The sequence below is a fragment of the Carcharodon carcharias genome, chromosome 22 (assembly GCF_017639515.1).
Source record: "Carcharodon carcharias isolate sCarCar2 chromosome 22, sCarCar2.pri, whole genome shotgun sequence".
NCBI classification, from domain to species: Eukaryota; Metazoa; Chordata; class Chondrichthyes; order Lamniformes; family Lamnidae; genus Carcharodon; species Carcharodon carcharias.
The window spans coordinates 16491350-16779707 of record NC_054488.1 but is presented as its reverse complement, the minus strand read 5'-3'; the positions used below and the strand labels follow the sequence as shown (position 1 = coordinate 16779707).

Below are 288358 nucleotides of genomic sequence, written 5' to 3'. Positions count from 1 at the left end.
TTGTGACTGACCAAAATGGAGAAGGTTTATTCGGAATTGCACCAAACATGTCCAGGGACTTCATTGGGTGCACACAGAGGCAAAGTTGAGGCCTTGGAGAGGGAACACAAGCCTCCAAACATCTCACCTGCCCAACTCTTCAAGCACCATCTCCCCATATGTGGCAGAGTCTGCAGACTCTGTCACATATCAGCCATCTCAGCCATGGACTTATCAGCCCTCTCAGAACCCATTGAACTGGAGTAGAAACAAATTACCCTCGATCCCTACGGACTGCCTAAGAAGAGATACTTCCTTCAAGTGTTAGAGATTCAGCACTGGAGATCAAAGCACCAGCACATTAACAAACTTGTAGAATGATTATGTAAAAGGCAAATTAATTTCAATATAAGTAAGTGTGCCGTGCTGCATTTTGTACGAGCAATACTTCTTGGAAAATGTCTAAATGGGTATAGGGTCAGAGGGACCTGTGGTTGCAGAAACCCAGGTTAATAAGGCCTTAAGAAAATGTAACCATGGGACTTGGGTTCATTCCTAGATGAATATAATTCAAAAGTAGGGAAGCTATGTTAAACTTCAAATGATCACACCAAACAGCACTGTGAACAGTTCTGGTCTCCATATCATAAAAACAGGATATAGAAGCACAGAAGAAAGTAGAAAAACAAATTACAAGGGAAATACTAGAACTGAGAGTCAGGAAAAACTGAATGTGCTAGGGCAGTTATCTCAAGTAAACGGAAAACTGAGAGGTGACCTGACAGAAGTCTTTAAAACTAAGAAGAGGTTCGATAAGATAGACATCAAGAAGATGTTTTCACTTATGGAGTTGTCCAAAATGCAGGATAATAAATACAAGATGGGCACTAATTAATTCAATTAGGAATTCAGGAGAAATTCCTTTACTTAAGATTGTTAGAATGTAGATCAAGGAATAGTTGAGTTGGTACATCTGAGGGGAAGCACAATCAATACATGAGGAAGAAAGGAATAGAAGGATACGCTGATAGGGTTAGATAGGGAAGGTGGGAGGAGGCACATGTGTATCAGAAAATGCGAGCATAGACCTATTGGGCTGGATAGCAGGTTCTGTGCTATAAAATCCAATGAAATTCTCTGAACTACAGTCCAAGTGAGCTGTCCCATATGATGGTGCGAGGTGTGATCAGTGAAATATTCCTGTGATACTTCCCATATGTAACATATGATGCTCTGGGGTGCAGGCGAAGGGGTAGTGGGGTGCAGAGAAGGGCGAGGAAGTGGTGGGGTCTGAGGGAAAATGCTGGCACCAGAAGCCAGTGAAGTGATGCTGGCTGCCCTTATGGTGCCACCATTAGTATTTTTGGATAAAAGTGGTGAGCATCTAAGTCTCCGTTTAGTGTTTGACCATTGTAGGCCCCAAAAGAGCAGGGGCCATGATATGAACAAATGAACATAGAATCAGGAATTCAACTCCCTAAACCAGTTTTGCCAATCAGTGGAATCCCAGTTGATCTACACTTTAACTCCATCCATCTGCCTTGACTCCATATCCTTTTATACCCTGCCCAAGGAAAAGCTATCAATCCCAGGTTTACGATTATTCATCTACTGCTTTTTGAGGCACAGAGTTCCAAACCTCTACCACTCTTTGCATGAAAAAATGTTTCATAATTCCTCTCCTAGAATGGCCTGGCTCTGATTTTGAGATTATGTCCCCTTGTCCTACACTCCTTAAACATATCAGTGGAAGAGGGTTCCCTTTATCTACTCAATCCTTTTAAAATAATGGAAACCTCAATCAAATTGCCCCTTTTTATATTCTGAGGAATACAAACCTACTTTATGTAATCTTTCCTCATAACCTAACCTCAGAGCCCTGAAAACAGTCTGGTGGATCTGTGCTGTACTCCTTCCAAGACCAGTATATATATTTTTTAACTTGTGGGGCTCAGGTCTGTAGACAGTATTCCAGGTCTGATCTAACCAGGGTTTTTCATAGCTCCAGCCAAACGCCTTCCCTTTTATAATCTGGGCCTTGTTTATAAAGGCTAACACTCCATTAGCCTCTTTGATTATGTTTTGTACCTGCATAAGAAGGAGGGACGAGGCGGGGCGGGGTGCAACCAGGGGACATTTATAGCACCGTCAACGGTTTCACGGAGAAAGCGCACTCGGAGGGCAAGGTTACGGCTAGGAAGAACGGCTTCATGAAGCCAGCATTCGTCGAGAACAGGAAGATTCGTCACATTGCCCAGAATGGCGGACTATACAAAAAGCCATTTAATCAATCCTTTGAGGAAACTCCTATGCTCGTTGCTGTGTTGACATATATGGGTTGTGGAATTCTTACACTGTTTGGCTACCTCAGGGATTTTCTTCGGGGGTGGAAGATTGAAAAGTGTCATCATGCTACTGAGCGCGAAGAGCAAAAGGATTTTGTGCCATTGTACCAAGACTTGGAAAATTTCTATACCAGAAACCTGAACATGAGAATTCAAAAATTGAATGTTGTGGATAAGCCTCCCTGAAGCCTCGCTATTGTTTGGAGCAGCCCTCAGGCACATATTATGTAGATTGTTGCGAGCTGGATGGGCGTCGGGTTTCCCAACCTGATAAATGGGGCCCTGGTGCCTAAAGCAGTGCAGGTGTTCCATCTTGTCAGCCCTGTGAGTCCACGTCAAACAAAATTTCCTTCCCAGGATTAGTTCTGACTATTTTACCTAAGTTAATGGGTTGAGGGAACAGTCAATACAATGGAGTTTTTTTTTCTCACAGAAAATATTGCACCAACATAACCATTGGTTTAATTCTTAAATGTCAACTGGCAGGACCAAATCAGAAACAATGACTGAACAATAAGACTGGTGTGAGGCCAAAACGCTTAGTGGTTAAAGTTGGGTTGACCGCTCTGAGGGCACAATGTTGTATTGCCAGTCTGTAGGAGGTGGTGGTGTGTGTCAGCTTCACCTCTGACTTCTGAGCGGTCCGAATCGCTCCCACTCCCTGGGTTCTAGACCATGGACTTATTTGGGGGTTGTGACAAAGTGCAGCAGACAACTGGTTTTGGTGCAAGAAAAAAAAATGGGTTTATTGAAGTCACAAATTAATTTATAAAGTTAGGATAACACTGAGATTATACAGACCTACACTTAGTTAAGAATGGGGGACACACGGCATAACGAGGGAAAATCACGCTACTAATCCCCTTAACCTTGTCCCACTCCCAAAACCTAACTAAACTGAACTAGGAGAGGTCAGGGATCATGCTCACCAACCAGGGTTCCTTGACAGTTTGAAATCCAGCCAGGTAAAATGGTTGCAGTTTTGGGGTACGCTCTTTGTGTCCTCTGGAGCCTGCTGTCCCCACGTGGTCCTGGTCTGTGGAATCTGCAAAGATTCTTCAGTTGGGTGGAGGGTGCGGTTGTGGGTGGTCGAGCTTTTGGAGGGCTGCAGTTGTGGCCTTGTTGTCTTCGGTTGAGCCTGCCACCCCGTGCCCCTTGCTGTTATGTTGCCTGCAGGCCTACAAACCTCCAGATCTCCTCCCTTCACTTGGTTCAGCTACCTCTCCCTCCTTAAACTCGACTTCAACCACTCCAGAACTGCTCACCCTCTAAAACTGCTCACCCTTCATAACTGGTGACCCAGTTATGCTGTTTTTCAAATTTCTTATCTCAATCCAAATCAAGGTCAGTTCTTTGTCTGATTTTGGTGGGCTTCTTCATGTGATTGTTGTCTCATTGTTTTTAATGGGTTCGCATGATGTTTATCGTTGTCTTCCTGTCCCCGTAACTAGTCTTGAACTGAAAGCTATTGTATATGTGGAGTATTGATAGGTTTGCATAATTGCATTTATTGCTGCCTTCCTGCCTTAGTAGTTAGTAGCAATTATTTATGCAAGATTTTGATGGGCTTTAGTTTTGTGTAAGATGAAGTCTTTCTCTGGGTTGATTGTTTTAAAGGGAAGAATGCATATTCTGTCTCCTCTCATTGTCTGGTATCATGCAACGATCCACACTGTACTCAACAAGCCTGGGCATGTTCAGTCCCAGGTCTTCATGGGCCTAGCCTCCTGTCTGCAGGGTTCCACACTTAACTCCACAGTTGGGTCCTCTGCCATAAAAGTCCAAAAGTCATATCCTTGCTGATGATGTGAAAAATGTGGGAATTTTGAGAACCCTTCAAGTCAGAGGGACGGAGTTCGAATCATAGAAATAACTAAAGCCTATGGCCATGTAGTGTCAATGGTGGGTTAGTTTTGGATCTAGCTTGTGGTGGCTGAGTGCTCCCTCTCAAAGGGATGAATGCCATCAGAGAGACCTGCTCTGACCTCATCTGCTGCTATAGAATAGTGCTGATAGCAGCTGTGAAACACTTGACAGGCAAAACTGCTCCATCATTGCTGTGGATAGTTGTGAAGTTATAAAAGAGTACAAATGGAACACATTAAATTAATATTAAATGAATGTTTCACTCCACCCCTTCTCGTTACAATTAATGAAACTTCCATTCAATGTCACAGAATTTCAATGCTGTACTATCAAAAATGGGATAAAGCATCTTCCTGGCTGTGGTAAAATTGAAATGTAAAACGCTGCTGTTTACGAAGGCATTTACATAGGTCAAGGGTTAAACCTGGGACTGTCCTGCTCAACATGGCTCACAATTTTTAAAACTCATTCTTGGGCTGTGAGCATTGCTGGCAAGGCCATCCGTAACTGCCTGGACTGAGAAGGTGGGGCTGCTCTGCCATCTTCTTGATCCGGCGATGCTGAATGAAAGGGCCTTGATGATCATTGTCATTAATACCTTTTAATTCTTTTTATTCACGGATATTGTGTAATTTGAGCAGTGTGTTAATGGTGTAACAATAATTCATGGAGTTACTGAGGCACACAGAATGAAGGAACTAAATTAACATTGACATAGGTACAGCTGTCAACACAAGGGTGCACAGCATCCATTGCATTGTAAATTCAGCTCCTTCATGTGGTCAGGCTAAGTAACTCTTCCAAACTGCTACCTTGGGAATAACATGAGTCAATAAAGCAAAATGGGCAGTTTAAAATGGAACAGTGTTAATATTAAATACACTATTTTTTATTACTTGTTAAAGAGTTTTGGCAGCCAAATATGCCCTTTAACCTTGAATTGACATTATTGATGAGGCCACCACACCAACAGGGTTTATTACCCAATAATCACACTGTTTGAAAAAGACAGACCTCTCAGCAACATCTCAAAGCATTTTGCATTCAGAAAATGACTTTAAAGGGCACGAGCATGTCAGTAAACACAGCAGCCATTTTGTACACAGCAAATGAAATACTGCCTCCAACGCACAAAGTGGGTAATTCAAGCTAAAGGGAATTGCCTGCTGCACATGGTCAAAGGTTGTAACGAGGAATTTGCTCTCACTTTCCTCCTATCAAGCACACTGAATGAAGCTGCTTGAAAGCCTGTACTCGCTCAAAATTAACAAAGCTTTAAAATTGTGATCTGACAGAATAACCGGTGCACTTATCAGACTGGATTTAATGCCAGAGATGGAGGCTGGAAAGCCAGTGGCAACCCTGCCTCTGTGGTTTCCAGGAGCCATGACCCAATTAACTGCCGGGCATCCCATCCCTTTAAGGTCAGAGACCCCGCCTGCAAGAGCTGTCCTCCAATAAGGCCCTTGTGTGGCCTTTAACTGGCCACTTAAGGGTCTCATTTGCCCTCTGTGCTAGTGGGCCATCCTTGATCTTCGCTGCCAAGGAGGCAGGAAGGCATTGGCACACTGCCTTCTCTCCCGATTCTAAAGTCTTCCTGACCCGGAACTCACTCCCGTGTCCATGTCACCAGACTAAACAGCATTTTTCCAAGTGGCACCTGTGGTGATGACAAATGGTTAGTGCCATTTTCTCAGTATAGTTAGCTGCTCAGGAGGAAATTAGTGGTGGGGACTGTACCAATGCTTGTTTGTGTGGTTATGTAGATTGTGGGAGGAGTGTTGGTTGATGGCAAAGTATCTTTAGCCGCCACTGAACCAGACTTTGATCTGCAAAAGGAGGCACCTCTGGCAGTGTAGCATTCCCTACTTGTCAGAATCACAGAATTGGTATGGTGTAGAAGGAGGCCATTTGGCCCATTGTGTCTGCACTGGCTCTCCGAGCATTTTAACTTAGTGCCAACCTCCTGCCTTTTCCCCATGACCCTGCACATTGTTTCAATTTAAATAATCATCCAATGCCCTCTTGAATGCCTCAATTGAATCTGTCTCCACCACACTTCCAGACAGTGCATTCCAGACCCGAACCACTCGCTGTGTTTAAAAGCTTTTTCTCACCTCGCATTTGCTTCTTATGCCAAACAATTTCAAACTGCGCCCTCTGGTTCTCGATCCGTTTACGAGCGGGAACAGTTTCTCCCTATCTACTCTTTCCAGATCCCTCATGATTTTGAAAACTTCTATCAATTCTCCTCTTGGCCTTCTCCTCTCCAAGGAAAACAGTCCCGACGTCTCCAATCTTCCCTCATAACTGAAGTCTCTCATCCCTGGAACTATTCTCGTAATCCTCTTAGGTCAGTTTAAGCAATTAGTTCAAGCATCCTTCGCTTTGAAGGTGTGAGTACTGACTCCAGCCAAGCCGACACCTCTGATGCCAGCTGTACTGAAGACAGAACAAAACAGTGCAGAACTTGAGATACAACTTCAATAGTTTCAATTCGCATTTCATTTAGCAAGTGAGGTGAACGATCCCATTCATAGCTGATCTTACAGTGTTTCAGCTTTTCAGCAGGTTGTAACTAACGTAACACTGCATGTAAAGCATTTACCAGACACTTCAACCTTTTAAACTTCAACTTTTAAAAAATGTTTTAACTTTGGTAATGAGCATTCCACTAAAACTAAAACCTCAACCTTCCTTAACAGAACATGAAATCTACCAGGTAACGATGAAACCTTAATGAGCCCACAGTTAGAGTTTGTACACAGAATTGGGATCCACATTATAGGGCAGATACTGAGGCTTTTAGGGAGGACACAACCCAGATTCACTAAGATGCTATCTGGACTGAGGGAATCCGAGTACTAAGAAAGAGTTGAAAAATTGGGAATTTTTTTTCCTCCAGAAAAGGCAGGTTACGAGTAATTGTGATGGGCGTGTTTAAAGTTATGGAAAAAATGGGACAGGGTTGATAAAAGCAGTTTCCAGTAGTTTAGGGGGTCTAGAATTTTTTTTTATTGATTTACGAGGTGTGGGCATTGCTGGCTAGGCCAGCATTTATTGTCCACCCCTAGTTGCCCTTGAGAAGGTGGTGGTAAGTGGCCTTCTTGAATCACTGCAGTCCCTGTGGTGTAGGTACACCCACAGAGCTGTTGGGGAGAGATTTTCAGCATTTTGACCCAGCGACAGTGAAGGAACAGCGATATATTTCCAAGTCAGGATGGTGAGTGGCTTGGAGGGGAACTTGCAGGTGGTAGTCTTTCCATCTATCTGCTGCCCTTGTCTTTCTAGATGGTAGTGGTTGTGGGTTTGGAAGGTGCTGCCTAAGGAGCCTTGGTGAGTTTCTGCAGTGCATCTTGTGCATACACATATGCAAGGTTAATTTTATGAGGTATAGCATAGAGAATAGGCAGAACCTCTTTTCACAAGAGCTTGTGAGGAAGTGAAATTCACTTCCAGGTTAAGGTTTATCAGAAACTATGTCAGCATTGAGGATTAGATTAGATGGATGAAGGAGAAGGGGATAAAGAGATATGGGTGCAGGGGGACTAAAGGTGATCAGAGCTATTTGTTTGTATGGAGTGCAAATGCTGACATTGACTGATGGGTTGAATGGTCTATTTCTGCAACTTCTACGTACTTGAAACCTTCTTGGTTGACTAGGGAAAGATGCGCAGTCAGCAGTATAACCCAGTATTTCTGGCTCCATATCAATTTATAGGTTCTAGAGTAGGTGGCATAACGTTGTGCAAAGCATTTATCGTATCTGTGGGGGGTGGAAGTGTGGGTAAAAAATGGTAGGAAGTGGAAGAGAGAGATCCAATTTTCACATCTCCTACCCCCACCCCCATGCACTCCCTGTGAATAAGAGCCTCCTTCTATTCTGCACCACCTGCTGTAAACACAATAGGGATTGGCCACTCTCGAGCATGACCCTGCAGTGTCTCTGCTGCATGGTATACATAGGCACGTTTGTTCCGTCAAACCATTGCACTGACCTGACCTTTATGTCTGAGTGAACAAGGGTGTGAATCAGCCCAAAGAGGTTGCAGTCCTGTTACTGAGCCCTCTCTCTCTCTGTCTCTGTCTCTCTCTGTCTCTCTTTTAGGGTTGGCCAGTGCCTGCCACTGACAGATGGCAGAAGAAGCAGCTATACTGATAACTCAACAAAAAAAAAGTTTAATTTACAGTTAAAATGATAAAACAGCTGCATGCCCTTCACACCACACCACCCCCCTCCCCCCCACCCCCACCCCCGCCTCTCACACGCTTTTGGGCCAAGCTAAAGCTAATATATCACAAACTGACGTCTTTATTCTGCTGAATTTTAATCTTGAGCTTCAGATGGTGGCTTCTTCACGCATGTTACCAGAAGCACTGGAGTCCCAACAATGCTTGATACAGGACAGTACTGCAGTACTAGATGAAATTAATGGTAAGCTCCTTTAACATACACACACACACACTCACACGTACACTCTCTCTCTCTCACACACACACAAACATACACTCTCAAACACACACACATTCTTTCTCTCTCTCTCACACACACACCCACTCACACCCACAAACATACACTCACACACACACACACACACACACACACACACACAAACATACACACACACACACATTCTTTCTCTCTCTCTCACACACACACTCACACACACTCTCACACGCACAAACACACACACTCACTCTCACGCACACACAAACTCTCTCTCTCACACACGCACACACACACTCTCTCTTATACATACACACACACATACACACACACTATCTCTCTCTCACATACACACATGCTCTCTTTCACATATACACACACACGCTCGCTCCTTCTCTCTCACACACACAAACACACACACACTTTCTCTCCCTCACACATACAAACACACTCTCACACACATTCACACACACACAATCTCTCACACACATAAACATACACATACACACACATTCTCTCTCTCTCTCTCTCTTTCACACACACACAGACGCGTTCTCTCTCTCACTCACACACACACAAACACACACACATATACACTCTCTCTCACACACAAACACACACACACAGACGTTCTCTCTCACACACACACACAAACACACACACACACACACACACACACACACCCTGATCCGCAGGCAAAATGGTGAATCTAATTCAAATTAAGTCGGAGCAGGGTGGATGAACCAATCTGCACACTTGCATCAGTTTGACAGAACTCCATTTACATGAGGTTTTGGCTACTGCCTTACTGGGATAAACCTATTACTGAGCCTGAGAAAAATGTGCCAAAGTGCCCGCTTTAAAATGACAGCAAAGAACTCAGCGCTAAAGATGACAAAAGCAAAATAAATGCAGCATGGTTAAATTCAGCAGACTACGCACAAACAAAGTCAGGTTCATTCAGTTTGCTGCACAGTGGAGGCACTTCTGACATTTCAGCTCCAATAAACAGTCAGGATGTGCTGGCATGAATCCTGTGATTTCACTTAATCCATTTACTATCATCAGTCTCCACGGTGACATAAATGATGATCTGTGAATGGAGTTTTGCAATGCAAATAACTTCTTTGCTATAATCTTCCATACCTGCCGTGTAACTCTGTGTGTAATGAGACAAAATTATGTGAAGACCCTTCGATTGGAACGGCCTTGGGGATAATAACCATGGTGAAGCGTGTTATTGGGGAACTCACATGATTTTATCAATTAAACAGTTTTCCAGAAAAGAATAAAACGGCAACACTAAAAAATCTCTGGAATTCATTTTAATGTTTTAAGCAGGAGTTGGTAAAGTATTCTTTGGTTCAACTTTCAAAAATAACATTTTGATAACAAATCCATTCTGACCTACCCTATAGACCTTTCTCAAGCTCAAGTTAACTCAGTTTTCAAAAAAATAGTCAGTTCATTGACTTTTCCTTTTAAGCTTCATCAAAGTTTTTCATAAAGTTGTGTTCATAAAAGCAAATGACTTCAACGCTTCTCACATTTCCCAATAGGGAGCACTCGCAGTGCTGGCACTGGGATTGGCTACACTCTGGCTTAGATAACTCTTGGGCCTTTGGACCTCTATAACTGCTGGGATGAGATTCTCCTCACTGAACAGGTTTTAATGAGAAAGACTGGCTTTTATATAGAGCCCTGCATGACCCCAGGCTGTCTCAATGTGCTTTACAGCCAAGGAAGCACTTTTGCAGCCCTGTCACTGTTGTAATGTAGGTAAAGCATTAGCCTAATTTGTTCACAACAAACTCCCACAAGCAACAATGAAATAAATCACCAGATAATCTGATAAATGTGCCAGCATGAACTGCAGGAACAAGTACAGCCTCTGGGAAAAAAGGGGGAGAAAGTGCCTCTATGAAGAAGGAAGAATGGCTGTCAAGGCAGCCTTTTTGGAAATTGGTCTGCTTGCTCTGCTATATTTCAATATACCTGAACCTATTTATTGTGAAATAAAAGAAAAGTGTGCTGAGCCTGAGTGCATCATCCCTAATGTAAAAAAATCAATGGTCAGAATCTTCGGGTCGGCGTGTGGGGGTGGGACCCACTTGCCGACGTGTGAAATGACATGGGGCAACATCAGGCGTGTGTCCCAACATCACCACGCGTCATTCTGATCCTCAGTGTGACGGGCGTACAGCGGAGTTGGCTGCGCACCCACCGAACTGTCAAAGGCCTATTAAGGCCATTTAAAAACTAATTAAAGCGATTAACTGAGCTGCCCGTCCAACCTTAAGGTTGGTGGGGGGCAGGCGGCCCTCGCATTTATCATGAAACCTCATCCACGGGCTGCATGAGGTTTCATGAAGTGTTTATAAATTGAATGAAAATTTTTATTAAAGTTCATTGACATGTCCCAGCTCATGTGACACTGTCACCTGAGGCGATATGTCTTAAAATATTTTTTTTCTCTTTATTAAAATTTTTAAAAATCAAACTAATCTCCCTGAGGCAGCTCCGTGCACGCACGAAAGAGGCCCCGACTCAGCCTCCTCCCCCTCGCCCGCACAGGGAGCGCTCACCGCTTCCAAGTGGCCTCACTCTGGGCGGGCCCTAATTGGTCCACCCACCTAAAATGGCGGCACACAGCCGATCGTGGGTAGCGATTGGCTGCACGCCCGCCTGTGCCCACTCCCGGCCAAACTCCCCCCCCAAAACAGGGAGAAAATTCTCCCCAAGTTGAACCAGGGAGAGTGCCCGAGCCCCCTAAAAGTGATGGTTTTGAAAAGGATGGGATTAGCATTTGAAGGCAGTGTGTACAATTTTAAATGTGCTGTCTCTACTTCTGGTAATGGTGCTATTGCTGACCTGAAAGAATTTAACCCTATCATTGAATTATGAAATATTGGAATGTTCCATTTGCCAGTTTAAATATCCCTCAGCTTGAAGGCCATGCAAAACCAATATGGTTGACAGTTCTCAACACAATGGTAATGCAGAGGATAACTTGATTTTGAACTTGGTGTAATAATGATAAATACTCTGACCCTCTCTTCAAAATCAGCAAACTATTGAGTTTGCAGAAGAGGTGGGGAACGGACAAAGATGTGGGGTGTTGGCATTTGATTATTAATTCTATTAACAATGTGACCACTAGCAGGCATGGAACTAGGTGGAAGTTATTGCTTTCACATGGTACCACTGAACCCAATTCTACCTACAGCAATGAGCCCCAGTATCACAACGATACATTTTATGAAGTTTTCTTATAATTAATTGGAAAACTATCCTGGAAGGCCATAGCCCCAATCCTGTGGACAACAACTCTTGCTGTCACCTGGCAAAATTTGCTGGGGAGGAACTAATTGTTTGGATATAGAGGGATGTGCTAGCAATACATCCTTACTGTGAGGAATATCGAACCTCATTTCAATGTACTGTCAGTTTTTTTTTGTCTGAAAAACATCCATGCTGTAGCAGCATGAGATGAAAGGATACATTTTTTGAGACTGTACCCCAGCCAAGGAGGCTTGCTTGACAGGATACCAGATCAGAGAATTGGACACAGAGATTAGCGCCTAATTCTCGGATGCTTTTGGAGTGCAAGCTTTGAAAAATGTACACTGTATTTCTTACCTCAGGCTCTGATTATGGATTGACATTTCCTGATTAATGTCATGTTTCATTTCCTGTCAGTTGTTTACCATCATCAGAGAGTGTTCTACCGCCTTGCAGCCCATCTTCTGCCTTCCATCCACTTAGGTACACCCAGGACTATGTTGCTTGTATCCTAACCCAAACAAAATCCCATTTATTCATCCACTCCTCTGCTGATCTCTGACCTGCATTGGCTCCCAATTCACTAGTGTGCTGATTTTAAAATTCTCATCTGTTTGTTCAAGTTCCTCCATGACCTTGCCCTTCCACATCCCCGTAACCTCCTCCAGCCCTACAATCTTCCAAGATCTCTTTGCTCCTCCAACTCTGCATTATCTGCTTCTTTGACTTTTTTCACCCCAAGTTCGGCCTTCAGTAATGAGCTCTGAGCTCTGGAATTCCCTTCCTAAACCTCTCTCTTTCTTCCTTTAAGTCACTCCTTCAAACCTACCTCTTTGACAAAATTCATGTCCAGCTGTCCTGCTGTTTCCTTCTTTGGCTCATTGGAAACTTATGTCTGATTATGCTCTGGTAAAACAACTTTCCTACGTTAATGATGCCATATAAATGTAAATATCGTTTTGAAGTAAGCTATTCCATCAGTTTGGGCTGATTTGGAGCTTAAGCCCCAAATAAAACTTAAGGCCAGGATTTTACGGGGACTGTGATATCCTGCCGGGCGGGAGGGGCCATGAAATCCTGGCCTGACTGAATTAAATGAAGATTGAACATTTATTTGGGTTGATTTTAAGAAATGAACAGTTAAATATTGTTCATGTTGGAGGGGGAACAGGAGCTTAAAGTGCAGTATGAAAATGTTCAGTGGGCTTTCAGCTGCCGTGAATATAAATATTTATAAATAGGTCTGAGTTATGGATTTTGATAAGGATAAGTAGATAGACAAATGTAGAGTCTGAGGAACATATTCACACACCTTATCTGATGGATTACACTGTATATAAATCATTTGTTCTCCATTGTGGATCTTCTACTTCACCATACAACCAGTCACAATCCACCAAGATAACGACATCTGGGCAATTACAGTATGAGCTAAGAGCACAGTTAACTACTTAATTCTACGTTGATAATAAGGAAGAATTTGCATTGATGGAGTGTCAGAGCATCAGCTCTGGATATCCAAAATTGCTTCCAGCCAATGTTTTTCCAAGCGTAGTCGCTGCTGTAAGGTAGGAGAGAGTCTCAGTGTGGTGAAAATATGCTGAAATGTGTCAGCCCTAGTGAGGATGGTTGCTGGCTTTGGAAGCCGAGTGAAGGAGAGCAGAATATTAAGCTTTCCCCCTGCCACCCTTTAACTCACGCTACGGACCCTTTTGGCAAGTGACCGAATTTTATGATTGAGCTGCTCAACTGGTCACCAGTGCAAAATGCAATTTGTAGCCTGTTATAAAGACGACACAGCAATTCAATCAAAGTATTAATTAAAAAGGTGTCCAATAGACCATTTAAAGCTGTCATCTCAATCTAATGTTGGATTGAAGTCAAAACACATAAAATCAGTTCATAATGAGCGATGTAGTAGAACCGATTGGGAGCAGTGATGACTGTGTGGAAAATCACAGGCAGAATCTATGTGAGGTGTACATTACTCATTCCAAGGTGTACCAGCAATTCAGCCTGGGGTGAATTCAGTGGAACTAAGTGGAAGCAGGTTCAATAGTAATTTTCAAAAAGGAATTGGATATATACTAGGTCAGAGGCTAGGAATCCTGCAGCGAGTAACTCACCTCCTGACTCCCCAAAGCCTGACCACCATCTACAAGGCACAAGTCAGGAGCGTGAGGGAATACTCCCCACTTGCCTGGATGAGTGCAGCTCCTACAACACAAGAAGTTTGACACCATCCAGGACAAAGCAGTCTGCTTGATTGGCACCACATCCACAAAAATTCACTCCCTTCACCACCGACACAGAGTGGCAGCAGTGTGTACCACCTACAAGATGCACTGCAGGAATTCACCAAGGCTCCTTAGACAGCACCTTCCAAACCCATGACCACTACCATCTAGAAGGACAAGGGCAACAAATTCATGGGAACACCATGACCTGGAAGTTCCCCTCCAAGCCACTCACCATCCTGACTTGGAAAAATATTGACATTCCTTCACTGTCGCTGGGTCAAAATCCTGGAATCCCTCCCTAACAGCACTGTGGGTGTACCTACACCACGTGGACTGCAGTGGTTTAAGAAGACAGCTCACCACCACCTTCTCAAGGGAAATTAGTGATGGGCAATAAATGTTGGCCTAGCCAACGATGTCCACATCCCAAGAATCAATAAAAAATTAACTTGAAAAGGACATATTTGCAGGACTTCGGGGAAAGACCAGGTGAGTAGGACTATTTGGATAGCTCTTTCAAAGAGCTGGCACAGGCACATTGGGCTGAATGACCTCCTTGTGAGCTGTAAGATTCTATGATTCTACGATAATTAGAAAATATTTTCGATGTTTCAGTGTCTGCTGAAATATGATGGAAATGGTCAGTTGATTTCCATTTCAAAAAGTGGTCTAGGTGTTGTATGAACCTGTTTCCTGTTGGTAAGAGCAAATTGGAGAAGTACTTTACATTCAGAAAGCCTACACCCGTGGATGTAATAGTTAACATTCATAAAATGAATCCTAGTTATTGTTAGCACTAGCTGCATATAATATGTGCTTGGACAATTCCAGATGGATGTCTGTAAAATAGTGTATGAGGGAAAGATGGAACAGAAATATTCCACAGGAACAGTACCCATCCAACAGTCATATCCACTACTGAGGCAGATAGCTCGAGTCGGGAAATTAGCCGACTCAGCAGGCCCGCCTTGGTTTATAAGGCCCTATTGTCAACCAATTTTCACTCCAAGGAGGTTTGGGGGGTGGGGGGAGGGAGGAGGGGGCAAGAGGGGGGAGAGAGTGGGGGCTGGGGTGGGGATGGGGTGGGGGAGGGGGAGTGAGGGGAGGGAGGGTGGGGTGGGGGTGGGGGAGGGGGGTGGGGTGGAGGAGGGGGAGTGGGGCTTGGGAGGGGAGGTGTGGGGGGGTTGGGATGGAATTGGGCCCGCTAGCCCGGGAAACAGATAATAAGCAGCCAAGAGGGCGAGCGAGTGCCTATAAGTGGGCTGACTAAAAGGCCCACCTTGGATCTCTGGGGCTTCTTCTCATTTGTATTAAAAACAGGTCCAGAAGCTCTCACCCCCCACACCCACTCACTCCCCACCCACTCTCCATGCCCCCTCCATTCTCTCCCATGCCCAATCCATGACATCCATGTCCCTTCCATGCCCACTTACCCAGTATGCATGATGTATGGAACTAATAAACCACATCATAACAGTAGCGAGTGTTGAACTCCTGAGCAAAAAAAAATTCAGGAATCTGCTGTGAAAAACTTCTGTTCTCCCTATAGAAGTGTGAATCAGACACCATTATAACATCAATAACAGAAGCTTCACCTCACTCCACCTTTTTTAATCTTGTTCATATAAATACACAAACCTTGACGAAAGAGGCAAAAGAAAGAATAACTTATCATAACTTCATAAAGGTGCCAAACAATCAAAGAAAGCATCCCTCTTCAGATTGCCAAAACTATTTTACATCCTGCTGAGCTAATGCATTTGAGTCTTGGAGCTCAGTCAAGCATTCATAGCAAGTCCATCTGGGAGTTGTATCAGCAGAAACAGTGGCCACTTATCTGTTTTTCCACCTGAGCTTATTATGATTGGAGGCCATGGAAAAGATATGAAGGGCATGGGGCAGATGTTTTAAACTAACCTTTCAAAAGGTTCCCACATCCAGACTATGTTTCACGATTCCCCTGAGAGGCTGTCAATTGCGAGTCATGGAGAAGCTGGCCTGACTCCATGAACGTTACACGGGGCTAGGCGAACTCAGCCCCACAGTGGAGTGCTGGGTTCTGGCTCACTACCCACACTCTTATCCCATGCCTGGCAAAAATGGCTGGCACTGAGAATGGGGATGGGAATTGGGTTTCACCCGACATTTTTAAATAGCTCTGGGGTCTGCCTGCCTCCATGGAAATCTGGGTCTTAGTATTAGATTATGTCAAGTCTAAAATAAAACAAGAGGTGGGTCTGAAATAAAAAAAACTGGAAATGCTGGAAACACTTAACAAATCAGGCAGCACCTGCGGAGCAAGAAACCAAGTTGGTGCTTCAGCTAGCTGACCTTTCATCAGAACGACAATGAAGATGGCAGGACTGTCCCACAACACTGGTGAGTGAAGCCTGAGATTTGGGGCTTCCTTCCCTAATGCTGAAAACTCATTTGAAGCTTTGAAGATGTAAGTAATTAATGCCTCTACCCTTTCAAAGTACCAACTGGGGAAAGGACAGTCTTTCATTTTGAAAAATGTCTGAGTAGCATTTTGGAAGATTTCTGATTCAGGCTGTTCAGGACTTCTCCGGCATCTGGTTCAAAAGCGGCTTATGGGGGAATCCTAATCAGCCTGAACATTCTGGTGAAACTAAAAGTGCTCCCACTTCCCATGTGCCCAGATGAATGGACAATAGTGTACCTGATAGTCACTTCATAGCTGATCAGGAAGCTACACTGAGTAGAGGGAGCAGTTAGGCATATGGAAGAAATCAGCAGGAATTCTACACACTCCCAGATGGTAAAACACTACCAGGTTGTTGAAACAAGCTTTACTGTAAAATGAATGCAATGGGACACTTGCCAGTGTAAAGAGAGAGAGCCTGATGACATGTGAATTTTATATGTGCATGATAAAAAGTAAATAGGATCAGCACCCTTAGTGCAGTGTGATTAAACACAGTGGAGAAACATGAGAGGGAAAGTAACCCAGACTAGGACATATTGGGCAGGAGCCAGAGGAGGCCTGATCTGAATCTGAAGCCCGATTTCTATTGCAGACTACCCTCCCTTTCTTCAAACAGATTTTGAGGCCCCAAAGCCTTCTCCTGTTTAAACCAGATTTTCCATGCTTCTCTACCCCTCTGCTATTCTGCTGCAGCCGCTTACACCTCCTCTGGACCCATCTTTTGTTTCTATACCCCTTCTCTTTGCCTTGCACTAATCAGTGCTAAAAATCACTCCTGCTCTGCATGCTAACCCTTCCATTATTTCCTGCCCCTTTTTTACTCTGCCTGCATGTGCATTTGCTTAGAAGCTGTTAGTCTCTAAAAATTTCCCAGTCCTGACAAAAGACCATCAACCTGAAACGTTAACTCAGTTTCTCCCTCCGCAGACGCTACCTGGACCTGTTGAGTATTTCCAGCATTTCCTGCTTTTATATTTCAGTTCCAGCGCCCACAGTATTTGGCTTTTGGTTTTCATTTCTGTCTGAGATGGTTCTGCAATGTATTGAGGCTTCTGGTGCTCTGTAATCCAAATCAAATGGGCCAAATTTACAAGGATCAGCAGCGACAGGAATGCAGTTGCTTAGGGCGTGTATGTCTATTTAATATTCTGGCCTCAGATCAGTGCATTTCTTCCTTAGGCACATAGGTACCAGTATGTACACTTCAAAACTTAAAAAAATTAGTTAATTTACTACGAATCTGACTAGTGTGCACCAATGAAACAATTAAATGGTTCAGTGTAGCTTAGCAAAATTAGTTTCAGTGATGTTTGATCAGGTTACTCACAGGTGGAAGACGACATAGATGCTTATCTTTTATGATAAACCCATTTCAGCTGCCTTAATAAAACTGCCCGAGGTTTTTACTCTTCATTACTTCCAGGATTTTTTAAATGGAAAAGGATAAAAAGAAACAATTGTTTTTATTATACTGCCTATATGTCCCAGTTCACATTGTGATTATATAATTATTTTTAGTGGGATCTGGAACTGTAACCTAATCAATGCAATCTCAATTTCTGTATTTCCAGAGGACGAGGAGGAGAGTGGACCTGAGAGAGAAGGGCAGCGGCAGCAGAAGATAAAAATCAGTGGCAAAGAAGGAGGCCCAGCACACAGAGAGTGGACCTGCATGAGAAGGTCAAAGGCAGCAGGAGATAAAAACTGGCAGTACAGAGAGCCCCTTTAACCTGTTTCTACCTGTCAGAGCTGAAGTGTAAAACAAGTAGGTGATTGGTGGGTATCGCTTCTGTGTCTCTTTTGATTGGCCAAGTGGTATAACACAGGAGACGTTATTACAGCTGAAGAGTGCAGTTAAGAAATTCACTTTTAAAATATTTAACATCCAAATTAATTAATGAAAAAACATAGAGATGCCTGGGCAGGCAATGTGTTGCAGCTGTAGTATGTGCGAGCTGGTGGACACCAGTGTGATCCACGGTGACCACATCTGCAGCACGTGTTGGCTGCTCGAGGAACTTCAGCTCAGAGCTGATGAGCTGGAGTCTGAGTTGCAGACATTGTGACACATCAGGTGGGGGAAGAGTTACCTGGACATGTTTCAGGAGGCAGTCACAATCCTTAGATTAACTACATCAAATTTGGACTATAGTCAGGGAGAGGCAGGAATGGGGACGCAGAATTTAGCTTTGGAGGAGCCTCAGCCATTGCCCTTGTCCAATAGGTATGAGGTTCTTGCTCCCAGTGTGAGTGAGGGCATAGGCTGCAGGGAAGATAAGCAAAGTGACCCCAGCACCATGGTACAGAGCACCATTCAAGCGAGGGGAGAAAAGAGAAATGTAGTAGTAATAAGGGATACCGTAGTTAGGGGAATAGATATTGTTCTCTGCAGCAAAGACAGAGAGTCCTGGTGGCTGTGTTGCCTACCTGGTGCCAAGGTTAAGGACATCTCTTCTGGGTTGGAGAGGAACTTGGACCGGGAGGGGAAGGATCCAGTTGTCATGGTCCATGTAGGTACCAACGACATAGGCAGGACTTGGAAAGAGGTCTTCTTGAGGGACTACGAACCGTTCAGATAAATTAAAAAGCAGAACCACAAAGGTAATAGTCTCTGGATTACTACCTAAACCACGTGCAAATTGCCATAGGATAAATAATATTAGAGAGGTAAGTGTGTGTCTCAAAGATTGGTGTGGGAGAAAGGGGTTCCAATTCATGGGGAATTGGCACCAGTACTGGGGAAGGAAGGAGCTGTTCCATTGGGACGGGCTTCATTTGAACCATGCTGGCACCAGTGTCCTGGCGAATCATATAACTAGGGTTGTAGATAGTGCTTTAAACTAAGTAATGGGGTGGGAGGGGGGGGTTCAATTGAAGGGGAGTTCAAAAAATCAAAAATAAACAAGAGAGCAGGGTAGTGAAGAGGCAAATAATAATCAAAGTGTGACAGGAAGGGGCAGAAAATATAAGCAGAAGAGTGCAGCAGAAATTAGAACCAGAATGAGTAATAATGATAAAAAGTCAAGGCTTAAGGCTCTTTATCAGAATGCACACAGCATTTGTAACAAAATAGATGAGTTGATGGCACAAATAGAAATAAATGAATATGACTTGATAGCTATTACAGAGACATGGTTACAGGGTGACCAGAACTGGGAACTCAATATTCAAGGACGTTCTGGAAAAAAAGGCAAAAAGAAAAAGGAGGTGAAGTAGCTTTATTAATAAAAGAAGGTATCGCTGCTGTGGTGAGCAGAGATATAGGTGCAATAGGTCATGACATGGAATCAGTTTGGGTGGGAATAAGGAATAGCAAGGGAAAGAAGTCACAGGTAGGAGTCATCTATAGGCCCCTGAAGATTTGCCTCACTGTAGGACAAAATATAAATCAGGAAATAATGCAGGTGTGCAAGAAGGGTGTTACAATTGTTGTGGGTGATTTTAATTTGCATAATGACTGGACAAATCAGATTGGCAGGGGTAACATGGAGACGAATTTGTACAGTGTATCAGAACCTACCAGGAACCAGGTTATTTTAGATCTAGTAATGTGTAACGAGGTGGGATTAATAAGAGGTATCATAGTTTCGGATCCTCTAGTGGGTAGCGATCACAACATGGTAGAATTTCAAATTCAGTTTGAGGGCGAGCAACTCGGGTCTCAAACCAGTGTCCTCAACTTAAATAGGGCAGTTACAGAGGTATGAAGAAAGAATTGTCTAAAGTGGGCTGGGAAAATAGACTAAGGGGAATGTCAGTGGATGAACAGTGGCAGACATTTAAGCAGATATCTCATAGCCCTCAGCAAAAATTTATCCCAGTCAAAAAGAAGGACTCCACGAGAAGGATAAACCACCCATGGTTAACAAAGGTGGTCAGGGAGAGTATTCAATCAGAAACTAAGGCATACAAAATGGTGAAAACTAGTGGTAGGCCAGAAGATTGGGAATTTTTAAGGAACCAGCAGCAGATGACTAAAAAGCTAATAAAGAGGGAGAAAATTGATTATGAAAGTAAATTGGCAAGAAATATAAAAACAAACAGCAAGGGCTCCTATGGATTTTTAAAAAGAAAGAAAGTGTGTAAAGTGAGCTTGGGACCATTGGAGGATGTGACTGGAGAATTGATAAAAGGGAACAGGAAAATGGCAGATAACTTAAGCCAATATTTTACATCGGTCTTCACGGTAGAGGATACTATAAACACCACAAAGATATCAGATAAGCAAGGAGCTAATGGGAGGAAAGATCTTGTAACAGTGTCTGTCATGTGAGACAATGTATTTGACAAGCTAATGGGACTAAAGGCAGACAAGTCGCCAGGACCTGATGGCCTGCATCCCATGGTTTGAAAGGAAGCTGCTGCAGAGATAGTGGAGGCATTGGTCAAAATATTCCAGAACTCACTGGATTCCGGGAGGGTCCCAGTGGATTGGAAAACCCCTAATGTGATGCCCCTGTTCAAGAAGGGAGGGAGACAAAAAGCAGGAAACTATAGACCAATCAACCTAACATCTGTTGTTGGGAAATATGTCCATTATTAAGGCAGAAATAGCAAGACATTTAGAAAAGCTTAATGTAATCAAACAGAGTCAGCATGGTTTTGTGAAAGGCATATCATGTTTGACAAATTCAATGGAGTTCTTTGAGGATATAACAAGCAGAGTTGATAAAGGGGAACCAGTATATTTGGATTTATAGATGGCATTCAATACACATAAAAGGTTATTGCACAAGATAAGAGCTCCCAGTATTGGGGGTAATGTAGTAGCATGGATTGAGAATTGGTTAACACACAGTCAAGATTAATGGGTCTTTTTCAGATTGGAAAGATGTAACTAGTGGAGTGCCACTAGGATCAGTCCTAGGGCCTCAATTATTTACTATCTATATTAATGATTTGGAGGAAGGGGCAGAGCGTAATGATTCCAGATTTGCTGGTGATACAAAAAATAGGTGGGAGGGTGTGTTGTGATGAGAACATAAGGAATCTGCAAGGGGATATAGATCGGTTGAGTGGGTGGGCAAAAACTTGACAGATGGAGTTTACTGTAGGAAAATGTGAAGTCATGCACTTTGGTAGGAAGAATCAAAGGGTAGACTATTATTTAAATGGAGAGAGACTCCAAAAAAGTGCAGCACAGAGGGATTTGGGTGTTTTTGTGCATGAAACACAGAAGGTTAGCATGCAGGTGGAGCAAGTAATTAAGGAGGCAAATGGAATTTTGTCCTGTATTGCTAGAGGGTTGGAGTTTAAAAATAGGGAAGTCTTGGTACAACTGTATAGGGCGTTGGTGAGGCTGCACCTGGAGTATTGTGTACAGTTTTGGTCCCCGTATTTAAGAAAGGATACATTGGCAGTGGAGGCAGTTCAGAGGAGATTCACTAGGCTGATTCCTGGGATGAAGGGGGGTTGACTTATCAAGAACAGCTAAACAGGTTAATGAAGTTTAGAAGAATGAGGGGTGATCTTATTGAAATGTAAGAGATTCTGAGGGGGCTTGACAGGGTAGATGTTGAGAAGGTGTTTCCACTAGTGGGGGAATCTCGAATGAGGGGACATAATTACAGGATAAGGGGACACTCATTTAAAACTGAAGGAATTTCTTCTCTCAGAAAGTAGTGAATATCTGGATTTCCCAACTCCAGAGAATTATGGAGGATGGATTACTGAAAGTATTTAAAGAGGAGGTAGATAGATTTTTGAAACATCGTGGAGTTGAGGGCTATGAGGAGCTGGCACGAAAGAGGAGTTGAGGCCTGGGGCAGATCAGCCATGATCTTATTGAATGGCGGGGCAGGCTTGAGGGGCCGAATGGCCTACTCCTGCTCCTATTTCTCATGTTCTTATGTCCTTACGATGTTGCGGTAACATTGGTGGGAAAGTACTCCAGAAGCTCAAGCTAGTGTTCCGGGGACATGGGCCAGAATTCTCTCTGGTTGTCGGGTGGGCTCAGCAGGACCACGCGGGAAGGGCCGCGAATCAGACTGCCACCCGCGATTGGGCCACGGCCGCCATTTCACGTTGCCTGGCCAATTAATGTCCAGCCAGCGTAAATCACACACTGCAGCGCTGCCTGTGTGTGGGGAGGGGGAGGAGGAGGGCGAGCGCGGAAGTTCGCACATGTGCGTGGGGGTACAGACAGTAAAAACTCCCTGAGGCACAGAATGGTGCTTTTGAACGAACAAAAAGTAAAGAGTTAAAAATGTTAACAACGAGCCCCCTCTTGCGACTCTGTCATGTTACAAATTAGTTGAAATTTTTAATTTTTAAAAAATCACTGATTGAAACCTCATACTGCCCGTGGACGAGGTTTCACAAAAAAATCCAACCCTGCTTCCCCGCCAACCCTAAGGTAAGACGGGCAGCGAAAACTTTCACTTGATTAATACTTGGATGGCCTTAATAGGCCTGTTAATTGTCGGTGGGCGAGTTCAAATCCCACACCGGCTGCTGGTGGAATTTAAATTCAATTGATCAATAAATCTGACATTAAAAGCTAATTTCACTAATGTTGACCATGAAACCTTGAGATTGTCACAAAAACCTAACAGAGTCACCAATGCCCATTAGGGAAGGAAATCTGCTATCGTTACCAGGTCTGGCCTACATATGACTCCAAACCCACAGCAGTGCAATTGGCTCTTTAACTGCCTTCTGAAATGGCTTAACAAACAGCTCCAGAAAAGTTGCACAAAAATAAAAAATGGACCGCCTGGCATTGACAATTAGGCACTAGAGACAACAACAGCACATCCAGGCCAATTGACCCTGCAAAGTGGTCCTTAATAACAGCTGGGGTTTGTGTCAAAACTCACTAACAACCTACTTAACCCCCTAAAAATACAATATATGAAACAATTATCTTCTGACGTACTTTACAAAAAGCAAAGGTTACATTTGACCAATATTGTGCATGATTGAGGCAATGTGACTTTAATGTTGTTGAACATGTGAAATGGGAAATCAAAACACAAATAACTGATGAAAGCAAAATACTGTGGATGCTGGAAATCTGCAATAAAAAGAGGAAATGCTGGAAAAGCTCTGTAGATCTGGCAGCATCTGTGGAGAGAGAAACAGAGTTAAGATTTCATGCACAAGTAATTGATGGTTGACTCTCTAGTCAACCACACCAAGAAGCACTTCAGAAAGACAGAAATCTGTCAGAGCTGTTGGAGTTACACTTTCAGAGCACAAACGACTGAAGTTGAGACTGTGAACAGTAACTACCACACTCTAAGTTCAACTCCTGTGAACACTGTTCATCACTCATGTGCCAGGAAACCACCTGCAAAGCAACAACAATGGTCCCACAAACAGAGCTGCAACGTGTCCAAAGAATGTTTTCACTATGGCAGTGCTCACCTTCAGATTGTCCTGCTACTGCTAAACAGTGTAAAGCCTGTGGAAAACTCAATCATATTGCTTGTGTTTGTTGCTCATCAGCAAAAGCAACTACCAGGACCAATACAAACACAAGGGTGCCACTTGTATGTACCACAGCAAAAGATCAAGAGAATGTAGCCAAAGTAGATGTGGATGACCCTGAATATACTTTTGTGCTCTCTTTTGGACACAGCAACCAGCCACATGTGACAGGGCCATTGCCTGCTTGGATGTTGGTGCTCTCATAGACACAGGAACAAAGGTTCTTGGTACTTTTGAAACACCAGTTTCCTTCAAAGACATTAGGATGAATGCCGTAGTCTATGTCATATCTGGAGAATGTGGCATGCTTATCAGTTTCCACGCAGCAACAGATCTGCTCATGATTGCAGTCACATATGCAGTTCCTATGCTTATCAACAATATTCACAAATTGCGTGCTGACCACCATACTGGTATCGGCAAACTGAAAGATTTTGCATGCAAGCTGCATGTAGATCCTAATGTGCCATTGTCAGGCATCAATGGCGGCAAATGCCATTTCATGTCAGAAAGCAGACAGGTTCTTCAATGACTACTTGATTTTGACATTATTGAGAAAGTTGGGGACGAAGCTGCCTCCTTGGGTCTCATCCATACAAGTCATCAAGAAACCTAAGAGCAAGAACCAGATTAGAATCTGTGATAATATTGATCACCAAACCAAGCCATACAATGAGAAAAATACTTGACACCGACAATCAATGATATCATAGAAAAAGTGAAAGGTGCTAAACACTTTGCTAAACTTGACCTCGATGCAAGCAACCATCAAGTTGAACTTGCAGAAGAATCGAGGTATCTTACAACAGTCTCCACGCAAATTGGACTTTCTTGATTAAGAGGCTCAAATTTGGAGTCAACTTAGCAGCTGAGGTATTTCAGCACATGATTCAGTCTGCACTTCAAGGGCTTGAAGGCACGCTGAGCTTCAGTGATGACATTCTCATCTACAGTTGCACTGAAAGTGCATTTGAGACATGCCTACATGCATGCCCACAACGTCTCAGAGAATAACTTCACCTGGAACAAAGACAATTGCTTCTTCAATGAAAGCATAATCAAGTTCCTTGGTGAAGGAGAATTGCCTGATCAATGGAAAGTTGAAGCTATTGCAAACAATACGGATCCTACAAAGGCACAGGAAGTCTGGAGTCTGCTAGGACTCATCACATATATGATTATAACTCTGATCTCGCTATGCTTTCTCCCCCGCTATGAGATTTGATAAAAGTCTTGATTCTAAATGCTTCTTACTGAATCTCATTATTTCTTCAGAAGAACTTCACATCTATCACTATTCACAGACTGGTTCGAAATCCTGCAATTACCTTCCTCTATCTGTGCTTTGGGTATACCAGCACCAGATGGACTGTGGTCGTTCAAAAAGTCATTTCACCATCACTGTCTCAAGGGCAATTAGAGATGGGCAGCGATGCTGGCCTTGTCAGTGATTCTCACGTCCCATGAAATAATTTTAAAAAAACACAATTTGAGCTCAGTTTCACCAAAGTGGAAACATTATCGATATTTTTAACCTGAGCCAAAAGGAAATGGGTGGGAATGAAGTTTAATGCAGCTTTTATGTACTATGGAAATTCTTGCCTTGGGCATGTATTTCCTTTCCATAAACTTTACTTTCTGTTGCTATGATTTTTGGCCACGCTTTTGAGTCAACATTTAATTTTGTAAATTGCTAAGCCAACATTTCACATTCAATTTGGCTATGCTAAATGTCCTGATATAGATACAAGCTCTGGTTAACTCGTGTGGAGCAAGTTTCTGAATTGCTTTTTACTTCTTTGAAACCTGGTGTTTAATTAAGGCTTCATTTCATCAATGAACTCTACACACCATAGACAATTTGATGGTCTCATATTAAAAACCTCATATTCCCTGATAATTAACTCATTTCTTTCTGTCATGCTTTCCTGTCAACCTTGGTTCATCCGCAATATACTTACCTCTTATCGACTCTTACCAGTTATCCTAGATCCTCATATTCTCCCTATCCTCCCTCATCCCATTCCCACCAGTACTGTCGCGGCCACTCAAATAAGTACATACAGTACATATGGAGTTTTACCTGAAAGTTCACCACACTGCCATACTAAAGGACAATTTGGTTCTTCCCATCACCATAAGTGAGTAGCCCTGATTAAATAGTGCTACACAGGATAGAACACAATGTCTTCTGACTCCCGAGGAACAATGCAACAGGAGGTCTGCTGGGAATGTACTGCAAACAATTGATCTGCCGGCGAAGACATGGCTTCGAGGCAACACAATCTGAAAAATTACCGGGTGCTTCTGGGATTCCATCTTGAAATTGACAAGGATATTGCATATGCCAAGTTGAGCTCAGGCTTTGATTAACTGGGACTGCAATGGAAAACAGAGCCTCACTTGAGAAGTGAAATAACACATTGTCCTTTTTAAAAAAAATGCAATTTCAGGATTTATTGGTTTAGGGGAGTTAGGTGGGGCAACTTCTTGAATCGCCAAATTCCACAATACTGTTTGGTGGCTAATTTCCAGATTTTGACCCAGTATCTGGAGTGCTTGGGTGGATTTTCTCATTTTTTCCAAACACCACTGTAGCTGATAGCCAGACCTTGCAGGGTAACTTGTGTTCTGAATTTGCAGACAGTCAGAGATGTAAAACACAAATGCAAATGCATGTCTCTTTCTACCAATGGTGAAGGATGACAATGTCGGGAATGGGTGATTTTCAGTTTATCTATTGTTTAGGCCCTGGAGGATTGGGATACTTTGATTTTTACATAAAATTTTGCTAATACAGTCCCTAACATTGTCACAGGACTGCCAATGGTCAGTGCTCATCTGTTGTTGTTTGTAGTGAAGAAATGAAGCACAGCAATTCCTTTCTGCACTGACATTCAGTGGGGAGAATTGTTCCAGATTTGCACTAAGTGAGGTAGTGGGCATGAAAAAAGATGTTTTACCCGCTGGCCGCAAAGGCGGGTTTTCACACTGTATCATGCCCTTCCCAGCTCATAAATTATGCAGTCATGAGAACCAAGCCAGAGCATTGGTGGGTGGCCCACCGTGCTGTTACCTCACCACTTCCTCAGGACAGGTGCCATATTTAAAATGCGACCATGCATACACTTCTCAATGCTTGCAGCCCAGGACTGCTCCGGTGAAGACATGGCCCCAAAACTCAGGAAGATTGCAGCCCCCAATTCAATGACGCATCCCTGGGATGCCTTCTGGATGCCGTGGAGGCCCATTGCGATGTCCACTACCCCCACACTGGCCACAGGAGGCCCATCGGCCTCACAATCTGTCTTAGGAGGCAGTGGCAGAGGTGGTCTGTGCCAACGCTGCACACAGGTCAGCCATGCAGTTCAGGAAACAGATGAATGGTCTCATCCTTTCCACCAAGATAAGTCAACCTCAATACCAACTCACCTGCTCACAAGCGCATCACCCATTCACAGGCACCTTACTCACTACCAGCTCAAGGGACATCACTACTCAGTCTCTCACACACACACCATTACACCCCCATTTGCCCTCATCTGCTCTGGAGATTACCACCTCATTCCGTCCATGACTCCACTCAGCACACATGCACAGCTGGCATCCTTCTCATTTAGCCTGGCATGCGCCTTGCTCATAATCGCTCCATCTGTCTTTATACAGGACAAGATCGCGCACAATCACAGTAGAGGTCCCAGACCGAGGGTGGAGTGCCGAACATCAAGGTCTTCACTCTGTTTGAGAGTCACGCTTTGGACCTAGCCAGAGAGGATGGTGAGGTCGGCAGCGAACAACCACCTGAGGATCCAGCGCCACATCACCCCTCTCTCAACACTACTCTGAGTCCACCATTCTGTGTTCAATGTGGCTGCTAAGCACTAATAATCTCCACTTTCTCTCCTAGGCACGTTTGACACGTTTCCCTCAGGCAACCTTGAGGTCAACCCCAGCGCCGAGAGCACCTTGGATGAGGACCCCGAGGGCAGCACCAATGAAGACCTGCCATGCTGCTCACTCGCACCCTCCACCAGCGCAGCGGCACACGCACCTCAGTGGGACCTAGATATAGAGCAGCCTCGGGATCACAATCTGATGAGCACAGCACACAATCTGTTCCACAGCAGGCAGAGGCAGGGACATCCTTGGTCACCGGCATTCAGAAGACTGATGGAGGCAAGGAATCTGCTGGGTCCGAATCAGATGATGAGCCTCTGGACTCGGTCATACCTCAGTTGCTGGAGCTGTAAAGACAAACATAGGAACATCAGGAAGAGGTGTCTGGTGCTCTCCTCAGATTGCAAGGCACATTGGAGGAGTCTGCCGACCTTCAGGCCGAGGTGTCAGCGCCAGCATGCCAATGCATCGAGGTCAACACTGGCACAATGGAGCCATCATGGAGACCTTGGTCCAGGACATTGGCATTCTCTGCTGCACGGGCTGAACTCCATTGCTGACACCATAGTTGGCTTCCAAAAGTGTTAACATGAGAGGGGTGTGGGGCAGCTCGATCTCACGCCATCTACCCCTTCTCCTCAAGGGGTCAGCCAGGAGCCGTTGAGCACCCATAGGGAGGAGGAGCAGCACTCGACACGCCGGGGCCATCCATCCAGGTGCCTCCGGGAATGTCAGGCCGATCCAAGTCCCCTCTTCCTGTGACCCGCACAGCTCCATCTCCACAGGCCGAGGAGGAAGCAGCTGGCCTGCAGCAGGACACCCAAAGCAGGCTGGGACCCTCCAGGTCTCAGATCTCCAGAGAATTCCTGCCAAGGTCACCCCAGAAAGGGCATCGCAGTCAGCAGGCTGCCTCTACCTCCACTGTGGATGCTGGGGTACATCAAGACATAGAAGCAGGGTTAGGAGGGTTAAGAAGATGTAACTCTTTTTGTTACAAAGCAAATATACCAAATTAACAAATTAAAAGGCAGTCCCTTAAAGGGAAACTGCAAAAACAAAAGACAAAATTTAAAGGAAACTTACAAACATTAAATCAAAGTAAGAAGAATTAACTCTTTCTGAGACAAACAATTAAACTAAATCAAACAAAACAAGGGATAAAATAAACACAGTCCTTAAGTCAGGTCAGCTGTAAAACCAAGGACAAAGTTTAAAGGAAACTTACAAACAACAAATCAAAATGTGATTAAGGGGGTCGATAAAGCACCCCAGCCCCACCCCGCCCCTCGGTGCCCACCGGGCATGGAAGGCCTTGACAATGCCAGCAGACACCGCATGCTCCCTCTTCAGTGACACCTGGCCGTCAACGTAGCTGCAGAAGAGGGCCTAACAGTCGGGTGAGACAATCCCCTCGATCGCCCGCTGCCTGGACCTGTTAATGGCCAACTTGGCCAGGCCCAGGAGCAGGTTCACGAGGAGGTCCTCCTCCCTCCTGGCATCCTTCTGCACTAGGTGTCCATAGGTCAGGAGTGTGGGACTGAAGTGCAAACAAAACAGTAATAAAAGGTTTTTTAGATAACTAAAAAAGGAGTGCAGCCTACCATACCCTATATAAACGTGGTCCATGGACTCCACAAGACCACAAAAAGGGCAGGTATCCTGGGAGTCCGTGAACCGACACATTCTACGATTATAGGGGACTGCTGCATTCAACACCCTCCACCCGAGGTCCATGATGGAAGGCAGGAGGACACCTCTGTAGAGGACCTCCCAACAGGACCTCCACCGCCGGATAGCAACAAGGCATGCCAGGGCATGTCCAGGCGGTGGGCGAGGGCAAGGAAGTGAAAGTGTGCAGCAACCCATACAGGAAACCGCTCCACTCCGTGCCAAAGGACATGGAGGGAATTTCCGCGAGGTGGCTCATTTTGCAAGGCACCAGCTCCTGAGGGTGGGGTTCGAGGCTTGGTGCCAATGTGGAATTCTGTCTGAACAGGGGAACGCTCAGAGGAAAGACCACCACGCACCTGGGCCACCTCAGGACCCAATATTACGTCAGGGCCGAGCACGACCATCCTTAGGTCCTGAATGGCATCGGCCGTGAGCCAGATGCCCACAGACACGCCAACTCTTGTGGGAGCATCCAGCCCACTCCTCTGCCACCCAACATGTCCCCAATCCTGGTCACCCTGGCAGCCACATCCCTCCTCTCTGCCAGCCACTGAAAAGGATGGAGGGGCGGATTCCTGAGCAGCGGCTCTCTGACGATAGCTGCTACTCCTGACGGGGGAGAGCTGCATCGCGAGGCCAGATAGGAGTCAGACATTCACAGAGGCTGTGTGAAGATCTATGGAGTGTCCTTGCCGCATGCCGTCATCATCCTCCTGGAATATGGTGATATTAGGGCCTTCGCTGCATCTCCCTGACATGAGCCTGAGCACTGAGGGTATGTGTGCTGCCATCAGTCACACAGGGGTCAAACATTCACTCCAGGACAGTCCTTTCTGTATCTCGTCATCATCCTCCATGAATCTTGGGGTGATGAGGACCTCCCGAGTGCTCCTGCCTCGTCTGGCCAGTATGATGGCCTCATTGCTGGCATCCTCGTCTTCGGGGACTTCAACACCATCGTCCCCTTTGACATCCTCCTCATCAGAGAAGATGTACAGCTTTTCCATCTCCTCCTCAGCCAGATCCTCTCTCCTTTGCAGTGCCAGGTTGCATAGTACTCAACAAAGAACGATGATGCGTGACATCCTCGGTGGACTGTATTGCAGTGCTCCTTTGGACTGTTGAGGCACTGGAACCTCATTTTCAAGATGCCTATTGTTTGTTCCACCAAAGTCCAGGTTGCAGCATGAGCCTCATTATATCGTTGCTCTGCTGCAGTCTGAGGTCACTGCATGGGGTCATCAGCCACGTCCTCTATGGGTAGCCCTTGTCCCCGAGGAACCAACTCTTCAGCTTCTGTGGACCCTGGAAGATATCAGGGATTGGAGACCTGCGAAGGATGTCAGATCCTCCCTGGAAATCGTGCACAGACAAGCAGGATATATTTGTGGTGGTTGCAGACCAACTGAACATTCAGCAGGTAGAAGTCCTTGTGGTTGACATAGTTGACTGTTTGTGGCCACAGAGATCTAAGCGCCACGTGAGTGCAGTCAATGACACCCTCCACCTGTGGGAAACCTGAGATCTGCACAAATCACAGTGCTCTTGCTTCCCTGGCTCTCCTGATCCCGGGCGAAATGCACAAAGTTCTGTGCCTTGCGAAAATAGCATCTGTGACCTCCTGGATACATTTGCGGGCAGAGGCTTGCAAGATCCACCACAGGTCACCTGTGGAGCCCTGGAAGACACCACTAGCATAAAAATTGAGCCCTGTGGTCACTTTCGCGGCCACTGGCAGTGGATGCCCTCCATTTCCTCATGGCATCAAATCCTGCAGGAGGCGCCATATGTGACCAACCAGTTCCCTAGACATGTGTAACCTTCAGCGACACTAGTTCTCAGTCATCTGCAGGAATGACAGGCACTGTCTATAGGCCCTGGGTCTAATGAAGTACCTCCGATCGACGCCTCTCTGTGGATCTTCAACTGTATTATTACTGATGGCTTTGGCTGAAAATGCATCTTCACCAGGTGCACCAGTTCGTTAAAAGATTTAAAATTGGGCACATTCGGGGCGATCAGACTATGGATGAGATTATATGTCTTGCTATCCACAGACACTTAGAAGAATTGCTTTCTGCTTCTGCTCCGCTGTTACGTCATTCGCCGTGAAATAAAAACCTAGGTGCTCTACGTACTGTCTCCAATCTTCCATGGACGAGTCATAAGGGTTGATTCAGCTGAAGAGTGGCATGACTGGTATACTTTTCTTTTTTTCTTAATGTCTGATGTACTGACAAGTCGAGGTGCAGCATCGGAGCTATTTTACTCTCGTCGCCAAATGTAATGACTACGTAACCGGACAGTTTTTACTTGAAACAGATAACTTTATTACAGAGAGCTTTTAGAAGCTACATGCTTGAACTAGATCCACGACTAGAAAGCTTCGCTCCTGGATTACCTGCGCTTAGGGATCATTTGTCAAAAACAATCATTTGACCCCTAATAGGCTGTAGGAAAGATTATATCTTCAATCACTACACCCTTGATTTGAGCATGATATCTTCTTGGGCTTTTGAGTTTCTTCCATGGGTCTTTATGTGACTGAACAGGCTAATTTTTGACCTGGGCATTGGGCAAGATGTCCCACAAGATAGTGGAATCCGGATTGCAGGATTTCCTTCTCTGCCGCCACTCTACCTCATCATTAAGATGTTGGGATTCAAACCATGATGCAGCTTGATAGATAAGTTGTCATCACTTTGAATGATTGGTAGCAAGCTCCTCCCTGCAGTCATTAAGGTGAATGTCATTGTGCTCCAAGGAGAGCTTTAGAGTGTCTTTGCAGCATTTCCTTTGCCCTCCCTCAGAACGTTGGCCAATTGAGAATTGAGAGACCAGGACCTGGTGGGAGAGATGCTTTACAGCCATTTGGACACAGTGTCCAGTTCATTGATATTGATTTTGTAGGAGTTTTGACAGAATGCTTGTGGAGCTGGCTTCAAGAACAACACCAATGTTTGTTCGACAGTCCTTCCATTGAACCTGGAGCATGCAGCAGAGGTATTGTTGGTGGAATTTCTCTCATGTGTTTATGTGTCGCTGACACACAGTCAAGGTCTCACTGCAGTACAGGAGTGTGGTGACAACAACTGCTCTTTACACCAGGATTTTGTTGACTTGTGGAGGTTTTTGTTGTCAAACACTAGCTGCCGCAGTTTGAAGCAGGCTGAGCTGGCGCAGCTGATCCAGTGTAGGACCTCCTTGTCAATGGTGGCCTTTTGAGAGAGATGGCTGCCAAGGTACTGGAAGTGGTCACATATTCCAGCATCTCTCCTTCAACAATAATGGTAGGTAGAACATCTGGCTGACTAGGTGTGGGCTGAGGCTTGGGCTTTGTTTTGGCAACATTCAAAGTCAGGCCAAGTTTCTTCATTGCATAATTGAAGATTTCAGGAGTGACTTGCAAGTCTGGTGCAGAGTGGGCAATAACACTGCAGCCATCTACAAACTGTATATCGTGTATGGTGGTCAGTTTAGTCAGAGATGACTGAGGTTGAAGAGCTTTCCATTTAGATGTTATTTAGTACGGATACAAAAGGACAGTTGATCCTTGCTGGGGTGACCAGGTAGATTGTAAATAGCATGAGGCCTAACACGACTGGGTCTTGACCCCAGTCCAGATTTTGCAGGGATATGTAGCTATGTAGCTCTAATCTTCCACAGTCTGACCTAAATAGATAGTGAGGAACACGATAGGTTGAATCTTAGGTCTGTCACTCAACCCAACCCAGAGACTGTTAGTGGAAGAATGAATTCCAAAATTGAGGAATTAATTACTTTTTATACAGAATCTTACAAAATCATCAGGATGTCTCAAAGTGCTTTACATCCAGTGAATTACTTTTGAAGTGCAGTCACTGCTGTAATGTAGAAAATGTAACAGCCAACTTACACAAATTAAAGTTCCACAAACGGCAGTGCGATACATGATCAGATCATCTATTTCAGTGCTGTTGATTGAGGAGTAAGTATTGGCCAGGGCACTGGGGAGAAATTCTCTGGTATTTTTCAAAATAGTGCAGTGGGATATTTTAGGTCCACCTGAAAGTGCAGTCGGGGCCTCGGTTTAACGTCTTATCCAAAAGATGACTAGAGGATTATTTTAAAATTAAACCTTCGAGGTAGATCTCCTCAACAATCTAAGAAGTCAAGTCTAAGCTGTGCTACTGAGCTACAAAGGCCAAGAAAGACTGTATCCCTGGCAATGCTGTGCTGATGGTGAGGAATGTGACAATTGATCTTTGTATTCCAAGACTGGAGAAAGGAACTTCATTAAGACATTGGGACTCAAACCATGATGCAGCTTGATGGACAAGTTGTCATCATTGTCATCATTTTGAACGATTGATAGCAAGCTCCTCTCTGCAGTCATTAAGGTGAATGCCACTGTACTTAAAGGAGAGCACTGTGACCCTGGCTGGAAATGAGCATGTGCAGCCATTGGGTGAAATTGGGATTAGTCTGGCCTCTGATGGCCCCAACCCACCATCCTGTAAAATCCCATCGCTTAGCTATGGGCTCGGGACTGGAAACCTACCGTTGGTCATGCAACTGAAATCTCGTGCGACTTGTGGCCTTCAGGAGAGGGGAGGTGACTGGAGAAAATTGGAATGAGAATACCTTCATTGTATATTCAATGAAAGAGATGACACATGGTGATGACCCCTTTAAGAATCAATGTGAAAATATCACATCCTTTCCTGATTTCTGTTTGGCTGGTCTCATCGCTCTACTCCATAAAAGGTCAACCTAGATTGGGAAGTAAGGTGGAGATCTGTCAGTGATCAAGTTTTCTCACGTTTTCAGCACAAGGTGAGGGTTATACTTTGATGGGATTCTTCTGTGCTCAGCAAACCTAAGAACGAGAGTCCTCGAGAATGGAGCTGCTTTTCTCTTTCGCATTAAGTGGCAATAGCAAGTATTCCTCAGCCATTATGGGCTGATTGCCATTTGTGGCTGTTAAAAGCTGGAGTTGCCACAAATTATGCAGAGGACTGTATGTAGAATTGTTGAGATTGTTATTCTCCCGTCTCCTGAGGCTAAGTTCTAAGGAGGCAATGCAATATTACTGATTTCCAAAAATGATACATTTCAAATAGGAACACAGACACATCATCCTGCCAAGTACCTTAAACCATAACTCACTGTCCTTTGTTAAACTAATTCCATTTGAGACGTGGCACAGTGCTCTTAATCTATGGAGGCATTTTTCCTTCTTCCTGTTTTCCCAATTGCTATATAACCCAGTAAAAATAATCCCAGGTGGAGTATATATTTCAGAGAAATGTGCTGCAATATTTGAGATTTCAAATGAGACTAATTTAAATCTCTTTTTACGAGAAGATATCCCAGGTTAAAGTCTTAGCTCTAAAATGGTTGATTGAAGATGTTTTATTCAGGAACTTGCCTATAATAACCTGTTAAAGTTACTGGAATGTTCCATATCTGCTGTAGCTCTGGTTACATTGCCAGAGTCCTCACCACTGAGCTTTGACTCAGTTGGTAGTATTTCCTTGCTTCTGAGTCAGGGGCTGATGGCTTCATGCCCCACTCCAGAGCTAGGGTCTTTGTGTTTGTGTCACTGAACTCACAATCCAGGACCTTGAGCAATAATTCAGCAATGCTCACCATGGCAGTTTGAGAGTTTGAATTTCATTTTTAAAGATTTGGAAATAAAAAACTGGTATCAATGAAAGTGATCATGTCAAATAGTCATGAAACCCCTTAATAAGCCTTCACCAACCTCGCCTTCGCTAAGCTCACTTGGTGGAGAAGGGAAGCTACAATCCTTACTCAGTTTGTCCTGTATATGATTCTTAGCTTTCCCCTTCAGTTGTATCACCAACTTCTCAGGGGAACAATGAACGGACAATGAATTTCCTCTTGGCTGACAAAGCCCACACACCAAGAATGAGTTTCAAAGAAACTTACTGAAGTAACACAATGATAAAAGCAAAATACTGCGGATGCTGGAAATCTGAAACAAAAACAAAAATACCTGGAAAAACTCAGCAGGTCTGACAGCATCTGCGGAGAGGAATACAGTTAACATTTCAAGTCCGTATGACTCTTCAACAGAACTAAGAAATATAGAAATGAGGTGGAATATAAGATGGTTGAAGAAAGGGTGGGACAGGTAGAGCTGGATGGAGGACCAGTGATAGGTGGAGGCATAGAAAAGATTGCCAAAGATGTCACAGACAAAAGGACAAAGGGGTGTTGACCATTTTTCCCGCTTTCTACCCTTAATGTCATCATTAGCACATTCCTCAGCTAATATCACAACCGTCAACACCCCTTTGTCCTTTTGTCTATGACATCTTTGGCAATCTCTTCTTTGCCTCCACCTATCACTGGCCCTCTATCCAGCTCTACCTGTCCCACCCCCTCTTCAACCAGCTTATATTCCACCTCATTTCTATATTTCTTAGTTCTGATGAAGAGTCATACGGACTCGAAACATTAGCTCTATTCCTCTCCGCAGATGCTGTCAGACATGCTGAGTTTTTCCAGGTATTTTTGTTGTTGTTGTTGTCATTGTTGTTGTTGTTGAAGTAACACAATGATGCCTATAGTTACAGTTGAAGTCTTTGCTACCCTTCTATTGGAAGGAGCTTGCTACCAATTGTTCGGAATGACAACAACCTATCCATCAAGCTGCATCATGCATTAAGTCCCAACATCTTTATAATGAAACAGAAAAGCTAAAGATAAAGGAAGCGAGTCCTGCACCCCTGATCCCAGTGCCTCGTGGGACATCCTGCCCCATCTGCTCAAAGATATGCAGCCCTTGACTTGGTCTGTACAGTCACGTGAAGGCCCATGAAGGAACCCGTGACCCTTCCTTGAATCGAGGGACAGGTGCCACTGCCGACAATTACATTTTTCATAAACTATTAATGAAAAGTAATCTTTCAGCCTAAATATATACTTGCAATGCTAATGTGCTCAGGCTGTTGAAAGGCAGTGCAATCTCCAGGTTGTCCACAGCAACAGGTTGATGTATTTGAAGCATGAAAATTAAAGAATGTTTGCTGTTTGAAGGATGATTTATTTTTATTTGTTCCACTTGAATAAGAATGAGTACTAGGTGGGTTTGCATATGGGAATCATCTACTCACGTCACACATGTGTATATTTGGAGCTGTCTGTTCCACACCAGTTAACGCTGAAGGTGTTTAAAGTTCATTATATTCATTCTTTGCAAGTCGCCGTTAATAGTACATAGTTTAAATACCATTACATCTGCTCCAAATCAGCAAGATCTCAAATGTAAAGGAAGTGCTGATAGGAAGTAACGAAAGGCAGCAAAACATTTTTATTGCAGAATTTGGGAATGAGTGACTGATCCATGGACAGCAAACAAATTGATGTCTCAATAATGTCGACTTGCTTGATCTGTTCACAGCTGCTGACTGACCTGCTAACTGTTCCTATTATTCTCTGTTCTTGTTTCAGATTTCCAGCATGTACAATTATTTCTGTTTTTTTCATTTGATTTCAGCCAACTGCTGATGTCTGTCACACTTTCCCAATCCAGACCCCTGGTTCTACTCCTGATAATTATTGTGGAGTTACAACATCCAGCCAATCATTGTTCGGTGGTCTGATGGAGAACTAACAACAAGCAGCACTTTGATCATTTTACTCCAACAAAATACAAGCTCTTTGGTTTTCGTTTTCCTATCTCATCTTTCTTCTTTACTTAATTTATGTACTTTCTTGTCATCTTGCTCTTTACTGTTACGCTCATGGTGTTTTTTTCTTCAAACCTTTGTTGTTACGGTTTTTTTTTTACCCAAGATGACGTTATTAAAAAAAGTCCTGGGGATCTATAAATACATGGTTTTACCCGGCGCTACTGCACTTAGTGCAAATCTGGAACGATTCCGTCCTGGGTGACAATCAGTGGCTGAGAGTCTATCAGTGACTGGGTGTCTGTCAGTGACTGGGTGTCTATCAGTGACTGAGTGTCTATCAGCGACTGGGTGTCTATCAGTGACTGGGTGTCTATCAGTGACTGAGTGTCCATCAGTGCCTGAGTGTCTATCAGTGACTGACTACCTATCAGTGACTGGGTGTCCATCAGTGACTGACTACCTATCAGTGACTGGGTGTCTATCAGCGACTGAGTGTCTATCAGTGACTGGGTGTCTATCAGTGACTGAGTGTCTATCAGTGACTGGGTGTCTATCAGTGACTGGGTGTCTATCAGTGACTGAGTGTCCATCAGTGCCTGAGTGTCTATCAGTGACTGACTACCTATCAGTGACTGGGTGTCCATCAGTGCCTGAGTGTCCATCAGTGACTGACTACCTATCAATGACTGGGTGTCCATCAGTGACTGACTACCTATCAGTGACTGGGTGTCTAGCAATGACTGGGTGTCTATCAGTAACAGGGTGTCTATCAGTGACTGAGTGTCTATCAGTAACTGGGTGTCTATCAGTGACTGAGTGTCTATCAGTAACTGGGTGTCTATCAACGACTGGGTGTCTATCAGTGACTGGGTATCTATGTGTGACTGGGTATCTATCGATGACTGGGTGTCCATCAGTGACTGACTACCTATCAGTGACTGGGTGTCTATCAATGACTGGGTGTCTATCAATGACTGGGTGTCTATCAGTGATTGGTTGTCTATCAGTGACTGGGTGTCCATGTGTGACTGGGTGTCTATCAGTGACTGAGTATCTATGTGTGACTGGATATCTATTAATGACTGGGTGTCTATCAGTGATTGGTTGTCTATCAGTGACTGGGTATCTATGTGTGACTGGGTATCTATGTGTGACTGAGAGTCTATCAGTGACTGGGTATCTATGTGTGACTGGGTATCTATGTGTGACTGAGAGTCTATCAGTGACTGGGTATCTATGTGTGCTGAGAGTCTATCAGTGACTGATTAACAGCCAGCACGAAATGTGTGCTGAGAACCTCAGCACTGCCAGGGTGGGGGCGGGAGAAGCGCCAGCGCTAAAGTCTGCTCTGCGCAGGGGAGCGCGCACTAGAAACTGCCTGAAGGCACAGACCTGCTTCAGGGAACTGACGTATTTTACAATGAAAAATAAAGATTTTAAAAGGGAAACATGTTCCCACATGTCGCTCAGTCACATGAACAGGGACGTGTTTAAAATTTGTTATTTTTAAAATTATTTTTGGAAACCTCACCCCGTCCTAAAAGATGTAAAGGCCGTCTGGTCTATTCGCTCTCCCCCCACCCCCCCTGCCAACCGTAAGGTTAGACTGGCAGCGAAAATACAAGTTAATTGCTAGTTTAATGGCCCTAATGGGCCTCTTAGTTGTTGGTGGGCTCTTACGTGCACCCACTGACCAAAATATCATAGAATTGCCCCATGACGTTAGCATGCTTGTCCGACGCCATTGCGCAATATTTTACACCCGATCAAGTCAGGCACGTGCCCGCCCGCGCTAAGTTAAATTCTCCCCTTTGTGTCTACCAGTGACTGTGTGTCTACCAGTGACTGGGAGCAGCATTTTGAGGTCTTCAGGTGGGTGCGGTGGGTGGGCTTGGGAGTGGCTGAGAAATGGTTCACTGCCTGTGATCGGGCCCCTACCCTTATTTCACACTGGGCGGGCCAATAAAAGCCCACCCAGCGTGAAACTCGGCTCTGCACTGGAGAGCTGGCGGCTGGTTTTAAAACGGTCCAGGCAGCCCCTGGAAGGCTGCTATGGAAGGACGTGTGTTCAGCATTCGCAATGGAGTCGAGTGCGGCTGGACACGGCTGGCAGGAGGGCAGGTCGGGTGGGCATTCGGTCCCCTGCTTTTCCGACCAGTGCCTCGCCGTCCTCCTGGAGGAGGTGGCTGCCAGGAGGGACACCCTTGTCCCCATGAGGAGCAGGCCTCCACACCTCACCAAAAGGGTATGGGAGGAGGTGACAGCAATGGTGAGCAGCCATGTTGTGGTGTGGTGCACATGGCAGCTGTGCCGGAAGCGCTTCAATGACCTGCTGCACTCAGGAAGGGTGAGTACTATGCTGGCATGGATCAATGTGCTGAAATATTAAGGCCTGGCTGCCCCCCCTGTGGACTTCAGGGTGTTAAAGTCTGAGTGCCAACTGTAAGTGATGCCGGAGCTGGCCAAGGGGGTGAACCCCTGGCTGATTGGACTGATTGGACTGGGAGCCTTGTGGATCAAGGCCCATGACTCGGATGTACCCTGCAAGGTGTTCTTCAGCTGGGGTTGGCCAGGCCACAATGGCACTGCTGGTACAGTGTGAACTAATCAATGCTCCTCCGTTGTTTAAGGAGAAGACAGGCCATAACCAGGCAGAGAGGGCATGTACAGACGGAGGGCAGCCCAACTCCTGCTGCTCAGGAGGTTCACGTAAGATGTTCTGGAGCTTGAGAGCCGGCACACTCCACGTGCAACTGGGTGTGGAGAGGCAAGGGTGCCAGACGAAGGTAAGTGGTGAGAGTTTCGGATTGTGCAATATTTTAGTGTAGCCTTTTCATTGATGGGAGCCTCCAACCTGGAGTCCCCATTGATCATTGAAAGACGATGGCACCAGGATGCAGATCTCCATTGTCTCACCAGGGTACCTGGCATGCCCAGTGACAGTGTGATAATTTTAACTAATGACATGTCCTTGTTCTCCCTTTTAGGTTCACCAGCAGGCACTCGTTCTGCAGACCCTGAAAGGCCACCCCTGATGCCGGAGGACCACTGAGCTTCTGTTGCACCTGCATCACACCCATTCTCTGAAGCAGGAACCAACGCAGATACCGGCACTTCGGTGGGCATTAGATCAGCGGCTGGTATCTTGATGCACATTGGTGAGGGCACTTCACAGTGGCTTGAAGTGCAGGCGGAGTTAGAGTGCCCAGGGTGCCAGCAGTCAGAGGACTGCTGGGGACCAGGACGATGCTCAGACGATGGCTGATGATGAGCCTTTGGAGTCATTCATTAGCCGGCAGATGCTGGATGTCCAGCAGGATGTGTGGGAGGATCTGGCTGAGATCCATGAGGGTACATGTACCATGGTCTCCGTTATGGAGGAGTCCATGCGGAGCATCAGCACTGTGTTGACCGTCATGGCCGGGTGCACTGATTCCTCCATTGAGAGAGTGGTGACTCTCATGGAGAGGCAACTCCAGGAACACAACCCAGGTGATCAGTGCCAGTGTGGGAGATGGATTGAGCACCCAGTATCCCAGCTAGGTGCCCGTCCATCAATGGTGAGCAGGGAGGTCCAGAGCGACCTCATGTTGATGCACGAGCTGCTTGTTGTCTCTGCTGGCTCCTCTGAGGCAGCAGCTCCTCCCCGCCTCTGCCAGTGACCGTGGCATCTGATGAGGCTGCGATAACTTGCGTGATGCCAGCTGTGGGACTGGCTGCTCTCTCCCAGGCAGGGCCAGCACAACCTCCACTCACCAGAGGACAGCCACCATGGTCATCAAGGCCAATAAAACAGTAGAGTCAGTGGGCTGTCTCCAATGCCAGTGCCAACAGAGGGGGTGGGGCATGTGGCGGGGACAATAAGATATGGCACTCGCAAACATAATTTAAAGAAACCATGAGCACAAGAGGGGCAGGTCATAGGTGATTTTATGTTCATTTATGTTTACTTTATCTATGCTGGTCTGGCTTTGAAGACCAGAGAAGTTTATTTAAATAGTTTGGAATTGTCAAAATGAGATAAATTTTATTTTTGTCATCATGGCTTGAGTGTGCTTTACTTATTTATTTTATTGGTGCAGGGTATGCCAGTATGTAATGCTTGACATCAGTGGCTCTAAACTTTATTGCACAGGTACTGAGTCTCTTTATGTTCAAACGAAAGGGTCCTCTGAGACATCCGGGATGGAGGCAGCAGCCCTGGCATGTAGTTGAAGCTGATCTTTGATAATCTAGCTGAAGGAGCGTTGGATCAAGGCGTCCCTGGTGTCCCTGTTTCCCTGGAGGTTATCAAGGTTTGCGTCCACACCCTCAACATTCTCCTCACTGTGCTTCTCTTCAGACTCACAACTGGATTAATCCTCTGTGGCCTGTGCAACAGCATCAAGATCCTCTTCCTCCAGTGGGTACCCCCTTGCCAGTGCCAGATTGTGGAGAGCGCAGCTCTTGTCAGTGACATCGCTCTGGGGGAGTATTGTAGTGCTCCTCCTGAACGGTCCAGGCATCAAAAGCGCATCTTCAGAAGACCTATGGTCCTCTCTACCACCACCCTTGTGGAGGCATGATTCGTATTGTAACACTTCTCTGCCTCTGTTCTTGGGTGGTGGAGAGGTGTCAAGAGCCACCTCTTCAACATTGTCACCCAGCAGCCATTCATCCAGTTGGACTGGAGCACTCAAGAGTTTCGACACCTGGGAGTATCTGAGGATTCAGGTATCATGGGAGCTGCCTGGGTGCCTTGCACAGACTTGCAGAATCTGCATCCTGTGGTCACACACTATCTGCTTGTTCATGGAATGGAATCCCTTCCTTTTGACGAAGGCACTGGGCTCACCCACTGGTGCCTTGATGGCCACTTGTGTGCAGTCAAAGGCACATTGGACGCAGGAGAACTCAGCAATCACGGCAAAGTCTCTGGCTCGCTGAGTCTGGTTGGCCTCGTCCACATGGTAAAGAATAAAGGTCAGTACCCGCTTGAACAGACCTTCTGTCCCAACTTGATGCAACTGTGGACAGCTGATTGGGAGACTCCACACAGATCCTCCTCTCACCCCTGGAAAGAGCTGGAGACATAGAGGTTGAGGGCCACCATGACCTTCAGAGCCACTGGCATGGGGTACCCACTCACACAGTTAGAGCTGATCTCAGGCCCAATCATCTGGCAAATGGAGGTCACAGTCTCTCTTGAGAAGAGGAGCCTCCTGCGACATTGTACCTCAGACATATTAAGGTAGCTGCATCTCCACCTGTAAACCCTGGCAGCAGATAGAGGTGTCTTCTGCAACTCCTTACACCTTGGACTTCCTGTTGGCCCTGTGCCTCTTGTGCCTGCGCCTCTCCTCCCATAGATCCCTCCCTTGGAAGCTGCATTGCCACACTAAGCCTCCTCTCCTTTCTGCCCCTCGATTCCTCAGAGGAGGAGGTGTCACCAGTAGAGACCACTATCCCCATTACCATGGTAACGGAAGGCTGTCTGACACCTGGGCGGGTCCACATGTTCAGAATCCACCAGGGTCCTTGGAGACACCAATGAGTCTTGAAATGAAGCCTGGAAATGCCTGAATGCCTATCAGTGCCTGACTGTTTATCAGTGCCTGAGTGTCTATCAGTGACTGGGTGTCTATCAGTGACTGAGTGTCTATCAGTGACTGAGTGTCTATCAGTGACTGGGTGTCTATCAGTGACTGAGTGTCTATCAGTGACTGGGTGTCTATCAGTGACTGAGTGTCTATCAGTGACTGGGTGTCTATCAGTGACCGAGTGTCTATCAGTGACTGGGTGTCTATCAGTGACTGAGTGTCTATCAGTGACTGGGTGTCTATCAGTGACCGAGTGTCTATCAGTGACTGGGTGTCTATCAGTGACTGAGTGTCTATCAGTGACTGGGTGTCTATCAGTGACCGAGTGTCTATCAGTGACCGAGTGTCTATCAGTGACTGGGTGTCTATCAGTAACTGAGTGTCTATTAGTGACTGGGTGTTTATCAGTGACTGAGTGTCTATCAGTGACTGAGTGTCTATCAGTGACTGGGTGTTTATCAGTGACCGAGTGTCTATCAGTGACAGGATCTATCAGGCACCGATTGCCTATCAGCAACTATGTGTCTATCAGTGGCTGAGTGTCTATCAGTGACTGAGTATCTATCAGTGACCGAGTGTCTATCAGTGACTGAGTGTCTATCAGTGACTGAGTGTCTATCAGTGACTGGGTGTTTATCAGTGCCTGAGTGTCTATCAGTGACTGGGTGTTTATCAGTGACCGAGTGTCTATCAGTGGCAGGATCTATCAGGCACCGATTGCCTATCAGCAACTATGTGTCTATCAGTGACTGGGTGTTTATCAGTAACCGAGTGTCTATTAGTGACAGGATCTATCAGTGATTGAGTTTCTATCGGTGACCAAGTGCCTATCAGCGACTGAGTGCCTATCAGTGCCTGAGTGTCTATCAGCGACTGAGTGTCTATCAGCGACTGAGTGTCTATCAGCGACTGTGTGTCTATCAGCGACTGAGTGTCTATCAGCGACTGAGTATCTATCAGTGACTGAGTGTCTATCAGTGACTGAGTGTCTATCAGCGACTGAGTGTCTATCAGTGACTGAGTGTCTATCAGTACCTGAGTGTCTATCAGCGACTGAGTGTCTATCAGTACCTGAGTGTCTATCAGTGACTGAGTGTCTATCAGTGACTGAGTGTCTATCAGCGACTGGGTGTCTATCAATGACTGTGTGTCTATCAGTGCCTGAGTGTCTGTCAGTGACTGAGTGTCTATCAGTGACTGAGTGTCTATCAGTGACCGAGTGCCTATCAGTGCCTGAGTGTCTATCAGCGACTGAGTGTCTATCAGTGCCTGAGTGTCTATCAGCGACTGAGTGTCTATCAGTGACTGAGTGTCTATCAGTGCCTGAGTGTCTATCAGTGCCTGAGTGTCTATCAGTGACTGTGTGTCTATCAGCGACTGAGTGTCTATCAGCGACTGGGTGTCTATCAATGACTGTGGGTCTATCAGTGACTGAGTGTCTATCAGTGACTGGGTGTCTATCAGTACCTGAGTGCCTATCAGTGACTGAGTGTCTATCAGTGACTGCGTGTCTATCAGTGCCTGAGTGTCTATCAGTGCCTGAGTGTCCATCAGTACCTGAGTGCCTATCAGTGACTGGGTGTCTATCAGTGACTGAGTGTCTATCAGTGACTGTGTGTCTATCAGTGCCTGAGTGTCTATCAGTGCCTGAGTGTCTATCAGTGACTGGGTGTCTATCAGCGACTGAGTGTCTATCAGTGACTGGGTGTCTATCAGTGACTGTGTGTCTATCAGTGCCTGAGTGTCTATCAGTGCCTGAGTGTCTATCAGTGACTGTGTGTCTATCAGTGACTGTGTGTCTATCAGTGCCTGAGTGTCTATCAGTGACTGGGTGTCTATCAGCGACTGAATGTCTATCAGTGACTGGGTGTCTATCAGTGACTGTGTGTCTATCAGCGACTGAGTGTCTATCAGTGCCTGAGTGTCTATCAGTGACTGAGTGTCTATCAGCGACTGAGTGTCTATCAGTGCCTGAGTGTCTATCAGTGACCGAGTGTCTATCAGTGACTGAGTGTCTATCAGTGACCGAGTGCCTATCAGTGCCTGAGTGTCTATCAGCGACTGAGTGTCTATCAGTACCTGAGTGTCTATCAGCGACTGAGTGTCTATCAGTGACCGAGTGCCTATCAGTGACTGAGTGTCTATCAGCGACTGAGTGTCTATCAGTACCTGAGTGTCTATCAGCGACTGAGTGTCTATCAGTGACCGAGTGCCTATCAGTGACTGAGTGTCTATCAGTGACTGAGTGCCTATCAGTGACTGTCTATCAGCGACTGAGTGTCTATCAGTACCTGAGTGTCTATCAGTGACTGAGTGTCTATCAGCGACTGAGTGCTTATCAGTGACTGAGTGTCTATCAGTACCTGAGTGTCTATCAGCGACTGAGTGTCTATCAGCGACTGTGTGTCTATCAGCGGCCGAGTGTCTATCAGTGACTGAGTGTCTATCGGTGGAGGGATCTATCAGTGACTGGGCTTCTGTCAGTGACTGGGCGTCTGTCAGTGACTGGGTGTCTATCAGTGAACGGGTGTCTATCAGTGGCCGAGCGTCTGTCGGTGACAGGATCTATCAGTGACTGAGCGTCTATTGGTGACTGAGTGTCTATTAGTGATTGGACGTCTATCAGTGACTGGCGGGGTATAGTCTATAAATACCAAGGCATCCCTTACACTCTTGCAGATTGGTTATGGCAACGTTAATTGACAGTAACTGAGTATATGTTGCAGACTTGCTTGCTGTCAAATTCATGCCGTACTATGTAATTTCATGTCTCCTCGATATAAATGTGAGACAACTGCACATTAGGCATCAGAACTAATAGCAAAGCAAATGTACCAAACCTGTGATGACATTGGTGGCAAGTGATTAATGGGATGACAGATCAGAGGAGGTGACTCAATAGTTGTATTTAAATTCCAATTCACTGGAAGTTACAAACAATATTCATATAAACCAAATACGCTTTGTTATGCCCAGTAAAGGCATGGCAAATTCATAACCTGAAATATGGGCTCTTTCTTTGTACAGACATTTCTGGAATTGTCTTTTATTTAAAATGGGCACTGCTGAACTGCTAAGATGGCTGCCCAAGGTCAGGCGAACTTTGCAGCTTCAACACAGGCTATCTGAAGTTTCTGGAAAGTTCTTAATTGCATTACCCTGGGTTGGGGCCTCCCCCTGGAATGGACATATCAAGATGAATACTATATGTGGAATTCACACTTGCTATTGTTTGGGGATTTACCCAAAACCCAAGTTCAGACTCCATGTCTTCAAGTTGGAACCTCCAATGAGACCTGGGCAGGAAATAATTCAGTCTAAGTATGAAGAACTCATCCATTGTCTCTATTGTTTCGCAATGGCAAAGCATTTCTGGGTTGACAATCTCAGTATTGGTCATGTGACTGAAACCGGCTGGAGATAATCAGTTTATCTGAGGACCCAGAAAGACCATGGTCAGTCTGCAGGAAATGCTGTAGCAAAAGGCTGTGTCATCTTTGCATTTAAGGATCTGGGGGCTGTACATCTTCAAAGAGTCTCCCAGCCTGATTCCAAAGCTCCAAGTTCATCTGTAAAGAAATTTGACCTCCTGATACAACAACCACAAGTGCCTAGCATCGTGACCAGCTGAACATTCATCTTTTTGAAGAGATCTGCAACATCCAGATATCTGACTTCAGCTATTTAAACCCATCTGAATTACAATTTAAGGGTGGAAAAAGACCCCCTTCTTTATTGGGGCTGCAGTGATGAAATTAACACGTGAAATACGAGCTTTTGGCTTACAACTTGTAAAAGTAGGCTATTTTCTTTAACTGTATCTTTCTTGCATGTGTGTGAGTACTGAGTGATTGAAGTTGTGCTTAGACTTTCAAGGTGAATGCGTGAATAAATAATTTTCTTTATTTAAACCCACAGTAGCTCACTGCTGATTTTCAAATGGATTACAAACTCAAGAGGGCTGGGAGATGAACACACACGCACCTCCCTTTCTAAAACTATACTGATTATGGATAGGAAGGGAAGGGAACTCAAGGTTTCAGTTTATCTCTCCTCCACTATCGGTAACACATCCCAAATGGGGTGGTGAACTGTTGGCTTGATGGATCACTGACTGGAACCAGTCAAAGCTCCCAAGTTTCCGTGTGGCTTAGAAAATCTGGTAGTTTGGGGATTAAAAACTTCTACAACAGTAGGGTCAAGTAACAACCTGAAAGGGCGACAGAGCAATCCATAATATTACAGTCATTGCCCAAAGTGCTCTGTGATAGGATTGTTAGAAGAGCTCATTATTTTGATAAGTTAGGTTCACAAATCATGGCTAAGTCTACATTAAGAACCAGAGTCATGAAGGCACTTCTGAATAGTGTGATATGGTGAAATGAGAATACAATATCTGTCTGCATCATTTTCCCTCATTCATCTTCTTTCTGCTCGTAGAGGATAATAATTGATAGCTATGCTGAAATTCAGATTGATAAGTTCAATCAATATTCAAAGAAGATGCATGTGGATAATGAGGATGAATAGTCCAGCAAATTTTTATAGCTGCCTGAGAGTGATGGGGCAATTTGCTGAGGATACAATTCATCCTGAACCCTAAGATGATTCATTTGGCTGCTGTTTGAAAAGTAAAGGAGCAAAACCATCTTGTTTATTTAATAACCTACCTTTGAGCAGAGGACTAAAACATTTCATACACCAGTCAAGTGCAGTGGGAGAGAAGTACTTGCATTTTTCTGGCGTCTTTCATGCTCTTAAGACATTGCAAAGCCCTTTACAAAGAAGGAAGTATTTTTGAAGTTTAGTCACTGTTGTAACATAGGAAACTGGATAGCCAAGTTGCGCACAGAAAGATCTCACAAACAGCAATTTGATAAGGTTCAGATAATCTTATCTTAGTGACATGTACTGGTGGATAAATAGTGGCCAGGGCACTGGAGAGAACTAACCTGCCCTTCTTCAAATAGTGCCATGGGATCTTTTATATCCACCTGTAAGGAGTTTAGGTTTAATACATTATATAAAGAAATAGTAAAATCACTATTGTAACAACTGTCTTATATATTGGATGGGTTCAACTCTAGGATCAATGAATTGCCAAAGCTCTCAATGTAGGACACCACTAAAGCTAAGAAGACTAGGAGAGAAGCAGGGATGAGGTGATACAAAGCTAAGGTTTGAAAAACTGCAGATTTTTGGATGAAGAGAAGGGGAGTCCCATAATTTGAGACCCTGGAAATAGATTTGCCTACTGTAGTTAGATCGTATTCCAGGATATTTTGTCACCCGAGACCCACCTACCTCCAACCGCCCCATTCCAATGCTTCTGCCATGCATGGTCGAACCTGGAAATCCTCACAGTATGATCAATAATGATGGTCACAATACCCACAATCCCCTGCACTCCAGAAACAACTCTATTTATCACATGCTTTTAGCAAAGCACGTCAGGGCTATATTGCATCTTGTTGGGGTTGGTGGGGGGTGGGGGAGAGACTGCTATCACTATATTGCTTGTTGTGAGTCTCACACGGTGAAACAGCAGATAACACATGTCTATGCTTTTTCTCCTGGTCTCTTTAACATCCTGGAGATGAATCTGTAATTCCAGGAGAGTCCAGGTCATTCTCGGAGGTTTGGCAATCCTACATGGGAAAGAATGAGTTAGAGTGCAGCACAACACAATGAGCCTTGATTTAAGCTTAATGAGTGTATTGGCAGTGCCCAGTTGGCTCCATTGGAACAGATAATTGATCAGAGTGTAATTCTGATCCAAAAAAAGGACTCCAGTTTTCTTAATTCTTTTTTCCAATTGTATAACATTCTGGATCCAAGCGTAACACTCAATAAACCCAACCCAAGCTTAAAGCAATCTCCAAATGTTTTGGTTTTATAACTCAAAAAGCTAAAGATAAGTGAGCCTGTTGCCAGTGAAGGAGCCACAAGGTAGAAATCAAGTTACTTTTGTACAAAACGCAGTCCTGTTTCGATTGTGTTGGGAGTGGGTGATTGATGGGTCACGGTACAAAGATTTACAGATTGACTATTTTTATCTTTGGCTAGTGCAGTTCCTGATCTAAGCTTACTGCTGTTCCAATTGAAACATACATTTGGCAAATTAGGTATGTATTTTTGTAGGATTTGGTTCTACTAAATTTATAACATCTGCAGCCGCAGCAGCTCCGAGGACATTTCGCTGGCTTGTAACCCTGCCACTTCTTGTGTTTACAGCTTTCATCTCATTTTAAAAAAAATGTTTATTTATTCATGGGATGTGGGCTTCGCTGGCTGGGCCAGCATTTATTGCCCATCCCTAGTTGCCCCTTGAGAAGGTGGTGGTGAGCCGCCTTCTTGAACCGCTGCAGTCCATGTGGTGCGGGTACACCCACAGTGCTGTTAGGGAGGGAGTTCCAGGATTTTGACCCAGAGACAGTGAAGGGACGGCGATATCTTTCCAAGTGAGGATGGTGAGTGGCTTGGAGGGGAACTTCCAGGTGGTGGTCTGTAGGTGTTGTGGGGTGGTCAAGTTGTGTCGTTAGTGATAGAGTTGATCTGCAGACACTTCCTGGATGGAAACTTTAAGTTTATATACAATATAATCAGCAGCTACTACACATGTGCTTTCAACTCCAACTCTATCTCTACACTGACTGCTGAGGTAGCCTGTGCTATCTCCTATTGGTTACTACAGATCATGTGATCTCTCCTAACAAGTATTATTCTTAAAGGTACATTATACTAAAATAAAACCACAATTACTACACAAGGTGAAATGCCAAGGTCTGTAATGCAGAATGAGATAATCTCTGCGTCCTGCTCCTAACCCCACCCGCCCCGTCCCCCACCAACCGCAGTGCCATACCCAATGTCGGCATCAAGTTACAAATGGTTTCATATGATTTGGGGCTTTGGCTCATAGCATTTTGGTTGCTAAATTTTGGATGTGAGTGCCTGTATTTTCAACACTAGTGTCAAGCTCAAAACAGTGTTCGTGCCGCCTGTGCACACTTCTGGTGTGGGTCGTGCCAGACGCCATTTTGGTGAGGTCATTAGTGCGGGCACTGGGAGCTTTCGCCGGGGGTTATGCAGAGTGGACAGATTGTGATGTCAGCATGTAATACTGATTTGACTCGAGTGGTGCCATTTCCAGCCTCAAACTTTAGTCAATGCTCCCTCTCAATCTTACACATCTGGACAGGTATTCAGCAACAGGGGGCACCCCTAATCTGCACAATTTAAAGGGATCATCAGTTACTTTCAAGTTAGTTGCTGATTGATTTCTACTGGCTGTTGCTGAGTTAGTTGAAGTATTTGGTGGATTGTGCTGCTATTTAGAAGGAGGCCTTATGGAGTGTGACCTTACCCAGTTCATCATGCAGGTCAATGCCCATTATCCTGGCAGCTGTCAGGGTGCCTTTATTCAGTGCCAGTCCACTGTACCATCAGCATTTTAGCCAATACGAGAAACCAGAGGGTGGCTACTGATTAGTCATTGACTGCCTGGCTTATGACTCCTGTGTACATGTAATGAGAGCCATGTTGCCACACAGTATGCCAAGAGGCTGACTACTGGGATGTTTAAGCAATGCGTCCACTCCCTGCACTGCTCTGGAAGAGTCCTGGAGTTCCCTCCAGAGGCCTTGTCTCAAATTGTCACGGTCTGCTGCAAACTGCACAGCCTGAACATCATGAGGTACCAGGTACACAGTGAGCAGCTGAGGAGGTGGAGGAAGGATGAGACAGCTAATGTACTCTCTTTCTAGCTGGGTTACCCATTATTGGCTCATCCACTGTGCTGTAAGTGAACCCTACCCCAATCTCCGGTACAACAAGAGTCCCACACCTCATCATCCCTCTGTTATGGAGCATCGTAGCATCCTGGTGGCCACAATGCTGAAATACAAACCATGATAAACAAACACTCCAAATGAACTTTATCAAACAAATCATCCAATATTCTTTGGAAAAATTAATAACAAGGTTTGTGCATTCCCTTAGCGCCTGCCTTCCATTTGCTTTTGCCTGTCTTACTGCATCCAAGCAGCACCACTCCAGTGGCTGCAGCATCGCTGGTCGAAGGCTACTAACTTCCAATGGGGGAGACAAGGGTGGTCTTGCAGGATGACCGTGGGCAGGTCTAGGCCCAGAAGACCTAGATTCAGGCTGTACCACCTCAGCATGGGCAGTAATAGTGTAGGCTGGCTGACAGGTAATGGGAATGGGCGCTATTGGAGTAGCTGCAGTGAGGGGACACATTCTGTCATCCTGAGAGGAGACAGCATGTTCATGCTCCATGAAGCCACTTCCGCCCCTCTGTGGCAGTGCCCCCGTAACCATCTGGAAGACAGGAAGCCTGCAAGCCCATTTGGTAGCCACAGCTGAGCTGTGGTGGCAACAGTCTGACTTGTGCGGCAGCAACTCGGGCTTGAGTTTCCACTGCAGCTGTTCAGCCTGTGCTGTAATGGAATCTGAGACATCGACCATCAGGTGCTGCCTCATGTAAGATAAATGCAAATAACTGCAGATGCAGGAAATCCGAAACAAAAACAAAAGTGCCTGGAAAAACTCAGCAGGTCTGACAGCATCTGCGGAGAGGAATAATGTTTCGAGTCCGTAGTTCTGATGAAGAGTCATAGGGACTCGAAACGTTAACTGTGTTCCTCTCCGCAGATGCTGTCAGACCTGCTGAGATTTTCCAGGTGCTGCCTCATGACTGGGTCCGCAAGTATCCTCATGAAGCTGCCCACCACTTCCACGCCAGAATGGACGATCTCCAAAACCTGTGCAAAAGCCCATGTGAGGTTAGTGCTGGGTTTCTCCATTCTCCTTGACAGTGACCACAGTGTTTCTGGCCCTCTGTCAAAGCACCAATGATTTCTATGTGCGTACACATCAGCACTGCTCTGGCCATAGCCTCTTCAAAGTCAATCATCTGAGTCCTCTGGAGCAGAACACGTGTGCCTTCACCCCCTGGCAAGCTGGCACCAATGCAACCCTTTCTTACAGCTCTGGTTGTAGGCCCCTCGTGCCCAGTGTCTCAGCAAGTGCAGATCCTGCCTCTAAGTTTCCCTCTGAATTCCAGTAAGTCCTCGCTTTAAGTCACCCTGCTTTAAGTTGTTTTGGTCTAACATTGGCCGGCTAATGGAGCAGGTATTTGTGCTTAGCTTCGGGAGTTTCATTTTAATGTCGTTTCATCCCGGGTATGGTGTAGGGTCACGTGACCCGATCAGTGCCGTTTTGGAGTGGCTGACTCCCGGCCCCCCCCCCACCCCAAGGTTTGTGAGTGAACTCCGCGACTCTGTAACTCGATGCTCCCTTGCTGTGTAGGCCGCTTTCTGCCTCTCGCTGCTCATCCCCCCGAGCCCTTGCTCACAGCAAGGTTTCAGGAGAGGGGAGCGGTGAGCAGGAGAGTTGGCAGCAACTCAGAGGGTTGGGCCAGCAGGAGGCTCGGGAAGCGGGAGAGGCGGTGAACCGGAGGGTCAGGGAGCACGATTGATGGTGAGTTGGAGTTAAGTAGAAAAAGTTAATGCATTTCTTTTGTCATTTCAAATTTATTTTATTTGAAAAATCGCTCAGTTGATGAAATGCTTTAATGGCCTTTAACTTCTGTTTCCCGAGGTGTCATATTCAGAGGGTACCCCAAAGTTGTCCCCCTACCCCCAAACCCCCCCCAAACCCCCAGAAGGATTGTAAACCAATTACCCTGAAGTTCAAACTTCTGTTGAGCAATTACCCTGACCTGGAAACCATCCGATACTTAAATCACAGTCTTTGGTCGGGGGGGGAGGGGGTCGTGTGATGAGTGGGAGGTTATCAGTTGGCGGGGTCGTTACTGAGGGTATTTTAGGGTGGGGATGTGGTCAGGGGGATTGGGGGTAGTCGGAGGGCAGTGGGTTAGTCGGGAGTCGGGCGGGTTGAGGGTAGATGGTTCCAAATCTCTTACAATTTTGTCCTACAGAATAAAAAACACTTCAAACTCCAGAGTAACTATATTACTGACACCCCCAACCCTTCTTGGGACGTCTCGACCACCCCCCAATCCCCTGACTACCCTCCAGACCACCCACGGGACCCACCAACTACATCCCCAACCCCCCATGTCCCCTCCTGACCCTCCTGAAAACCCCCATCCGCCGACCACCCTCCCAACCCCCGACTAACACCCGACCTCTGCCTACCCTCCCGACTACCACCCAATCCCCCTGACCACATGCCCACCCCTAACTACTCTCGCTAACCTGCCACCCCACTGATAACCTCCCACTGACAACACAGCCCCACCTCCCACCAACTGGTCCCACCACACTGATCCCTCTTGACCACCTGATGCCCCCCCCCCACACCCCCCACCTACCCCTACCACCGACCACCCATCACCTTCCCAACCACATGACCCACCCACTGACCTCCTGACACCACCCCCCCCTCAACCACCACACACTCCCCACACCAAACACCCCTGACCTCTGACCCCATTGATCCTCCCCACTTACCTTCTACCTGGCTTCTCAAAGTGGTTAAGTGGATCTTTAAACCTACCCGGTTTACATCTTCCTTTCCCCGACACAGGGCCTCAGGAATGCCCTGCATTGGCTATTCTCAGCTGGCCCGATTCGGAAGGTCAGGGGCAAGAAAGGTGGGGCTGCATTTTAGTGCACGTAAGTAGGAGCAGAGTGAGAATCCAAGCTGTGATTGCCGCTTCACAGAAGTTATGGTCCAAAACCTGACTAAAGTTTTTACATAGGTTTTAATGGGAAAATCTTGTTTGTTTAAAGTTGCACTCTTCAGGAATGTAACTATAACATTAAGCAGGGACTTACTGAATGCACAGCATCAATATCTGAATTGGTGGCTGTGAGCGTCCGAATGAGTAATGGTGCTTATTCTTCATCAATATTTTCTTCATCTACCATTTCTTCCCCTATGCACCACTCTCCGGCCAGTTTGCATTTCTTGGGTGCCTGAAAGGAGAAAGCCACAAAGGTTGGTTTGTTGGGGGGTGATGGAGGGGAAAGCAAAAGATTACACCACCTGCAGCTTATCAATCAGGACAGAGTGTGCGAGGACGGGGAGATGGAATATGAGGAGGAGGATATATGAGGATCTTTGGTTGCCACAGTCCTGCCACTGACCACAGCCTCAGTTGTGGCTGCTCCAATGCTAATGAGCAGTGTCTCCCCCTCGGGAGTTAGGACGGGCCTGTGTCCCGCCCGGTCGGTGTTGCTGACTTCGATTCAGCACCACCTCGCCCTGCAAGAGAGAGGAAGTGTGTCAGATTGGTGCTGTGTGTTTGAGTGATGTGGCTGCCATGGTTCAGTAGCTGGCAGTGTGTGCAGGCTGTGAGGTGTGGCTGTGAGGCTTGCACCAGTGTGAAGGGTGTGAGGCTGAGGTGAAGCTATGAGTTTGAAATATGAGCTGAGTAAAGGGATTGGTGGGGGGGGGGGGGGTTGCGCGGTGGGGTGCCTACTGAGAATTTTTCTGAAGGACACCTGACCCCCAGTGGATTGGTAACGTCTCTCCACGCTTGTATCAAGTCTCCCAGTGGTGTGTCTGCAAAGCTTGGAGCCTGCTCTCTGCTTTGTTGTGCTATTAATCTGTGTTCTTCCTGCACAGAATGTCTTCTGCAGCCACTTCCAACACCTGCTACAGCCAGAATGCACCTTCCCTTTCATTCGTGCACATTAGCTGTGAGTGGAGCTAGCATCAGACATACTGGACACATATTCCAACACTCAAAAAACACATATTCTAACACAGCATAGCTAATATAGTTTAAGTGGCAAAATAATACTTTGAAATACATATGAGTGATTTGAGAGATAACATGTGGTGAGTGCAGTGTTTTTGAGAGGAAGAGGTGACTTTGGGTCTATGGTTCCCAAAACTCTTCATTGGGATTTTCCTCATGTCATTTTAAGGGCTGGTGAAGATGAATTAATAGAGATTGATTGCCACGATTAGTCAATGATTCCATCGCTCCATCATGTGACTATCAGGATGTACAAACTAGATGGATCTTGATCTTTTCTCATCTAGTAATTCCTTTGTTCCTATGCTAATACTCTAGAACATATGTGCTGGCCTTTAACAGAACACATTTCAGCACTTCATGCTGGAGCACTAACACACTGCACTGTGCCTGCCATGCTGGAGGACTTCCATTTGGTAGCAATTCTTCCTGTGTGTGATGCTGATTTGTATAATTATTCTGAATTCACAATTAGCTTCATTCTTAATGATTCACTGACTCCCATAGCTGTAATACAAAGACTGAATCAACCACATTGAATATGAGAGTGATCAATATTCTGCGCCTGATTTCATATTTTCCTTCTTTTAATGTAACTGAATTACCTGCACAACAGCAAAGACATTCCTGAAACTGTCGAATATAATGGTGAGTGTAATCTGAAAACAAACTCCTCTCGATGTGCAATGTTGAAGCCACTCTCTTGAATTTGTTGCATAATCAGTCATGTGACTTTGGAACAAAATCATGACTGTAGTGATAATTAACCCATGTCGGTTGCTCCAAGTTACTAGCTCAGTTGGCTAGAGTGTAGTTCAGACTAACACTGGTAGTGCAGGTTCAATCTCTGTACCAGTTATGGTAGTTCATGGGGATCTGCCTTCTTGCCTTGCCCCATGCTTGAAGTGGAGTGGCGCCCCTCAAACTGTATAACAATCGTCTATCTTTATGGAGAGAGATGCCTATGGTCCTTTGTGGACTATGGCTAATTACATTACCTATGGCTCATTACCGTGTGCAGAGAACTTGAATTACTTATTAGCTAATGTTAGAACAGCCATGTAGAACGTCTAATGATACCTTGAGGGTGATATTGTCTTGCCAGCAAATAACACAACTACAAGGAGTGGCCAAGCCAATGTGCTCCTCTGCCTTGACATCCAACAACTTGGGCTCATAGGCCTGAAGCAATTCCCAGCCTGGTGCTATGAATCTAATTGCCATAGTAACTAATTGCTATGATTAGTAATGTGCACGTTCTGGAAGCTAAACTGGAGAGCTGTATTTTCCCAAACTAATTAGCATTTGGTAAGAACTATGTTGCAAGTGTGGCTTTGCAGCCTATGAGTCAGATTTTTTTGTTTGGAAATTCAGCCATTGGGCTTGTACTCTCACTGAGTGTAGACCAAAGCCAAGACAATTGGCATTTTCCAGGCTGGAAGTTTGTAATCAATGGATTCTAAAGGCTGCCTGTTTTTTTTTCCGACCAGATGAATGTCTGTTGTTTAATGCTTATCATGGATGACCAGGTGCTCCCTTCACTCCTCTGGAGATGTTCCCCCTACAGATATGGAATATAGAGAACACCCATACTTTCTGAACTTAAACTCTTGACTGAGCAGCTCAGTTTACTGTAATTAGAATGCTGTATGTAAGAACATCGGAACATGATCAGACCATTTAACCCCTCAAGCAGTTTGTCATTCAAAGAGATCATGTATTACCCAGTTGACTCAATTTCATTATCTCGACATCAGAGTGCACACTTTAATTTCTAGTTGTTGAATTTCTGAATGAAAGGCTTGGAAACAAGTGTGAGTATTCAGACTAGCCTGGGTGACGATGCTTGTGAAATCAGTTTGGCCTTTTCAATAACTAAAACTGTAACCTACAGACTAACAAGCTGTGTGTCAACATTCCCTTTGTTTTGGAGCAACTAGAGACAGATTGACCCTACAGGAGGACTAGTTGATCTCAAAATATAATTTTTTTATTGGCCAGCAAGAGAATATGAAAAACACCCTGTTGGTTTTTATTAAGAGTTTTGAAATCAGTGGGAAAACTGGGGAGTTTTTGTGGAAAATCTCATGCTGAGCAGCAGACAGATAATTAAGCAACTGGATCCAATTGAATAGCAAGTGTGGTCAGTGTGTTAACACACGGGAATATCAATCAGCAATTCATAGCTGGTGGCTACCATTTCTGCAGTGGCTCAATTGGTAGCGCTCTTACTCTCTCAGTCAGAGGATTGTTGGTTCAAGTCCCACTCCAGACATATAAGCAAAAAGTGTGGGCTCCTACTGGTCAGGGGGAGTACAGTACTGTTGGTTATGCTCCCTTTCAGATAAGGTGTTAAATCAAGACCTTCTTGGGTGGAAGTCAACAATCCTATCAGTATTCCCTTGAAGAAGGGAATGAATTCTCTGTAATCCCTTGGCCAACCCCTCACTGATCATCACTAGAAGCAGATTATCTGGCCATCCTCTCATGCCTGCTTGTGGGATCTTGCTGTGCTTATCTTGACTGCTGCCACTATGTTAAAATAGTGGCTACACTATTTCAAAAAATACTTCATTGGCTGTCAAGCCATTTGGGAGCTCATAAAAGTTTCTACATAAATGTAAGCATTTTTCCTCTTTTACCACAGGCTAAATGTGATAAAAACAAATTTTGCTCCTCAGGGAAAAAAAATAATTTTGCTAGTTTCATTATAAAATATTTCAACTGGAAAAATTGCTTCTCTGCCTCTTCCCCATGGCTGTTTGATAATTATATAAGGCAAGCCTTGGAAGCAGTTTGTGTCTCCAGTGTTCGCAACTAGTGTCCCACTTCTTTTATTTTGCTGTAAAATCTGAAATAAAACAAATTTTGATGAAATCTTTTTTTTAAAAGCTCTATTAAGGAAGATATTTTTTAATCCAAGCTTCACATTATTAACCTGTTTTGCTGACGGGAAGTCAGATCTGAGCTATAGGTGTCTCCATAGTGCCACCTGCTGGAAACTCTTAGCATTACAAGCATTCCCCATTATATTGCATTTTAAGCCGCATCCCTGTGAGGCATGTTGGTGTTGATTAGATCAGCCAGTTATATGGCTAGCATATAATGCAGAATGACAGCAGAAGTGTAGGTTCACTCCCTGTACTGGCTGTGCTAGTTCATGGAGCCCTAAGCTTATGGAGTGAAGCCCCTTAAGTTATATATAACCAGAGAGAGAGAGAGAGCTGCCTATTGTCCTTTGTGGGCTATAGCTGATTGCTCCCAATTAGGTAAAGAATGTTCAGTGATGGTTAAAAAAGAAGCAGATGCTTAAGGGTATAGAAACTCACCTCAAGGTGAGACAGAAATATCAAGAGGAAAAGAAAGATTGCTGTATTGATGGTTTCAGCAGAGGGAAGTGTGGAATATGACACCTGGTGTAGGGCTCCTTAAAGGAGCAGTAAACATGTGGTGAAAATTATATTCAGAATGGCTCATTGTGAAGAGAAATACTAACCCTAGTCTAGGTGAGCTGAATGACCCCTTTCTATTTAGTAACTTCTTGATTCAGGGTAAAACTTTGGAAAGGGCAAGTTGGCTAAAGAGTCAAAGTGTCAAAGGCAACTGGTATTGGTCAGGGAGGTGGGACAAGGACTGAGTGGCCCCAAGTCTCAGTGCTGGAAACAGTATGGTCGGTGATTCTGGAGCTCAATACAGAGTGGTTACATTTGCAGAGGATTTCCAGTGGAATGGAAAGAGGCAGCCCAGAAATTATAGAACGAAATAAAACAAAATACATCTATTGATGCTAATCGGGAGTACAGAAACAGGAGTAGGCCATTCAGCCCCTCAAGTCTGTTCCACCATTCAATAAAATCTATGGTTGATCTATATCCTAACTCCAGCTACCCACCTTGGCCCTGTACCCTTAACATATTTCTCAACAAAAATCCACTGACCTCATTTTTGAAATTTCACGTTGATTCCCAGACTCATTAGCTTTTTGGGGGGAGAGAGTTCCAGATTTCCACTACCCTACGTGTGACCATGGTTTAGCTATAATTCTAAGGCCATGCAATCCCTTCTTCTGGACTCCGCCCCCCCTCCCACCCCACCCACAACCCACGACCCTTCCCTGTCTGAAGAAATAATTTCTCTCTATCCACAGATAGAGTGTCAGTGCAGACTCGATGGGCCGAAGGGCCTCTTCTGCACTGTGTGATTCTGTGAACACCTTTCATCATTTTAAACAGCGCAGTTAGGTCACCCCTTAATTTTTTATACTCAAGGGGATCCATGGAAACCTGCAGAATTTAAATGGAATCTATCTAGAACTTTATTTAATTGTAATATAACTTCCATCCCTTTGTATTGCAGCTCTCTTGGAATAAAAGCCAACATTTCATTTACCCTTTAAATTATTTTTGCACCTGCTCACCTGCTCTCAGCAATTTTCATTCTTGGACTCCTAAATCTCCATTCTTCTATAATTCCTAGTCTTTCATCATTGAGGAAACATTGGTCTGTCATTGGTCCAAACAGGATAATTTCATATTTCCCATGTGGAACTCCATCTGGCACAGTTTTCCCTGGACCAACAGTAGATGAATTATATTGCAAGCCTTGCGCAGAGAATGGAAAAATGGGTGGCAGCCAGATAGTGCTAAAATATCAGATGATGTGGTTGAAAAAGACCAATGAGACTTAGTAGATTCAAAGCTTCATGTATACAGCCAAACGAGAGAACCGAGTTAACATTGAATTTTATAGTCAAGACAGTGGAGCACAAATAGGGAGATGGCTTGATCAAACTGTACAGTGCTCTGGTCAGATTGCATCTTGAGTACTGAGTGTAGTTCTGGTAGTCAAGAAACAAGGGAGAAATTTAACTACTGAAGGCAGTGCAGAGTTCAGCCATGACACTGATTCTGAGTTCAAAGGTTTAAGTCACGAGCAAAGACATTAAAGAATTGGGCTTTTCACTGGAAAGAAGATGCTGATAGAACTTAAGGAGGTGTATAAGTTCTTGTACGTATGTGAGATAGGTAAAGAAATGGTAAAGATAAACCCAGAATATTACTTCAAGTCAAATTGTGACCAGAACAAAGAATTATTGGTTCCAATTTGGAAAACATATATTTAGCAATGATTTGAGGATCTTTTTCTTAACGCAAAGAGTGATCAACAGATCGAATGCACCGTCAGATAGAATCGTGGAGAGGATGATAATCCTGGGATAATTGAAGAAACAATAAGGCATTTCCTGCATTGTCGAATTAAGATGGGCCAAATAGTCTTTAACACCCATCAAGATATTGTGATCTCACTTGCTTGAGATGGACTCTGAAGACCCAGATAAAACAGCAGGTTGGGAAACCTCATATCTGGAGCAGGGCCTCAACTCCAGTTCACAGCAATGAGATGAAAGTTGTGATTCTGCCAGTTGGAACGATTCCCATGTGCAATGAGGTCGGTCAGGCTCCATCCTGCTTCCAGTACCTGAGGATTCACAGAACAGAACTTACTCATGATTTGATTTAAATGGATAGTAAATCATTGGTTTCACTGAGAGAAGGGACAAGCTTCTGTATGGTTTGGTATAAGGAGCAGGATCAGCATGCTTAAACACGTCTCTTAGGCACAGTTTGCAATTAATGCCCCACTGCAGAGGTAAACCAAACAGATAGGAGGTATTGAAGGTTAATCCCTGTGCTACAAGTGATCTCATGTTTCTGAGATAGAGAGATGTAAAAGAATGGAGATTCCAACTCCTACTTGCTAACCAGTGGCCATATATATGTGTGACTGTTGGGCAGAAGTTGGATTAGGCTGTCCTCATTCAACCTAGGCCCACAGATGATGAATGGCTGCATTGACAAGGTGCTGGTGAGCAATTTGCCCCTGTGAAATCTTAGCCCAAGATTTCAGCATCTTTAAGCAACATGGAGACCAAACCAGAGGCAAATAGTGACACGCTGATGAAATGTGGAGTGTTGGCCATCATTTTGCCAGGGCTGTGCAAAGTCATCAACACTGTCACTGCCCCATATCAGCCCTGTAAATTCTACATGGCAGATGGAAATTGGGAAATAGTCACAGATCCAGGCCACCCATTCTTTATCCTAATGAGCACCAAATGAGTCTTCAGGAATGATGTCTTCTCTGGAGGGGTTTGAACAAAGAGCTAATGGATCACTAATTGAGAAATCAATACCCATTACACTGCTGTCACTCTTGTACTTTATTGATTGTTAAAGCTAATTCATCAAACACTTGGTATTTATACATATATCACCACACACATATAAATATAATATATATAAATCCCCAAATGAAATTGTAATGGCTCCCTGCTATTACACATTCATTTCTAGCTGACAATGAAGACAATTCCTGTGCAGGGACAGTTGATGGAGTGATAATAACAGAACATTGCTTCACTGGGCTGCTGCTTTCCTCACACAGGATGCACTGTGTTGAAATACAACATTTGGCAGTGATTTTTGTTCACACTTTGATAAGATTTTGTAGACAGACGACTGCTCTCTTCTTTGGATTAAGCTGATGATGTATAAAGAAGCAGAGAGGATTGATTAGCGATTTGAGACTTGAAAACACCTTTGTGCACCAATTTGAAGCTCGGAATCCTGGATTTACTTTATGCTAAGGCAGGAGATCTAGATCAAGCCAAGCTTCACTGGTATAAAATGATAGTAGGTCCTAGAAAGCAGTGGGAGGAGGGCATATGCTTTTATGATAGGTAATATGGACAATGAAAACGTAATAATGGCCGGAATCTTCTGGTCGGTGAGCCGAGGGTTGGGTTCTGCTTGCGGATGAGTAAGATGACGCGCGGTGATGTCGGGCGTGCGTCCCGATGTCACCGCGCTTCATTCCGATCTTCAGTCCGGCAGGCACGCATGGGAGTCGGCTGTGTGGCTGCCAAACTGTCAGAGGCCTGTTAAGGCCATTTAAATTCCAATTAAAATAATTAACAGAGCTGCCCATCCAATCTTAAGGTTGGCGGGGGAGGGGGGCAGGCGAAGAGCCCAGGCGGCCTTCGCATTTTTCATGGGATCTCATCCACGGGCGGGATGAAGTTTCATGAAGGGTTTATAAAAAATTTTCGGTAAAATTCATTGACATGTCCCAGCTCATGTGACACGGCCACACGAGGGGACACGTCTGAATAATTTTTAAAATTCTTATTTGCAAATTTTCCAAATCAAAGTAAGTCTCCCTGATGCAGCTCCATGCGGTGCCTCAGATAGGTTCCTGCGCTCTCTCGCGCGTATGGACAAAAGAGCGCAGGCCCCAACTCTCCCTCATAAGCCCTTCCAGGTGGGCATCGCGCTGGGCAGGCCTTAATTGGCCCACCTGTGCCCACTCCCATTCCACCCACCCGATGGGGAGAAAATTCTCTCCAATGTTGCACCAAACCAATTCATCCTAACACTAGTGATTGATTCTGGGTAACATGCATCGGCACTATTTGATGTTTTTTTAATTCACTCAAGCGACGTTGGCATCACTGGCTAGGCCAGCATTTATTGCCCATTCCAATTGCCCTTGTTCAGAAGACATTTAAGAATCAGCCACAATACTGTTGGTGTGGGGCCATATGTAGGCCAGGCCAGGTAAGAACAGCAGATTTCCTTCCCTAAAGGGCATTAGTGAACTAGATGGGTTTTTCCAACACAAAACCAAAAATAGCTGGAAAAACTCAGCAGGTCTGGCAGCATCTGCGGAGAGGAACACAGTTAACGTTTCGAGTCAGAATGACTCTTCAACAGAACTAAGGAAAAATAGAAGAGAGGTGAAATATAAGCTGGTTTAAGGGGGGTGGGACAAGTAGAGCTGGATAGAGGGCCAGTGATAGGTGGAGATAACCAAAAGATGTCACAGACAAAAGGACATTGTTGTTTTTACAACAATGGTTTCTTAGTGATCACCAGGCTTTTAATTAATTCAAATTTCACTATTGGTAGGATTTGAACCTGGGTCCCTAGAGCATTATACTGGGCCTCTGGAATACTAGTTCAGAGACAATGCCACTATGCTGCCACCACCTCCCCACAGATGTTAAGTGTACTCATTCCTAATATACCCGTCTCTTCACAGTTCTTGTAGATTGAATAGTCTGCCATGCAAATTGAGAATTTGGTTATCCAATTGAGTAGAACTTCTTCTACAGTAGCTTTTAGGTGGACTCATTTTGGATTAAACTCCTGACCCTGAAAATCAGGAAAGGATAACCCCTTTTTATTATATGTCAATCAATTGAATCTTTAGCCCAATACATTATCAATTGATGGGAGTGGGTGGGTGGGGAGAAGTGGCCTAGGTATTGCATAACTTCTCACAGCAGTAACGGGGTTAATTCTACAACAATAGATGGCTGTCTCTATCTCACTCTGGGCAACCGGATCTGTTAAAGTAAAGGATCAGTGAAAGATCCCTTCAATAGTCTTGTAAGATTCCATTCCTCAGTGCGGGAGAGATCGAGTCCACAATTGCTATGCAGCCAACCTTTGTGCTAAATGATTGAGTCTGAGAGAGATAGAATTGTAAGTGTCAATTTCCAACCCAGAGCATTGATTGCCCTTGCTGGCTGCGCTAATAGCTCTTCCTGTGAGCTAACTGGAAACATGATGGTTTCTATTGTAGGTTTTGAGTTCTTCAGTGCTTTATTAGAGGTTATGATGCACTTGCGGTAGTGGGCAAGTAGGGGAGGATAAAAGTTGTGAAATCATCAAACCTTGTGTGAGAGATCATGCTTGGAGTTATTGAGTTCAGAGGGGAACAGTAGGTTGTATGATAAATACCCAAGCTGTTCTGGAAAACCTCAAAAGAGTACGACTGTACTGTCAGGACTGCTCGAACATTGGATTGCCATGGAGGTCTGTCACAGTATGTGACAACACCTGCCCCTTCACCTCCTCCCTCTACACCGTCCAAGGCTCTAAACTCCTTTCAGGTGAAGCAGAGCTTCGCTTGCACATCTTTCAATGTGGCCTATTGTATTCGGTGCTCCCAGTGCGGACTCCTCTACATTGGGGAGACTAAACGCAGACTGGGTGACCGCTTTGCAGAACACCTTCGCTCAGTCTGCAGGCATGACCCAGACCTTCCTTTCGCTTGCCTTTTCAACACACCACCCTGCTCTCATGCCCACATGTCCATCTTTGACCTGCTGCAATGTTCCAGCGAAGCCCAACACAAACTGGAGGAACAGCACCCCAATCTTCCGACTAGGCACTTTACAGCCTTCCGGACTTAACATCGAGTTTAACAACTTCAGACCATGAACTCTCTCCCCTATCTTCACCCTCTTTATAAAATTCAACTTTTTAAAAAATTTACTTTATATTTTCATTTTTTAATTAATTCATATTTATTTATTTAATACCTTTTCCCCAAATCCCACCTCCCCCACCTCCACAGAACCATCTGTCACTTGTTTCTATGTTGTACCCTTCACAGAGCACTGACCCTTTTTCTGCTATTAACGCATTCTGCTCTTACCTTTATGCCACTATCAGCACCTTCTTTAGTCTTTACCACTACTATTAACATTCCCTTTGTCATGTGTCCATGACACCATTGTCAATTTCTCCATAGCTCCCACCTATCCTGACCTTCTATCTTGCTCCACCTGTTCCATCCCCTCTTAAACAGGATAAAATCCCTCACATTTCTACTTCTCTTTAGCTCTGAAGAGTCAGACTTCCAGCATCCTCAGTATTTTCCTTTTATTGTATATTTTGAGAGTTCTTCTGTCAGAATCTCTTGCAAGGTGGGAGTTTGAACATGAAGCCATGTCTCCTCATGGATAAAATCACTCTTTTCAGTTGAAAAAGCCCTAATTTCAAACATCTTATGAAGGGTGAAATAGGTCAGGTGTGAAAACTTAGAAAACGGTGAGTGCCTCAACAACATGTCATACGTGCACCTACTGTCATCATTACCGTGGTAGATATCCAACTGTGCAGATGCCCTGACTCAAAGGGACAGGACGCTTCATTATCATTTTTAATCAGGCTCCCACAGTTCAACGAGGAATGTGAATTAATTTCAATAGCCGCTGACTAGAAGGACAAGACTCTTGTAGCAAAATGGAGGCTGGGGATGCCAGCTCCCGAAGGCAAGTGGCTTTAAGGCTTATGGGCCCAAAGAGCAGGAGTGTCTCTCCCCAGAACAACAAGAAGGCCTTCAGTCACCCTTCTGCAGGTTGCAGCCCCTCTATTGCTCCTCCTGCGATTGGTGCCCTCCAGCTAATCTACTCCCACCCTCCTGCCTCCCCCCACCCCCACCAAACCCTGATCTGTAACGTACCCCTTGATTGAATTTCTAACACCAATTGTTAACCTCTGGCCGGTTTTACAATTACAACCCCTGACTGTGGTCTCCAGGACATGGATTTCCTGCCAGGCTGTCAATTTGGCTAGCTACTGGGTGGGAAGCTGAAGAGAAAGATTATAGTGAGGTCCAGATTTTAAATTCGACAGGACCTCCATACACCACTCACCCACCCCTCCCTGACCCCGCCCTGCTGCATTTTCACCACAGTTCCAGGCCCCCATGCACCTTCTCTGCTTCCATCTTAATATCAGGGCCAAAGAGACTTAATTCCAGCACTGACTAATTAAATACAGAGCCATCACGGTACCGAGTGAGATCAGTTGGCACATTGAGTCCATGCTGGACTCTCCTGGGATTATACTGCTACTCAAGCAAGTGGAGCAATACTATGGAGGAAAATTTCATTGGTTGCAAACAGAAAGGTTAAGTTTGAAATCAGGTGGCATTTTTGAATCAAGAAAGTATGCTGTTATAGTAGCTGATCTGGCTTCCCAGAAATGTCACAACTTCATAAAGAATGCAGTGCAGTAATTGTTATATAAGCAAACACAGCCACCAACTCGTATCAAGATTCCATCTGTAGCATTGAAATGAAGGACCAGATAAACAAAGTGTTTGATAGGATTGATTAGTTGAGGGAGAAACGTTGGCCAGGGCACCAGGCAAGACACCCTGGTCTTCTCTGAATAATGTTATGGGATCTGAAGCATCCATTCAAATGGCCAGGACAGACTCAGTCTTGGTTTACTCTCTTGGTTACTGTATCACAGCACCAGTCTAGATTGTGTATTCAAGTTCTGGTTTGAGGAATCAAAGCACAACGTCTGGAGCCAGGGGAGAATGTGCTACCATTGAATTCAACAGGCACTTTGTTCATTTCTGCAGTTTATATAATGCAATGCTGCAGATTTTAATGAAGGATATGTTGATTGGGTAAACTAGCTCATAAAAAAGAAGGCTATTCAGCACTGACATCTAGAAGCACTTCTTTAATTAGTTCTGGGGCCAAGGTTCAAATGATTGACTTGAGAATGTAATTCATTAAAATATACCATCAGATACTGGTCCTCTTAAATCTGCAAATTAAAGATGTCAACCTTACATTCTGATTGCCTGTTCTCAGGTTGCCATCCTCACTTGCTTTCTCACAGACACCATGAAGCTGAGGGGATTAGTCCATTCCAAATTGTTTTTTTTTACAGATGTTGCTGAGGCCAATCCAGAGCAAGCACAAATGATTATCACACGGTGAGCCTCTCAATTGAATTTTGACTCCAGAACCAATAGTCAGTAGGTTACTCAACATGAACAGATAATGTGTAAAATGTGAAGTTTCGATTAAAATGCACTGGGGATTAATTCTGCCTCTCGTATGAAGAACACATCTCAATTTCTTAACTCAGTGAAATTAAAGAGCAGAATTAAAAAAAAACATTTGAAGCCCTTCAAAATTTGTAAGCAACAGAATAAAACAGAGCAAAACCAATGTTGGAATGCCAAGTCCTAAGTTATTATTAATGCTTAAATGAAAACAAGTCTTACAGTAGGCAAGCAGAAGTTAATCTACTTAAAATACTCAGCTGTCATTTTCCACTTTAATTAGTTCGATGTCCCCATGTTCCAGGCAAAATCCTGCCAGGTGACTCACTGATTGACTTGAGTATATAATTGAAAAAAACATATCTTCAGATACATATTCCCTTAAATCCCAGGATAGAAGATGTTGCACTCCTTTCCAGCACGTGGATCTTCTGTGTTTGTTATCCTGCCCATAAAACTATTGTGGGAAGAGATATTATATAGGGAGGCATAGGCCTTGAAAAATGTGTGTATGAGAGGGATAAATAAAGCAATCACCATTGATTTGCACTAGGCTCATTACAAACATTTAAATAAAATTAAAGCCATAATCTTCTTTGAATAATCCTGTGCTAAATGAAATAGAGAACCCAGAATTCTCACAAGCTACATCTGCTTTTTAAGATTGAAGGCTGAAAATTGCTAGAAGGCAATATGAGTAAAGGTTCAGTGAGTGGTTAAGATCTGGAATGCGCTGCCTGAGAGAGTGGTGCACACGGTGGGCTGAAGGGCCTCCTTCTATGCTCTAACCATTCTATGATTTTAAGTACTGGAGCAGCTATTTTCTGGGTGGTTCAAGCCAGATCTGACCATTGACATAACAGAAGCTTAAACTTATGCTGTAGGGAGAACATGGTGGAACAAAACTTAAATTAATTTGAAGAAAAATACTTATGAGGATGACCTAACAGCCATACGAAGGAACATGGAATCTTAAGAATAGACTATTTAGTCCCTCAAGCCTGTTCAACCAATCAATCAGAAAATGGCTGATCTGCTTCTTAAATCCTCAACCTACCTTGGCTCCACAACTGCTAATAATAAAAGTTCCTCAATTTAAGTTTGAAATTTTCAATTGATCTAGCATAAATATCAATTTGAGACATGAGACCGAGATTTTCACTGCCCATTGTGTGAAGAAGTGCTTTCTGACATCACCTCTGAATGGCTCAGTTCTAATTTTAAAGTTATGTCTCCTTGTTCTGGACTCTCCCACCAGAGGAAATAATTCCTCTGTAACAGCCTATAAGCTCCTTTGATCATCTTAGCCATCTCAATTAGATCATTCCTTAATCATCTATATTCGAGGGAATATGTGTTGTGATGTGATGTGTTGGGTACTGCAAAAACGTCATTGTAGTAATTATGGTTTTGTTAAATGTTGGTCTGTACCTTTAAGAATAGTCCTGTGATGTAAGATCACATGATCTGTGTAAAGCAATGAGTTAGCAGTGTGGGCTACCTCCGCAGTCAGTATAGAGATAGAGATGAAGTTGAAAGCACACGTGTAGTTGATGCTGGCTGTATTGTAAATAAACCTAATGTTTCCTCTTAGAAAGTTCTCGGCAGATCAACTCTATTATAAATAGATGTCAAGGCTATACTACAGCAGTCATACTATATCACTCTTACAAATTATACGAGGTATGTACCTTAACTATAATTGAGTAACAGGTAGCTCTGGCAAATTTGCAGGAGAGGTTGCTGACTGAGGAGACCCATTACAGGTCTACAGGATGTCCAGAAGGAAAAAAACAGTTTGGACAGTTTTAACTGGTGTTCCATTATAAGGTGTACAGGACCAATTTGGACCAGCATTTTTATTTCCCAGTTTTTATTGTTTTTTACCTTCTGGGTAATGAATGGTATGGATGCAAACAACCTATTTTTAAGTTGAACTGTTGTATATTGTTGTATTGTCTGTAAATAGTTAGGAACTAATGTGTTATGTGTAAGTGTTCCAGGGGCCACATCTCACAGCTGCACTAGAGACTCATGTTCTCATGTTAAGTATAGCAGAACCAGTTCACTCGGGTCCTCCTTTGTACCAGACAGTGTAGTAAAATTAAACAGAGTGTCTGATCTTTCCAAGCTTGAAGTGTGATTATTAACAACACCTGGGAACCAAAAGGTAACGAGAACACACAGCATTAATCATCTGCACAGAACTACAGGATGCAAGGAATAAATTCAGATTCCACATGAGTATAGAAAGAACATTTCGTTTTCCACAAGATAGTGAGAAAATCCCAAGAAGGGCCATTTTCTGGATCATTTGGCACATTTTAAAAAGGAAATTGATTAATTCCTGTAGAAAGTGGGGTTAAGGGTTATCTTTTGGTATTTTTTTAGGTCAGATTGGATGGGCTTGATGGGCTGAATGACCTTTTCTCATTAGATGATAAGAAATAGAAGCAGTAGGCCATTCAGCCCACCAAACCTGCTCCGCCTATCAATAAGATCATGGCTGATCTGATTATGGCCTCAACTCTACTTTCCCTGCCTGCCCCCTATAACCCTTGATTTCTTTGTTGATCAAAAATCTGTCTCACACAGCCTTGAATAGATTCAATGACCCAGCCTCAACTGCTCGCTGGGGAAGAGAATTCCAAAGATTGTCAACCCTCTGAGAGGAGAAATTCCTCCTCATCTTCGTCTTAAATGGGACACCCCTTATTTTTAAATTGTGCCCCCTAGTTCTAGATTCCCACACTAAGGAAAACATCCTTTCAGCATCTTCCCTGTCAAGCCCCCACAGAATCTTACCTGTTTCACAAGGAGCAACTCTCATTCTTCTAAACTCCAGTGAGTATAGGCCCAATCTGTTCAATCTTTCCTCATAAGGAAATCCCTTCATTCTCACTCTGGATCTTGATAGATTTCTTATTGTGTACTCCTTACTACACATTAGTATGTTTGGTTTGAAATAGTGTGCCATTCCTTCTGTGCTGTAATCAGAATTTCTTTATTTTGTTTGCTCACTGTGCTTCTACTTTATCACATGAACTCCTGTGGTTCTTTCTGGCTTTGGTTTTGCAACAAAAGGGAGTAGGGACTTTGCTGATGTTGGTATTTACAGTCTGCACAAAGACCAGGAATTGAGACTAGACCAGACCATTCATTAACCTTCAGAGTTCTCCATGTAGTAATGTGAGTGTAGAGTGAGAAATGGCCTCATACATCCATCGAGCCCACTAAGCCTAACCCAGACTGGGGAGGGGATATCCCACTAGAAATATATATAATTTGCAGATTTGTTAAATTGTTTCGGGACTTTTGAGGGACGCGGACATAGTGTTTTGTTTTAAAAGGCAATAACACTGCTGTTGTGATCTCCCTAGTTCTTTAGTTGCCAATTCAATAAATTCTTCAATGTGGGACAGTTTCTATTCCTAGGTGTCCTGGCCAATAGATATCCCTGAATTAATACCATTAAAACACATCATCTGGCCATTATTACATTGCTGTCTGTGCAAACTTGTTGTCTTTCCTACATTACAACAACAGTAACTATACGTCAGAAGTATTTCATTGGCTGTAAAATCATTTTAGGACGTTCTGAGGTCATGAAAGGCACTGCATAAATGCAAAACTTTTACTTTTTGATGACAGTGACTGAAACGGTGACATTATTACCTCATAGGTTCTTGTTTTACTTCTGTCTTTATTTTTAAAAAAAATTAGATTTCTGTCTTGCACTTTCTGTGACACACATCTTCCACAAATGTGACAGCAAGTGACCTGCTCTTGGGAAAAGTACAACCTATCTCGCTGACCCTTCCCCATGTCTTTGGGGAAAAGGGGCCTAGTCCACGCTGCTGCCTATTTGAGAAGCATGTTTTGGTAACCTTGTAACATATCATGTAGCTGACCACAGTGACTCCTAACTCTTATCACTCCATGACTGACAGTATTTGTGCAACTGTCTTATTTGCCAACAGTTTTAATTTTAAGAAGGAATTTCCTTGCATATTGTGCCACTTAAAGAGTGGTTTAAGGCAAATAAGGGGAAAAAAATTGGCCCATATTATACCCATGAAATAAAATTGAAAAAAAAGGATCAGCGATTTGATAATTTACCTCAAGACCCAACGCTTGGGGGAGAATTTTCTACCTGGCGGGCGGGCTGGTCGGGAGCGGGCGTGGTGCTGACTGCCGCTGGCGATCGGCTACGCGCTGCCATCTTACGTGGGTGGACCAATTAAGGTCCAGCGTGACGCACACCCGGAAGCACTCAGCACCGTGCGGGCGGAGAGGTTCCCTGAGTTGGGGCCTGTGCTCTTTCGCGTATGGGCGCAAAAAAAAGCGCAGAAATCTCCCTGAAGCTCCTGGAGCTGCCTCAGGGAGATTAATTTAATAATAAAACATTGGAATAAAGAAAATTACTCAGACATGTCCCCTCATGTGACATTGTCACATGAGCTGGGACATGTTTATGAATTTTCATAAGACGTTTTATATAATTAATAAGCACTTCATGAAACCTCATCCCGCCGGTGAATGAGGTTTCATGAAAAATGCAAAGGCCGCCTGGGCTTTTCGCCTGCCTGCTGACACTCAGGTTGGACGGGGCGGCCCTGACAATCACTTAGTTAATTAATGGCTGTAACAGGCCTTTGACAGTTCGGCAGGTGGGCAGCCGACTCCGGTGTGCGTCCGCCGAACTGAAGGTCGGAATGAGCCGCGGTGATGTCTGGACACACGCCTGATGTCACCACACATCGTTTTACACACTGGTATTCAGGACCCACGTCCCACAGGCTGAACAGAAGATTCTGGCCTTGGTTAATTAACTAAAGTTGGAAATTCTTCTCCATGAAGCAATTCCACCTTATTCCACTAGGTGTAGGTAAAGGCTTTTGGATGAAAGATAACCTCATAAAGCACAAATCATTGAATTATTATTCAAATCTTACTACTCTCAGGCTGGTTGAGATATACAACTTCAGCTCAATCAAACTGTGTTCAGACTTAACCTTGGCAATAAACTATTGTCCATTATTACACTTTATATTTTGTTTTCCATCAAAATGGTTGTCCAAGTAAAGAAATATTGCCTTCTTCAAATAGTCAGTTTTAACTCCCAAGTACTGGCTGTTATTTAAAAGGGGAAGTATCTCTCTCTTTTTCTTCTTTCACAGAGCGAGAGCATCATTTGCCCCTAATACCCATAAACTGAGCAGCTTGCTCAGCCACTTCAGAGGACAGTTAAGAGTCAATTGCTGTTGGGGGGGTGGTGGAGGTCCAGAGTCAGGTAAGGATGGCAGATTTCCTTCCCTAAAGGAGATGGGTTTTTACAACAATTGTTGATAGTTGTCATGGTCACCATTACTGAGATTAGCTTCATATGCCAGATTTTATTAACTGAATTTAAGTTTCACCAGCTGCTGTGGTGGGATTTGAACCCATGTCCTGAGAGCATTGACCTGGGCCTTTTGGATTGGTAGTCCAGTGATATTGCCACCATGCCACCAACTCCTGGTCTACCCTCTGGGCTCTTACTCTCTAAATAATAGAAGTTAAAATGCGATTACAACTGTGGAGAATCACATCTGCTTCCCAACCAATCCTTCAGGTTATATTGAGGGTTCCATGACAGACCAAGGTTGAACTGGGCCCAGTGCTCTACTAAAACTTAGCATTCTTATTTCTCATTCTGGCACAATTCCTACTGACACACTCTTGACCTTGCAGGGGGTTTTGCCAAATGGGGAATTGGATAATGTTACCGTTGTCACCAATGTACAATAAGGACTGCCAAGTCTGTCAAAAAACATTCATTGTTGCTTCACTCCATCTATATCAGTTTCAGAAAGCATTTCACAAAAATAGTTTCAAAGGTGCAGAGGGGTAAACAGGTAGTAAAGAACGTGTAAAAATTGAATGACAAAAAGAGGTCATCCTGGAATATCCAACATTTTCTGTTGCTTTACATTTTCAGCAATTTTTTGTTTCTTATTTGTAGCCAGTTTACTGAACCATTCAGCTTCTGCCTTAACCCTTAGTCAGCAAGTACATTCTCACTTTCCTGATATTGTATCAATTAGCATTGTCAATTATTGGAAAGCAGGGTTACTCCACATAGAAGGTCATCATTATACATAGTATTTTGTGAACTGAACATGACTTTTTGAATTGTCTAGCCATGTTACTGTATAAGGTGATCTTGCGTTTGTGGTCATTTTCAGGCCATATCTGTCAGGGAAGGTCATTGAGCCCAGATGACTGTGTTTATTTAAGAATCAGTCAGATGCTACAAGTTTGACAAAGATTGGCAAAAAGGCTTTTTTCTTCATCTTGTGATCGAATTAATTTTGACCACTTTTGCTATAGGAATTTGGCTCTGCAAATTAGCAACAGATTATATATGGGAGCAACTGTAACAAGAATAGCACTTAATAACTTTTTTTTCTCTTTCATGGGGTGTGGATGTTGCTGACAAGGCCAGCATTTGTTGCCCATCCCTAATTGCCCTTGAGAAAGCAAAACTTCAACAATCTTATTTATTAAATGACGTTTAGCAATGTATTTAGTTTTCTGTACACAAAGGACAGAGTTCTAGGCAGTGATGCCATCAGCTAGGAAGCTCCAGGGCAGTTCTGGTCCTTCGTGACTGATATAACTCTGTGGTAGAATACAAAGGTTTATCTTCAGTATTGACTTTTGTGATATGGTTTAAGGGTTTAGCAGCATGCCATCACTAGAGGGGAAGTGTGTCATGTGATCCAGTTTCAGCTTCAATTTGGCCTGTGAATATAACACAGCACACACAGACCTGCTGATGTCTTCAAACTTTCTATCCAAGTATATATGTTCCTCTGTGCCTAGTTTAAATAAATAAACTCACGATGTGTTTACCCAATCCCTTATGAGTGATTGGCACATTTATATCATTGTAAAAAGATAAAATGGTGTGCAGCAGTGATCAAACAGCATGGCAGCAAGATTAAGTCCAGATACAACCTGGTCAACATCCTTAAATTGTTCTACATGGCATGAGATGACTGTCAATGTTTTGGTCTGACCACAACAAAATCAGAGGGTCGGCAAATGTTGAAACTGCAGAATGATGACTGCACAAAAAAGCTTGGAAGCCACAGTGAGCTAGTGCTCAAGAAAAGAGCTGGTAAGTGGATAGATTCCTTGTGGTGAGATTGCAGTGCATGGCCTGTCAGTTCCGGAGCGGAACAGTGCAAGGAGAGGACAGCAGTGGGTTAGCTCAGTCGGGAAAGGTGAGTGACCAGGATATGGGCAGGATAGCGAGCGAGGGAGAATCAAACAAAAAAAATGTTTTCATAAAATCGGGCCAGAGAAGGTTGTGATTATAACGGGTAGCTTTGGCAGTTGCTGAACAATAAATGGAATAAAACAAGGAGGAAGATCAAAGGGATATTTTCAAAATGCCCACAAAATTTCCCAGTTTAAATTGGGATGCAGCTGACCTACTATCCGAATTCATAATGTTTAAACCATGTACAGAGCTGTTTATTCAGGTGTGTCTGAACCAGACAAGCAAGCCATAAAACTTCACCTGGCAATTGGGAATGGAGGTCTATACAGGCTGAACCTTTCAGGATTAATAGAAGAAGAGCAAAAGGATCACCAAAAGATATGGACTACATTGGAAAACCCAATTCAGTATCAGGAAGCATTCCAGAAAGACCTGCTGGACAAGCCCAAAATGTATAGCATTGAAGAGCTACTGAAGGATGGACATAAATATGAAGCGAACCTCGCAGGTCAACAATGCTTACAGATCCAAAGAACAATCTCAATTGTTGACGTGCTCACTAGAACACCCAAACCTAACAAGACATGTAGAAGGTGTGGCCTTCTGCTCACACCAAGGAAATGCCCAGCATTTCATCAATTCTGCAAGGCGTGTGGCAGAAGGGGCCATTGGCAGCAGCAATGCACTAGAGCAAAGGTTGATTCAGCTACAAAGAACCATGGAGTGATCCAAACAGACCATACACAATGGGTACCTTCAAGCAATAAGAATGAGCACCCTGTATCCTGTCAGAAACATATACATGAGGTGAATGACAAACCAGAAAATTATGACAATGTGCACAGTGAGACAAAGAGCAGTGAATACAATTCACACTGTCAATCTCGTGGAAAACCTAAATGCCATCACACCATCCTAAGTGTTTGCCAAGATTAAAATGATCTGCTCTAAGAAAGTTGGTAACTATTTGTTATTGGCCAAGATTGACAAAGAGACAAATGCCAATATCCTACCTCGCAGGGAGTCATTTTTAAAGGCAGGCAGTTCATCATACTGGAATCATTGTAACCTAATATTCCGCAAAAACTTCATCCCTCACATATGGGCGCAGATTGAATGCGAAGGCTCACAAGAGAGAGAGCCTGTTGGCAGGGTATGAACAATAACATTGAAGTCGTTGTCAAGAAGTGTGAGACATGTCAAGAGTAAATGCCAAGACAAAGGACCACTGATGCCACATAAAGATCTTACCCATCTTTGTCCAAAATTGCACCTGACCTCCTTCATGTCCATGGCAATAACTTCATCATCATCATCGACTACTTCACCAAGTACCCCATTATTCAATAATTTCACAATGCATCAAGTGTAACAGTCGTGCACATTCTTAAGTGCTATTTTAGGTTTATTTGTTGTGCCTAGAGCGATTGTTATGGATAACTGTCCACCATTTATTGGTAAACCATTTCAGGATGTGTGAAAAGTGGAATATTGATCACACTACTTCTTCTTCTCATTAGTCTAGTTCAAACAGCCTAGTTGAATGAATGATTTGCAGGGTGAAATCCCTAATTCTTGTATGTAGACAAACCAAACAAAACCTAGATATTGCAATGCTACATCTGAAAGCGACACTTTTTAACTGCAACTATTCCATCACGGCTCTTGTATGAGGGATCAAAGAGTGCTCAGACCTTATGTTTGGCAGAACAGCGCAAACCAATTTATGCACTCTTACCCATTCTACTCTCTCAGAAACTAGAGAGCAACTTTTAAAATTGCAAATCCAGTGACCAATGTGCACATTAAAAATGCAGGTGGAGAATTGCCAAGTTTACAGTTGAGACAATAAGTTCGTATCCAGGCATGTAGCAACCAGCTGAGGTGACAAAGATTTGCTTGGCACCAAGGTCCTATGTAGTCATTATACACAAAGGTGCAACAGTGAGTGGAAGCAAGGACAAATCCGACCCATTCTAGTGCCTCAACCACCGTACAGTCACATTGCATCTAAAATAAGATCCCAAATGCAACCAGGAACAACATCCAAGAATGAGAAGCCTACAGATCACTGTAAGCAATTAAAGAAACCCCCAGACAAGGTTACCATTGGAAGATCTGGGCGTATCAACAGATTATCGCTATGCTTTAGAGACTCATAGATTGGTCAGGCCTATACACTCATAGTGGTAACTAAACATGAACATGTATTATAAATAGTTATATTTCTTTGGAAGGGGGGAAAGCATCTTTTTAAAAAAAGGTTAATATGCCTTTAAGGGATTGCAGCATGCTATCACTAGAGGGGAAAGTGTGTCATGTGATCCAGTCTCAGTTTCACTTTGGCCTGTGAGTAGAACACAGCACACACAGCTTTCCTGCTGATGTCTTCAAGCTTTCTATCCGTGTATATATATTTTCATGTGTCTGGTTTAAGTAAATGAACCCACAATGTGTTTACACAATCCCTTAGAGTGATTCCTGTTTTTTATCATTATAAAAACATGACACTAACAACACTGTTGATTTGTTCCACGGAAAACCTCTGAGAGAAGCTGCCAACACTCTCAGATCTATCCAGCGCTGTACAGTAAGCAGGTCCAAATTTCTTGTCATTGTGAGATTGGAGGCTTTAAATAAAATATAAATCCTTGCTGCTGTTCATTTCCACACCCCGAACATTACTGATGCTAAAAAATCAGAACATAACAAGGGGCAGAATTTTAAGCCTCTTGGGCAGGTGCGGGTGTAAAATCACATGAGATGGCTTCGGGCGACTGTCCCGATGTCATCCCGCACGTGAGCAATCTTCAGGTTGGCGGGCATGTGCGGCTATCAGAGCTGTGCCCGCCATCAATCAACAGGCATCTTAGGGCCGATAAAAGGGCAATTGTTCATGATTTCACATTGCCCGTGCAATTTCGCACCCGTCACATGGGCAAAATGGGCAGGCGGGCAGCCCACTTTTTGCAAAACCTCATCCAAGGGCGGGATACAAAGGGTCAGCAGCATTGCCATTGTGAGTAGTGAGGAGTTTAGGAGGTAGTTTGCTGCTGGTTGCTTATTTGAACTTGACAGTTTCATCTCAGTTCTCAGCTTCAGCCTTAAGATCGCCAGGCTTCATTTCAGGACTCATCGGTGTCTCCAAGGCCCCTGGAGAATTTTGCCCATGTGGACCCTTCCAGGTATCAGACAGCCTTCTGTTACCCTGGTAATGGGGATTGCGGTCTCTGCTGGAGGCACCTCCTCTGAGGAGGAAGAGAGGGGCAGAACGGAAATGAGGCCAGGTGTCCCAATACAGCTTCCAGGGGAGCGACCTGTGGGAGGAGAGGCTCAGGCACAAGGGGCGCAGGACCAGCAGGTAGACTAAGCTGGAAGGGGCTGCAGAAGACGCCACTATCCTACTGCCAGGGTTTACAGGTGGCGATGCAGCTTCCTCAATATATCTTAGGTGCAATCCTGAAGGAGGCGCCGCCTCTCCAGGCAGTCACCTCCACTTGTCATATGATTGGACCTGAGATCAGCTCCAACTGTGTGAGTAGACACCCCATGCTAGTTGTGTCAAGCTGGTGACTGATGCTCTGTTCAGGTGGGTAATGACATTTATTCATTTCTATATAGGTGAGATCAGCCATAGTGAGCCAGAAGCTTCGCAGCCATTGCTGGGTTCCCCTGTGTCCACGGTGCCATAGGCTGTACACATGTGGCCATCAAGGCGCCAGCAGGTGAGCCCGGTGCCTTCGTCAACAGGAAGGGCTTCCACTCCATGAACGTGCAGATAGTGTGTGATCACAGGATGCTGATTCTACAAGTCTGTGCAAGGTACCCAGGCAGCTCCGACAATGCCTACATCCTCAGACACTCGCAGGTGCCAAAGCTATTCAGTGATGCAGCCCAACTGGATGGATGGCTGCTGGGAGACAAGGACTATCTGTTGAAAAGGTGGCTTCTCCACCACCCAAGAGCAGAGGTAGAGCAGTGTTATAATAGGAGTCATTCCTCCACAAGGGCAGTGATCAAGTGGACCGTAGGATGACTGGACCATTCAGTGGGAGCACTACAATACCCCCCAGAGCGGGTGTCCCTGATAGTGGTTCTATGCTGCACTCTCCACAATCTGTCACTGACAAAGGGGGATCGACTGGATGAAGAGGATCTGGCCACAGGCCGTAGAGGATGAATCGAGTAGTGAGTCAGAAGAGGAGCACGGTGAGGAGATTGCTGAGGGCATGGAGGCAGACCTCAGTGACCTCCAAGAAGACAGGGACGCCTTGATCCAACGCTCCTTCAGTTAGGCTACCAAAGATCAGCTTCAACCTCATGCCAGGGCTGCTGCCTCCATCCTGCATGTCTGAAATGACCCTTTCATTTGAACCCAAAGTCCACTAAGTGCCTGTGCAATAAAGTTTAGAGCCACTCATGTCCACCACTACATAATGGCGCACCTTGCATCAAAAAAAAAGGTGAAGCATACTCAGGCCATTCAGACAAAAGCAAAATTTATATAATTTTGACACTCAAAACAAATGAACATGACCATATCTGGCGTCAATGTCCACACCAGTAAACATATAAGCAAAACATGGCAGAACAGAAGATCATCCGTGACCAGTCCCTCTTATGCCCATGGTGCCTTAAAATTTACATTTGCGAGAGCTGCATCATAGTGCCCGCCCCTCACTGGCCCCGGCATTGGAGACAGCCCGTTCACCCTGCTGTCTTTTGGTCTTGATGACCTTGGCGGTCGTCCTCTGGCCAGTGGAGCCAGTGCTGGCCCCACCTCAGAGGGGGCAGCCAGTACCACAGCTGGCATCTCCCCAGTCACCGCACCATCATCAGATGCCACGGTCACTGGCAGAGGGGCGGAGGAGCTGCTGCTGCCATCCAGAGCGCCCTGAGAGGAGCCCACAGAGATGACAGGCAGCTCATGCACCAACATGACGTTGCTTTGGATCTCCCTGCTCACCATTGATGGACGGGCACCAAGGCACCTAGCTGGGATACTGGGTGCCTCATCCATCTCTGGCACTGACTATCTGAGCTCATTGCTGAGGGCTTACAGGTCTGAGTGCAAACCCAGGAACCCCTGATTCTGTCCATGGAGCTGCCTCTCCATAAGAGTCACCACTCTTTCAATGGAGGAGGCAGTGCGGTCGGTGATGAGGATCAACACAGTGCTCATGCTCCACATGGACTCCTCCACAATAGAGACCATGGCACGCAGACCCTCATGGATCTCCGCCAGATCCTCCTGCACATCCCACTAGACATCCAGAATCTGCTGCCTAATGGACGACTCCAGAGGTTCATCATCTGCCTACGACTCAGCATCATTCTGACCCCCAGCAGTCCTTAGACTGCTAGCACCCTGGGCACTCTCTGCCTCCGCCTGCTCCTCAAGCGAGTGTGAAGTGCCCTCACCACTGAGCATCGATATTCCAGACGAACATTTAACGCCCACTGAGGTGCTGATATCCATGTGGGTGCTTGGTTCAGAGAGCAGGTGTGACACAGGTGCATGTGAAGCTTGGCAGTTCCCGGTGTCAGGGGTGGCTTTTCAGGGTCCTGCAAGCGAGTGCATGCTGGCAAATCTAAGAGAGAACAACGATATTCATCAGTTTAAGTCATCACACTGTCACTGTGCATGTCAGGCACCCTGGTGAGACAATGGAGATCTGCATCATGGTGCCATTGTCTTCCAATGATCAATGGGGACTCTAGGTTTGAGGGTCCCATCAATAATGAGACTGCACAAGAATGTTTGTACAATCCGACACTCTGACCTCTGTGCACTGCACTCTTACCTTCATAAGAAACCCCTGCATCTCCACGGCCAGCTGACTGAGGTGGCTGGCGGCTCTCCAGTTCAAACCTCGTCATGATTAGGTGGTCTGGGGGGTCTCTGCCTGTCCATGACATCTCAATGTTGTTATGGCTCCTCTTCTCCTGAAAGGACAGAGGAGCATTGATTAGTCCAATCTCTACCTACAGCACCATTGCAGCCTAGCCAACCCCAGCTGAGGAACACCTTACAGGACACACCGAGTCATGGCCCTCGAGCCGCAAGGCACACAATCCAAGCAGCCAAGGCCCCCTTGACCAGCTCCGTCATCATTGACAGTTGACACTCAGACTCTAGCACCCCTGAGCTCTATGGGGGGAAGGCCAGACCTTAACACTTCTCCATGCTGACCCATGCCAACTCGGTACTCACCCTTGCTGAGCGCAGCAGGTCGTTGAACCTTTTGCGACGCTGCACCCATGTGCGCCTCACGATGTCATGGCTGCTGACCTTGGCTACCACCTCATCCCAAGCTTTTTTAGTCTGATGTGATGGCCTCCTTCTGCCATCCCTGGGAAAGAGGGTGAGCCGCCTGACACCCATCTCCTCCATGAGGACTGCGAGAGACTCATCCGAGAAACGGGGGCTGAGCGCCCACACGTACTGCCCTCCCTCCTGATGTCACCAGTTGCTGTTGAGGCCATTGCTCCAGTCTCTAGACCACAGAAAGGCTCTCCCCTGGCAGCCTTCAGGGAGCTGCCTCTGGTGATTTTAAACTACCCACCAGGTTGCCACTGGGCCTGGCGCCCGACAGGCACTGCCTTTGCTTCACCAATGCTAATGAGAAAATAGCCTGGATGTAAACCATGTGACCAGCAGACATTGCTCAGAGGAGCTTTCAGTTTAGCTAGCAGCATGTGGTGTGAAGGAATTGCAGCCGCACTTTCCTGTTAACAATGGTTGTTGAATCTTTATCGTAAATCTGTCTGCTCAGCAATCCTGCATTACATCTTCAAATAAACCAAACCTACAGTTAGTTTACCAGTACTGTGTGAGATGGGTAAGTTTGTTTTTGCAAGTCATGTCACTGTCAATCTTACTACCAGGGATATTGATTTGGTGTTCTCAGTAGTGAAAATAATCAGGTATTTTTCCACTGTCTGCCCAATTCTGCCTGCAGTGATTCCACTTGGAATGTATGCTTCTTCATGTTGTATGTTGGATCATTACTTTCACTGAAATTCTAGTCCGATTCCAGGAAGAATACAATTGACTTTTGTATCCTTATTTTCTCATTCTCATTAATTAAATTATTTCAATGTGAGCACAGACACCATCACTGTGGAATAATTTGGATTGCTAATAATAGAGCTGATCAAACAAAAGCCGATTGTATTCTTCCTTTGAAGTGGGTTAGAAGTTCAGTGAAAGTACATTCAACATGAACAAGCATACATTTCGAACAAACCCAAGCAAAACGACTGAGGAGAGTTTCTGACAATTCAACGGAAAATTACTGGATTACTTACATTACTAAGAACACCAAATTAATGTTGCTGTGACTAGGACTGACCATGATATGAACCACCCAGGCTATGAACGGGGACAGCTACAGTTCCATCAACACTAGTTGCCAGTCTTTCCACCTCGGCTATTGTGAACGACACAATCATGTAATGAGAGGCTGTTTTCCCAGGCCGAAGAGTGTAGAATTCTCAGGATAAGGGACTGACCATTTCAGGCTGAGGGAAGAGAGGAGATGTTCTTTCACTCAGAAGGTCTGAATCTTTGGAATTCTCTACTCCAGAGGAGCATTAATATATTCAGGACTGAGATTGATAGATTTTTGAAAAAACTGGACGCCAAGGGAATTAAGGGACAGGAAAAGCAGACAAGGAAGTGAATATGAGGTCAGGGATCAGCCACGGTTGTATTGAATGGTGGAGCAGGCTCAAGGGGCCATACGGCCTACTCCATAGAACCTAGAAAGGTTTCACTGCAGAAAGAGGCCATTCAGCCCATTGTGACTGCGAGGCCATTATAAAAAAGGAAGCTAGCCACTCATTTTAAAATCCCACTTTCCAGTACCTGGTCCATAACCTTGCAGGTTCCAGCACTTCAGGTGCAGATCCAGCTACCTTTTAAATGAGTTGAGCATTTCAGCCTCAACCACCAACTTAGTGGAGACAGGAAAGACCTGTTGCCTATCTAGGCTCCTCATAATTTTGTACACCTCCATTAGGTCACCCCACAGCCTCCTTTGTTCTAAGGAAAACAACCCTAGCCTATCCAAAACATAAATAAAAATACCTGGAAAAACTCAGCAGGTTTGACAGCATCCGCGGAGAGGAATACAGTTAATGTTTCAAGTCCGTATGACTCTTCAACAGAACATCTTTCTTCACAGTTGCAATTTTCAAGCCCTGGCAACAATCTTGTAAATCTCCCCTTTACTTTCTACAAAGCAATTATGTCCTTCTTGTAATGTGGTGACCAGAACTGTACACAAAATTCCAGCTGTGGCCTAACCAGTGTTTATACAGTTCCAGCATTACATCAGCATTCTATACCTCACACAGTAAAGGAAAGCATTCTATATGGTTATGATGCCAGCTGATGTTACCACTGGACAAGTCAGATCCCAGGATGGAACCTGGCTTGATAGATCCTAACTTTTATTTTTTGTATGTGGAGAATGGCTACTGAACAGTCACAGGAGTCAGCTGATGAACTTTTAACAAAAAAATAAAACATTTATTAAACAAGAAAAGATGAAGTATATTGCAATACTCCTTCGCCCACAACTATACATTTACAGATGTATACAGATTTGTAATGATAACATAAATTACAAAAGCTATTTCTATTTTATACTCTACTGTTCATAGTCCATGTAAACCAATAGGTGACCTGTGGTCAGGCACACCACACTCAGAAACCAAACGGCAGATGCCACCTCAATCAGATGCTATGGATCTCTTATCAACTTCCCCCAGACACTTGTCACACCACGAACCAACTGGTCTCCATGAACTCTGTCTTTCACACAAGGGTTTCCAATCTCCTCTCTCAAAGAACCCACTTTGGAATCTTTTCCCAAATGATGCCTTCTTTAAAACGTTTTCCACAAGGGTCCACCTTGAGGGTTTCAAAATCTCCTTCTGATGTTCGACACCACTGGATAACCATGTTCATTCAAGCTTCCTTCCATCCACTCTCTCTCAAGTTCTCAGCCGTGCCAACTGAACACAACTGCTTCATATGCCCATAGTAAAGAGTTACAGACCTTTGGCTGTCTCCTTGGATTCTCTGGCTTCTCGCATGCCTATTTTGCTTTAAGTCTGCGTCCTGCAGCTTTCTTCCTTTAAGCTTGGAGTCTTTCTGTGCTCCTCACTCTTAATTTCACTTAACAGGACCTTTTCCAGATTCCTGTTCTCCCACTTTGACTAGAAGGTCGTCTTGGGGACTGCTTCCCGTTCCACTCCCTGATGTTGGGGACTTCTTTAGTTTTTGGAATCTGCTTCTTGTAGTTTCCTCTCCTGTCAAGCTTTTCCTGGCTGCTGGCTTCCAACTTTAGTTTGGGACTTACTATCTGTCCCTCTCCTTGGATGCTTCTGCTGACAGCTGCTTTCAACATTAAAGCATAATCACCAACTGAACTCAAAATGCTTTTGGTCGCTGGCTGGAATTTTCCAGCCTCTCTCACCATTGGGATCTTTCGATCAGTATTGGGGGGTGGGGGGGGGTGGGGGTGCGGGGGTGCTGGAAAATTCCAGCCTCTGTGACTTTTTAGGGCCTCTCTTTCTGGACCCCTGTTGCTAGGCAACAAGCACAGTTCATTTCCATCTGTGTTTGTTTTAACTCCCCTTCAAGAATCGTAAACCTCATTAAAATGCAGGCATCTTTTAAAGTGAAACTAAACTCATGTTTACCCTCTCTTAACACAAAAACAGAAATACAAATTAAACTTAAACTTAAAACTAAAACTTATTCATAGCACCCACAAATACAAATATAACTTCCTTTATACTATCCCTTGTTCCTAACAATATGCTTTTTTAAAACCACCTTATCCACCTGTCCTACCAAGTCCAAGGACCTGTAGGCATGCACTCTAAGGTTTCTCACCACTTCCTCAAACCCTGTCAATATCCTCCCATTTATGTGTATTCTCTAGCTTTGTTTGCCCTCCCAAAATGCGTTACCTTACACTCCTCTGAATTGAATTCCATCTGCCACTTTTCTGCCCACTCAACCAAACCATTGATATCATCCTGGAGACAACAGCTATCCTCTTCACTATCAATTACACAGCCAATTTTTTTATCATCCGCAAATTTCCCAATCATGCCTCCCACATTTAAGTCCAAGTCATTAATATGTAAAACAAACAGCAAGGGACCCAATACTGAGCCCTGTGGAACACCATTGGAAACCACTTTCCACTGGAAAAACATCCATCAACCATTACCCTTTGTTTCCTGTCACTGAGCCAATTTTGGATCCAACTCGCCACATTTCCCCATACCCAATGGGATCTCACTTTTCTGACCAGTCTGCCATGTGGGACCTTGACAAATGCCTTACTCCTACTCCTTCCCCTATTTGTTATGCTCTCATGTTCTTACCTGACAATATTCAATAAAACTTTGCTGGGATGGAAAAACTGAACAAAAAAGTTGCCCAGATACCTGAGAGTAGTTATAAAGCAAGCAGTTCCAAAAAACTTTGATTAGATGATTATCTCTTAACTCACATGTAATTTATGTTCTCCACTGATAATGATATTCACACGGAAGGATTAAATTTAGTGGCAGCATTCCTGCAAATTTATCAAGAGTTCACTTGCTGTTGAATGGTAGGAAGATCTATGACCAACACATTATTAAATTGATAAAAGGCAGGATAGATATTTTTTAGAATACCCCTCCCGGTTTGCTGGTAAGTAATGGGCCCTTCTGATGGAGGCCCTTAGACATTTCTTTGTATGGCCCATTGCCAGCTGTATCCATCCATCCAAGAAAGCAGCTACCTTGTAGAGTTGAAAGCCAATTAACTGCATGACTAAATAGCTGGAATTCCACCAACCCCCGGACCACCCCCCACCCCCCACCCCGCACCCCCCACCCCACCCACCAACCACCGCCCCCCCCACCCCCCCCCCCCCCCCCCCCCAAATCCCCACCACCACCCTGCCGTGGGCTCCCACATAGCAGCGCCAGTGAGCTATTGAAATTGCCATTCATGTCGGCGGGATCGGAAGGTCCCACTGGCATGAGGGGCTGGAAAATTCCGGCCAATGTCTTCATTTTCTCTCTGTTTACCTTTCAGCTTTTTGCTAGGAGGGAAGGGAAAACATGCTTGTCCAGCACCTCATCACATTTCAGCCAACTTGCACGTGTTTCACATTAGGTGAATTACTTTGAAGTGGATGATTATGCTGATGATTGCAGTAGCCATTTTCCACACAGTAAGGTCCCACAAATCGCAAGCACATAAATGTTTTTTGTATTGACGATTTTAATTGAGGGAGAAATGTTAGCCAGGACACGGACAGAACTCGTCGCTCTAATTCAAATAGGAACATAGGAAGAGGAGTAGGCCATTTACTCCCTCGGGTCTGCTGCACTCTCGTTCAGAGATCATGGCTGATCTGTGACCAAGCTCCACATACCCACGTTTGTCCCATATTCCTTAATCCCTTTGGCTAACAAAAATCTATTAATCTTAGATTTAAACTGAACAATTGATCTAACATCATAGATTGGAGAAGTTAGGACTGTTTACCTTGAAGAAAAGAAGGCTAAGAGGAGATTTGATAGAGGTATTGAAAATCATGGGGGATCTGGACAGAGTAGATAGGGAGAAGTTGTTCCCATCGTGAAAGGATTGAGAATGAGAGGGTTGAGATTTAAGGTAATTAGTAAACTAAGCAGAAGTGGCAAGAGGAAAAACTTTTTCTCACAGTGAGTGGTTAAGGTCTGGAACGCATCGCCAGAGAGTGAAGTGGAGGCAGGTTTAATTGGAGCATTCAAAAGGGAATTAGACTGTTTTCTGAAGAGGAAGAATATGCAGGGTTACAGGGAGAAGGTGGAGAATGGCACCAAGGGAATTGTTCATTGGGAGGGCTGGTGCAAACACGATGGGCTGAATGGCGTCGTCCTGCGCTGTAACAATTCTGTGATTTGCAAAAGAGAGTTCCAAATTTAAATACTCCCTTCCCTAACTCCAGTCTTGAAATGTCTCACTCAAATTTTTGGATTATCTTCCCTAGTTCCAGACTCCCAAATTAGCAGAAATAGTTTCTCTCCAGCTAGCCTTACTGTTCCCCTTAATATTTTGAAAACTTCAATCAAATCATCCTTCAACCTTCTAACTTCCAGGGAATACAATCCTAGTTTGTGTAATCTCTGCTTTTAATTAAAATGATGAAGTCCAGGTATCATTCTGGTAAATCTAGACTGCATTCCTTCTAAGGCCAATACACCCTTCCTAATGTGTGGTGTCCAGAAGAAATCACAGTACTGAAATCGACTTAGCTGCCATCACCATTGATTCCAATGCCATTCAATTGCTTGACATCAAGCCCTGGACTTGTTCTTCAGGCCGACACTGACACTACACTGGCCAGTCCAGGATGGGGGGAGGGGGTGAAGATGCTGATGATGCAAACCCCAACACTTGAAATGTTCATTTTTCTTTATTTTGCTTCACATATTTTGGAGCCGTCACTTTGGAGTGTCAGGCAGTTACATTTTCTCACTAGGCGTTCTCAACAGCACCCTTCCAAATCCACAGCAGCCTGACTGCACTCCGTATTAAAATTCAAACCCTTCCCCGCTATGTAAATCAACATAGTTTTTAAAATGTTTCTGTGCAAATCTTCCTCGCAGCAAAACACACTATTTTCCTACATTACAATAGTGACTGAACTTCAAAAGTACTTCATTGTCTGTAAGGTACTTTGGGATATCCTGAGGCTGTGAAAGGTGCTATGTAAATGCCAGTCTTTCTTTCTAATTGTCCGCTGGCTTGTGCGGGGTGATCTTCTATGGGGATGCACCTGTTTGTTTACCATGGATTCACCAACAGAGGTGTAGAAATTGTGGAGAAGGGGAATAAATGGTGTTATAAAAATGTTTTAAGTGTTTATTTTAATTCATGGGATGTGGGCATCACTGGCTGGGTCAGCATTTATTGTCCATCTCTAGTTGCCCTTGAAAAGGTAGTGGTGAGCTGCCTTCTTGAACCGCTGCAGTCCATGTGGTGTAGGAACACCCACAGTGCTGTTAGGGAGGGGATTCCAGGATTTTGACCCAGGGATAGTTAAGGAACGGTGATATATTTCCAAGTCAGGATGGTGAGTGTCTTGGAAGGGAACTTCCAGGTGGTGGTGTTCCTATGTGTCTTCTGCCCTTGTCCTTCTGGATGGTAGTGGTCATGGGTTTGGAACGTGCTGTCTAAGGAGACTTGGTGAGCTCCTGCATTGCATCTTGGAGATGGTACACACTGCTGTCACTGTGCGTCAGTGGTGGAAGGAGTGGATGTTTGTGGATGGGGTGTCAATCAAGCAGGCTGCATTGTCCTGGATTGTGTGAAGCTTCTTTAGTGTTGTTGGAGCTGCACTCATCCAGGTAAGTGGAGAGTATTCCATCACACTCCTGACTTGTGCCTTGTAGATGTTGGCAGGCTTTCGGGAATCAGGAGGTGAATTACTAAGCCACAGGATTCATAGCCTCTGACCTGCTCTTGTAGTCACAATATTTATATGGCTAGCCCAGTTCAGTTTCTGGTCAATGGTAACCCCCATGGTGTTGATAGTGGGGGATTCAGTGAAGGTAATACTATTGACTGTCAAGGTTAGATTCTCTCTTGTTGGAGATGGTCATTGCCTGGCACTTGTGTGGCGCGAATATTACTTGCCACTTGTCAGCCCAAGCCTGGATATTGTCCAGGTCTTGCTGCATTTGGACACAGACTGCTTCAGTATCTGCTGCTTTACGCTGCTTTTCCGAGATTCATGGCGGGACCTGTGTGGGAGATTCGGCGGCCCAGCCAACAGTCCACTGACTTTCAGCAGGATCAGATGATCCCAGCAGTAGGCAGGGTCAGAAAATCCCAACCAATGTGTTTTCCAAATATACAGTGGTTGGAGAGCACCTACAGACAGTCAGCTTTTCAGTTCCGTTAGTCAGCCTCTGAACTTCTCTAATGGCCGTTCTATTCATTTTGACGGCTGCTGACTTTCAAAGCTGCAGCTTAAATCTTTGAACTCGGATTTCAGATGTTATAATCCACCATCTTATATTTAACTCAAAATTAGACATCTGTGGATATATATTCAGTGAATGGAAAAGCCTTTATTGCATGGCAGTTGGTTTAGATGACTCTACATGGGTATACGTCAATTCAAATTTCTCCTGTCTTTTATTATGGCAAGTTGTATAAAGATTCCTCGGAATCTGTTAGAAAGTATCCTGCTTCACAGCACTTAGCTACAGCCCTGGGGAGATGCAAGGCCTTAGTTTCAGAGTCTGATTTATAGTCTGTACACATCAGTCACGGGATTGCATAGAGGCTGTGCTCACACAGCCGTGCTAGACATCCTTTTACTCTCTAGAAGGCAAGCCTGTACTGACATACATTTCCTAAATCCATCCCTGACAAGTGTACTGCTGTGTGCTTGGCCGATGTTGGATTACAGAGTGATTGTCAGCTCCAACCTGACAAAGGGAGATGAAAAGGATATTGATCTGCAATGTACAAGTACAGCTGCTTAAGAGCTGAGCCAGTTGCTAGCATTTACTGAACATGAACTCAGAGTAGCTTAAAATATCTTGTCTCCTACAGTACACTATTGTAAATCACAAATTCACGCAGTGGTCATCAGTATTTTTAATACAATATCATTATATAATGCTAATTTACAATTGGTCTTATCTTACTAGAGTGTTCATCAGTCCAAAGCCCATATAACATATGCAAGATTACAGCATCTAGTTCACACAGTTAGGATCTTCATTGCTCTACTCCATAGCTAGGTAATGGTATTGAATAACTAGATGTTGGGTAATAAATTCCTGATTAAACATTGGAAAGGCTATTGACTTCACAAACTTCATTCCCTCACCTTCAATTCCAACCCCGTTCCAGGCCACTGCCTGAGGTTGAAACAGACTATTCACAACCATAGGACCCTGAGCTGACATTCCAATGCCATATTCTCTGCATCAGAAAGACCACCTGGTTCCACCTCTGTAGCATTGCCCATCTCTGCCCCTTCCCTCAGTACATCTGCTGAAACCCTGCTTTTGTTAGTCCCAGACTCCATAATTCCTCTCATGACCAGCCTACCATCTTTTATCTTCCATAACTTGATCTCATCCAGAGCTCTGCCACTCAGTGCTTGGATTGAAATGCAATAATGTACTAAAGGTCCTACCTGGCTTGCCATAGTCATGTGACCTCTGCCATGGGGCACCGACTAGGAGCAGCCATGTTAATTTCAGTTCTAATAAAGACAGGGTAGAAGAAGCATTGCACTCTTTGAGCTTGTCACACTAATATCCTAGCGTAACCATACCACATTCACCCCTGTGTTTGCTGACCTACGTTGGTTCCCAGCTTTGTTTTTAAAGTTCAACAGCTATCCTATTATTTCTTCCTTGGCTTGGTGTCAACTTTTGTCTGATTTCACCCCCACCCCTCCAACGAATTGCCTTGGGATGTTTCACTACATTGAAGGCAATGCATAAAAGCAAGCTGTTGTTGCAGGGGTCTATGGTTCAGTAATGGCAGAGATCTGTGACACTAAACCCAAGAAAATATCTAGTGCAGTTAGCAGTTTATTGTAAATGCAAATATATGTACATACATTTGTGTGTATGTACATATATCTCATCTCCATGGTAGCTTAGTGGTTATGTTAGTGGATCAAGAATCCAGAGATATGACTAAGTGGCCTGGGCATGAGTTCATGTCTCACCACAGCAGCTGGGTAATTTTAATTCAGTTGTCTAAATAAATCTGGAATAAAAAATGCATATCAGTAACGATGATTGTGAAATTACTACATTGTTGTAAAGACCCAGCTGGTTCACTAATGTGATTTAAGGAAGGAAATTTGCCATCCCCAACCAGTCTGGTCTGTATGTGACTCCAGATCCATAGCAACATGGTTGACTTTTACCTGCTCTGTCAAATGGCCAGGGATTACTAATCAGCAGTTCAAGAAGGCAGCTCACCACCATTTTCTCAAGGGCAATTAGAGATGGGCAATAAATGCAGGCCTTACCAGTGACACCAACATTCCATGAGCTAATAAAAGATATATATGCGTGTTTGTGTATGTATAACCTGGCAGGGAGAAATATTTGCTTTATAAACTGAATAAATTATCTTTTTATCGGAAAAACAAGGAATACTTTTCAATAGTTGTAGCAAAGCACAAGGCATAAAACACAATTTGCTACAGTAAAATGATTTGCACTCATACTGTTTTTGATACACTTATATGCACATGATAAGAAATATAGCTGGAATCACTGAAGTACAGTTCATGTTTCAGATGGTTTGCTTTTATCTCTGTAGCTTAGTCCTAACGAATTAATTTTAAACCAAGAAAATGGTCTCATACTGCTCTGATGTTGTTGATCCAGTCAAGATATAATATTGAAAAATATAAATGATGAGCTGCCTGAGGATTCATCGTGCGGATTATTCCAGGAACATCCATTCAGGTTTTTTAAGAAGACCTACAAAAGATTGCTTTGATGGTTACATGTAGTATAATGTGGGAAAATGTGGACTTGTCCACTTTGGCAGGAAGAATAGGAAAACAGTATATTGTTTAAATGGAGAGAGATTGCAGAACTCAGAGTTACAGGGTGACCTGGGTATCCTGGTACATGAATCGTAAAAAATGAGTATGCAGGTACAGTAAGTGATTAGGAAGGCAAATAGAATGTTGGTGTTTATTGTAAGGGGAATGGAATATAAAAGTAGGGAAGCTTTACTGTAGCTGTACAGGATGATTGGTGAGACCACCTCTGGAGTACTGTGTATAGTTTTGGTTTCCTTATTTGAAAAAAGATATAATTGCATTAGAAACAGTTCAGAGAAGGCTCACTTGACTCATTCCTAGGGTGAGGGTTTTATCTTATGAAGAAAGGTGGAACAAGTTGAGCTGAAACCCATTGGAGTTTAGAAGAATGAGAAGTGACCTTAATGAAACATATAAGGTCCTGAGGGAATTTGATATGGTAGATACTGGGAGGATGTTTCTGCTTGTGGGAGAGGCTAGAACCAGGGGATACCGTTTAAGAATAGGAGGTCTCCCATTTAAGGCAGAGATGAGGAGAATTTTTTTCTCTCAGAGTATCATTAGTACGTGAAATTCCCTTCCCTAGAAAGCAGTGGAGGCTGTGTCATTGAATTTATTCAAGGTTGAATTAGACTTTTGATAGACAAGGGAGCCACAGATTATGGGGATGCAGACAGCAAAGTGGAGTTGAGATCATAACCAGATGAGCCACGATCTTATTGAAAGACGGAGCATGTTCAAAGGGCTGAATGGCCTATTCCTGCTCCTAAGTTCCTATATGATGTTGCCCTATTACTCACCTAACGCTGTCTTTTAGAATCCTGTGCAGCTAAATTTGATAACGCCTGAAAATGACAGCAGGTTCATAATTAGCCCATGCCTGTTGACTGAAATGCGGGCACAGCAGGCTAACTTTGTGCAACATGATCATTAGGATGATTTCTGCATGCAGCCAGGGATAACTGAGCTGCTCATTGGCTGCATGCATTTTTTTTTTATTCGTCATTGATATCTGAGCTGACTTCTTGAACTGCTGCAGTTCAAGTGGTGTGGGCGCACCCAAGAGCTTTTGGGAAGGGGGCTCCAGGAATTTGACCTGTTCTTTGAAGGAATGACGATATGGTTTCAAGTCAGGATGTTGTGTGACTTGGAGGGAAATTTGCAGGTGGCGGCAGTGTTCCCATGTATCAGCTGGGCTTGTCCTTCTAGGCGGGTTTGGAAGCTGCTGTCAAACAAGGCCTGGCAAGCTGCTGCAATGCATCTTGTTGATGGCACCCACTGCTGCCCCTGTGTGCCAGTTTGGAGGGAGTGACTATTTAAAGTAGTAGATGAGGTGCCGATTAAGTGGGCAGCTTTGCCCTGTTTTGAGTGCTGTAGACTCTGCACCCATCCAGGCAAGTGAAGAATATTCCATTACATTCCTGACATCAGTAGGGGACCTAAAATTGTAACTGCTTCACACAAGTTCAAGCCCGCCTGCATCACTGAAAGGGGAGGGTGATTGTGACTGCAGCAGGCGCTGGGAGATGTGTAGGGTGTAAAGAGTGGTCTCCAAAGTTTTCAGATGCTGCATGGGAGGTTTTGGTGGAGGAGGTGGAAAGTAGGAGAGATGCCCTGTACATGCAGGGAGCTAGGAGGAACTCCAAAGACACAATCAATGGTAGCTGATAGCTGTGGAGGTTATTGTCAAGACTTAAGCCTAAGGACCTGGATGTAGAGCCTTAAGCAGTTAAATGACCTCACACATGAGTGATCAAGTCAGTAATGCATCTTCAAATGCCATATCCTGTCAACTGCTTCATCAGCCTCAATTAACACTCAAGTCAGTACACCCCCTTCACTCACCTACCAAAAATCCCTATCAATCAGCACTCCTTTCTGATGTTCATATGCTTCACCTCACCCTTCACACACAGTGCTGGTGCAATCCTCACACCCACATCTCACAATTCGCACACTGCCAGCTATTCAACCATAACAGTTACATTACCCAAATGGATTGCACAACACTCACTTCCCTCCCTCTTGCAGAAAAAGATGGAGCACAACCAGAGGTAACTGGAGCTAACTAGAAAGGATCACACACAGATGCATGCCCTGATCCCAGCGGAGGAGTCAGCTTTCACTATTACAGGGACAGCCATTGCTGAGGCTGTGGCCAGCGGTGGGGCCAAAGCCATTGAAGGTGACAGAGTCCTCATGCCCAATCCTCTTTCTCACATCCTTATCCCACAATCACTTCTGACTTACAAGCCGCAGATGATATAATCATGCACTTGTTACTTCCTCCCACATCCACCACCCCCGCCCTGAACCACAACTTACCCTACGGCCTTTATCCTTTCAGATGTCCAAGAGGTGAGGCACAGCATGGAGAGTGTTGATAAGGCACAGTAATGTCACTTGATTTCACACTCTCAGCCACCAACTCAGGTACCGACATTGCGCAGCTTAGAGCATGGATTAGAGGTGGGATCAGCAAGTGCTGAGATACCAAGCGTGAATGTGCTGCAGCTAGGGCAGGGGGCAAGGATAATGCAGGTGCAAATTTATCGGGGATGAGGTCGCATACGGGTATTACCGCAGAGAAATCAGAGATGGGCTTTGATGGGGGTAAGAGCAGGAGAATGCTGATGGGTATCTAGAGTGAAATGCTTGGGTTTTTTTTTAAGTGCAGGCTTTCTACTAGGTTTCCCAATGTCAAGGGGCATGGAAATGTCCAGCACCAACATAATATAGGGCTTTCCCCAGAGTTTGGAGCCCAATCTTACCAGCAAGGAAATGCTGGACAAATCCGTTTGCACACTTGTGGACCCAACTATGATACAGCTTCTGATGGCTGATATCTCAGTCACTATAGCAGCAGCCACCCAATGACATGGTGCTGCCTTGAAAGCTCAGACTGCTGCCATCGTGGCTGTGGGTGTTCGAAGGGGCTTGCAGGCTTTACAGCAATCCTACAATCTGTCTTCCAACAGATAACTAGGATTGCTGAGGCAACTGCGCTAGGGAGTGGCAATAGTTTTGTGGAGCACAAACATGCTCTCCTCTCTCAGGGTGACAATACTGAAAGCCCCACCAGTGCCTTTGCTGAATAGGTTTGGTACAGGTCAGGGCCAACCTCCACCACTGGGCCTCACTCCAAACCCCTTATGCACTTGTGGAAAGACACGAGCAATGCTGCACATTGCCGAGGAGTGTCCCCCAACAGGTTAAGTGATGGACTAATCACCTTAAACTCAGCATTTGAGGAGGCTGCAACTTGACTTTGTGGATTTGCATTTGCTAAATAAATTAAGTGTCCTTGCTGTTGCTTATCAGTCAGTCCAGACTGCTTCTTCTCAATTGAGACAGTGTAATCCACAGCCAAGCCTTACGGCCTAGAGCTGCTTGATATCATCCTCCCAGGACCATTAGCACTCTCCCCTAGCAAATGTCAGCTCCCTCCATTATCCATGCTGTAGCTACTGGGGTCGCACTGTGAATGGCAAAGGCAAGTTGAAAGCAGGCACTAAGGGAATATGCAGTGTAATTAGGTTAGTTTATATGCAATATATGGCATCACATTATTTAGAAGTTTGGTTTGGAATCTTTATTTTGTGTTGGGTTTTAATTTTGCATTGCACACTAGCTGGAAATTATGGGCATGGAATTCATTTTGTTTCTGGTATAGGTCAGAGTGGGAATGCAGTACCTGTAAAGTGTTGTGTGTATGCTCAATGGCACCGTGGAGAAGTCTGCAATCTAAGTAAAGACCACAATAATGTTGGTAAAATAGAAGTTAAATATTGGTCTATTAACAGACCAGAATGGGAGAGACAGTGGCAGAATGGTAATACCACTGGACTAGTAATCTAGAGGCCCATGCGGACAATGGTTCAAATCCCACTACAGCAGTTGGAGGAATTTGAATTCAGTTAATAAATCTGGATTTGAAAGCTAGTCTCATTAATGGTACCATGAAACAATCATTGATTGTTGTAAAAACCCATCTGGTTCACCAAAGCCCTTTAGGGAAGGAAATCAGCCATCCTTACCTGGTCTGGCCTACATGGACTCCAGACCCACAGCAATGTGATTGACTATTAGCTGTCCTCTGAAATGGCCAAGCAAGCTGCTCAGTTGTACCACATTACTACAGATACCAAATGGACTGCAGCAGTCCAAGAAAGTGACTCAACACCTTCTCAAGGGCAATCAGGGATCAACAACAAATGCTGGCCTTGTCAACAATGCACATCCCATGAGAGAGTTAAAAACAATTATTTATCCATTACAAAATGGAGCAAATGCTTATGCAAAAGCTCGCAGGTTAATTATGCTATCTGGCTTGTTATTGAGCTATTCATGATGGGGAAATTCCAGAATTGCTTCCTGGTCCATACTTGGAATATGAGAAGTTGGGAAAGGTGATTTGAACGGATATTTTCATCCCTTTTTGCGTTGATCAGCCCCAACCTACCTGAAGTCTCACCATATCTCTTCTGACTCTGCAATTAATCAATTGTGTCCCGGAATCCATTTGTATTCTCGGTCTCAGCAGTCCCTTTCAATGCAGTGAAACTTTCTGCCCGACTTCGCCTTTTACTCCCCAATTGTTAATTTCAACCTGTATCCCTTGTTTATTTGAACACTTTAATGGAACAAACTTTTGCCTGGATCAACTTTTTCCAAATCTCTTCATAATTTTCAAGTTGATTTGTCTCAGCTGGAATGTGTGGGATGTAGACAATTGGCCGCAGTCTCTTCAAAACAAGGAGGGTGATTAGATATTGGGCAGGATTTCTGGTGTCTTTCAGCCACCCGTGAAGATTGGATTAGCTTCAGTCATGATGCCTTAAATGATCACAGTGCATGTATGTGAATATTGACCAAATGGTTTTGTGTGACAATTGTGAGTGTTATCTAGGCCAGTGTGTGTATCCAAGCATGAGTCAGCACCCTCAGGGGATCAGATTCTTAAAGAAAGGCAAGAAAAATGCAAATTCGACCAACAAATTACTTTAGAAAAATGATTTATTAACCTCACGGATCATTGCTCAAAAATATACAGTTGTACATAAAAACATTGAAACTTTTCCACATGAATGTTTGATCAATATGCAGCACAGTGATCTGTATTACTGAAAAGTAATCATTTACAATAATATAAACCATATTTAATATTTAGAAAGTACATACAATAATTTATGCCCATAAATATCTGCGATGCTATTCAAATTCCCCAAAAATGTGGCGCTGCAGTTTTTGTATTGATTCAAATAATTGTCCTGTTTCAAAATAGAGGGTGGAATTTTATCACAAGACCATAGTTCATAACATTTCTATGATGCACTTGTCTGGGCCACAACTCCTGTATGGGACAGGGAACGGGCAAACTCGCCCAGTTCCAGTGACTAGGGTGAGACTTATCAAACCTGATCTGAGCAAGGAGTTGTTCTGTTCTGTATGAGGGGACATTTACTCTGCTCATTATGTGTTAGCAACATTGTAAAATGAGCTGCTGAATTCCACCAGACTGCTGCTTCTTGCTAAACCCTAAATCCATTTAACACATTGACAATTTTTCTGGAAGTGGCAAACGCAGAAAAAAAGAGCTGCCTGCACCTTTCGTGACCTCACTGTCGCTGGGTCAAAATCCTGGAACTCCCTCCCTAACAGCACTGTGGGTGTACCTACACCACAGGGACTGCTGGGGTTCAAGAAGGCAGCTCACCACCACCTTCTCAAGGGCAATCAGGGATGGGCAATAAATGCTGGCCTAGCCAGCGATGCCTACATCCTGTGAAAGAATGAAAAAAGAGCAGTATATAAAAAGCTTTACAGCCAAAGTACTTTTGAAATGTAGTCGCTGTTGTAATGTAGGAAATGGTAACCAATTTGAACGTAGCAAGCTCCCACAAACAGCAATGTGGAGCTAGATTGTACACTCCCCCACTGGTGAGTTTGAAGGCTGGGGGCAAATAAAATCCAGCAGGCACCACGCCTGCCAACTACCCACTTGCTCCTGCCACCACCACAATTAAACTTGGAACAGGGAGCCCTTAGGTGGCCTACACACTCTTAGGCCTATTAAGACCCTTAAGTGGCCAATTAATGGCCAATTAAGAGCCTCATTCTGCCACCTTGAGTGTTTTACCTGAGGCGGGGAAAGGCTCACAACAGTCGGGAAGTTCGACTGGTGTCAGGCAAGGCGGGGGGGAACCTCCTTTTTGGATCCCCTGGGCCCATCAGAGATACCTCCCACTGACCAAAGACGCCACCCTTTAATCCTCCCACACTCCTCCGCCCCATCTTCAGCCCGCTCCCTAGTCTGCTAGCCTGGCTCCTGTGACACTTGACCCCAGACTTACCTGGGCTTCTCAACGTGGTGGGATTGCCTGTAGTCCCAGCCGTGGCCACTGCTTCCGGTGGCGCTGCTGGGACTACAGAGCTGCCATTCATCTGATTGGCTGGTAGCTCTCAGGTGAGACTTACCCCTGAGAGAGGGATGGGAATCCTGCCTCCAACCAATTAATGCTGCTCCCAGTGTTAAGTGACTGTGGGGCAGCCATTGGGATTGTGAACAGGCCCCTGTTTCCGCCCCCCCATGCCTGCATTTTGAGTCTGGAAGGGTGGGGGGGGTGGTGGTGGGGTGGGGGAACGGGGACTACATTGTCCTTTAAATCCAGTCCATGATCAAGACTGGGTAACCTGTTTTAGTGACAAAGGTTGAGATATAAAAGCTGACCAGGATGTAGAAAACTCCTCTGCTCTGCTTCGAAAAATGCCATCGGATCTTTCAGTCCACTTGAGAGGTGCCTCAATTTATTGTCTCAGCTGAAAGATGACGCCTCTCACAGTGCAGCACTCCCTCAGGCATTGGGGTGCCAGTCCAGATTATGGGCTCAAGTCTCTGGGGTGGGGCTTGAACCTGTAATCACTTGACTCAGAGGTGAGTGAGCTATTACTGAACTATGTTTAACAAAAAAACTCTGTCCATTCAATCTCACTAACACTCAATGACCAGAGGAACTCTGTCCACCCCTACCATGGGGATATCATTTCAATTCAATATTTAGCAAGCATGTAGTTAGATACAAACACACACTTTCTGCTCAGGAGCTTGTGTAATAAGAAAAATATCTTCTCCACTTCACACTCATGACTGAAATTTTGAATTCCTGCATTAGCCAACTTTGGAACTGTCCAAAAATGGAGCAATGCAAGTTGAAAGAGGGTTGAACAATCACATTCTAATATAATGGGAACAGCCTAACGCATGAGGTCTTCACAAAGCAACAGCATCTTAACAGCTGTTATGCATTTAAGAGTAAACACCATTACTGCTACTGAGATCATTTTGGACTACTGATCTATATTTTGGGTATATAACTATAAAGAACTAGTATTGAATAGCAATTTGTTTCAAGACTATAACACAACTGAAGGGTTCCACACAAATCAGAAATTTTCTTGACTTCTAACATTAGAAACCACATGTCAACTTCCATATAGTAAGTTATGATATAGGTCTGATGTAGCAGTATAACTCAAGTGGGTACAGCAGCATTACTAATTGTATACACCTCTCTTTCAAAGACACCTAGTGAAAACCATATATTGTACACCTGTCAGCTCATATGCAAAGTGTGCTGTCCTGGATTGCAAGAAGCCAATCTTAATCAGTCAACTGCAAAATCTCGGTCACACATAAACTTTCTGAGTCAGGGAGCCCTTCAATTACAATTAGGTGATATTGTGAACTTCAGCAACAGGGCTGATCTAAATTCAAAAGGGAAAGCTGTGTATAGACTAGAACAAAAACTAATAATGTTTTATTTTGCTGGATTGGAACATAAAAATTCCCAGGTAAGGCATGAGTATCCCACTACCCTCCAATGGTTCAGGTAGTCGCAGCAATGGATGTGTAGTAACCAAAGCAGGGACTCCTCATCAGTGATGTCCTGCACCAAAGAGAAGGAACAAGTAGGACCTGTTTGTGCAAGAAAAATGGTTGAATCCAACAGAGAGCTCTTCCATTCAAATCCCAATTAAATTTCAACCAAAGTGTGTCAATGACTTCACATTATAATGGGACTTGGGGAAGAACGAACAAGGGTAAGTTTTGGTTTAGAATAGACCTGTTTCGACAAAGGCTAACATAGGCTTAACTGGTTGGCTTTAGAAACAAACAGTTGAGAAACACTACAATCAGCAGCAGAGGGTTGAATTACACTGTCCAGTACTTAATACTGATCACATATAGTTCTTCACGGATTATAACAAGTTATCACTAAAAAATATCGTTTGCTCCATTCTTCCTCAGAAAGGTTCAAGCTGTCAAAGATACAAAACTATCTACAATAGCGTAAGACAGAAAGTCTGAACAAGTAGTCTTATGGAACTGATGTTTTGCATATGTACAATATGTCACACTGCCTCAGAGTGATGAGGTCCAAGAATAAATGTTATTTTGTCCAACGTATTTCCAATTTCCATTGGCGTTGTGTTAGGAGACATCTCCCTCGAGGGGTGGATGGAAAATGGTCAAGTTGCGTGGCTTACATGCCCACCCTTGGCATATTGACTACTCAGCACCATTGATGGGACATTGGGGCCCAATTCTGTGTCTCTAAAAATAAGGGGAGAGAATGCAAGGCCCTGCTAGTTATCCAAACAGGACATGTTCTGATAGTCAGGTCCATAAGCACTGGGCTATAAACAGATTTTTCATGTACAGCCATTGTCCAGTAATTCTGTTCAGTGTTTTGAATGTGAGAGTAAAATTGCTTAAGGGGCTGAAGCTGTGTGAGCTGCCCTACACCACTTATCAGCACAATCGCGAGGTTAGGATTGGCTGATGCTGTTGCTTCTGTCAACATATTTTCATTAAACCTCCAAAATTTGATTTGCAAATATAGAACAGGCACAGTTAGGTGGAAGTTTCCTTTTTGACTAATGGTTGTTGAGGATCTCAAGTCAAATAAGACTGGACCACCCAATCCAGTTTGAAGTTGCCACAATTCCACAACATTTGGCATGATTTGTACTAATTCGGTCTCACTCAGAAAGGCCACGAGTACAGGCAGCTTGGCAAGTGGAAAAGTCATGCTGGTGCAGTATACTCTGTTCTGTGGAGGTTAAAGGTTAGACACTGTCAAAATAACATGACAGCCTATGCTACATTGCATCTAATTTGTGCTACAAGTGGTCTGAGAGTGCAGCTTCTTGCTTTTGGATGTAATGATCCCCAAGCTCCAGTGTTACCATCCCATTCTTTATTGGCATACAGAATAAACTAGTAAACAGAACAGATATTTTGATAACTAATTGCATCCTGGGGAAGGTGAAGTGTTGTAAAATATTTGCATTATTGTTGCACCGTTTTCCATCAGCTATTTCTGGATGTATTTGGTACTGTAGAAACAAAAGTTCCTAGCTAGGCCGGAGGAAGATGGAGCCTCATCCTCATACAATAAGACGTGATGTTGGGGAGAAAGAAACAGGAATATTGGGCTAGAGCTTGCAACAATGTGAAGTGACGCTGACATCAAATAAGCTGCCTACAAAGATCTAGCGATCTCTGCGATGTGGATTTTCCTTTTCCTGACATTGGTTTTTATGCCCAGTATATTATGAACTTTCAGTCAAGTACTTTAAAAAACTGAACACAAACATATTAAAATGGCTGCTACAAATCATGTGACCTTTGGCATTTGAGCTACAGAGAGTATCAAGTTACAGTTGAAAACTAAGTAAATATGGACATTCATAGCCATCTGAGGAATTCATACATCTCTTTATTTAAGGGTAACAAACACAAGAGATTATGGAGTTACCAGGCTGCCTTTCTACATGTCTCATACTGGACAGAAGGAAAGATTGAAACTCAGCTAAATGAGCTCTATCACCATCCTAGTGTATTATGATGATTGTTTCAAATCCTCAGAGGTGGTAACCCTCAGCCAAGGTTGTGAAATCAACATAAACATCACTCCTTATTTAGAAAATGACTTGAACTTGTGAAAAGCCATATGGGGCAGTCATGTTTTGTTTGCAATTAAAAATCAGCTAAGAGCTGTTTTCAGTTAGTCAACAGTCAATAGTTGGTCAGAAAAGCAGACCATGAACTAGCTACAAGTCCTCAAGCAACCAAGGCAATTAACAGCAATACCTTGACTGTGGGAAAACCACAACAGAGATAATGACTCCACCCAGCTTGTTTCAGTTTAAAGTTCGCCTGAGAACCTACCTTCCAGCTATTCAACTACAAGAAACATCACTACCTTCTGTGAACCCTGTGTTTTACAAGGTCTTCCCTTCAACTTCAAAGGATTGAAATTATCCAAGAAACTCCAGGCCTACCACACAGGAGACCAGAGATTGTAATCCCGAGACTGTGATACATGTAATCTGTAAAAGTACATTACTTTCATTATATCAAATCTTTGTGTGTGTGTATGTGCATGTAAATCTGAGAGACTGAGTGGGTAATGTTGTGTTAATTCGGGTTGGAATAAGTGCGTGAGAATAAATAACTTTCTTTTTTTTAACTCACAAAAGCTTGCTGCTGAAATTATTTAGTTGGAACACACACTCAAAGGGGTAAGAAAACATGCCCCTTTCCATAAAAAACATACTGAATACTGGCAATAAGAAAACGTACACATTCTGTCCAAAACAGTAATCTAAAACTCTTGCTGCATTTTTAGATGAAAATAAGTGTCTCTCTGATAAGATACCACATAATAGACTAATGAATAATGTCAAAGAATGTGGAGTCATGGGACAAGTCACAATGGCTAGTTGGCTGGCTATAAGGCAGGGAGCCAAGAGTAAGTGTGATCAGTATTCAGAGTGGCAGAAGGTGGGAAGTGGTGCTTCACAAGGATCAGTACTGGGACCACAGTTGTTCACAATTTATATCAATTATTAGAAATTGGAATCCATAGGCCGGGATTTCCTGTCGTGGGTGGGACCGGTACCAGGCAAGGCAGTACTCAAGTCAGAAGTCCGTTGACTTGTGGTGGGACCGGAAGATCCCGACAATGGGCAGGTGCGGAAACCAATAATTTCTAAATTTTCCGATGAGTGAACTGTTGAACTCCCCCTGCCACCCACACTGCCCCCCACCCCCAACACTTAATCAATGAGAAATCACTGAACTGAAGAGAGCTCGTATTTTTACACTATTGCTCTCACTGTAAAGCCCTTGAAAAAGTTATGTTTTGTTGACTGAGATGTAACTGAGTTTTCAACAGTGTACTAACTTCATAATTGCTGCTGAAGCGGAAAATCTAATTTGATATTTGTAGAATGTCAAATTTCTCCATTATGATTTTTAAAAAATGACATTTTTAAAATACTTTTAAAAACCTGTTTATGATATATCTGTTTCTACCTTAATCCCATATGCATGTCCCAACTATTCATTTTGTTCTCTGCAAAATTGGCAGGGATAGTCAGTACTGAGGAGCCCTGCAACAAATTACATGATACTAATAAACTTAGGGAATGGGTTTATAACTGGCAAATGAATTTCAACATAAATAAACGTGAGGTATTAAATTTTGGCAAGAAAAATAGAGGTTGCATATTTCTTAGAAAAAATGAACTTAAGTGGTTCAGAGGAATGAAGGGATCTGGAAGCACAAATACATAAATCATTAAAGGACACAGGTTAACAAAGCCATAAAAAACCAAACCAAGCACCAGGATTTAATTCTAGAGGGATAGAATTGAAAAGTAAAGCAGTTATTCTAAATTTGTATTGAACCTTGGTTAGAACTTTGGAGTATTACATGTAAGTCAGAGAGATGTCTCAACCAGACAACGTTTGGTCCTGTGGCTTAGCAATTTTCTCCCTGCAGGTTCTGTTCCAGGCCATGAGGTGACAGTGCCTTGACCCCAGTGACCACACCAGGAGACCCTTCTGTCTGACCAAATGAGGCCTGGACAGAAATCGCAGTGGAGGCTAACAGCCATGGGGTCCATAAGTGAGCCAGCGTCCAGTGCAGGAAAAAGGCCAACGACCTTTTCCACTCTGCCAAGCTAATTTGCATGGTGTTACAGGATGTTACAGCAAAGTGGTTCTCATGAGGCCATCAAGCAATGTATCCGTGTGAGTGGAGAGGTAGGCTAAACGGGAGATAGTGTTCTTCGCCTCAGCATCAGGTGTTACTTGTGGCCTGAATAAGTGTGAGTCAGATCACATAGATAAAGTTGTGCCAGTTGCAGGAGTGTGTGTGTGTGTGGACCATTTACTAGGGAGGGGCCTTTATCTGTCATAGGACTGCATGCACATAATGGGTTATAGCCAGTGAGATTACACTAAATGTACCTGTCTGCCTGCAGGAGAAACTTATGCATAACACAGAGGAATGGGGGAGGACAGGTGAAGGAGTCCGCGACATGGGGATACTGATCACTTCAAGGTCCAATACCCTTGACTGTCCATCCATCACCCTTGACCTGCCTTTAGTAATGCTCGACCCTCCCACCATCACCCTTGAACAATTATCAGCCACCCACATGCTGTCATCTTCGAGCCTCCACCCATCATCCTTGAGCTGCCTTCAGTAACCTGGGACTCTCCCCTGGTCACCCTTGAATTCCTCTCCCCGAACTCCAATTATTCAACCTTGACCTTACCTCTGTTGTCCTGATCCCTTCCCCTGCCTGCCATGAACCTCTTTAGGCTGACCATGGATCTCCCTGGACAACTGACATGCATAGGCATGGACAGCCACCAGCTGCCCCAAACAAAGCTACTCAGCGTCCCTTGTTCCAACAACCCTTCCCCAAACAAGGAAAGCAGCTCCTACTCACTCCAAACCCAGCTCAAAAACCACTTCACTTGCTCCATGCCAGCTTTGGCAGTCGTGAAAGTGAGGCTTGTTCACCGTCGACTTAATGGCAAGTTAATCTGATCAACTTGCTTTTTAATGAGTTTTCATGATATTCTAATGCATTACAAATAGGTTCCTGCAGCTTGCCATTGGGAACCCTGATCCGCCAGATTAATTCAGCAACTTCATCCCGATGTCAGGAAGCTGAAAATTTGCCTCCCGCCCAATTAAGTTCCTCACCCGCCTTTTTTTCCCACTCTCGGGCCATCATTAAATTCCACTCTATCCTCTTCATTTAAACTTCAACCAATCTGCTTTGATCAATTTTCTCAATTATCTTCACAACCTTGTCAACTTGAAAATTCCTCTCATCCCTGGAAACAAGCCCAGATATATTCTGTTTCGTGGGAGACGCAAAGTTGGACTTCAGAAGGCTGATGGGTCTTCACTATCTAAATCTAATATTTAAAGCAAGGGAGGGGAAACTGTTTCTTATTTCGGGCCATTCAAGCATAGACAAAATCAGTCATGGGCCATACATATGTAAAAATCAGCTTAGTTTTGCTTTTTTAGAGAGAATACAGAAACGTTCAACTCACCCACTGTTTTAATGAGATGGCTGAATTTGAAATTTATATTGTTAAATATTATTATAGTAATTTAGCTGACGCTTTTATCCATGATGATGATGTAACAATGATGTTAAATGTTATTTTGAAGGTGCTATTGCCTTAGGTCTATATTTTTAGAAATCTGGCTGCGGGCCGAATGAAATTGAGCAACAGGCTGGATCCGGCCCACAGTTTGTAGGTTCCCCACCCCCTGACCTAATGAATAACCTTAACCCCTCCTTTCTTATCCTTAACATAATAGATATCAGCAAACAGTTGAAATGTCCCAAGTGTGCCTTGTCCTTTTCTCACCATCCCATTATCTTTTATAATATACATCAAATATGTTAAAAGAAACTATGTAAAGCACACTTGAAAATAAAAACACATGCAGATTGCAGCCAGTTTATGAATGAAGTGTTGATGGTAATCTGCTTTGTCAGCATCATAAAGCTGATTTGCTGATGCAATACTTCCAGTGAAGAGTGGAGTTCACAGGCAGCCCCTCTAACTGGAATATAAGCTTGGTGCATATTACATGAAATACAGAGCATGAATTCTTAATAATACTTGAATTGATCTATACAAAAGCTTTGGTTCTCATTTGAGTATGCACTCTTAGTTTCTGAAATCACTGGTTGTCTCTCATTGCAACTGTTTTTACCTAACTTGAGTTTGTCTTGTGCAACAGTACTATATTAATGAACCTCATCATCCCATCCCCTTCACTATCTACAGCTTTACAAGTCCTTCAAAAAGAGATGGTGGTGTGATAATAATACTGAGCTAGTAATCCAGTGGTCCAAGCTAATGCTCTGGGGACATGGGTTCAAATCCCACCAAGGCAGCTGGTGGAATTTAAACTCAATCAATAAATTTGGAACTTAGAGTCTCTGTAATCATAACCATGAAACCATTGTTGATTGTTGTTAGAGAAAGAAACCTGCCATCCTTACCTGGGATGACCCCACAGCAATGTGGCTGACTCTTAACCATCCTCTGCAGGCCTAGCAAGCCACTCAGTTGAACGGCAATTAGGGTTGGGCAACAAATGCTGGCCTTGCCAGTGACACCAACATCCCATGAAAGAATAAAGGAAAAACGAAACTTGTAAATAAGTCCTACCAGCTGCATAGAATTCAGTGCTTTATTATTAACCTTGCTGGAATGTCATTCTGTCTAATTTACATCACCTCCCAAACAGGCTCAATGGAACAAAAATAACACTGCCATAAAGAAATTGGGGCTCTATTTCCCATTTTGCGAATGTATGCGCTACTTTGGAGAACAAAAGAGGGGGTCACAAAATAAAAGAATGGGATTTTGACTTGCTGAATGGTGTGACTGGTGTTCTGTTTCATTTTCAGAATTGGACAGACTTTGGCACAATGAGACTTAATAGCAGGTATATTAAAAGAAACTTTGCAAAAGCACATTTCCCATTTCCAGAATTAAAGGGAAACATTACACATGATGGAAATGTGGAATAAAATCAGAAATTGTTACAAATGCACAACAGGTCAGTCAGCTTCGGTGAAGAAGAAAAGCGGTTTCTGACTTTTGAGCGGTGTGGATTAAAGGAATAAATTTATCATTTTGTAGACCTGAAGATTCAGATTCTGGATCTATACTTGCAACGTGACCCCTCCTTTACCCTTTCCGTATGCTGGTGGACTTGTGTATTTCAGCATTTTCTGTTTGAATCTACTATTTTAGGAAAAAGCTGCAAAATTCCTGTTGGGAGGCAATGCAAAATAATGTCTAGCAGAAAGAGAAAGTAAAGTTCCATCAGGAATCGGCCACACTTGAGACTTTTGATCACTAACTGGAATTTTGATCAAGTTTATTATGAGTAGTTTGTCCATTTGTGGCTACAGCACAGTCTCCAGCACAATCCTTATATATCATTGGCTTCTTTACGCTTCCTAATGAATTGAAATCATTTGAGATCAACTATTGGTATTTCAGAGTATAACAGACTATGTTTTCAAAGATCCTACACACTGAGATTTATTAATGCTGTTGCTGGGGAGAACACTTCAATGTATTTACAGAAAAAAACTCACCCCATTTAATTTACCGTAAATCTTCAAATTGTTGGAAAATTATTTCTCCATCCATAAGGTGATTTCTAAAATGCTGCTAAAGTTGTTGCCACAGTCCTCTGGCTATGTTCAACTTTTCCATAATGTTTGCTTCAGAGAAGGACCTTCCCTTCCAGTAAATGTAACCGATGGTGTACTGCCATTAGGGGACTGGAGTGGCTCAGTGGGTAGCTTTCCCAGTCTCTGAAGGGCTGGAGTTCAAGCCCCACTCTAGGACTGACTTGCCATGGAAGAACCCAAGCCAGTGTTTATTGATGCTGGTCCTCAGTCTGTATAAATGGGAAGAGTCTGTGGCTGAAAAGGCATTTGACAGTAAAACCACCTGCCAAACTTAAGACAAAATGATGGCTGATATGAAGAGTGATCAGCCAGCAATGTGACAACCCCATCTATCAGGAAAGAAGTGATAGTATTGATTATAACTGATCCTTTCCATTTTAACTTCATGACATCCTGCATTCTCTTCTATTGCCCATTGACTAAGCAGGGATCTCGAGCAGATAGCACTCTGAGCAAACGAAGAAAGAGGGCAGACTGTGAAATATGCAGCATAGAATGTGAAATAAAGAATTATGTGTGTGTGTAACAGTTTTGATCTTATGAATATATTTTGTTACTTGTTTATATTTTTGGAACAAGCATTTTACTGAAGTTCCATATTGTTTTTGGAGATCTTTCAACCTTTACTTTTTGGTTCTCGTGAAGGGGAACGATGTTGAGGAATGGAACACAATTTCCATTTCAGATAGCCAACCATGCTCAGGTTGTGTGTGGTAGAGTAAAGCTCTCTGCTCTGCTTCAGAAAAAAGGTTCAATCGCAACCTCAGAAAAACTGAATCTTCAGCACCGGGTCCCATTCTGTGGCCCCTCTGAGTTAGATTGAAATCTACGGCTAAATTTTCCAAGCATTGACTATGGATGGTTAGGAGATCCAGTTCCTAATGCCAGATCAGCCCTATTTTGTGCTTTAGAAATGACCAAACTCATTTTACATATGACCTTTACAGAAAGCAAACGAAGGAGATATTGATCGCACAGCCTCAACTGGATTCTATTCCAGCTTCCAGTGATGGAAGACCAGTGATAAACACTCTGTCACCCCGTGTGTGTGTGTGTGTGTGTGTGTCTATTTAATCTATTCACTTTCCATAAGAAATTTGTTAGCACAGCCTCTATAGGTGAATGCATACAGTAGTGATTCCCCCAAGTACAATCCAGTGATCAGGACCAATTGGGCACCACTGGTTAATGTTTTCAGTGGTTTGTGAAATACAGTATTGAAACAGAAAACATAGGGATCAGTAATCTTATTTCCCAGTTTTTACTGGTGTTCCATTTTAAGGTATACAAGACCAGTTCAAACCAGTAATCTTATTTCCCAGTTTTTTCATTCTGGGACACCACACACAAACAAAGTTAGTAAGATCTGTAAACCAGCGATTAGCTGTGGCTATTTCCCTCCATTGCCAGGGATCTTTGCCAATCGAAGTGCAACAGTACAGTTGGTCAGAGAGGCAGAGTGTAACAGATATGCTTATTGCATTCTGTCATGATAATGCCTGATGTGTGACATTATAAACTTGAGGAGAAAAGGAAATAGTAAGAGAGAACCTTCCAGAACATATAGATGATATCTAGAACCTATCTGGCACAATGTCCCAGAAATCTCAGCAGTATTCTTCACCCTGTGCATCCAGAATGTCATTGAGATCGGCGAAGACGGAACCACTGGACATCTTGCGGCCATTACTGGAGAGGTCGAGGAACTCCTCTGTGGAGCTGGGCACTGAGCTAATGTACCTGTCCCAGACTCGCTCCGCTGGTACCTCATGCTCAATCAGTTTGGGTTTTGTTTTTAAACTTCTTTCCAAATTCTTCCTTTTGTGCTTGAACTCGAGGATGGTCTTTGTGTATGTGTTTATTGTGGTCACTGATGCAGCCATACAGCAGGTAAATGATCCCCAAGCGAGACTGAGGGAAAATATATATCTTAAAAGTTAATGAATAAAAATAGCAGTTTAATGTGCAGGTTAAAATTTTTTAAAAATAGTGCAAGAATGTACAAATTTTTTAGAAGCAGAAGACAGTCAGATTCAACTCTCTTAATTCTTTCACTATCCAGAAACAGCGGTGAGTTTAGTATCCACTGAACAACATGATGCACTCATTACTTTATCTGTACCACTTGCTCTGTATACAGGATTAAGCACTGATTTTGAAAATAAAAAATGACTGTGTTGGATTTCCAGCTTGCTATCCATTATGTATGTGTTAAATGATGCCTCAAAAATGGAGAACAAAATGAATTAAGTCAATGTACACTGCCTGATTCAATTGCCTTTCCATGGGAATGAGAAGCTACCTCTGCAATCTTCTCACCTTATCCCAGTGACTGCTTTCCTCCATGCATGGTATTGCCAGTACGATACCGACATGGCCCCAGATTTGCAAGGTTGCTTCATTTCAATGATTGGAATATGCCCTTTGAGGCATTGGCATTAGTTAAGGCTCACTGAGGGACACACATATTGTTTGTAAATGCTTGTTGCACTTTGCAATGGGTGGTGTTAGCAAGGCAAGGTATGGAACGGAGCTGGTGAGTAAGTAGTGGGGAAATGCATCATCTGACCACTTGACTATTGGTAAAGGACGTATGCTGAATGAGTGAGTTTGTTCTGATTGACGTTTCAAAAATATTCTATCTGCAATGTGCCAGTGCACCATGTGGCGACCAGGCCTAATGCTATGCACAGCAGTCGGGCATTTCATAGTGGGGCATATCAGGTGCGGCGCATAACTGGCAGTGAGCATAATGGGTGAGGCTATAACAGGTGGAACATACAACAGGCAAGAGAGTCAAAGGTCATGGGGTGCACGCAAGAAAGTGGAGTTAAAGCCACAATTAGATCAGCCATGACCTTTTGAATGGTAAAGTAGGCTTGATAGGCTTAATGGCCTACTCCTGCTCCTATTTCTAATGATCTTCCTGTCTAATAGGCAGCTATTCATTTACCGAATCAGGCAGCAGAAGACATTCTGTGAATCACAACTATTTTATTGTTAAACTATAGTTCAGTACAAATACCTCTTCCCTTCTGGATCCTTGCCCTGTCCAAAAGCAAAACCCCCTTACTAGGGGGAAAAAAACCTAGCTCTGAAGTACTGGCTTCAATGAGCATTACTTGCTCTCAATTCACGTAGAAACTTGTCCTGGTTTCCTCTTAAAGGGACCTGCATTTCTAACATTGTCACTTATAACAGATGAGGCGATAACTGGTGTGGGTGTATAACAGGTGGAGTGTATATTGGGATGGGCATAGGACAGACAGGGTACATACAAGTGGGGCATATATGGGATGGGCAAATAAAGGGTGGGTTATAAAGGGCAGGATGTATATTGGGAGGGGCATATAACAGGTATGGTGTATAAACGGCAGCGGGTATAACAGTTTGCTGATCTGATCCGATGTTACTTATTTTATACCCCTGCTGAAGTTTAAAGTTCCACTGAATCTACCTGGAAGAGGAAAGGTGCCATGGTGTTCTGAACCCGGATCACTTGCATGGACTGGGTTCATTTTCACCAACAACACACATGCAGGAAGGGTTGTTGGACGCGCGGTATGGTTGGGAGTTCATGGAAATGGGAGTCTTGTTGCCGGTCTGAGAAATTAGCAGTGACCCTCTTGGCTCCTGATAATGGAACCTGTTGGCTGTTGCTGGAGACTGATGACCAAAAAGGTTTCATGTCCTAAATCTTCTGGGGATTGAGGATTGTGGCGGGGGGGGGGGGGGGGGGGGGGGGGGCGGGGGGTGCTGGTGTTGGTGGGGTGTGGTGATGGAGGTGGTGGTTGGGGGGTGTTGGGGGTGGCTGGTTGGTGAAGTCTTTCTTCTTTAGACTGCTCCTGAGACCACCCCAACCCCCCACCACCCATTTTCTACTGGAGACTGGAGAATACTCCCTTCTCCCATCATTTCCTCCCCTACTCCCTGTAGCTGAGAGAGGAATTCACTGTGTGCATCACCACTATGAGAACAGCCATGACTTCAACACAATGTAGCATTTAATTCTTCCCTTTTTTAGGGCAATGTTCAACCTTTATCTATTGATATGTGCTCTGTAGACTCCAAGCACTGTTATAATCGAGAAAGTGAGAATAGTTTAAATATCGATAAGCTCCTTAAATCAGATAGTGTAAAATAGTTCAAAGCTAAATCCTAGCTCCGTTAATTGTCATTTGATCATGGCTGAGGCCAAGGTAGAGAAATGAAGGTTTTAGGCCAGTTTCTACCAAGGGAAAGGGTTAAAGAAATCCTTTGTGCTAGGATATCAGTTAAAGAAGCTACAACCTTTAAGCCATAGTTTTGATTCTAATGTGGTTCTGCTGACTCCACCATGTAACAATGTTTGGAATTCCCTATCACGTCCCAGAGACTAACTAGGCTGTTGATTTTAAAAATATGCCTTTGAGAGCAGTTTTCCACATTAAAATGTGACTGCTGGTCCTGTTGCCATGATTCTGTAATGTCATCCTGTCTGTTCACATTCAAGGTTCAATGTTCCAAGCATAATGTTAATGTTGTCAGTAGCTGCGTTACTAGATTCTCACTGGACACCAAACACAATCTGATTCCATAACATTTACTAGAAACTACCTTTCTCCCTCGCTCTTTGAGCTGTCATTTCCCAGAGCTGTCGAAACGTCTCATATCTATAGAGTTGGCATGAGTTAAATCTTGTTCAGGGATCTCTGAAAGTTCACTGTCCATTTCAAAGGAAACAGCTGTTTCAAAAGAGAAACTCTCGCAAAGATTACTGATACAAGTTTCAAGAAATATAGCTGTAGCAATGTCAATCATTAGGGAGAAATATTTAGTCCTAGCTAAAGTATTGGCTCTGAGTACACAGCCAGCTTGCCATTTTGAGCACAGCTGAATATATGTGTTAACACCAGCTCACTGTGGGAATTGGGCACTATGGGAGTGAGGTAGATGTGAATAAAGCTGTCTGCAATGTCTCTACTGTCTTCTGCTCATGAGTCACTGAACCAATAACTCTTGAACATTCTTGCAGCCCTCTTTGAAATATTGGAACAACATCATAATTTTCTGATGTCTGCTCATCAAAACACGCATGGACCCTGAGAAAAACAGAGAAGCTTTCTAATAAGTTTTCCACATGTGAAAGAAAAAATACAGTATTAAATGGGATAATGTTGGAATTTAAATGCATAATATATGGTGTGCAAGCGCTTGCACATAGCCCAGAGAGTGGTTAGAATGTGAAACTCACTACCACAAAAAATTGTTGAAGTTAAATAGTGTAGATGCATTTAAAGGAAAGCTGGATAAACATGACCAAGAATGAAAGGTTGATAAGTTGGGTGAAAAAGGATGGGAGGAAAATTGTGTGGAGTATAAAAACACCAATATGGACTATTTGGACCAAATGACTTGTTTTTGTATTGTACTTTTTACATAATACAACAGCAGACATTCAGCCATCCCCTAATTGCACAGAGGATGGATGTGAGTTGTTACCTCTCACACAGTTTGGACAATGTCACTTACCAGTATGACCACCCATAATCCCAGGTCTGTGGCCGCCAATCTTCAGGACCAAGGTTGACGGTCATTTGAAACACAGTTGTGTACATCATATGGGCCACCATGCCCAGGAGACCTGAAAAGTCAAGTCATAAGAACATTGGATAGTAAGCAAAGCTTAAAACCAATAAGTAGCAATTTACTTTTTTATTTATTCCAGAGTTAATATTTTGATACAGCATTTTCTGTTTTATTGCAGGTGCATCGATCCAATTCTTAGCAGAATCAAGTGTCTCACAGTCAGGACTGAATAGGTTTGGATCATCTATAGCCTCACAGTGTTAGATAGCAGTGTGAAAGCATTCTGTGCATGTGTTCTCCCACCATTAACAATGACAGATGCCTGGATTCAGTCCATCTGCAATCTTGCTAAATTAACTACCCCAATCCAATTCAGGTGTGATATCCCATTGTTAATACTGTCAGGTGCCAGGATTCAATTCATTATGGTGTCCCTGAGCTAGTACTGGAGCTGCTTGGATTGAGCTATATGTAACTGACCAGTATTAATGCTGGCAGATGGCTGGATTCAGTCCACTGGCAATCATGCTCAGTTAATATTGAGATCTACCTGAATCCCATTCATGTCTGAACTTCCAGTGTTAGCACTGACTACTGCTAGGATTCAATTCATTTGTGGTGTCCATGAGTTAGTACTGGAGCTGCCTAGATTGGGCTATGTGTATTTGACCTATTTATGCTGGCAGATGACTGGATTAAGTTTCCTGCAGCTTCCTTGGGTTACTATGGAGAGGTGCCCGGATCCATGTGATTGCCCAGTGTTAATCCGGACAGATGCTATGAATCAATTCATGCATAAACTTCAGAGGAGCAGTAAGGCTGCCTGAATTCAGTTCCAATGCAGTCTCCCAGGGCTAATACTGAGAGCTGCCTCTAGGGATAGAAAGCAAGAGGCAGTCAACAGGTTGTGAAGCAATAAAGAATATTATAGAAAAGAGAGGCAAAAATAAAAGATGGGGAAAGAGGATACGTGACAAGATAGAAAAATATATTCAGGCTACTAGTCTGTACCCTATGAACAGTATGATCTGCTGCTGTGAATTAGATTAAATTGCAATATCTTTCACATAGTCGTTTGGTAGTACAGAACTTGAGTATTGCTGAAAGAAGACATTTTGTCGAAGCTTTTCATCTTGCACTCATCAGGACAATTGTGATTAGTAATGAGACTGCCTGAGTTTCATCCATGCGTCACCTGGTGCTAAATTACCAGCCCCATTAATGCACCAAATTGTCTTTTTCCAAATAAATCAGCCAATGATTTGCATCAAGTGTTTGATACCAGGCTGGCCGACAGCCCAGATGGTCAGGGGGTCAGGCCTCATCACTTTGAAAGATGTTTAGAATAAGTATCCCTGTACTTGTTAATGGTGCAGCAAAAATTGATAGCAAATAACTCAAGTGTAGCTGGACCTTTGAACAGACGCTTCTTGGTGGCACAATAATGCATTTGAATCACACAGTTGGCAAACTCAACAGGCACTCGCTGTACTTTCTATGTGAAAATGCCAATGGAGCAGCTGAATATATGTGAAACTTTATTGTCCCAGTCTAAATATGAAGCGAATTCTCTGTATTTAGCATTAAAAGCCCTGCAGCTAATAAGGGCTTCTTCCGACATTCAGTTCATGCATTGGGGTAAGATTACATCAAAGCCCCGAATGTTTCAGTGATAGGAATCAGCAGAAAACCACTTTTGCTTGTTTGTGTCAAGGCTGATGCCAATCTCCGGCGCTGTGAGTTGTGCTTTTAATGGAAATTAGCTGGGGTTTTCTTCCAGCTATAGTTAACTCCACCCATGGGGAAATCTTACTTCAGTGAACCAGTTAACAGCGGCAGCAAGTCCGAGGACACTGTCTCTAACTTATTCCAGCTTTGATGAAAGGTCATTGACCTGAAACATTAGGGGGGAATTTTAACATGGGTGAGTGAGTTGGATTGGGTGCAGGTTGGGGTCTTAAATGGGCTGGCTTTAATTTCTGGGTTTTACTGAGGTGGAATTTGGCGGGGTTGGGGGGGGAGCCAACCCACTCCCAGGAGGCAAATTGGCCTGGGTTTTCTGGGACTCAGGAAATCTGGAAGCTGCAGTAAGGCAAATAGGGCCTCAGGGAGAAGGATGTCTTTGCCGATGTGCTTCCTCTTGCCCGGCCTCCAGCAACACCCCCTACCCTCATCCGAGCCCCCACCTATATTTAAGCCAGCCTTCAGGATCAGGCCCCACTCTGGAGTTGGGAATCGGAGATGCCTCTCCACCTTTCCCACCCAACCCCTGCACCAAGGTCCTGCAGCTTCCTCTGGACTATATCCCACCCAATTGAAGACTGACTTCCAGACAGGGACCCTCTCGGGGCCAAAGGTTGTACCTACCTAAAGCCACAGCATGAGTGGAGGCACAGGCTTTGCCACGTGCCATCAGGCCCCTTATTGCAGGCTTCCGGCTTATCGCAAGTAAAATCTCCCCTTGTTCATGATTTCTCTCTCCACAGAAGCTGCCTGACCTTGTGAGTATTTCCAGTATTTTCTGTTTTTGTTGCTGTATAAATGCAAGTCCTTTTTTCTGAACAGTGAACCCTCAGGTTGTAAGCACCCCAATGGAACTAGTAATCTCCTTGGGCTGAATGGTTTCACGAGATTTCAACTCACTCACTGTGGCATTGAAATCCCTATCGATAAATAAATACTTCAGTGAAGTTACTTTTTACTGGTTTGATATTGAGCAGTTTCATTGCAGGGATGCTAACCCTATAGTACTAAAATAAGCGTTGTTTTAAATGAAAAGAGGCAGCGTTTTATGTGATAATAAATTTTTGACAGTCTTCCCTCTCTTTCATCCCTATTTTCCCTTTATTCTCTGGGATTTTCTCATTCCCATTTCTTTGTATTTTATTTCAATGCAAATAGAACTCACCTTCTGAGCTTTTTGATCACTTTGTTTCTTCTTTCTAGCTCCAAATACCCATTTTCTAGCTTCTGAAAGTCAGCTTTCAAGTCTGTGCTGCCAACTAATTGGGAGCCTGAAGATTTTGGCCAACCTGGGTCAGTCTTTGATGCGTTTTAAGCCCTAGGCATGCAAGGGGGTTGCCAAACGCATCACTTCAGCAGCATCCAGTGATGGCTTGGCTGGGCAAGTAAATTCATCCTTGGGCTGCATATATTATAATCACCATTTCAGAAAATGAGGCTGGAATGGGCGATTAACTGTGTGCGCAGACTGTAAAGCTGTACACTTAGCTGAAAATCACCCATATTATTAAGCACTTAGCAGAATGGTTTCCATGGAAATGAATCCAAGTTACTGTTTTGATGCAGTACACGTAGGGGTAACCTTTTATACAGGTGAAGGCTCTGACTGTAAAGTGCTTAGTCCTGATGGCTTCAATCTTATTATCTAATGTAGTTTCTTGGGAATCATTGTCTGAGAAATGTCAGTTTTGTTCACGAGAAAGAGAAATAGTCACTGTCAGACATCAGTGAATTGGATAGTGCTGTAAGTGCTTCCATTAAATATGTATATTTGTTTGTTACAATATGTGTGAATGTGTCTCTGTGTGTGTGTACACATGTACATATCTGAGTGCACGTGTGTATGTACCTACGTGTACACATATACCAGGTATGGATTTGTATATCTGCGCATGTGTAACACTGAATTTGTATCAGTATACACAACACTTAATATACATAATTACTGTAGACTGTTGCATTATTGATCAAAAACTCATTCATTTTGATGAACTTTTCCCCTCTTCCTGTCTTAAAGGTGGCGACGCTGGCTGGGCTCCATATCCTGTCACAATGGCCGGAGTTTTCCAGCCGCTCACGTAGATGGGATCTTCCGGTCCCGACGATGTGAATGGAGATTTCAATGGCTCACTGGCCCTGCCGTGGGTTCACCCGCAGTGGGGGGTGGGGTGGGGGGGGGGGGGGTTTGGGTGGGTGGGGCAGGTGAACGTGCAGTGGTGGGGCGGGGGGACGGCTTGAAAATTTCAGCCAATGTATCCAGGTAACCATTCTTGACATGTTGGGCTTGACTTTCAATTGCCCATGGGGGCGAGCTGGGTGCAGGCACACTTTGAAAGTCACGCTCTGGTATGTCGTATCAGTGTTCCAATATTTCTGAGGCGTTCTGCTGCTGTCAAAGGGATGGAAGGGTGAGGTGAGCCAGCAACCTTCTCGTCTTCAATTAAATGCCCATTAAACTCCTTGAGGACCTTGTAAACAGGCTGCAGAAGGCTGCAAGGCGATTTTCAAATCACAGATCAGCAAAACTGAACAGTCTGGTCCAACGTAGTGCACAGTTGTTGGGTGCAATGTGGGGAGCCATTAAGTAAGTTTCCTGCTTAACCAAAATTTTTGGAAAGAAAGATTTATCATCTGCTACCTTTCCGCTGACTGTGTGGCCACTTGTCTGTATTGTGAGATGTCGGCCATCTGATTTCCAGCCTCTTCTATTCTGTAAGGCAGTGGCAAGTCCATTCATAGCTGCCATCAGCCTTCCAGGAATATACTCCAGAGTCAATTCATTTCCCACCTCCTGGCAGCCAAGCTCGCCTCCAGCACAATTAGGGGATCTACATTTAAAGATAGTGTCACTTTAGCAACCCTGACATAGCATGAGGTCGGGACCCAGTAAAGGTCTGGGCACTGGGTTCCTAATTCCAGGTTGAAAATCCATCCCATTGACTCAGGAACAGTGATTTGCAGCAAACTATATCAGCACACTGTGGCAGAGACAATGTCTCCCGGACTTCACAACCACATTTACACATATTCACCCCAAGAATGTCACTAAATAACCATCAGGAACGACGAATCCTGACTGGCTATTTCCTCATTCCCTGGCTTATAGCAACCAAGGCCAACACTAGTCCTCCTACTGCAGCCCATAAGAGTTCAGTTAACAAAGCATTGACCAATTTGTGGCTTAGTGGTTTCTGATACAGTGGCAGACCCAGGTAATACTGCTCACTGTGCCTCACAGTGTGTTCAGTTGCATCAAAACTCTTTGGACAGGTGCAGAATGTTGGTCTTTGGATGGCAAATGTTTAATTCTGTTAGTGTGCATGGGAACAGCAATATCCAACTAACGTTTTGACAAATAAGATTGATATTAGAAATAGTGAACAGAGTTGATATTAGTTCCCCAAAGGACCTGCAGTCTGCCAAGGCATTTTGAAAAGGGCATGTTTATTTGTGTCAGGAATTTTCACTAAATGGGATTCCTAACTTCCAATGAACTCAGACTGTGGAGAATTGATTGTATTTTTTTTGTAAAAATCAGTAAAAAAGTATTTTGAATAAAACACTTAAGGTAAAATTCATTACCTCATGTAGGATTTAAAACAACGTGATTAAGAGTCCCATTGTCTATCAACTGAGCTATGTAGGAACTCCCTGTACAAAGTCTTTTAACATGTAGGGGTAAAAATAGCATTCAAAATATATAAATAAACCCATTTATTTTGTTTATTTTCATGGGCTGATTTATAATAGATTGTGGCAAGTTAGTTGGTGTACTCTGTGGAGGGTTTAACCCCTCTGTAGATCCAACTGTTTCTCTTTCAAAGTCCCTGGTGCCTTTTTAGACCCAGAGAGGAACGGCTGTAAGGCACAAAGTAAGTGTCAGTTCAATTCCAGTTCCTGATTAAACTGTCTCAAAATCAAGGTAATTGCCCAGGATTTAGGCAAAAATTCCGTCCTGCTGCCAACCGGAAAGGTGCCAGGAACACTTGTGCATTCGCTGGTGGTCATCGTGTGGGCTGAGTGTGCAACTGTAGCTGATGCTTTTCCAGTCAGCAGCAGGAGCTGCAGTGTGTTGAAAATGGCAGCTTCATATTGGACTTGAGTTGGAAAGAAAGAAAAATGTGTATTTGTGCAGCACCATTCACTACTTCCAGGACTTTACAGATTATGAAGTACTTATGAAGTGTAGTCTCAGTTGCAATGTTCGACATGCAACTGACAATTTGTGCACAACAAGCTCACACTAAAGCAACATGACACTGACCAGATAACCTGCATTTTGGTGACGTTGACTGAGGGATAAATATCAAATACCAAAACAGTATTTGGTGTGAGACTACTTGAGTCACATTGAGTCACAATGAGTCACACTGGGACCTAACTCCTGAGTGATACTGACATTTGCATTGATGTGCATTTGACTCTGCTTTGCAGTGATGGGAACCTGTCATACGGCTTGTGGTTTTCATGTCCTGTAACTGTCCCTGTGATTTGCCTTTTGTTTTAAATTGACTCTGTAGTGTGTTTATTTATTTTATGGCTCCCCCATAACTTTTCAATGTGGGGAGATCAACGCACAGGTCTTGTAGTTGACGAATATTTTGGATGAGTCATGTTTTGCTTTTGGTTTTGGATCATTCAAACATTAGTCTCAAGTGGATTTGCTACTGATGTGAAGAAATCAATCAAGAAAAGCATGGGTCTGAAACAGGCTGCACAAGCTATCTTGTAGATAAGAACATAAACAATCTTTAGCAGCAAGAAAAAGGCATTGGGTACAACAAGTTTTTCTGATAAATCATAAGCCCATTTGCCTGCCTCTTCAGTTATCCCTCAATCCCTTCTCCCTCCAGAAACATTGTTCTATTGACATCAGTTACCTTCCCTTCCCGTTCCCTGTTATTTATTCCTCAAGTCTATTACCCCTCGTGCAATGAAAGTTCAACTCGGGATGGAATTTTCCATGCCCGCTAGCAGCAGGCGTGGTAAGTGATGGGCGCGGACAATATGGCGCCATCTGGTTCACAACAGTGGGAAGGCAGGTCGCGATCGTCCGCTCAGCCCACTGACTGCGGGCCGTGTTTCCCGCCAACTGTTGGCGGGGAGCTCATTGTAATACATCAGCATGTCGTTAACAGGCCACCCTGCCAGGCTCTGGAACCCCCCCCCACCTCCCCGCTGGATCGTCTGTCCACGTCGGCGAGAAAAGCACATCGACATGCTTCACAGCGGCACACAGCCGACATGCACTTGGCAGCCTTCACTTTGGGGGAAGTGAGGTGAGTGAACAGCATCATTTTCCACAGATCCCCAGGTTCGCCTGTTGCTTTGCAGGTTTCAGGGACACCGGGGGGGGGGGGGGGGGGGGGGGTGCTGGGTGAAGGGCCATCCTGCCACAGAGGCGACTGTTTTCGGGGGGGGCGGGATTGGTGTCCCGAGGCAACTGCTGCCCTGGAGGTGAGTCCCGTGCATAAGCACTCGAGGTGGGGAGCAGGGTGGGCGAGGGAAGTGGCCACGCAGTAGGGACACCTGTATAAACTGACCATCCTCTGCAACTGAGACAGTTCAGGCGCAGACACAGTGATATGACTGGAGTCGGGGCCTGCCTGCCCGCGCAAGCAAAGCAGAGGCACCAATGTGCCACCAAGCTCTCCAGACCTTATCGTCAACTACCCTGGCACAGGCTGCGACCACTTTACTAGACTGCTCAGCAGTTGGACTGCACACGTTGTACAATCTCCTCGCCAACGCTGGCCACGGAACAGTCACTGCTGGAGGCGCTCACAGCTCCTTACAATCTCAGCATCCCGGTTTGGACCAGTGACCCCCATGTCACAGGTTCACAGGGCAGCCATGCAGCTCACTCATATGTGGCATTCCGAGGGATGGCCAGCACTTCCTGGGAAGCGTTAAGGGGTGGTCACACAGGGCCAGGAAAGGATGCTAAGTACACCCGTGCTAACCACGTCTCTGTCCCTCTTTCATGTTGAAGGAGGACCACGTCTGGGTCATGGATGCTGGTGCCCTAGCTGTGTGCCTGATGGCCCACAGGGAGCAGAGAAGATGGAGGAGAGAGCGACTGAGGGTCCTGGCCGTGCAAAGGCAGGATCAGCAACCTCAGGAAGGCTGCTGGGGCTGTTGCACACACTGCCCAGGAGTGACAGTGAGCCGTGGCTGGTTGGTGCCTAGCGACACCCAGGGTCTATCAATTTTGCCAGTCATTCCTGCAGATGACTGGGAACCTGTGATGCCAATGACTGTGCATGTCTGGGGATCTGGTCGCTCATATCTGCCACTTACTGCAGGACTTGGTGCCAAGGGGACTTGGAAGGCATCCACTGCCAGTGGCTGTGAAAGTGACCCCATCTCACAATCTCTATGCCAGCGGCTCCTTTCAGGGCTCCAAGGTGACCTCTGTGGGATCTCACAAGCCACCACGCACAAATGCATCCATGAAGTCACGGGTGCCATCTTCGCCATGGCACACAACTTGGTGCATTTTGCCCGGGACCGGGCCAGTCAGGATGTAAGGGCCCTTGGATTCGCCCTGATCTCAGGATTCCCACAGGTGCAGGGTGCGATTGACTGCACCCATGTGGCACTCAGGTCTCTGTTGCTGCACACGGTGGACTACATCAACCACAAGGGCTTCCACTCACTGATCATGCAGCTAGTCTGCGACTACCAGAAACGCAACCTGCAGGTGTGTGCACGGTTTCCGGGGAGTGTGCACGGCTCCTACATCCTCAGTTGCTCGCAGGTCCCTGCAGTCTTCCAGGGTCCACAGAGGCTGCAGGGATGGCTCCTGGGGGACAAGGGCTACCCACAGAGGCCTTGGCTGATGACACCCGCGTGGCAGCCTCAGACTGCAGCTGAGCGACGCTATAATGAGGCTGTTGCTGCAGCTCGTAACTTGGTGGAGGAGACCATCGGCATGTTGAAAATGAGGTTCCGGGGCTTGGACCGTTCTGGCAGTGCCCTGCCATACAGTCCACAGAGGGTGTCACGCATTAATGTCATCTGCTGCACCCTTGGTCTGAAGGCTGCACAGACAGAGAAGAGGCCCTGGGCTGAGACAACTGCCTTTATCTTGTGCAGAAAGGTTTCACATCCGAGTGATAAGAACACTGCTCATCAGAACAAGAGCCATAGGCAGGGAGGCATTCTTAGGAGTTTATTGACAATAGTGAATAGCATGTACAAGTGACCAACACCCATGCCCAGGCTGTGCAACTACTTTTCCTCAACTGCGCTAACCCTGCTGCTATGTCTTGGTGCTCCCCGAACATCCACAGTGGAGGTGGAAGCAGCCTGCTGACTGCTACGCCCTGTCTGTGATGACTTTGGCGGGCGTCCTCTGGAGGGCCGAGACTTGGAGAGCCCCGGACTGCTCTCAGGGTCCTGCTGTGTGGCAGCGGCACCCTTCTCAGCCTGTGAAGCTGGAGCTGCAGAGGTCAAACGGAAGGGGGTGATTCAGATGGGCCGGTCGCTCCTGGATGACCCTGGGGTGTGCATGTGCTGATCCTCCTCCGTAAGGTTGGCATGCCGGCGCTATCACCTCAGCCTGAAGACGAATGGACGGACTCCATCGTGTCTTGCAATCTGAGGAGTGCAGTGGACATTCCTTCCTGGTGTTCCCGAGCTTGCCTTTGCAGCTCCAGCAACTGTGACATGACCAAGCCCAGAGGCTCGTCATCTGACTCGGACGCAACAAGTTCCTGGCCTCCAGCAGCCCTCCAAATTCCGGGGACCTGGGAAGTCTGCCTGCTGTGGATCAGACTGTGCACTGTGCTCACCAGTATGTAATCCCGTGCTTATTCTAGAGCTAGCTCCCACCAAGGTGCGTGTCTCTGCGCTGGTGGGGGGTGTGGGTGAGCGCTGCGATGGAACTTGCAGGGGTGGGGGGGGTGCATTCTGGTTCCCCTTCGGATGTCCCATCTGAACTGGCTTGGAGGCCCTGAGTCAAGGGGTTCATCGGCTATTTGGCAGATGTGCCTGCAGAAGCAAAGAGAGATAATTAGTGCAAGGCAGTGGCCTGTGAAGCAGGACACATCACTCACAGCATGGTTGTCTGATGGATGTTGCACTGCTGAATCCTCACTCGGTAGAGCAGCGTCGACCTCACTGTCAGCACAGGGACAGTCCTGATCATCACTGGCCAGTTGGATGGCTCTATTCTCAAATTCCGTAAGGACCTTGAACTCTGGCATTCCTCAATCGGTCTATGACCTTTCCCTGTTGTTGTGTGCCAATTTGTCCTGCATGGATAGAGATGGGGAGAGTATATCAGGACACCTGCTGGGCCAGATGATACATGTGCCTGGCCTGTGTGGGTGGTGAGTGGTCCCATGGACAGGCTGAGGACAATGCAGGTATGTGTGAGAGAGTGAATGGTGATGTCCCTTGAACTGGCGGTGAGTGAGGGCCTTGTGGATGTGTGCTGGGTTTGTGAGTGTGTGAGTTGAGAGCGATGAAAGAGTGACTTAACCTGGCGGAACGGAGATCATTCATCCTCTTGCGACACTGGGTGGCTGTCCTCTTCTGAAGGATGTTTGCGCTGACCACCGCCTCCCAAGCTGGATTGGTGACATTGTTGCCCGTCCTGTGGCCAGAGCAGGGGTACAGGAACATCCCGGCGGGCATCCAGCAGTCGCTCGAGGGACCCGTCGTTGAAGCGGGGGGTTGCAGTCTTTTTTCCCCTACTGGCCATGTCTCTTGGGCTGCGGTGGTGAGCTGGTGGCTGACTTTTGAACATGGCGGCTGGCATGATGCTACGGTGAAATGATGCCGGGAGTGCGAGTGAGAGCCTGCCCGCCATGGAAACGGCGTGTTTCACGGGAATGCATAAATATTGAGGTGGGTTTGGGACAATATGGCTCAAACTCGCCATCGCCGTTGATGGGTGGGACGCCATTTTGCCCGTCCACTACTGCACTTAGTGCAAATCTGGGAAAGTTCTGCCCATGGTTTCCCTTACTCCTGGTTCCTATTTAAATTTATTGCGGTGGCGAACGATTTACTTGCATTAACTTTGCCAATTCACTTTACAATCATGAATACAGCAATTAGATGAAGTATCATTCCAAAGGAGCTATTGACAAGCTTAAGTCTACTAGAACAGCACCATCTGTTGTACAGGATACTTGTACTTGTAGCTTAGAAGTCACTGTGGACCTAGAACCAGTGAGGTACCAAGTGTTGATGTTGTAGACAGTTCTTGTTTGGAACTAAAATCTCATAAAAAGAACCAGGAAAGAGAAGTTGCAGTGAGTCTCTAAGTCATTGTTGCGATTCCCAAAGGAACCCAGACTGACTGCAGTGTCCAAATACATGATCAACCACATCGATCCTGAACTTGTAGTCTCCTCGTGTCCTGAATTTGAGAGGCCTGCTCAGAAGCAAGTCCAAGTCTAGAGTCTGATTAATTTACAGTTCTGAAGTGTATCACTATGAGTTCAAGCAAGCACCGAGGGAACCTGATTCTCTATTGTGGATCCTGTTTCATTAATTTGTCTATCAGTTTAATATGCAGCTCCTGCTATTTTCTGTCACAGCTGGTGTCACTGAATATTGAAGCAGGTAGAAGTAGATTCCAGAAATAACAGTGAAGTCAAATTGGAAGAAATTAAAATGTCTGAATTTATTAAAGCAAGTTTCCTTTCATTCCTTCTTACTACCCCTCTCTGTCTGTCTCTCTCTTCCTTCCCCTTTTCTCTCTCTCTTCTCTCCTTTCTTCCTCTCGCTACTTTGCTCTTGCTATCTCTATCTCCCCCTCTTTCCTCTTCATCCCTCTTTCCTCTCCCTCCCTCCCATTTTATGTCCCCATCTTTCCTGTTCAGTTTTTCCTCTTCACCAGTTTTGTTTCTCTATATTGTGGTGGAAGGGATGAGACGAAGGCCATTACAGTAGGAATGGGAGGGATTAGCTGGGGACCATTGCTGTAGAAATAATTGGGATGAGAGAGGGGCCATTACAGCTACTGTAGGCATGGGAGGGATCAGGCAGGCACAAGTGTGTCAGCAATGAGAGTGGGAAGTAATGCAGCAGTGACTGGGGGAGGGAGGCTATTCGCTTCAGTTTTCTTAATTTTAAAGAACCCTCGCTCTATCACAAACTTGCAATTCAAGTGGCAGCTTCACAAAATCATGGATATTTTTCCATAAAAAAACTACCAATTATTTTTATATTTCATCCCTTTGTGGTTATGTCTGTCTATTTTTGCATGCAGCTTTCTTTCCATCGCCATCCTTCCTTGAGGACTTTACTGTTTATTCCTTCTCCAGTTTTTATCTGTTACCTCCAGCAGGCAGTGGCCTAAGCTGGAATACTGCCTGTGGATAGTTGCACCGTCCAATAATTTGCCCAGGGCCAGGATTTTACAGCCCCGCCGCAGCTTGTCTACCATCAGTGGATGCGGCGACCCATTTAATTCTCTATTCAGTTTGGCGGGACCGTAATACCCACTGGGTGGGAGGGAATGTAAAATCCTGACCCAGATGACCATTCAACATGGTGTGCACCTGAACAGCAACGTACTTGACCACAGGGGAATCACAGTGAGCCTGATCCTGTCCTTATTGAACTGTAAGTATATTCTCTTTCATTATGGTCCATTAGCTGCTGATGAGTAATGGAAATCCCAACCCAGGGGCACTACGCTCAGTAGTAATCAATCTTTCTGCTTAAATGATGACACATCATGTGGCCATTCCAATTTCAATTAAAATGCTTCAATGGGAAATTTCCTGACTGTTTCCTCCTATGTATGTGCTGTCACAATAACAAGAAACTGACTGAGTGGGAGCTACCTACAACTTCAGCAGCTAACCGCCAACATATTGAAATATTTAAAGAAGACCTGTTTCTTCTAAAAAAAAGCAAGAAAATACACTGATTTAAAAATGGCTGCCATGAGTCAGCTGATGGCTTATACTGTAAAGTTAACCACTTCTCTGGAAAGTCTATACGCTGTACTGCAGACCTGTTACATGGCATTTCACACTTGGGGTTTGGGGGGGCAGTCTCAAGGTCCACTTCAAACAGAGACTCTTGAAAGGAAGGCATTAAAATGCAAAGTGCTAGGTTTTTAATCCACTGTACTTCTATAAAGACAATGGAAACTGCTATCCAGCCAATTACATCCTACCAGACACTCAAAACCCCTTGTGGAGGATGAAACAATCCCATCTCTTGTTGATTTATATCTCAGAATGTGTCAAAAAGTTTCTGAGATGAAAACAAAACTGGGATTACTACAACAATGGATGTAAGGCCTGTTTAATTAAATTCCCTTCGGTGAATATACAGAAATGAGTTTAAACACTGGCTCGGCCAAGAAGAGAGAGGGACAAGCAGGAAGAAATGAAACATGACAGTCATCTAAGAACTCTGCTGGAAAAGAGCAGGAATGATCTCTCTCTCTCTCTCTGTCTCTGAAGCCAGAGTATCTTCAACAGAGTACCGGAAACCACCTAACTTCAAACAGCTGCAATTCCACAATCTATGCCTCATGGACAAGGAAGGGACTTACTCGTATATTATTTTAAATTTTATCTTTTGGACTCTAACTTTCTTACTTCTGATATCTGTGTGTGTTGTTGCATCTTCGATTTTTTGGGGGGGTTTTTAATAACTAATACATTACTCTTTCTTTGACTCAAGAAAACCTGGTTTGATTGGCTCCTTAGTAAGGAGTAAATACATTTGGATCAAAAATGCACCTACGGGGGAAAGAAATTTTTAAAAACCTTTGTTGTGACCAGCCAAGGAGGCTGAGTAAAATGGGAGCCAGCCCACTCCTCCTCACCCAGTTGAAACAATGGTGAAATGGAATAATAAGGAAATCTAGAGTGGGGAAAGGCCGCTTGGCCAATCAGTTCACTTTGGCTGCTGTCCCTCTCTGATCTGCCCTGGCCATCATTCATCCCTCAGTAAATGCCGGCAAGAAACTGGCTATTTATCTGATAAAGCTAAGTGGGATCTTCAGTGTGAATACGGCTGCTTCAAGGTGGGGCTGATTAGGGGCCAAGAAGGGGATTGACACATGGAGACAGAAAGCATGGCTGAAGTATTAAATGAATGCTTTACATCTGTATTTATCAAGAAAGGAAATGCTGCCCCAGTCATGGTGAAAGAGGAGGTGGTTGAGATGCTGGTTGAACTAAAAATTGATGAAGAGTAGGTATTAGAAAGGTTGGCTGTACTTAAAGTTGATCAGTCACCAGGGCCAGATGGGATGCAGCCAAGTATATTTAGTGAAGCAAGGGAGGAAGGTCTGAAGGTACTGGCAATAATTTTCCAATGCCCCCTTGATACGGGGTGGGGGGCCACTAGAGGACTGGACAATAGTGAATGTTACACCCTTGCTCAAAACGAGTATCAGGATAACCCACCAACTACAGCCAGTCAATTTAACCCCGGCAGTGGGAGAAATGTTAGAAATGATAACCCGGGTCAAAATTAACTTATTATGGGCAACTCTAGTCTAATTAAGGAAAGCCAGCACATTTCTTAAAGGACAATCATATTTAATTAACCTTATTGGAGGTTTTTTGATGAGGTAACAGAGAAGCTTGCTGAAATTAATGTGGCTGGTATGGTACACATGGATTTACTAAAGGCATTAGATAAAGTTCCACCCAATAGACTTGTCAGCTATGTTGAAGCTCATGGAACAAAAAGATCATTGGCATCATGGAAACAAAGTGTGTCTGAGTAACAGGAAGCTGAGAGCAGAGGCAAATTGTCATTTTTCGGACTGAAGGAAGAAATAAAGTGGAACTGTGAGGATTTTAGTGATGGATTTCAAGAGGACATAGATTGGTGGAATGGACAGACATGTGACGGATGAAACTTAATGAAAAGAAGCGTGAAGTGATCAAGTTTGGTAGGAAGGATGAAGGGAGGCAACATAAACTAAAGGATGAAATTCTAAAGGGGGTTCAGGAGCAGAGCGACTTAGAGCGTGTGGGCAAATCATTGAAGGTGGCAGGTTGAGTATGTGGTTAATAATGCATACAGGATTTTGGGTTTTGTAAGTAGAGGCATAGGGCCTCTCCTGATGTTGAGTGAACACATGTAAGGGAGGCTCAAACTGGAGGCATACTGATCCACAATTTGAAACTTACCAGCTGATTTCCAATGGATCCCATTTTCCCTGGAGCGGGAAGCGTGATGCATTGTGACCCGATGCTCACATAAAATGATGTTGTGGTCATCATGTAAATGTTTGCAGTGAATCCAATTTTCTTTGACATTGTTTTTTTTTGAGAGGAGTGTGGATTTCTGATGGCTGTCGGAACCATGCCAAATAAGTTAATTCATGAACCTTGGGTAAAGTTGGCTATGGAATGGGGAACCTTGTAACAGGTGAGTTTCAAAAGTCTTGTCAATTTCAAATGTCATAATCTAATGATGCATGATGATTTAAGTATGTTTACAATGCAGTGATTTATCATAGGGCTTTGTCCTTAAAAGATAAGTGATTATTAAATTGGCTGGCATTGTGAAAGTGTTCCATGCATTATAGCACTTTAGCCAGTGGATAAAGTTCTCTTCTGCGTTCAGCAGTATTGAGAATCTAGCACAAATGACTCATCTGGATGCCATAGTTTGAGTTTTGCAGTGATTTAAATCCAGGGATCTTGTCAGACTTAAAAAAACTGAACAGTTGCCAGACTTCTTTGATTGAAACTCTATTAAACCTTTGCAAAAATGGAACAGATGGCTGGAGATCTGGTCAGACTACTGCAAAGAATCAATTGTATTGAGCTTTGTAGGTTCTGTTGATTCAGCTGTGTAATAAAATCCCATTGTGAATGCTTGGCTGAGCTCTAAGCTCCACCAATGGATTTAGCTCAGCAGAAGTTGTTTACGCAGCTGTGTGCTACATTTGATTGACAGTTTTTTGAGAAGCTAATAGAATTAAATGTTTTGAAGTGGTTTTGAATGGTTGTTTATTTATTTTGACAGGTTAATGAGTGTTTGTGATGAGAGAGGGTTTTTTTCAAGGGCAGTCTCAATGACTTTATATTTGATTGACAGCGTTATTAGCTTTATAAGAAGGGCAATTGTTTTCAACTGGAGTTTGACTGGTTGAATTTTCCTGTACATTTAAAAGACTTCCCAATGTTATTATATGGCTCACGAGTTCTGTTTATAGTGGATACTGGGTAAGTTGGTTCTGAGGGGGTATGAGGGCATGGAGAATGCATGTGTGGAACATAGGATACATGGGGGTATGGAGTTGGCATGGAAGATGCATGTGAGCATGGAGGGGGTATAAAGGCTATATGAGGTGTGGGCAGTGAAGGCCAGAGGGCCTACCAACCATGTAGACCACTGGGCCAATATCCCAGTAATTGGAGGTGGACCTTCTAACCTGCCAGACTCGACATCCACCTGCCTCTATTCCTGCCTCGGGCCTGCATTGGGAGGTGGCGGCTGCAACTCAAACCAACCCCCAACTCTGGAAGATGAAAATTCCAGGTGAATAAGCTGACTTTCAGAAATCTGGAACTCAATGTTGGGAATTGGCTCAATTCGCGCTTTCTGACTCGAAAGAGAAAATACAGCCCGTAGAACATAAAAGCAGTGAAGATTGGTGAACCTTTATAAAACACAGATTCAACTTCGATTGGAGTATTATGTCCAATTCTGGGTACTACACTTTAGGAAGGATGTGAAGGCATCAGAGAGGATTCAGAAAAGATGTGCAAGAATGGTTCCAGGGATGGGGGATTTCACTTACATGGATGATTAGAGATGCTGGGCTGTTCTCCTTAGAGAAGCAAAGGTTAAGAGAAAGCGTTATAGAGGTGTTCAAAATCATGAGGGGTCTAGACAGACTAGATAGAGAGAAACTATTCTATTGGTAGATGGGTTGAAAACTAAAGGACGCTGATATGAGGTGAATATCAAAAGTACCAAAAGCAACATGAGGAAATACTTTTTTAGGCAGCGAGTCATTGGGATCTGGAATGCACTGCTCAACAGTATGGTGGAGGCAGAAGCAACCATGGCTTTTGAAAGAGAATTAGGTAAGCCACTGAGGAGAAAAAAATACAGGGTCATGGGGAAAGAGCTGGAACTTGGGACTAGCTGATTTGCCCTTGCAGTGAACACAATGGGTGAATGGCCTCCTTATGCACTGTAATCACTCCATGATTCAGTGATACACTGGCCTGCATTTAATCACTGTCACCACACTTCAAAAGCAACTTCTCGTATATGAAGCATTTTGCAGTGTGAAGGATGTGACTACGTAAATGGAAACTTGTCTTAACTTTTAGCAGTTTATGTTTATTTCTAACAGGATGTACCTTGTTTGGTAAAATAGTGTTATGATGGGGAGGGGTGCGCGCAGGGGAATTACAGGAGGAAGCAAGATGTTGGGGGTGAGCGGTAGCACACAGGTAGCAGGTGCTTACGATTTATCTCTCCTTTATATTGCTGGCTGTGCTCCAAGCAGGCACTGTGTGGTTGGAGTGCTGCTTAAGGATTCCAGCCCATTAAAGGTGGCAGTCTAATTTAAAATAAATTGCAGGCATAATGAGGCTAGTGCACAGCAGCAGGGGTCTAAGCTAGGATTAATACTTGCCTGGTTTTCAGTCATTCCAAGGATGTAGATTGAACAGCCACAGTCTGGTTAAGTTATAAATTAAAACCATGTTTTTCCACTTTGCTTCTGCCTGTGGTTTATAATGTGGGAGCACAAGTTATTATATTTGCAAGGAATTTTTACCAACAGAAAATCAAGCAGAGAATTGGCAATATTTTCAACAGATACTTGTCCCCCCAACCCTCGCCCCCCCCCCCCCCCCCCCCCCCCCCCCCCCCACAACCTTGACCAGCCTTGTTGTTGGTAACTGGAAATACACTGACCACAGGTGCAAGGCTGTACACCACCCAACTTTAATCGGGATTCTCCTCTGCTTAACACCACAGGTCACACTCACGCACACTAGATGGGGCTGTTGAGGTACAGGAAACAACAGATCCCAGAATCTGTGACTACCATGGACCATTGATCCTTACTGCAAAGAGTGTGCGTGGCTCAATAAGTGACAGTTGTGTAAGACATCAATCACCACCATTGCATAGCTTAGCATAAAGTGAAAGCTATCAACAGGATAGGATATAGAAGAAAATGAAATCAAGTTTAAAATCACAAGCATTACACTGCAAAACAAGAAAGGCGTAAAATAATCTTCAACTCAGAGCAATAAATCTTCAAATCTATTTATGTTTATTTATATTTACAAACAAGCGTATTTATCTATGGAATTATTTGGTGTATACGATATGTACATTATATATACATATATGTAGTATATATGTGGAATTACTTTGATATACAAATACATAAATGTATATTATACATTCTACATGCATATACACACAGAAATATATAGATTTACTTTGACATAAAGATATTTTCAGGTCATCTACAGAGAGTGCCTACTTACATACAAGAGCTGACAGGAAGCTGTTCAGCCTTGCTCATCTGAGATCCAAGATAAAGTTCTGCCAAGTCCTTATCACAGAGTGCTCCACACTTACGATGCCACACTAACATTCATACTGAGGAATCGCTGCAGCAGCAAATGGACAAACTCCCTCAAGTCTGTAAAGAGTTTGGTTTGAACACCAGCTTCAGTCATGGTCTAAGATACTGCCATTTCGCCTCCTAACAGCATTGACAATGTGACGCTAAATGTTGTTGACAGCTTCACATATCTAGGCTCCACAATCACCAGCAATCTGTCACTTGATGCTGAAATAACACACTCATTGCAAAAGCTGCACTGTTATGTCCAAGCTGAGTAAGAAAGTGTGGAACAATGGCAACCTGACTGAGAACATCAAACTGTGAGGTCTAACAAGCCTACATCCTCAGTGCACCCAGTGAACCGGGACCACATATTCTAGGCAGGAGAAAAGGCTGAACAGTTTCCACTTTCGCTGTCTCAGACGTATCCTCAGCATCTCTTGGCAGGACAAGGTTACCAACTCAGAAGTCCTGAAGCATGCTAAATCCACCAGCATACTATCACAAATATGTAAATACAAAATTACAGATCTTAAAGACAACCGTTTTAAAGGTACATTTCAGCCTTCAAATTTTTATATTGAGTTTAAATTTTTTTTTCAGAATGGAAGTATGGACAGACAACATGTCCCCTACCTGTGCTAATTCAAACCCCGTCAGAGTCATATCTCTAGAACTGGCTACAAAGAGTCATTAAAATGCAAAAGACTTCTTTAGGGATGTCCATGGTATCCTCCAAAAAGGCATGAAAATCCCTTTGGCTTTTGAGAGAACAAGAGACAGGAAAGGACTTCAGAAGACTACAACGTAATTAGCTTCTTGGCTTGGTAAAACAATGACTGTGAAAATTAACATAGTGGCCATTTTAGTGTTTTTTGAACTGTATAAAGGAGGCTGTAAGAAGACATCTTATGTGGCAGTGTGAGAGACAATAGCAGCAGAACACAGCTCTCAGCTGAAGCCCCTAGAAGAACTCTGAGGGGCATTAGCGGGGTTTTCTCTCTGCCATTGGGAGTCAAAGGGGAAGGTATGAAGAAACCAACTGCTGGTCTGCTGAAAGAGTCCTGGCAATCTTCAAGTATTATAACTGCAGAAATAATGAGGAACAAGAAGCCTTCTCTCTCTCCCAGAGCCTGCTTGACCTGCTGAGTCTACCTGAAAAATGCAAATACTGACCAGTCGACTGCAGAAGTCATCGCAGCTGCTAAACCAAACCTCAAGCTTCAAGCTCTTCACATCAGAAAGAAGGATTTCGAGCAATGGTCCCCCAATGATACATCACAAATTCTGATTTTAAATCTCATTTTTAAGTACCTTTTTATCTTTAAATACATTTTAATCTTCGTATCTGTATTCTAGTTAATAATGTTATCATTTTTACCTAAATAACTTTCAGTAGCCTTTATCATGTTTAAGACTAAATTTAAGACTAAAGCTTGTCGGCTGGGTTATTTTTAAATTGAACCATTCAGAAATGAGGATACACCTGTAACATGGTTGTGACAATACACTCATTGCTAAACCAACAATGTTTGCAATGGCTCATGACGATGTTCATTGGATGGTTGAAGGTTGTATACCCAAAGACCATCTATGCCTCCGGCTCTTTTCAGGGGTCAGTGGGGGACCTTTGTGGAGTGACCCAATCAGCTGTCCATAGTTGGGTCAAGTTGGTGACTGATGCTCTGTTCAGGTGGGTAATCACATTTATTCATTTTCGAATGGATGAGGTCAGCCAGGCTGAGAGAGCCAGAGGGTTTTCAGCGATTGCTGGGTTCCCCCACATCCAGGGTGCAATAGACTGCACACATATGGCCATCAAGGCGCTAGCGGGTCAGCCGAATGCCTTCATCAACAGGAAAGGATTCCACTCGATGAACATCCAGATAGTGTGTGACCACAGGATGCAGATTCTGCAAGTCTGTGCAAGGTACCTGGCAGCTCCCACGACACTTATATCCTGAGACACTCCCAGGTGCCGAGGCTATTCAGTGTTCCAGCCCGAATGGATGGATGGCTGCTGGGTGACAAGGTCTACCCTTTGAAAAGGTGGCTCATGACGCTTTTCCACCACCCAAGAACAGAGGCAGAGCAGCGTTATAATAGGAGTCATGCTTCCACATGGACAGTGATTGAGAGCACCATAGGCCTTCTGAAGATGCACTTCTGATGCCTGGACCATTCAGGGGGAGCACTACAATACTCCCCAGAGCGAATGTCACTTATAGTGGTTGCATGCTGCGCTCTCCACAATCTGGCACTTGCAAGGGGGGACCCACTGGAGCAAGAGGATCTTGATGCAACTCCACAGGTTACAGAGTATGAATCTGGTAGAAGAGGAGTCAGAAGAGGAGCATGGTGAGGAGAACACTGAGGGCGTGGAGACTGACCTCTGTATCCTCCATGGAGGCAGGGACACCAGGGACGCCTTGATCCAATGCTCCTTCAGTTAGGCTGCCAAAAATCCACTCCCACCTCATGCCAGGGCTGCCGTCTCCATCCAGAATGTCTGAAATGACCCTTTCATTTGAATCCAAAGTCCTCTGAGGACCTGTTCAATAAAGTTTAGAGCCACTCATGTCCAGCATTACAAACTGGCGTACCCTGCACCAAAAGAAAAGGTGAAGCATACTCAGGCCATTATGATAAAAGCACGATTTATGTCATTTTCACAATCAAAACAAATTAACATAACCGTCTCTGGTGATCATTTCCACACTAGTAAACAGAACAGAAGATCACCCATGACCAGTCCCTCTTGTGCTTATGGTGCCTTAAATCTACGTTTACAAGTGCCGCGTCTTGGTGCCTGCCCTTCACTGGCAGCGGCATTGGAGACAGCCCGCTGACTCTGCTGTCCTGTTGGCCTTGGTGACCTTGGCAGTCGTACTCTGGCCAGTGGAGCCTGTGCTGGCCCTGCCTGGGAGGGAGTGGCCAGTGCCACGGCTGGCATCTCCCCAGTCATCGCAGCCTTATCAGATGCAACGGTCACTGGCGCAGAGGGGTGGAGGAGCTGCTGCCATCACCCAGAGCACCCTGAGAGGAGCCCCCAGAGATGACAAGCAGCTCATGCGCCAACATGAGGTCGCTCTGGATCTCCCCGCTCACATTGATGGACGGGCACCTAGCTAGGATACTGGGTGCCTCATCCATCTCCCACACTGGCACTGACCACTTGAGGTCAGTGTCTGTGTGAGGTCTTGCAGGTCCGAGCACAACCCCAGGAACCCCTTATTCTGTCCCTGGAGCTGCCTCTCCATGAGAGTCATCACTCCCTCAATGGAGGAGGCAGTGTGCTTGGTGATGAGGGTCAATGCAGCGCTCATACTCCACATGGACACAACAGAGACCATGGTACGCAGACCCTCATGGATCTCCGCCAGATCCTCCTGCACATCCCACTGGAAATCCATCATCGGCTGCCTAATGGACAATTCCAGAGGCTCTTCATCTGCCTTCGACTCAGCATCATCCTGGTCCCCAGCAGTCCTCTGACTGCTGGCACCCTGGACACCTTGTGCCTCTGCCTGCTCCTCAAGTGAATGTGAAGTGCCCTTACCGCTGTGCTCTGACATTTTAGCTGAAGCTCTAACTCTCACCAAGATGCAGGTATCTGCGCTGGTGCCTGGTTCAGAGAGCGGGTGTGACGCAGGTACATGTGAAGCTTGGCGGTCCTCCTGCATCAGGGGTGGCTCTTCCGGGTCCTACGATTGAGTGTTTGCTGGTGAATCTAAGGGAGAACAACGACGTCATTAGTTTGAGTGATCACACTGTCACTGTGCATGCCAGGCACCCTGGTGAGACAATGGAGATCTGCATCATGGTGCCACTGTCTTTCAATGATCAATGGGGAATCCAGTTTTGAGGCTCCCATTAATGTTGAGACTGCACAAGAATGTTTGCACAATCCGAAACTCTCATCTCTGTGCACAGCACTCTTACCTTCATCAGAGACCCCAGCTTCTCCATGACCGGTTGACTGAGGTGCGTGGCGCCTCTCTGGCTCCAAGGCATCCTGCTCAAATCTGATCAGGTTTAGGAGGTTTGGGAGGGCCTCCACATCCTCTCAATGTTGTTATGGCTCCTCTTCTCCTGAAAGGACCGAGGAGCATTGATTAGTCCACTCTCTACCTGCAGTGTCATTGCAGCCTGGCCAACCCCAGCTGAGGAGCACCTTGCAGGTCACGTCTGAGTCGTGGCCCTCGAGCGCAAGGCACTCAGTCCAAGCAGCCAGGGCTCACCCCCTTGGCCAGCTCCGGCATCATTGACAGTTGGCACTCAGACTCTAACAACCCTGAGCTCCACAGGGGGGTGTGGGTGGGGGTGTGGGTGGGGGGGGGGGGTGGAATGGCCAGTCCTTAACACTTCACCACACTGATCCATACTGACATTGTACTCACCCTTCCTGTGCGCAGCAGTTCGTTGAACCTTTAGTGACTCTGCACCCACGTGCACCAGAAAACGTGGTGGCTGCTGACCTCGGCTGCCACCTCCTCCCAAGCTTTTTTTGTCAGGTGGGGTGGCCGCCTCCTTCCCTCTCTGGGGAAGAGGGTGTCCCTCCTGGCAGCCACCTCCTCCAGTAGCACGGCGAGGCACTCATCCACAAACTGGGGGAGGTGGTGTTGGTGAGCGTCCACCTGACCTGCCCTCCTGCCTGGCGTCTCCAGCCACAGTTGAGGCCATAGCTTTGGTCTCGCAGAAGATATGTTCCTCCCTGGCAGCCTTCAAGGGAGCTGCCAGTGCCCTTTATAAACTGCCCGCTGGGTCACCATTGGACACTGCGCCCGATGGACTCCCGCCCCTGCCCGGCCCTTCCCGACCACTGGGCAGACTCGTTTCATGCTGGGCAGGACTTAATTGGCCCTCCAGTGTGAAATCGTGGTCGTGGGCTGATCGCGGGTGGGGGCATGTTTCCCAACCAGTCCTGTGCCTGTCGATGGCATACGCCTGTCAAGGGTAAAATTCAGGCCTATGTGTGCGTGTTAAATATATATCTGTTTTAACTCGACTCAGTTGATAGCATTTTAGTCAGAAAGTAATGGATATATACCCCGTATCAGGATTATGACTCCGTATCCAGGTGGTCAGTCCTGTGCAGTACTAAGGGAACACTGCATTAACCATATGTTATCCTGCAGTATGGGCATTAAAGATGCTCTCGCATGACCTGAAGAAGGGTAGGGGACCTATCCTAGCCCCCTGACCAACATTCATCCCTCGACCAACACCCACCTGGGAACTGGCCACGAATATGTATGGGATCTTGCTGTGCAAAATGGTTGCCGAATTCACTTACACAACAGCTCCTTGCATTGCAGAAGGAGCTTGTTGTATATGAGGTGCAAGAGGTGTGGTAAGGAGTTATATAAATGCGAGTCTTCCTCTTCTGTAACAATTTAACTTTCTGATTGGAATGCATGTACTTCAGTCAAACAGCAGTCCGCATTCTGCCTATGCGAGCATGAAACTTCATTCCTACGTATTCTCATCTTGATGATGAACAGTTATTATCTGCACTAAAATGTCAAGGACACAACAGAGAATCTCCTGCTTTTAGACTTCATTTTTTCTCCTTTCTCAGCTGGAATGGAAGCTGGAATGCGTGTGACAGTCGAGAGCAGTTGTCCTTTTGATTGATTCATTTAAATGATTCCAACACAAGTACAATGCACCACTGTGTGACCGGAGTCACCTGAAATATTGCAGAAAAGTATCTGTCCTACTTACTATGTAACTTTTGAGCATTACACAAGGCCATGAATCATAAGATTGAGATTTTACCACTCAGTAGGAACTCCAGTACGCTCTAGGCAAGGTTCAGCCTATAGCAGCTGATGTAATGGCACAGGCACTGAGCTAGTGATGTAGATTGGTTCATGTACATATCACTTCATATGGTCATAATCCTATACTTAACCCAGTGCTAAATAAAAGATGCAAAGTATTTAAGTACTATACATGTTATATACATGAACTATGCCACATTAAACCAGCCCAAGTCCAATGTCTGATTTGTACAGTGATCATTCTGAATTAAGTGTCCAATCTACCATGATGACCTGTGCTTGGGGTTAAGTCATTGTAGATTTTATTTCTGAAATCTATCCAAAGAATACATAGTATATACAGTACAGAAACAGGCCAGATAGCCTAACCGGTCCATTATGGTGTTTATGCTCAACTTGAGCCTCCTCCCACCTTCCCTCATTTAAATGGATCACACAACACCGTTTTCCCTTCGCCCTTACGTGCTTGTCAAATTTCCCCTTAAATATATCTATACCATTCACTTCAACCACTCCCTGTGGTTGTAAGTCCCACATTCTCACCGCTCCTTGGGTGAAGAAGTTTCTCCTGATTTACCTATTGGATTCCTTGGCGACAATCTTATATTGATGGCCTCTAGTTAGGCTTATCCCCACAAGAAGGAACATGGTCTCCATACCCACTCTATCAAAAGTTTTCATCATTTTAAAGACCTCTATTAGGTCACACTCAGCCTTCTTTTATCAAGAAGAAAGAGACGCAGCCCTTAATGCTTTCCTGAAATGTATACCCCCGTGTTTCTCATATCTTTGTAAACCTTCTCTGCTCCCTCTCCAGTGCCTCTATGTCCTCTTTACAATAAAGCAACCAAACTGCACACAGTACTCTAAGTGTGCTCTAGTCAAGGTTCTTTGCAGGTTTAGCATAACTTCCCGACTTTTCAATTCTATCATTCTAGAAATAAAGCCTAGTGCATGTTTTGTTTTGTTTATGGCCTTGCTAACCTGTGGCATAGTTTTTAGTGATTGGCGTATTTTACACTCTCAGACCACTTTATTCCCCTATCCCAACTAAACTCACACCTTCTAAGTAATAAGTTGCTTCCCTATTCTTCTCACCAAAATGTACTATCTCCCATTTATCTGAATTGTTTATCTGTGTTACCTATGTGTATATATATATATATTTTTTAAAAAGCCAGTGTATTCCAACATCTGTCCTGTTGCTGAAATGTATCCTGATGAAAACACAGCTGGAAATATGGGGTGGAATCGTCCGGGATTTGCACTAAGTGAGGTAGCGGGCAGGGAAAGACTATATGCAGTCCACGTCATTACTTGTCAAACATATTAGTTTTGTGTCATTAGCTAATCTTGAAAGTGTGCTCCTTATACCCAAATAAAAATCTTCTGTCAACTTCAAACCCAAAGCCTCTGCTGTACACCATAGGCGAAATTTTCTGTGCCCGCTGGCATCAGGCATTCTTGGCGACATGAGCGGACAATATGGCGAGGAGGCCAGAAATTGGTTTCACAACATTGGGAAACCAGTTTGCGGTTGTCTGCTCAGCCCCTCGATGGCAGGTCGCATTTCCCGCCATTGGAAATTGTAGTGGCAGTGCGCTGCCTTCTTGAATGTGGTGTAGATACACCCACAATGCTGTTAGGAAGGGAGTTCCAATATTTTATCCAGCGACAGTGATGGAACGGCGTTACAAGCCAGGATGATATTATGACACGGTCGATGGTAAAGGCTGAGTTGTTCAAATCCCAGTGGGAAACTTGAAATAGCTGTCATAACCAATTTTTGCAATTTGTATGTCTTGAAATGCAGGCTTTGAATTCAGTAGTAATAAGACCACCGGGTCTCAAGAGGTTTTTTATAAAACTAAATTAAACATTTATTAATACAAAAAACATTGTAAGCACATTCATATGTCTACAAAATTACTACTCTAATAACTACAAAAAAACTCTAATTAATCTGACTCTCAGTTACACCCCCATTAAGGCAACAGTAAAATACATAGATTTAACAGACCTCTGACAAAGCACATCCTGGACAGTCACATTCAAAATGAGTTTCTTTCCACTCTGGGTCTTTGCAGACAGAATTGGAGTTTACAGGCTGGAGGCTTCTCACACTTGTTGGATCTTAAAATGCCTCTCCCTTACACACAATTTCTTTTCTCCTTTATATATATCTTTCACTTTGAAGGTAAATTTTCCATTGTATCACTGGGCTTTTAACTTTACCTCTTCCAACAATAATATCCTTTCATCCCACCAAATTTATTAGTAAGATGAAAAAATAAGCACATAGCTTGGCATCTTCTAGCTAGGTATAAGATTTCACCCGCAGCCTTGAATGCTTTCTTTTAACAAATGCAAATTTACACTTTACCTTCTACCCTCCTTACATATATCTAATTACCATTTCAAAACTACTGTACATCAAAGCATCCAGACTAGCTTGCTTTAATCCAATTAAGACACACACACTCACACTCAGACCTCATTAGAACCCCATTTTAAAAAATAATTTCCAATAACATAATAGACATTAATATCTCTTCATGACACTGGTGAGTGGCTTGGATGGGAATTTCCAGGTGGTGGATTTCCCATGTATCTGATGCCCTTGTTCTTCTAGATGGTGGTGGTCATAGGTTTGCTGTCTAAGGAGCCTTGGTGAGTTTCTGCTGTGCATCCTGTAGATGGTACACACTGCTGCCACTGTGCATCAGTGGTGGAGAGAGTGAATGTTTGTGGATGGGGTGCTAATCAAGTGGACTGCTTTGTCCTGGATGATGTCAAGCTTCTTGAGTGTTGTCGGAGCTGCACTCGTCCAGGCAAGTGGAGAATATTCCATCACACTCTGGACTTGTGCCATGTAGATGGTGGACAGGCTTGTAGATGGTGGAGTGCCACCTTTGATTTTTGTGCTTGAGCCCTGCTGTTTTTCTCATGGAAGGTCTCGGATTGGCTTTCCAGCTTTGAAAGCCCACCCGCCATCCTTGATTGGATATGAATCCTATCTCTGTGCTAACTAGGAGGGTGACTCCATGAAAATCCTAGAATATTATGATTCAGAGGTAAGAAGTCTAGCAACTGAGCCACAGCTGACAGTACTGGTATTGAAGCAGAGATAGTATTAGGGAGAGGATGCAGCACAGTGGGTTAGTTTTGGCCGGCTCTGATAAACAGCCAGCAGAGGCCCAAAGAACTGGATGATCAACATCTGTGATGGAAACTTCAATGATGCTATTCCTAGGAAGGTGAGACAAATTTGGCTTGGAGAAATTGGTACAGATGGGATGAACTTCACTGATCCTGAAGTCAAGAGAGAGAGGATTGCTAAGTCTGTGAGAGAGGGGCCTAGAAGAATGAAGAAGAAAAATCATGATTCAGGTAGAAAAGAATATTATGAAACAAAGCAGGGGTGATAGAAGTCGGTTCAAATGGAGACACTAGTACAACTGGTAAGTGTGTAGAGTTTATGGATATGGCCACTGGACAGATAAGCACAGTGGGCTGGATTTTCGCATTGGGAGTGGAAAATAGGAGTCAGGTCCTTTACCGGGTCCTGAAGCCATCTCTGGGGGGAAATAGTCACTCTTTTGGATTTTCATGGAGTCACCCTCCTAGTTAGCACAGAGATAGGATTCATATCCAATCAAGGATGGCGGGTGGGCTTTCAAAGCTGGAAAGCCAATCCGAGACCTTCCATGAGAAAAACAGCAGCTGGCATTGGATGGTAAGTGTAGTAATTATGGTTTTGTTTAATGTGTAGTGTACCTTTAAGAATAATACTTATTAAGGAAGATCACATGATCTGTCGGAACAAGTAGGAGAGTTAGAGTTTGAGCTGAAAGCACGTGTAGTAGCTGCTGAGTGTGTTGTAAATAAACTTAATGTTTCCACCAAAGAAGTGTCTGCAGAAAAACTCTATCAACTTGGCCGCCCTTACAGCAGTAAGTAACTGAGAGGGCTCTTCAACATAGAGGTGCCCTCCCACCAACTTTTTAAAAAGTTTAATTAGAAACAGATACAGCAGCAGCCCACCACTGTGGGCAGAGGGAGTTCCTTTACAGGGCGGCCTTTGGCTGCACCCCCACCCAGGCATGCAGGGAGGGCCTCCAGTCAGTTAAACTGTCGCCATTGGAGCAGGAAACTGAAGGTTGATGGAAAAAACCCAAGAGAGCCTCCTTTTATGGTGCTCAACAAGGCTTTTGATGAGCTTAATTGGCTATACACACCTCGAGGGGGCAGGTAGCCCCAGCGGTCCTGCACTTGCAGCTGTACCCACCTCGTGGGGGCAGGTAGCTCCACTGGCCCTGCACTTGCAGCTATACCCACCTCATGGGGCCAGGTAGCTCCACCGGTGCTGCACTTGCAGCTATACCCACATCATGGGGGCAGGTAGCTCCAGCGGCCCTGCACTTGTAGCTATACCCACCTCGTGGGGGCAGGTAGCTCCACCAGTCCTGCACCTGCAGCTATACCCACATCATGGGGGCAGGTAGCTCCAGCGGCCCTGCACTTGCAGCTATACCCACCTCGTGGGGGCAGGTAGCTCCAGCGGCCCTGCATTTGTGGCCATACCCACCTCACGGCCTGACCCTGCCTCGGCAAAAATAGTTGGCACCCCGAGCAAGGTCGGGAAACTGGCATGTTAGTTGGCAGTGATATTTGTAGGCCCCATCCACCTCAGCAGAGCCCACAAATTCAGCCCAGAATTCCTTCCGGATCTTTAATGTCCAATGTTTGCACTGCATTTTCTGCCAAAATTTGTTTTCTGTTTTTTACTTTATTTGCATGCGCAAATGGTACCCAGGCAATGGCTAAAGTAAAGAAAGTAAAAGCAGTTAAGGGTGAAGGATCATGGAAAATATGTGTTTACCCAGCATGGCTCCAGCTCATGAAACCACTCCAGCAGCAAAATGTATGACAAACGAACAGGTGAAATTTGTTGCATCCAGCATTCATGTGAGAAAATTCCCTCTTAGTAAATGCTTTATCACAAACGAGTTAATGCAATTAATTACCATTTGTGCTGTAGCAGTCCCTCTGCTCATGGTAGATTTTGCTGTGCTATCACATTTACTGGTGCAAATTAATTGCGTTTAATGAATTGGAAATTAGACTGTCAAGGAAGTGAGAAGGGCATTTGGTTCATTAAATTCATTTGTCTACTATTCTCATTTTCCCAGTTTGAGGGGGCAAAACTTCTTTTTGGGCCTTTGAGGTGAGAATGATGATGTATCCATGTGAAAGTAGGCCCTCGCCAGCAATTTGAACTGGGCTCCGACTGAATCCGTAGCCGATTTTTCACTGTGTCTGATTTTCATCCCACTGAAGTTCACAGAGCAATCTTCGACTCTTTTTGGAGACCCGTTTCCTTGTCTCACTGTCACTTTTACTTGGTTTGAAATGCTTTCCAAATTAGTGGAAAATAACTGGCACAGTAAACAAATCGGCCTATGATTTGCGACAGGCCTGCTTGGGGCAGTTGGCATATACCAATTTCACACCCCTTAAAGTTTCTATCTGTGTTGAACCACTTGGAGTCTATTCCAGACATTTTTATCTTTCCATTAAAATTATACTTATTATTTGATCTAAACTGAGTTTATGACCTTTGTTTTGCCTTACTTTCAAGTAACAGTTGGGACTTGCCTTATCTAAGCCATTGGAGATATTCCACAAAGTTGCCTCTCCTCTCCTTTCTAAATTATACAGAATGAGTTTCCTATGTTGTCCCCATTACACTTAGATTCACGTTTCTTGCTCCCTGCACCTTCTCTAATGCTTTCAGGTCACCCTGGCAATGTGGGCAATAGTTGTTATAATCGTAAAATGCAACATTAGAGTTGGGAGAGGGGAAGAGGTACGGAAACTAAAATTTCCTCAGAGCTTGGCAGAGGATATTCTCAACTGGTATATGACCACATTTACTTCTTGAGCATGCAGCTAAATGCTTCATTGTATGTTGACTGGGAAGAAATACATTGTTACGTGAAATGATCCATCACATCACTGAGTTACTTTGCATTGTACTGACTAGTGATAATTCTGAAATTGTGCAAATTGTCAACAAAGTGAATTCTTGCAAACAACCAGCAATAAACACAGGGCTGAAGTCCCAGAACCCACAGTTTTTTTTGGAGAAATGACAGATTTCTATTATCTTGTGTGTGGAAAAGGCACATGTGGAATACTGTGTGCAGTTTTGGTCTCCACATTTAAGAAACGATATACTTGCATTGGAGGCAGTACAGCGAAGGTTGGTCCCTGGGATGAGGAGGTTTTCCTGTGATAAAAGGCTAAGTAAATTGGGCCAATATTCTCTGGAGTTAGAGGAATGAGAGGCGATCTGACAGGGCTTGATAAGGTAGATGATGAGAGATTGTTTCTATTGGTCGGGGAATCTAAAACACAGCGGTGCAGTCTCAGGATGAGGGACTGATCATCTAGGACTGAAATGAGGAGAAATTACTTCACTCAAAGGGTTGGGAATCATTGGGATCCTTTACTGTTGTGAAACTCAAATACTTACCTTGGAGTTTGAGAACTCCAGTTCCCAGTGGGCCTCAGGATATCTGTACACGCGCTGGCCGGGAAATGAGCTGCACGTGCACAGTTCGAGTCCTTTTCCATCTCCGTGTCTCCTGCACATGCACCAGCCGGGAGATGTCCACACATGCGCAGTTCGTTGTTTTCAAGCATGCACCAGCCAGCAAAGGGGCTGCACGGGCGCAGTCAGCAGATTTTATGTCCTTCAGGCTGGCAACGTGCATGCACAGAAGAAAAAGGAGAAAAGTGAAACAGCGTGAAACAGCAGGTGAGGTGACCTGAAAAGGAGTGTCATTGCAGAGAAGGTGTCCCAGGTGGCAGCACCAGGGGACTGAGATAGGGAGAAGGTCCCAAACAAAGGAGCAGATCACAAACCAGGGAGTGGGGTAGAAACAGGTCCCAGAAGAAGGTCCCAGGTAAAGCACATGGACAGAGATCAGAAACAGATCCTGATAAGTAAAGCTGAGACAAAAAAGCAGAGCTCAGAATTAAAGAGAGAGAGAGAGAGCTGAGGGGAGCAGAGTTAGAGCAAAATGGGCTCGAGAAGAGCCCTGAAGATCTGAGGAGGCAGCTGACGGTTGTTTACTCCTTACTGTGGGCCTTTAGAGCAGTAGTGTCCTGCTAGAGACGGCCGAAGATCTGAAATTGCGCTTGGAAGGTGAAGCTTGAGTGTACACAGAGATCCAGAGGAAAGGAATCTCAGCAGGTGAGATTGAAACTCTGGAGTTGAATCCTGGTTGAATCTGTCCAACTGGGGCCGATGTGTGTGAGAAAATTCCCATGCAAGTTTCAAATGTGGAGATTGGAAACCCTCAAGAGAAAGACAGAAAGAGGAATTGTACCAGATTTGCACTAAAAGCTGTAGTGGGCATGAAGGAAGTTGGTTTACTGCCGGCTACAATGGCGAGTTTTCCTGCTGTATCGTCCCCTTCTTGCTTAATAAATTATGCAGTCACGGGAAACACGCTGGGTCACTGGAGGCCAGCCTCCGATAGCCCCACCATGCCGTTACCTTGCCGCTTTCTCACACCGGGCACCATATTTAAAATTCAGCCTCTTCCCTGTGCAGTGGGTAACCTTCAAACCAAAGTGATGGTCCAGCTTCACACTCACTGGACACATTAGTGATGCCTGCATTTCGATGGTGTTTGTCATTGCTGCCAGAATGGCGTGGGCAAGCGTCACAGAGTTCCATCATTCCCTGTGTGTGCTCTCAGCACCTTTGAGGTGGGGCTGCCCCCACCTCCCCACCTCTTCAGCATCTGTGTCTGCTGTCAGTGTACTCCATGAAGGGCTCAGGTGCTGAAGGCTGACAAAGGATCAGGTGCATTTAAAGTTTAATGGCTACGTCTCCATGATATGACACTGATCACAGAGCGCTATCAAACTGCCCTTGGCCAGACAGGAGTCAGACATTTACAGAGATAATGTGAAGATCTATGGACTGTCCTAACTGCATGTCATCATCATTCTCCTGGAATCTTGTGGCAATTAGGCTCCCTGCTGCATTTTCATGTCAGGAGCCAGAGCACTGAGGTTATGTGCGCTACCATCAGCCACACTGGAGTCAAATATTCACAGATGCAAAATGTCGATGTCAGGACTGCCCTTGCTGAATCTCGTCGTCATCCTCCACAACTCTTGCGTCCATGAGGTCCTTCCGACCCCTCTGGCCTTGTCTGGCCAGTGTGATGACCTCATCGCCATCATCGTCGCCTTTGAGGACCTCATCACCGACATCCCCTTTGACATCCTCCTCATTGGAGGAGGTGTGCAGCCCTTCAATCTCCTCCTCAGTCAGATTATCCCACCACTGTTGCAGCCCCAGGTTGTGTAGCATGCAGCAAGCTACGGTGATACACAATACTCCCAGTGGACTGTATTGCAGTGCTCTACTGGCCCAGTCAAGGCACCGGAACCTCATTTTCAAAATGCCTATAGTTTGCTGTGCCGAAGTCCGGGTCGTGGCATGAGCCTCGTTATACCGGCATTCTGCTGCAGTCTGAGGCCGCTGCACAGGCATCATCAGCCATGCCCTCTGTGACTCTTGTCCCCGAGGAGCCAACCCTGCAACCTCTTTGGACCCTGGAAGATGTCAGGGATCTGAGACCTGCTAAGGATGTAGGAGTCATGGACGCTCCCTGGGAATCGTGCACGGACCTTTAGCATATACTTTTGGTGGTTGCAGACGAGCTGAACATTCAGTGAGTGAAAACCCTTGCAGTTGACATAGTTGCTTGTTGCCATGGTGATCTAAGTGCCACGAGAGTGCAGTCGATGACACCCTGCACCTGTGGAAAACCTGAGATCTGCGCAAATCCCAGCGCTCTTGCTTCCTGGCTTTCCTGATCCCGGTCAAAATGCATAAGCTTCTGTGTCTTTGATAAAACAGCATCCATGATCTCCTGGATACACTTGTGCCTGGAGGCTTGCAAGAACCCACACAGGTCACCTGTGGAGCCCTGGAAGGAGCCACTGGTGTAAAAATTGAGCACAGTGGTCACTTTCATGGCTGCTGGCAGTGGATGCCCTCCATGTCCTCATGGTGTCAAATTCTCAAGCAGGTGGCATATGTGACCGCCCTGTTTCCTAGACATATGCAGCCTTTGGTGACACTGGTTCTTAGTCATCTGCAGGAATGACAAGAGCCATCTATCAACCCGGGTCTAGCGACGTACCTACGAGTGATGGCTCGCTGTCGATCTTCAGATGCATGCACAGCAGGCCCTGCCACCCCTTCATCTTGAGGGAGGTGCTCCTCCCTTTGCCAAGCCAGGCACCTCCGCTGCACTACTCTTGTTCTCTGCTCCCTGTAAGCCATGAGGCTTCCTACTAAATCATCAGGCTCCATAATCCTGATAAAAACAAAAAAACTGCGGATGCTGGAAATCCAAAACAAAAACAAAAACAGAATTACCTGGAAAAACTCAGCAGGTCTGGCAGCATCGGCGGAGAAGAAAAGAGTTGACGTTTCGAGTCCTCATGACCCTTCGACAGAACTAGGACTCGAAACGTCAACTCTTTTCTTCTCTGCCGATGCTGCCAGACCTGCTGAGTTTTTCCAGGTAATTCTGTTTTTGTTTTTGTCCATAATCCTGATGTTCTCCTCCTGCAGTGTCAAAGTGGGAGAAGCATGGGTTAGCATTGGTGTCCTAAGAATCTCTCTTGGCTAAGTCTGAAGGCCCCTTCAGCATGCTGGAGAGTGCTGGCCACCACTCGGATGGGTGTAGAGCAGCTTATTGGCTGCCTGAAACCCCACCCACCTTGGCCCCATTCCACTTGACCAATTGATGGCAGCTTCGGTCTCTGGACTGCATGCTGTGCTCTCAGCTCAGCCACAGGCGTTCTCCTAAACCGGATCGCAAGTCTGTGCTGTTTGCATGAACCATGAGGGATACTGGTCCAAACATAAAAAAAAACATTGCAAGGGTGTGTGGGTGCCTCCACCAGTGCCTGCACCATGTCCACCTCTCACAAGGGAATTGTACAACTTCTCCAGTCGGCCAATTGTTCTTCTGCCCCGTAAAACACAAATTAATTTGCAGTCTGTGCCTGAGGGTTGAAAAGTTATGGAGTATTTGGTGGCACTTTCATGCTTTTTACATTGCTTGAGTGGGCAGAAAAGCTTCAGAGGCCTGACTCCAAAACATGTCAGTTGAGCTGCTGCTGTTCATTTTTTTGACAAGCCTTTGCAAGTATGTGGCCACTTCCCTCACACCACCTCCCCCACCCCAGCATATGCTTGTGTACTTCCTTCAGTCTGTGCTGCTGTGCCCCCTGCAACCCCCCCTAACCCTGCCCCTCTCTCCCCACACCCACCACTTCACCTGCACTACAGCCCTTGGCCTGGCACTGCACTGAAATCCAGCTGGGCAAAAGCGACCTGCCTGTGCCCTCCCGAATGCGCAGCACCTCTTCCTTGATGTCGTACGGGTGACGCTCCTGAGTGCTGCACAAGGTTGTGTGCACTCACCTCTGAGTTCCCCTCAAAGTTCATGTCACCAAAGGCAGTCGTGAAGCAGGCCGTTCTGAAGTCATGCCAAGGTGGGTGGTAAATTTGACATGGGGGGGTGGGGGGGGGGGGGGTGATTCCTCCCGCCGGCCGCAATGGCGGCTTTTCACACTCTATTGCCCCAAACCCGCTGCATTAGTTATGCATTCCTGGGAAACACGCCGTTTCGATGGTGGGCGGGCTCTCGTTCTAAAAGCGATGTGGTGCTGCCTGTGAAGCCTGGCGCTGATGACTGCGAGTGCTGACTGAAGCAAGGTAGGCAAACAAACCTCGAAGTCCCAAGTGAAGTGCAGCCCGCCACATGCACGCCTTATGTATGCTGCTGTGAAACATGCCAGTGTGTTTTTCCGCCGGCGTGGGTGGACGATCCAGTGGGAGGGTGCTGAGCGGACAATCACTAACTGGTTTCCCGATGTCGTAATACCGATTTTTGGCCTTCTCGCCATATTGTCTGCTCATGTCACCGAACACACCCAATGCCAGTGAGCATGGAAAATCTCGGCCTTGTGTGTTAAAAGTTCAGACTTCTGTGAATTTGTTCAGTAAATTTGCTCCACGGTTTCTAAAAGAAGATAAAATTTAGGATCTATCAAGCCAGGTTTCACTTTGGGATCTGGTTTGTCCAGTATTAACATCAACTGGGAATGTAACATCTATTCCAGATGGTTATGGATGCTCCACTGTTAAATGCATTTAAGGCTGGGATAGACAGATTTTTGGTCTCTCAGGGAATTACGGGATATGGGGAGTTGGCAGGAAAATGAGTTGAAGCCCAAGATCAGCCATGATCACAGTGAATGGTGCAGCAGGATCGATGAGCTATACGGTCTACTCCTGTTCCTATTTCTTGTGTGTTCCTGATTTCACTCTTAAATGGCCTAGCTGTAACTTTAAGATTGTGCTCTTTGATCTGGGTAACCCCACCGGATGAAATAATTTCTTTGCGTCTATCCTATTGTCTTCTTCAGTTCTCTGAACAGAGGCAGGTCCATCCCAAAGTGTTGTGATCCCCACTGTAAGTAGAGTAAAGAGGCAGGTCCCAAATCCATTGCAGCAGGAACAGTTTCCAAACTCAAGCTGTTGGCAACAATCTGGTCCACACCATCCAACCAGACCCCACAGAGGTCCGGGTTGCTGTAGCAATATGAATTTTTACATGTATGTTGTAGTCCAGAGTTAGGGATGGTGATGGTCGAGGCTCCAATCTTCTTTCCATCGCATGACTGAGCAGGAATCTCTCCAGCTCTTACTGCTTGTCAGTGGTGGATGTTGGAAGAGCTTGCAGGTAGATACCCAAACCGTTCTGTCACATTATGGATGTACCTTCCTTGCCACCAAGTCTTGGAATGGGTCTTGAACCTGGAGCTTCTGACTGAGAGGTGGGGATGCAACCCACTGCACCAAAAGACCTATCCTATAGTATCCGTTTATTTAAATACCTACATCAGATCAACCTTCGACTCCCTAACCCAGGCTTGTCCAACCCGTGGTCCATGGGCCACAAGCCCTCCATGTGGTTGAACATGCAGGTAAGACAGCTCAGTGAGTTTGAAGGTTACTTCAGGGGCTTGCTTCCCCAATCACAGCCTGTTTTGTTTCCAGCGTTTGCTGCTGATAGCCTCAAATTTGGGAGAGAAACAGGCTGTGATTGAAGGAGCAGCGAACACCGGCAACTGCAAATATTTGAAGATAGAGACAGAGAGAGACTCTGAAGCGCACGTTCACCATGCTTTCCCATGGCTTCCGGTGTTCTGGGCCGGCTGCAGCCACTTTTCCCTGGCTGCCAGTGCTCTGGCCTGGCTGCTTTCCCTCGGCTTTCACCCGGTTCCCTCCATGTTCATCCAGCTCTTGACCCTCCCCTTGGCGGGTGCTGCTAGGCCTCGGTCTCACTCCAGCTCTCATTGCACCCCCAGCACTCCCCCAAGCTGATTTAGTGAGTAATGGTGAGTGAGTGAGGGTGAGTGAATGAGTGTGAGGGTGGGTGAGTGAGTGAGGGTGGGTGAGTGAGCGTGAGGGTGGGTGGGTGAGTGAGGGTGAGTGAATGAGTGTGTGAGTGAGTGTGAGGGTGGGCGAGTGAGTGAGCGTGAGGGTGGGCGAGGGAGTGAGGGTGGGTGGGTGAGTGAGAGTGAGTGAATGAGTGTGAGGGTGGGCGAGTAAGTGAGCGTGAGGTTGGGCGGGTGAGTGAGCGTGAAGGTGGGTGAGCGAGTGAGTGTGAGGGTGAGTGAGTGAGCGTGAGTGTGGTTGAGTGAACGAACGTGAGGTTGGGTGGGTGAGTGAGCGTGAGGGTGGTTGAGTGAATGAGCGTGAGGGTGGGTGGGTGAGTGAGCGTGAGGGTGGGTGAGCGAGTGAGTGTGAGGGTGGATGAGTGAGTGTGAGGGTGGGTGAGTGAATGAGCGTGAGGGTGGGTGAGCGAGTGAGCGTGAGGGTGGGTGGGTGAGTGAGTGAGTGTGAGGGTGGGTGGGTGAGTGAATGAGCGTGAGGGTGGGTGAGTGAGCATGAGGGTGGGTGGGTGAGTGAGTGAGCGTGAGGGTGGGTGAGTGAGCATGAGGTTGGGTGGGTGAGTGAGCATGAGGGTAGGTGAGTGAGCGTGAGGGTGGGTGAGTGAATGAGCGTGAGGGTGGGTGAGCGAGTGAGTATGAGGGTGGGTGGGTGAGTGTGAGGGTGGGTGGGTGAGTGAGTGTGAGGGTGGGTGGGTGAGTGAGTGAGCGTGAGGGTGAGTGAGTGAGCGTGAGGGTGGGTGGGTGAGTGAGTGAGCGTGAGGGTGAGTGAGTGAGCGTGAGGGTGGGTGAGTGAGCGTGAGGGTGGGTGAGTGAATGATTGTGAGGTTGGGTGGGTGAGTGAGTGAGCGTGAGGGTGGGTGAGCAAGTGAGCGTGAGGTTGGGTGGGTGAGTGAGCGTGAGGGTGGGTGAGTGAGCGTGAGGGTGGGTGAGTGAGCGTGAGGGTGGGTGAGCGAGTGAGCGTGAGTGTGGGTGAGCGAGTGAGCGTGAGGGTGGGTGAGTGAGCGTGAGGGTGGGTGGGCGAGTGAGTGTGAGGGTGGGTGAGTGAGTGAGAGGGTGGGTGAGTGAGTGAGTGTGAGGGTGGGTGAGTGAGTGAGTGTGAGGTTGCGTGGGTGAGTGAGCGTGAGAGTGGGTGGGTGGGTGAGTGAGCGTGAGGGTGGGTGAGTGAGCGTGAGGGTGGGTGAGCGAGTGAGTGTGAGGGTGGGTGAGTGAGCGTAAGGGTGGGTGAGTGAGTGAGTGTGAGGTTGGGTGGGTGAGTGAGCGTGAGGGTGGGTGAGCGAGTGAGCGTGAGGGTGGGTGAGTGAGCGTAAGGGTGGGTGAGTGAGTGAGTGTGAGGTTGGGTGGGTGAGTGAGCATGAGGGTGGGTGAGTGAGTGTGAGGGTGGGTGGGTGAGTGAGCATGAGGGTGGGTGAGTGAGTGTGAGGGTGGGTGGGTGAGTGAGCGTGAGGTTGGGTGGGTGAGTGAGCGTGAGGGTGGGCGAGTGAGCGTGAGGGTGGGTGGGTGAGAGAGTGTGAGGGTGGGTAAGTGAGTGAGCGTGAGGGTGGGTGGGTGGGTGAGTGAGCGTGAGGGTGGGTGGGTGGGTGAGTGAGTGTAAGGGTGGGTGGGTGAGTGAGTGAGCGTGAGGTTGGGTGGGTGAGTGAGCGTGAGGGTGGGCGAGTGAGCGTGAGGGTGGGCGAGTGAGCGTGAGGGTGGGTGGGTGAGAGAGTGTGAGGGTGGGTAAGTGAGTGAGCGTGAGGGTGGGTGGGTGAGAGAGTGTGAGGGTGGGTAAGTGAGTGAGCGTGAGGGTGGGTGGGTGAGTGAGTGTGAGAGTGGGTGGGTGGGTGAGTGAGTGTAAGGGTGGGTGGGTGAGTGAGTGAGCGTGAGGTTGGGTGGGTGAGTGAGCGTGAGGGTGGGTGAGTGAGCATGAGGGTGGGTGGGTGAGAGAGTGTGAGGGTGGGTAAGTGAGTGAGCGTGAGGGTGGGTGGGTGAGTGAGTGAGCATGTGGGTGGGTGAGTGAGTGAGCGTGAGGGTTGGTGGGTGAGTAAGCGTGAGGGTGGGTGGGTGGGTGAGTGAGCATGCGGGTGGGTGAGTGAGTGAGCGTGAGGGTGGGTGGGTGAGTGAGTGAGCGTGAGGGTTGGTGGGTGAGTAAGCGTGAGGGTGGGTGGGTGGGTGAGTGAGCGTGAGGGTGGGTGGGCGAGTGAGCGTGAGGGTGGGTGGGTGAGTGAGCGTGAGGGTGGGTGAGTGAGCGTGAGGGTGGGTGGGTGGGTGAGCGTGAGGGTGGGTGGGCGAGTGAGCGTGAGGGTGGGTGAGTGAGCGTGAGGGTGGGTGGGTGGGTGAGTGAGCGTGAGGGTGGGTGGGTGAGTGAGCGTGAGGGTGGGTGAGTGAGCGTGAGGGTGGGTGATTAAGCATGCGGGTGAGGGTGGGTGGGCGAGTGAGCGTGAGGGTGGGTGAGTGAGCGTGAGGGTGGGTGGGCGGGTGAGCGTGAGGGTGGGTGGGCGAGTGAGCGTGAGGGGTGGGTGAGTGAGCGTGAGGGTGGGTGAGTGAGCGTGAGGGTGGGTGGGCGGGTGAGCGTGAGGGTGGGTGGGCGAGTGAGCGTGAGGGTGGGTGAGTGAGCGTGAGGGTGGGTGAGTGAGCGTGAGGGTGGGTGAGTGAGCGTGAGGGTGGGTGGGTGGGTGAGTGAGCGTGAGGGTGGGTGATTAAGCATGCGGGTGGGTGGGTGAGTGAGCGTGAGGGTGGGTGAGTGAGCGTGAGGGTGGGTGGGCGGGTGAGCGTGAGGGTGGGTGAGTGAGCGTGAGGGTGGGTGAGTGAGCGTGAGGGTGGGTGAGTGAGCGTGAGGGTGGGTGATTAAGCATGCGGGTGGGTGGGTGAGTGAGCGTGAGGGTGGGTGGGCGAGTGAGCGTGAGGGTGGGTGAGTGAGCGTGAGGGTGGGTGGGCGAGTGAGCGTGAGGGTGGGTGAGTGAGCGTGAGGGTGGGTGGGCGAGTGAGCGTGAGGGTGGGTGGGCGAGTGAGCATGCGGGTGGGTGCGTGAGTGAGCGTGAGGGTGGGTGGGTGAGTGAGCATGAGGGTGAGTAAGCATGAGGGTAGGTGAGTGAGTGAGCATGAGGGTGGGTGAGCGAGCCATGAGGGTGGGTGAGTGAGTGAGCGTATGGGTGGGTGGGTGAGTGAGCGTGAGGGTGGGTGGGTAAGTGAGTGAGTATGAGATAGGTGAGTGTGTCTGAGCGTGAGGGTGGGTGATTGTGTGTGGTCATGGGGGGTGAGCGTGTGTACCTGTGTGTGTGTATTTGTCTATGAGAGAGAGAGGGGGGTGAGGGGTGGAGGGGAGGGTGAGAGGGGAGGGAGTGTGTGTGTCTGGCTCACTCCCAGTCTCAGGGCTCTCATTCCCCCTGAACCCCACACACTCACCCTTTCACACTCGAATGGTTGTCTTTATTTATTACTCATTTATTAGTTCGCAATTTATTGTTATCAGTTTACATTTGCTCAGCAAGCTATTTCTTATCATATGTCAGCTTTTTTTAAATTCATGTTTGATGTTTGCCAAGCATTATCTTTCTGAAAGTTACTGATCAGCCCCTTGTGTGTGAGAAAAATTGAAATGTGGCCCCACAAGGGAAAAGATTGGATAAGCCTGGTCTAAACTCAAGTAAATGAAAATCAAGTTTATGCAACTTGTTCTCATAATTTAACCATTTAAGCCCTGGCACCATTCTTGGTGAATGCGCATTATTCTTTCAAAGGCCAATGAATCTTTCCTGAGGTCCGGTGCACAAAATTGAACAAAGCATTCCAGATGGAGTTTGATCAATGCTCTGTGCAACTTTCCCACTCTTGTATTCCAACATCTGCTCAAAGCCAAGATTCGATTTTGGATTGCTTTTGTACCTGTGCACTTGGCTATGATTTATGCCGCTGGATATCCAAGTCCTTATGCTCCTCCACAGCTCCTAGTCTCTCACCATTAAGGAGCCAATTATGTAGGCAGCTGCACAAGAATAGCCTTGGCAAAATATATTTGGCCTGGATTTTGAGTGAAGTTAACATTAAGGCTATCAGCACTCATTGTTATTAAGGAGTAAGTCACACACCAACTTCCGGCATCCATAGGTGCTCAGTCAAATGCAGAAATCAGGACGTTGCTGTCTGAGTTATCCTGCTTCTCCATGAGTCAGTAGTCCCGTATATACAATGGAGTGAAGTTGCACTACTTACCCATTAGTTATTCACCAACAAATGCAGAAGAAGTTAGGCCTCATCTATTCACTCACTCTTCCAGCCACTCACTTCATCCAACGTGGGGTCATGGGTAGTCAGAGTCTATCCTGACAGAGCTGGGCGAGGCACACCTAGGACTGGATGCCAGTCTGTCACAAGGCACATAACACAGACTGGGGGGAAATTTGCCATGGCCAATCCATCTAACCAGCATGCCTTTGGATAGCGGGAGGAAACCGGAACATCCGGCAGAAACCCACGCAGACACGGGGAGAACGTGCAAACTCCACACAGCCAGACACCTGAGATTAGGATCAAACCCGAGTCCCTGGAGCTTGAGGCAGCAGCGCTAACCACTGTGCCACCGTGCCATCCCCTCATCTAGTCAAGTGTAAGCAAATTTTCAAAGGGATATTAAATATTAATTACTGCCAGACAAGATCTCTAGTACTGAAACTCTACTTCTATAAGTTTGGTATCTCAACCCTTCAGACTTAAATTACTGTTCAACATTTTTAAGAAATATCTTTTTTTGAAACAACCTTTTCTTTCTATCTCTTTTATTGCTCTTAACCCCATCCTTCTTTCCCTAACTCTATTTCGTATTCTGTAAATGATTTTGCATTGAATTAACTATTTTAACTTACACTTAATGTACATCTCTGCATTTAGATTCTGCACACCTCAGTAAAGATTCTTCAATTGGATTGGTTGATGCGATAGGCCATTGCTTGCCCTGTCCACACAAGTCCCAGATCCCCTATAGAGGGCATCATGCTGTTTTGGCCCTCTTATAACTGTAAACAGCAGCATAAAAGCCAATAGAAAGTCTGTAGAAAAGTGTAAATGTAATGAACGCCATTCATTCATTGCTGAATGTAAAATACACACCAATAATAAAATAGGCACTCATGCTAAAGCATTCATGCACATGTTCCCATATATCATAGACATTAAATCTTTCCTTTCAGTTACACTATCCTGATGGATGTTCTTCATGATTCATTATCTTTAGTTTTGGATATTGTTGCTCTGTTCTGAGATGCTCCCTTCATAATGTGTTTCTTTTCAGTCGACAGGTTTGGCACATGAAGTGGGCACAATAAATATAGGGGAGCTGTGGGTGGTGCAATTAAGAGACTGCACTTGGGGCCAGAATCATACCAGACTGATGGGATGCAAGTCTCATTGCTCCATTAGCTGTAAGGGTTAATATGAAGTGGGTTTGGATAATCTCAATGCAGCACCAAGTGGGAATATGTTAATGGATGAGAACGGATAACTGTATGGCATTGGTTGGCAATTGCACTCAAAGGTTTGTCGCTATTACTCCCATACTTCCTTCCCTATGTTAACTTCACATTCAATAGATGATTTTACAATTAATTAAGTATTCTAACTTAGACTTCTTGGTTTAGATTCTTCAGTCTGATTGGTTGAAAAGATAGGCTGGTGCTTGCCATAAGAACATAAGAAATAGGAGCAGGAGTAAACCATTCGGCCCCTTGAGCCTGCTCTGCCAGTCAATAAGATCATGGCTGATCTGATTGTGGCCTTAACTTCACTTTCCTGCCTGTGCCCCATAACCATCGACTCCCTTGTCAATCAAAAGTCTGATCAACTCAGCCTTGAATATATTCAATGGCCCAGTCTCCACTGCTCACTGGGGGAGAGAATTCCAAACACTAGCGACTTGGCTGTCAGATCACTAATGGATCTGTCTTTCTCAAACTTAAATTGGGAGGAATCAACTGAGAGGTATTTCTGATCTGGGATTGACTGAAAAAGAGGGCTAGAATTCTAATCCACCAGATGGGGATTGGGGAACTTTCCATTTCAAATGCTCCAAAGTGAAGCAAAGCACATTCTGCCCCAACAGTGTGCCTCAACCCGAGGATGAGAACAGCACCAATGGGATATTTTTCCATTTCCCATTCTAGCAACTTGCAACCTCTCTGAGCAAGTTTGGTGATTCCAGGTAATTCTGGTTATTGGCCAAAGGACACAAGGATGGACATTGGGACACTTTCAGGGAGTAGACAGAGGAGGCTTTCGTTCCCTGAGCAGGGACTAGATCATCCAGTCACCCTGCCATGTCCTGAAAGATCTATGACTCAATGTTTTCCATGAGAGATCCTGTGGTAGGATATTCATGGGAATTCTTCTCAATCTTCCACCATAATTCTATTTGAAACCATGGAGAAATGGGGAAAAATGGCTGCTTCCCTCAGCTTTCCACTGATTTATGGTGCCAGCCTTGTATCACCTTGGCTTCTGAAATTTGTGGGTTCAAGCACCACTCCAAAGACTCTAGGCTTGCACTCCAATGAAACACTGAGGAAGTGTGAAAGGTCAGGGGTGTCGTCTTCTGCATCAAACTCTATTCAGGTCTCGTTTGCCCTCTCAGGAGGATGCCAAAGATTCCACAGCATTATTTCAAGGAAGAACATGAGAGTTTTCCCTCGATATCTTGGCCAATATTTATTGCTCAACCAACATCATATTTGGTTGGTCCTAAGATTATGCAGGCCACTAAGTATCTGCGCGTCTTTCTACCAAAGTTATGGCGAATCATCAAGGGAGCTGTGGAAATTACAGATGTTTAACTGTGGGGTTTTTAAATCGTTTTTTGCACCCGTCCCACAGTGAGTACAAGTTGCAGTTAAATAAATAGAAAATAATGGATGGTTGGTAGTGAGCTGGAGCGGCAATTCAATTGTCCTGGTCCAATGGCTTAATAGGAGAGAACTCATGAGATTAATGAATATCAAGAGAACCCTGAGATTGAATTATTCCCCTAACTCAATGTAATTTATTTTGTCATTGTTGGTAATTATCCTGTGCATCATTTATAATTCTATAATCCTACATAGCATAAACACAAGGCTCGAAGTTAAAGTATCACCTTAACCAGAGTGAAGAACAAAACTCCCATTTTGTGCAGCACAGGGTCCAAATAATTTGTTGATATTAAAGTAGGAATAATCAGTATTCCATTGATTTGGCAAGACTCTAACAATTTTTGTGGTGCTACGTAAAGGATTTTACACATGACTGATGGACAAACCCATTTTGTGTTGCAGATCATGTGCTCTGGTGTAGAATTGGGAAACCTAGTCCGTCCCAGTAGTTTTACACTGTTCTCTATAAGGCTGCTGATATGTTGGTGCCACCAGCTCCCGATGTGAGGGTCTTGTGCAGCTGATGGAGCCCTCACCCCATCCAGCCTCCAAAGTAAACTGCCTATTGTAATGAATCAACTGAGCAGACAGATTCCAACAAGAAGCAGCTAAACTTTGTTACAGGAAGAGAGTTTCTCAGGTGCTACACGATCGGCCAGGACTCTCATCAGGAAACCCCAACCCCACCCCGCCCCCCCCATCTGGATTGCCCCTGCAAAGGGCTCGCTGGGCGGAGCCTTGCAGAGGATCACGTGACCCCTGATAGACAGCAGAAGGGGCTATACCCTCAGTTACCACACCTGTCTTTGTTAAGAGTGCCACCCTGTCTATTTTTTTAACTGGGGCTTCCTGTTTCCTGGAGTTTGTAAATCCAACAAGTTGTTTTTGGTGGCGCAAGTATCAGGAGCGTGTGCCACGTGACCTGGTAGTAAATGAAAGCAAAAGGAACTTTGAAATCGGGAACGATAGCTAGGCTTTCACTGCAGCCTGTCAAACAGGTCACTGGATGAATATAGACCCACTTTTCCCACGCTGATTAGTAGCAATGCAATAGTCTGGATTTGCCATAGGACGTGAGTTCTGCACCCTAGCAAGTACTCTGAAAGTGAGTGCTCCATTCCTAGTCAGTGAGGTGAAGATGTCTAACCATAGTTTCTATTCGATTCAATATGTTGGACCAGGGGTTCGATGGTAGGGCAAGAAGTGTAGTATGAGCAGATGACTTTAAAATTAGACTGCAGAAATATATATTACTGCTTATGTACTGCTACATGTGGATGGTAGTGCAGTGATGATGTGATCTAGTGGCCCGGGCTAATAATCTAGAGAATGTGGGCAAGAAATCGGGCTTGTTAGCAGCCTTTGGGTGTTATGAGTGCCCTGAGAGCTCCAAAATGGTGTCTGCAGTTTGTGTGCACATTTATGGGGTGCATCTTGCCAGTTGAAGGCACTACTAGCCCGCCTGTCATGAACACCCACTGGAAACACGCAGAGCAGGCAGATCATGAAACTAGTCAGTATTTCAATCTGATTTGATGTCAGCTTAATGCTCTAGCCAACAATGTCTCTTCACCTCACACAGCTGGACATGTGTTCAGCAGCAGGAAGGATCCCCCTCTATCTTAAGGAATCATCAACTACTAACAGGTTAGTCACTGGCCAATTTCTTTTGACTATTGCTATGTGCGTTCCAGAGTTTTCTCAAGTTGGAACAGTCTGCACGGAGCGGTGAGGCAGGTGCTGAAGGAGTTTTCACTGACCTCAGGGCTTTCGCACAAAGCAGTTTCTCCCAGAAAAATTTTCTCTTGCTAAACAGGATGGCTGGGAGAATGAACAGAGCCACGCAGAGCAGGATAAGCTGCTGGAAGAGGGAGGAGATGAGGGAGGATGCGATCTCAGCATCAGGCCATATCTACCCAGGGTTTTCAGGAAGCAGTGTCTAAACACTGTGAAACCCATTCTACCCCCATTGTGCCATTGCTTGCTTTTTCTCAGATCAGAGCATCTTCAAACATGACTGCCAACATCTGCTCCAGCCACAATGCACCTCCCCTTTAGGAGATGCGGGCTGCTTTAAAAGGTGTTCATGATGTTGTTCCCTCCTGCTGATACACCCAGCCAATAAACAGCATGATTAATGTCAGCTGGGCACAGAGATCATGGAAACAACAAGTTGGCATGTTACCTGCATTGCAATCAATGGCTGTGGGTCAATCAAGCATCATGATCCCCAAGCCTATTTTCAGGGGATAGCTGTGACAGTTTATGAGTTTAAATTCAGTTCATAAATAGCCTGTAAATATAATAGTACCAGCAGAATTGACTAAAAGGTGTTGGATTGCCATCTGATTAATATACCTTTAACAAAGGAAACCTGCCAGCCTTACCCAGTCTGGCCTACATGTGTCTCCAGAACCCACACAGCATGGTAGACTTGTACGAAAACAAACATTGCTGGAGAAACTCAGCAGGTCTGACAGCATCTGTGGAGAGGAAGACAGAGTTAACGTTTCGAGTCCGTATGGCTCTTCATCAGAACTCAGTAGACTTGCAAATAGCCTCTGAAATGTCCCAGAAAACCACTACTGCACCAAAATATTGCTCAAGAATTAGACTCACCGCTACCTTCTCAGGACAACTGGAGACGGGCGAGACATGTCAAACTTACCAGCGATGCTGAGCCCCCGATAACGATTTTTAAAAATTATATGAATTCAGTTAACTCTCAGTAAACATAGAGCTAGGATGTTTAGTGGTGCAGTGGGTAGAGCCCCACCCTCTGAGCCAGAAGCTCCATCTGCAAGTCCCACTACTGGACTCGATGGCTAAGGAAGGTGTGTTCACAACATGGCCAAACAGGTTGAGTATCAACTTGTACATCCTTCCACAGACACCAATGGCAGGCAGTAAGAGCAGGAGGGGTTCCTGGTCAGCAATGTGATGGAAAGTAATTGAGCCTCTAGCATTGTATTTATGGGATGTCGCTGGCTAGGTCAGCCTTTATTACCCACAATTATTTGCCCTTGAGAAGGTGGTAGTGAGCTGCCTTCTTGAACCGCTGCAGTCCCTGTGGTGTAGATACACCCAAAATGCTGTTAGGGAGGGAATTTCAGGATTTTGATCCAGTGACAATGAAGGAATGGCGATATGTTTCCAAGTCAGGAGGCTTGGAAGGGAATTCCAGGTGATGGTGTTCCCATGGGCAGAATATTACGCTCATTGGGCGGGGGTGTGACTGACCCAAACTGAGCGTAAAATAACGTGATGATGTTGGACGAGCATCCCAACGTCATCACACTCACTTTTAAAATTTGCTCATGGGATATTTATTGCCCTCGTTCAGCGAGCATTTTTAAGAGTCACCTATATTGCTGTGGGTCTAAAATCACATGTAGATCAGGTAAGGAGAGCAGATTTCCTTCCCTAAAGGGCATTAGTGAACCAGATGGGTTTTTATGACAATCGGCAATGGTTTCATGGTCATCATCAGACTTTTAATTCCAGATATTTATTGAATTCAAATTTCACTATCTGCGGTGATGGGACTTGAACCCAGGTCCTCAGAGCATTAGCCTGGGTTTCTGGATTACCAGCCCAATGACAATAACACTAGGCTGCCACCTCCCCCATGTGCAATATTTTGTTCGGTGGGTACACATGGGAGCCACCAGTGGCCCCGCAAACAAACAACAGGCCTATTAAGGCCATTAAAGATTTAATTAAATGGAATTTTTCACTGTCTGTCCAAGCGTATGGCTGGCGGGACAGGCGAAAAGGCCAAGCGGCCTTTGGATTTTTTGCAAAACCTCATCCACGGGAGACATGAGGTTTTGATCAGTCATTAAATTTTTTTTTACCTTTTTCAAACTAATTTCTAACATATCCCTGCTCACATGACAGACTCACATGAGGGGACATGGTACTAATGTTTCTAAAATTTATTTTCAAAGATCTTCACCTTCCTGAGGCATCTCTGTGCCTCAGGGGGCTTTTCCTGCGCACACCCACGGGCATGCATGAACTTCCTCCCATCCCCCAACACAGGCAGCGCTGAGTGCTGCTGCGCATGTTTCACGCGCCTGCTCACTCAACTAGGGTAAAATTCTGCCCCACGTATCTGCTGCCCTTGTCCTTTCTAGATGGTAGTGGTCGTTGGTTTGGAAGGTGCTGTCTAAGGAGCCTTGGTGAGTTTCTGCAGTGCATCTTGTAAATGGTACACACACTGCTGCTACTGTGCGTCGGTGGTGGAGGGAGTGAATTGTTGTGAAAAGTGTGCCAATGTCACTATCCCTAGCTCCAGAATACAACATTTGTATAAAAAGTGTACGTTGCCACAGCAACTTGGACTCCCTGAGTGAATTGTAACACAATACCAGCAAACATAAAGCCAATTCTGGGTCTTTTTCTATTCTATCAGTTTTAGTTTAAGGGAATAAGAAAACTGTTGATTTTGATTATAATTCTGGAACATTTCAGCCCTAGGCAAGACAGCCACAAAATGAGATTAACATTTCATTATCTTTGTACTGCTCTGCCAAGTCATCCCATGCAGTGTCCGAAATCCTTGGAGCCTGTTCACTACCCGTTCCTCGTTCTTTACCAGGTCAGATTCTCTTCAAGCGTGATTGCTGGCATCTGTTCCTGCCACAATGCACCTCCCTTTTAAGAGGGACAAGCTAGCGATGCTCAAGATACTGTCCCCAACAGATACTGTCGCCAATCGACAGCACGACTCATATTGGCTGGGCATTTCATGGAAATGAACAGATTGCAGCTAGTTGGCGTGTTACCCGCATTGCAATAAGTGGGAGTTGGTTAATCCTGCATCAGGATCCCCACACTCATTTTCAGTGTGTAAATTTAAATTCAGTTTATAAAAAGCCCGTAAGTAAAAGTCTGGTACAAGTAGATTTGGCCATGAAACTGTTGTATTGTAATAATAGCCCAACTGGTTCACTAATATCCTTAACAATAGAAATCTGTCACCTTTACCCAGTCTGGTTTATATGTGACTTTAGATCCATTACAACGTGGTTGACTCTTAAATGCCCTCTGAAATGGCCCAGAAAATCATGCAGTTATATCAAAAATCTTCAATAATTAGGTCCATCGCTACCTTCTCAGGCAACTAGGGATGGACAAGAAATTCCAAACTTTCCAGTGATGCCAACCTCTCAAGAATGATTTAAGATTATATTCAAATTCCATGTGGTCTGACTAAACATAAAGCTGATGCCATGTTTTTTAAAATCTATTCCACCAATTTTAGATCAAGGGAATAAAATCACTATTGCTTATGGTCGCATTTTTGTTCCATTTCAGCTCCAGGCGACAGCCACAAAATGAGATTAGTACTTCAACATCTCAGTTCTATTGCTACACCATTTACTGAGCGCATGTTGCTTCACTTCAAGCCCTGCCTCTCATATTACAAAAGAACTGCTTTATTCTCCTCTCACCTGTTTAGGTTGCTGACTCTCAGGAAGGTTCAATTCCTCGCCCTAATAGCGATGCTACATGTCTGAGTTCAGATGGTCTGGCCAGGGTTCATCTCTCCTCCCTACCCGTGTACCCACCAATCCCCCCAACCAGTACACCACCACCACCACCCCCACCACCCCCACCACCACCATCTGTGGTGCGCCTGCAGTCAAGACATCCATTGCTCCTTAAGATGCCCCTTGAATCCAGGCCCCAGGTTATCCCTGCAACAGAAGGGAGAGGTGGCCAGTGCGCTGCCTCATCAAATCCCCAATGGTGTTAACAGCTTCATGTGTGACAGCATTCAGAAAGTGCTGACCCAGACCCCTGTTAAAGGAGTGGGGGTGGGGATTTGGCTGGTGCTGAGTGTGGAGAAAGGGATTGGGGCTGGTGGTGGGGGTGAGGATAAATTTGGTGTGGGGTGTGGCTGGCATTGGGAATGGGTCTGGCATTCTGGATAAGGGGATTAGCTGTTTGCACAGCTGGTGGAACCCTGGCAGAAAATGCAGATGTCGAATGTGAACGGGGCAGGAGAGCCCGAGGGACGCGGGGAGGGGAGGTGATCGGAACTTGTTCCCACAGCTTCACCCCACATAGAATGACTGTCCCCAGGAATCATTAAAGACCAAACCCAACCCAAAGCCACTCCACTCCACGTGTCAGTCCTCATCTGTGCCCAGGCTGCAGCCTGGATCCATGGGCTTGCACTCCACCACCTTCTAAAGGTAAAAAAAATGATGGGCAACAAAAGGCCATCTAAACCATGACTCCCCATCCCAACACTGCAGTTTTTGAAACATTGTGATTTAACAACCCCCTTCCCCTCCTGCAGCTAGGTAAATTATAATACAAGACTGGAGTCTTTGCAGTAAAGTGGTGATGTTAATTTGCAGCTGCACAAAACAGTGTGACAAATACACAAAACAATTAAAACATATACTGGCACACTCTCGGGGATGCCTGAATGTGATGGTACTCTCCTGGGTCTGACCTCTATGGCGTATAACATAAATTTTCATCGTAGGCACTGTAGGTTCCCTCTGTTGTCAGTACTTCTTTTTTGATTTGTTGTTTGATCAGCAAGCTATTTCTGATGTTCTATATGCTAGGTATTTAAGCCGTACATCCTAAAGACTGGTGGATCGTATCAAACAGCATGTCCCTTCTGCTGTTCACAATGGGCAAGGTGCAGACTGTACCCAACCAGCCTGTGCTTGCAAAACTCAAAACACAATGTGCAACATTTGATGTGATTCCGTGATTGGACAACATTTGCTAAATAATCCTCAAGGTGCTAAGAAATACTCTGACAACTAATTTAAGATTGTCAGCCAGGTTCACAATGTGGTGCATTTGTGTATACTGGAAGCTACATATATTAATACACAGGGCCCTGGTCTTTGCAGACAGAAAGAACATGTACACACATTGTACCTGATTGGCTAAACCAAATAAGCGACAGCCATTCACTGGAGCATTCCTCGGGGCAATACTTTGACCAATCAGAGTCAAGTTGCCTGGTTTAAATTTCAAATAATGCTTGGCAGTTAATTATCAGTCACCATCAACTGGTACATTCTCCACATTACTACCTCTATCAATCAGAATCCACATGCCAACCAATCAGCACTCTCTTCTCATCCATTATAAATTGTTGTTCCCTTTACATTTGGTATTCTTGCTCTGATGAGTGCAAGACAAAAAGCTTCAACAAAAATATCTCTTTTTTTCACCAATACTCATTGAAAGGTTATTAAACAGGGTGCCCAGAAGTGGGCTGGTTCTTGCAGGTCATTCCATTATTTGCAAAGGGCGCTCAGAGAGTGAAAATTTAAGGCGTTCTTTGAGAGTGTGTCAACATCCCTGGTGGACACCTGAAAGTATGTCAGTGTTTACAGGGGACCCCAATGTTGATCATTTAGAAAGGTTTGATAATCACTGGTTTGATAATCACTGGTCTATTAGGCTGTTAATCCCTGAAAATCTGGCAGTATGAAATTCAGAAAAGTAATGCCCATTGTTTGGACATTATGGGAGTTGCTCAGTGTATAAAATGACATTACAATGCATACGCACATGGCTGAGGAGAGTGGTGCTAGATGCCATATTGATGATGGTATTAGCGTGCGCAAAGTGCCAGAAGTATGCAGTGCATGAGGCCAACCAGTGTGCAATACTCAACTGAAACCAGTGATGCTATGTTGGAGGGCAACATTCCAGCAATTACCCTCTCTTCATCTCAAACAGCTGAACACATACTTAGCAACAGGATGTACTCCCCCCACCCCCCACCCCCACCACCACCCTTCCCCTATTAGCAATGTGGAATCATTAACTATTTTGAGTTGCTATTGATTTGATTCTACAATGGTTTCACACTTTCCATATTTGTTTAAAGTTGTCAAGTGTTACAGGAAGTGATGTGCCAGGCGATCAAAAAGTTTTTTGCTGACCTCAAGGCTTCTGCACAAGTTAATTATTCCCAAATTTGAGTACACTAGCAGGCATTCCTCTTGCAATATGGCAAGACTTGGAGAATGGGCACACAGAGCAGGATAAGCTGCTGGAGGGGGGAGGGGGAGGAAAGGGAGAAAGGCTCACATCAGAAATCTTTATCCACTTAGTGTAAGCAGGGAACAAATCCCTGAACTGAACCTTAGCGAGGAACAAAATGTGAGGCATCTGCACTTGAGTGAGGATGTCCTGCCTGAAATCTACCAATTGTAGCAGCCACAACTGCAGCCTCAGAGCAGGTCAAGAACTGCATTATTAGTGGCAGTGGAGATGACTGTGGCTATGAGCTTTTACATGTCTGGTTCCATCTAGCTGGAGCTGGGGTATTTGCAATGCCTCCCAGTTTGCTGTCTACTGTTACATGAGGGAGGCCACTGAAGCTCATCATTTAAAGAGAGCTAAATACATTGCATTCTCTCTTACCAGGGGCAAGCAGAAAGAGTGAGCACGTGGCTTTACTAGGATTGCAGGCTTCCTTATACCATTGACAACTAATACATTGTGCTTTGGGCGCTGAATGTCAATTCTGCCCACATCACAACCAGGAGAGATTCCACATTCAGCACCTGGTTGGTGTGTGACCATGTGCAACGAATCATACAGGTTAATGCCCAGTATCCTGGCAGCAGCACAGTGCCTTCATTCTGTGGCAGTGCAGTGCGCCAGCTGCATTTGACCCACCATGACAAATGACTGGATGACAAGGACTATCTACATGGTTCACGACTCAGGTGCACAAGTCAGGCACGCCTGCATAGCATGCACATACTGAAAGCCATGCTGCCACAGAGAATGGGATGGTGCAGACCATCGGTGTGCTGAAACAAGCCCTTCTGCTGCCTGGACCGCTTGGGAGGAGCCCTGAAGTAATCGGCAGAGCAGTTGCCAAGATATGCGGTAGCCGGCTGCTCTCTCTGCAACCTCAACATCATGAGGGCACAGCCCCTGCCACCAGTTGTACAGCGAGAAGCTGAGGAGCACATGGAGAAGAAAGAGAGGAGGCAACATAAACAGCTACTTTCTGCCTGGGAGAGACTCAGCCGAGTGTGATGCCAATGACCGTAACCCCAGTTCCCCACTCACCAACAGTCCCACAGCTCACTTTCCCTCCCTCACTGACCATCATAGCGTCTGCTTGACCACAAGACAAAAATAAAAGCGACCACAAAATAAACATTTCAAATCAAAGCTATGACACATATCTTTCCATATTCCTTATAAAATTCAATGAATCACTCTTGTGCATTCCCATAGTGTCTTTCTTCTATGTGTCTTTGTCAGTCCTTGTGTTTCCTATGCAGTGCTACCCCAGCAAGATTGATGGAAGGCTGCTGACTAAGTGGAAGAGACATTGGCCTTGATGGTCTTGGAAAATGGTCTTCAGAAGCTCGGGCCTTAGAAGGCTTGGATGTGGACAGCACCATTTCAGCCTGACCAGCAGCGGCCTGGCCTGACTGACCAACATGCAACAGCAAAGGCACTAGCAGAGTGCTGGTGGTGGCAAGATGAATACTGTCTTCCTTAAGAGAGGGCAACAAATTTATTATCCATGAAGCCACTGGCACTTCTCCAGGGCAGTGTCTCAGCCATCCTAGTAACCGGTTGGAGGACAGATTGCCAGATTGCTGTGACACAGTGCAAGGTCCTTCACTCTCTGTCATGCACAGGCTGCAAGCTGACCTTGCAAGACAGCAGTCTGAGCTCCCACTGCAGCACTCAGGTTGCTGCTGGAAGCTACAATGGAAACTGAAACATCTGATTATCATCTGCAGATCCTGCCCCTAGAAATGCTGCAAATTAGGTTTCAGTATCTGAGCTGGTGGCTGTGAGTGAGAAATCAAGTCATTGCACTTTGTCTTCATCATCACCCTCCTCTTGTTGTTCATGGTTAAATGGCTGCGATCAGACAAAAAAACTCTTGTGGAGCGGATCCAAGACTGGAGTTGATACAAAGATTGCCGTGATCTGATTGAGGAGCAGAATAGGCTCAAGCATCTACTCCTGTTCTTAAGTAAAGTCCCAACTGAAGATCAGAATGTCCATTCATGGTGCTCAGGAGTGCCCCATGTAATATGCAAATGCAGTAAATGCCAGGTCAGAAGAATCTTTTTTTTGTTTGGATCCTGAAGAGAGAACATGATAGAGAAGATATGAAACTGGGGAACAGGCCTGTGTTGTGGAACCAAGGGCCAAAGTCTGCGTTTCCTCTCCACCATTCCACAAGTGGAAAGGTGAACATATGAAGCTTGTAGCAGTAAAGCTTGCTCACACTGTACTCTCACTGTGATAAAACAGTATCTCTGCTCACAAGGTACAACTAACACCTGTAACTGCACGACTTGGGCTGTCAGCCCTGCTTTCTCCAGATCACTCTGATCCAGTCCTGGGAAGTTTATCCCTTTCAGTCATGCATCAGTTTCGTTTTATATCCTGTGAGTAGCAGGAAGACAAATGTGTTCTAATTTGTGAGATATTTCCACTTGCGTTTTGCAATGGAAAACATTCTGTGGCAGAAATAAAAGTGACTATTTTCAAAGCTGCAAAACCCTTTAGTAAACTCATTTTTTGAAACATCTGCAGATCCCGGGTGTATACTGTGATTGGTTGGATGCTGGTAATCATTTTAATGACAGAAATATGTTCAGCATTGAACTCAAAGTGGAACTGATTACATCTCGAGGGGGGAAAGAAACTCACATGAGAAACCAGGACTATTGAAAGATTGGGTCAAGGGGATTTAACGGATTGAGAGACAACAGCTCTGAGCCAAGCTGGCTGAGTTACTGCTGCAATAAATCAAACATGGCTTATTATCCTGATTATATTGTCAAAGAACAATCGCTGGGTGAGGAAGGGAATTGCGTTTGTAATTGGGTCCAAGAAATCAGCAACTCTGCTAGATTTGTAGTGATTGTTGAAGAATTAAAATATTGATATTACAGACACATCCCCATGTGGACCTGAATAAATCCAGCAACAGGAGAAGGTTCAATAAAGTTACCATTTCACAGTACGAGTCCAGTTAGAATAGGTGGACCCTTTACTTGCTCTGTTAACTGCACTCCCAAGTGTAAATGACCAAGGATCTAAACTCAACACCCTGTAAACCAGGCACAGGGATCACAAGATGTGATTAAGCTGCACCCATTGGCTGCAACACAGCACACGAACCACCTGGCACAGGCTGTTCTAAATGCTTTCACTGTTCAGTCAGTGCTAAGCATGCTGGTGAACGTGGTTGAGAGTGGCTCACCAGTTAAAGCCAGTCTGCAATATTTAAAGCGAGCTTGAAACTATTAAAGGTTCATTGTGGCTAGAGTAAGTGCTGGCAGTTGCTCAACCTGACCTGGGAAACACAGGAGAATAGAACATAGTACAGCACAGATTCCAGGGTTCTCCGAAGCATCGCTGGAGGCCTTAGTGCAGGAGGTGGGCAAGAGGAAAGTGGCCTTCTTTCCACTGGGGACCAGAAGGTGGGGTTCCAGCCAGATGCTGTGAATCAGTGGGTGTAGACAGCCTTCGTGGTTGATGCCAGCAGTATAATCCCAAGGACCTGGAAGCATTGCTGCAAGTTCAATGACGCCACTTGAGTGGTCAAGGTCAGTGAATACGTGTTGAAATGCCATATCCTGCCAACTGCACCACTAGCCTTAGCCACTGTCCAGTTCACCGTACCCCAACCCTCCCCACCATCACTTGCCTACCAGCAATATCTGTCAATCAGGACTCATACCTGGCATTCACATGTTCCACCTCATCCTCACACACTTAACACTGCCGCAAACCTCACACCCACATTTCACAGCTTGCACATGCTGCCAGCTAGTCAACCATAAGAGCCTTCACCCAAAGAGATTGCACCATGCTCACTGATACATTTCCCCCTCTCTTGCGGGGTAGGACAGTGTGCAAACAGAGGTAGCAGGAGCTAACCAGAGGGGTCAGGGGTGCATGTATATCCTGACGCTCGTGGAAGAGGTGGTGGTGGCTACTAAAGGACTGGCCATTAAAGGAATGACCATTACTGAAGATGTGACCAGTGAAGGGGCTGAAACCATCAAAGGTGATCATACCAAACCCTCCTTATCACATTCCAGCTCCCCTCACCTCACACTCTGTTCCGTGTTACAAGCCACAGGTGCTGTAAGCATTCATCTCTTACTTTCCTTTCTGCTCACACTACAATCTTACCCATGTGCCTTTTACCTTTCAAATATCCAGGAAGTGCAACCTGGCCAATCGGTGCTGAAACAGCAAGAGGAGAGTGATGATGAAGACAAAGTGCAATGACTTGATTTCTCACTCATAGCCACCAGCTCAGATACTGAAACCTAATTTACAGCATTTCTAAGGGCAGGATCTGCAGATGATAATCAGATGTTTCAGTTTCCATTGCAGCTTCCACCAGCAGCCTGAGTGCTGCAGTGGGAGCTCAGACTGCTGTCTTGCAAGGTCAGCTTGCAGCCTGTGCATGACAGAGAGTGAAGGACCTTGCATTGTGTCACAGCAATCTGGCAATCTGTCCTCCAACAGGTTACTAGGATGGCTAAGGCACTGTTCTGGAGAAGTTCCAGTGGCTTCATGGATAATGAACTTGCTGTCCTCTCTTAGGAAGACAGTATTCATCCTGCCACCACCAGCACTCTGCTAGTGCCTGTGCTGTTGCATGTTGGTCAGTCAGGCCAGGCCGCTGCTGAAATGGTGCTGTCCACATCCAAGCCTTCTATGGCCTGAGCTTCTCAAGGCCATCTTCCAAGACCATCAAGGTCAATTTCTCTTCCACTTAGTCAGCAGCCTTCCATCAACCATTATCCAAACAGGGAGCAGGACTCATCCTTGCTTTCCTTTTGTTCTTGAGTAGCTAATACAAGGAGCAGACCTCGCTTCTGATTTGTGCTTTAGTTTCTTTCACCACTTTTTGGCTCTTCCCCTTCTGAATTTTGTCAGGGTTCCCCGAGTGCTGCAGTGTCACAAATAAAGAACCATCCTTCCTTTATGAGTCTACACAGGGAGTTGTTCACCCCTGCCCACACGCACATGCATAGAGTCTCTTATTCTTTCTTTTGCTCCCTTCACTCTCCCTCTTTCACTCTCTCTTCTCTCCTCCCTTTCTCGCTGGTCCCTCTCTCACCACTCCTCTACCTCTCTGCTATCTCATTGCTTCTCCCGCTGTACCTTTCTCTATCTTTTCAGCAGATGCCGCCAGATAGTCATGAGAACTGTGGGCCCAGGTTAATCTTTTTCCCTCTGTGACCAGGGCAATGGAGCTAATTTTCTGCACTCTCTTCGACCTCAGGAGACACTGGGGGGTTGAGCCTGATACCTCTCCACTTTGATAAGCTCAGCTTTTCACTTGCATAATCAGCTGAACTACTGGGGTGGACAAGGAATCTCTATTTCTACACCGTAGCTTTTCATGTTTCCAATCACTTTCAAGAAATCATTGTAAGTAAAGGTACAGTTTTCAGTTCATTTTGCATCTTTTAATTTGCTACTAAAGTTAATTAAAAAGGAATTCACAGAATATCATTATTTGCAGATTATTTTTAATGCTGCATCAAACAGCATCCATTTGAGAAATAGTCAAGCATCATATTGGCAGCTGGCTTCAATTCCCACTAATGTGCAATGTCCAAATTTAATTTTTATTACTCTGCTAGTCTTTCTAGTTCCTCCAGACTGCAGGGTAGTGCTCTGCAGGAAGAGCCATATGTCCTTTTATCTGACTTGAAGCAGCATTAAAGCCCATCACTGCATTCAGGAACTTGCAGATATCAGAAAGGAGCAGAGGGGCCAATTTTGTTTTAAATTGTAAAAAATGCAAAGCTTTTGAAATGTAAAATAAATATCATAGTGCAATGAGGCTGAAAATAGTGTTAGCCCTCAGTAGGGTTAAATCTTTTCATTGCAAGGACAAGGGAGATGGGGAACAGAGGAGAGAGCAAAGAAAGACATATTCACAAGTAGGTGTGAAAATGGCTTGTGAATATGTCTTTTTTTCTCTATTCTTTCATGGAGCACAAGCGTCATTGGCAAGGCCAGTATTTGTTGCCCATCCCTAACGGTCCTTGAACGGAGTGGCTTGTTTAGGGGGCAGTTAAGGCCCAACATTGCACATATATTCCAGATCAGGTAAGGAGAGCAGATTTCTTTCCCTAAACAGCTTTGCTGAACCAGATGGGTTTATACAACAATCAACCATAGCTGTCATGGTCACCATTACTGATACTAGCTTTAGAAAGCAGATTTATTAGATGAATTTAAATTCCAACAGCTGCTATAGTGGGATTTGAACCAGTGTCTGCATTAGCCTGGGTCTCTGGATGACTAGTCCTCTGACATTACCACTGCTTTGTCTTTAAAGGATTTAGCCACTGATTCTCTTTTGACAGCCGCTCACAACCAGCCCAAATCCCATCGGCATGGTCTTCACCAAAATGGCTGGCTCTGGTGAATTGTTATCTTTAAAATATCTGAAGTAGTGGCAGTAACTTTACTTTCCTTATCTGCACTCTGGGAACCAGCTTTCATGTTTCTTTCTTTAAAGTGCCCCACGCACAACTCTTCACAGAGGCAATCTGAGCAATCTTTATGTCTCTTTGTCTTGTCTGGTTTCAACTAGTTTTAGTTTCCTGAGAAACTTGAGGTCACGGTTCTCATTTCCCAGAAATCTGAAATTTTATAAAATGTTGTGACCAATGAGAAGATAAAGACCCTAGTAATCATTTATTGGACATTTCTAGCCTGGAACCAGCAATTTGCAAACAGTTACAAAAATACATTTTCTTTTTTTTAATTTACTTGGATACAGTTGCCTTGACAACTGAGTGGCTTGCTAGGTCATCTCAGAAGGTAATAAGAGTCAAGAACATATTGGCCCTGATCTTTCAGTCCCAAAGTGGAGCACATTGAGATGTTCACTGCTGTCAAAGGCCACAATGGCACTGCAAGTTGCCAGGAGCCAAGTTATGCTGGAATCCAGAACTTGTGCTTCGCCAGTAATGACTCAGTGGGAGCCTACCTTAATGGTCCCACCAGGACCTGTCAGAATATAAACTTGGGCTGTTTTTCTTTTAATTAGCCAGTTATTTACGCTGATTTACTCAGGGTTTGTCCTAGCAGGGCCTAAAGTCTGCTCCAAGAGTGCAGTTCTGTCAATCAGAAGGAGTGTCAATGCATTCCAGCTACCCAACTGCACCCACCAGGCCCCTCACCACTCATCTCCCTCTTCACACTCCCCCAGCAGCTCCACCACCCATCGCCAGGCACCACGACTCTGTTCACCTCCTCACCTACTCGACTGGCATTGCTCTCATCCCCTCCACAACCTGGTATGGGTGGCTTTGCTCACCCCAGTTCCCCTCCCCTCATTCCCCACCCCTCCACTCCACCCCAAAGCACTATAGTCTTGAGCAGCTTACTTGTGGAGAGTAGACAAACTTCATAGAACCTCATGTAAACCCAAAACACATGACAAAATGTGGTGGCAATGGACAGCGAGTAAAAGAACCAGACAAAAGTCTACAAGAAGCAGTTACAGACCTGGCAAGTCAAGAGATCATGAAAAGAAGATGAAAGGAACAGGTTCAAAACTCACCAGAAAGTTTTAGCATCATAGGTGCAGCAGATGCAAGCTTAGACACAGACCTGGTGTATGGACAGGAGTGAACACAGACCAGAATCAACAAGCAACACTGGTGAAGCAGGTACTATTCCAGGGTTAGCACAAGTGCGGAATCTGCACTCCAACTCCCAGAAGCATTCTGGAGATTTGAAGGCTCACAACAGGCTTAGCTCTGGGACAACTGAAAGAAGAGGTTTCCATATATAGAAACATTTCTGGTTTGCATCAAAAAGAACAAAAAGATCAGGTCAGTGCACTGCTCTATCCAGTTGGAGCTACTGCTGACAATGTAATAGTGAAGCAGGGAGTCAAGACTCCAACTTCTGCCGAAGATGTCCTGCATGCATTTGATTCATCTTTCAAGCATTTGCAAAAATTTAATCATAGGAAGGGCAAAATTTAACAAGTGGAAACAAAGACCAGCCGAGAGCATGCATTCCATTCATCAGTGATCTATACTGGCTGGCAGACAATTGCAACTATGGAATATTGAGGGGTAGATTGATTCATGATCGAATAGTAGTTGGGATCTTAGATGAAGCTCTCTCAGATCTCTTCCACATGAGAGAAGATCTAACTCTAAGCAAGGCAGTACAAATCATGAGTAAAACTGAGCTCAGAAAAAACACAGCATTTGTTCATGGGGGAAGCAAGGTCCCATGGAAATGAATGAGTGAAGCCGTTCAGTATTTAGGACAGTAAAGGGATAAGCACAAAAGCAGCAGCCCATGAAAATGGGGAAAAGCATGCTGACCACCATCTTGAAATTCCCTCGGTATGGTGGGAAAAACCTTCCAGAATGGGAAGAATGCCCAGCATGGGGAAACTGAGTGCTACAGTTGTGGAAAAATAGGACATTTTAAAATTGTCTGCCAATCTAAAATACTGGTAGCCTGCAAAAAGAAGGAAAAATATTAAAGCCAAACCAAATACAAGAAGTGGAAGAACCACAGAGAAAGGAGATAACTTTCCTTGGGGAAATAAATAAAATGGAAAATAAATACTGAAGCATTAAACTTGAAGTGGATGGACACCTGAAAGATTTTAAATTAGATACAGAGGCAGGTGTTTTTGTCTTATCTGACATAGTAAAATGGCTTAAGCACAATACACTACAGCCATCATCTATTAAGTTACAGGGTCCAGATGGGACTACACTGAAAGTAATCAGTAAACACATGGCAAAATGGAAATACAAATATAGAGACATCATTGAACTTCTGTATGTCATACAGAATCAAGAATCTTCTTCACTAAGCAGGAAGGCATGTTTAAAATAGAAGCTAATTTATGAAGTTAATGAAGCTGCTGATGGGCGTTACAGCAATACATTCAGGAAAGAACTTCCAAGGTTATTTACAGGCTTGGGAAGACTAAAGTCTGAGTACCATATTACCCTAACAGCTGATGTCAAACCATTTTACTTATTCACAGTGAGGGAAGTCCCTCACCCACTCCTGGACCAAGTCAAGGGTGAAATTGAGAACACAACTCCCAGCTCTGCAACTGAAACTAAAACCTAATATTACCTTGAACGACTGCAAGAGGGTCAAACAGTATGACGAAGAACAGAGAAACAAACAGGCTAATAACTTGAACTTCAGGCACAGAGCATGAGACTTATCAGTGCTGAAGCCCGGAGAGAGAGTACGGGTGTGAAGCCAACAGAAGGAAGGCAAGGTAATTGAAAGAGTTCAAAAAGAGAGATCATACAGGATTGAGACAGACCTGGAAACTATAAGGAGAAAAGACAGCGCCTTAATATGTTTGGAAAGAAAGCCAATAGCAACTTGGGCTTCCCACTGAGATACTGATGGCTGAAAAGAAGAGAAAACAACTCAAAGTTCAACAGCCACGCAGGAGAAGGACATTCATATCAACAGAAGTGAGTGTGCGGAATGTCTTCGACCGCTGAAAGAGATCAGAACAAGATCAGGGAGGTTGTCTAGGCACCTCAGAGCCTAACCCTGTGAAGTTGAAGACTTGGGGGGAGACGTAAGGTAAAGGGTTAATATCAGAAGCATGTGATGCTGATGTAATGATGATGTAGCATCACATAACGGAGTAACAGAGATCTGGAGGAACGAGAAGTTCCAACATCTTGCAGAGGTCTTAACATGTACATAGTAGCCATAAATAAAAGGTTATGGTTTGAGCAAACTATAGTTTTAAGCAGCTGACTTGAGGAGAGTAGACAAATCCTAGAGAATCCCATCTAGACCATGAACACACAACAAAACGCTGTTGATATTGGAGAAGAGCCAGGAGGGGTAGGGGCAGGAGACCAGGGAGTGCGGGAATTAGCGGTGAGGAGATCCAGGAGTGCGGTGAGGAGATCCGGGAGTGCAGAGATCAGCAGTGAGGAGATCTGGGAGTGCGGAGAGCAGCGATGAGGAGATCTGGGAGTGCGGAGAGCAGCAGTGAGGAGATCTGTGAGTGCAGGGGTCAGCGATGAGGAGATCTGGGAGTGTGGGCAGTAGCGGTGAGGAGGTATAGGATCAGCGGTCAGGAGAGCCGGGAGCGTGGGGACCGGCGGTGAGGAGAGCTGGGAGAGCGGAGATCAGCAGTGAAGAGAGTCGGCAGTGCGGGGCTCAGCAGTGAGGAGAGCCGGGAGTGCGGGCAGCAGCAGTGAGGAGATCTGGGAGTGTGGGCAGCAGCGGTGAGGAGGTGTAGGATCAGCGGTCAGGAGAGCCAGACCTGCGGGGGGGGGGGGGGGGGGGGGGGGGGGGAGGCAGCGGTGAGGAGAGCCGGGAGAGCGGAGATCAGTGGTGAGGAGACCTGGGAGTGCTGGCAGCAGCGGTTAGGAGATCTGGGATTAGCGGTGAGGAGATCTGGGAGTGCGGAGATCAGCAGTGAGGAGTGTTGGGAGTGCGGAGATCAGTGGTGAGGAGATCTGGGAGTGCAGGCAGCAACGGTGAAGGGGTCTGGGATCAGCGGTGAGGAGAGTCGGAAGAGTGAGAATCAGCAGTGAGGAGAGCCAGGAGCATGGGAGGAGAGCTGGGAGAGTGGGGATATGGGGTTAGGAGAGCCAGGAGCACGGGGAGCAGTGGTGAGGAGAGCTGGGAAAGCAGGAATATGTGGTGAGGAGAGCCAGGAGCACAGGGAGCAGCGGTGAGGAGAGCCGGGAGCACGGGGAACAACAGTGAGGAGAGCCGGGAGAGCAGGGATATGCGGTGAAGAGAGCCGGGAGAGCAGGGATATGCGGTGAGGAGAGTCAGGAGCACAGGGATCAGCAGTGAGGAGAGCTGGGAGAGTGGGGATCCGTGGTGAGGAGAGCCGGGAGCACAGGGAGCAGTGGTGAGGAGAGCCAGGAGCACGGGGACCAGTGGGGAGGAGAGCCAGGAGCATGGGGATCAGCAGTGAGGAGAGCCGGGAGCAGCAGTGAGAAGAGCCAGGGCTGGGGGAAGTGGCTGGGGGCTGGGAATGCTGGGGGAATGGGGCTGGAATTTAAAGTTGAATAAAGTAAACCTCGTAAACTCTTAAACACTTTAAAGTCACTGAGCTGAAGGCAGACCTCAAGGGCCGTGTCTTCAGCTCATGACACCAAAGGTGGCATGTCTTTGCTTGGATTGACCATGACAACAGGCCTCCCAACTCACCGTGACAAAGGATCCATGATACAGCCAAGAAAGGAAGGTCCTGCCATAGCTGACAAGAAAGGGAAGAACCTATTTTGATAAGCAGTCAGTACAGTGAAATAAACCACTGCTTCACCATTGACAGGATGACCTGGACCACTATGTAGCTGGAGCAAAGTGGAGTCCAGACGGGTTCAGGGGTACTCTGGACAGGCACAAGTGAATCAATTTGGAACAAATTCATTAATGAAGAAAGACCAAGATCCATCTATTTCACATGGCATGGGCCATTTGGCGATATGTTTTTAACCTGAGGTAGTGAGCTGTCTGCTGTTGCTTCGGGTATTTGGGGCACTTGAAAGTATCTTGTTTTCATCCAAAGTCTTTGCCATCATGAAACAGAAATCCAATTACAGCTGATAAAATACATTTGGAATCAAGAGGTTCAGTGTATTTTCTGAAGGATGGTTTTGAGAATGAAGGAAAGCCAATCGAAGGAGTGCACATACAAAAGATGACTGATTGCACATTGGAACATTACAGCTAGAGAGAGAAAGCCATTTCACGTTATCCAGCTTGGCACCATTGGTACATACTGTACGGCTACTGAATTTAATAGGCTCTCTTGCCTTTGAGATAAGTCAGCAGGATTCTGCTTTTATTCAACATATCTATTTGCTTCTGACCTCTATGCGTTACTGGGTATTTGGTGTTATTCATATATGAGTTGATATATTCATGCTGAATTTCTCTCAGTCCTGATAATGCAGCTGTGAACCTATTCACTTTAACTCCCTTAATTTAACCAGGTTAACTTCAGAGATTTGGGCACGTGATACAGTACCGAGAGAACACTGCATGGCTGGAGGTGTTGTGTTTTGGAAAACGTTAAACAGAGGCCCTGTATGCCATCTTAGGAGGGAATTAAAGAGCAGGGGAGCTCTCCTTGGTGACATGATTAATTTTTATGTCTCAACCCACAAGAAAAAAAGATGATCTAGTAAATAATTTAATTTCTGTTTGTGGGAACTTGCTGTGCGCAAATTGGCTGTTGCGTTTTCTACATTACAACAGAGACTGCACTGCAACAGTACTTCATTGCCTGTAAAACATTTCAGAACGTCTTGAGCTTCAGAAAGGTGCTATATAAATGCAAGTCTTTTTCTTTCTCTAATAAAATGCTATATAGATGAATTTGAAATGAGCGTATTCAGTCATTTGAGAATAGTGATGATCAGAACTCTTCTCTTTTACAGCTGCTTCAACATTCTTTCCCTAATATTTTACCTTCTCACTGAGATAGCCTACAAGATAGAATGAAAGGGGAGAATTTTCTAAATGGCGGCCAGGCCAATTAAGACCCACCCAGCGAGACACACAGCTGGTAGCACTCAGCCCTACCTGTGCGGGCAGGGGGAGGAGGGAGAGTCGGAGCCTGCGCTCTCTAGCGCACGCGTGCGAAAGAGCGCAGAAATCTCCCTGAGGCAGCTCCGTGCCTCAGGGAGATCAAGCACATATTGAAAACTTTTAATAAAGGAAGATAAAAATTATTTACGCATGTCCCCTCACGTGACAGTGTCACATGAGCTGGGATATGTTTGTCAATTTATTTATTGATTTCATTAAACCTTCAGGAAATCTCATCCCGCCCATGGATGAGGTTTCCTGAAAAATGCGAAGGCCGCTTAAGGTTGGGCTGGCAGCACTGTTAATGATCTTAATTACTTCTCTAATGGCCTTAGCAGACCTTTGACAGTTCAGCAGGTGCGCAGCCTCCACCGGGTGTGCACCCGCCAACCGAAAGGCCTAAATGACGCGCGGTGCCGGCGGGACGCGCTGCTGACTTTGCCGCGTGTCATTTTATGTGTCGGCGTGTTGGACCCGCTCCCGCTCGCCAACGTCATAATTCTGGCCAGAGAAATATTCTACACTGGCTGTAGATACAGATCTCAAAATATCCGTGTGCAAAGCAGGCAGCAAACAACCTGTGACGATAATTGGAAGTGTTCCATGCTTACTTGCAGTAGCTGCTAAGAGGCTATGAACAATTAGTGGATGGTTTAATTAAAATAGAGAAGTCTGATAGATTACCCAGTAATTCCCACTGAAACCCTGGCTCTCATAAAACCTAATTTAAATATTAAAGCTGTATCATGTGCATTCTTAAAGGGGCCAATCTTCACAGAAACTATCCTGGCAGAAGTTTAGGATTGTGCAAGTTCAGTGATGAAATAGGGGGCCGCGGGCTGATTAAAACTGCACAGCTGCAGAGTTTGCAATTTTTTAATTTCAAGGATCCTTGTCCAAATGAAGTGTCCAGACATCACAAAATCCAATTGCGTTTTCTGATTCATCGCACTGCTCCTTGCCACTGTATGAAGGTCCAAAGTCACACAGGCAGCCCATTGCGCTAATTGAGGACTTAAATACAAAACTGAAACAGCCACAATGGGCTGTTCTCGTTGTTTGGCCATACATGAGAAGCTTATCCATTCCTATTCAATTTCTTCATTCCCCATTCTCTCTCTCTCTCTCCGAACATGTTAAGTTCTGTCAGATACAATCCCATGGTTACTGTGCAGAATTGGAACAGGAGTAGGTCATTCAACTCCCATTGAGTCAACACCAACATTCAGTTAGATCGCGTCTGATCTGTACCTCAGTCTCATTTATTTGACTTTAATCCACATCTCCTCATGCCTTACCAATTAACAACATAAAAAATAAACTCTATTTCTTGAAAATTCCAACTGACCCATGATCCACAACATTTTGAGGGAGTGAATTCTACATTTCTACTACCTTTTTTGTGGAAAAATGCTTCTTCATTTCACTCCTAAATGGCAAAGCTCTAATTTTAAGATTTAGCTCTCTTGTTTTGGATTCCTCCACTAGAGGACATGGTTTCTAAGTATTTACCATGTCGAATGCCTTTATCATTTTAAAGAACTCCTTTAGATCAGCCCTCGACTTTCTAAACTCAAGGGAGTATAAACCGAGTTTGTGAAGCCCGTTCTCATCTTAGCATCATAGAATCGTTACAGCACAGAAGAAAGCCATTCAGCCCACCATGTCCATGCTGGCTCTCTTAAGGAGCAATTCACGTACTGCCACTCCCCCACCCTCCCCTGCACATCCCTGTGAATTTCTCCTTTTCAGGTATTTAGTAAAATTAGAAAATGTGGAATAATTTAGAGAGAAAGAGGCCATTCTGCCCACCATGTCTGTGCCGGCCAAAAAACAAGCCTCCATCCAGCCTAATCCCATTTTCCAGTACTTGGTCTGTACTCCTGGAGGTTATTGGACTTCAGGTGCATATCCAGACACCATATAAATGAGTTGAGGGTTTCTGCCTCTACTATCCTTTCATGCAGTGAGTTCCAGACTCCTACCATCCTCTGGGTGAAAAAAAATTGTCCTCATCTCCCCTCTAATTCTTCTACAAATCACTTTAAATTAAATCTATGCCCCATAGTCACTGGGGTCTCTACTAAGGGAAATAGGACCTTCCCATCCATTCTATCCAGGCCCCTCACAACCTTATACACCTCAATTAAACATCCCCTCAACCTCATCTGTTCAAACGAAAACAACCTCATCCTATCCAATCTTTCCTCATAGCTGCAATTTTCCAGTCCTGGCAACGTGCTTGTAAATCTCCTCTGTATCTTCTCTAATGCAATTACATTATTTCTGTAATGAGGTGACCAGAACTGCACACAGTACTCAAGCTGTGTCCTAGCTAATGTTTTATACAGGCTCCAGCCTAACTTCCCTTCTCTTATATTCTATGTCTCGGCTAATAAAGGAAAGTATTCCATATGCCTTCTTAACCACCTTGTCCCGCTACCTTCAGGGATCTACGAACATGCACTCCAAGGTCTCTCACTTCCTCCACGCCACTCAATATCCTCCCATTATAGTGTATTCCTTTGCCTTGGCTGACCGCCTGAAATATATCACCTCACACTTCTCCAGGTTGAATTCCATTTGCCACTTTTCTGCCCATCTGACCATTCATTGATATATTGGCATGGATTGAGAATTGGTTAGCAGACAGGAAACAGAGAGTAGGAATAAATGGGTCTTTTTCGGAGTGGCAGGGATCAGTGCTTGGGCTCCAGCTTTCCACAATATATATCAATGATTTGGATGAGGAAATCAAATGTACTATTTACAAGTTTGCTGACACCATGAAACTTGGTGGGAATGTGAGCGATGAGGAAAGTGTTAAGAGGATTCAAGGAGATTTAAACAGGTTAAGTGAGTGGACAAATACATGGCAGATGCAGATAAGTGTGAAGTTATCCACTTTGGTAGGAAAAGCAGAATGGCAGAGTATTAATTAAATGGTGATAGATTGGGAAATGTTGATGTACAAAGGAACGTGGGTGTCCTTATACAACAATCACTGAAGGCAAGCATGCAGGTGCAGCAAGCAGCTAAGAGGGCAAATTATATGTTGGCCTTTATTGTGAGAGGACTTGAGTACAGGAGGAAGGATGTCTTACTGCAGCTGTACAGGGCCGTGGTGAGACCACACCTGGAGTAGTGTGTGTAGTTTTGGTCTCCTTACCTAAGAAAGGATATACTTACCCTAGATGAAGTGTAGCAAAGGTTCACCAGACTGATCGATGGGATGGCAGGATTGTCATATAAGGAGAGATTTGGCTGACTAGACTTGTATTCACTGGAGTTTAAAAGAATGAGAGAAGATCTCATTCAAATTTAACTTTGTCAGCTCTTGAATCTTTCTGGTGAACCTATGCTTTGGCTGGCTCCTCCAAGGTGAACATAGTCAACATGAAACCCAGCAGAGTTGATCTAACTCAGTATAAAGTGGGCATCTAACCTGCAACCTTTGGAGCTGGTGCTGGGCTACTCAGGAGGACACAAGTCTTTATTCTCAGAGATGGAACCTCGCAAAATAGAAATATGAACATAAAAGGAGAGAAAGCAGAGACACAAGGCTGGATTTTCCCCATGGAGATGGGAAACAGATGCCAGGTCTGTTTTTGTGTCAGAAGCTCAACTCTGCCTCCGTCAATTGATCGAATTTAAATTTTCCTGGGAGTGAGCTCTTCATCAATATGAAGATGAGTTTCCTGTACAATTAAAGCTAGCGGCGGCAGGAATGGAGGTGGGTTTTGGACACCCAAGGCAGCCATCACTATAGCTGCTGCTTGTCTGGAGAGATGGTGTTTGTACCAAAACCTGCCACTGCACTACAGGGAAGTGAGATATCGCAAGGGAGCTGGAGGACTGGCACCCATAAGGGAAAGGCAGAAGGTTCTCTTCCCAGAAGGTGGCAGGAGGTGGGGGGGGCACCTTGTTGTGCAACAGAGGCATTTTTCTTTCCATGGGTAATCTCATTCTGCTTCCAATTCCTCCTTCTCTCTTACTTCCTGCCCTGCTATTCTCCCGATGAACTGTCCTCTTCTAGGGCCGCACTGGCTTTCAAGTCCACACTTCTCAATGGGGCCATGTAGTGGACAGTGCTGCAGACCACCACAATGACAGAAACCTTCCAGGAGGGTATTGCAGGGCACCATCTGACCTGGGCACAGTAACCTCTGAGCCTGTGATGCCCCTTCAGTTGTGATCCTGATGTGTCATCCAGCATCAGTAAGGAGGCTGCCTGTCACCCAGGTGATGGACCAGTGTGCAGCTGCCTGTGAGATGCTGCAATGCTCTGCACTGACGAGGGCACAGATATCACAATATTTCCTTTGCCACTCGTTCTCAGTCATCTCCACGTCTCTTCACTTCTGCCTGTGGATATGATAGTGTTTCCTTCTTCTTCATGCCCCTCAAATCTTTCCTCTGGCCTCCTGAGGCCCAGGGTTCTGCCTCTCTAGTGAAGGTCGATGCTCCTCATCTTTAATGGCTTTGATTTCTGAGGGTGGAGCACCCCTTTCCATTTGCAGCCTGCCTGCTGCTCAGGTGGAGTCTGAAAAGCCTTGCCCACTGCTCCGATGGCCATGCGATGCAAGGAGGGTGATGACCCCCTGAGCTAGCAAAGTTCTTAATGCCCCCAACCCATGCTGGGCTATTGAAACTTTATCTTCCAAGGGTTCAACCCTTTCTACTTTGAAATGCTTGCCTTTTTAAACGATCCTGCTTCCATGACTTGCTCCACATGTGGTCCTCACTTCCTGACACAAACAGCTGCTAAACTCTGGTCCCCTATAGAAAAATTACAAAAACTGTAGGACACGGGCATTTATTAAGCCCACAAAGATGTTAATTGGCCTCATAATAGGCGCCAGCCTGTTCTGATGGCTGTGCTCTGTCCTGCTGTCTGGAATATTGGGAAGGGTGGAAACAAAAGTGGGACTTCCAGCTGTGCGATGCCACTGACAATTTTTCTTACGGACCTTCATTCTGGCACAATCTGTTTTAACAAAGTCTAACCCTTGAGTCGTGCTGAATAAAAAGAGACATTTTTGTTGAAACTTTTTCTCTTGCACTCTTCAGGACAATTTGCAAGAATACCAAATGTAAAGAGAGCAACAATTTAGACTGTAGAGAAGAGAGTGCTGATTGGTTGGCAAGTGGACTCTGGTTGAGATGTTGCCATGGAGAATGCATTGGTTGATGATGACTGACAGTTAACTGCCAAAACTTAAAATGCAATATCCAACATTGGATGTGATTCTGAAATTTGACAACATTTGCCAAATGATCCTCAGTGTGCTAAGAATTGCGTTGACAACCAATTGAAGGCTGTCAGTTGGGCTCACATTGTGGTGCATTTGTGTGTACTGGAAGCTACAAAAATTGATACCTGTGCTTTACAGACAGAAGGAACATGTACACAACTGTTTGAATGAAACAAAATAAGTGACAGCCATTTGCTGGTTCATTCCTCGGGGCAATGCCTTGATCAGAGTCAAGCTGTCGGGTTTAAATTTCAAACAATGATTGGCAATTAACTGGCAGTTACCATTAAATGATGCATTCTCCATGGCAACACCTCTACCAATCAGTCCACTTGCCAACCAATCAGCACCCTCTTCTCATACAGTGTAAATTGTTGTTCCCTTTACATTTGTTATTCTTGCAAATTGTCCTGACGAGCTCACGACAAAAAAACTTTGACAAAAAATGTCTCTTTTTCAGCAAAATCCAACCGATGAAGAGAAACACAAACACATAACAGAAACACTGAAACTTAGTTGTAACAATCAATGATACAAGCACACATCAAGGAGACAGACTGAGACATATAACAAGGAGAGAGAGAGCAATATAGATCAGAATCAAGCAGAAAAGATAGAGGTGCCAAGTCAAACGACAATAGGAGTCACACATCAGAGAGAGAGAGAGAGAGAGAGAGAGAGAGAGATAAGGAAGCTACAGGATGAATTAAATTCCAGCAGAGAGAAAAAAGCAAGTCAATGACAATAAAGAGAATCTGAGATGGAAATTATAAAAGCAAAAAGCCGAGACATAAAGGAAAGGAAATTCCAACTAAGACAAGGGAGAAGTTTCAGAATAATACAAATATCACTGAGCTTCATAGAGCTTATGCATACTAGAGGGTCTCACAGGTCCATGGTAAGCCAGATGACAAGTGAAGTTACATTGGATCCTGTAATCTCTTGGCCTGGATTGTGCATTAAGAAGAACAATGAGGCTATCAGCATTCCCTGTTCTTATGGAGTAAATTGGACACTGACTTCCAGAGTCTACACATGTGCAGATTGAACGTGGAAGTTGCTATCTGACCTACCCTGCTCTTTCACAAGCTGCCTTTTAGCAGTGCCTTGCCTTTAAGCTCAGCATTGAGAACAATGTAAGGATGTTGTTGCAATTTTGAGGCTTATAAGATTGTTTGGTTTTGGGGACTATATCTTTAATTTAAGGTAAAATGAAGGGAGTCATGTGACTTGTTCTGAAGTCTGCCTGAGAGAAAGCTTGGGTAGTTTGATTGTTAGAGACTAAAGAGGGCCCAGATATTTTTACTGGCAAGAAAGTGCAAGGTGTTTACACTCAGAGACAATGGCAGCGGCCTGTGTGCTAACAGTGGATAGACTGGGACACTCTGAAGTCCCAGAAAAGAGTTGAGAATGTCAGGTTGTAAACAGTTGTTTTTTAAACTGTCCAGTTGCTTGCAAGATAAAAGAGAGTTGTGGTCTCAAGGATAGCAAATCAGATGTTGTACCTGGTTACAAGGCTATGTGATTCACTTTGTCACGTAAACGAGTTTTGTGGGGGGAAGGGTCTGAGGCATCTCTGAAAACTCACAGACAATGTCAGTCCACCAGGACCCAGGAGAGGGAGAGCAGCTACAAGCAGCAAAATGCAGCATTGTGCAGGAATGTGGCTGGGAGCTCATGCTCAAACTGAAAAGACAAGAATTCATGAGGAGTTAAAACCAGGCCAGAAGATTTGCCCAGCATGCATTCAAGGAAGAATCTCCAGGGGTGAAAAACCTCACTGTGAAAGACAATTCTGAGATTAAAGGCTCCCAGGCTGAGAAATGAAAAGAAAAGTAAATGCTCATGAGCTGAGAATCACCTTGGACCGCTTGCAGGGAAAGTAAATGTCCACTTAAAGGATGGTGTAAAGTATATCTATGAAGTGTGTTTTTGGTTGTGTTGAAAAAGTGGGTAATGTTCTGTTTTGTGGTAATTGCCTATAAAGATAATGTTTATTTAATGGTGCTTTTAGCCTTTTGTTACAATAACATTCTTAGAATGTGAAACCTTGTTGTGTCATTCTGTATGGACTTGATTTTCCAGGCAGGTTTTTCATAAGAAACATCAAACTTTATTTACAGGCTGCAGCAGGAATTACATGCTTCCATCAAGCTCCACAACTTGAAGAACTCCCACTCTAAGTTTCTCCACGCTTAGAGCTGATTTTTTCACACTGATACATGATACTATACAACACAATAAGTCTTAAAGCCACAGTCACTTCATTCCTTAAAGCTACAATTACTGCACATTCTTTCAGCTATTAACTGGAAGTTCAAAGTTATTTCTTTTATCTCTCTATGGAGACCATAACAATATGAAATTGCTGTAGTTACTCACTAGTTACCTATTAAACACAGGAGAAAACGTTAGAGTTAGTACATTCAGGTGTAAGTTTATTTTTAATGGCATGTTAAAGTTAACTATTGCTAATTCCTCTCGCACTGAAAATTGAATTTATGGAGTATGGCATCTCATTTATTCAAAATTTAATCATTGTTGGAGTTTTTTTTTTCAATTTTTCTTTGTGTCCTCTCTTAGTTCTATTTTAATTTTCCTCATTATTAAGCTTTGTGTACAGGATTTTACATTGAATTAAATATTCTAATTTATACTTCCTGTTTTAGATTGTGTGTGTGATGATCTTCAGGGCCCTGGTCACACATGCTATAGATCATCTGTGGAGGGCTTCACACTAGAAATGACCTTTAGAAACTCTGTGGTGGTGTGCTACAGTTCATTCAGGGAGTGCAAGTTGCTGTGGCAACATGCACATGCACATTGCAGTTGGGAATTATGGATTATAATGGCTGAGGCTCCAATGTTGTCTCCATCACATGGCTGATCAGGAATCTCTTCCACACTCACCAAACCTGCCATTGGTGTGTGTTGGAAGGATTTGCAGGTTGATACTCAGCCTGTTTGGCTAGGTTATGAATGCACCTTCCTCGGCCATCAAGTCCTGGGGTGGGATTCGAAATTGGAGCTTCTGACTCAGAGGAAGGGGCTATACCCACTGGGTCACAAGACCTCCGTTGAAGCTGTGTATCACTGCAAAAAAAGCCTATGAAAGTCTCTGTGGGTGCCTCTATGTATATTGAATGGTGAGTGCCATTCCCTCATAATCACAAAATCAAGTATCCTGATGTTAAAGGTCTTTTCCATTAAGGATTTTTATGTAATTGTCATAAATGACGACACTCTGCAATCAGTCAGAGATGAATCTTTGTTGGTGAGGGAAGCTTGCACATTGGAAGACGCTTGCAATTTTCTAGCTCCAGTTTAGTTGAAACCAGCATGAAATAACATTTTTACTAATGCTAAAGATAAAAGTATGATTATTCCTGGGAGAAGAAGAGAAAATAGTGGATGAGGTTTAATGAAAAATGCGAAGGCCGCCTGGGCTCTTTGCCTGCCCGACAACCTTAAAGTTGGACGGGCAGCATTCTTAACAACTTTAATTACTTTCTTAATGGCCTTAATAGGCCTTTGACAGTTTGGCGGGTGGGCAGCCAATGCGGCTGTGCGCCCACCAAACTGACAATCTAAATGTCGTGCGGTGACATCAGGACGTCACCACGCGTTATTTTACAGGTTGGCGAGTGAGCCCCAACCCTGCTTGCCCGACTGGAAAATTCTTCCCATGGTTTTATTTAGTGTGCAATGTACCTTTAAGAATAATACTTGTTAAGGAAGATCACATGATCTGTAGTAACCAATTGGAGAGTGGCACGGGCTACCTCAGCAGCCAGTGCACAGATTGAGTTGGAGTTGAACGGAAATGTGCATCTGCTGCTGAGTATATTGTAAATAAACTTAATGGGCAGAATTTTCTGCCTGTCGGGCATACGGGCCCCACTCAACCTTCGGCGGGCGGGGAGCTGATCCCCGCCAGCAAAGCGGGCTGCACCGCCATTTTACATGGGCGGTCCAATTATGGCCCCGCCCAGCGTGATGTCCAGTGGGAAGGGCTATGCGCTCCCTGTGCGGGCTGGGGGAGGTGGGGGAATTCACTAAAAGTGAGAGTGCGCTCTTTCACGCATGTGCACGAAAAAGCGCACACCTCCCTGAAGCTAAGTGCAGTCTCAGGGAGATCGCTTCCACTTTGAAAAATATTAAAAATAGAAAAAAAAATCATTCCGTAACATGTCCCCCTCATGTTCATAACTTACAGAAAAACTTTATTAAAACTTTTAAAACCCTGCATGAAACCTCATCCCGCTGGTGGATGAGGTTTCATGTTTTCTCTATTTGTCGCTGGGGCTCCTGGCCTGCCCGCCAGCCTTAAGGTTCGACGGGCAGGTCGTTTAGTTGTTTAAGTGATCCTGTCAATGGCCTCAAGTGGCCATTGACAGGTTGGCGGGCCCGCAGCTGATTCTGCTGCTCCCCCACCTTCCTGAAAATTTAAATAGGGCAGGATGACGTCGGGGGTTCCGGCCAATGTTACCCCGAGTCATTTTACGCGTGGGCGAGCGGGCCCCCACCCCCTGCTCGCCAACAGCAAAATTCTGCCCAATGTTTCCACCCAAGAAGTATCTGCAGATCAACTCTATCGCTAACAGTACAACTCGGCCACCCTATAACAGCTCCCTGTCCTTTGTCAGCATAGTAATTGCACAGTATTATATCATGGCAATGCATGCATATTTAATTACTGTCAGTTAGTGATATCTGCATAAAACATTTCCAAAAAAACTCAAAGTAATTAAATACTTTCGTCAAAATTACTTCGTTTCTGAAGTGGTGACCGATCAGATTATTTTCTAACCAACTGAATTACAGATTGGGACCCACTTGCTGTCACACAAACTAAAGTGTGGTTGGGTCATACGTTTCATGCAACTAAACTACGGGCAGAATTTTGGCCTTGGCAGGCGGGCTCAACGGGGGTGGGCGCGGCCGGTCGGCAAGACTGCGATCGGCACCAGACTGCGATTTCAAACCGGTGGGCCAATTAAGGCCCACCCAGCATGAAACATGAGCAGCAGCGCTCAGCTCTGCCCGTGCAGGCAGGGGGAGGAGGGTGACTGGGCCGAGTGGGAACTTGGCGCATGCGCGTGATTGAGCACCTTCATAATCTCCATGAGGCAGCTCTGTGCCTCAAGGAGCTGAAGCATTGTTAAAAATAGAAGGTAAAGAAAATAAAAATGTAATAACACATGTATCCACATGTGACTCTGTCACCTGAGCAGGGATATATTATTAATTCAATTGCAAAAATTTAATGTTAATTTTATTTGCTTTTGGAAACCTCAAGCCGCCCGTGGATGAGGTAACGACTCAATCACCCCGAAACAAGCATGAAACCAGGGTGCTTAAGTCTCAACAATGGGATTCAACAAACTGGTGATGCGAGTAAAAGGCAAGAAAAAGACACAAAAGGACAAAAAAAAGCAAGAAAGAACGAAGGAAATCAAGAGAACCGAAATCGGGCTGTACCTCGCAGGGTAATTGTAAGTAAAGAAAAATTTTTGTCCTGATCGTCGAAACAATCCCCTCAGAGTATGGCACAATTTGGAAGAATTGAACCTTTCGATCCAACCTCGGACGACCGGTCTCATTATGTTCCAGGCGAACGACATTGTGGGGGAGAAGAAGAAACGCGCAATCCCCTTATCCACGTGGGAGTAAGAAATATGGGTTAATTTGAAATTTGTTGGCACCCAGTGCCCCAGATTTGAAACTTTTGATGACTTAGTGAACCTTGTAGAGAATCACTGCCAGCCCACGCCATCAGTGATGGTGCAACGGTTCAACTTTAACTCAAGGAATAGAGCTGTGGGGAAGACAGATGCTTGTTATGTGGCAAGTCTGAGGCAATTAACAGGATATTGCAAACTTGGCACATTTATCAATGATATGCTTAGAGGGTGTTTGGTATGTGGTGTAAATGAAGATGTGATTCAGAAGAGATTACTGTCTGAAACAAATTTGGATTTTCAGGAGGCATTGAAAGTTGCTCTGGCAATGGAAGGTACAGTGCGAGACTCGAAAGCCATACAGGGAGCTCGAAATGACGCCGTCCTCCACAATGGGTGGGGAACCTCAGCCAAAAAGAGCTCGAAAGTTCAAGGCTTTGCTCGGAAGTGGAACAGCACCACTAGCAGAATAAGAAGCAATGACTTAGCAGCGAAAACTTGGCATAATGGTAACAGAGGTGGAAGCAGACAACCTTGTAATGAGCCACAGTTTAAAAAAGTTGAATGTTTTTTCTGTCATCGGAACAGAGGCCTCATGAGACATTGTAAATATAGAGTCAGGCAGACTTTCAAACAAAAGCAGAAACCCAATCAGTGTTGAAAAGCCTGAAGTAATAGATTCAGATATTTATTGGTTGTATAATTTAAAGCTAGGAAAAACAGAACCTATCTATGTAACCATGAGAGTGAATGAGAGGCCTATCAGAATGAAGGTGGATACTGGAGCTTCCACTACAGTGACAGGTGATCATACTTTTAAATACCTGAATCATGGGGAATGTAAACTAAATTTGGAAGAAACAGATGCCGTATTGAAAACTTACACGGGAGAAGACATACAATTCAAAGACATAAGTAAACTCTCAGTACACTACGGAGGTCAAACAGTGAAATTACCCTTGATGGTTGTAGTAGGTGAGGGACCTAGCCTCTTTGGATGAAACTAGCTGAAAGAAATTAAATTGGAATGGACTGAAATCTTCCAACTGAGAACTAATGGACTATCAGAGCTGCCACAAAAATATGCCTCAGTCTTCAAGGACAAACTTGGAAAGGTTGAGAAAAAATTCATGTGGATGCAGAGGCAACATCCAGATTCATGAAGGCAAGAGCAGTACCTCATGCAAGGCAGGAAAAGGTAGACGCTGAACCGGACAGATTAGAAAAACTGGGAGTGATACAACCAGTACAGTTTTCAGAGTGGGCAGCGCCAGTTGTACCTGTTCGCAAACCTGACCTAAAGCGTTCAAATTTGTAGAGACTACAAATTAACAGTCAATAACGTGGCTAAGTTGGACAGACACCCCACAACAAAAATGGAAGACTTGTACGCTAAACTGGCAGGTGGAACCACCTATACGAAGCTTGATCAGAGTCATGCTTATCAACAATTGGAATTAGAGAAGACCTCCCAGAGGTTTGTCACCATTAATACATACAAAGGGTTGTACCAATACACCTGTTTACCTTTTGGCACATCTTCAGCTTGTGACATATTCCAAAGAACCATGTAAAGCTTACTGCAGGGATTGCCCCATGTTGAGGTTCATTTGGATGATGCTCTGGTGACTGGACTCACTGAAAAGGAACATCTAATGAACTTGGAAGAAATTTTGAAACGTTTTTCGCAGGTTGGAGTGAGTTTGAAAAAGGAAAAGTGCACTTTCCAAGTGAAAGAGGTAACCTACCTAGGTTATAAGGTAGTTTCACAACTACCCCCAGTTGAGGATAAAGTGAAAGCTATTAGAGAGGCACCCGCACCAAAGAATACATCTGAACTCAAATCATTCTTGGGGATTATCAATTATTACGGATGCTTCTTGCCTAGTTTGTTGACTGAACTCGCACCACTGTATTACCCGCTCAAGAAAAACCAATGGTGGTCTTGGCAAACGCCACAGGAAGAAGCTTTCACAAAAGTGAAACAGTTGTTGCGATCATCTACCCTTCTAGTGCATTTTGACCCGAAGAAAGAGTTGGTATTGACTTGTGATGCACCTCCCTATGGAATGGGAGCAGTGCTCTCCCATCGAATAGATGATGGATCAGAACGAGTTATAGGATTCAATACAGCTGAAAAAGGTAATCAAAGGTAGAAAGAGAGGGCCTATCAATCATCTTTGGTGTTAAGAAATTTCACCAGTATGTACACGGTTGTCATTTCACTATCATATTGGACCACAAGCCCTTGCTGGGATTGTTCAGTGAAGACAAGGCTATACCAACTATAGCCTCAGCAAAAATACAGAGGTGGGCATTGATCTTGGCAGCGTATGAGTATACTTTCATTCACAGAGCCGGAAGTCAAACTGAAACACTGATGTACTTCAGTCATTTTCCCATGCAAATAAACAATGTTGGTGTTCCAATTCTTCCAGAATTTGTTTTATTATTGAACTTCCTAGATTCGTCACTGATATGTGCTACACAGATTAAAGATGCACAAGTTGAGACCCAGTCTTTATCCAAAGTACCAGAACAAGCTCTTCATGGTTGGTCGCAAGAACAGGAATCTGATTAAATTAAACCATATTTTCAGAGAAGATACAAATAACCAGCCAAGAAGGTATCTTATTGTGGGGAGCGCGAGTGATTGTTCCTCCAAAAGGATGAAAGCCATTGTTGTGTGAACTTCACAGTGCCGTCCAGGAATTTCCAAAATGAAGGCCATAGCATGCAGATATCTATGGTGGCCTGGGATGGATGGAGAATTAGAGAACTTAGTGAGAAGTTGTAGGCAGTGTCAGCAGGTGCAGAAGTTACCTTCGGCAGCTCCATTACACCCTTGGGAGTGGCCAGGAAGGCCTTGGGTGCGATTACACATGGACTATGTGGGACCTCCTATGGAAACAATGTTTCTGCTTATCGTTGGTGCACACTTGAAATGGATGGACATATAGGAAATTAAGTCACTAACATCTTCTGCTACAATTGACAAGTTACGTCAAAGTTTAGCAATCAACGGACTACCAGAAATAGTCGTACTACACAATGGAACGGCATTTACAAGTGCTGAGTTTCACCAATTTATCAGCCTCGACAGTATTACTCATGTAAGAACTTCACCATACCACCCTTCTTCAAATGGACTGACCGAGAGAGTGGTTCAGACGTTCAAGTCTGGTATGAAGAAATTGCCTGGAGATTCTATAACGACTAAACTAGCGCGTTTTCTTTTCTATTATAGGACCACCCCTCATGCAACCACAGATGTCACTGCTGCGGAATTGTTGATGAAGCGCCGTCTCCAATTGAGATTGAGCCTAATTATGCCAAAATTGGAAGGGAAGGTGGCAAGAAGTCAGGGAAGTCAGAAAACCAGACATGACCGACATAGTCATGACAGGATGTTTAATGTAGGAGAGAAGGTATAAGTGAAGAATTTTAGAGAAGGACCAACATGATTGTTTGGTGAAACAAGCGCAGTAACTGGACCTCTTTCCTACCATATGAAAGTGGAAGATCAAGTCATACAGGGACATGTGGATCACATAAGAAGAGGAGAAACAAAATGCTCAGAAATGATTCCGCCAGCATTCGTGATTGAGTCAACATCCCCTGTTGAAAGAAATCAGCTGAGGACAGATGTGTCTGAAGGGTCGGCTGTGCCTGAAAGAGTCGAGGAAACAGATTTACAGGTACCTACCGAAGAGCCAGATGCTCAGACGACTCCAGTGAGGGAGGTTCCAGATAAAACATCAGAAGCTGTGGAGCTGAGACGTTCACACATAAGGAAACTCCAAGAAAGACTGACTTTGTAACTTACTTACCTGTGTGCAAAATTTGATATTTTGAGAAAAATTGTCAAATGTAGTTCTGAATAAAGGGGGAGGGATTTAGTAATCTGATGTGTAATGTAGCTTTAAGATGAATGTTGTAATAGAAGATCACATGATCTTGGAATCCAATAGCAGAGTAGCATGGGCTACTTCTGTAGTCAGTAGTCTTGAGTTGGAGTCTGAAGTGTAAAAACAGAGTTTTGAGTTGTAAACACACAAGTGTAGCTGCTGAGTTCCTTTTGTAAATAAACAGAATGTGTTTCTTCTGAGAAAGATCTACTGATCTTCTCTGTCTATGGCACTAACTCAATTGCCCCAAAACAAGCATGAAGATCAGATCCTTAAGTCTGAACAAACCAGAGTGCGGGATCTAACAACAGCAGTGATCTCATTGAATGGCTGAGTTTGAAGGGCTGAATGGCCTAGTCCTGTTCCTATTTCTTATAGTTCTTATGTTCAATGAAATGCCAGTGTCTGAACTGGTGGCTGCAAGTGGCAAATCAAACAACGGGAATCTTCATCACTGCTGCACTGGTGCTCCCTCCCTTCCATTCAGGTTTGCACTGGCTGGGCGGACAGCAATTCTTGGGTGTCTGAAAGCAGGAACTAAGAAGCAAAAGGTTAAATGTGAGAGAAGGGTTGTGGGGGTGGGGGCATGGTGGGTGGGATGGAAAGCGAGATGCTCATGGTCACACCATTAGCAACTTACTCATGATGCCACAATGCAGGACGAGGGTGAGCTGGGTGTTAAGAAGGGGTCTAAGGCAGGTACGAGCTATAATCTTCAATGTCCTCACCGACATTGGATGCCATGGAACCGATCACAACCAGCTTCATGGTGCAGAGAACCACTTCCGCTAAAAGGTCCAGGAAAAGCAGGCCTCATTCTAACGTAATTCTGCTCTGCTCCCTCTTATTGTGTGCCACCTTTGTAAGACAGAGAGCAGGATGTCAGTGGTTGTGCAGTTTGGGTAATACACCTGTATTCACTGAATATGTGGAGACAGTGAGAGCTGGCAGCATTAGTAGGTGTGAGGATGAGGTAGATGTTAGGAGAGAATCCTGTTTCCCGGGGATACTGCCTGCTGGGTGAGTTATGGAGGTATTGAGCAGTGTGAGAGGCTGGTGTTGTAGTGGGTAGGAAATGTCACGTGAAGGTGCATTCACTGCTATTGACCATCCATTAGACCTGTTGTGGCACAGCTGCCAGGTCCTTGGGTCTAGATTCTTGGAGATGACCTTCCTGGCTACCTGCTCTCCTTCCCTTCTGAGAGTGTTCCATAAGACTCTCATGACCCACTGAGGGACTGGAACATCTCCCTGCATCGTTCAGTCTGAACACCTCCGTCTGCTGTTTTCATTTTTCAAATATTTCCATTGCGTCCATTTTATTCCACTTTCTCTTTAAGAAGCAGCCTGCCTGAATCACAAGATTGGCAATCAACACTGTGTGCAAAGCTCATGGCATAATGGCGAAGAGGAAGCCAATGGTTGAGGTCCTAGAACTTGGGCCACATTCATGCAGATGAGGTGGGTGGACCATTGACCAACTATTGGTAATACTCACCATGATGTGAACGGGTGTGGACATACCATGAATCATGACCTTTGTGCTCAGAAATCAGAACGATGGAATTTTGCACCCAAAAAACTTGCAGAGTTGCATTCATGGCTTATGTTGGACTTTAAGGGTCCAGTCAAATGGAACAAGACTCTATTGTCTCTTGTCAAAACTGGGAACAATTTAGAGTTGAAGAATGTCTGATTTTCTCTTTACATTCTTAATTATCATTATCTAGGACTGTCCAGTTAGAAACTCTACAGAGTTAAAATGGAAGGGTACTTGAGAGTTGAGCCTTATTAAAATTTTTGTATTGTTTTCAATGCCTGTTTCAAAGATGACAGATCCACAGGTGTACATTGCAACTCTGAAGTTACGGGGCCCTCCATTTGTGACCTCATCAAGTTTTTGTGCCGCAAGTCAACTTTTTATGATGATTTCATTTTATATGATTTTTCTCTCTTATCCTTAACCAAGTTTTTTAGAGCATTTTCCTTCCTTCTTCCCAGCCTTAGAGATTATTCTGGTGATTGTTTCTTTGTGAGACAAGGTCCATTTCGACAGCAATGAACTTGCTAATGTTCCTGATGTGATGCAGTAACTTTACAACAGTGTGGCGGCAAATCAATTTTCATTCTTAACTAGGGAGTTAATTAATGTCACATCACTAAATTAAGACAATGGCCTGCTGTAATATTACAGTCTATTTTTATTTTGAAGCAAAGGTGACCGATTCTATTAGACAAAAAATTTGTTCCTGCAGGATTTGCCGAACTGGTATATGTATTCCCAAAATGTTTCCATAAATTCTGCTAGAAAACATCTTTGGAATGTTGGCAAAGGAAAGATGAAAGGTATCTCACACAGTGATGGGGATTGTGTTAGTCTACCCTGTCCCTGTTCACTAAGGATGAGAATTTAGGATTGATTATGTACTTAGTAATGGAGGTGTATCATAAGCAGTAGCTCATTAGTCTTTTGTGAAGATTAATTGAATCAATAAGATTATAGGACATGTTACATCAGCAGTAAACCACATTTGCTAGCTTGCAAAAGTTAACCAACTGCTTCAGAAAAGCTGCCTAAAAAGCTGATGATTTAAGAATGACCCTGATTATAAGCCTCCAGTACACAAAGAAAAATAACTGCATGGCTTTTAAAAGTTTAAAACTGTTAGTTTACCAAGATTTCTAGACTTACATTGGAGAGGCGAAAAAGCCCCAGAAAGATAGGATAGTCGGAGGGGAGGAACTTCACATGTTAAAGTTACAATTAGTGGTGCATTTGGTAGGGGGTTCTCAGGGAATGCTTTCCTGGAAAGTTTTAAGTATACATTCAAAATGCTATATTCTAATAAACTTTGACTATCCTTTTACCTCACAATTGCAATTCACAATCGCATTATGCTTCCTCAGTTGATGCTAATGCCCTTAACCCTCCTGACGCCTAAGACTATCACAGGTTCTTCTCTAAACCAACCCTCCTCAGTGGCAAAATGTCTCCCTCAACAGTTCTGCTCTTCACTCCCTAAGCATTTTGCACCTGGTGTTGCATCCCTTCTGTCCTTTTCTCCCAGTGCTGCTCCTACCCGGGAAGCAAATGAGAACTAACGGGTCTGGTCTCAAAGGTGTGGGCACCATTTTGAGCTGCCAGACACTGACCATCCTTCATGGCATGTTTGGTGAAGAAGATTGATAGTTTGTGTACTGTACAAAGAAGGATTACTTTGCCTTTATCAATAACATTTCTTATGGTGTCATAAAATGCTCTAAGATCCATCCTCTGTTGTAATCACAACAATGAATTTACCCAGATTTTCTCCCAAATAGGAATTAAGGTGAATGGCTAATTAAACTGTCTTTCAGTTATGTTGTTTAATGGAAGGGCACAAGGCACAAAACATAGAAAATAAAACTGGAATTACTTCCAAGAGATCAGATACATATTTTGCCGATATTGCTAGGAGCTTATTGATAAAGACAAAGAGGATGGTGCCATATCTGTCCAGATGAAAACATTTTGTAGAAAAACAACCCAACTCTCAGACTTTCTGTGGTAAAGTGGAGTGCTTTGTATCTTTAAGAGAATGTATTTGGTTGACCATGTGACTGTATCGACTGTATTGCTTCACAGCGAAGGCTACTTGGTTAATTGTAAGTCTAGAGCTGGAGGTGATTGAAGAAGCACACATGATGTTAGTGTTCTGTTCTTAGTTCCAATAAACCCATATTTATTCAGTTAATCAGTCTCTCTCTGCCTGTATTGTGTTTCAAGCACTAACTAATGTGTTAATATCATGGGTGCAGCTAGTGTTCGCCGGACAAAGCGAACCTGAAAACCAAAAACATAAAACTGGCAAAGAAGATAAACCGCAATAATTGAGGACAATCAAGAAAGCCATGGTAAGCCAGCTACATTACTTCGCCATTACTTTGAAGCTGTTTGAAAGTGTAGTCTCCTTCGTCATCGAGTATGCCATGGTTTGGGCATCTTGAACCATTCAACCCTGTTTCTGATGACTGGTCTCTTTATGTTGACCACCTCGCCTTCTTCTTTACTGCTAATGACATCGCAGGGGAGACAAGAGGAGGGTGATTCATTTGTCCACATGCGGGAACAAAACAAATGGGCTGATCCACAGCCTCACACCATCTAACAACCTCGATACGAAGACTCTTGATGAGTTAGTAAACATTGTAAAAAACCGCCCTCAGTCACTATACAACATTTTAAATTCAATTCTAGGAATAGGCTTCCAGGAGAGACAATTGCTGGCTAAAGGAATTTAATGGAATATTGTGAGTTCGGAACTTCAATTAATGACATGTTGAGAGACTGATTGATATGCTGAATCTGGGACGATGCTATTCAAAAGCAATTGCTATCTGAAACTAATCTAGATTTTAGTAAGACATTAGAATTGACAAGAGCCATGGAGAGCGCTATTAGAGACTCAAAGGCAACTAAAGACACACAAAACAGAGCCGTCCATCTTGTAGGGCGGGAAGGGACGGTAACAAAAGGCACAAAAACGTTGGGCTCCGCAGCAAGGCAGGGAACACCCACTATGTACAGACCATTGAAGAACAACAGTACTACAGTGAAAACCCACGACATTAATGAGAGAAATGCATCCAGTCAGCCTGCAGGCGATCGACAGTTCAGAAATATCGAATGCTTTTCCTGCCACCACAATGGTCACATTATATGGTACTGTAAGGATAGCTTGAGACAGCATTTTAAAAACAAAGGTAGAAAGTGAGAAATCTGTCTCATTGAAGAACCAAAGGAAGCAGAGTCTGACATCTATTCATTATATAACCTGAAAGTGGACAGAACTGAGCCAATCCAGGTAGTCAGTAGAGTCAATGAACAACCCATCAAGATGGAGGTCGATACTGGGGCATCAATTCTGTAATAGGAGAACATACGTTCAGACACTTGAATAAAGGAGTCCATCCTTTAAGGTTGGAAGAATAGGCAACTAATTTAAAAACATATACGGGCAAAGAAATAAGAGTGAAAGGGATATGAAAAGCCCTGGTGCAGTATGGGGGTCAGTCTGGAAATTTACCCCTTATATTAGTAGTTTGGATGAGCCCCAGTTTAATTGGTCACAACTGGCTCAAAAAGATTAAATTCCAATGAGCCGAGATTTTTCAGATCAGAACGAGAAACTTACAGCAAATGTTACAAAAGTAGGCTTCCATTTTCAGTGATGAGTTAGGAAGGATTCGTGGGCTACAAGCCAAAATCCACGTTGACCATAATGCAACCCCCAGGTTTATCAGAGCCAGACCAGTCCCTCATGCTCCTCGGGACAAGACTGAGACCGAGATAAACAGGCTGGAAAAGTTGGGTATTTTATAACCGGTGCAATTTTCCGAGTGGGCGGCACCCATTGTACCCGTACTGAAGCCAGGCCAAAGTGCTCGCTTATGCGGTGACTATAAGTTAAATGTAAACAGAGTAGCCAAACTTGATAGACACTCGATACTGAAGATTGAAGACTTATATTTGAAATTGGCAGGGGGCAGCACATATTCAAATCTCGACATGAGCCATGCCTACCAGCAGGTAGAGTTGGAAGAAGGCTCTAATGAATTTGTAACCATCAATACACATCGAGGATTGTATCAATATACTCCACTACCCTTTAGGGTCTCACTGGCGTGTGCTATCTTCCAGCGTACCATGGAAAATCAGCTTCAGGGACTGCCCCATGTCATTGTTTATCTGGATGATGTCTTAGTCACTGGACGAACTGAGGAAGAACACTTAGCTAATTTGGAGGAGGTGCTGAAACACTTCTCACAAGTGGGAGTGCACTTGAAACGAGAGAAATGTATTTTCTAAGCCAAAGAGGTAGTTTACTCGGGCCATAAGGTTGACGCGCAGAGCCTGCATCTCATGGAAGAAAAGGTCAAGGCTATTCGTGAGGCACCTACACGGAAGAACACTACATAAACTAAAGACCTTCTTAGGCATGATAGACTACCATGGGCAATTTCTCCCAAATCCATCAACTGTATTGGCTCTGTTATACAAATTGCCTAAGAAAAACCATAAATGGATTTGGCAAGCTCAGCACCAGAAGGCGTTTCTGAAGGTAAAGCAGTTGTCAACATCATTGGCCTTACTAGTCCACTTTGACCCAAAGAATTGATTTTAACTTCCGACACATCCCCTTATGGAGTAGGGGCTGTCCTTTCACATCGGATGGTTCCGACCGACTCACTGGTTATACATCTCGCATGCTCAGTGCTGCAGAACAACAATATTCTCAAATTGAGAAGGAGGGCTTGTCTGTTGTGTTTGGTGTTCAGAAATTCCATCAATATCTCCACAGTCACCATTTTCACCTTATATCTAACCACAAGTCTCTGCTGGGATTATTTGAAGCGGATAAGGCGATACTCCCATTGCATCTGCTCACCACCAGAGGTGGGCACTGATATTGGCTGCTCACGAATACAGTTTTATTCACCGACTGGGGAGCCAGATCGCACACGCTGATGCGCCGAGGCCAGATATCAGCTTGAAGGTTCCAATTCCCCAGGAACTTATCTTATTGTTAAATCTTTGGATTCCTCCCCTGTCCAGCTCAAACAAATCCGTGATTGGACAAGCCAAGATTCACTTTTGTCTCAAGTCTGAGAGCAGGTCTTGAATGGATGGTTAGGTGAGCTGAAGTCTGTTGACGTGAATCTTTATTTCAATCGCAGATACGAGCTCACCTGCCAGGATGGTATATTGCTCTGGGGAGCAAGGGTTATCGTGCCCCTGAGAGGGCAAAGGCCATTACTGGTCAAATTACATAGCACTCACCCTGCCATTAGTAGGATGAAGACATTCATGCGCAGCTACTTGTGGCGGCCAGGGATGGGCACAGACATCGAAACCCTAGTCAAAAGTTGTCTTCAATGTCAGCAGGTATAAAAGCTACCCCTCCTTATCTCCATTGCACCCTGGGAATGGCCGGGCCGGCCATGGGTACACCTCCCATCGACTGGGTGGGCCCCTTCTTGGGCACGTTGTTCCTTTTACTAATAGATGCCTATTCCAAGTGGATGGATGTCCACAAAGTCCAGTCACCCACGTCTGCTGTCACCATAAACTGTTATCGACAGAGTTTTGCAATACACGGTTTACCAGAGGTGCTCGCGTCAGACAAGGCGATTGCATTTACTAGCGGGGAGTTCCACAGGTTTACAACCCTCAACGGAATAACTCATATCAAAACCTTGCCTTACCACCCCACCTCTAATGGTTTGGGCGATCCAAACTTTTAAGTCTGGGATGTAAAAGCTGGAAGGGGATTCCATCAGCACCAGATTGTCACGGTTCCTGTTCGCATACCAGGTGATGCCACACACAACCATTAGTATTGCCCCTGCTGAATTATTAGTGAAGAGATGCTTCCGCACTCGCCTAACACTTATCAGGTCGAATTTAGGGGGGAGGGTGGAGAGAAGCCAAGAGGCCCAGAAGACCAGACATGATGGTCATAATCAGGAAAGAAATTTCACGGTGGGAGACACAGTTCTCGCAAAGAACTTTGGAGATGGGCTCAATTGGCTATTAGGTGAAGTGAATGCCAGGACAGGACAAATAACATGCAGGTAAATGGTCGAATAATTAGATGACATGTGGATTATCTCCGGAGAAGAGAGGGAGTCCTACAAGAAGGAATGGCGCCATCACTTGCGTTTGAGTCTCCACTGCACGTGGAAGTAATGTCACCAGTGGAGCCTGTTGGACCCGAGAGAATCAAAGACACAAACTTGCCCACTTCCACCGAAGAGCGTGATGGACAGTTGACCCGAGAAGGGGGTCTCAGAAAATCCAGCCGAGGCCGTTGAGCTATGATGCTTGACACATCCAAGGAAGCCTCCTGAGAGACTTGACTTGTAAATATTCATGTAAATAGTTGGAATGTTGTGATGCTTGTCAATTGTACTTTCAAGTAAAGGAGAAGGGATGTGGTAAAGTGGAGTGCTTTGTACCTTTAAGAGAATGTAGTTAATTGACCATGTGACTGTATCGACCAATCGCTGCACGTGGCCTACATTGGTAACTGTAAGTCTAGAGCTGGAGGTGATCGAAGAAGCACACATGGTGCTGGTGCTCTGTTCTTAGTTTCAATAAACCATCAGTGTTTGTTCAGTTAATCAATCTCTCTGCCTAAAAACAAAAAAACTGCGGATGCTGGAAATCCAAAACAAAAACAGAATTACCTGGAAAAACTCAGCAGGTCTGGCAGCATCGGCGGAGAAGAAAAGAGTTGACGTTTCGAGTCCTCATGACCCTTCGACAGAATTCTGTCGAAGGGTCATGAGGACTCGAAACGTCAACTCTTTTCTTCTCCGCCGATGCTGCCAGACCTGCTGAGTTTTTCCAGGTAAATCTCTCTGCCTATATTGTTTCAAGCACCAACTAATGTGTTAATATTAAGGGCACAGATAGTGTTCACTGGACAAAGGGAATCTGATAACCAAAACATAAAATGTTTGAATGGCAAAGTACTGCAGATGCTGGGAATCTGAAAAACAAACAGAAAATGCTGGAAATACCATCAGCACCAGATTGTCACGGTTCCTGTTCGCATACCAGGTGATGCCACACACAACCATTAGTATTGCCCCTGCTGAATTATTAGTGAAGAGATGCTTCCGCACTCGTCTAACACTTATCAGGTCGAATTTAGGGGGGAGGGTGGAGAGAAGCCAAGAGGCTCAGAAGACCAGACATGATGGTCATAATCAGGAAAGAAATTTCACGGTGGGAGACACAGTTCTCGCAAAGAACTTTGGAGATGGGCTCAATTGGCTATTAGGTGAAGTGAATGCCAGGACAGGACAAATAACATGCAGGTAAATGGTCGAATAATTAGATGACATGTGGATTATCTCCGGAGAAGATAGTGAGCCGCCTTCTTGAACTGCTGCAGCCCATATGGTGTAGTTACACCCACAGTGACGTTAGGAAGGGAGTTCCAGGATTTTGACCCAGTGACAGTGAAGGAACGACGATATATCTCCAAGTCAGGATAGTATGTGGCTTGGAAAGGAACTTCCAAGTGGCGGTGTTCCCATCTATCTGCTGCCTTGTCCTTCTAGATGGTAGTAGTTGTGGGTTTGGAAGGTGCTGTCGAAGGAACCTTGGTAAATTTCTGCAGTGCATCTTGTAGATGGTACACACTGCTGCTACTGTGCATCGGTGGTGGAGAGAGTGAATGTGGATGTGTTGCCAATCAAGCAGGCTGCTTTGTCCTGGACGGTGTCAAGCTTTTTGAGTGCTGTGGGAGCTGCACTCATCCAGTCAAGTGGAGAGTATTCCATCACACTCCTGACTTGTGCCTTGTAGATGGTGGACAGGCTTTGAGGAGCCATGAGGTGAGTTACTCACCACATTACTCCTAGCCTCTGACCTGCCTTTGTTGCCACAGTATTTTTATGGCTAGTCCAGTTCAGTTTATAGTCAATGGTAACCCCCAGGATGTTGACAGTGGGGGATTCAGTGATGGTAATGGCACTGAACGCCTAGGGTTGAAGGTTAGATTCTCTCTTGTTGGAGATGTTCATTGCCTGGTACTTGTGTGGCATGAAGGTTACTTGCCACTTGTCAGCCAAAGCCTGGATATTGTCCAGGTCTTGCCACATTTAGACATGGACCGTGGAGACAGAAACTGAAATCTCTCTCCACAGAGGTTGCCTGCCCCGCTGAGTATTTTCAGCATTTTCTGCTTATTTATCTAAGTATTTGAACTTACCAAGTTTAGATGCAATCTAATATAAGTAAAACTGCATTTCCCCAATTTGGCTCCCTTTCAGTTTGGTTTTCGTCCCTATAATACCTTTCATCTGTATGATTATTCTGTTCAGCAGAATGAACCGCTTTGAAGATCTCTGCAGCTGGGACAACTGTTGCCTGCTCAAAGGACTGAATTGCCCACCACCTACATGGGACCCTTGTGATTCTACATTCAAAATGAATCATGCAACACTTAGGGGGGTGGAATCTTCTGCCCCTGCAGGAGGCTAAGAAGGAGGCAGGAGGGCCTGAAAATTTGGTGAGTTGGCGTTGGGACTGATATCCAACACCTTTTCACCTCCATCGGAAGTAAGTTCTGGGCGGGAAGGCCCATGGTTGACCTTCCTACTTCCACAGTAAGAGCCTACTCCCATCTCCGCTCCAATTTTCTCAGCTCTAGGTGGGCCTGCCGACATGCAGCCTGCACGACTGGTTAAACTGTGCTTGTCAGCTGGAATGGGACTGGGGGTGCTTCCCTCGATCTGCACTAACCTGTGCATCATCGAGGGCATGGCTGTGGAGCAGAAGGGTAGCCGCTGACAGTCAGCCCCTTGTCTTCTTGCTTCCGACTCCCCTGCCTCCCTCTTCCCCATTACTTACCATTCTTCTGACTCCTGGGACGCTGGGGTGGAGTGGGGCGGAGGTGGGGTGACGCTGTTGATCAGGGGAGCTGTCTGCCTCTGATTGGCTGGCAGCTCTTGGTGGGCGGGGATTCTGCTTCCAGTGACTTGATTCTGAAGGAAGGCCCGCTGCTGTCCCCAGATCTGCCTGACTGGCATACGACCCAGCGGGCCTACCAAAGAAGGGGCAGCGCAGGTTTCTTGCTGGCTCTCCATCCAGAAGGTGAGACCCTCACTGCAAACAGAAGATTCCACTCAGTGAAAGGAATCTCTTCAAGCGTTCCATGTAAAATTGATAAAGATGCACAGAAGCTAATTATGATATTCGAATGCTTAATGGACTTTAGTTTTGAAACATGGACTGTCCAGCTTTGAGAGGAAAGCTATTAGTTCCTGTGCATTTTTATTGATGTTACATTACGTTTGGAACAATTGAAGTGATTCCTTTCACTTCAGTACACTAAGTGTTGTGGGTTCATTTTGCTTTTAGAAAATTAACTTGTCAAGGGCAGTCACTCTCACTTGACCTCTGGAGTTCAGCTCTTTGGTCCATGTTTGAACCAAGACTGTAATGAGGTCAGCGGCTGAATGGCCCTGGCAGAACCCAAACTGGGTGTCAGTGAGCAGGTTATTGCTAAGCAAGTGCCACTTGATAGCACAGTTGATGACCCCTTCCATTACTTTACTGATGATGGAGAGTAGACTGATGGGGCGGTAATTGGCTGAGTTGGATTTGTCCTGCTTTTTGTGTACAGGATATAACTGGGCAATTTTCCACATAGCCGGGTAGATGCCAGTGTTGTAGCTGTACTGGAACAGCTTGGCTAGGGGTGCGGCAAGTTCTGGAGCACAAGTCTTCAGTACTATTGCCGGAACGTTGACAGGGCCCTTAGCCTTTGCAGTATCCAGTGCCTTCAGTTTCAGGGGGAAGTTGATTTATGGGATGTAGTTGAATTGCGGGTGTAGTCGGATCGGTTTGGGGGTGGGGTAGTCGGGTCGGAGTGGTAATTGGATTGGGTTGGAGGCGGATAGTCAGGTCAGGCGAAGTGAACTGGGTCAGGGAGGGTTGGTGGGAGAGCGAGTCAGGTTGGGTCAGGGTGGGTGATTTGGGGGTTCAGTTGTGATGCTCAGTTCAGTTATTGGCTAATCAATGAGTTAGACCAGGTATTAACTAGCATAGCATTTCCTGGGTAAGTATCCAGGCACACTCAAGCTCAGTGTTGAAGACTTTCGCCTAGGGTCCCAAACAGTGCAAATCAGTCCATCAGGAGTTTAAACTTCCCAAGCGATCTCAGCACATGTGCACAAATCAGGACTTCCGCAGAGTCTCAACATGCAAGAGCATTAAGTCCTGATTTTGCTGCTCTGGTCATCATAAGGTTTGGGCCATTTTGTTGACAATGTTACTCAAGACATTATAATAGTCCACCTATAGATCTGACCTGAAGTTCCTCTTACATCGTGTCAAAATGTTCCATGCTATTCCCAACACCCTTGACATTTCCTTGCCTATGATGCTCTCAGGTTTTCTGTCCTCATGGATAGAATGAGTAAGATATGTGCTGTCCATCCTTTTACTCACTTTACAATTGGAGTCAAAGTAAAGGTGGTCTGTCTGCTGAATGGTTATTCAAGACTTGCTATGCTGCCCTTACTCAGAACTGAGCCCACAACTTTCTGCCTTGAAAATCAGTTGAATAGGAGGAGATGGCAATCAATATAGAGAATAGGAAGAAAGGAGATCAGATTATACCAAAAATAATTAGTTAGATACAGGGAGAGACACTTTGACAGAGCCTGAAAGGCACCTCGAACAGCAAATGCGAAGGAGAAATTGATCCATGGGAGATAGGAAGGAAAAGACAGGTGAAATTAAAAAGTGAGTGAACTGGCAGGAGACATGGCGAGAAGCACATTACTGACAGTGAGCAGTGCGCAGAGCTACGAAAGAGAGGCAAAAGCTGAAGAGACAGTGATTTGCGAGAGTCGAGAGAGCTACAGAAACAAAAAGCAAGCTCAGGCATTCCAAACTTATAAACAGGCAGATCATCAAGGAGGTTTAAATTTTAAAAGTTTTGAGAACCTGGATTTTCTGTCCAAAAGGGATTCAGCTGCTTAGAGACTTCATATGAAAAATGGTGTAATAACAGCTTGAAAATTTTATATATCTAGAACAGTATGCAGTAATATGGCAAAACAAAACATAATAACTGACTTAATTGCAGATGCAATCATGGCATTCAAAAGGGAATTGGATCATTATCTGAAATGGAAAAATGCGCAAGGTATTACTACAAATTTACTTTAGCTCCATTGTGATTGGAAAGTTATACAAATTACTGTAAATTTCATTATAGCTAACAATATGCACTCATTAACAACATTGAAACAATTGCTCTGAGGTGGGATACATAGAAACACAGACACATGGAAAATTTATGACACAGAAGGAGGCCATTCAGCCTATCATTTCTGTGCCAGCAGACAAAGAGCTATTCAGCTTAATTCCACTTTCTAACTCTTGGTCTGTAGCCTGTAGATTATGGCACTTCAAGTGCACATCTAAGTAATTTTTAAATGTGGTGAGGGTTTCTGTCTCTACCACACTTTCAAGCAACGAGTTCCAGACCCCTATCACCGCCCTGGGTAAAAAGTATTGCTCCTCACCATCCCTCTGATCCTGCCACCAATTACTTTAACTCTATCCCCCTGGATAATGGCCTCTCTGGTAAGGGAAATAGATCCTTATTATTCACTCTATCTTGGCTCCTTTTAATTTTATAAACCTCAAATTTCCCCACAGCCTTCCTGAACCAAAGGACAGCACAGCAAGCTCCCGCAAAGTGATAATGACCGGATAGTCTGTTTTTGTGGTGCTCTTCTTTGAAATATCACCATGGGATCTTTTACACCTGCCTAAGAGGGCATAGAGGGCATTTGGTTTAATGTCTCATCCAAGGGACCAATATTGTAGCTAACCCTCTGTATTGTGCGTCACCCTTGAATTTTCTGCTTAAGGTCTTGAGTGGGGCTTGTACCCACAGCCTTCTAATTCAGAGATGAGAGAGCTAACAACTTAGCTATGGCTGAGGGCATTCTATCCCATGTTATCATTGAATTATATTCTATGAATCAGCTAATCGAGGAAAGTATCCTTTATGCCTTCTTATTTATCTTGTCCTGTTACCTTCAGTGGATCTATGAACCCTCTGTTCCACAACATTTCTCAACAAAATCTTGTGGCTACAAGAGCAGGTCAGAGGCTGGGAATTCTGTGGCAAGTAATTCACCTCCTGACTCCCCACAGCCTGTTCACAAACTTCAAGGCAAAAGTCAGGAGTGTGATGGAATACTCTCCACTTGCCTGGATGAAAGCAGCTTCAACAACACTCAAGAAGCTTGACACCACCCAAGACAAAGCAACCCACTTGATTGGCACTCCATCCACCATCTTCAACATTCAATCCCTCCACCACTGATGCACAGTGGCAGCAGTGCACACCTGCTGCCACTGTTGCAATGCAGCGACTCAACCAAGGCTCCTACAACAGCACCTTTCAAACCCACAACCTCTACCTAGAAGGACAAGGACAACAGATGCATGGGAACACTAACACTTGCAACTTCCCTCCAAGCCACACACTGTCCTGACTTGAAACTCTATCGCCGTTCTGTTATGGACAGGAGAGAGACAGGAAAACTGTACTTTTTCCTCTCACCACCTGTCCCTAAGCAGAAAGTATTTTGAATTATTTTAAACTACTTATCTATTATTCCACTCTATCTTGGTGTTTTGTATGAGTTTTTATGAGGTATTGAAATATTGTGATAAAGTTGTGTTGCATTGTAGATATTGAAAATATATTGTAATGACAAGCAGAAATTGACAGAGTCTTTGGACTTGCTGGTCAAGACAAAACAGATACAATTGTGAATCACTCTGTCTTTGTCTTCTGGCCTCTTAAAAGTTGTGCTGCACAGAGACACCTGACAGGCTCCAATGCTTCTCACCGACAACGAAGATTTATGTTGTTCTATCATTCCACTTTGTTGTTTAGGAGTCATTTGATATTTCTACCCTGTAAGATTACTGATAAAATAGAATCCAATTATACTCCTTGTATGAAATTATTATATTAAATAATATCATGCATCCAGGCGGAAGAAAGTCTTCTTCCACTTCTACAGAATGAAAAATATCTTGTGAAGTTTATCTGGGTTGTAAGTATTGAATCTTTCCCCAAATATGAATTTACTGTCAATGTACAGAACATGTTAACGAGGGCTGAGGCAGTCACTGAGATCAATGTTTTCGTCTGCATGGTGTTATAAATAACTAATGGAATATTTTCCAGTCAAATTAACAATATTGCATCATGCTGTCAAATAAAATTTGTACTTTTCGGTTTGTTTAATAGTCAGGGTGGGACTATACGACACAGAAACTAACACTATTATATTGTTGCTGCTCTTAATATTAATGACCCATCCTGCAAATATATCAGACAATATTGTAACCAAATGCCAACAGTGGGCATTATCATGTTACTGAGCCTTTCTGTGATTGTTTGTGAATTGATTGGCGAATCTTGAAAGGGGAAAAAAGGTGTATGATTGAGGCGGAGGGTTAAAGAGTGTGTGTGTGTGTGTGTGTGTGTGTGTGTGTGTGGTGGGGGGGGGGGGTGGGGGGTGGTGGGGTAGTAGACATAAGGGTCCCAGAGAAATGAGAAGCACGGGGTGCATGATTTCTCTCCCTTGCCCTGCCTCCAGCACTACATCTAAGAAACTAGGCAGTGCTTTCTCTGGTTTGCTGCCCTATTGCTTCAGTTTCTTCCTGCTCAGAATGTCTTTCCCACCCACTTCCAGTATCTGCTGCTTCCAGAAAGCACCTCCCTTTAAGAGATGCAGACTAGCTTTAAGAAGTCCAGGTTAACTTTAATTGGTGCTAACCTCACACAGTTTTCCCTCTTACTGCGTGCGCACCCCCTCCAAAGCACACACAGCACTGGTCTGCAGGCCACAAGCACAACAATGAGATGGCAGCTTGAAGTTTGTGTGCTGCCTGGAGCACTTCCATTGGACATGTTGCAATTGTGCATCACTAATAGGGCTGATCAAATCATTCTCCCCTGCAGCTTTAACACTCCAATGCTGATTTTCATGGAGCAGTTTGTGTGGTCTCCATCCATCCGCTTTCACTGAAGATATGTCCTGCTCTGGCTGGCACATAGAGGCACGTTGCAGGATGGATCGGGGGCTGAGGGAGAGGGCACACAGGCTCTTGGATGCAGCACTGGAGGCCTTGGTGCAGTAGATCCAAAGGAGGAGGCCTGTCCTGCACCCACAGTGGGAAGGTATGCCACCTCACCATCTTCAGTCTCCTCCTTCTCGTTTTCCTGCGGCAGCTGTCTGGCCTCATGTCCTCCTCCAGTTCCTCATCCAGACATCTAGCAATATGCCCACGGCCAAGCACTTCCTTTCTCCTGCTATCTCCCATAAGGCGGAATAGCAAGCACTTATTCTTATTATGTGAAGTCCTCAAAGAATTAGCAGAATAACTGTTGTTCACGTTTTGGTGGAGTTTTGAAAAAGTGTCCCTGAAACACCCCTAACATGTTTTAGAATTCCTCTTCAAAGTTCCAGCACCAATGACCAGGAAATAGTGAGGATCCCTTAAAATGTTTAGTATGTCTTAAAGTAGCATTTTAAATTGATGTCAATGTCATGTTGAGTACGAAATAGCTGATCGCTGTTAAGAGCGGATGTTAATTGAAGATTCTGTCATGAAAATGCAGTTCAGCCTCTTGAATGAGTGCAGCAAAGTGGCAATCAGCTGGTTAACAAGCTTTCGCGTGGCAGTTCCTAGCGCTGACTTCAACTCCTTTACCAAACTGATGCCTTGCACTAAACATGGGCTAAACCAACATTTCCACTTAAGACCTTAACTTGGCTAACTCTTTACTGACAAAGGTTTTTGGTGGAAATCGTCCACACTGAGTTACAGAGGAAGAGATCAAGGAAGTGGCTGAACGCCTGGTCAGAAAGGTGGTCTTTGAGTAGGTTTTTAAAGGTGAGGAGAGAAAGTAGCTTCCGGAAAATTGGTCTCAAGCACCAGTGGTGGTGGAGGCGAGGGAAGGATGTTTTGTATAAGAAGTCAGAATCAGAAAAGTTGTCGGTGTGAATTCATGGCTGCGGGTGGTTGCAGAGGTCAGAGGTTGTGTGCACATAGTGTCATTATGACTGAATGTTCTTAACATATCTCCTTTTTAAAAGTTTGTTTTTCAACACTTATGGCTATGTTTTCTGCAGAAGAAACTTGTGCGAGTCATGCAGGGTAACTTCAGAAGGAAAAGTCATGTCAGTTAAATGTTACGCTCAAGTCAAGACACCTTCAGATGCCTTCTGTGTTGTCTAAGCTCATGTTTAGCAATGCAATCTGTGGCAATTGTAGCAATCTGTGTTACACTGGTGTGAGAGCAGCTATTTGTTCAATGCCTTATGGTACTATTCCATTGCCTGGGTGTCAAAGAGCATGGAGTGTGTTAGGATGAGAGAAAAAAACCAGAAGCTTATCTCATATACTGAGAAGCTCAATACTGAGAGCCTAGAGAAGAATATAAAGTGCAGGGGTGAAAAGGAAATTAGGAAAGCAAAGAGTTGGCATGAAAAGATAGTAACAAGTAAAATCAAGGAAAACCCAAAAATGCTGTACAATAAATAAGTCAGGAGTAAGTGGATAATTAAGGAAAGGGTAGGGTCGATCAAAGATCAAAAGGTAACCTGTGGGTGGAGGTGGAAGGTGTGGTAATGGTTTTTAATGAATACTTTGCATCTGCCTTCATAAATGAGGGGCGTCAATGCAGACATTGTAGTTAAAAGAGGAGGTGTGTGAAATATTGGTGGGATAAATATGGAGAGGAGATATTAAGGTAGATAAATTGCCAGGCAAAATTAAATATATTCAAGACTTTTAAGAGAAGAAAGGGAATGAAAATAGCAGAAGCTCTATTATTTTCTAATCCTCTCTGGCACAGGCATGGTGCTGAAGGATTGGAAGCCTGTTAAGGTTGTACCATTGTTGAAAGAGGGAGAGAGGATAGACAGAGTAACTACTGTCCAGTGACCCAGTGACTACTGGGTAAATTATTGGAAAACTTTCGAGGGTTAGTGTTAACCATCATTTGGAAAGGCATGGAGAACAGTCAGCATGAATCTCTTAAGAGAATATCATATCTGACTAATTTGATTGAATTTTTGAGGAAATAACATAGAGAGTCGATAAAGATGATTGTTCAATTGATGTAGTCTTTATAGATTTCAACTTGGCTTTTGACAAGGTCCCACATGGCAGACTAGTGAAAAAAGAAAAAGTCCATGGGATCCATGGGCAAATGGCAAACTGAATCCAAAATTGGCATAGTAGCAGAAAGTGAAGAGATAGTTTTGTAATTGGAAGGCTGTTTCCAATGGGGTTCCACAGGGCACAGTATTGAGTCTATTGTTGCTCATGGTAATATGTACTGTTCAGGCTTGCAGAAAAGTGGCAAATAGAATTCAGTCCATAGAAGTGTGAGATAATGTATTTGGGGAGGGAAACTAAGGCAAAGGAATGCACAATAAATCATCAGAATTTTTTAATTCATTCGTTCACGGGATGTAGGAGTCACTGGCTGGGCCAGCGTTTATTGCCCATCCCTAATTGTCCTGGAGAAGGTGGTGGTGAGCTGTCTTCTTGAACCGCTGCAGTCCCTGTGGTGTAGGCACACCCACAGTGCTGTTTGGGAGGGAGTTCCAGGATTTTGACCCAGCGACAGTGAGGGAATGACGATATATTTCCACGGGCAGAATTTTGCCCTTGTTGGGTGGGCTCGGTGGAGGCAGGTGTGGACGGTCAGGAAGCCGATCACCACCTGCGATCGGGGCCAGACTGCGATTTCACGGGCCAATTAAGGCCCGCCCAGCATGAAAAGCAAGCGGTAGTGCTCTGGGGCAGGGCAAGTGGGGAACTTCATGCATACATGTGAGTGAGCGCTTGAAAACCTTCCTGAGGCACAGAGCTGCCTCAGGGAGATGGAAAGTTTAAAAATTAGCAATAAAGATTTTAAAAATGTTATAAAACATGTCCCCTCATTGTGACATGAGTAGGGACATGTTATAAATGAAATTAAGAATTTTTAATTTTATTTTTAGTTGACGTTGGAAACCTTATCCTGCCTGTAGATGAGGTTTCCAAAAAAATGCAAAGGCCGCTTATTCTTTTCACCTGCCCACCAACCACAATGTTGGACGGGCAGTGAAAAATGTAAGTTAATTGATAATTTAATGGCCTTAATCGGGCTTTTAATTGTCGGCGGGTGCGCTGCCAATTCCCGCGCGTGCCCACTGACCGAACTATCGTGTGACTGCACATTGACATCAGGACAATCGCCCAATGTCATCGCGCGTCATTTCACGCTCCAGTGGGTTGGGTGCGCGCCCACCCACTGAGGTGAAAGTCAGGATGGTGTGTGGCTCGGAGGGGAACTTGCAGGTGGTGGTGTTCCCATGGATCTGCTTCCCTTACCCTTCTAGGTGGTAGAGATTGTGGGTTTGGAAGGTGCTGTCGAAGGAGCCTTGGTGAGTTGCTGCAGTACATCTTGTAATTGCCACTGTGCATCAGTGATGGGGGGAGTGAATGTTAAAGCTGATGATGGGGGTGCCAGTCAAGCGGGCTGCTTTGTCCTGAATGGTGTCGAGCTTCTTGAATGTTTTCTTGGTGTCCAGCTATTTAGTTATGACAGGGATATCATCCAAACACATTGCAACATGCTCAGTGACACTTTTCTCTCTCTCTCTTGCAGGAGAAAGTGGTGCATAACAGGAGACAGCAGCAACAAACCGACAGGATACAGGCAACACTGCACATCCTCCTCTCATTGGAGGAGGCAGTACTCAGCATTATTGGTGCAGCCATCACTGAGGCCATGGTAACTGGTGTTGCCAAAGCCACCTGTGATGGTGGTCTGTTCCTGCATCTTCTCAAATCCCGCTGCACTCTCATCCTATAGACTGCTATGATGTACAAGCTGCCGGTGGTGTAACCATGAACCTCCTGCTTTTGCCCCCTCTAATCACCTTCCCTCACCCCAATCCTCCCCTTGAGCATTTCTGCTTTCAGAGACATAAGGCCTTCTGTCTTGTTAGACAGTGGTAACTGAGGATTAAGACCCAGAGGAAGAGCAGACCAGTTGATCTGACACTCACACTCACCAGCTCGGACACTGGCACCGCATGTAACTGAGAAAGTAATCTAGAGGCAGGATGATGAGACAGTGGGCATGAGTGAGCTGCAACCAGGCCAAAGAAAAGGATAATGCGTCTGCCAGCTCAAAGAAGGGTGAGGTGGCAGTTAAGTTAAGCTGCGGAGAACTCGGATGTTGTGGAAAAGGCTGATGGACATTCACACCATGATACTCGTACATTGGCTGGCCTGCCAGAGAGCCTGTTGTCACTGTCAAGGAGCGTGAAGAACTCTGGCTTCAACTTTGCTCAGGGGCTTGACTCAAAGCTTGGAGCCTTTCCTTCCCACTGTGGAAATGTTGGCCAGCTCTGCGTGTGGACTCAGCCAAGACACAGTGTGTAAATGCCAATGTTTCAACTACCACAGCAGCACAGGAAGAAGCCAGCAATGTTTAACCGCTGTAGGGGCCGGTCATGAGATCGTTGTTTGTTGCCAGGTAAGCCCAGCTTGGCGCCATGCAGGCTCAGACTGCAGCCACCATGGCTGTGAGCACCAGTGCTCAAAGGGGCTTGTGGACTCTCACATCACTCAGCAATTTGTGCTGCAGCAGGAGTGCTGAGACATCATCCCAAGGAAATGGCAGTGGCTCTCCATGATGCACAAACCTGCTGTTCTTTCTCAGGATGACAGCATTCGTGCTCCTACCACAGCCACTCTATCAGTGCAAGTATTAATGGCTCTCAGCCCTCTGTGTTGAGAAGATGCAGTCTGAAGCTGAGCCCACAAAGGTGGGAACTAATTGAAGGCATCCCAGAAGACCATCTGCAGTCTCCCCCAGTGGCAGTCAGCAGCCTTCTGCCAGCTATGCTGCAGTGACTGGGATAGCATTGTGGAGAGTACTAGGCTGGTTAAAGGCACCCACAAGGTAGGCTCTAAGGAAATGCACAAGCATGAATAGCTGAGTTTTCTTTATATTATCGGAAGCATTGTTGGATAAATTTGATATGAAATGCTTTTTCTGTGGTGTCTTTTATTTTAAGATTTTGGCCAAGAGAACACTGTGCTAGTCTGTAACAGAGGGATCGATAGGTGGGAAATGTAGAGCAGCAATAATCTGGAGATCTTTTCAGGGGAACAGAAATCTGATGAAATGTTCACAGACAGCCCGTTTGGAGTGTTGATGGACTGGGTGCCTGCTCCCTTCCTCATTCTTTTCCTCCTTCTCCTCTTCCTCCTCCTAAGTTGGTCATGTGTCTTCACGATGCCCAGGTTGTGGAGGATGCAGCAGACCAGCATAAATTGGTGAGTACTGGAAGGCTCCCTCGAGGAGTCCAGGCAGTGGAACTGGTGCTTCAGAATGCCAATGGTCTGCTCCACGATATCCCTAGTTGCAGGATGCCTGTCCTTTCAGGATCACTGTGCACATGTGATCAGGTGGTGGAGGGGAGTCATTATTTACGTGTAGATCCCTAGTCACTGAGCCATTTACCCTCTGTTTTGACATGGTGGCTCGAAGGCAACTAGAACAGCTGAGGGGCGCAGGAAAGCTTCCTGACTGCTGCCAGCAAAACGGGTATTTACCAACATGATGGGCTGGGTATGCTCACATACCAACTTCACCGTCAAGGAGTGGAACCCTTTGCAGTTGTGATATGGCTTTGTGTTGAGACACAGTGCCTGCAGAGCCATGTGTGTGCAGTAGATGTCTCCCTATACCATGGGGAAGCATGCTCCTCCTCCTTATCTCTTAGAGAGAATACAAAGAAACCCCCTCTCCTGACACACAGGACCTCAGTGACCTCCTTGATGCAGCAGTGAACAGCAAATTGAGATAGGTCAGCAATGTCGCTGGCTTCAGCCTGGAAGGATCAGCTGGCAGAGGTGTTGAGGGTGATGGTGACCTTCAGGGCCACTGGCCTGCTCTGTGCCTGGAGATTCTGTTCGGGGAGCTGGCGAGGTTTAATGACCACCTTTCCATAGCCAGCACAGACATCGATCCTGACTGAAATGCAGGTCAGAGAAGCGTCCTCTGAACACTCTCGTGCTATAAATAGCTTTTCCTCTTTACTGCCTCTGCTCCACTTCCTGGTCAAGCTTCAACCCAAGGGGAACAGCAACAATGGCCGCCATGACTGTGCTACGGTGCTCTGCAACATAGCTATCGGTATGGGCTACACTGATAATCTTTGGGAGTGGATCCCTGCCATTTACTTTTTTGATGGCCACTGTAGTGCTGAAACCACGGCCAGAATTTTACAGCCCTGTTGCAGCAGGGACAGGGCAGTAATATGCAGCGAGCCATTCTAAACTCCACTGACTTCGGTGGGAAGGTAAAATCCCGCTGCTATAAAATTCCACAGCCAAGGCCCACTGATCCGAATGCTGCAGCCCAGCTGTCTGTTTAACACCTCCAGGCAAGTTCAAATTATGGTAGTCAGCAATTGGGACCAAAATTGCATGTTAAACGCAGACTTTCAAACGGGCATGTCTTATTAGCACAGCACCTGACCAGTCCTGGTTTTCAACCATTGGCCAAAATAACCCCCAGCGCCTTTTATTTCGTCTTCTTGAGAAATGCCCTGGAACATTTTACTACAGATGTAACTTGTCATTGCAAAATATAAATTCTAGAAGACTTTTATGAGTACTATGAATTTCTGCTGATCTGGATCGCTGTGCCCAGAGTCATGGTTGGAATTGCAATTTTGATGAGAGGATAGGTGAAATATTAAGAGTGGGAGAGTTGGGGCCTCAGGCTCATCAGTAGGGAGTATCATATTCCATGTACGTGTCAGAGTGTAACATCGGGTTAGGTGCTGGCATGTGGTTTGTCTGTTGTTATCCCAAAGTAATGCTGCATAAAAACAGAGAACTGGCACCTTTCCTGAGTGTCTGGGAAGATGTGATATCTCACATTTGGAGCAGAGCTGTCAATGCTGGAGAAATCCCAAACATGAGCTTTTGACTTTGTAATAAGCCTTATATCTTGCACTTCTGACTAAGCAAGGTTGAAGGTGACTGGCTATGTCTGACATTTGGGCTAGAGGAATGGTGAAATTCTCTCCTCTATATTTTCTTATCCTCTTTTCCCTGTTGTTCATTTCTGGCTCCTGCTAAAAACTCATTAATTATCTCTAAACCTTTCAATTTTTTTTTGGTATGCCTTTCATTTTAAGTTATGCTGCTCACCTCATTATAAAAGACAAATATTTAATTTGGAGCATGGTGATGGTGAGTGACTCAATGAAAGTAAGTGCAAAAACATTTGCAAAGATTGGACGAATGCCATGTGAATAAGTGTCACATGAGCAGTGTCACATGATCAACTCTCCAGGTGATCAAATGTCACATGATCAAATCTCCAGGAAAATGTCAAACCAGAATTGAAACCTTTATATCACTATGGAACAGGAGAAACTGTTCCCAATGGTTGAAGGGTCAGTTACAGATGTTTGAGTAATTAAAGCTGAATCAAGATGTACATCAGTTCAATGCCCAGCTTGACCCTCCACTGAGCTTCAAACTCCATATCTATCTCTGAAATTGAACTTCTTTTGCTGAATCTGAAGGCCTTTTAAGGAAACAGTTTGTTATAATGACATTTGTAGCAATAACATTTGTTGCCGTGAGGTATCTCATTGCATGAAGTTTATAATAGGGAAGTCTGAGTGAAAACAGTAGTGGGCTTGTGTTGCAATTAGTTTTTCACACAGGCCACTTGCAGCCTCTGTGAATGAGTCATTAAGTTGCCTTCAGTCCTGGCCCTCTGACTGTTTCATTGAGTCACCGAGTCAGCTACAGTGATATCAGAAATCTGCAGTCTTAAAGTAACAGGCCCATACCTCTATCATCAGTCTTCAGTACTGTTTCTACGATTGATTATTTTAATTTCTATAGGGGGAATTTTCTCCCTGTTGGGTGGGCAGTTCGGGAGCAGGCGCGGGCGGGCGCCTAGCCGATCGCCGCCCTCGCTCGGCTGCGCGCCGCCATTTTGAGTGGGCGGGCCAATTAAGGCCCACCCAGCGTGACGCTCACCCGGTAGCGCTCAGCATTCCCTGTGCGGGCGGGGGGAGGAGGGAGAGTCGGGCCTGCGGTCTTCCGAGCATGCACGTGAAAGACTGCAGAAATTTCCCTGAGGCACGGAGCTGCCTCAGGGCGGTTGCTTTGATTATGAAAAGTTGATTAAAAGAATTTTTTAAAAAAATTCAGACATGTGACAATGTCATGGGACATGCCAATGAATTTTAATAAAATTTTTTATTAAACTTATAAACCCTTCATGAAACCTCATCCCGCCTGTGGATGAGGTTTCATGAGGAATGCGAAGGCCGCCTGGGCTCTTTGCCTGCACCCCCCCCCCACCACCCTCCCCGCCAACCTTAATGTTGGATGGGCAGCCCAGACAAGCACCTCAATTAGTTTAATAATGGCCTTAATAGGCCTTTGACAGTTCGACGGGCGCATAGCCCACTCCGGTGCGTGCCCGCCGACCTGAGGATCGGAGTGACATGCAGTGATGTCAGGACGCATGCCCGACGTCACCGCACATCATTTTATGCATTGGCGAGGGAGCTTGCCCCCGCACCCCGACCAGAAGATTCAGGCCAATGGTTCTGTCAGTAACAACCCAATCAAAACTCCTGACAAAATGTTCACATTGCTGGCAAGAAATATTACCACAGTTTAATTCCTTGTGTGTTCAGTTAGCTGCATACGTCGGCATAACAGCGGTACCTTTGCAGTAAGAGTTGGATGGTACGCTCTTCCAATTGGTGTAAGTGACCGCTTCTGCAAAAGTCTAAGCCTGGGGACATTGAGTGAGAAAGAATCAGGATTTACAGCGATAGACTTTAGTGGTTTTAATTTTCCAAAATTCCTTAGATTCTGGAAAGGTCCCATCAGGAAATATAGGCCAATTAGTTTAACATTTCTTGTAGGGAAAATACTGCTATCTATTATTAAGGAGCTTATAGCGGGACACTTAGAAAATCTCAATATAAACACGTAGAGTCAACATGGTTTTGTGTAAGGGAAATCATGCTTGACTAATTTATTGGAGTTCTTTGAGGAAGTAGTAAGCAATGTGAATAAAGGGGAACCCGTGGACATGCTGTATTTAGATTTCTAGAAGGAATTTGACAAGGTGCCACATCAAAGGTCACTATGGCAAATAAGAGCTCATGATGCAGGGGGGTAACATATTAATATGGATACAGGATTGGTTAGCTAACAGGAAACAGAGAGTAGGTATAAATGGGTCATTTCTAAATGGGCAAAGATGCAACAAGTGGTGTGCTACAGGGATCATTGCTGGGGCCTTAGCTATTTAAAATTTATATCAATGGCTTGGATTAAGGGACTGTACGTCTGATTGTTAAACTTGCTAATGACACATCGATAGGTAGGAAAGTAAGTTGTGAAGAGGACATAAGGAGTCTACAAAGGGATCGAGATAGGTTAAGTGAGTGGGCAAAAATTTGACAGATGGAGTATAATATGTGAAAATGTCCCACTTTGGCAGGAAGAATACAAAAGCATTATTTAAATGGAGAGAGATTGTGGATTGTAGAATTCTGAGGTACAGAGGGATCTGGGTGTCCTGGTACACAAATCAGGAAAAGTTATTATGCTGGTACAGCAAGTGATTAGGAAGGCAAATGGAATGTTGGTGTTTATTACAAGGGGAACGGAATATAAAAGTAGATTGTTTTGCCACAGTTGTACAGGGCATTGGTGAGACCACATCTAGAATACTGTGTACAGTTTTGGCCTCCTTATTTAAGAAAGGACATAATTACATTAGAAGCAACTCAGCGAAGGTTCATTCGACTGATGCCTGGGATGGAGGTTTAGCTTATGATGGAATGGTGTACAGGCTGGGCCTATATCCTTTGGAGTTTAGAAGATTGGGAGGTGATCTTATTGAAGCGTATAAGATCCTGAGGGGACTTGACAGGGTGGATGCTGAAAGGATGTTCCCCCTTGTGGGAGGGACTAGAACTAGGGGACACAGTTTAAAAATAAGTGATATCTCATTTAAGATAGAGATGAGGAGAAATGTTTTCTCCCAGAGAGCTGTGAATCTTTGGAACTCACTTTCCCGATAGCGGTGGAGGCAGGGTCATTAAATATGTTTAAGACAGAGGTTGATAGATTCTTGACAAACAAGGGAGTGAAAGGATATCGTGGGTCGGTGGAATGTAGAGCTGAGGCCACAATCAGATCAGTCATGATCTCACTGAGTGGCGGGATAGGCCCGAGGGGCTGAATGGCCTACTCTACTCCCATTCCTAGTTCGTATGTTCATAGGTAGGAATAGATTCTTGGATATTCACTGTCTTGATTCACTTAGCTTGAGTGAAAAACATTTGTTTACTGTATCTCAGCAAAGGTTCAGATACTTAGGAGAGATGGGAAGAAATTGAGAGAATAAGAAAAGGGAGGAAGAAATACTATCGCTACTTAGAGTTGTGAATTTGAGTTAATGTGTTGGACTCTTGTGGAATACAGCCAGTATCTCAGCTAATATTCTCCTCTTCAAATTGTTTCAGAATAGTTTTTTTTAACTCTTATATGGGATGTGGGTGTTTCTAGCTAGACCAGCACTTGTTGCCTATCTTAATTGTCCTTGAGAAGGTGGTGGGTGAGCCGCCGCCTTGAACCGCTGCAGTCCCTGTGGTGTAGGTACAGCCACAGTGCTGGTAGGAAGCAGAGTTAGGCTAAAGGTAGTTCCTGGCATACAGCAATGGCATTTAAAGGTACCTGTTCCAATCAGGTACTGAGAATTCTGAGAATCATTAGCATCCTTTCTTAGTTTACTCCATCCATTTGATTTTGCCATTTCATATCTTATGACACAGAAGAAGGTCATTCAGCCCATCATTCCTGTGTGGCTCTTTGGCAGAGCTATTGAATTAGTCCTAATTCCTGTGCTTTGCCCATAACCCTGCGATTTTCTTCTCTTCAAATATTTATTAAATTTTCTTTTAAAGTTACGAATGAATCTGCTTCCGCTATTCTTTTAGGCAATGCACTCCAGATTATTATCTTTAACTGTGGAAAAGAGTTTCCCCTCATCTCATCCCTGGATCTTTTGCCAATCGTCTTAAATCTGTGTCATCTGGTTTCTAACCCTTCAGCCAATGGGAACAGTTTCTCCTTATATACTCTATCACAATCCTCCATGATTTTGAATGCCTCTATTAAATCTCCCCTTATCCTTCTCTGCTCCAAGGAGGACATGACAACTTCCCTAAAATGTGGTTTCAGAACTGAACTCAAAACGCCAGCCAAGGCCCCAATGTTTTTAAATGTTTAGCATAACTTCCTTGCTTTCGTACTCTGTGCCTCCATTAATAAAACCAAGAATCACAAATGCTTTTATAACAGTATTCTCAGCTTATCCTGCCGCTTCAAAGATTTTGGTATGCAAACGATCAGACCTCTGTTCCTGCACCCCCCTGTATAGAATCACAGAATTGCTACAGTGCAGAAGGAGGCCATTTGACCCATTGGGTCTGCACTGGCTCTCTACAAATGAGCAATTCACTTTGTGCCATTCTCCCACCTTCTCCACGTACCCTGCACATTCTTCCTTTTCGGATAACTGTCAAACTCCCTTTTGAATGCTTCGTTTGAACTTGCCTCCGCCACACATTCAGTCAATGCATTCCCGACCTACTCACTACATGAAAACGTTTTTATTCATATTGCTTTTCTTCTTTTGCCAAATTACTCTTTAATTTACTGGAGTCTTTAATTCAAAGAGACTCCAGGACAATTCTGGAAGGTTAAAATTATACCATTTAGTTTCTATTGCCTCTCCTCAGTCTTCTTACTGCAATCCATCACTTCACACTTCTCTGCATTTGATTTAATCTGCTGCCCAGTTCACCAGACTGTCTCTGTCCTCCTGAAGTTTGCTACTATCCTCCTCATTTTTTCAAGTTTCATATCTTTGGTAACTTTGAAATATATATGTATATCCAAGTCCACACCATTAATATATATCAAAAAGAGCAGAACCCCTAGTACCAGTCCTTGAGGAACCTCCCTCCCTCTGAAAAAGAAGTGTTCACCATTTCTTTCTGCTTTCTATCCCTTATCCAATTTCGTATTGACCCTGCTGATGCCCTTTAATCTGATGGGCTTTCATTTTTGCTAACAAGTCTATTATCTGGTCCTTTAAGCTCCTTCTGAAAGTCCATACACACAATGGCAACCATACTATGCTCAACAGTTCTCTCCATAACTTCAAAGAACTCAATAAAATTAATAAAATACAATTTGACTTTAATAAATCTGCACTGGTTGTCAATGGTTAATTCCTATTTTTCCAAGTAGCAATTAATTTTGTGCTGAATTATTGTCTCCGGCAATTTCTCACTGTTGGGGATTAGACTGGGGATATTAACACCTGCAATCCTCCAGTTCTCTGACATCCCTCCCATTATTGAAGGAGGATTGGAAGATTATGTCCAGAGCCTTAACTATCTCCACCCTTACTTCCATCAGCAACCTAAGTTGCATTTTATCTAGACTGGGTGATTTCTTTACTTCAAATATTGCAAACGTTTAAGTATTTCCTCTTTACCAATTTTCATCCACCTACCTCCTCCTTTCATGTGATGTTGGCAATATCCTATTCTTTTGTCAAGGCAAATGCAAAATACTCATTCAATACCACATTTTATCCCAAATCAGCACTGCTCATCCTTTCACAAACCTTTTAACTCCTTCCCACTATTTCTCCAGAGTTTCTTTGGATCTTCGTCCAACATTATGGCAAACAATCGCTTGAATGTTTCTCAAATTCAACCCCTCCTGTGTAACTCAAATGATCTATTTCTTATTTATTTTCTGACTAACACTAACTTGATTCTGAAGTGAACTTTTACTGTTAGTTTTGACCATTCATGACTCCTCAGATACTGAAACAGTCCATGCCTGCATGCAGCAAGACATGGACAACATTTAGGCTTGGGCTGATAAGTGGCAAATAACATTCACACCACAGAAGTGCCAGGCAATGACCATCTCCAACAAGAGTCTCCCCTTGGCATTCAATGGCATTAGCATCACTGAATCCCCCACTATCAATATCCTGGAGGTTACAATTGACTAGAAACTTAACTGACCAGCCATATAAATACACTGGCTACAAAAGCAGGTCAGAGGCTAGGAATTCTGTGGAGAGTTTCTCATCTCCTGACTCCCCAAAGACTGTCCACCATCTACAAGGCACAAGTCAGGAGTGTGATGGAATACTCTCCACTTGCCTGGATGAGTGCAGCTCCAACAACACTCAAGAAGCTTGAGACCATCAAGGAAAAAACAGTCCCCTGTTTGGCATCCCGTCTACCACCTTAAACATTCACTCTCTCTATTACCGACGCGCATTGGCAGCAGTGTGTACTATCTACAAGATGCACTGCAGCAACTCACTAAGCCTCCTTCGACAACACCTTCTAAATCCATGACCTCTACCACCTAGATGGACAAGGGCAGCAAATACATGTGAACACCAGCAACTGCAAGATCCCCTCCAAGTCACACACCATCCCTTCTTGAAACTGTAACACAATTTCTTCACTGTAACTGGGTTAAAAATTTGGAATTTCCTTCCGAACAGCACGCTAGGCGAAACTACTTTACATACAAACGTGCGAATTAGGAGCAGGAGTAGGCCACTCGGCCCCTCAAGCCTGCTCCGCCATTCAATAAGACCATGGGTGATCTGAATGTAACTTCAACCCCACATTCCTGCCTATCCCTGATAGCCTGATACCCCCTTGTTATTCAAGAATCTATTCCACTCTGCCTTAAAAATATTCAAAGGCTCGGCTTCCATCACCTTTTGAAGAGAGTTCCAACGACTCACAACCCTCTGAGAGAAAACATTTCTCCCCATCTCTATCTTAAATGAGTGACCCCTTATTTTTAAACAGTGACCCCTAGCCCTAGATTCTCCCACAAGAGGAAACATCCTCTCCACATCCACCCCGTCAAGACCCCTCAGGATCTTAAAGGTTTCAATTAAGTTGTCTCTTACTCTTCTAAATTCCATGGCCTGCAGCAGTTTAAGAAATGCCTCACCACCACCTTCTCAATTAGGGATGGGCAACAAAAGCTGGCCCTTTCAACAATGCTCCTATTCCGTAAATGAGTAAAAAAAAATTCTCAGAGAGGTGATAAGCCATAACTATAAAAATAATTTATTGCCCATCATGATGATGAGAAAATGCCCATAAATGCATGTCCTAAATGGACCATCAACAGGCCTATGGAAGTAATGGTTCCTGATGGCGATGTAAATACAGATAAAAAGTAAGTTAAGAGGAGATATTCCAGAACATGATTTGTAATGGAGGAGGCGATGGCATAGGATAGAGACCCAGGGTAATGCTCTGGGGACCTGGGTTGAATCCCACCATGGCAGATGGTTGAATTTGAACTCAATAAAAATCTGGAATTAAAATATCCAACGATGACCATGTTGTAAAAACCCATCTTGTTCAGTCTGTTGTCCTTACCTGGTGTGGCTTACACGTGACTCTGGACCCACAGCAATGTTGTTGACTCTTAAATGCCCTCAGTTGTATCAAACCACTACAAAGTCCACTCCACATGCCAAAATTGGGAGAGCTGTCTCACAGAATAGTCAAGCAACAGCCTGACATAGTCATCCTCATGGATTCATACCTTACACATAATGTCCCAGACACCACCATCACCTGTCCCACCATGGCATCAGGTCAAACATGGGCAAGGAAACCTCCTGCTGATTACCACACACTGCCCTACTTCAGCTGATGTATCAGTGCTCCTCCATGTTGAACACCACTTGGAGGAAGCACTGAGGGTGGTACTCTGGGTGGGGGACTTCAGTGTCCACAAGCAAGAGTGGCTCGGCAGCACCACAGCTGACTGAGCTGCTGGACTGGGTCTGCAGCAGGTGGTGAGGGAGCCAACAAGAGGGAAAAACATACTTGACCTCATCCTCACCAACCTGCCTGTCGCAGATGCATCTGTCCATGACAGTATCGGTAGGAGCGACCATCACACAGTTGCTGTGGAGACCAAGTGCCACCTTCACATTGAGGATACCCTCCATCGCATTATGTGGCACTACTACCATGTTAAATGGGATAGATTTCGAACAGATTAAGCAACTCAAGACTGGGCATCCATGAGGCACTGTGAGCCATCAGCAGCAGCAGAATTGTACTCAAACACAATCTGTAACCTCAAGACCCAGCATATCCCCCACTCTACCATTACCATCAAACCTGGGGATCAACTCTGGTTCAATGAAGAGTGCAGGAGGGCATGCCAGGAGCAGCACCAAGCACACCTGAAAATGAGATGTCAACCTGGTGACGCTATAACACAGGACTACTTGTGTGCCAAACAGCTTAGGCAGCAAGTGATAGACAGAGCGAAGTGATCCCACAACCAACGGATCAGATCTAAGCTCTGCAATCCTGTCACATCCAGTCATGAGTGGTGGTGGACAATTAAACAACTCACTGGAGGAGGAGGCTCCACAAATATCCCCACCCTCAATGATGGGGGAGTCCGTGCACATCAGTGCAAAAGATAAGGCTGAAGCATTCGCAACAATCTTTGGCCAGACGTACCAAGTGGATGATCCACATTGGCCTCCTCCAGAGGCCCCCAGCATCACACATGCCAGTCTTCAGCCAATTTGATTCACTCCAGGTGATATCAAGAAATGGCTGAAGGCGCTGGATACTGCAAAGGCTATGGGCCCTGTCAATATTCCGGCAATAGTACTGAAGACTTATGCTCCAGAACTTATCGCACCCCTAACCAAGCTGTTCCAGTACAGCTACAACGCTGGCATTGACCCAGCCATGTAGAAAATTGCCCAGGTATGTCCTGTACACAAAAAGCAGAACAAATCTAACCTGACCAATTACCACCCCATCAGTCTACTCTCAATCATCAGTCCGTGGGGAGGCAGTGGTACAGTGATTTTGTCACTGGACTGGTAATCCAGAGACCCAGGATGATGCTCTGGGGACCCGGGTTCAAATACCATCGTGGCAAATGGTGGAATTTTAATTCAATTTTTAAAAAAATGAAACCATCGCCGATTGTCGTAAAAACCCATCTGGTTCAGTAATGTCCTTTAGGGAAGGAAACCTACTGACCTTACCTGGTCTGGGCCTAGACGCAATTCCAGATCCACAAAAATGTGGTTGACTCTTAAATGCTTTCTGACCAAGAGGGCAATTAGGGATTGGCAATAAATGCTGGCCTAGCCAGCGACGCCCACATCCTGCGAACAAATATTAAAAAAAGTAAAGTAATGGAAGGGGTCATCAACAGTGCTATCAGGTGGCACCTGCTTTAGCAATAACCTGCTCTTTGACACCCAGTTTGGGTTCCACCAGGGCCACTTAGCTCCTGACCTTATTACAGCCTTCGTTCAAACATGGACAAAAGAGCTGAACTTCCGAGGTGAGGTGAGAGTGACTGCCCTTGACATCAATGCTGCATTTGACCGAGTGTGGCATCAAGGAGCTCTAGCAAAACTGGAATCAATGGAAATCAGGATGAAAACTCTCCACTGGTTGGAGTCATACCTAGCACAAAGGAAGATGGTTGTGGTTGTTGGAGGTCAGTCATCTCAGCTCCAGGACATCACTGCAGGAATTCCTCAGGGTAGTGTCCTCGGGCCAGCCAACCAGCTGCTTCCTCAATGACCTCCCTTCCATCATAAGGTCAGAAGTGGGGATGTTTGCTGATGATTGAACAATATTCAGCAGCATTCACGACTCCTCAGATACTGAAGCAGTCCATGTCCAAATTCAGCAAGACTTGGACAATATCCAAGCTTGGGCTGACAATTGGCAAGTATTATTTAAGCCACACAAGTGTCAGGCAATGACCACTTCCAACAAGAGAGAATCCAACCATCGCCCCTTGATGTTCAATGGCATTACCATCACTGAATCCCCCACTATCAACATCCTAGAGGTTACCACTGACCAGGAACTGGACTAGCCATATAAATACTGTGGCTACAGGAGCAGGTCAGATGCTAGGAATTATGCGATGGGTAACTCACCTCTTGACTCTCCAAGGCCTGTCCACCATCTACACGGCACAAGTCAGGAGTATGATGGAATAATCCCCACTTGCCTGGATGAGTGCAGCTTCCACAACACCCAATAAACTTGATACCAACCAGGACAAAGCAGCCGGCTTGATTGGCACCCCGTCCACAAATATTCACACCCGCCACCACTGATGCACAGTAGCAGCAGTGTGCACCATCTACAAGATGCACTGCAGGAATTCACCAAGGCAACTAAGACAGCATCTTCCAAACCCACGACCACTGACATCTAGAAGGACAAGGGCAGCAGATAGATGGGAACACCACTGCCTGGAAGTTCCCCTCCAAGCCACTCACCATCCTGACCTGGAAGTATATTGCCGTTCCTTCACTGCGGCTGGGTCAAAATCCTGGAACTCCCTTCCTTACAGCACAGTGGGTGTACCTACACCACAGCGGTTCAAGAAGGCAGCTCACCACCACCTTCTCAAGGGCAACTAGGGATGGGCAATAAATGCTAGCCCAGCCAGCCATACACATCCTGTGTATGAATAAAAAAAAAGGGGAAACCTTGTATTTCTGTAGCACCTTTCATGACTTCAGGATGTTCAAAAATGCTTTACAGCTAATGAAGCATTTTTGAACTGCAGTACCTTGTAGGAGATGTGACAGGCAATTTGCACACATCAAGGTCGCACAAAAGGGAATGAGGAAATGACAAGATCATCTGTCTTTTAAGGGTACATGTAGCAACAAGGGTGAGCAGAGAAGCTACTGATAACTGTAATGAATCTTCTTTTATACAATTCATGGCTAAGTGGCTACTTAGAAGGATCCTTAAGTCTCAAGCCTGCATGTCGACTTATCCCTGCTCACTGAAAAATGTAAGCATTTACACCCATTTGTAATCCAGCACTGTTATTATACATCTGCTGCTGTGATACTCCAGCTTGGAAGCTATTCCACGCTCAAGTATTAAATTTAGCTGCGTTCTATAGGCTTCCCAGAAATAACATAATTAACCAACAAGTGTATGATAATGTTAAGTCTCCCTCCTGTGTATCGCATCTGCATGAAATGGGGAAGACTGGGAATTGTAGAACTAACAAGTAGCTGGCATCAGCGGCAATGGTTATTATTGAAAATTATGTTGTTTTAAAAAGGTGTGATTTGGGACCTGAAATTGATTTTTCAATTATGAAATGATATAAATGCTTCTTCACAACCTTAGCTTCATGGCAAAAGGCTAACAACCAGACATCTCTGAACACAATGACTTACCATGACTGAAAAGACTTCTATTTTTAAAATTCTAGTTTGAATGAAATTAATGAGGATGGAGTCATTGGTCTAGGTCTTGACTCCGTGCAATAGTGACATCAGATTGTAGTGAGACAGCAGCCACTTTTACATCTCTGCCAATTATTATTTTGTTCCTGAATATCACTGTACCTGAACTTTTAAATAGCAAATTAATTAGAGCTAAAATGAATTAAAATTATGATCTTGTTTGTGCCAGTTGGCAAAGAGACAACACAATCCCATCTTCCTGCACTAGGTCCATAGCCCAGCATGTCACGGGTTCTTCAATTAGATGCCCGAGTACTATTTAAATATAGTGAGGGTTTCTGCCTCTATCACCCTTTCAGGGAGTGGTTTCCAGATCTCTGCCATCTGCTGGGTGAACAAATGCGTCTTTATCGACCTGTAATCCTTCCAATGATTACTTTAAGTCTGTGACCCATGGTTTTCAATTCTGTCTACTAAGGTAAATAGTTCACTCCTATTTACTCTTAGGCTTTTCTGCTGCTTGCACCTGATGATAATGATGCGGCGATGGAAATGACATGGAAATGTGTGTTCGGTCTCCTGAAATAGCACCAGGTACAATTCGAAGACATACTTACTGCATAAAAACTTGGTAAACCAGTTATTGCTCCAGAGGTGCAGTTTTGGAGTCATCATCTTAAGGAGAAAACTGGTCTTGTCCAAAAGGAGCATCAGTTTTGAATTTTAAAAAAAATGTTCTTTTTTCCCCTTCTGTAACTTGGTTTTTGTTTAGAGGTACTGAGTTTTAAAAAATACAATTGACTTAAATATACAAAATAAGGTAACAAAATATTTGGCTATGTAATAAACAACTGGATTAAATAGACTATGAAGATTAATATGGACTACACTCAAGTATTGTGCAGCAGTAATTGCTATCCACTGTGCTTAATCATCTGTCTTACACAGTTTTTACAACAGTCAACAATTAGAAGGATTGAAGCAAAATCCATTGTGGACACAGCAGATTTGGGATGTTCTTCATCCAACTAAAGGGATACGGCTCTAACCGTTGGCGAGGTCAGTTGCAGCGGGTCATTTACACTTAGTCCAGGATTTTGACCTTTGTCGGGCGGGCGCAGTGGGTGAGCCCAGGAGCAGCCGCAATGCCAACCATCACCTGTGATTGGGCCGCCAATATCGATTTCATGCTGACTGGCCAATTAACAGCCCAGCCAGTGTCAAACACGCGCTGCAGCGCTCAGCGATGCCGGGGTGGGAGCGGGAGGAGCCGAAGCCCACAAGTTCACGCGTATGAGTGCGCACAGTGAAAGCCCCCTGAGGCACAGAGCTGCCCCTGGAAGCTGAAGAATTAAACAAATCAGGAATAGGAAACTTCACCATGTTAAAAACATGTCCCCTCTTGTGACTCTGTCACATGAGCAAGAACGTGTAATAAATGAAATTTAAAAATTCTTATTCAATTTTCAATTGCTCTTGGAAACCTCACCCCGCCCGTGGATGAGGTTTCCTAAAAAATCCAAAGGCCGCTTGGCTTTTTTGCCTGCCCACCCACCATAAGGTTGGATGGAGAGTGAAAAATTTTATTCATTTCGAACTTTAATGGCCTTAATAGGCCTGTTAATTGTCGGCAGGCATGCTGCCAACTCCCGCGCGCACCTGCCTACCGAAATATCACGTGAGTGCGCGATGACGTTGGGACACTCGCCCAATGTCATCGTCCGTCATTTTACGCTCAAGCGGGTTGGGCGTGCGCCCGCCAGCTCAACGCAAATTTCTGCCCTTAGTGTCACAATGATGTATTGTGTTCATTGTGGAATATTAATCGTTAGTTTCATTGCTTGGTGTAATACCTTGGATTGTTTTTAAAACAAGAAACAGCTCGACCTGCAAGGACACTGTTTTAAAATGGCTGCAGAAGTCACCTGACCTACAAATTGGCCAAGTTCCTGGAAGCCTCTGAATGTGGATTACCAGGGGATATGTCTAGGTAGTTGCCCGATAGATTTCACACCTGCCGTTGTCTGAAATCTCTGCAAAACGTAAGGAAAATGGGCCACCAGATTTCATGACTTCAGAAAATGCCCAGAACAAAGAAGGACTAACAAAACCCATTATACACGGCGGGTTCTAAGGACCTCTATCTGTTTCAATGACATCTTGATAGCTTTGACAAAGGGAGATTAAAGCTCTTTTGTTAATATGGATTGCTCTCCATTGTATGCCAATAGTAGCAGTCACACGTTCGGAATCCCACTTGTGAAAGGTTATGATTATAAGTTTGTATGTTTGTTAGAGCTGCAGAAAGCCCCGATAACATCCAGAAGAAGACTGTAAGATGGAACATCATCTTCCTGCTATTCTCAAGTTTGGACCCAATTTCTATTACATTTTTGGAATATATCATAGAGATAGAGAATTTTAATCAAAAGGAACTTCAAGTATCAAAGCTTCCATTAAAGAAGAGGATGGATTACAGTTTAAAGGATACTGTCTCCAGGAAAAACAACTAGCTTACATCAGCCGCAACACCTGGTAATTCAAGACCACCAAAGAATGTCAGAACGTGTATTTCTTTTTTTTTTTACAGACTTTAACTCTTATCAATTCCACCTCCACCACCCTGTAACTTGTTCTGTTTTGCATGCTTGTGTGTGTGTGTGTGTGTGTGTGTGTGAGTGTTTGCGTGTGTGTGTGTGAGTGTTTGTGTGTGAGTGTTTGAGTGTGTATGTGAGTGTGTGTGTTTGTATGTGTTTGTGTATGTGAGTGTGTGTGTGTGTATGTGTGAGTGAGTGTGTATGTGTGTGTGTGTGTGTTTGTGTGTGTGTATGTGTGTAAGTGAGTGTGTATGTGTGTGTGTGTTTGTGTGTGTTTGTGTGTGTGAGTGTGTATGTGTGTGTGTTTGTATGTGTTTGTGTGTGCGTGTGTGAGTGTGTATGTGTGTGTGTTCGTGTGTGTATGTGTGAGTGAGTGTGCATGTGTGTGAGTGAGTGTGTATGTGTGTGTGAGTGTATGTGTTTGTGTGTGTGAGTGTGTATGTGTGTAAGTGAGTGTGTATGTGTGTGTGTGAGTGAGTGTGTATGTGTGTAAGTGAGTGTGTATGTGTGTGTGTGAGTGTGTATGTGTGTAAGTGAGTGTGTATGTGTGTGTGAGTGTTCGTATGTGTTTGTGTGTGAGTGAGTGTGTATGTGTGTGCGCACACATGTTGTGGGATTCAGGATGTGTTTTTTCCTTTTAAATAAGTCTTAAACTTCTACCTGAGTGAGTTTTTAACAATAAAACTAACTCCTTACTTGTTAACTCAAGAGATCTGACTGGCTTATTTCTTCAGATAGTTTTACATATGGTCAAATAAAAATTGGATTAAAAAAATACCATTTTTTAAAGAATTCAAACTCTGTTATATAAAAACCTCGGGAATGGAAAAGAGAGGAAATTATTCACCCTCCAGACTTGGTCATAACATTAGTGTGAAACTGTGGTTGGGATAGTATCACTCCCACCCACAACTGTCTTTTGAGATATGGCTTATTTAAAGAAAAAAATGAAATTCCATTTATTCAGTACTTCATATGATCTTCACCATCCCGAAACACTTGACAGCCAATGAAGTATTGTTTAAATGTAGTCATTGTTGTAATAGTTACAGACAGGCAATAGCAAACAAGCAGAGGCCCCCTTGTTGGTCACTGAAATCATGTGCCTGGGCTGCTGCTGGATTACTAACAACCTTTCCTTCCACAAAGTAGGAACCCTCTCTCCCTCAACTGGACACCCCCCCACCACCCCCACCGCCACCCACCACCCCCGACAACCACACACCCCACCCTTTCTTTCTATCTTGAACTTTCATCAGCAAAACTACAAAGTCCTCCTACTGCCATTCCATCATTCTTTACACCCTCAATTGTTTTAATCTGTTACAACTGACTTAACTGTGATACTTCTTTACCAGCTCACTCTGAGGTAGGCCACAGAGGAGACCAGACTGCAGCACTGAAGAGTTGCTGCCATTGAGCTATGGCACAACAATATGAGCTCATTCTCAGATATCGAACCTTTAAATATTGTCATGAAGCTATTAATGTATATAATATTATTAGAAAAAAAAATTCTTTTAAAATAGAGATTTAGTCTGTGGGTGTGTCTTAATTGAATTGAAGCCATTTAGGATGGATGCTTTGATGTGTACTAGTTTTGATATGTAAGAGAGATAGCATGCATTTGCATTTTTTGAACAGAGTATCCAAGAAGCAGGGTGAAAACAGACACCTATCTAGCATCTACCAAGCAAGATGTTTATATTACTAATAAAATTGGTACTATGAAAGGGGTTTTATTGTTGGAGGGGTTTAGTTCGGAGGTTGTTGATACAATGAGAATTAACATTCAATGGGAGTGGTAGGTATAACTTCAGTAGTTTTCGGGTGTGCAGAGCAGAGGCAATGTGAGATCAAAAGGCAGCTGTAAGCCTCCAACTGGCTTCACAAAATGAAAAGGACCTCATTCTGAATTTGTAAGGTGAAAATGCTTTGTCTGGTGCTTGGTTGCTGTTCCCTTAATGGAGATTAGTTTGGGAATTTGTTAAAAGTTATGATAATAGTAATTTGTAGCCATGTGTATATATATTTTAACCTATCTAAATTAATAAAATGTTTCATTTAGCTTAATATAAAACCTTGAGAGCTGGTGGTCTGATTCCTGAATTTAGAGTCGCATCTCAAACATAACACATAAAATAATAGGCTATGACAGTTGTTTAAAGTTTCCCTCTGGGAATTTTAAATAGCAACTAACAATATAACAATATACACGATGAACACCCACAACACACATGCATTAAAATATTCAGACCGGATTTTCATCATCAAAGCAGGAAGCTCGAATTGCAAAATCTTTTGACTCACCTGACCTGTCTCCATGGAAACAACCCCATATGCATGATTCTCACCCTGGGGGTCAGGGGGTGTGATTGAGTCAGACATGTTGCATTGGAATCTGCTGAAGGCATATTGGACCAAGGAACTGTGAAGAATTCCCCTGCTTTTCTTCAAAATAATGCCATGAGATCTTTTATGTCTACTTGGGAGGGCAGATAGAGCTTCAGTTTGATGTCTCAACAGGAATGCAGCACCTCTGACAGGGCAGTATTCTCCCAGTACTGTACTGGAGTGTCAGCCTAGATTATGTGCTCAGGTTTCTAGAGTAGAATTTGAACTGTAATATTCGTGATTAATTTCAGACTCTCAGGTCATCAGCTGAATATCAAAGAAACCAGCCAGCCCCAGGGGATAATGGCTTCCCTGGATCTGCTGATAGTTTATGGGTTAAAGGCAGAAAATGGAATTAAATTGTGCCATAACATATAATTCCTCCTGAAATGAAGTGACAGGAGAACAGAAATCAACAGGCTCTGTATCTTTTTCCTCCAATCCAAGCTTACACCTTGATATATTCTTGATCTGTAATTATAGTAATAATAGTATCCATCAGCCATTTGTGAAATACTTGTGTAATTTAGTATTACTGCATCTATAAACAGCTATCAATTCATTTTTGTGCTGAATGCATATATTAATTTTCATCAAGTGGCAGTAGTTCCCTTTGAAGGTGATGTGCCCTATATTTTTTAAAACGATTTAAATCTGCTGTAAACTTTTGCAATATTTCTGATGCACTGCGAAGATGGAATGGAAGTTGGAGGCACACACGATTGTGCCAGGTTAAGGCCCCTTCAAATCTTTGGATCTCAGTTGGCCTGGGACCTGGAGGCGCTTGGAAGCTGAGCTGCTTAGCTCTAATGTAGTTTCATTTATTTTCAAGCTGGTCAGGGGTCCAGGGAGTGTGTGGGGATGTTGCACAGTGTGCAATGCATGGTGAGAGGGCAGGAAGAGAAGCAGCAATTGTATTTGTACACTAGCACACACCTTCTCTTTCTCTCTCTCTCTTTCTCTTTTATACTCTTTTCTCTTTTATACTTTTGCCAGACACACATAAGTCTGTGAGAGTCAACAGCAGATCGCAGTATGACTTCAGACAGGCATTGCATATCAGTAGGACCGATAGCCATTGGGTTCATTGACGTTCTACTGTAAAAGCTGCCAGTTTAAAAACCATCAAACTTTACCCAGGATTAAATTCCCCATTGGTGAAACTGGACTCTGTGAAGGATCCTGTACAAACAACTTTATTTTTATATTTAAAGTATCTGCAACCTATTCAGGAGAAATTTATTTTTAGCTTGAAAGGCAGAATTATAATCGATGTCAAGGCAGGTGTTTAAAAAAATCCTTCAATACTCACAGCCCATTCAGAAAGATCTAAAACTATTTCCTTTGACAAACTGCAATTTTTTGCAGCACCATTTAGTTCTCATATCTCTGGCAGCAAAATGATCAAATGCTGAGTAAACCTACAGATTATTAAAAGCCTGTATCTCACTGCACTTTCAGTGTAACTACTTTCTCTAACATGACTACTATCAGGGTCATTTTTGAGTTGTTAGCACTTCTGGGTGGAAGCCATCTTTTCTGAATGCTTCACTCAGGCATTGTTGATCGTCCAGACCGAAGGATATGAAAATAATTCAAGAAGAAAAAAGGTAAGGTTCATGGCGGTTATTAAGGCAAAATAAATGCTTTAATCATGAGGAAAAATTTGAAAAGAAACAAGATACAGATTTATTCTTCCTATGCTTTCCTAAATATTTCATGATTTCAAAAGAAAAATCCATTCGCAGGATGTGGGTAGTTATTGTTCATCCCAAGTTGCCCTGAGAAAGTGGTGGTGGGACTCCTTTTGAACTGCTGCATAGCAGTTTGATAAGAGGCCACTTGAGCAGACAGTGAAGAGTCAACCATATTGGTTTGACCCATATCTATGCCAGGCTGGGTAAAAGATCCCAGCATAAAAGCAAAATACTGCGGATGCTGGAAATCTGAAACAAAAACAGAAAATGCTGGAAAAACTCAGCAGGCCTAACAGCATCTGTGGAGAGAAAGACGGACTTAACGTTTCGAGTCCATATGACTCGAAGAAGAAGAGTCATATGGACCCTAAACGTTAATTCTGTCTTTCTCTCACGGATGCTGTTGGACATGTTGGGTAAAGATTTCTTTCCTTTAGGGACATTGATGAACCAATTGCAGTTTTGTGACAATCCAACAGCTTCATGTTCACTCCTACTGATATCAGCTTTTTATTGTCCAATTAGGAAAATCTAATTCTCAATTTGCCATGGTGGGATTTGAACTCATTTTCTCCAAATTACCACCCTAAATGCTGGCATTAGAAGCCCAAGACGATAACCACCACACTACCGTAGCATATTAGGCTTAGGAAACTTCCCACATCTAAGGACGCATGAGGCAGGCAAAGCACATGCTTAACTCTGTTTCCATAGCTTGCTTTTCCTGGAAAGTTACTAAGCCAAAGGCTCCAGCTTGAGGGGCGCCACTCCACGTCAAGTATGGCTAACCAGGAGATTCTCCCACCCTTACCATCTGCCATTGGTGTACTGGAAGGAGTTATAGGTTGACAATCAATCTGTTTGGCCACATTGTGAATGCACCTTCTGTGGCCATCAAGTCCTGGGATGGAACTCGAACCCGGAGCTTCTGGCTCAGAGGTAGGGACACTACTCGCAGGGCAACAAGATCACCTATGCCATGTTCCTCTACCCTTCTCTAGCTCTTACCTCCCTTTATTTTCTGCCCTTTTATATTTTTATCAAAGGATGAGCTGACTGTTCTTCCCAGCACTGGCTCCAGTGCACATGTCTCAGTTACACTGTTTTCTTTACATTCAGTTGGTAAGAAATAAGCTTATCATGCAACCGGCAAGGATTGGATGGAGCACAGGAATTGGGTGGAGATTGCTGGGACTCAGCTTCTTACCATCAGGGATTTTTAAAGCCAAATACATCAGTTTTACCAATAAAGCAAAGATAGCTTGGAAATCTGAAACAAAAACAGAAAATGCTGGAAAAACGCAGCAGGCCTAACTGCATCTGGCAGCAAGATTAAGTACAGGTGTGACATGGTGAACAGTTTTAGATCCTGCTCCATGGCACGAGATGGCCCTCGACATTCTGGTCAGACTGCAACTGAGTTGCAGCATTGGAGAGTGTTGAAAATCGCAATGTGGTGACCGGGTAGAAAGGTTTTGAAGACACAGTGCCAGGGTAGTGCTCAGATAAAAAGCTGGTAAGCAGATGAATCCCTTGTGTTGAGATTGCAGTGGATAGCCTTGTCAGTTCAAGGATTGGGACAGAGCATCAAGAGGGTCAGCACTCGGTTAGCACAGCTGGGAAAGGAGAGTGACCAGGATGTGGGCCTGATCAATAGGGAGCAAGTGAAAGTCAACCAAACAAAAGTCCTGAAAATTGGGCCAGAAAAGGTTGCGGCTATCATGGGCGGAGCTTCAGAAAAGTGCACGAAAGCAGCTCTAGCGACGCCCATCCCAGGTACTACAAGTGAAGGGAGATCAAAGGGCTAGTGTCAGAATATTCTCAAAATTCCCCAGTTTAAATTGAAGTGCAAATGACCTACCATCTGAAGTCAGAATGTGTAAACAGCGTACAGAGCTATGGGGCAGAATTTTACGTCATCGCCCACTCGCACGATATTTCGCTCGGCGGGTGCATCCAAAAGTTGGAGGTGTGCCCGCTGGCAATTAAGAGGGAACTTAAGCCCATGGACGGTGCAATTGTCTCTGAATTTTTGTGGCCTGTCCAACCTTACGGTTGGTGGACGAGCGAATCGGCCAGGCGGCCTTTGAATCTTTCATCAAGACTCATCCAAGGGCGGGATGAAGTCGCCATTATGAAATAAAGTAAAAATAAATATCTGCGGGCAGCATTTTTATTAGGTGTATTTTCAGGTGCTTGATGGTGATGTATGGGCATTTTCTGGTAGCTTTTTAAACCTTTAATAAATCATTTGAAGGTCTGCAGCTCCCTGAGGCAGCTGTCTCTCTTAAGGGAGCCCTCTCGCAGTGCCTGTGGTGACATCATCGCCTGCCCTTTTGCCACTCCCACCTCAGCAGTGCTGGGCTTTTCAGCGTGGGTTTCACACTGTGGAATCGCGGTTGGCGGTCCCTTTCCCGACAGGTCCTGGACCGGCCAGTTGCGTGCGCCCACCAAGGGTAAAATTCAGACCATGGTTCCTTGATTCAGGAGTGTCTGAACCAGACAAGCAAGCCATAAAAATTTGCCTACCAATTGGGAATGAAGGTCTACTGAGCATGAATACACCAGGATTAACAGAAGAAAGGCTAATAGATCCCCAAAAGATATGGACTACATTGGAAGACCAATTCAGAATCAGGTTAAAGCTTCATATTCATCGACTAAAGTTCATGTCATTTTGACAGCTACCTACAGAATCCATGGACCAGCAGATGCAGAGAAACAGGTATGTGTGGTGATTTTTCAAACACAGAACTAGCAGACAGAATTATTGAGTTGGTGATCAGATCCGCCCCCATGGAAGAATTCCAGACAGATCTAGATAAACCCAAAACAAAAAGCACCAAAGTGCTACTAAAGGATGGACTTAAATATGAAGAGATCCTCACAGGTTGATAAAGCTTACAGGTCCTCAGTACAACACCAACTGTTGATGCACTTACTGTAACACCTAAGCCTAGCAAGTCACGTGGAAGGTGTGGCCTTCTGCATGCACCAAGGAAATGCTAAGCTTTCCAACAATTCTGCAAGGCCGGTGGCAGAAAGGACCATTGGCAGTGGCAGTACAATAGAGCAAAGGCTGATGCAGCTACAAAGAGCTGTGCATTGATCCAAGCAGATTGTACACAATGGATAACTTCAAGCAATAAGACTGACCATCCTGTATCCTGTCAGAAACATATACATGAGGTAATTGACAAATCAGAAAATGACAATGATGTGCATGGCGAGACAAAGAGCAGTAAACACATGTTTCACACCAGTAAGCTCGTGGAAAACACACAAACTATTGGCCAAGATTAAAATTATCTGCCCTAAGAAAATTGGTAACTAGTTGTTATTGGCCAAGATTGACAGAGGGGCAAGTGCCAACATACCACCCCCACGGGTTCTAAAAGACATGCATCTACTGACATGGACAGCCATGGCGAAACCTACTACTGTGCAATTTTCACTGTACAATGGTTCACTGATTCCACGAGCAGAATCCATAGTCCTGGAGTGCAAGTACAATCAATCTTCCTGGGTGCCACAGATGTTCTACATTGTGGAGACCAAAGGCCCAGCGATTGCAGGTCTACCAGCCCGTCATAAGATCACATCAGTGACAATCCATGGAATTAGTCAGACATCATCTGGCAGATCAATCTCAGAAACACTCCTATCGCCTCAGTTCACCATTTAGCATTGCAATATCCAGAATATTTCAACAAAACTGGCAGCTTCAAGGGAACTGTAATGTTACGTTTCCAGGAGAATGCAAGTCCACCAACTGATCTGGGACATTTTCCATCATACAAATGCAAGCAGCTACAAGAAGAAACAGCAAAAGATTCCACAGTGCAGAAACTGTGAAAAACCTGATTCAATTAGCATGTCCATGAGCACGCGAGACCATTGTGGCCTCACTGAGATGAGGTAAGCATCTCAAGGAGATTCACTTTTAAAGGCAGGCAGATGATCATACCAGAATCTTTGTAATTTTCTTCAACAACTTCATCACTTACACATGAGCATAGGTTGGGTGAGAAGACCTGCAGGAGAGGCAGTGTACTGGCAGGGTAAGAACAATGACATTGAAGTCATCACCAAGAAGTGCAAGGCATGGCAAGATCATACGACAAGTCAGCACAAAGACACAAAGAACCACTGATTCCGCATGAAGTTCCTACCCATACTTGGTTCAAAATCACATCTGACCTTTTTCATGTCCATGCCACTGACTTCATTGTTATCATCTACTACTTTACCAAGTACCCCATTATTCAAAAATTGCACAAATGTCAAGCATAACTGTCACAAACTCTCTAAGTGCTATTTTCAGTTTATTGGTGTGCCTAGAGACATCGTTATAGATATAGTCCATAATTTATTGGTAAGCCATTTCAGGATATGGGTGAGATGAAGAATATCAATCACACTACTTCCTCTCATTACCCTAGATCTAATGGCCTAGCTGAACCAGACAAAGCAAGATCTACACATTACAAAGTTATATCTGAGAGCAACACCTTTAAGCACAAATATTCCATCACTGGCAGAGCTCATGTTCAGCAGATCAGTGTGTACCAGTCTACCTACTCTTACCCATTCCACACTCGCAGAAACTAGAGGGCAACTTTTAAAGCTGCAAGAGGAGGTGACCAACAGGCATGACAAAAATATGGGGATAGAAACACCTAATTTAAAGCTAGGCCAACAAGTTCACATCCAGGGTCCTACAGAAGTTATAAGGCAACCAGCCGAGGTGACAATGATTTGTCAGAACCAAGGCCCTATGCAGTCATTACACACAAAGGCACAATGCTGAGGTGTAACCAAGGACAAATCAAATCCCTTCCAGCTTCTCAACCACCATACAGTCCTACTGCATTGAGGACAAGGTCCCAAATGCAACCAGGAACAACTGCCAGCAATTAAAGAAACCTCCAGACAAGATTATCATTACAAGATCTGGGCATACCAACAGGTTACCTCTTCACTTTAGAGACTCAGAAATTCATCAGTCATATACACTTACATAATGGTAACTAAACATGAACATGTATTGTAAATAGTTATACCTTTTGGAGGGGGGGAAGTTTATTTAAAAAGAAAGGAGGATATTGTAGTATGCCTTTAAGGGATAGCAGCATGCCAACACTTTAAGGGAAGTGTGTCATGTGATCTAGCCTCAGTTTCACTTTGGCCTGGAGCAGAATGCTGACACACATTCCTGCAGTTCTGATGTTTTCAAGCTTTCTATCCGTGTATATATATATATACACATGTTCACATGTGCCTGTTCTTAATAAATGAACCTATAATGTGTTTGCACAATCCCTTATGAGTAATTGGTGCCTTTATATCATTATTAACACACACAACATCAACAACACAGGTTGGAGTGCTTAGTAAAATGACAAGGCCTGGATTCAAAACACACGCTGACTGCTGCAGCCTTAAGAGAATGCTGGACTGTTCGTATGGAAAACATGTCCAAATATAACATTGTGCCATTATCAAGGATGAAGAAAAAAAACATATAAAAACATCCCATCTTTCAAGGGTTTTTTTTAGAAGAACCACATGAGACATTGGAACAGGATGAAACAAGAGAGGAGCTTTCATATCTCCCAAGACAAAGGATATGATCATTATTTTCTTCTTGAGTTGTTTTCACTGGGTGAGAAGCCAGAGTTTTCTTTCTGATCAAAACTGTCTTATGCCTGAATGCCAGATAAACTCCTTTACGGTTATAAAATAACAACAGTGTCTCATTTGATCCTTGACCTTTCATATTCTGAACCTGAGAGCAATTCCTAGACTAATATGCTATACAGACTACAATGCTATGGCAATGACCTTTCTGCTACTTAAACAGTCCTGACTGCATGTCAGTCCAGGTTTCCTGCTGTTACATCCAGTAAAACATCCGGCACAATTTCTATGCTGTCCAAAATCGAAAAGTTTTAATTGAAAAGTTCCAGTTATTATTTGAGGACATCTGCTCAGCCTGCAGGGTTTAAATAAGGTAAATGGCCCATGATGTTTACTGCTACTCTATCACACTGTAGGTGGTGCTGTGAAATTGAACCGATAGACCCTGATCACCATTCATGGTTTCACATTCAGACCTGCCACTGGGCATTGTTCATGGGAGCACCTACCAATCAGTAAGCTAACATAGAAATAAGACGAAGCTATCCAGCAGAGGTGAGTAAATTGGTTTTAGATTAGATATTTAGTTTAAAATTTGCTGAAACTGATGCTAGCAGCTCCACCCTGGAGCTGAACTAAGGCACAGGAACTGCTGAATTAAAGTGAATTATATGAATTGCTTGGAGGTCAAAAATCGCTGTCATTTTGTATGAAGCAGAAACATTCAGCTGCCTGAACTGGAGAAGTTAACACAGAAGCAGTTTGTTTAAACTGAGCAACTTTCCACTAACCCCAACAACAGCAACAGCTTGGGCCAGATTTTTCCGAGATCGGGATGGAACCGAGGCGGGATGATGAGAAAAAAAAGGTGCCCGTATGGCCTGAGTGCCAGCCTTCTGCCTTCGTTCACAACTCTGATGACTTTCCCCAGGATGGTGGGGGAGAACGGGGGCGCGGGTGGGTAAGTGAAGTTGCTCACCTCCTTAATTGGGTGGATTGAGGTCAAAGGGGGGTTGGTTCAGAGATTTTCATGGGGTCAGGAGGCCATTATAAGCTCTGTGAAGCTGACCAGCCCTAGCCTGGTGGGAACAGGGGCAGCAGTGCTAAAACAGTGATACAAAAAAGGGAGGGTTTGAACAAATAAACTATTGAACAGTAATAAAATGTTACTAACTGACCTTTCCCTCCCCTATCTCAGATCCCAGCTCTCCATTTGCCCTGGCCACCTTGAAAATGGAGACTCTCTCACCTTTTTAAGACTACACACAGACACTAGCCGCAGCAACAGCTACCGTGGCCCATTTCTCTTGTGCCCTGTCTCCATTCTCACTTCCCCCAGTCAATCGGCTGGTAGTCCTGTCTCTAGGGTCATTAATTCAGACACAAAAACAAAAAATGCTTTTATCATTAATTCAGACCCCGGCCCTATGAAAATCACGCTTCATGCTGGAGGCAGAAGTGGGAAGGTGAAGTGGGATCAGTCCCTCCTCCTGATTCCCATCTTCGATGGGAAAATCTGGCCCCTTGTGTTTATATCGTATCTTATGTAGTTTTCAAGAGAGTTAATAAACAGGTTGACTCTGAGGAGCTATTAGGACAGATGGCCAAAAGTTTAGTCCAAAAGTTGATTTTAAGGAGTGTCAAAGAGGACATTGAGAGGTGAAGAACTGGAGAGGTTTAGAGAGGGAATTCCAATATTTAGGGCCAAGGTGGCAGAGAACCAACTGTGGAGTGAATAAAATCGTGGATGTGAAACAGGTCAGAATTGTAGGAGTAGAGATCCCAAGAGGTTGTAGAGCTACAGGAGATTACAGAGATATGGAAGGGGATGTCATGGAGGGATTTGAAAAAAGGATATGAAATTTAAAGTTGAGACATTTGCAGACAGGACAACAACCCTCATTGCTTTATTAGGTCACAGGGGTAAATGGACACACTGGGGTTTAATTTTGCTTCTTGCCTGGGAGCATTAGTTGGAGATAGAGCTCAGACCATCAGCAACACAGTTCCCTTTGAGTAAGACTCCATTCTTAGAGTGTATCCGTGCATAATTTACCCTCTACTCTCGAATGAAAACATCCTGATGAAACTTTTCACCCTACAGGATGTTGGTCAACTGTTATAATCTATTTAACTTAATTGGTGCTAACCAGATGTGCTGTCAAAACAACATGTTTGTGGTCCCAGAAATTTTTACAGATCTTTAAAGAACATTAGGCTCTTGAATTAACTGCTCATAGGGGAGCTCATTCCAAGTATCTATCACTCTCTTGGGGGTAAAATCTTTTATCTTTCTCTTGCTTGAGGCTTGTTTCAATTTTGTAGCCACGTTCTCCGGTTCTGTGATCACAGTTTGAATCAAATAACCTGCTCAGATCCACGTGACATGGAATTTTGCCACGTTAAAAATTACAGCAAATCTATGCTTAATCATCTTTGCTACAATGAAAATCTCGTCCTCTCTCAACCTGCCGATTGGGAAACTGGTAAGGTTGGTTGAAGTGCTGGTTTTACACTCTTGCCCGATTTTACCCTCTAGGCAGAGAGTAATATTGGATGGGATGTAAAACTGCTGTTGTGCTTGAGCCCTGTGTGTTCCCCACCTGACGAGATAGTCTAAAAATCCTAAATCTCAGAACTATCATCGCTTTTTCTGAATCGTCTCTCATGCATCAATGTATTTGTAAAATAATGTACAAAAACTGCAGGCAACGGTCTGGAAATTCTGCTTCACTTACAAAATGGGGCAGAATATTACATGATCCATGTTCACATGACCATCTAATCTTAGGATTGAATTTCACGCTTGGCATGAGCGCCAAATCGACACGAGTGGAAGAGGATGTGGAACCCGCTCGCAGCCGCGTCGCAAACATGATTTCACGCTGGATGGCCAGTTATGGCCCGCCCAGCATGAATAGGGTCTTCTGAATGGTCAGGAAGGGCCGGGTGGGGACCCGGCGGGCACTGGGACCAATGGCGACCCAGCGGGCGCCCCTTTAAAACCGGCAAAGGCAGCTCTCTGAAGGCTGCCAGGGGAGAATCTTTAGAGTGGAAGGCAGATGATGAGCCTCTGGAGTCGTCCACTCAGCGGCAGATGCTGGATGTCCAGCAGGATGTGTGGGAGGATCTGGTGGAGATCCATGACGGTACGAGTGCCATGGTCTCCGTTGTGGAGGAGTCCACATGGAGCATGAGCACTGTGTTGACCCTCATCACCATCCACACACTACCTCTTCCACTGAGCGAGTGGCGACTCTCATGGAGAGGCAGCTCCAGGGACAGAATCAGGGGTTCCTGGGGTTGCGCTCGGATCTGCAAGCCCTCACACAGGCAATGTCCGCAGGTGGTCAGTGCCAGTGTGGGAGATGGATGAGGCATCCAATATCTCAGCTAGGTGCCCGTCCATCAATAGTGAGCAGGGAGGTCCAAAGTGACCTCATGTTGGCGCACAAGCTACTTGTTGTCTCGGTGGGCTCCTCTCAGGGCGCTCTGGATGACGGCAGCAGCTCCTCCGCCCCTCTGCCAGTGACTGTGGCATCTGATGATGGTGCAATGACTGGGGAGATGCCAGCTGTGGCACTGGCCGCCCCCTCCCAGGCAGGGCCAGCACTGGCTCCACTGGCCAGAGGACGACTGCCAAGGTCATCAAGACCAACAAGACAGCAAAATGAGCGATGGGTTGGGGGGGAGGGGGGCAACAAGACGCAGCGCTCCTAAACATAAGTTTAAAGCAGCATGAGCACAAGAGGGACTTCTCACGGGTTATCTTCTGTTTTGCCATGCTTTGTTTATATGTTTACTGGTGTGGCAATTAACACCAGATATGATAATGCTCATTTGCTTTGTGTCAAAACTATATAAATTTTGCTTTTGTCTTAATGGCCTGAGTATGCTTCACTTGTTTTGTAGGTGCAGGGTATGCCAATATGTAACACTGGACATGAATGGCTCTAAACTTTATTGCACAGGCACTGAGTGGACTTTGGGTTCAAAGGAAAAGGTCAGTTCAGACATCCAGGATGGAGGCAGCAGGCCTGGCATGAGGTGGAAGCTGATCTTTGGCAGCCTAACTGAAGGAGTGTTGGATCAAGGCATCCCTGGCATCCCTACCTCCTTGAAGAATACAGAGGTCTGCCTGCACACCCTCAGCATTCTCCTCACTGTGCTCCTCTCTGACTCACTACTGGATTCATCCTGTGACCTGTGCAGCTGCCTCAAAATCCTCTTCTCCAGTGGGTCCACCCTTGCCAGTGCCAGATTGTGGAGAGTGCAGCATGCAACCACTATCAGTGACACCCGCTCTGGGGAGTATTGTAGCACGCCCCCAGGCATCAGAAGCGCATCTTCAGAAGACCTATGGTCCTCTTTATCACCGCCCTTGTGGAGGCGTGACTCCTATTATAACGCTGCTCTGCCTCTGTTCTTGGGTGGTAGAGAGGCATCATAAGCCACCTTTCAGTGGATAGCCCTTTTCACCCAACAGCCATCCGACCAGTCGGGCTGGGGCACTGAATCACTGAATAGCTTTAGCATCTGCGAGTGTCTCAGGATGTAAACATCATGGGAGCCGCCAGGGTACCTTGCACGGACTTGCAGAATCTGCATCTTATGGTCACAAACTATCCGGACATTCATCGAGCCAAAGCCATTCCTGTTGACAAAGGCACATAGCTGACCCACTGATGGCCTCGATGGCTACATGTATGTAGCCGATTGCACCCTGGAAACAGGGGAACCCAGCAATCACTGCAAAGCCTCTGGCTCGCTCAGCCTGGCTGGTCTCGTCCGTTCGAAAATCAATAAAGGTCAGTACCCACCTGAACAGAGTTTCTGTCACCAGCTTGACACAACTGTGGGCAGCTGTTTGGGACACTCCACAAAGATCCCACTGAATCCCGGAAAGAGCCGGAGGTATAGAAGTTGAGGCCACTGTGACCCTCAGAGCCACTGGCATGGGGTGTCCACCCACACAGTCGGAGCTGGTTTCAGAGCCAATCATTTGACAAATGGAGGTCACAGTCTCCCTGGGGAGGCGAAGCCTCTTTCAGCATTGCACATCGGAAATGTTGAGGTAGCTGCACCGTTGGCTGTAAACACTGGCAGCAGGATAGTGGCGTCTTCTGTGGCTCATTCCGCCTTGGTCTACCTGCTGGCCCTGTGCCCCTTGTGCCTGCGTCTCTCCTCCCACAGGTCGCTCCCCTGGAAGCGGCATTGGGACACTTGGCCTCCTCTCCCTTCTGCCTCTCTCTTCCTCCTCAGAGGAGGTGCCACCAGCGGAGAGCACGATCCCCATTACCAGCATAACAGAAGGCTGTCTGATACCTGGAAAGGTTCACATAGTCAAAATTCTCAGCGGGCTTTGGAGACACCAGTGAGTCCTGAAATGAAACCTAGAAATGCTAAGACTGAAGATCAGAACAGAGATGAAGTTGTTAAGTTCAAATAAGCAACCAGCAGCAAACCATCTCCTAAACTCCTCACTACTCAAACTAGCAATGCTGCCAGCCCTTTGTATCCCGCCCTTGGATGAGTTTCGTTAAAAGTGGGCCTGCCCGTTTTGCCTGTGCAACGAGCACAAAAATCGCCCGGGCAATGTAAAATCATGAATAATTGCCTTGTTAATGGCTTAAATAGCCTTTTAATTGTTGGCAGCCGTGGCTTGGACACTCGTACACGCCCACCGACCTGAAGATTGCTCACGTGTGATATGATGTCAGGAAGCTCGCCCGATGTCAACTCGCGCTATTTCACGTCCATTTGGGTCAGATGCGTGCCCACCGTGAGGCATAAAATTCTGCCCTTGGTGCTTGAGATTTGTACATATTAGCAGCTCTGCATCGTAGTGTATTGAAAATGGCATTGTGCATTTTGTCCACTTGAGGTTACCATGCACGCATGTGTTGGCAGAGGGAGTCTAATAGGAAGAGATTACAAAGGATCCATGTTTTAACAACTCGTGAAATTCTAATTCTAACTGTCTCTGGCTGGATATGTAATTGTTCCTGTCCTAGGAACTTTCACATGCTCCAGTCCTTTGCCTTATTTGAGCATTTTAAAGGGCTCCAGCAGTCATTCAAATGGCTACATTTTTGCCTGCAGTAGAAGGAAAGGAGTTTTGAGTAGTCAAACGTCAGCATGATGGAGACGTCTCATATATACAGCACCTAATTTACCAATGCAGTGCTTGAAGATGTGAGACATGAGCTGAGGAGTGGACAGTTATCTTTTTCAGTGTTGAATGAGACCCACCAAAAAGAATGATGCAATAAAACTGTGAATGCTGTCAGTAATGTCCAAAGGACTAGTCCTCTATTCCTTAGGAAAACGGGTAGCTCTGAAGAAAGCTGTCAGGGGAATCTTCCAACAGCGTCCTACAATCTTATATGTAGGCCACAGTCTTTCCCCATGCTTTGTAAATCATTTATTGCTCTCCAGAGCTTGCACAGAACTTGACTATGAAATATTAGGGAAGAGTGTCCTGCAGTCAGCATTGCAGTGAAGCAGTCTGGAAAGAGTGTCTTGCAGTCAACATCGCAGTGAAGCAGTCTGGAAAGAGTGTCCTGCAGTCAGTTCTTGTTGAAAATAACAGGAGTGACGCCACAAGACAGCAGTGCGAGAGCGCGGCGGAGAGATCAGAACGAGTGTGGAGAAGCTTCAAAAAGTGACGTCAGCACAAAGGTGAGAGCTGATTGGTGAGTAGTGGGTAAGTGTTTTTCTCCAATTTTTTCTCCAGTTTAAAATAGATTAAGCCAAGGAAAGGTGAGCTTTCTAGTTTGTATTTAAATTGCATGAATAATTTAACTTTTTTTTTTACTATATTTTTACTATATAACTTAAAATAAGGATTTTTTTCAACTAGAGGCATGGCAGGGCAGCTCAGTCCCATGTTATGTACTGCCTGCAACAAGTGGGAAGTCCTAGATGCTCCTTGCTTGAGCTCCGAGCTTCAGAGCTTGAACGGCACCGGGAGGCACTGAGATGCTTCCGCAAGGCTGAGAGTTTTGTGGATAGCATGTTTTTAGGCGCGGTCACCCCACATCTTACGGAAATGCAGACAGAGTGGGAATGGGTGACCATCAGTCAGAAGAACGGTGTCAGGCAGGTAGTCAGGAAATCCCCAGGGTGCATCTCACTCGAGAACCATTGTTCTGTTTTGGAAAACGGTGAGAGTGATGGCTCCTCTGGGGAGTGCAGCCACACTCATGGCACTGTGAGTGCCTCAGCTGCACAGAGGGAGAGGAAAAAGAGGGGAAAATCAATAGTGATAGGAAACTCGATAGTAAGGGGAACAGACGGATGTTTGAGCAGCTGTAGATGTGACTCCAGGATGGTATGTTGCCTCTCTGGTGCCAGGGTCAAGGATGTCACTGAACAGCTGCAGAGCATTCTAAAGGGGGAGGGCAAACAGACAGAGATCATGGTACCTATTGGTACCAATGACATAGGTAGAAAGAGGGATGAGGTCCTGCAAGCAGAATTTAGGGAGCTAGGAAGCAGATTAAAAAACAGAACCTCAAAGGTAGTAATCTCTGGATTACTTCCGGTGCCATGCGCTGGTGAGTATAGAAATAGGGGGTTAGTCCAGACGAATGCGTGGCTGGAGAGATGGCACAGGAGAAAGTGCTTTAGATTTCTGGGACATTGGGACCATTTCTGGGGTAGTGGGACCTGTACAAGGTGGACGGGTTACACCTGAACCGGAACGGGACCAACATCCTTGCGGGGAGGTTTACTAGTACTGTTGGGGAGGGTTTAAACTAACTTGGTGGGGGGGGGGGGGGAGGTGGATGCTGAGAGGAGGTTCAGCAAGGGGAGATGCACAGCCAAAATTATAAGAGACAGCAAGTGAGTCTGGACGGCATAGAAATTATAGGCCAGTTAAGGCACAATGGAGTTTGGCAAGGTTGGATGGTATTTATTTTAATGCAACGAGTCTGACAAATAAGACAGATGAGTTGAGGGCACAAATTAACACATGGAAGTATGATGTCATTGCTGTCACAGAGACATGGCTGAGAGAGGGGCAGGGTTGGCAGCTCAGTATTCCAGGATATCGGGTCTTCAGGCGAGACAGGGAAGGAGGTAAAAGAGGAGAGGATATCACAATATTGATCAAGGAATCAATTACAGCAGTAAGGAGGGATGACATCTTAGAAAGCTCCTCAAATGAAGCCATATAGGCAGAACTGAAAAACAAAAAAGGAGCAATGACATTGTTGGGAGTGTACTATAGGCCCCCAAATGGCCAGAGAGAAATAGAAGAGCAGATATGTGGGCAAATTTCAGAGAAGTGTAAAATTAATAGGGTAGTAATAGTGGAGGATTTCAACTTCCCCAACATTAACTCGGTTAGTGTGATAGGTTTAGAGGGAGTGGAATTCTTAAAATGCACCCAGGAGAGCTTTTTAAGCCAGCACATAGAAGGTCCTTCAAGAGAGGGGGTGGTCCTGGACTTAATTTTAGGGAATGAAGCTGGGCAAGTGGTAGAGTTATCAGTGAGGGAGCATTGTGCAGATAGTGATCATAGCTCCATTACATTCAAGGTTGTTATGGAAATGGACAATGATGGGCCAGAGATCAGAGTTCTAAATTGGGGGAATGCTTATTTTAATAAGATCAGATATAATTTGGCCAGAGTGGACTGGGAGCAGCTACTTTTAGGTAAATATGCGTCAGAGCAGTGGGATTCATTCAAAAAGAAAACAGAGAGAGCACAGGACCAACATTTTCCAGTAAAGTGAGAGGGATGACATGGGACCAACAAATCCAGGGAATCCTGGATGTTGAGGGATATGCAGGATTGGCTAAAGAGAAAAAGGGAGGCTTATGGCAGATACTGAGGGCTCAAAACAGAGGAAGCCCTAGAGGAGTATAGAATGTGTGGGGGGTGGGGGGGGAACTTAAAAAGGAAATTAGGAGAGCAAAAAGGGGGCATGAAAAACATTGGCAGGTAAAATAAAGGAAAATCCAAAGTTATTTTATAAGTACATTAAGAGTAAGAGGATAATTAGGGAAAGAGTCAGGCCCTTTAAGGACCCTAGTGGTAATTTGTGTGTGGAGCCGGAAGACGTAGGTAGGGTTCTAAATAAATACTTTCTATCGGTGTTCACAAGTGAGAGGGACGACGTGGGTATGGAAATCAGGCAGAAGGACTGTGATATAATTAAAGAAGTTAGCACAGAAAGGGATGAGGTTCTAAGTGTCTGGCAAGCTTAAAAGTAGATAAATCACTAGGCCTGGATGAAATGTATCCCAGGCTGTTGAGTGAGGCAAGGTAGGAGATAGCAGGGGCGCTGGCAATACTTTTCAATACCTCTCTGGTCACAGGAGAGATGCAAGAGGATTGGAGGACAGCCAATGTGGTACCATTATTCAAGAAGGGACGAAGGGATAAACTAGGGAACTACAGGCCAGTCAGTCTAACCTCAGTGGTGGGGAAACTATTGGAAGCAATTCTGAGGGACAGAATCATTCTGCTTGGAGAGGCAGGGACTAATCAAGGACAGTCAGCATGGTTTTGTTAAGAAGAGGTCATGTCTGACCAATTCAATTGAATTTTTCGAAGCGATGACCAGGTGTGTAGTTGAGGGTAATGCATTTGATGTAGTCTACTTGGACTTCAGCAAGGCTTTTGATAAGGTCCTGCATGGGAAGCTGATAACAAAGGAATTTGGCAAATTGGATCCAGAATTGGCTGAGTGGCAGGAAGCAGAGGGTGATGGTCGAGGGTGTTTTTGTGACTGGATGCCTGTGTCCAGTGGGATTCCACAGGGATCGGTGTTGGGTCCCTTGCTGTTTGTGGTGTATATAAATGAGTTAAACTTGAATGTAGGAGGGTTGATCGGTAAGTTTGCGGGTGACACGGAGATTGGTGGAGTAGTAAATAGTGAAGAGGATAGCCTTAGATTACAGGAGGATATAGATGGGCTGACCAGTGGTAAATGGAATTTAATCCAGATAAGTGTGATGTGATGCACTTGGGCAGAACAAACAAGGCACAGTAATACACGATGAATGGTAGGATCCTGGGAAGTACTGAGGATCAGAAGGAACTTGGTGTGCATGTCCACTGGTCCCTTAAAGTAAGAGGACAGATAGATAAGGTGGTTAAGAAAGCATATGGGATACTTGCCTTTATTAACCAAGGCATAGAATATAAGAACAGGGAGGTTATGCTGGAACTGTGTAAAACACTGGTTAGGCCACAGCTGGAGTATCGCGTGCAGTTCTGGAATCCACACGATTGGAAGGATGTGATTGTACTAGAGAGAGTGCAGAGGAGATTTACCAGGATGTTGCCTGGCCTGGAGAGTTTTAGTTATGAGGAGAGATTGGTTAGACTGGGATTATTTTCCTTGGAGTAGAGGAGATTGAGGGGGGACATGATTGAGGTGTATAAAATTATGAGGGGCATAGATAGGGTAGACAGGAAGGAACTTTTCCAATTGGTGGAGGGATCAATAACCAGGGGGCATAGATTTAAGGTAAGGGGCAGGAGCTTTAGAGGGGATGTGAGGAAGAATTTTTTTCACCCAGAGGGTGGTGAGAAACAGGAATTCACTGCCTGAAAGGGTGGTAGAGGCAGAAACCCTCATAACATTTAAGATGTATTTGGATGTGCCCTTGCGATGCCATGGCATACAAGGCTATGGGTCTAGTGCTGGAAAAAGGGATTAGAATAGTTAGGTATGTGTTTGACAGGTGCAGACTCAATGGGCCGAAGGACCTTTTTCTGTGCTGTAGACCTCTATGAATCTACTCCAAAGACCTAACACTTATGTGCTATACTTATTGCCTAACTTTGCACACAGTGTGTAGTGTAATGGGTGAATATAATAGTTATGGTAATAAATGTTATAGACCATGAGAGAACTGTGACGTCAGCAGTCATGTGCTAGAGGCTCTGTACAGCAGACAGGGCAGGCAGAACTCAGGAGAGATGGGCCTACTCAGCAGTTAATTACTTATATGGTGCACATGATGTAAACAAACCAGTTTGAAGTAACTATCTGAGTCAGACTACAGTTTCTCTAGATAAGATAGGCTATGCCACCAGTATTTGAAACATGGTGGCAACAGTGGTGAAACGAATCTCCTCAACTGTTGGTGCCATCAATGAAACATCCATGGCGCAAAACTGGAACAAACCCTGTTCGGAATGGCAATCCACAAATGTACCTAAGAAGGAGGCCAACAGGAATGTTATAGCGATGGCAGTACCAGAGAAGCAGTCACTGCCCCATCCCGCCCATTTGAAAGCCTCAAGTACCCACACAAAGGCCAACAGGAGACATGGTGAGAGAATTCCATGAGGTATTGAGCAGGCTCAGGTCTCCTTATCAAAGAACAGATGCACCCAGGTCAATTCATTCCTCAGTGCCGCAGGGTCTATAGGTGACGAGGTTCTCCTCACACAGGAGTAGAAAGACCTCTGCCTTCGATGTGGTTTTTACTCCGAATTCATTTGTCACATGGATGACATCCTTATCCACGGGTCCACAAGAAAGTAGCTTGACCATAGGGTTTGGAAAGTTCCCCGACAAGACTTGAAATGACACTTGAAATGAGAAATGTGAATTCACCAAAACTACCATCAAATTTCTGGGGCACATCATTCAAAGACAGAGTATCATAGTAGGCCCTCAATAAAAATGAAAGCCATCAGCAAATTCTGCTAACCAAAGTGTATCACAGATATCCTCAGGATGTTACCAGAGGTTCCTCGGAATTGTCAATCAGGTTGGCAGATTTATTCCAAATCTACTATCATGGAACTATCATAGAACCTTCAAGGAACCTTCTACAGAATGGCCAACAGTGATCCTGGGGCATGGAATGAACCAATGCATTTCAATGCATCAAGGAAAGGCTGGTCTCTTCAGATGTGCTGACACATTAGGATCCAGCACTGCCCACAGCGGTGGCTGCTGATGCATCCTCAACAGGCTTTGGAATTATTCTTATCCAAGTCCATAAGTATGTATACTTTGTATCCAGGGCGTTGACAGAAACAGATCAATGCTACCACCATAGAAAAGGAGGCAGTGACATGGGCCATTGAGAGGGGCTCTGACTGCTTGATGGGCTTACCTTTCCACATTGAGACCGACTATAAATCATTAACCACCCTGTTGAATTTTGCAGAATTCAACAAATTGCCCCTAAGCATTCAAAGGTTCAGGATTCAGTTGATGCGTTGCCAGCATACAGCTGCCAGGAAAGTTGCAAACCATGGCTGGTGCTCTTTTCAAAACTATGGTGGACTAAGCTGTTAGCCAGAACTTCATACTTGTTTCCAAGGTGGAAGCATTCTCATCGAACATAACGAACTTCTTGCCGATCTCTGCCAGAAAGCTGCAAGATGTCCAAAGAGCATAGAAAGCAGATGTGGAATGTGCCCAAATCCAAGAACTCTGCCAAGAAGGTTGGTCCAAATATAGTCCTGCTGACCAGCTCCTCCCACAAATATCATGCACAATGCAAGCACCTGACCATAGTGGCTGATCTGTTGATCCTCAATCACTGCCTGGTCATCCCTAAGTCGATACAGGAAGAGATCCTCCATAGGCTCCATGGAGGCCACCTGGGGATTGCAAAGAGCACATACACTGCAATCTGTGTGGTAGCTGGGCATTACACAGGCTGCCAAGATTTTGTTCTGTCCTGCCACACCTGCAGAATTAACAGCCAGACACCCACAGAGCCCCTGGTACCATCCCACCTCCCAGGCCGACCTTGGCAGGAACTGGGAGTTGACCTCTTTGAGTTTCAGGGCAGGATATGCCTCATTGCTGTAGGTTACTATTGCAGCTGGATGGAATCAGTCAGACTCCTCATCACTCCAGCTGAGTCTGCGATCAGGGTGTTACAGACCATGTTCTATCTATGGGCTTCCAGATGAAATTGTCATAGTTAAAAGGCCACAATTTACCAATGACCACTTCAGAAAATTTCCCGACAACAATGGAAGCACCCATGTCGCCAGTTCTCCTCTCCACCCACAAGCTAACGGGAAGGCTGGAATAGCGGTGAGAACCATCAAGGCCCTAATGACCATGAATTCTGACTGGAACTCAGCCCTGCTGAACTACAGAGCCACACCTCTGGCTAATGGATTCTCACCAGCTGAGCTGATCATGGGCTGACGGCTGAAGACACAAGGCCTTCTGCTGCTAAGGAACCTCCGACTTAATGTTACGCCAACTGACCACAAGAGGGTGAGGAACAGGGAGATTGGCCTCCATCAGAGGCAACAACATTGGTACAACTCCAGACACAGGGCTAAAACCCTAGCACCCTTAACACCAAGCCAGAGGGTTTGGATTCATGATCTTTAATCTGAAGGTGTGATCCTTCAAAGGACGAAGCAACCATGGTCATACCTGGTCCAAACACCGTCTGGTACTTTCAGTCGCAACAAGAGAATCCTGATTTCATTGGTGCCCATGAGAACACAGGTCTTCGATTACCACACAGTGTGGGATGGAGACCCCAAGGATACTGGGAGCAGCTTGCGAGATGCTGACCCACTGCAGGACCCAGTTCAAGACCACCTGCCCCGCTCAGCAGACATAACAACGCAGTCAGAGTGAGTGGTGAAGACACCACAAGGACCCAAACTCTGACTGGGGGAAGGTGGCAGTAGAGCAAATGCAATGTAAAATGTAAATAGTTTAAAAAATAGTTAACATTGTTATTAAAGAAGTTGACAGTATACTTGGGAGGGACGTGCACTGTAATGGATTAATAGAATAGCTACGGTAATAAGTGATGTGGTCCACGATGTTACAATGACATCAGCAGTCATGTGTTGGAGACTCTGTACAGCAGACAGGGCAGGCATCAGGAGAGATGGGCCTACTCAGCAGTTAATCATGGGTAGAATTTTTGGGCTGGCGGGCAGCCACATTTGGCTTCCTAGGGAGCGGCCAGGGAATGGACTGCTGAGTGCAATCGGCCCCCGACCGCGATTCCACGCTGGCCGGCCCATTAACAGCCAGTCAGCATGAAACGCATGCTGCAAGGCCCAGCGCTGCTGGGGTAAGGTTAGGAGGAGGGCGGGCGCTGAAGTCAGTGTGGGTGTGGGGGAGTGTGGAAGGAAAGCTGCCTGAAGGCAGAGAGCTGCCTCAAGGAGCAGACAAATTTAAAATCATTGAAAACGGAATTTAAAATACGGAAAAAATGTTCACATGTCAGAATGAGTCTCCTCAACATACGGACGCTGAAACTTCTGTCCAAACGTTTTAATTCTTTTTAAAATTAATCTTGGAAACCTCATCCTGCCCTTGGATGAGGTTTCCTCAAAAAGGCAAAAGCCGCCTGGCCTATTCGCCCACCCGCCAACTGTAACGTTGGACGGGCAGCGAAAAATCACCGTCAATTGCTACTTTAATGGCCTTTAATAGGCCTCTTAATTGTTGGCGGGGGCGGGCGAGAGTCAGTGCACGATGACGTTGGGATGCTCGCCCGACGTCATCTCGCGGTATTTCACACTCGGGTATGTGGAACGCGTGCCTGCACAGCAGCAAAAAGTTCTATCCAGTGTATATAGTGCACGTTGTGTAAATAAACCAGTTTGATGTACTTACCTGAGTTAGACCACAGTCTCTCTAGATAAGATAGGCCATGCCAACAGTACATGAAACACAGAGGACTTATCAACTATTGACTCACTGGATTCCTTCTGTACTCACAGTTCCTGCACAGTCCAACCTCACTGCTTGAATCTAATTTTGTTTCTTTACTTACTTGTTCTGTTTAAAAATTCATCGGGTGGATCACTGCTCCCTGACTTTGGTGATGCCCCCGCTTTAAGGGAGTCATGTCATAAAACTCCTTAGGTATGAATTCCACAGGCCCATTGCAGGGCAGAATCTAATTACTATGTCTTATAATTGAGCTCTAATTTGTGCCTATGTTCCACTGCAGGAACAATTTGCAGTGTCTGCCAGCCCTTTGGATGCTTTCTGTAGCTAGTCAGGCAGCATACGGAATTCAGTTTGATTTCCTCACTGATATTTTTCTTTTGTTCATGTCACTTTGGCTGGACCAGCTCTCCCTGAGATTTTAGTGATATCATAGCCTATAGATGGGAGGTATCTGATACTTGAATTTTCTCAGCATGGGACTTTGTGTCTCTGTTTCATGCTTCCCGTCCTAATATTTGTATCAAATCCAGTCACTATTCCCGGCCTGACTGCTTTCTCTGCCTGAATCTTTTTCAATGGTTTCAGTTTCTTTTGCAATAATCAGTATTCTTTTATAATCACTGGGTCAAAATCCTTGAACTCCCTACCTAACAACCCTGTGAGAGCACCTCTGCCACAAGAGCTGCAATGGTTCAAGATGAATGCCCAACACTACCCTCTCAAGGGCACCTACAAATGGATCATAAATACCAGCTTTGCTAAGTGCACCACATACCAAAAATTGATTTTAAAAAATCATCTAGCCACATCTCCGTGAATGTTATTTGAATATTAGAAAATCATGGAAAATACTTTTAAAGGAAAAAACACCTAATGTGGATGGAAGTGAATGGGAGGATGGTAGATCAGGAATGTTGCACAATTCCTCCAAAAGTTAATGAGTTAATATAATTAATGTGCTTGCTGCCTATCCAATGAGGGAAACAAGTAAATCTTTAATAAACAGTATCTATGTGGCAGACTTGTTCAAGTCTCGAGAGATTGCCCCACACTTGATTTTTAAAAAGCTATTCATTAATATTACTAAGGAAATAACCATTAAATCTGTGGGTATGCAAATCTGATGCAAAAAAATCCTTACCGATGCCAAATCAGATACTGATATTCTGCCTCAGATCATTAACGCTTCACTGATCATTAAATAGTTTCTGATCTATTTGCAGATCCACATAATTGGATAAGGTGAATGTTAAATGCATCAGGGTGGTGACTGGTGTGTGGGAATTTTAATCAGTGCACACATTGCTTAAGCTGACAAGTTTGCTCCTGCAGAATACAGGATAATGAAGGACACATTTCACGATCAAGAACTCAGTGCCTTTGTCAATTTAACGTCTTTATGCAGGGTATCCTGGCGGCAATTGCAAGAGCTGCTTTAAAACAAGGTCCTTGTTTTGAACCGTTGGTAAATCTAAAACCGTCATGAAAACATTAAATGGTAACATTAGCACCATGGATTAGGGAAAAGTGCCATGAGGGAAAGTAACACAGAGATTATGTATTTCTCAAATAATTTTGTTCAGCTTAATTTTTTCATTCATTCATGGGATGTGGGCTTCACTGGCTGGGCATTTATTGCCCATCCCTAGTTGCCCTTGAGAAGGTGGTGAGGAGCTGCCTTCTTGAACCGCTGCAGCCCATGTGGTGTAGGTACACCCACAGTGCTGTTAGGAAGGGAGTTCCAGGATTTTGACCCAGCGACAGTGAAAGAACCGTGATATATTTCCAATTAGGATGGTGAGTGACCTGGAGGGGAACTTCCAGTTGGTGGTATTCCCATTTATCTGCTGTACTTGTCCTTCCAAGTGGTGGTGGTCATGGGTTTGGAAGGCACTGTCGAAGAAGCCTTGGTGAATTCCTGCAATGCATCTTATAGATGGTACACACTGCTGCTACAGTGCGTTGGTGGTGGAGGGAGTGAACGTTTGTGGATGTGGTGCCAATCAAGCGGACTGCTTTGTCCTGAACGGTATCCAGATTCTTCAGTGTTGCAGGAGCTGCACTCATCCAGGCAAGTAAGGAGTATTCCATCACACCCTTCACTTGTGCCTTGTAGATGGTTGACTGGCTTTGGGAAGTCAGGAGGTGAGTTACTCATCACACAATTCCTAGCCTCTGACCTGCTATTGTAGCCACAGTATTTATATGGCTAGTCCAGTTCAGCTCCTGGTCAATGGTAACCCCCAGGATATTGATACTGGGGTATTCAGTGATGGTAATGCCATTGAACATTAAGGGGCAATGGTTGGATTCTCTCTTGTTGGAGATGGTCATTGCCTGACACTTGTGTGGCGCGAATGTTACTAGTCGCTTGTCAGCCCAAGTTAGATATTGTCCAGGTCTTGCTGCATTTGGACATGGACTGCTTCAGTACCTGAGAAGTAATGAATGGTGCTGAACATTGTTCAATCATCGGCAAACATCCCCACTTCTCACCTTATGATGGGAGAGAGGTTATTGATGATGCAGCTGAAGGTGATTGGGTCGAGGACACTACTCTGAGGAACTCCTGCAGTGATGTCCTGGAGCTGAGATGACTGACCTTCAAAAACCACAACCATCTTCCTTGGTTCTCAGTATGACTCCAACTAGTGGAGAGATTTCCTCCTGATCCCCATTGACTCCAGTTTTACTAGGGCTGCTTGATACCGCACTCAGTCAAATGCTGCCTTGATGTCAAGGGCAGTCACTCTCACCTCACCCCGGGAGTTCAGCTCTCTTGTCCATGTTTGAACCATGGCTGTAATGAGGTCAGGAGCTGAGTGGCCCTGGCAGAACCCAAACTGGGCATCAGTGAGCAGGTTATTGCTAAGCAAGTGCCGCTGGTGACCCCTTCCATTACTTTACTGATGATGGAGAGTAGACTGATGGGGCAGTAATTGGCCATGTTGGATTTGTCCTGCTTTTTGTGTACAGGACATATCTGGGCAATTTTCCACATAGCCGGGTAGATGCCAGTATCATAAATGTACTAGAACAGCTTGGCTAGGGTTGTGGCAAGTTCGGGAGCAGAAGTCCAGTACTATTGCCGGAATGTTGTCAGGGCCCATAGCCTTTGCAGTATCCAGTGCCTTCAGCCGTTTCTTAATATCACGTGGAGTGAATCGAATTGGCTGAAGACTGGCATCTGTGATGCTGGGGACCTCCGGAGGAGGCCAAGATGGATCATCCACTCGGCACTTCTGGTTGAAGATTTTTGTGAAGGCTTCAGCCTTATCTTTTGCACTGCCCTGCTGGGCTCCTCCATCATTGAGGATGGGGATATTTGTGGAGCCACCTCCTCCAGTGAGTTGTTTAACTGTCCACCACCATTCACGACTGGATGTAGCAGGAATGCAGAGCCTAGATCTGATCCGTTGGTTGTGGGATCATTTAGCTCTGTCTATCACTTGCTGCTTATGCTGTTTGGCACACAAGTAGTACTGTTTTATAGCTTCACCAGGTTGACATCTCATTTTTAAGTATGACTGGTGCTGCTCCTGGCATGCCCTCCTGCACTCTTCATTGAATCAGGGTTGATCCCCTGATTTGATGGTAATGGTTGAGTAGGGGAAATGCTGGACCATGAGGTTACAGATTATGTTCGAGTACAGTTCTGCTGCTGCTGATGGCCCACAGCGCCTCATGGATACCCAGTCTTGAGTTGCTAGTTTTGTTCGAAATCTATCCCATTTCGCACAGTGGCAGTGCAACTCAGCACGAGGGAGGGTATCCTCAACGTGAAGGCGGCCATGGAAGGTGTGTTCATGTTGCGGACTGTGAAATGATCAATCAGCCTGTGAATTCTTCCATAACTTCATTCTATTCTCCAAAGGAAGATGTGTAGATATGAAAGCCCCACCAAGTTGAGACAGTTAGACAGGAAGTTTGCCCAGGATTTTTGCAACGACAGCCTCCTTGTCATTGCAATAATGGAGGAAGAGGCCAGAATCCAGAAGTCCTTCACCTGAACATAGCACCTACCATTTTTGCAGAGGCGGGAATGGACCTCGGTCAGGATTGGCACATGCCCGTTTTGTGGAGGCAGCTGCCTACACTCATGTGATTTTGGTTTGAGAGATGTCTGAAACCTGACATGCACAGATTAAACCTAGCAGGAGCAGGCCTGAGCAGCAGTGAGATAATGACTGGATCACTTGCTTTCAGTGTTGGTTGAGGAGTAAATTTGAATAAAATACTCCCCTGCACTTATTTGATAAAGTGTTGAATAAATTTTACAATTACTTGTTAAGGCTGACAGGGCCTCAGTTTAATGTCTCATGCAACACACTCTCAGAGTTGCAGTGGGAGTATCAGCCTGGTGTATATGCTCAAGACCCTGGAGTGGGAATTGAATCCACAACCTTCTGACTCAGAGGTAAGAGTGCCAGCACTTGGAAGCATTCTTCCCAACAGCACGGAGTTGCTTGCATATTCAAAGCATGGTATTGCTTATGATCAATATTCTCATTATGGTAATTTCAAATTCTCATGTGCTGCTGTGTTGACCCAAGACACAAGGGATCTAGAGCATCTAATACCTGAGAAATGCAATTGGAGCTGACTCTGCAATGACATCAGATAAATCTCCAATTCAGTCACATTGGAAATAAAGCAGATAGAATCATTACTTTTAATAGACCAGGGCTTAAAATCTGGTTCGAAATGGGATTGAAGAATTTTAAAATAAGAATAAACATAAGTGGTCAAGCATTTATGGAATGTGAATGTCTTAGAGTTGTGGGGCTAGTGGACTGTCATTGTTTAGTGTTGAATGATGTAGATTGTCCTGTCAGACTGAGATCATGCAGATTTTACTGGTGATGCTTTGGATAAGCGAAAAACTTCTATTCTGTGAAACACTACCCACATTGACTCATCTCCCACAGGAAATTAAATGTTCATTTCAGCTGTGGAAGAGCTTCACAGCTTCACTCAACGTTTGATGCATGTATTTCCTGTGAATGTGCCCTGCATAGGTATCAGAAGGGGAAGCCTCAGCTCCCTTTCCACCAAGGACATTGAGGCTATAGCACCTGCACCATTGCTGGGATCAGCTAACTCAAGAGAGAGAACGTGGTCTAGGTTTTGTTTTTAAATAATGAATGGCATGGGTGCAGATTGCAGAAAGATTGATTCATAGAACAAATTAATTCATGAATAATTGGGATTGCCAATTCAGGCTGTTGGCCTCTTTCCCTGTTATGGTGATGCCAGAGGTTTGCTTTCAGGCAGAAATGGTGGCTTGGCCTTCAGATGCTTTGGTCTCTGTGGATGTCATGGCAACAGCATTGTTCCACTTGGTGTTTGGGCCAAAGCTATTGAATTTGGCTGCAGAAGGGTCAGGCAATTTTGAGGTCATTCCAATTTATTTAAAGCAATTTTAAAATATAGCTTGCTTGGGAAGCATTTGAAGTCATTGAAAGGGTGGTTTGATTGTAAACACATTCCAATTGGAACTTAAGGGAGATAGAGAGTGAAATGTGAACAATATTTTGCATGGTTAGAATTGTTGGGGCTATAAGCAGAACTATTGTTGTCAACAATAGTCTAATCTGGAATGCGCTGCCTGGGAGGGTGGTGGAGGCGGGTTGCCTCACATTCTTTAAAAAGTACCTGGATGAGCACTCAGTACGTCATAACATTCAAGGCTATGGGCCAAGTGCTGGTAAATGGGATTAGGTAGGTAGGTCAGGTGTTTCTCACGTGTCAGTGCAGACTGGATGGGCCAAAGGGCCTCTTCTGCACTGTGTGATTCTGTGAATCGATGATTCTGTGAACATTATTTACCAATTAATGAGTTGAAGGATAGTGCAATTGGAAAGTAGAGTTCTTGTGCTTGTGGAGATTAGTGAGGATTCATAAATGGTGTGTTCCAGGTACATAGATTACAAGGGACATAGGGATTATCTGAAGAGAGAACATGACAATGAGGAAAAGATGGACAGAGGAGATGGAACTGGGGTTACAGTAAGGAAAGGCAAGGAGAGTAGTGGAGTAATATGTCCAATATGTTTTAGAAAGTATATTGTTGTAAAGGTATTAGGAAAAGGGATTGGTCAGAAGTGAGAATAGTTTAAGCAGAAAAACTGGGATGGACAAAACTGGGGTATGAATAGTGCAATTTATAAGCAGTGGAGGTGAAATTGGACCTCTTTGCACCTGTTTCTCAGACAGAAAATAGGGTGCAAAGAGGTCCAATTTAGGTGTCAAACCATCATCACCTGAACAGTGTCAGAAAGAAATTTGATATATTCATGTGGGGACTGTAGAGGCGTCCCTGGTGGCTGCCAAGCTTCTTAAATATGCCAGTAAGAAGCCTAACACCTGTATTACAACCCAGTCCAGAAATTAGCTTGCCCAGAACACACCAGGTGACTGTTGTTGCTTGGTCTACATCTGAACTAGCCACTGTTCTTTAAAGGTCCATATTAAAACCGCTGGGTATTGACAGTCACTGCTTACCCTCCCAATGGACTTGCCTTGAGTCCTCAGATACAATTGCAGCCAACCATCCTTACTTCCACACAAAAACAAAAAATAGCTGGAAAAACACAGCAGGTCTGACAGCATCCGTCAGCTATTTTTGTTTTTGTTTCAGATTTCCAGCATCCGTAGTATTTTGCTTTTAGCCTCAACCTTACTTCCATCTGCCAGTGGCTGGCAAGCTACCTCTGGGACAACGATTTCCTCAGATGCAAGGTTACACTAATACTGATATGGTTTTGCACCAATACTAACATTGCACCAACTTTTCACAGAGCTATAAAATGTCCTTGGATCACCTTGCTACAACCTATTGTGTTTTTAGAGCCTTCTTTTCAGACATTTCAGTTAACCTCCATTCACTTTGTACAAGTTTAAATCTTAACTACCTTTCAAGGTTGATTTTAAGTCACCCTCATGTCAGAATACATGAGGGTAGATATTTAAAATTGCACAATTTACTGACTTGCCCTGGAGCTGCTGATTTTGCCTACTGCTCAGCCAGTGGCATGAACACTCAGTCAAAGTGAACAGAGGTGTAAAACCTGTGCATGGTTGACCACTTCTTCTGTAGACTATTTCAACAATCAGCCCGGATACAACAAGCTTAAGTCATCACTCTAATTCAGGTGAAGTGTTTTGTGTTTTATTCACATTTGATCTCATCCTGCCGGAATATCACCTCCTCAATTACTACATTAAAAAATCCAAGGCCATCGCTTCAAGGACCATTCCTGTCAACCTACTGATCGCTCTCCATGGAAAGAAGCTTCCCTTTCATACCCGTGAATATGTGCACTCTCACTCGGCTGCCTTGGCACATTTAAAAGTAATGCTGCAGGCTTTATTTTCCCCATCAGTTAGTCATATTCTTCTCCGTGACATCTATTGTTGAAGTTGAGCAGGCATAGTAGTGACAACCAGCACTTTATGTGGGACTCCAGGGATTACCTGAGCAAATTGCTGTCTTCAGCATGACTCCTGTCATTAAAAAGTGTTGTTATCTAGGACACATCAACAGTTTTGTCATTCCTACTGTTTGTAAACATTTATCATATTGTTGGACTCAGTAACTCCTCCATGCCAGTTTTGATCAATTAAGTATTCTTGGAAAAATAGGACAGATACACCCACTTGAGTCAGATGATATCGTCACACCAGAATTGATCATCTGCAAAATGGATGCAGTCTTTAAAAGTTGTGGAACTTGGTATTTTCTGCCTGGTAACAAGGCAGGAAGAAATGAGATTGTCTCACAGTGGAAGGAAAGAGAGTGGTTCTGAATGTGGATGACTTATAACCACTATTTATTCTGAAGGATGAGTTTCTCATTCTCCACAGCGTTATGATTAGTGAGGTTTTATAAGATTGTCATGTTTTAAACTGTTTAATTTAAGGTAAAATGGAGTGAAGAAGTCATGTGACCTGTTTGGAATTCTACCCGACAATACGCCTTGGGTGACTTGGTTATTATGGGGACAAGAGGGGCCCCAAGTCAAAAGACTTGCTGAACAAGGTGCAAAGTTTTCATATCTGAAAACAAAGGCAAGGGCAGCTGTGCTGTCAGTGAACAGTCTTTCAATTTCCAGGTTTTTGGGCAGAAGAGGAAAGAGAGAGAGAGGAAAATGACTGCAGCTAGTGTGGTTAGCAGAGAGAAGAAGCTGCCGAGTTCTCTGTGAGATAACACAGCAGGATGCTGAAGGGAGCATGGGCTCTGGTCGAAGAGATACATCCTGTAGCTAACTAAAGAACCTGGATGATTTGTCCTGATACAGTCAGACAGGGAGAAGAACCATCGAGCAAGCTTTACTGTCACTAGTGGATTTGGAAACTTTCCAAAAACTGAAGGATCTTTAGATGGGCACTTGAAGTTACTATCCAGCGAAATGGAGAAACACAAATGCATTGGAAGCTGGGAGTGACTGTAGACTGCTTCTTATAAGGACTGTAATTCCAAGGAGAGTGCAGCATAATGTATATCTGAGGCATGGGGTTATCAGTTATGTTAAAGTAATAACAAGGGTTAACTTTTCTGTAACTTAGCATATAAGCTGCCTACAAAAATAGTGTTTAGTCATGTTGTTTTTAGTTTGCTTGCTACAGTAAAAGTCTACAAACTTGAAATCTTGTTGTGGATCCTTCATTTACTGGAAATTCAAAATCTTCTTTAAAGTTATCAGTCTCTACAGGCATCCTAACAACTGACCCTAAATAAATGAAATCCTGGATAATTTAAAAGGCTTTTATCAGATCCAGACAAGCCCAGGTGAGCCATCTAATTTATTAACAGGTTACTCTCATGGAGACTCTCATGTCCCCATTGAAAGGGACCGACTTATTACCTTGTCCCAGTTAATCCTGTTATCCCTGTTTCCTAATAAACATTTAAATATATGTTTTGGTGTCATCACTAACCAGTTATATGTATCCCCCATCGTCTTTTTTGACAATGCACATGTTTGTCCCAGTGTCACCATTAGCAGGGTGAGCTATGACACACAGTCCTTATTAACTAGTTGACTGTGGACTGGTTATGCACATTGCCAAAGATTAAAACCTATGAAGAATAGATTCAAAGTAACCACTTAACAGTATTGCTTTAAGCTGTGCAAAGCTATGTCGTTCCTTCAAACTCGGATCATAAATAAACTGGAATCTGTTGTTTCTCAGGAGACAGATAGTAAATAATGAAATAATTACCTGATAGGACGGTGAAGATGGCAGCGAAGGCATTCAGTTTTAAGCCATCGATCACATTTGTGTAGTGGCAGATCTCGATGCACATGAGGCTGAGCCCAACAACCAGCAAGAGGATATAAAGAATCTCTGCCACGATGGACAGCCAGAGGACACCTAGAAGAAAAAATAAAACTAAACAAATAAATCACCTGAAGCAATTTCTCATTATGAAAGATTTAAGTTTCTAATCAAAGAATTATAACCATTTCTGACCTATGCGTTAATGTATGATTGAACAGATTGTTTTCCCCAATAGCAGAGCTGTTAAATTGTGCTGTTGACCTTGGCTGGAATGCTCCCATATAAACAGCCAACACTAACTGCCTGGGCTTACCCCCTAAATAAGGGGCACTTAGCAGTAGTAACTGTGACTGTTAACAGCACAGCTGTACAGCTCAATGTCTTTGCGCAGAAAAGGTGGTGGGGGGGGGGACATCATAGGGGAGGGAGAACATCATAGTCATCATATGATTATAATCTATAATTACGAGCGAGGAGCAGAAATTGACACAAATTATGTTTAAGAGGTGATGATTTTGCAATGTTATCTACTCCTTTGCTCCATGCAGTTTTTTCTTAAGTAATTGTAACAAGTCTAGTGAGGTAACCAAAAAGAGATATGAAGTGGAAATCTCTATACTAAGTGGCAGGAGTGCCTGTTGGATTATTATTGTTCCTTTTGTTCAGAATGCTACATGTAAATAATTAATCGCACCCGTCATTACGATCCCATCACTTGGCCCAATCCCAGCGCTTTTCCCTCCACTCGGAAAGTTTGGGATTGCTGCTAGGGAGATTAACAGATCTATCTGTACTGGCGGGCTACATTCCACCTATTCCAGGGACAATGTGATTTTCAAGCATTTACATGTATACAATGCCAATTCTTGTGCATGTGAGTCTCTATTAAACCCTGAACCAATGGCTGGAGAGGCACATTAGATATCCACCATATCCCAATGCAGCTAACAATCCAAGATTTTGCACTTTGAACCATGATCAGAGAAAATGCATTGACTGTGTGAGGAAAACCAGGCACAGAAAGGAGTGGCAAATTCACTATTGAGTGCTCTTTTGCAGCTTTGTGCAAACAGAGCTTTGGCTTTAAGCTCATGGTGAGGTTGACTACAGAAATCCCATTCACTGACTTGGCACCATCTCAGCCACCCACTCTCTCCATCTCCTAGAATGAACTGAGATGTCAGTTCAAGTTAAAATCACCTCGGTGGGCCCCAATCTGCTTCAAACAATGTGACCACACTGCAAAAGTCTCCAAGTTTAAAAAAGATGAATTATGCAGTGAATTCACCTTTGTGTTTTGATTAAAGTTCCAGATTCAGATACAGGTCAAATCGCATTCAAAAATAACACTGAATAATTATCGCTATCAATCAATTCTATTTTTATCAGCATTTTAATATTTTGAGGGCATACTTACTGAGTGACTGCTGTGACATTACCAGGAAACCTGGTTTTAGACAGACTTCAAGAGGCCAGCTGTTTTGAGAGCTGAATTGACATTAAAGAATTAGATAAAATTAATCCAGGGTACTTCAGCATCCACTGTGTATGTTAATTCAGTTGGCATCAGTCCGCCCCCTCAGTGCCAGGTCCTCTAATAATTTTGTCAGTGACAAAAATAAGTATATTTGATAGAAAGAGAGGAAGATAAAATGGAAATCTGCATGAGGATTATTTGTAATGGCTTGATATTTCCAAGACATGGTGATGCTATGATACATTCTGCATGGTGATTTACTCTGATTGCTCTCGCAGTCAGTTAAAGTCCAGTCACACTTGTTTCTTTTATTATTTCAATTCATCCATTTTCATTCGAGAAAAAGTACAAATGTATATGTTGTTTAGTGTCTGTACAGGGAAATATATTGATGCCTTGGGACTGTTGTGTATAAACTGAGAGCAACAAATTGCTTGTTAGGAGCTTCCTGGTAATTTGGAAGCTGTCTTGATCAGTTAAGCTAATTTACCCATTGAGTAGTTGAGCCAGTTGAGTAGAGGCCAACAACATCTGAGGTTTGCTCCCTGCTGTGTATTGAGTTAGCTGATTTCAGCTGTCACAGTGATGGAGATGTTACCCAGTGCCCTGCGTTAAGGAGCAAGGAAGCAGCTGGCGTCCTTGTTCTTGTTCTTCATTGTCTAGTGATCTGCTCGAGGTACATGTGTACATGTGTGTGAATGGAATCAGGAAAGAGCTGATCCTCCATGACATCCACAGTGAAATAGCCCCAACCCTTCGTGTCAAGATTATGCTTGAATAATGAACATTCATGGAATCTACACTAGCAGTGAGTCACTGCCTTAAGAACAGGGTAGAAACAACTGAAGAAAAATACATTGTTTGAGGGTTGATTCTCTGGTTCAACCAGATTGTAGAATATTGAGAATCCTGTTTAACTGAGCTGGTTGTTCAGATGCTACCCTATATGCAGCTTTTAGAAAGGGGCTATTGTTAACTTGTGAAACAAAGAAACATAAAAATAGGAGCAAGACTAGGTCATTTGGCCCTTCAAGCCTGCATTCAATATGATCATGGCTGATCCTCTATCTCAATGCCAAGCTCCCGCTCACTCCCCGTCCCCTTGACGTTGTTCGAGTTTGGAAATCTATCTATTTCTTTCTTATATATATTCAGTGACTTGGCCTTCATAGCCTCATGAGGTAGAGAATTCCACAGGTTGACCAACCTCTGAGTTAAGAAGTTTCTCCTCATCTCAGTTCTAAATGGTCTACCTGAGACTGACCTCATTGTTCTACACCCCCTAGCCAAAGGAAACATCATCCCTGCATCCAGTCTGTCCAGCCCTGTCCAGAATTTTATACATTTCAATGAGATCCCCTCTCATTCTTCTTAACACCAGTGAATACACGCCTAGTCGGCCCATACTTTCCTCATATGACAATCCTGCAATCCCAGGAATTATGGCATGTATATCCTTTCTTTGGTCTACACTGGAGTGCTGCTTTGGGCTGCAGTAGAGTGCTTAAGTTGGAGTTTGGTGACTGAGGGAAATTAAGGGTTAATTTCTATCTAAAGTCTAGTCTTTCTTTAATTTAGTAAACAACTACAAGTTGCTGTTTGGGCTGGAAGAAGGTGAGTTTTAGGTCAGCTTTAAAACAGGGTCTATATTGGCTCTGCTTGCAGCTACAACTAGTTAAGTAGATAGCTGGTTTAAACAGGTTGTCAGAGGCTGGATTCAGAGAATATAAAAACAGCCATCTTACAGTGCTGACTTCGTCAGCACTGGAGTGCTGCCTTGGGCTGCAGTAGAGTGCTTAAGTTGGAGTTTGATGACTGGGGGAGTTCGGTGAGGAGGGAATGGTATGATCCTTTGAGTACCGTGAGTATGGTTGGGTAAGTAATTACTACTTTTATCACTTAACGTTTTTAAGGTCTTATTTTTATGTTCATCATTTGTAAGGGCTATATTCTGTAACATTGAGCAGCAGGGAAGAAGGGCCGTAGAGTAATTGATGTTATTCAATCTTAAGTATCTTCCAAAAGGTTTCTTTTAATTTAAAGGGGTAAATCATGGCAGGAGAGCTCAAAGCCATGGTGTGCTCCTCCTGCTCCATGTGGGAAGCTGGGAACATTTCCAGGCCCTGGGGCCAGCATGTATGCGGGAAGTGTCTCCAGCTGCAGCTCCTGACAGCCCGGGCTTCAGAGCTAGAGTGGCAGCTGAGGACACTATAGAGCGTCTGTGAGGTGGAGAGTATCGTGGATAGCACGTACAGAGATGTGGTCACACCGCAGGCTGAGTCCACAGGCAGGAAGGGAATGGGTGACCACCAGGCAGAGCAAGAGGGCTAGGCAGGCAGTGCAGGATTCTCCTGTGGCTCTTCCACTGAAAAACAGATGTACCACATTGGACACTGTTGAGGGGAATGACCTCTTAGGGGAAAGCAGCAACAGCCACATTTGTTGTACCACAGTTGGCTCTGCTGCACAGGGGAGGAGTAAAAAGTGTGGGAAATGCAATAGTTATAGGGGATTCAATTGTAAGGGGAATAGATAGGCGTTTCTGTGGCCACAAACGAGACTCCAGGATGGTATGTTGCCTCCCTGGTGCTAGGGTCAAGGATGTCTCAGAGCGGCTAGAGGACATTCTGAAGGGGGAGGGTGAACAGCCAGTGGTCGTGGTACACATTGGTACAAATGACATAAAAAGGGATGAGGTCCTAAAAGCAGAGTATAGGGAGTTAGGAAGTAAGTTGAAAAGTAGGACTTCAAAGGTAGTGATCTCAGGATTACTACCAGTGCTACGTGCTAGTCAGATTAGAAATAGCAGGATATATTGGATGAATACGTGGCTGAAGAGATGGTGTGAGGAGGAGGGTTTCAGATTCCTGGGACATTGGGACCAGTTCTGGGGGAGGTGGGACCAGTACAAACTGGACGGGTTACATCTGGGCAGGATCGGGCTGATGTCCTGGGGGAATATTTGCGAGAGTGGTTGTGGATGGTTTATACTCATATGGCAGGGAGGTGGGAACTTATGCAAGGCGTCAGAGGAGGGGGAATCAAGGTCAAGAATAAAAGACAGAAAGGGGAATAAGAAAAGTGATAGGCAGAGAAACCAAGGGCAAGAATCATACAGGGCCTCAGTGAAAACTAGTGGGAACGGGACACATAATGTTAAAAAGACAAGCCTTAAGGCATTGTGCCTAAATGCGAGGAGCATTCACAATCAAGTGGATGAATTAACTGCGCAAATAGATATAAACAGGTATGATATAGTTGGGATTACGGAGACATGGTTGCAGGGTGATCAGGGATGGGAACTGAACATCCAGGGATATTCAGTATTTAGGAAGGACAGACTAAAAGGAAAAGTCGGTGGAGTTGCATTGCTGGTTAAAGGGGAAATTAACGCAATAATGAAGAAGAATATTAGCTCCGACGATGTGGAATCTGTATGGGTAGAGCTGGGGAACACTAAGAGGCAAAAAACATTAGTGGGGGTTGTATATAGACCCCCAAACTGTAGTGGTGATGTTGGGAATGGCATTAAACAGGAAATTAGAGACACATGCAATAAAGGAACATCCGTAATTATGGGTGACTTTAATCTGCATATAGATTGGGCAAATCAATTAAGTAATAATACTGTAGAGGAGGAATTCCTGGAGTGTATACAGGATGGTTATCTGGACCAATACGTTGAAGAACTAACTAAAGAACAGGCCATCCTAGACTGGGTGTTGTGTTTTGAGAAGGGAATAATTGGCAATCTAGTTGTGCAAGGCCCCTTGGGGATGAGCGACCATAATATGATAGAATTCTTCATCAAGATGGAGAGAGACGTAGTTGATTCTGAGACTAGGATCCTGAATCTTAATAAAGGAAACTATGATGGTATGAGGCACAAGTTGGCTATGATGGATTGGGAAACAATACTTAAAGGGATGATGGAGGATAGACAATGGCAAACATTCAAGGAGTGCATGGGTGAACCGCAACAATTGTTTATTCTTATGTGGCGCAATAGTAAAACAGGAAAGGTGGCCAAACCATGGCTTACAAGGGAAATTAGAGATAGTATTAGATGCAAGGAAGAGGTATACAAATTGGCCAGAAAAAACAACAGACCTGAGGATTGGGGGCAGTTTAGAATTCAGCAAAGGAGGACGAAGTGATTGGTTAAGAAGGGGAAAATAGAGTACGAGAGTAAGCTTGCAGGGAACATAAAAACTGACAGTAAAAGTTTCTATAGGTTTGTGAAGAGAAAAAGATTGGTGAAGACAAATGTAGGTCCCTTACAGTCAGAAACAAGGGAATTTATAATGGGGAACAAAGAAATGGCTGACCAATTAAATACATACTTTGGTTCTGTCTTCATAAAGGAGGACACAAATAACATACCAGAAATGTTGGGAACACAAGGTTTGGTGAGAGGGAGGAACTGAAAGAAATCAGTATTAGTAGGAAAATAGTGTTGGGGAAATTGATGGGATTGAAGGCAGATCAATCCCCAGGGCCTGATAATCTACATCCCAGAGTACTTAAGGAAGTGGCCCTAGAAATAGTGGATGCATTGGTGGTCATCTGCTGAGATTCTATAGACTTTGGAACAGTTCCTACGATTAGAGGGTAGCTAATGTAACCCCACTATTTAAATAGGGAGGTAGAGAGAAAACAGGGAATTATAGACCAGTCAGCCTGATATTGGTAGTGGGGAAAATTCTAGAGTTCATTATAAAAGATTTAATAGCAGAGCACTTGGAAAACAGTGGCAGAATCGGACAGAGACAGCATGGATTTACGAAAGGGAAATCACGCTTGACAAATCTACTGGAATTTTTCGAGGATGTAATTCGAAGAGTTGATGAGGGGGAGCCAGTGGATGTGGTTTATTTGGAATTTCAGAAGGCTTTTGACAAAGTTCCACCTAAGAGATTAGGGTATAAAATTAAAGCGCATGGAATTGGGGATAGTGAATTGAGATGGATAGAAAACTAGTTGGCAGACAGGAAACAAAGAGTAGGAATAAACGGGTCTTTTTCGGAATGGCAGGCAGTGACTACTGGGGTACCGCAGGGATCGGTGCTGGGACCCCAGCTATTCACGATATATATTCATGATTTAGATGAGGGAACTAAATGTAACATCTCCAAATTTGCAGATGACACAAAGCTGGGTGGGAGGGTGAACTGTGAGGAGGATGCAGAGACGCTTCAGTGTGATTTGGACAAGCTGAGTGAGTGGGCAAATGCATGGCAGATGCAGTATAATGTGGGTAAATGTGAGGTTATCCAGTTTGGTAGCAAAAACAGGAAGGCAGATTATTAACAAAAACAGAATTACCTGGAAAAACTCAGCAGGTCTGGCAGCATCAGCGGAGAGGAAAAGAGTTGACATTTCGAGTCCTCATGACCCTTCAACAGAACTGAGTGAATATTAGAAGAGGGGTGAAATATAAGCTGGTTTAAGGTGGGGGGTGTGGGGGGGGGGGTGGTGGTGGTGGTGTGGTGGGAGAGAAGTTGGGGGGTGTGGTTGTAGGGACAAGCAAGCAGTGATAGGAGCAGATAATCAAAAGATGTCACAGCCAAAGGAACAAAGAGGCGTTGAAGGTGGTGATATTATCTCAACGAATGGGCTAATTAAGAATGGATGGCAGGGCACTCAAAGTACAGCTCTAGTGGGGGTGGGGTGGAAAGACTAGCAGGGCATAAAAGATTTAAAAATAATGGAAATAGATGGGAAAAGAAAAATCTATATAAATTATTGGAAAAAAACAAAAGGAAGGCAGAAGAAACGGAAAGGTGGTGGGGATGGGGGAGGAACTTCAAGATCTAAAGTTGTTGAATTCAATATTCAGTCCGGAAGGCTGTAAAGTGCCTAGTCGGAAGATGAGGTGCTGTTCCTCCAGTTTGCATTGGGCTTCACTGGAACAATGCAGCAAGCCAAGGACAGACATGTGGGCAAGAGAGCAAGGTGGAGCGTTAAAATGGCAAGCGACAGGGAGGTTTGCAGTGTTCTGCAAAGCGGTCGCCCAGTTTACGTTTGGTCTCTCCAATGTCGAGAAGACCGCATTGGGAGCAACGAACGCTGGAGACTAAGTTGGGGGAAATGCAAGTGAATGGCTATAAGTTGAGAGAGGGGAATGGCAACAAGACCTGGGTGTCCTTATACACCAATCGCTGAAGGTAAACATGCAAGTAGAGCAGGCAGTAAAGAAGGCAAATGGTATGTTGGCCTTCATAATGGGAGGATTCGCGTACAGGAACAGGGATGTCTTGTTGTAATTAAACAGGGCCTTGGTGAGACCACACCTGGAATTTTGTGTGCAGTTTCGGTCTCCTTATCTGAGGAAGGATGTTTTTGCTATAGAGAGTGCAGCGAAGGTTTACCAGACTGATTCCTGGGATGGCGGGACTGACATATGAGGAAAGATTGAGTCAGTTAGGATTATATTCACTGGAGTTCAGAAGAACGAGGAGGGATCTCATAGAAACCTATAAAATTCTAACAGGACTAGACAGGGTAGATGCAGGAAGGATGTTCCCGATGGTGGGGGAGTTCCAAACTAGGGGTCACAGTCTGAGGTTACGGGGTAGACCATTTAAAACTGAGATGAGGAGAAATTTCTTCACCCAGAGCGTGGGGAGCCTGTGGAATTCGCTACCACAGAAAGTAGTTGAGGCTAAAACATTGTCTGTTTTCAAGAAGGAGTTAGATATAACTCTTGAGGCAAAAGGGATCAAAGGATATGGGGAGAAAGTGGGAGCAGGCTATTGAGTTCGATGACCAGCTATGATCATAATGAATGGTGGAGAAGTTTGGAAGGGCCAAATGGCATCCTCCTGCTCCTATTTTCTATGTTTCTATGTTTTCTATGTTTCTATCTAAGGAGATCAAAACTGTGCACAATACTCCAGATGTGGTCACACCAAGGCCCTTAACAGCTGTAGTAAGACATCTTTCCTCCTGTACTCAAGTCCTCTCACAGTGAAGGCCAACATGCCATTTGCTTCCTAACTGCTTGCTGCATCTACATGCTTGCTTTCAGTGACTGGTGTACAAGGATACCCAGGACCCTTTGTACATCAACGTTTCCCAATCTATCACCATTTAGGTAATACTGTGCCATTCTGTTTTCCTTCCAAAGTGGATAACTTCACACTTATCCACGTTATACTGCATCTGCTAAGTATTTGTCCATTCACTCAACTTCTCTAGATCACCTTGAAACTTCTTTACATCCTACTCAGAGCTCAAATTCCCATCTATTTTTGCATTGTCAGCAAACTTGGAAATATTACATTTGGTTCTCTCATCCAAATCATTGATATATATTGTGAATAGACAACTGTGAAACACAATTAACCCAGTCTCAGTTCTTCCTCCTCCATTTTTAATTTCTTGTCTTTCCTCAGAACCCCTCCTATTCCTACAACATTCCTCACTCAAGTAGTTATATTTCCACTCTGTCAATTTTGCTAGCACCAGTAGGTGAACCCTAATGCCCTACTCAAGAGGGTCCCTGATTCTCCAGTAGGCCCACTCACCACCCACAACACGTTGCAGCATTGACCCACTAAGCTACAGTGTCACTACCTATTCCTCCCAGGGCTCCTAGATTTCAACCTTACAATTAATGGATGGAACATCCCAGGTACTCAGTTTTCTGCTGTGTGCTCTAGGCAGGTGTCTGGCATCTCACCCAGATGACACAAAACTCAGAAATGCAGTAAAGTATTAAATAATAGACTTCAGGAGGATATAGACTGGGGAAAGGAGCAACACATGGCAGATGAAATTTAATGCAGGTGAAATGTGAAGTGACACATTTTGCTCAGAATAATGAGGACAGGTAATATTTTCTAAATGGTAGAAATTAAAGGAGCAGCATGAGGAGCAGAGGTACCTGGCGACATATGAAAGCAACTTGTTGAAGGTAGCAGGACAAGTTGAGAAGGCCGTTAAAGGAGCATCATTGATTTTATTAATAGAGTACAGAAGCAAGGAAGCTATGCCAATCCTTTATAAAACACTGGCTGTCCCTCAGTTAGAAAATCATGCCCAAGTCTGGGCACCACACTTTAGGGAGAATGGCAAGTCCTTAGAGAGGGTGCAGAAGAGTGTTTCAGTTATGTGGAGAAACTGCAGAAGTGGTTTATTCTCCTTAGAACATAGAAGATAGAGAGGAGATTTGCTTCAGGCATTCAAAATCATGCAGTGTTTTCAGAGAGTAAATGAGGAGAGACTGTCCAGTGGCAGAAGGGTTGGTGACCAGGTTGAAGATGATTGGCCTTAGAAGCAGAGGCAGAATGAAGAAACATTTCTTGCATAATGAGTTGGTGTGATCTGGAGTTCACAGCCTAAAGGATGATGGAAACATATTCAATAGTAACTTTCATAAGAGAATGAGGTAAATACTTTGAAGGGAAATAAATTATTGCACCATGGGGAAAGAGTAAAAGAATGGGACTAATTGGATAGTTCAAAAAAAGAGCCAGTATGAGCACAAAGGGTCAGATAGACTCCTTCCGTGCTGTATCTATTCTACAATGGTCAATGGGGGTTAGCCTCAGCTGAGGCTGGTGGTGAGCCTCCAAATGATGTCGACTATATCTTAAATTTCCACAAGGGCATTCTACTGGAACCCTGGCAGATTCTGATCGCCACACCCTCCCCACCTCTTTCCAATTACAGCTCCTCCAGCATTAATCAGATCAGGGTCCTAATTTGCTCATACCTGGGTTCTTAATACACTAACTGTATGGGGTGAGTCATTGCTGAGAAATTCCAAATGTATCATTTTTTCTTAATTGCAACCCTATCTATTTTCTGCAAGTGTCATCTAATGTTACGCAGTCTAGTACAGCACACTGCTGCTATCATAGGACATTGATGCATGGTGCTGTAACTCCTGTAAATGACCATTTTCCTGTCAGCTGGGATGATGAAATCAAGTAACCTTTAAGGCAGTGATCAAATCTACAGGGTAATGATGACAAACTCCCAGTTTATAAAGCATCCCAAACTTCAGAAATATATGCAACTTAAATATTGGTTTGCATACTTGTCTGAGCATGGACAGAATGTGACAGTGAATCAAATTGCATGCACTCTGCTCTGCTGGTTGATGATCATCAAAATCTATGCCTTGTATAGTAGTTTTATAACTGTACATGAGCATCTTTTAGCCTCTGTATAATAGATTAGGGGAGCTCCCATGGTTCTGTTTCTCATTTATTTCTTGTCACTTGATAGTTCCCCATTATTGAAGACCCTGCAGCAGAAGCAACTCATATACCAGCCTCAATTTTTGACCCTCTCCAAGAGTCAGTCTCTTCAGGTATAAGTTAGCAAGAAGGAAGGGGTGAGGGCCCAGTCAGCAATCAGGAAACTTAAGAATAGTTACTGCACCTACCAGTGCCAGGGAAAGATAGAGAGTTATCTCGGTCTAGTCTCGTAACAATCCAGCTTTAGTGATTAGAGCTAATTGGCACAATCAAATTGGGAACTGTTGAATTAAATGCAGGGAATGTGAGGACTGACAGATATAAAAGTGGTAGTGATATCAAGCAGTAACATTGGGGAACAGAGAAATAAGGAAAAATGGGGAAAAACACTTAGATGAAGAGTAAAGGGGGACATAACTAATCTCCCAGAGAGAAATAGCATTGTGATTCATACAATCTGCGTCAGCTTCACAGACAATTGCATGACATGACTGAAATTGCAAAAAAACACAGATTAAATATGTCTTTCTAGTCCTGTGTGAAGAGTAGGCTTTGAATTATTAGATTTTAAACGTAACTGATGATCAGGCTCAGCAGGCTACCTTTAATGACTGGTCTTGCTCACAGGCACAAATTAGAATGAGGAGATTAATTTTTCAATGGAATAAGGTGGCCATGGATGATTCAGCAGGTGTTCTGCTGAAATAGGGTTAGAGAGATAATTTCAGCAAAGGGAGTGCTTTGCTTAGTGTGAGGTCTCCTACTTCCTTTGCAATAATCCTGAATCATGCACTGTTGTCATAAATAAATGTCTTAAAGGGATCTAATTTTTGCAGTCTCTCAGTTAAACACGATTCTTCTGCTTTTCCCTGCTGTTGACTGTTATGAGTTTGGTTCAAAGTTGTTCTCAGGATCTGCTCTGTTCTGTCCACAAACTTCTGAATTTTAAATTAGTTTGTGAATCAACAGCCTTTTATCAGGGAATAATTCATTATTGACTGGTTAATTTTACTCAATCATGTCTAAACCATCTGTAATAAATTGTCTGCAGCAACCTAGTGCGACTGTATAGTAATCTTGGCACTGTAAACATTTAGCTCATATTGTGCTCACATAAAAAAAGTGTTGTGATTCTCTTTAGTTGAAAGAAATCAGAGATTGGCTGTACTTTTTTATTTTCTTCTCTTGCTAATTAAGAGCAGAAGTGATGAAAACTTTTATGAATGGAGTCTGGAAGAGTAATGGACTATTCAGCCCTATTTAGGCTGATCTGATCATCCTTACCCTTATAAGTATTAGTCATAGCACTTTCACCTCTGAACCAGAAGTACATAATCGAGGCTGACACTTCAGTGCAGGACTGACGGATTGCTGCACTGTTAGAGGTATCGCCTTTTGACTTCCTGTCCGGCCTCTTCTGTAAAAGATGCTGTGGCACTATTTGAAGAAGAGTATGTGAATTCTCCTGATATCTTGGCCAATATTTATCCCTCAAACAATATCACAAAAATGAATTATCTGGTTATCGTCTCAGTGCTGTTTGTGGGATCTTACTATGCGCATATTGATTGCCACATTTCCCTGTATTACAACAGCGACTACATTTTTGAAATACTTCATTGGCTGTCAAGTGCTTGCGATGCCCTGAGATCATGAAAAATGCTTTAAAAGTTATGTCTTTTTTCTGTGTTTTTTTTAATAAGTCAATTAGGCTGTCGAAATGCAAGTTTTTTTGTTCTTTCAAAAATAGTTTTAGTCTTATGGAAAAATGAGATCACGTAAGGCCAGCTATAGTCACAAAGCCTGCAAAACCATAGTCAATGGTGTACGGCAGAGTAGAGAAGGAACTAATGGTACGGATGAAGTATTTCAAAAATGTACGGATGAACATAGCTTCCCTCTCGTAAAGCAGAAGAGAAAAGACACTGCAGGATATTACAAAGGCAATACATTGAATCTTACAAACAAGGAACTTGCACAAATACCCTTGCTTCATGCACACTCCAGTAGCCTATTCCTTAACATCTGAAAAGTAGCTTCCTTGTAAGAGTGCCATCTGCTCGTTGTGTGTGTTAGGAAATTCAGAAGATGTCTGACCTTGGATTAATTAGCAAAGTAAGCTATTTCAGTTAATGTCATAACTATATTATATAGCAATGTTAGCAGTACAGCCATTTTAACATAAAGGAAATTTGAATGCGCATAGAGTCATTACATTCAATCCATCGAGTCCAACCCAGCTTTTTATAGAGCCATCCAGTCAGTCCCCCTCCCCTATGCTATCCCTGTAGCCTGCAAATTTAATTCCCTCAAGTGTCTATCCAATTTCCTTTTGAAATAACTGATCATCTCTGCTTCCACCACTCTTCTAGTCAGCAGGTTCCAGGTTATTACTGCTTGCTGTGTAAGAAAATTCTTCCTCACATCCCTCTCCAAAACCTTAAATCTGTGTTCCTTAGCCCCTGTACCATCAGTTAGTGGGAATAGCTTTTCTTTGTTTACTTTATCGAAAGCTGTATAATCTCATAAACCTTTATCAGATCTCCCCTTAACCTCCTTCACTTCAAGGAGAATAACCCCAAAATGGCCAAAGAAATAGCTTTTAAGGGACATCTTAAAGGAGGTAAGAGAGGAAGAGAAGCCAAGAGGTTATAGGGGGGACTTCAGCTATGCACATGAAGGCACAGCCATCAATGGTGGTGTGATGGAAGTTGTGGATGTGCAAGAGGCCAGAATGAATTAGTGAAGAGATCTCAGATTTGGAGGTTATAAAGAGGGGTAAGGTCATAGACGGTTTTGCAAAGGAGGATTAGAATTTTAAACTCATGTGGCTGGCATGAGGCCTAGTGAGAGAAACACCCAGAGAGAGGGAAGCGGTCCTTTTAGAAATGGTACAGAAGGAACATGTTAGACAAGAAACAGGGAAAATTACAGCAATTATCAATGGGGGGCTGGAAGAAAGACAGGAAGAGCTGTGCAGGAATGGTATCTGGAGAATAGATACAAGGAGCTCACAGCTTAGAAGGCAGAATATGGAAAGTAAATAAATCATATTGGACTTTGTAGTTGAGTTGTCATAAAATGAAGAAGCTACATGATATACAATTTAGTACATGGTTCACAAAGAAACCATTTCAGTAGAAGGAGAATCCAGATCCATCGGACAGGTTAGATGGAAAAACTCTGGGGGATACAATGACCAAAAAGGCAATGAGTGGGTTAATGTGAGAAAACGGATAAGAAACCAGGTAATAAAATATTGGGACTGGCATCAGAAAACTGACTCCATGCCTGAGCCTTAGGGCTGACTGGGCAGCTGTGGATACTTGAGTGGAATGTGAGTGATAGCTTCTGTCTTTAGATAGAATGCTAAACAAACATGCATATATTGGTCTAAGTAAGGAAATGGAGGGCAGTTTGCCAGTCATGATGAGTTCCAGCTATTACTTCGGAAATACAGGAGGCATTTACTTCACAAGCCGTATTCCAGCGCTGCCAACTCCTGACATGCAGATCTCACAGGGTCCAGCAGAAGCCCCAAAGTCTCCAGCAGATGTGGATAAAGCCGGGTGGAGCCACATTGAAGGACATTGATAGAAGTAGCAGAGCACTGAATCCAATGGAAAAGATTAGAAGAGCTCCTGGGCACCTGTTAAATACTAGTTGAGAAGAAGAAATGGTAGGGTGGGATCCGGGCTATACGTAAACAGACAGCAGGTAAGAGGAAGCAATCAGGTCAAGCATGCAGCAATAGAAAGGAGAATATGTTAATTAGACAGCATGGCGTGGCAATCAGATAGGGAAATTAAGGGGCAGAGGTAGAATCAGATACCTGACCATCAAAAGCATTTCAAATAACCATAGGTAAACTGCAGGCACTGGTCGCAACTGATAATTCCAGTCCTGTACAAATCATCAAGATAGGCTAACACTGATAGGCTAAATCAACATGGGAAAATCTACATTGAATTTGCACTGCATATTTGCAATGAATTTGTAACAACGTGCATAACTGGTTCATTAAAGACTGATTTGGCACCTGGTAAACAAATTAAGACAACTGTTAAAAGGATAGCCAGGAGAAATTCTTACAAATGCATTATATTAGTCATTGATGTTGGACAGTATGATTTCCCTAAAGCATGATACCATACAGACAGAATCTGTTTCTGATTTTAGCACCATTCAGCTGTATGGAAGCTTGTGAGAGCTCACTTGCTCCCGAGAGCTTTTTTGCAAGTTACATTGTCTCCCGAACACAGCAGAGAAGTGCTGTGACTCACCATAATTGTTGACCTACCCTCCATTTCTTCAGTGAGTTAGAGGCGTTTACAAATCCATTTGTTGTTCAGCTTTGAGATAGAAGCAGTTGCTTAGTTTGAAAACTCATCATTCCTCACAGTCACTTTTCCCATAAGCAAATTGTCCACTTTAAGCTAAAACATTCATCAGCAGCATCTTTTCAGTTTTTCTTTTCAAGTGATACATTGATATCGTTTAGGTTGTTTGGTGGAATAAACAGTTTTGGTCCTGAAGGAAGCAATGGAACATGCAGTGCTTTATTCCTGCCTCAAATGTAATATGCTGCATAAAGAAATGACTTGAATTCATTCAGCACGTTTCCACCTTCGTAGCACATTCCATATAGTGGCCAGCTAATGATGTACTTAAGGTGAACAGACACTTTCGTTATGTTGGGAGAAGCAGTAACCAATTTTCATACAGTGAGGTTCCACAAGTACTAATGAGATGAATGGCTTTTTAATATAGGGATGACAATTGAATGATAGATATTGGCCAGGACACCAGGAGGAACTCCCCTGCTCTTCTTCAAATCCTGCCATAGCATCTTTTACAGCCTCTTGAGAACAGATAGGGTCTTGGTTTAAAGTTACTAACAAAAGGCAACTCTCTCAGTGCTGTACTGAAGTGCCAGCCTAGATTGTGCCTCCAAGTCTCTGCATGACTTTCTGACTCAAGAGACAAGAATGTCACCAAGACTGACACTTGAGGAATTATGCTGCCTGAATATTAGCATACAAATGCTTAATCTTTTTTATTCATTCATGGGATGTGGGCGTCGTTGGCTAGGCCAGCATTTATTGTCCATCCCTAATTGCCCTTGTTCAGAAGACATTTAAGAGCCAGTCACATTGTTGTGTGTCTGGAGTCACATGGAGGCAGACCAAGTAAGATCAGCAGGTTTCCTTCCCTAAAGGACATTAGTGAACCAGATGGGTTTTTACAACAGTTGACAATGGTTTCCTGGTCATCATTAGACCTTTGCTTCCAGAGTTTTTTTTTATTGAATTCAAATTCCACCGTCTGCTGTGGCAGGATTCAAACCCAGGTCCCCAGACCATTACCCTGGGTCACTGGTCCAGCGACAATACTACAATGCCATCGCACCCACCCCCCCCACTCCCCCCCCCCCCCCACTCCCCCACCCCCGCCCCACCAATATCTTCCAACGAAATTGTTTAGTCCACTATTTTAATTCATTAACCCATATAAAGTTACAACTTAGTGTCTCCACTAAAATATAGGAGCAAAGAACTTTGCACAAATACATTAAATATTAAATGTGCAACTTTACTTAGCATAAATTCAAGGTTTAAATCTAATGGGTCAACTTATGAATTTGTGTCCTTGATGTGGAGCTTTGCCCATCAGAAGCTCAATAGGAATTTGGAAAATTATTGAAGGACAGGTGCTCCAATTCCTGATTTGCATCCCTGGAGCTAAATCACCCCCCGAATTCCTGAGTTGGGCGTACTCTGCACTGGAGTGTGGATTTGTTTAATTTAAAAAAGTCATTCTTGGAATGCTGGCATCACTGGCAAAGCTGGCATTTATTGTCCTTCCCCAGTTGCCCTCCAGAAGGTGGTGATGAGCCTTCTTTTGGCTGCTGGTGTGATTCATTTGGTGAAGGTACATTCACAGGGCAGTTAGGTAGGATGTTCCAGGATTCTGAGCCAGCAATGATAAACGAATGGAGATATGTGTTCAAGTTGGGGTGGTATTGGAGTTAGTGGGGAACTTGGGGGTGATGGTGCCCTTATTCACCTGTTGCCCTTGTCCTTCTAGATAATGCAGGCTGAAGGTTTAGGAGATATTGGGATGATTAGACATCTCTGTAACTAGAGGTAGGCCTGCACGATTATGAGACATTTTGAAAGGTAATGGGTCACAATAATTAGCAAGACAATAGCAATGACAGATGCCGCTACTACAGGTTCTGTGAAAAGTAATAAAGTAATACATTCACTCCAAACTAACCTCGTTCAGCAGGCGGCGTAAGATGGATAAAACTTCGGCATTTTTCCCCTGTGGAGCAACATAAAACAAAAAAGTGAATAAAAATTAAACGACACAAAGCACAAGGAATCGTTTGGAAATGTAGAACAGGCACGAACGGCTAACAGCATTTCTTCTTATCGAAAAAGACGGAAATAGAGATTTCTAGGTATTCTGCATCAACAGATGCTGCCTCATTCCAGGGAAAGCATGGAGGAAAATGGGAGCTTTCCAGCTGAACTGAAAACTATTAGCAGGAGCAAAAGTTAAATCAAATGCTGGAAACGCAATGTCACCCTTACATAGGACAACGACAATCATTTCAGCAGCGCAAGCAACCGCTGTCTGATTGCAGGGAACTTATGTTCTCAAAACGAAATATTGTGCTGTGTCTTTGCGTTTTATTTTGTCCATTCCTCCAGTAACTAGATAATGTTATCAGAGTAGGTCTCATTCCTCCCCCCCCCCCCTTCCCTGTTACTACACCCGGTGCAATAGGAGCTGTGAGAGGAGGCGAGTTCCCCTCAGCCCCGTCACATGCAATCGCCAGGACTGCACCACCACCCCCGCACCCTCCCCCCCCCCGGGCTTCTGAGTCTTCTCTTGTTGCTTTGAGCTTTGCCAATGATAGATTCTGCACCTCTCAGAGGTCTGCCTGAACACTTTGGACCTCTCCAACAAAAATGTACCGTGTTTGCGGAAAAGGTCATGCGAATTTCTCATTCCCCTTTTCTGTCCTCATATCTACATATGGACAGGTCAGGGCGCCGCTCCTGTGTCCCTCATATATATACACACATATATAGAGAGAGAGCGAGAAAACTAAAATGTAGAGAGTAAGCGAGTAAAATGAAAATAAAACTTTCAAGTAACACTTTGGTTGGGGTCTGTGGGTTCATTGGTTCTCGAATGCGGCTGAAGCAGCTCTTTCTGGGTCCAGTTCCAGACCTGCCGGCCGCCCGGAAGCTAAACAAACAAACACGCAGCCTCCACATCAAAGGGCAACTAACGGAGGGAAACTCTAACCTCGGAAATCATCAGGAAATTATCGTTTGTCAACTTCACACGTAGACAGAGTTGCCCCAATAATAAATATTGGTAGATTTGCAGATGTCTACCTATCTGTAGATATATATATATATGTATGTATATATGTATGAGAGGGACACATGGTTAATGGATAGATACGTTGAAGAAGATAAACAAATGGATACAGACAGACATCGGGAGAGAGAGAGAGACATTATATACACACACACACACACACACACACTGACGCACTGTTATACAGATAGACAAATAGATTAGTCCATTTTAAAAAGCTACCTAAAGCTTAACTAACCTTCCCCGCTGATGTTTTCTTCACAGGAGAACCAGATACCGGCGTGAAAATAACAAATCACATATTTATCATCCCCCGTCTCCCAGCTATACCGGACCACGCTGCTGTCGTTATTGTCCGGACTGTTATACTCGATACAGTTGCTCTGTTTTCCCTTTACGTTGGTTTTACAGAAAGGTTTCACTACTTTCCTGGTGCCTTCGCACCAGTAGCTGGTACTGAAGGCGGTGACACAGAAGACCAGGGCTATAAAGTTGAGAGTAAGAGCGAGGGATGCCCTGTGTCTTCTGTCGATTCCCATTTTAACGGAGCGAGTGAGGTCGGAGAGAGTGAGGGCACCGACATTAATCCGCGCTGCAGCTCTTAAATGTCCAAAGCTGTTTTGCCAGCTCCCCCCAGCCCATGTTTCACCATGGAGCCCATCCTTGGGTGTTCACGCTCTCGGTTGCTCCCTGGTCCATTCTGTGCCTGTTGTGTCTGAAAGCGGGGGTGCGGTTGTCACAGAGACAGGAGGGAGCACTTCATCCCTCGGAACTCCAGCAATGTTATCTCTCTCTCTCTCTCTGTGTGATCTTCGCGGGTAAGTCAAGCCAATCACACGCGGTTCATTCATCGCAATGAGACAAGGCAGGGCAGGCTCCTACCCACCAGTCCCCCTGAATCCTGTCCTCGTGCAACAGATTTCCGTCCCTCTCTCATGGTTGATCAGGAATTAAAATTGATCAGAACATTAAAGGAATAAATCACCTGTTCTACAGCGGAAAAGCAAACTGCTTCCCGGTGACTACTTCTAACTCGATTTTCAATTGTCGAGGCAGCTCAAATCACGAGCAAGTGGGCACCGCGTTTGGAAATCGGGTAAAATATCGCAGCAGATATGAGAACTGTCACATGCCCAGTAATAGACGTTGACCAGAATTAACAGGCCTGAATAGACAATGTTGGGGAATTCCATTTCTACCACAAATTAATGTTTGTATCTGGGGTTGGGAAGGTGTTAATGGTGTGTTCTGTATTCGGGCAGGTAGCACACAGCTGGGCGGGATACTGAAGAACTGGCGAGTTTCACTTTCGACACTGGGTAGTGCTATTCACCAAGGAGGAAGATTATCTTACCAGCGCTCTTGTGTTGGCCACACTGTGAAAGTAAGCACAAGATTTACCATGCTGCTTGCTTCAGGCAACACGGTAGAAGTTTTCTGAAAGATGCAATACATAGGATTTACACAGAGGCCCAGCAGGTCTCTGCCATGTTTATAATCCAGGACCCCCCTCCCATGCTAATACATCTCACTCTGTCAGTGTACCCTTCCATTCCTTTCTCCCCCGTGTACTTATCTAGCTGCCCCTTACAAACAGCTCTGGTTTTACTTCAACTACTCCTTGTGGTAGTGAGTTCCACTTTCTAACTACTCTCTGGCAAGGGACATTCCACCCGAATTCCTTATTGGATTTCTTAGTGACTTCGGGATAAGGATTGGCTCTAGAGGCTGGATCGGTCAGGCTGGGATGTGAAGTGGGGCTCGTCGCATGTCGCCCTGGACAAAGCTCCACTTTCTGGGGTACTAGCAAGTGTGGAAACACATTGTGCCCTTCCTATTGATCCTGTTGAGCAGGTGAGTCACCTCTGCTGGTGCCTAACAGCTGAGGCAAGCTAAACTGGAGTTGCCTGGATGATGAAAGAGATAGAGAGTAAAATGAAGCAGAAAAAGTGTATGTATCACAGATGTCAGTGTTGATGTTACAAATGAGAAACGGACTGAATGTAGAAAGCTCAGAGCCAAAGTGGAGAAGGAAATAAGAAAGGTAAAGTGAGTGAATGAGAAGAGGTTGGCAGTTAACATAAAAGGGAATCCAAAAGTCTTCTATAAGCTTATAGTAAAAAGAGCTGATTAGTGAACAAAAAGAGGAGCTACACCTGGAGGCAGAGGGCATGGCTGTGGTACTAAATGAGTACCTTGCACTTGTCTTTTCCAAGGAAGACGACACAGTCAAAGCCATAGTGAAGGACGAGGCGGTTGAGACACTGAATGGGTTAAAAATTGATAAAGAGGAGGTATTAGAAAGGCTGTCTGTACTAAATGTCGAAAAGCCACCAGGACTGAATCAGATGTACCAAGGATACTCAGGGAAATAAGGGAAGAATTTGTAGAGGCCATAATCTCCCAATCTTCCTGAGATACCGGCATGGTGCTAGAGGACTGGAGAATTGCAAATATGACACCCTTGTTCAAAAAGGGTGTAAGGATAAACCCAGGTTAGTCACTTTAACCTTGGTGGTTTTAGAAGTAATAATTTGGGACAAAAGCCACTGGACAAATGTGGATTAATTAAGAAAAGTAAGCAAGGATTTGTTCAGGGCAAATAGTCTTTAACTGAATTGATTGTTTTGGTGACCTAACAAAGAGGGTGGCTAGGGGTAACATGGTTGATGTGGAGTACATGGACTTACAAATGGTGTTTGATAAAGTACCACATAATAGGCTTGCCAGCGATTTTGTAGCCCATGGAATTAAAGGGACAGTGGCAGCATGGCTATGAAGTTGACGGAGTGACAGGAAACAGCCTAGTGGCGACCAGTTGTTTATCAGGCTCAAGGAAGGTTTAGAATAGTGTTCTCCATGTGTCAATACTAGGACTGCTGCTTTTCTTCATCTATATTAATGACCTAGACTTGGTGTATGGGGCACAATTTCAAAATCTGCAGATGACACAAAGAGGAAAGTGATAGACTTGATGAGAACATAGCTTGACAGGTGGCAGATGTAACTTAGTGCAGAGAAGTGAAGTGAAACGTTTTGGTAGGAATAACAAGGAGAAATAATATAATATAAAGAATATAGTTCTAAAGGGCATGCAGGAACAGAGGGACCTGATGGTATTTGTGCACAAATCATTGAAGGCAGTAGGGCAGGATTAATTATATACCATAGGTGTCAACATCCAAGTTGACTTTTGAAGCCTTGAAAAATCCCTCCAAAAGCAGGAGTCGACTTATGTGCCAAGTATGAGAGTGAAGCACCACCGTTGGCGTGGGTGGTCGCCATTTTGAAACGTCTTCTGTTTCCAATGCAAAGGGTGGGTATGCCCCTTCGCAGCACAGCCTGTACTGCCTGCTTGATCCCTTAGGCCCAGTTATAAGGTAACCATGCACTTGTGGGGAGAAAAACTCAGGCTGACTACTACTATAAGTATAGCATGTTGAGGCTAAAAAGAGGGTCAACTTGTACACTGAATACATGTAAAAATGTGCCTTTTGGGGCTGGAAAAATGGGGTTGTCTTAACCGCCGGGTTGACTTACACACAACAAGTTATGGTAATTTTTTATTTTATTCATTCATGGGGTGTGGGCCTCACTGGCTGGGCCAGAATTTATTGCCTATCCCTAGTTGCCCTTGCGAACATGGGGAGTCAGGAGGTGAGTTACTCGTCGCACGATTCTTAGCCACTGACCTGCTCTTGTAGCCACGGTATTTATATGGCTAGTTCAGTTCAGTTCCTGGTCGATGGTAACCCCCAGGATGTTGATAGTGAGGGATTCAGAGATAATAATACAATTGAATGTCAAGGGGCAAAGGTTAGATTCTCTCTTGCTGGAGATGGTCATTGCCCGGTACTTGTGTGGCGCGAATATTACTTGCCACTTGTCAGCCCAAACCTGGATATTGTCCAGGTATTGCTGCATTCAGATATAAACTGCTTAAGTATTTGAGGAGCCATGAGTGGTGCTAAACATTGTGTAAGCATCAGCGAACATCCCCACTTCTGACCTTATGATGGAAGGAAGGTCATTGATGAAGCAACTGAAGATGGTTGGGTCGAGTACACTACCCTGAGGAACTCATGCAGCAATGTCCTGGAGCTGGGATGACTGACCTCCAACAACCACAACCATCTTCATTTGTGCTAGGTATGACTCCAACCATTGCAGAGATTTCCCCCTGATTCCCATTGACTCCTGTTTTGTTAGGGCCCCTTGATACCACACTTGGTCAAACTGTCAAGGGCAATCACTCTCATCTCACTTCAGGAGTTCACCTCTTTTGTCCATGTTTGAACCAGGGCTATAATGAGGTGAGGAGCTGACCCTGGCAGAACCCAAACTGGGTGTCAGTGAGCAGGTTATTGCTAAACAAGTGCCGCTTGATAGCACTATTGATGACCCCTTCCATCACTTTACTGATGATGGAGAGTAGGCTGATGAAGCAGAAAAAGTGTATGTACCACAGATATCGGTGTTGATGTTACAAGTTAGAAACAGACTGAATCTAGAAAGCTCAGAGCCAAAGTGGAGAAGGAAATAAGAAAGGTAAAGTGAGTGGATGAGAAGAGACTGGCAGTTAACATAAAAGGGAATCCAAAAGTCTTCTATTAGCATATACATAGCAAAAAGAGCTGATTAGTGAACAAAAAGAGGAGCTACACCTGGAGGCAAAGGGCATGGCTGTGGTACTAAATGAGTAATTGGCCGGGTTGAATTTGTCCTGCTTTTTGTGTACAGGATATACCTGGGCAATTTTCCACATAGCCGGGTAGATGCCAGTGTTGTAGTTGTATTGGAACAGCTTGTTTAGGAGTTTGACAAGTTCTGGATTACAAGTCTTCAATGCTATTGCTGGAACATTGTGAGGGCCCATAGCCTTTGCACTATCTATTGCCTTCAGCTATTTCTTGATATCACATGGAGTGAACCAAATTGGCTGAAGACTGGCATCTGTGATGCTGGGGACCTCCGGAGAAGGCTGAGATGAATCATCCACTCAGTACTTCTGGCTGAAGACTGATACTGAGGGAGTATTGTACTATTACAGATAATACGGTGGGCTGAAGGGCCTCTTTCCATGAAGCCATGAGTGTTAAACCAATGTTCTCGGTCTCCTCAGGTGAATGTAAGCTATTCTGTGGCACTAATTAAAGAAGAGCAGGGAGTTTTCCCAGTCCCTTGGTCAACATTCATCCCTCACCCAACAACACCCAAAATAGATTAACTGTATCGTGTTATGTGCTATTTTTGGGATCTTGCTTTATGAATTGGCTGTTGAATTTTGCCTTCAAAATGATAGATAAAGTTCAGCAAATTAATTGGGAAGATATTTGGTATGTTCTGATGATATGATAAGCTATCATTTAAATGGCATTCTTTGAGGGGCTGTTCATTTGAAATTCAGTTCCAGTACCCTGATGTAACTCCAAACTCCTGCAATCTAGGTAAAAGCAAAATACTGCGGATGCAGGAAATCAGATGAAGAGTCATACGGACTTGAAACGCTAACTGTGTTCCTCTCCGCAGATGCTGTCAGACCTGCTGAGTTTTTCTAGCTACTTTTGATTTTGTTCCTGCAATCTAGACATTGCTTGTGCCTCAAATATTCGAGTCGTCTGAATTATGCTCATAGCTGCCCATTCTTTCATCTTGTTCTTGCTCTTAATATGGAATAAAAACATGGATTAGGGAAAGCTATTGGGAAAGCTGCTGGAAGGCACAATTCTCTCAATCCTGCAGGGGCTCAAAATTATTACTTCAGATAACAGATTGATTTCATATTTTGAGGATGGAGCTAAAGGAAAGAAGAAAGGATCTGCAAATCGATTCATCCTGCAGTTGTCCCAAAGCTCTTCAAAGGCAATGAATTGCTTTTGAAGTGCGAGAAGGAAGATCAGGATAGAAGAATTTATTTCACTGAGCATAATAGACAACTATGAGAAGAGCCTCAGCCAGTACAGATCACCTGAAGCTGTCTTAAACAATAATTAAACTCATATGACAACAACTACCTGCATTCGTGTAGCATCTTTAATAGAAAATTCATCTCAAGGCACTTCACAGATGGGAGGTAAAATCTTGATACTGAGTCAAGAAGTAGGAGACTAAGAGGGGTAACTGAAAGCTTGGCCAATGAAATAAGTCTTAGAAATGTTTTAAAAGGAAGCGAGAGGGCTGGGGATGTTTAGGGAGTGATTTCCAAAGAGTAGCATCTAGACTGAATGCTCTGCAACCAAAAGTGGGACGAAGGAAGAAGGGGATAACTAATAGGGCAGAGTCAGAGGAATGAAGATGGTTACAGAGACTGGAAAAGGTTGTGAAGCGATTTATTGATGAGGGTCAGGGTTTCACATTTCATTCATTGGAGGATGGGGACCCAATGCAGCTCAGTGATGGTCAAGCTTGGCTTAGTCCAGAAGAGGATACTGGTTGGTGGATTATGGGACCAGTGGGGGTTTACGGACGATTGTGGAAAGGAGGCTAGTTAGGAGACCATTGGAATAGTTGCTCAAAATTTCAGGAGGCAAGGGGTTGAGCTAGGGGTTTTTTATTCCTTTATATGATGTGAGTGTAGCTGGCTAGACCAGCACTTACTGCCCACCCCTAATTGCCCCTTGAGAAGATGGTGGTGAACTGCCTTCTTGAACCGCTGCAGTCCATGTGGTTTAGGTACACCAACAGTGCTGTAAGAGTGTACCAGAATTTTGACCCAGCAATAGTGAAGGAAGGGCTGATGGTGAAGTCAGGATGGTGAATGACTTGGAGGGGAACTTCCAGGTGGTGGTGTTCCCATGTAGCTTCTACCCTTGTCCTTTTAGATGGTAGTGGTCGTGTGTTTAGAAGGTGCTCCCTAAGGACCTTGGGCGACAGATGATAATATGGTGGTGGAAGTGAGGGGTTTTAGGGAGAAAATGTGGGGCCAGATTTTCAAAGCAGGGTCGGGAGCCTCACTCCTGGCTATACTCTGAGTCCCATCTCCGCACCCCAACGATTGCTTGTGAATTGCAAATACCCTAATTAGACAGGAGGCAAACTCAGTGCCTAATGAGCAGAGCCGAGCACCTTCAGGAGGTGGGAGCTTCCTGCAGGGCCTGAACAGGAAAGGCATGTGACAGCCATAATGGGGCCTGCCTTCTAAAAGGAGCAGGTATTTCCTTGGAGGACCAACAGCACAAAGGCATAAGGCAGTGTGGAAACAGCCAAAACTGAGGTAATGCGCATGATCCAGTGCAAGATAGCCAAGGCCTAATAATTTTCAAAGTCTAACAACATAGGCCCGTAACTTCCGATGGAGAGACAATTGGGTCATATTGCCACTCCACTCGTGGTTACTTACTTTGAAATCCAGCTGCTCCTAACTTGCCCACCCTTCTGACTCAGGCCAGGTGTGACATGTGTAGTACAGTGAGCTCCTGGGGCCTACAGTCAAGGGTGACTCAGTCACAGGTATGTAAGCCATGCCCCCTTTTTTACTGCAATAGCCGCCATAAACCAGGTGAGTTTAAAGGCTGAGCTAAGTTTAAAGGTCTTTGACAAGCCAGGGTGAAGGTAAGTGTATACGGTAAGTGGGTAGGATTTGGGGAGGTCGGGACAGGTTGGGCCTCGTGGGGGACCTGGCCTGGGTGGGGGTAGTCGCGTTGGGCCTGGGAGAAGGTGGAGTCGGGTTGGTCCTGCTGGGTGAGGATGAGAGTAGGCAGGGGCCTCCCGTGGGGAATGGGGCAGGGTGGGGGAAGGCCCGTGGGGGACTGGGGTGGGTCAGTGCTACAGTTACCCAGAAGTTAGAAGTGATTTTAATTCTTCTAACTGTTTCTGGGTAACTATTGCTGTAAGACAGTGGGAACCATCAGAAGTTTGCGATTTAAATCGCGATTTCAGATGCTTCCCAGTGCAGGGCAACCCTTATCTGGGAACCTCCGACGGTGGCCGGTGATGAGGGGGGGGAGGGGTTGGGGGTGGGGGGGGGTGGCTGCGGGCGGCGGGCGGGGTAGGGTCCCCAGTGTATCTTTGGGGTAGATCCCAGACACGCTGCTTGGAAATTATGGCCCTATATTTTTCTTTCCCACTGTGAACCTGACAGCTGTGTACCAAGCAGGAGCAGAGAAATCTCCTTTGGAAAATGGAATCCTGGCCTCCCCAGCCTCACAACAAGCTCCCAAAGGAGCTGAATCGGCCCTTCATTGGAGGTGGGTGCGTTCCATGTTCCTTCCACTCTGCCCTCACTTTGAAAATTGGAGACTGTAAAGGAGATCTCGCTTACATCGGGCCCAAACTCTGCAGTTGAAAACCCAGCCTCTGTGTGGCCCAGGATTTAGCACGATGCCAAGGAACAGCAGTTCACCTAAAATGGCACTTTGTAATTTTTCAATCACTAAGTTTCTACTCTTTCAGTCACATGAGGGTTCAGTAAAATAATTCTCCCCCCGGTATCCCGATGCTTCTTCACATGGACACAACTTTTATTTCCTGTGAAATGTGAATCTTAGCTGAGCCAGTGCATTATTCTTGGTTTTAATACAATACCTGATGCTTTATAGGCATCCCAATAATCCAAGAAATATTAAAACCACAAAGTGTGATTGCACGACATCGTAAAACATAATTTCAAAGGACTCTCAGAAATTTAACTTACATTGAAATTGCACATTAAGAACATTTATCATTTACAAACTAGTGCTAGATGAGCCATTCGCTCCATCGATTTATTAAGAATGACCTAGGACCTAGAACAAAAGTATAGAACATTCCGGAAGCCAACAGGGCTGGCCACAGGATTGCCTTGCAGTATGATCTTTGCCTTTTCCTTTTAAATTATTAAATCACAATTAGTTATCAGCTTTAAGGAGAAAATGAGTCAAAAAATCTCAAACGCAGAAAGATAAAAGATTATAGAGGATATGGTTCCAGCTGACACTCTTCCCATGTGAATGTATAATACTCTCCGACAAAAATCCTCTCTGCATTTTTCAATGCGAGTAATCACCCATTTGAAAAAAATGCATAGAGGACTTTAGAGAAATAACTTGTATTCATACAGTACTTTAAAAGATATTCTTTCATGGGATGTCATTGGGAAGGCCAGCATTTGTTGCCCATCCCTCATTGCCCTTGAACGGTGTGGCTTGCCATGCCATTTCAGAGTGCCGTTTTAAGAGTCATTGCTGTGGGCCTGGAGTCACATGTAGGCCAGACCAGACTGGCTAAGCATGGCAGATGTCCTTCCCTAAAGGACAGACATTAGTGAACCAGATGTGATTTTATGACCAAAAAAAATGATAGTTTCACGGTTACCATTGTGGAGACGAGCTATATATTCCGGATTTGTCAACTGAATTCAAATTCCACCAGTTGCAATGGTGGGATTTGAACCCATGCCCCAAAAGCATTAACCTGGATCTTTACCTCAGTGACATTACCACTACACCACCATCTCCCCTTATGTAGCAAATGATGGTTTACAGAATTGTACTCACCTGGTTCCATTCTTTTCAAACGATCTAATTAAAGCCACAGTATCACATGCAATAGCTTCTCTTCCTGGTCCCACATTATTACTTCTGGTGCTCCACCAAGGTCTGTCCTTATCTCCCTCCTATTTCTCATCAACATGCTACACATTCCAGAATTTAGAGCCTAGATGGCTTAAGGCATGGCTGCCAATGGTAGAGCAAACAAAATGGTGTTGTGTAGGAGGCCAGAGTTAGAGGAACACAGAGATCCCAGAGGCTCATAGGGT

General features: G+C 44.6%; 1 protein-coding gene across 1 annotated transcript; it reads right to left on the bottom strand.

Moving 5' to 3' along the window:
* Positions 1-107018: 107018 nt before the first annotated feature.
* On the bottom strand, positions 107019-279161 carry LOC121293847 (germ cell-specific gene 1-like protein). The gene is made up of 5 exons (XM_041217244.1): positions 278861-279161; positions 277501-277548; positions 260476-260628; positions 111231-111342; positions 107019-107630 (listed from the first exon to the last, which is right to left on the bottom strand). The coding sequence occupies exons 1-5, from the start codon at positions 279159-279161 to the stop codon at positions 107327-107329; spliced, it is 918 nt and encodes a 305-aa protein (XP_041073178.1). The 3' UTR covers positions 107019-107326.
* Positions 279162-288358: the final 9197 nt, after the last annotated feature.

Excerpts from the sequence above, each read along its gene's own strand:
- LOC121293847 (XM_041217244.1), bottom strand. The coding sequence starts at position 279,161 with ATGGGAATCGACAGAAGACACAGGGCATCCCTCGCTCTTACTCTCAAC. Across the intron at positions 260,629-277,500 it reads TACGCCGCCTGCTGAACGAG|GTGTCCTCTGGCTGTCCATC; the intron begins GTTAGTTTGGAG and ends TTTTTCTTCTAG. Across the intron at positions 107,631-111,230 it reads GATTATGGGTGGTCATACTG|TCTCGCTTGGGGATCATTTA; the intron begins GTAAGTGACATT and ends ATTTTCCCTCAG.